General features: G+C 40.8%; 10 protein-coding genes and 4 long non-coding RNA genes across 22 annotated transcripts in view; 6 read left to right on the top strand and 8 right to left on the bottom strand.

Annotated features, from left to right (window-relative positions):
• Positions 1 to 27,292: 27,292 nt before the first annotated feature.
• Positions 27,293 to 32,366, top strand: cetn3 (centrin 3). 2 transcript variants are annotated; one of them, XM_026172687.2, is made up of 5 exons: positions 27,293 to 27,467; positions 28,629 to 28,764; positions 28,970 to 29,084; positions 29,205 to 29,396; positions 31,721 to 32,366. In XM_026172687.2, exons 1-5 carry the CDS (start codon positions 27,451 to 27,453, stop codon positions 31,762 to 31,764), a joined length of 504 nt encoding a protein of 167 aa, XP_026028472.1. In that variant the 5' UTR covers positions 27,293 to 27,450; the 3' UTR covers positions 31,765 to 32,366. The 2 variants fall into 2 exon arrangements, with proteins under 2 accessions (XP_026028472.1, XP_026028471.1); XM_026172686.2 differs by lacking the exon at positions 27,293 to 27,467 and having other exon boundaries at positions 28,591 to 28,764.
• Positions 32,367 to 32,924: 558 nt separating this feature from the next.
• On the top strand, positions 32,925 to 34,109 carry LOC145429940 (uncharacterized). The gene is made up of 2 exons (XR_013910291.1): positions 32,925 to 33,061; positions 33,632 to 34,109. It is a non-coding gene; the product is annotated as an uncharacterized LOC145429940 (long non-coding RNA).
• A 4-nt stretch (positions 34,110 to 34,113) lies between these two features.
• On the bottom strand, positions 34,114 to 35,328 carry LOC145429938 (uncharacterized). The gene is made up of 2 exons (XR_013910290.1): positions 35,127 to 35,328; positions 34,114 to 34,525 (listed from the first exon to the last, which is right to left on the bottom strand). It is a non-coding gene; the product is annotated as an uncharacterized LOC145429938 (long non-coding RNA).
• A 3,814-nt stretch (positions 35,329 to 39,142) lies between these two features.
• Positions 39,143 to 42,481, bottom strand: LOC145429937 (uncharacterized). The gene is made up of 3 exons (XR_013910289.1): positions 42,441 to 42,481; positions 39,783 to 39,885; positions 39,143 to 39,516 (listed from the first exon to the last, which is right to left on the bottom strand). It is a non-coding gene; the product is annotated as an uncharacterized LOC145429937 (long non-coding RNA).
• A 7,391-nt stretch (positions 42,482 to 49,872) lies between these two features.
• mef2ca (myocyte enhancer factor 2ca) lies at positions 49,873 to 85,931 on the top strand. 3 transcript variants are annotated; one of them, XM_026172682.2, is made up of 12 exons: positions 49,873 to 50,076; positions 53,265 to 53,375; positions 65,860 to 66,028; positions 68,098 to 68,301; positions 77,311 to 77,454; positions 77,552 to 77,732; positions 78,538 to 78,582; positions 80,069 to 80,232; positions 80,334 to 80,357; positions 80,792 to 80,921; positions 81,005 to 81,125; positions 81,537 to 85,931. In XM_026172682.2, exons 3-12 carry the CDS (start codon positions 65,975 to 65,977, stop codon positions 81,874 to 81,876), a joined length of 1,407 nt encoding a protein of 468 aa, XP_026028467.2. In that variant the 5' UTR covers positions 49,873 to 50,076; positions 53,265 to 53,375; positions 65,860 to 65,974; the 3' UTR covers positions 81,877 to 85,931. The 3 variants fall into 3 exon arrangements, with proteins under 3 accessions (XP_026028467.2, XP_026028469.2, XP_026028468.2); XM_026172684.2 differs by lacking the exon at positions 80,334 to 80,357; XM_026172683.2 differs by lacking the exons at positions 49,873 to 50,076; positions 53,265 to 53,375 and adding an exon at positions 53,437 to 53,742.
• A 13,017-nt stretch (positions 85,932 to 98,948) lies between these two features.
• On the bottom strand, positions 98,949 to 108,418 carry arrdc3b (arrestin domain containing 3b). Its single transcript, XM_026172681.2, has 8 exons — positions 106,960 to 108,418; positions 103,963 to 104,044; positions 102,294 to 102,441; positions 101,871 to 101,973; positions 101,501 to 101,757; positions 100,869 to 101,022; positions 100,628 to 100,782; positions 98,949 to 100,152 (listed from the first exon to the last, which is right to left on the bottom strand). Exons 1-8 carry the CDS (start codon positions 107,237 to 107,239, stop codon positions 100,075 to 100,077), a joined length of 1,257 nt encoding a protein of 418 aa, XP_026028466.1. The 5' UTR covers positions 107,240 to 108,418; the 3' UTR covers positions 98,949 to 100,074.
• Positions 108,419 to 112,395: 3,977 nt separating this feature from the next.
• mctp1b (multiple C2 domains, transmembrane 1b) lies at positions 112,396 to 151,398 on the bottom strand. 5 transcript variants are annotated; one of them, XM_026172673.2, is made up of 22 exons: positions 150,740 to 151,398; positions 135,017 to 135,131; positions 134,781 to 134,923; positions 134,602 to 134,681; positions 132,649 to 132,772; positions 130,153 to 130,194; positions 125,732 to 125,770; positions 124,197 to 124,364; positions 123,973 to 124,103; positions 122,176 to 122,362; positions 121,993 to 122,086; positions 121,778 to 121,880; positions 119,043 to 119,145; positions 118,153 to 118,254; positions 117,518 to 117,592; positions 116,245 to 116,364; positions 116,043 to 116,153; positions 115,907 to 115,960; positions 115,227 to 115,336; positions 114,971 to 115,080; positions 114,185 to 114,282; positions 112,396 to 113,373 (listed from the first exon to the last, which is right to left on the bottom strand). In XM_026172673.2, exons 1-22 carry the CDS (start codon positions 151,232 to 151,234, stop codon positions 113,302 to 113,304), a joined length of 2,676 nt encoding a protein of 891 aa, XP_026028458.2. In that variant the 5' UTR covers positions 151,235 to 151,398; the 3' UTR covers positions 112,396 to 113,301. The 5 variants fall into 5 exon arrangements, with proteins under 5 accessions (XP_026028458.2, XP_026028459.2, XP_026028462.2 ...); XM_026172674.2 differs by having other exon boundaries at positions 124,197 to 124,361; XM_026172677.2 differs by lacking the exon at positions 150,740 to 151,398 and adding an exon at positions 144,594 to 145,434.
• A 2,110-nt stretch (positions 151,399 to 153,508) lies between these two features.
• septin5b (septin 5b) lies at positions 153,509 to 166,201 on the bottom strand. Its single transcript, XM_026172680.2, has 10 exons — positions 166,117 to 166,201; positions 163,583 to 163,669; positions 163,328 to 163,451; positions 162,879 to 163,013; positions 162,677 to 162,794; positions 157,851 to 157,952; positions 157,504 to 157,600; positions 157,259 to 157,394; positions 156,550 to 156,652; positions 153,509 to 156,360 (listed from the first exon to the last, which is right to left on the bottom strand). The coding sequence occupies exons 5-10, from the start codon at positions 162,767 to 162,769 to the stop codon at positions 156,298 to 156,300; spliced, it is 594 nt and encodes a 197-aa protein (XP_026028465.2). The 5' UTR covers positions 162,770 to 162,794; positions 162,879 to 163,013; positions 163,328 to 163,451; positions 163,583 to 163,669; positions 166,117 to 166,201; the 3' UTR covers positions 153,509 to 156,297.
• A 27,550-nt stretch (positions 166,202 to 193,751) lies between these two features.
• On the top strand, positions 193,752 to 195,272 carry cldn5b (claudin 5b). The gene has a single exon (XM_026172672.2). The coding sequence runs from the start codon at positions 193,905 to 193,907 to the stop codon at positions 194,550 to 194,552; it is 648 nt and encodes a 215-aa protein (XP_026028457.1). The 5' UTR covers positions 193,752 to 193,904; the 3' UTR covers positions 194,553 to 195,272.
• A 3,672-nt stretch (positions 195,273 to 198,944) lies between these two features.
• acads (acyl-CoA dehydrogenase short chain) lies at positions 198,945 to 207,003 on the bottom strand. Its single transcript, XM_026172668.2, has 10 exons — positions 206,836 to 207,003; positions 204,611 to 204,771; positions 204,138 to 204,287; positions 203,934 to 204,045; positions 202,794 to 202,945; positions 202,540 to 202,710; positions 201,042 to 201,179; positions 199,892 to 199,987; positions 199,758 to 199,814; positions 198,945 to 199,666 (listed from the first exon to the last, which is right to left on the bottom strand). Exons 1-10 carry the CDS (start codon positions 206,861 to 206,863, stop codon positions 199,514 to 199,516), a joined length of 1,218 nt encoding a protein of 405 aa, XP_026028453.1. The 5' UTR covers positions 206,864 to 207,003; the 3' UTR covers positions 198,945 to 199,513.
• A 6,440-nt stretch (positions 207,004 to 213,443) lies between these two features.
• Positions 213,444 to 217,342, bottom strand: crybb1 (crystallin, beta B1). Its single transcript, XM_026172671.2, has 6 exons — positions 217,158 to 217,342; positions 216,653 to 216,796; positions 215,833 to 215,951; positions 215,533 to 215,665; positions 214,911 to 215,053; positions 213,444 to 213,835 (listed from the first exon to the last, which is right to left on the bottom strand). The coding sequence occupies exons 2-6, from the start codon at positions 216,773 to 216,775 to the stop codon at positions 213,658 to 213,660; spliced, it is 696 nt and encodes a 231-aa protein (XP_026028456.1). The 5' UTR covers positions 216,776 to 216,796; positions 217,158 to 217,342; the 3' UTR covers positions 213,444 to 213,657.
• Positions 217,343 to 217,449: 107 nt separating this feature from the next.
• cryba4 (crystallin, beta A4) lies at positions 217,450 to 224,334 on the top strand. Its single transcript, XM_026172670.2, has 8 exons — positions 217,450 to 217,492; positions 220,083 to 220,181; positions 222,105 to 222,243; positions 222,844 to 222,887; positions 223,241 to 223,359; positions 223,520 to 223,661; positions 223,805 to 223,947; positions 224,095 to 224,334. Exons 1-8 carry the CDS (start codon positions 217,466 to 217,468, stop codon positions 224,240 to 224,242), a joined length of 861 nt encoding a protein of 286 aa, XP_026028455.2. The 5' UTR covers positions 217,450 to 217,465; the 3' UTR covers positions 224,243 to 224,334.
• Positions 222,207 to 222,897, bottom strand: LOC145429662 (uncharacterized). The gene is made up of 2 exons (XR_013909931.1): positions 222,761 to 222,897; positions 222,207 to 222,447 (listed from the first exon to the last, which is right to left on the bottom strand). It is a non-coding gene; the product is annotated as an uncharacterized LOC145429662 (long non-coding RNA).
• A 2,492-nt stretch (positions 224,335 to 226,826) lies between the features above and the next one.
• The window catches only part of grk3 (G protein-coupled receptor kinase 3), a 101,542-nt gene continuing 77,589 nt past the window's right edge, over positions 226,827 to 250,779 (top strand). For both annotated transcript variants that reach the window (XM_026172667.2, XM_026172666.2), the window contains exons 1-2: positions 226,827 to 228,939; positions 244,524 to 244,600. In XM_026172667.2, coding sequence (XP_026028452.1) covers positions 228,827 to 228,939; positions 244,524 to 244,600 — 190 coding nt within the window. In that variant the 5' untranslated portion in view covers positions 226,827 to 228,826. The remainder of the gene's footprint in view (positions 228,940 to 244,523; positions 244,601 to 250,779) is intronic.

Raw genomic sequence — 250,779 nt, 5'->3', positions numbered from 1 at the left:
ACCCAGAGTTTTCGTTAACTCAGGGTATACTTACTCAGAGTTTGCACTAAACCGGCTTTCTGAAACAGGGCCCTGGTCGGACGGTCCTTCCCAGGGCGACCTGCCTGTGTGTGTCTGTGTGTGCTTCTCTCTCTCTCCTCCTCCACCCAGTGGCTGACACACCTGCACCTAATTTGCCACCCAGCTGTCACTGATCATCCTTCGTTGTGGGCTGAGGTATTTAACTGTGTGTCCGGATTGTACTGGAAGCTCGGTAGTAAAGAGTGTTTGTTACTTGTAACATAGCTTTAGCCGGCTACCCTTCTCACCTGTTGTTGTCGTCACTCGTTTGTAGGAGGAAGTGATACGGAGCAGAAGGTTGGAGAGAAGGAGCCCGCTGGATTAAGCTCTCGGAGGAGAAACACACTCGGATAATCACTTGGGAGACTCACCTGCACACCACTGGGAATTTGGAGATGATCACCGTTGAATTTTTGCACTTCGCTTTGTGTTTTGAGACTGTTTTTGAGCACTGTAAATAAACGCACTGTTTGCTTCGCATCCAGAGCTCCGCGACTGAGTCCATATTTCCCCATTACCCGTGACATCAACAAAGTATTATAAACTGAGCCTTTACAGGGTCACCAGCAAACTACTGATATTTGGCATGCAGAATGGAGCTACAGTCACATAGTTTAGTTCAAGTTTGTAACAGGCATAGTTTCAGAAACTAGAAAATGGTAGATGCATTTTGGCCAGCAATTTTAATTCAATTCAGTTTTATTTATACAGCATCAAATCACAACAACAATCGACTCAAGTTGGTTTATATTGCAAAGTAGACCTTACAATAATACGACAGAGACCCCAACAATCATAGGACCCCAGAAAGCGCTTTGGTGACAGTGGGAAGGAAAAACTCCCTTTAATAGCAGAACCAGGCTCATCTGGCATGACCGGTTGAGGTTAGGAGAGGGAGACAAAACAAAAGACATGCTGCACAAGACAGCCACAGATTAATAACAAGCACGATTCAAAGCAGAGACGTCTATTAACACATAGCAAGTGAGAAAGGTGGCTGACTAAGAAATACTCAATGTATCATGCGAATCCCCCAGCAGTCTACAGCTATTGCAGCATCACTAAGGGAGGATTCAGGGTCAAATGATCCAGTGAAAAGGAAAGTTTTAAACCTGATCTTAAAAGTAGAGACAGTGTCTGTCTGCCAAATCCAAATTGGAAGCTGGGCGCCTTAAAGCTGAAGGCTCTCCTTCCCATTCTACTTTTAAATACTCTAGGAACCACAAGTAAGACAGCAGTAAAAGAGAAAAGTGCTTTAATGGGATGATACAGTACTATAAGGTCATTAAGACAAGATGGAGCTTGATTATTCAAGACCTTGTATGTGAGGAATGGGACTTTAAATTCAATTCTGGATTTAAGAGGGAGCCAATGAAGGGAAGCCAATATAGGAGAAATATGCTCTCTCTTTTTCTAGTCCCTGTCAGCACTCTTGCTGCAGAAATTTGGTTTATCTGAAGGCTTTTCAGGGAGTTTTTAGGACATCCTGATAATAACAAATTACAGTAGTCCAACCTAGAAGTAATAAATACATAACTAGTTTTTCCCAAGTCACTCTGAGACAGGATATTTCTAATTTTAGAGATATTGTGCAAATGGAAGAAAGCAGTCCTACATATTTGTTTTAATATGTGCGTTGAAGGACACACTATTGTCAAAAATGACTCCAAGGTTCCTCAAAGTGTTACTGGAGACCAAGGTTATACTATCAAGAGTATAAGTATCTGGTTAGATACCATATTTCTGGTTAGATAATGTTGGATTATAATACTATTTTATGCCATGTTATACCCCTAATTAAAGATTGTGAATTATTATGTAGTTTTAGTTTGCATTATTCTCCTGAATTAGAAGAAGCTGATAACTATTGCATTTGTTAAACTGATTTGCATTACATTAGACTGCTGATTTATTGTGAATGAATGATATTGTTTTATGATGCATTATACTGCTGAGTTATAAGAAATACTGTTCGCAGAAAGTCATCGCCTTATTTGTCTGATTCGAAGAGAACAGAACATACTGGAGTTTTCTGCCCCATCTCAGCAGGAGCAGATAAACAGGGAGCCAAGGTCGTAGCTTAGGCGCTGTGTGAGAGAAAGAATGTGAATGTTTAGGCTTTTATGATTAGGTGGGGGCCACTAGAGGCTATAAGAGTTTGATCAATGCTCCACCATTTTGAGATCTGATGCTGTCTGCGTACGGTGTCCATCTCCCACGCATGTGAAAATCATTGTTTGACTCAACCCGGCCGGACCAGTGTTGTTATTGTGGTTTTTCCTCTTGTATCCATCCCCAATATTTGAATCCGTAACAATAACGTGTGTTATCTGGCTTCATGAAAAGATAAAGTTGGGTGTCATCTGCATAGCAGTGAAAATATATGCTATGCATGCTAATGGTACTGCCTTAAGCAGCGGTTCCCAAACGTTTTTTTGCCAGGCCCCCCTTTGTTTTACAAGAAAAATGTCCTCCGCCCCCCGCACGCACGCAAAAACACATCCTCCACACACCCATATTTTGCTCCATTGCGATTTATTTCACACCTCAAACATTTAGTAAACAGTTAAGCAAATACAGGTAATCTGCAATAAATTACAGGTAGTAATAAAATAAATTACTAACTCTTTTACGCTACGTCCACACCTACACGGGTATTTTTGAAAACGCAGCTGTTTCGTCCACACGTAAATGGCGTTTCGAATCACCGAAAACTGAGATTTTTAAAACTCCTTATTTTGCGTTTACGTGTGGACGAGGAATACAGAGTTGGTCACGCAACGTCAAAGGTATGTGCCGTTTTTCATGTCACGCTGTGCGCCACATTATTGTTTACATGAGATGAATTGCAGAATGGCAGATTGAGACAAAATACTGTTAATCTGACTATCTGCAGTTTTTACACGCTTACATACACACCCACAGTTACTGTCCCTCCATTTACAAAGGCAGAGGCTTCACGGTGTGATTATTTTAGGTGTAGTTGTTTTTTTCCTGTGTAACAATATTCAACATTGCTATCAATACATTTTTCAAAAAATGCTTCTCTGTGCAAAATGGGTTTAAAAACATAAACAGATGTGGGATACCGTTTGTCCGTGATTTGAACCGGGAGAACAAATTGTGGCAGGATCAGCCTGATATTATTTGTATCCCGCTGTAACTTTACTGTATAAAGAGCTAACATCTCCAAAATGTCAGGAGTAGTTAGTCATTACAACAAGTGTTTGTGAACTAAAACTCTAGAATGTGGGACACTGTTTGTCTGTGATTTGGAGAGCCCAGCTCCCGACGAAGGGAAAACCAATTCTGCTGAGGAGACCTACCTCGGCACTTGTGCAGATGAAGCCAAAGGGAGGATATGCTTCACCATATTTTCTAGTATTTGGCTTAGAATGAAGTTGGTTTGGAAACATATTCAGCTTCATCTCCTGCGTTGCGTTCGTGTGGGCGCCCCGTGCTAGCAGTGTCTAAGCGTTGTTTCCCCTCCCCCCCTTTTCATACCCCCCCCACAATGGCTCTGCGGGCCCCACACTTTGGGAAGGTCTGGCCTAAAGGAAGCATGTATAATGTAAACAGAATAGGTTATGCCCTGAACCCTGTGGAACTCCATAATTAACCTTAGTGTGTGCGAAGAGGACTCTCTGTTTACATGAACAAATTGGAGTCTATTAGTTAGATATAATACTGTACCTGTAATACCTACAGCATGCTCTAAATGCTCCAGTAAAATATTGTAATCAACAGTATCAAATAGTGCACTGAGGTCTAGAAAGATAAGCACAGAGATGAGTCCACTGTCAGAGGCCGTAAGATCATTTGTAACCTTTACTAAAGCTGTTTCTGTGCTGTGATGAGCTCTGAAACCTGACTGAAACTCTTCAAATAAGCCATTCCTCTGCAGATGATCTGTTAGCTGTTTGACAACTACTTATTACAAATTTGTTGAGACAAAAGGGATAGAGATACATTTCTTCTGTTATCAGATCTCCACTCTCTTAAAACAGAAGTGTGGAAAACAGTTGTAGGTAATCCCATGCACCCTTGGCAACAGAACAACCTAGATAGAGTATCTCTTTCAGTAAAAAAAAGTGCTTGGCAGGCAATTTTGGTTGCAAAGGATTCCAAAATAACCAGTTACTGTAATTACATAAAAATTTTCAGTAACATGCTAAATTCAGTTATCACAAAAATGTTGTAATTGTTGCTTTTGTTACAAAGATCCTTAAGTTATCTGCTCACAACCGTTGGACAAAAAAACAAACCAAAACAAACAAACAAACAAAAAAAAAAAAACCCAGGCATACTTTTTTTTTCCTGTGCAGATAGTCAGCTGATTTCAGTTCCTATGCAGGGAGGTGGAACTTTTAAGGGGTGGAGATATGGACATTACTTTTACTTTTATTGCACAAAAGGACAAGAGCAAGATGTTAAAGTGTAAGTTGTGTCCAAGACATAAAACAACTGCATTATGCTGCTAATACAACTTTAGCTCTTTGCAAGCATCTCCACATATAGCATGCTAACGCAAACCTCACCCAGAACCTAGTGAGCTGTTATAGTTGAATGTATGCCGCTGTTGAGCCAAAAAGCGATCACCTGGCAAAAAACGATTGCAAGTGTTTCTACTCATTATTGTAAAGTGTAATATCTTTGCTTATATTGGGAAATAGACATTATAAATAGACACTGGGAAATTGGGTATAGACAACAGGAGTTACAAAAGGATTATATATATTATTGATAACATATAAAAACCATTTTAACTAGCATCTTTAAAGAAATCCAAGGATACTTTACAGAAGAAAAGAATTAAATAAAAATATAAAAAATAAAAAGGCTTGAACTACAGTTTCTCTTTGTTATTAGAATAAATGCATTTCTTTTTCACCACTTAAAATATTTTTGTAAAAGCATTATGTTTGTTGAAATTTCTGCTTCCCTCTTCACCACATTTGTCTTGAAAAATACATTTGTAACTTAAGATTTGTAAATTGTGTTTTTTAGCTGCAAAGATAAAAAGAATATCTAAGAATCACTTTGCCAAAATTGAGCAGTGTCACAGCCCGGTGGTCGATGTGTTGTAAGTGAAGACCTTAATGTAATAAAACAAGACAATGAGGCGGGAACTTAACGAAAGGTGAACCGATTTATTGGCTGATTCAAGGATAAGAAACAAAGGCACACGGAAACTGAGGCAACACTAACACTAACACTAGGGATAAGAGACAAAAAAAAAACCCTGAACATGAGATACATTGAACGTGATACATGATAAAAAGATAAACACAAGTTAAGCATTACGAGACATGGGGAAGCAAAACAGAACACACTAAACGCAGCACATGACACTGTCAAAGTAAAACAGGAAACACAAGACGCTGACTAATCACACACCAGGAAGGAAGGAAGGCTCAAGGAAACTGAACGGGCTGGGGAGACAATGAGGGGGGACACAAAGAGGGGAACACAGAAAACTGTCAAGGGAGATGAGAGGTAAAGAGGGACGCGAAGCGAGAGAGACACAAGAAGAACTGGGGAGAACATACACAAAGGAAAAACAAGCAGGGAAACTTGCAAACAGGAAGATAAGATAAGATAAGACTTTATTGATCCCACGGTGGGGAAATTTGTGTGTTGGGGGAGATGAGACACACCAACAAGACAGAATGAAAACAGAAATATAAATAAAAAGATAAAGCAATACTAAATAATAGAAAGTAAAACATTACAACACAATGAAATCACAAAAACACCATACCCCAAAATGCTGGATCAAAATGACCCAGAACCACGACATGCAGTTTCTACCTTGTGACAGGAACGATCATTGCTGCTCAATATAACTTAACAAAATTCATAAGAGATATAGGCAAACAACTCATTCGAAATATTTTAAATACTGGCAATGAGTTTTTGGCAAATACTGGAAATTGCAACCCACCAGCTAAGTCTGAACTTAAACAGGTAACAGAGGTACCAGTGAGCAGTAGGACTGTAGCCTCTGTTTCTACCTGTTTACGTAGAATCACTGTGATGATCATCTCGAAGTCTCTTTGTGCTCATCTTTGCTTTGCTGGTTTTATGTTCATTTGTGTGGTCTCACTAGGAGACCACACAAATGCAGGAGTTTGTGTTGGTATGTGGAACTGTAGCCTCAGGTTTATATTGTTAACTAATAATTATGGGGCCATCTATCTTTATGAAGTAGCGAGAAAGTAATGTAACAAGTTACTTTCTCTGAGTAATTACTGCATTACTGTTAAAAAATAAATAAATAAACAATTTGTAATAGATTGCTTTTTTTTAACAACTACATCTTTGCCATGGTCCCTGAGATTAAATGTGTTCTTTGCTTAAAATTCTTAGAGAATATAACTGAGGTTGAGTTCTAGTGTTGGGAGATTTTGACTCTTGTGTAATTCTTTGATTGTTGTTTTCATCTCTTGCTATCCTGGTATGTTGAACATCAGTTTTACGGTATTATTTGAATCTCGTTTTGTGGAATTTGTAATGTCTGTTTTGATGATTTACTGATTTGTCTTTCTTTGAGTTGGTTAATTGTGTGTTTGAACCTTTGTGCTTTCTTATTCATGCATCCCTTTTCTTACATTTACTTACTTTGCTTTCTTTCTTTCTTTCTTTCTTTCTTTCTTTCTTTCTTTCTTTCTTTCTTTCTTTCTTTCTTTCTTTCTTTCTTTCTTTCTTATCCATCCATCTATTTTCTTCTGCTTATCCAATTCAGTTTCAATGGAACATTAAAGGAACAGTAAAGTGGAAAATGAAAGTACTTATTGTTCTGTGATGAGATGTAAACATATTACAGAACATTATGTCATAGTGAACAAACAGGCACTGCTACACGCTTTCAACATTCAAATTTAAGAAACTGAGAGCTAAATGGAAAGTGTCCTATAGGAAACGACCTTCTTCTTTTTACATCTGTTTGCCCAGTCTTCAGGCTAATTAGGAGCATTTCTCAAGTGTCTCCAGTATGAACCACATGCTGTGGGAATGTTTCACAACACCCTAAGCCCAGAATTAATTACACTCTTGTTATCACACCCCATCCCTCCCCCCATGTCTCTCCAGCTATCATTACTTATCTTCTCCTAACTGCCTCACCATTGTCTGCTTTACAGCTTTTCTGGACACTGTGCTTCCTTCTTTTTGTTTCCCTATCTTCTGATCCTGTTGTTCTGGGGGTACAGTACGAGACTGTTAAAGACAAAAAAGGTACAAAGCCAAATGTCAAACAGTTAAACATCAAATAATCAAAGCAAACAATTCCTTAAGCTTAGAGTGCAATTCAAACTATTTAGAAAGGATTATACTAAGTAAAATGTAATCTGTGCTGAATGAAGACAGACTGCTTTTTCCATGGAAAGAGTGCTTGGCTGGTGAAGCTTAAAGCTTGCCTTTTCTTTTCTTCAGCAGCTGCTCCAACTGGTTATGCTCCATTCCATCGCATCCTAAGGCGTCTCCTTTATCCTGTTATCTCCTCTCTGGTTCCTGTGGAAGGACTATGTGTCCATAACCCTGCTAGCTGATGTTTTTCGCTTCTTGATAGTCGTGGAATAAGCTTTTTCAATTTTCGCCCATTAACTTGGGCTTCACAGACAACCTCTACCCAGGCTCTGGCTCCAAAGAGGATGGCTCTAATACAGTCCTGATCAAAAGTTTAAGACCACTTGAAGAATGGCAAAAATCATATTTTGCAAGGCTGATATTAACAAGGTTCCAAGTAGAGCAACATGCAACAAGAAGAAATGGGAGTGAGACAAAACATTTTTTTAAGCGTGCAACTTATTGAATACAACGCTTAAACTGAAACGGGCTGTTTTACAGCTGATTGAAAGTTTAGGACTGCATGCCTTTAAACAGCTAAATCTGTGCAAAAATGGGGATTCTGTCACGGCGAGTGGAGTGAGCTGTGGAGAAAATAAAGGAGGATCCAATTGCAGGCAGTCGTGAAGGTGTGAAGGTGGTTTATTGAACACAGGGAAAAAAATGGCAAACGAAGATTAAACTAAACTATACTGGGAATAACTAAACTACTAAACACAAAAATGAAGGAGGGTGGGCAGAGGCAAACGACGGTTGACAGCAGGTAGAACACACGGGTGATACATGGTAGATACACAGACAGACCAGCAAGTATTACAACAGAAGACACGGCTTAAATACACTCAGAGAAAAACAGGGCGATTACACATGGGGGACACAGCTGGGAGTAATTAACAAGACGAGACAAGGGAGGTAAAACTGAATACACTCACATGAGACGCAGACCTTCACAATAAAACAGGAAACAAGAAATCACTACACAAAGACGCAGACTGGGCACAGATCAAAACCCACACCAAACATGAGAACACAAAACCTGAGAGCAAAAACCAAAACCAGAATCACAGAAACAATAGATAAATAATAATAATAATAACCAACAAAGCGCCAGCGAACAAAACGATCATTCAAAAATAAACCAAAGCAAGAGAACTCAAAATGCTGGGTCGAACTGACCCAGAACTGTGACAGATTCATTGTCAGTTTCTGTCAGGTAGTCACACTGTCATGACTTTTTGATGGCAAAGGCAAAACACCTTTCCCTTTTTGGTCGAGTTGTTGAGCTGTATAAGCAGGGTCACTCGGTAACCTTGATGGCCCTGATGGTTTCCAACATTACTGGCATAACAAGCAAATCCCACCTGAGATGAATTCTATGCGCCACAGTGTAGGGGGCGCCATAATGGTCTAGAGTGCTTTGTCCTCCAGTGGAACAATGGAACTTCAGGAGGATCCCTATCAGGATCCAACAATGCAAAATATAATTTTTTGCCATTTTTAAGTGGTGTTAAACTTTGAATCGGGGCTGTAAATGTGTAGTCTTTAGGAAATAAAACATTCATTATACTTTTTTTTTTCTGCTAATGTGTTGGATCTCTTTTTTGTGACTGAGACATGGATGAGAGTTGGTGAATCTAGCATTATTTATGAAATGTTACTCTCCAACTGCTCATTTCTTAATGCTCCAAGGATGTCAGGTAGAGGAGGAAGAATATTGACTGTTTTTAAATATAATTTTCACTGCTAACTACTCCAGGTGCTAGTTTCCTCCTCCAGCTTTGAACTTGCATATTTGAATGGGGATGTTCTCAACTAGTAGTGTACAGTAATCTAATCTAATCAGTTTAAAAAACATTTTTTAAATGACTTTTCATGATTTTGGCTGAAATTGTGCCTAAATATTTAGTGATTTTAATATTCATGTCTGTTGCCCTGATAAACTGTTAGCTTAGGAGTTTTTAAATCGTATTTAGTGTTTTAACCTTGTACAAAAGACCCTACACACTGCACACTCTTGACCTGGTGTTATCATGTTATATGGTTTATCTGTTTTTAATTTGGAAATTGGGATTCAGTGTTTTCTGGTCACAAACCTGTTTTATTTGAAAGGCGCTGCTGTACGTTTAACTCCTCCATTGCGGCTCTCTTCTCCTCCACTTTTATGAAGAAAATCTTTAGGCCAAGCACCCAAAACGTATTCCTCAGTCCTGGTTAAATGAATCGACCCGAGCAGTCAGGCATCAGTGTAAGAGAGCAGAGTGAAAGTGGAAGAAAGACAAATTGCAGGTTTCGTTTGAAATGTAAATAAAAGAGAAAAACAGAGATTTTTCTCAGATCACTCTGCCAAATTGTCATAATCCCAGTGTTCTTTTTAAGACTATCAGCTCTATTTTAAATGTGCCACAGTCTACCGCCCTGAAAGCCTCTGCTGACTCATGTAATCAATTCCTTTCTTTCTTTGTAAACATGTCGAGGTCAGGTCAGCAATAGTACTTCCAACATATGACCCACCCATGCTAATTCCCTGCTCAGCTGTTTTACATCAGTTTGAGCCTGTTTCATTTAAGTTCTCAAAGAGGTGGTTAGGCAAATGAAACCCTCTGGCTCTCACGAGATGTTATACCTGCATGGCTCTTTAAAGAGGTTTTTCCCTCGACTGGAACCTCAGTCCTTGCCATTATAAAAAATAATAATAATAATAATGGATTGGATTTATATAGCGCTTTTCAAGGCACCCAAAGTGCTTTACAATGCCACTATTCATTCACTCTCGCATTCACACACTGGTGGAGGCAAGCTATAAAAAATAGCAGTATTACTTCCAATGTGTTTCCTGGTGGTTTTAGACATGCAATTGTAAATCTTTTATTTAAAAAAAACTGGCCTTGACCCTTTACTTTGCTCAAATTTTAGATCAATCTCAAATTGATCTCATCCTTTCAAAGTTATTAGAGAAAATAGTTTTTACCCAGTTGAATAATGGTAAATGGCCTGTATTTGTATAGCGCTTTATTAGTCCCTAAGGACCCATCCAGTCATCCACCCATTCCTACACACACTGGTCATGGCAAGCTATATTGTAGCCACAGCCACCCTGGGGCGCACTGACAGAGGCCGGACACTGGTGCCACCGGGCCCTCTGACCACCACCAGTAGGCAACAGGTGAAGTGTCTTGCCCAAGGACACAACGACCGAGACTGTCCGAGCCGGGGCTCAAACCGGCAACCTACAAGGCGAACTCCCAACTCTTGAGCCACGATCACCCCTTTAATCGAGGATTTTTAGTCAGGTTCTAAACATTTACATTCCACTGAAACAGCACTCTAATGGGTTTTCAATTACATCCTTATAGCAAATGATTCTGGAAGCTCTGTGATTCTTGTGCTTTTAGATGTTACTGCAGCATTTGATACTGTGGACCACAGTATTCTTATCTCACGTTTGGAACACTGGGTTCCAACTGGGTGGCAGAACATTTAGTGTTACTATTGAACATTTTTTATCCACCTCAGTCCCCCTTTCCTGTGGGGTACTTCAGGGGTCAGTCCTTGGTCATCTTTTTTTCCCCTATTCTTGCAGCCTTTGGGCTCTATTCCTAGAAAACATGAGATATCCTTCCACTGCTACGCAGACGACTGCCAAATTTACCTGCCTTTAACACCTAATAATCCAGGCACCATCAAACTCTTTTAAAACTGCCTTTAAGATGTCAAGGCTTTGATGGCTCTGAACTTTTTGAGCTTCAATGAAAGCAAAACAGAGGTAATTATATGCAGGCCTAATAATACCTGACGCAACCCAGTTATTAATTATGGTTGGCTTGGGTCATACATCAGACAGCATGTCACAAATCTGGGAGTCATTATGGACTTGGATTTTAAATTTAATAAACAAATCAGTTCTGTGTTGCAACAAAGCTTTTTCCACTTAAGGCAAATAGCAAAGCTTCAGCCAGTTTTGTCAAGGCATGGCTTGGAGAAAATAATACTTGCCTTTATCTCAACTCGGCTTGGGTATTGTAATGCACTTTATGCTGGAGTCAGCTAAGCATCCCTCTCACGTCTTCAGCTTGTTCAACATGCTGCTGTCCATCTCTTAACTGGTACACACAGGCATGAGCATATCTCTCCTATCCTGTCCTCTCTTCACTGGCTTCCTGTTTATCACAGAATTTATTTTAAAGTCCTAAAGTTGGCTTATAAGTGCCTAAACAGTCTTGCTCCTCCATACTTTTCTGATGTACTTCAGCCTTATATTCCCTCCTGGGCCCTTAGATCAGCCAACTGCTGAGAGAGGCACCTTCACTTCCTGTTTTTAAGTCTCTTTTGAAAACACATCTTTTTTCAAAAGCATTTGGACCAGTGTGAGTTGACATGCTCTTTTTATTCTCTTTGTTTTACTGGTGGTTTAGTGGTTTTGTCTTTCGTTTTATCTCTTGTTTTGTTTTTGTACAACAAGCGCTATATAGTCAGTATTGTATAATAAATGTCACTTCAGGAAGTATCAATTATCTTTAGTGCACAATTTTATTTATTTGACCACATTTTGAAATTGACTGTTAGTAACAACACATGGGAAATACAGTGGAACCCCGGCTTACGAAGACCCCATTTAACGAAAAAGTCAAGTTATGAAATCACTTAACGGCAATATTTTTGCCCGTGGTATGGCAAAATGCCCGCGTAACATACACGTACGTATGTATGCTTTCTTCAGCCTCCACCAAGAACTTCGTCTTCAGCCAGCATCGCCTCACTCAAAAAGGCGATGGAAAAAGGCTCTTCGACATACGAAAATTTGGACTTACGAAACACCCTCTGTTCCACTGTATATTATTCTGAGACAGAAATTGTGGTATTATGATATTGAAGGCAAACGTCTGCAGTTAACACCACTTTCCTGATTAGTTTATTGGATGAAAAGTTAATTTCACTTCTTGAGGGAAACAGTAAGCTGTTTAGTTTGTTTTGTAGGTTAGAGGTCTCATTAAAGTGAGAAGGGGGGTAAAGCAGTGTATGCTTATTTGTGAATGACTTATCAATCAGTACAAAGTACAAACAACTAGATGGCACTTTGTTGGTATAGATGAGACATGGTCAGTGTTGGGAAGGTTACTTTTAAAATGTATTCCACTACAGATTACAGAATACAGAATACATGCCCCAAAATGTATTTTGTAACGTATTCCGTTACGTTACTCAATGAGAGTAACGTATTCTGAATACTTTGGATTACTTAATATATTATCATGCTGTTTACAACTACGTGAATGTACTATTGCTGTGTGATTTATTACTATTACTGAAGGTCCGCGGCTCCGAACCGTAGTAAAGGGACCTCTGGCTAATACCGTGGGTTCCGTAGCCGAAAAATAGCTTTACTTTGTTGTGTGGGTCAACTTTGCTTGCGAGAGACAGAGAGAGGTTGGTTGGAAGAATGTAGTGAGATTCTTTAACACTCCTAAACTCACAGCTCGGCAAACAGGCTCACAGAGCCAGGGCCTATGTTGGAGAGGTTGTGGAACCCCCATGGCAAACCATTTTCATGTCTTCTGGGCCTGCCCAAGGATTCAGCCATATTGGGGGGAGGTGGCCCTTGAGATAAACAAAATAATTGGGATTACAATAGACTATTCATTTGATACGTTGTATCTTGGCAAATTGCCTACGGCACTCCCACATAAAGATATTTATTTATTGAAAATACTTTTGGCTGGCTGCAGAAAGGCCATAACCCGTAGGTGGCTAAAGGCAGACCCTCCAACTCGGGCCCAATGGCGTGGGATAGTGGAAAAAATTTTTGGAATGGAAAGGCTTACCTTTGTCCTTAGACTCGAGCTCGAGAAATTTAAGAAGCTCTGGGAAAAATGGGTTGTGTACTCCCCTTTGCACTGCATAAATGAATATTACCATGATGTAAGTAGATGCTATTACTGGAACTGTGAATGTCTCCCATGCTGACCTTAAGTTTTGTATTCCCATACTGTAAAATGATAAATAAAAAGTTATAAAAAAAAAAAAACTTTGCTTGCGAGAGACAGAGAGAGGCGTTGAAAGGCTGCTCCAACGGAACTTATTGTTTTTGGAGGAAAACACGAACACGGTGTACAGTCGAGTCTTAATAGCTTACTTACAACTGGGCTCGTCAGGCACTCTTCTTGGCTGCAGTGGTTATTATTATATTTACATGCTTCCAGCTCTCGTTTCTGCTCGATGACAGCTCGTACTTTTCCTTTTTCTCCCTCCCTTGCTCACAGACACATAACGTGTATGGCAGTCCATTCTCCCTGCAGCACGGACTACACTGCCCATGAGGCTACATTCTTTAGAGCTATATCTGTAGCATTCTGCCTGTTAGCTTAGCACAACAACAACAAAAAGGCGCTCTCTCACCCAGGAAACACGCAGAGAGAGAGTCACCCTGTAACCATGGCAACCGTAACGCTGCCGCCTGGGACAACAGAACACGGCTGTCAAACAAAACCCAAACAGTCCTGACCCGCCACAATATGAAACAGGAAAGTACCGTACTGTAATCAATTTATTTCAACAAAGTAACTGTATTCTAAATACCACCTTTTTAAACGGTAACTGTAACGGAATACAGTTACTCATATTTTGTATTTTAAATACGTAACGGCGGTACATGTATTCCGTTACTCCCCAACACTGGACATGGTGAGGGGCGAGGTGGCTACAGGTGGAGGTTGACAGGTTGCTGTCCAGTCAATCATCCAATCCTAACTTCAGGAGCTTGTTGGAATCAGCCAATCACAGACACACCCACACAACCAGCCTTGTGGAAGGAGAAAGAAAATACACACCCAACACCCCAGTGGGAGGAGTGACACATCAACACAGGCGGCATGTGATCACAAACCACAACACTGAATCATAACAGCAGAAACAGCTCTAGCTCAGGTTAAAAATGATCTTCTTATGGCCTCTGCAGTGGACTCATCTCTGTGCTTGTTCTGCAGTGTTCAATATTGTTGACCATAATATTTTATTACAGTGAGAAATGTTCCCTCCGTGTTTTCCGTGTCTGAGCAAAACTCCCTGTGCGGTCCCTTGGACCACTGTGAGCAACAGCAGACGTGTGCACTGTGGTCACGCCAGCGTCGAATCCATCCAAGTTACATGGTTTATTAAAATAATCAAATTACAGCGTTTACATTTATGTTAGACTACTTTTAATTAACTGCTTTAGCCCACTTACAATGAAAATTTAAATAAATCTTGTTCATGACCTGTGTAGGATGTTAACACTATTGGAAGCAAAAATAACTTGAACTCCAACTTTGAAAACAACTTTTTTTTTTAATTATTAATTTTTATTTTATTTTATAAAGCTCTGACTTGTATTATGAGTTTGTAGTCTGGGAGACAGTCCTGTAACTCTATGTCTGCAAAATACAGTATATAATGACCATTGTTCCTTCAGTGGGCTAGTTTCAGTCATTATGCAAATGTACTGTTTATAAGGTTGGGGAAAACTGCAGTCAGCTGAGACTGAAGAAGTCACTTGGATGAGTGACGAAACGTTTCTCCCACAAAACGCTACGTCCAGATGAACAGAATCAACCTTTGGAGATTTACTTTCCTGGATGATTGAGGATGCATCAAGACTGCAAAACAGAATTGTTAAAGTATTAATTTTAATTTCAATTAAGGTTAGATTTTTTTTTTGTGCGCAACGCAGATTTTCTGTGTGCAGAGACCGTGCCAGCAGTGCGCAATTACTTTTTACTAAAGCATATAGTTCAGGCTAGATCAGATGATCCTGATAATAGTAAAAAATATTAGGTATTCAAGCCTGCAGTGGTTTGAATCATATCTATCAAATAAATCCCAGTCTGTTCATCTAAATGGAGAGTCCTCTTCACACAGTAAGGTTCCACAGAATTCTGTGCTAAGACCAATTTTGTTTACATTATACATGCTTTCTTTAGGCAGTATCATCAGAAGGCATAGCATACATTTTCACTGCTATGCAGATGACACCCAACTTCATCTATTCATGAAGCCAGATAATACACACCTATTAGTTAAACTGTAGAAATGGCTTAAATATAAAAAGACATGGATGACCTCTAATTTTCTGCTTTTAAATTCAGATAAAACAGAGGTTATTGTAGTTGCCCCTAAAAATCTTAGGAATATGGTATCTAACCAGATTCTAACTCTTGATGGCATAACTTGGCCTGCAGTAACACTGTGAGAAATTTTGTCTTTCAATGCAAATATTATACAAATATATAGGACTGCTTTCTTCCATTTGTGCAATATCTCTTAAATTAGAAACATTATGTCTCAGAGTGACATTGCAAAAACTAGTTATGTGTTTATTACTTCTGGGCTGGACTACTGTAATTTGTTATTATCAGGATGTCCTAAAAAATCTATGAAAAGCCTTCAGTTGATCCAAAATGCTGCAGCAAGACTACTGACAGGTACTAAAAAGAGAACCTATTTCTCCTGTACTGGCTTCTGTTTTTTGGCTCACTGTTAAATCCAGATTCTAATTTAAAATCCAGATTCTCAGATACAAGGTCTTGAATAATCCGGTCCCATCTTATCTTAAAGACCTTAGAGTACTGTATCACTCCGTTGAAGCACTTTGCTCTCAGACTGCAAGATTATTTATGGTTTCTAGAGTACGTAAAAGTAGAATGGGAGGCCGAGTCAGCTTCTAATATGGACTTGGGAGACGGACACTGTCTCTAAGATCAGGGTTAAAGCTTTCCTTTTTACTAAAGCATATAGTTCAGGCTAGATCAGATGATCCTGAATCCTCCCTTAGTTATACTGTAATAGGTATGGGCTGCTGGGGGATTCCCATGATTCATTGAGTATTTCTTTTTCAGTCACCTTTTATACTTAATAAGTGTTTATACACCTGTCTGCATTGAATCATTACTCATTATTAATGTCTGGCTCTCTTTCACAGCATGTCTTTTGTCCTGTCTTCCTCCCCTCACCCCAACCCGTTGCAGCAAATGGGCGGCTCGCCCTGAGTCTGGTCACCAGTGTCGCCAAAGTACTGCCTCTTAGGGGGTTGAATGATTATTGGAGTTTTTTGTGTTGTATTATTGTAGGGTCTTTACCTTACAATATAAAGCGCCTTGAGGCAACTGTTGTTGTGATTTGGCGAACTGTCACTGGCATGTTGTTAGGGCGATTCTTGCAGATATTATGGTATGTAAATAGGGATGACGGTAAAAATATTAATTGCATATAAGTTGCTGTTTATAAGTGTTATAATTGATTGCGGTAAAAGCAATACTAACCAGCAGCTGATAGTGTTTGTACCACACTTAACATGTTAATAATTGTTAACTGTAAAAGCTTTACATCAATAGTGTATGAAAATCTTTTATGTTTTCAGCATTTACAAAACAGTAACGTCATACCTTTGGTAGGTCCAGTCTCCAGGACTAAATACAGCATGGTTGCTTTTTTCCCCCTGTACATCAACCCATTTCTTCTACCTTTTGAAAACACTCCTGATAACATGTAAAGATCACTTGATGCACATTGGTCTACCTTATTGGTGCCAGAGAACAAGAAAATCAGCTACACTTTAGATTAGACAAGTGGATCTTGATTTGCACAGTTTAAAATCACTTTGATAAAAATGTCTAATGGATCACCAAACAGCATAAATGACTCAGGACCACATGCAATACATCTTTTAGTGTAGCTCACTCTGCTCAACTTGCATCATTAACTACACCATTATGTGACTTTTCCGGCAGAATAAGTAATAAAACGTTGTAAGTGTCAGCAGTCAGGCTGTGAGCCGTAACAGCTGAGGAGGAGGTTTGTCAGAGGAAGTAAATCTTGCTCTGAACTTAATGAGTTTTGCTTGGAAAAAGTGCTGTTGTCATGTTACAGTCAGCGCTTCAGCAAAAATTGTTATTCTTCTGAATAACAGAAGAACAAGAACAAGAATAACAAAAATGAAGCCAGTTTTAAAGAAAACCCACACTGCATAAAAAATTGAAATGGGCACCCAAAAGTTCTCCCTGCACATTAAAGTGATCTTAAAGGTATTCTTGGTGTCATCGTATAACAGCCTCACTTTTCTGATTTCATTTCACCACAGTCACGTCACTATTAAAACTGCGAAACATAACTTTGAAATACATTCATTTCAGCAGTGTAGTAGAGTCCCTGGCAAGGAGCTTCCTGAACTTTAATTTAATATTTTTTTAACAGTGAAACATCCATAGCTGACCGCAGTAGACCTTACTAATTTGCAGTCAACCCAAAGAGAGCGAATAGACAGAAAGGGCAAAGCCGTCTGCATTTTGTAATCCAGTTTGTGATTAACTGCTCCAAAAATTCCTCCAAAATACATCCAAGCATTGAAAGTGAAGTGAGGATGCTTTCAAACATAATGCCACAAACAGTTCTTATGTGTTCAATAACTTCAGCAGACATGCTCACAGCTTTTCAACTACTTGTCTTCTATCTTGTTATCTGTCTTGTTCTGCTGTGGCTTTAGGGCACTCACTGTCTACTGCCTCTATCACAAGAAGTGCTACAGCTTAAGTAGCACCAAGGTGTGCAGGAACTATAGTTGGTATTTCTACTTGTTTAGTGAGAGTTCAGAGGGTATTGTTTTAATAAGGTGAATCACACACGTACACTTCAACTTTAACATTCTGCAGCCCCTCCCCAGACACCTTGAATGACTCTAGGCAACCATTCATAATTCATATTTTATAAGAAATTTTAATCTTTTAGAAACTGTTATTTATCATTTGTAGCTGGTTTATGTTTTTTTAAACAACCATTACAGTACTTGCTGTTTTATTTTGAAAACCTGTTCTATTGGTCAGTGTTAGGAAGATTTAATCCAATAGCATAACTATAGCATAGAACTGTGAACTGTGTGAATTCTGCTAAATCCTACTATGAGGAGTTCAGCGTTGCATTTGTAGTCAACATAAAATATTACAGTTACCTCAGAGGCCACAGAATAACGGTAAGTTCCCATAGAGTGAAGTATACAGAGGTATCCTAATATAGTAGTGAACGGTCAGTCACAGGGTAGTTACACTCTAAAGCATATCCAGATAATCTTCTGTTTTACTTTAAATGTAACTGCAATTTTCAAATATAACTTCACGCTCTATTGAAAAAGACTTGATACTAAAGATTTAAAACCATCAACAGAAGGGAATAGTTTAATAGGGCAATAAAGTGGAAGTCTCACCACTTTGCAGCTACATTAAAATGATGCTGTGTACTTTGCTTTTTCCCCCTGAAAAATGGTACTGCCATTGCTTTTTATTTTATTTTATTTTATTTTATTTTATTTTATTTTATTTTATTTTATTTTATTTTATTTTATTTTATTTTATTTTTATTATTAACTGTATCTAGGCATCTATCTTTTATTGTTGTATTATTCAACCAATAATGCGAAATACAACTTCAAACTATTTTTCTCTGTGATCTGCTAATGTTTTTTAATTGTTATTTTTTTCATTTACACAATCCAGTAAATAGTCTCCAGCAGTATGGTGAGCAAAGGCTTCACTACGTCAAACACTCTGAATTGCTTAAACTTGAATTTCATCAAAAGTTAAAGTTTGACAGCTATAAGTAATTATAAATATAACTAAATTTATAAAGGTCTGCTGAAAAAGAAATACAGTACACTGTACACTGAAATAGCCCAGGGTTCAAGCCTCAGACTCAGTTATCTGTGTATGTAGAGTGGAGTCCTTTAACAAAGCTCCTTTAACCAGAGCTAAGCTTCTGAAAAATGTGAATCAAACTCTGTCCGAGTAGAAACAAGCACTCCTTTCTGAGTCCAGCTCTCTAACCTGCCACCGATGCCTCCATTAGCCTACCTCAGGCAAAGTCAGACACACACACCTACATACATGCACAGGCTGACCGTTTGCTGGTCTGTTTGCATAGCATGTGCTTCAAGCGTCACGCTCACATGTGGCTTCTTGAGAAAGCCACCTCTGTGCAGCCTGCTGATCCTGAATGTGCTTGTTTTATTAGACCTGAAGAACTGGGTTCAACCATGGAGAGGGGGTATGAAATACAAGCTTGGTCTGAGGCATGGAGGTCTGACTCACAACTAGCTACAGTCAAATGCAGTACAGCGCTACTGGTTATTTTTATTACTCGGCTTCCTCCTCCTGACATAACTAGAACACATTACTGATTGTATTCACCTTCATTTGACAACGAAGTCCAAGTCTTGAGATTTAGACTCTCTTTTGTGAAGACCCATGGAGACAACCAGCGCAACCCCCGGGAAAACATCCAGAGTTAACATACTAGAACCCACCATAGGTTTAGTAACAAGCAACAGTCCTAACCACTAATTAAACAGAGCTTAATACTCCAAGTTGCTAGTTTCAAGTCTTCTTCAAAATGCATGGATGGCTCATATGCAAAAAAAGTGTGTCCATTTAGAGTAGAATGAGTGATTAAAGGTGTGCTTTAAGGCATGTCTGTCATGATCCTTGCTTTTGTACCCACTGTTTTCTGTTTCATATATTCCGTTTGAATTTGTTGTAGTTTTCAGTTTAAAAGTGACCTTTGCTTTGGTTAGGTTATGTTTATTTTTTTCTGTCAAGTTTATGTGTGCAGTCTCAGGCTTTTAGTTTCCTACCTCATTACCATGAGGAGAAGATTTATGGAGGGCATGCAGAGGAGGATATTGGAATAGTCATGGCAAGACAGAATTCATCTGTAAACAGCCCAGGATTTTTTTCCTCCAAGTACTATAAAAAGCAATAATAACAACTACATGTTTGTGTTTGTAGCTGACCAAGTGTTCATGTGTTTTGACTTTTAAGAGTGTAATTCATTTGACCTGCTGTAGTCCATCTGTTATGTTTGTGAAACAATATTTTGCAGCAACAGTCCAATTGAAAGCCTAACAGTGGGTTTTCCACTGTAATGCTGAAACTATTTCTAGATGTGAATACCATTTTTGAAAGCTGCAGTGTCTACAAATTAAAGACCACGCCACAAATTTCTGTGATGATGGACAAAAATCTCATAAAACTATAAACCTTCAGAGTTCTCTTGAAATGACAATACATAACGACAATCTATTTTCATAATCTGAATGAAACACAGCTTTAAACACAGCAAATAATTACTGGTCATTTAATCTCACTATGTTCAAACCGATGGAACATCTGTGCAGGAACAGTCGCACCCATCTCTTCTTCAGTATGATGCTTTACTGCACTCGAGGGAACCCATTCACTGCAGCAGGGTGTAGTTTGGTTATGAGCCATTTGTCATTTCTGTCATTTTGCTCGTGCAAAAGGGAATGAAGCCTCAGATTTACAAGAACAGTTTACGCCTGGTTGGACGTCAGGACATTATCAAGTAAAGAAGAGACTTTGAGGAACAGAGATCTGCTTTCCTTCCAGCTTCTATCTCAGCATACACATGTGAAACAGGAGACTCACTTGGAGATAACCAGAGACCCAGTGGCACCTACTTCACACAGTGCTGTCACTGCCAGTGAGAACTCTCTGTAGGAAGTTCATGACAGTGGTGAAGAAAGTCTTTGAAGAGACAGCATTCACATGGACTGGAAAGATAAGCAGATCTAGAACCGTTTTATCTGAAATGTCTGCCTTCAGATAACTACAGAAGAGTTGTCAATGAATGAACCCCCAAGCACTCTATACAATAAACCACATTCACCTACTCATACAGCCTTTATTATATGTGCTTAAGTATTTAAGATAAGATAAGATAGAACTTTATTAATCCCTCGGGTGGGTTCCTCTGGGAAATTCGACTTCCAAAAAAGCACAGCAACGACCGAAGTTACAGTTACAGAATTGTTTTATATATACACATATATACACACACACATATATATATATATATATACACATATATATATATATACATATATATATATACACACACACACACACACACACACACACACACACACACACACACACACACACACACACACACACACACACAAATAAAATATACAAAGGGGATAAATAGAATAAATAGGAATAAAAAATAAAAATACAAGTGAATTGCACATTTCAAGTATTGAGTCTATTGCACTGTTGACTATTTACAAAAAGTATTGCACAAGGTATTGTACAGTGAGGTGAAGAGGCACTACAGCTTAGTTGTTCCCCCCTCCTTTGTCCTCCTGTTTCCCCTCCCTCTCCCCTCCAGAGAGGAGTTAAACAGTCTGATGGCGTGTGGGACAAAGGAGTTTTTAAGTCTGTTAGTTCTTGTCTTGGGGAGAAGCAACCTGTCACTGAACAGACTCTTCTGATTGTTTATGGCCGTGTGCAGAGGATGCCCAGCATTGTTCATAATGTCCAGCAGTTTCTTTAATGTCCTTTTCTCTGCCACTGTCACCAGAGTGTCCAGCTTCATGCCGACCACAGAGCTAGCCTTCCTGATCAGTTTCTCCAGCCTGGATGAGTCCCTCTTTGCTGTGCTGCTCCCCCAGCACACCACAGCATAGAAAAGTACTCCAGCAACCACCGACTGGTAAAACATCCTCAGGAGCTTCCTGCAGATGTTAAAAGACCTCAGCCTCCTGAGGAAGTACAGTCGGCTTTGGGCTTTTTTATACAGGTGCTCCGTGTTGCATGACCAGTCCAGTTTATTGTCCACCCACAATACTTGTTGACCACCTCCACCTCCTCCCCCTCTATCTGAACCGGCAGTGGACCTTCTCTGGACCTCCCGAAGTCCACAACCAGTTCCTTAGTCTTTGAGGTGTTGAGTTGCAGGTGGTTTGTGTGACTCCATGCGACAAAGTTCCTCACCAGACTTCTGTACTCCTCTTCCTGATCATCCCAGATACACCCCATGATGGCCGTGTCATCTGCAAACTTCTGAATATGGCATAATTCAGAGTTGTAGCAGAAGTCAGAGGTGTACAGGGTGAAGAGAAGAGGGGACAGCACAGTTCCCTGTGGTGCTCCTGTGCTGCTGACCACAGTGTCAGACGTGATGTCCTTCAGCCTGACGTACTGTGGTCTGTCGGTGAGGTAGTCGGAGATCCAAGCCACCAGGCAGGGGTCCACCTCCATCCTGTTCAGTTTTTCCTGAAGCATACAGGGCCGGATGGTATTAAAGGCACTGGAAAAGTCAAGAAACAGTATCCTGACCGTGCCTTTTCCCCCATCCAGGTGTGAGTGGGCTCTGTGTAGGAGGTACAGGATGGCATCCTCCACTCCGACACCCGCCTTGTATGCAAACTGTAGTGGGTCCTGGGCATGTTGTACCTGTGGTCGGAGGAAGTTGAGGAAGAGCCGCTCTAGAGTCTTCATAAGATGTGACGTCAGTGCCACCGGTCGGAAGTCATTCAGCTCATTGGGCCGGTTCTTTTTGGGGACCGGGACGATGCAGGACGTCTTCCATAGGGCGGGCACTCTCCCCAGTCGCAGACTGAGGTTGAAGACTCGTTGTAGCGGCTCCCCAAGTTCAGCAGCACACGCCTTTAGCATCCTAGGACACACCTTGTCTGGGCCTGCTGCCTTTCTGGGGCGAAGCTTCCTCAGTTGCCTCCTGACCTGATCCACTGTGACACTGGGAGATGTTTGGGAGGAGGGGAGGGGGGGGAGATGTCTTGCTGCTGAGAGAGGGATTGGAGGAGGGGGGTGTCATGGTGTCAGGAAGGGGAGGAAGCGAGGGAGGCAGGAGAGTGGGGAGAGGACTCTGTAGTGAAGGTGAGGGTGGGGGGGTTGTGGGCTGGTCAAACCTGTTGAAGAAGTTGTTGAGTTCGTTTGCCTTCTCCACAGTCCCCCCCACTGTGCTTTTCTTGGTGTTGTGGCCTGTGATGGTTTTCACACCATTCCAGACCTCCCTCATATTGTTCCTCTCCAACTTCTGCTCCACCTTCCTCCTGTAGGTGTCCTTTGCTTCCCTCAGGCAGCGTTTCACCTCCCGCTGTGCTGCTTTCATCTCCTCCTTCACTTTGCTCCTGAAAGCCTTCTTCTTCATGTTGAGGACAGCTTTGACTTCCTGTGTTACCCACGGTTTGTTATTAGGATAACACCGTACCGTCTTAGCAGGGGCGACTGTGTCCACACAAAAGCTGAGGTAGTCTGTAAGACAGTGTGTCGCCCCCTCTATGTCCTCACCATGTGGGCTCAGGAGCACATCCCAGTCTGTGGTGTCATAGCAGTCTCTCAGAGCATCCTCCTTTTCTGGGGTCCATCTCCGGATGGAGCGTGTTGTGACAGGCTGCCTTTGGACGAGGGGTGTGTATTGTGGCTGTAGGTAAACCAGGTTGTGGTCTGACTTCCCTAGTGGGGGGAGGGGGGTGGCTCTGTATGCATCTCTCACATTAGCATACAATAGGTCAATTGTCCTGTTGCTCCTTGTGGGACAATTCACAAACTGGTGAAAAGCAGCCAGAGTAGAATCCAGTGTGGCATGGTTAAAGTCTCCAGATATAATAATGAAAGCCTCGGGGTTTTGTGTCTGAAGTCTTGCTGTGACTGTGTGTATTTTCTCACAGGCAGCTGTTGCGTCGGCCCTCGGAGGGATGTAAACACACACACAGATCACATGACTGAACTCCCGAGGTAGATAATATGGCCGCAAGCTAACAGCTAGCAGCTCCAGGTCCGGACGGCATACCGAAACTTTAACGGAGACGTGTCCAGGGTTACAGTATCTGTTGTTAACGTAGACAATGAGTCCCCCACCTCTGCTTTTTCCGCTGGCCTGCGTGTCCCTATCGGCTCTCACGGATGTGAAACCGCATAGGTCTACGTTAGCCTGCGGCGTTAGCTCGGTTAGCCACGTCTCCGTGAAGATAAACAAGCTGCACCGTAGCTGCACGTAGACACCGTGCTTCATCTATTGCAAATTTAGAACCACCAGATAATGGAGGATGCACGTTTTTGGAACTATCTGGCTGTGACTAAAATATCTGAAACACTTGTGATGCAATAAATGACATAAAAGCTCCCTACCAAGAGTTTTCTAATATTTGATCATTTTACTGGTTATACATACTTTCCGGACTAATCAGACAGGAGAGTGTGCTTTCAGCCATCTGATAGCTTTGTCTTGTTTGTTTTGCTTTTTAAGTTTCGAAACTTAGTCAATAAACACTATGTTTTTAGGTTAATGTTCTGGTTTCATGGACGTTCCCTGCATGCAAAAAGATCATATCATGTATGATCTTTTTGAGGAGCTCACAGCAATCCCATAATTCAGCATGTCAGAGATCACTGCCAGAAGACACCTTGCACAGAAATGAGCAGTGTGTTTGGCAGAAAAGCATGAATTAACGTCCTGGAAAACATGATAGGCGGATACTTATTACCTTTCGGGCAGATGGTATCTCTTAGAGGGACTGTGTGAATTACATTTTTAAGTTGGGTTGTTTGGGATAATTTTGTATGGGGTAAACTCTGTGTTTAGTTCATTGGCCTCCCCATTCATTAGGTCTCAGTCTCACAGAACACCTTTGGAAAGCGCTTAAAGATCTGCTTAACTGATGTGATGCAATGACATGCTAGCATATGTTAGCAGATTATCAAAGAAGGTTCACCTTTAATACAGAACTGAGTCTTTCTGAAAGTAAGGAGCCATTCCTAATATAGTGGACACTGTGTGTAATAAATTTGAGCAGTGCAAAATAACTGATGGGAAGCATAGCAAGCATTGGTATGTTTTGTTTCATAGGTGTTTCTCTATTGCTGAAGACAGAGGCAGCTCACATAAGCAGCACAAGAAGCCTCTGTCTGCTGTTCCACAGCTGACTGTTTAAGTTGAACTCAGTTCTACAAGAAACAGTGGATGTCCCCAGGTGTGTGTCTCAGTTCAGCTCTGACACTCTTAATGAGATGAATTTGTTGCTTTTATATACTGTGTTCCCATGTTTGGCTGACAAAAATAAATAAATAAATAAATAAAGCCCAGTTCAATCTCAGTGAAGTTATAAAAAAGGTAGACCAGTTTTCTAATTTGGTTTGGTTTAATGTATGTGAAATATTAACTGCTTGCCTCAAAACAAATATGCGAATACTTTTTGCAAGCTTGCAATGCAAGCTTTTATTGCATTTTATGGAAATTTTGGTAAGGAAAGCAAATCTTGAACTCACAGTGAAAATGCAGGCTACAACATGATGGAGGAAATAAGCACGAGATATCTTCATGGTGTAAGTAGTGTTCATTTGGAGCATAATCACAGCATAATCCCTCTGCTGCCCTGCCTGTAACAAAAGGCTCAGTGAAGAGAGAGGCTTTCTCATCATTATTGCAATACTCAGTTTTAGACAGCAGATGTCTTTAATTTAGAGAAAAGACTACAGTTTTTATCATGAGTGGTATACACTGTATACTGCTAAATAAAGATATAATAGAGCAATGCAGCTAATGTCTTGTAAGAGAAACTGCAGGTTTTGGCACTTAAAGCACTGCCTTCATTTTTCATCCCTTGAGGTAATTAATACCTCAGTTATACAGTACTGACGGAGGGGGTGGCTGTGGCTCAGGCAGTAGAGGAGATAGAGTGGCAAGTTGGAGGTTTGAGTCCCACCACTTAGTTATGAAGTACTTAGAGCAGCATAAAGAATTACATGCATGTATGTGCCAATGGGTAAATGTGGCTTTTACTAAAATATGCTGTAAGTGTTAGAATTGAAGGTGATAGAAAACAGAGAAGCTCATTTGGTTAGCAGGAGAAAGATGCCCATTCAGGAAGTGCTGGGGATGCACCTGCTACTGAAATCAAACTCATGTCTGCACCTCATCAAAAGGTTCACACTATGATATCTGCAGAAAAATAAAGATTCAGATTGAAGATTGTTATTAGTGTATGTATAAAATACATACACCTGACGTGATCTTCTCAAACAATAATCCATACTTTGCATTTCAGAGAGAAACAGATTTTTCATTGCACAGCATTCATCTTATATGAAGGTAATTGTGTACAAAACACCTTAAAATATGATAATTTAAAAAATTGTTATAGATTTAAAAGACTCCTGCAGGGTTTCTGTTTGAAGTTGAGAGTTCTTGTTAAAAAGTCAATAAAATCTGAAAAGATTACAAAGAGAGACACAAATGAAAAAAACAACTACTGATTGCTGAACAAATAAATAAAATGAAAATGTATTTTTTTTATTCAGGTGGAGGAGGTCTAGAGTAGGAAGATGGAGACATAAAATACACATATGTGAACACATATGTTCATTGTTCGACATTTTCTTTTTGCATTGACTGCAAAGGTCCAGCATCATCATGCTTAAAAAAACAATCAATCAACTTACCAAGAAAATATCAGCACAACAATATTAAAAATACTTTATTTATCCTACATAGGATATTCTTTTGTTCAGCAGTTGAAATACTACTACTACTACTACGACTGCTAAAAAAATAAAAAGAAATAATAATAATAATAATAATAATAATAATAATAATGCTGATGATGATGATGTCAAGTACATTTTAAACATTAATTTAAATAATAATTAGTCGCAGCCTCGTATAAAATAGCTTTTAAACATAGCTGGCACACAATAAAATGCGGTAAAAACAAAACAAAACAAAACAAAACACTCACAGGATCTTGTTCTATGGTGAATACTGTTCAGAATTATACTTAAATACTTACTACATTTTAGGGACCTTTACGTGTTATAATCGTCGTAGTTTAGATGATATGTATTGATTTGCCATACACATCTGCACGTCTACTGCGTCTACAGTGCAGCACACGTGGAGCTGGCGGCGATACTGCTCCGATCCGCTGCGATTGCACTAGAGGAAATATTAAAATAAATAAATAAGCAGAAGCAGAAGCAGAAGCAGAAGAAGAAGAAGAAGAAGAAGAAGAAGAAGAAGAAGAAGAAGAAGAAGAAGACTCTAAGCCAATCAGAAAGCAATTTGCTGCTGCCTGGTGACCAGCTACCAATAGGAAGCGTGAATGTGAGCGCGGATAAACGGAATTGTTGTGTGTCGGCCTCGGTGATATTGTGTTTGGTGACAGTAATAAGAGTAATTGTTTCAGGGCCGTTAAATCCCCTCACAATGAGCCTGTCTCTGAGGTAAGCCGGTTTGTCGCAGTTATTCCAACATTCCTCAAACCAGCGCACAGAGCTATTCGCTAGCTCTTTCACATAAGAGGCGCTAGCATGTTAACTTTGCAACGCGTTTGCTGTGTTTGTTCGGGAGCGATAGTGCATAGGAATTAGCTGCAGCTACTAATCAGTGTAGAGTCGACGTTAGCTGCTTACTGTTTTTTTGTTTTTCGTTTCTTTGAATGTGACTTGGACGACTACAATGTACTGTACTATAGACCACATTTAGTTGCAAAACTACTGTTCAGATGCCACCCCTGTACGACTGCATAGCCACAGCACAAGGTCATCAGTAACAGTACAAAGGAGCGTTTTTTCTCATTTATTTTTTAAACAAATCAGCATTCTTGACCAACATAGTTGCTGATTCCGTTTTATTCAGTGCACATACACTTTTGTGTACGTGTAGTGGAATTGTAAGGGGAAAATCCTATATTAAATATTATAAATGGATAATCTTGTGTTGAATTGGCACAGAAAGGGGAAAAAGGACCAAAAACTAAGAAAATCTAACCGAGGAAAGTAGCTGTATCAGCGGTCAGCCAAACACTTCCGTGTTATGTGTATCTGACAATTAATGTTATAATGATACTACAGTCAATTTGTTTTGTTATGTTATTTTGTTATGTTGTTGATATTTAGATAAACATGTGTCAGAGTATTACTCTATCATGTTGTTAAGTTGCTGATAAATCAGATATTATTGAATAAGTATTTGGTCGTAGATACTTCGTTAGATTGCTAACGATATATGCACTGCACTCTGCTTGTGTTGCAAACACAGAGCGTAGATACCTGTAAACTTCAGTCTGTAAATAGTTACAGATTTTAAGTTTGTTTTCTCAGGCTGGGTAAAACTGATCACAAGGCTGTGTACGTTGTCTAAACACTGAGTGCACTGCCTGCATATTTGTCTATTGTGTGTTTTGTCAGCCCTTTGCTTTTTAGCTAACCTTCTTCTGTAAAGCTGTGGTGTTCTGCCATACGCTGTACAACATACTCTGTATTGAAGCTTTAATTTGGGGTAACAGCAGATAAGTGTGTCACTTAAGTTAAAGAAAAATGTTTGCAATATGATGTGATGTGCAATACATTTGTGTATCACATGCTGCATCTGTCTCTCTCCAGAACGGAGCTCATGGCAGACAAAACCAAGCGTAAGAAGAGGAGAGAGCTCACTGAGGATCAGAAACATGAAATCAAAGAAGCATTTGAGTTGTTTGACACAGACAAAGACAAAGAAATTGACTACCACGAGCTGAAGGTGAGCACTGGATGATGAGAGGAAAACAAGTTTGACAGCTAAGAACAGTCCGGTGACGCAGTATTTAATCTGCTGTGTTTAGTATGTTAAAATGTGCAATATGTCTGTCATAATGAACTCAAAAAACAGTTTTTCCTCACATGTTTACATCTGCTGTACTGCTGTTGGAATACAGAAACATCTCACTGTCACAAACTGTCAACAGGTGGCAATGCGTGCACTCGGCTTTGAAGTGAAGAAAGTGGATGTTCTCAAGATCCTTAAGGATTATGACAGAGAGGGAAATGGGAAAATAACATTCGAGGACTTCAGCGAAGTTGGTAAGTTTGCTTTCCCTGTATGTGCCCCTGTGCAGACAGGGGCCGAGGGGAAGAAAATCTCTGACATCTTTAACTGAAGTGTTTCAGTAACTCTGATGCATGTTATGTATGGTTCTGCAGTGACTGATCGCATCCTAGAGCGAGATCCGAAAGAGGAGATCATGAAAGCCTTTAAGCTGTTTGATGATGACGAATCAGGAAAGATCAGTTTGAGGAACCTGAGACGTGTGGCGCGGGAACTTGGGGAGAATATCAGCGATGAAGAGCTCCGCAGCATGATCGAGGAGTTTGATACTGACGGAGATGGTGAAAGTAAGTCAGCACTTGCTCTTTTCTTCGACATTGATAATTATTGCTATACATTTAATCCCTAGAAGGGAAATGCGTTCAGTTTGTTTAAGTGAACAGGAGTGGATGAGCGGGACTTTTGTTTGTTTTGGTGTACGTACAAAAGAGGCGTATGAACACCATTTATAAGGTGCTCGTATGGAGACATATTTATCGTCAAGTAGTTTGGGAAAAATACATATCTTAATAGTTTTTTATCTTTACCGTTTACGACTCTGGCTACTGGCGCTCCTCTGAAAAAGAAAGCCTCAAATCTCAAAAAATTGTTTGTGGTTCTGTTAAGCGCTATTGAGTCTCTAAACTTACTTAATAATGCCTTCATGAGATTTTAACCATTAGAGCAAAATTACTCATAACCATCTCACAGACGTACCATTATGTTCAGCTACTTTCAGGACCATTGATAATTACGTAGACTCTTTTTCTCCTATTAATCTTTGAGTTAAATGATGCAATTACTTCCTCCAAACTGTCAATGTATCCATTTTTTTCTACCCTGATTTTATGTTTTTTTTTCTGATTTTAAATATGAAATATACTCAAATTTTAGAGCCAGTTAGGGGTTACAGTGGGATTCAGCTGGTGGGGGGGAACCCTTAAATTGGTTGTAATGGCTTAATGTGGGGAAAAGACTCATAACTCACAATAATTTCTACTGAGACCTTCAGTAGATTTTCTTATTGTAAAGGCTGTGATCAGCTGATCAGATGTACACAACTGAATTCAACCAGATGTTAGCAGATGTTTTATGAGTTGTCCTAGCTGATTTCCATCTTCTATGCTGATAGTAAACTATTTAAGCTGTCTTTTTCCTATACGGTATGAAGGTAGAATTAAGTCAGTGGATTTCAGCATCATCAGTGAAAATTCATGTGAATTTCTGCTACACTGAATGTAACCTCACACTGACCATGGACCCACAGCCAGTGTGCGCTAGTCACACACTGTTCTTTACTTTAAATCCATCACAGTACAGCAAACTAACTTGTTTACCTGCACTAACCTGCAGAGGATTTTCATGCAGCTTTTAAATAACACAACAGTTAGTCTATCTCAGTTTGATTTGCAGCATGTTTCACAATATGAAAAAACATAATGTCACATGTACAGACCTGATATCTGATTTAAAAACATGAGGACTGACATGTAAGCTTTTAAATATGCATAATCTGCATTTAAATCAAATACCACTGAGCAGTCCTTACCTTTAAATCTAAGCTCTCTTCTTCCTCTCCTGTCCTGTCTTTCTTGGCTTTCTAAACTTTTCCATCTTTCAGTGAAGTTAGCGCTCTTTCTTTTCTCTTCCCTGTGAAACCCAGCAGCTGGACCTGTAGGTAGCAACACACTGTGAGACAAACTGTACACAGTTTGTGTGTTTGTTGACCTGATAGAAACCTTGCATTTGAAATTACCTGACACAAATAGCTTGACCCAAATACATTAAAGCAAAAGTAATGAACCTGTTTTGAGTAAAAGTAAAAAGAAGTTGGAAAGATAAATACTGAAGTAGAGTAAAGATACCTGAAAATTGTACTTAAGCACAGTAACAAAGTATTTTTTACTTTGTTACTACTTCCTACTTTTGGAAGCTAGGTTGCACAGAGAGATGGGGGTGCTGGATTTAAATGCCTGCGTGTCAGGAAAATGTGAAGAAACAAGCGAAAAAGTAAATTAAGCAGCATCTGGCTGCATTTCAGTGATTTTGTAGACTGCAAAGCTTAGTGCAGAATTGATTAAATGGCTGAAGTGATACCCTTTCCATTTTCATTGTAGGGGGACAGAAGGTTTCAAACTGAATGGCAGAGATCTAGAAATGTCTGCATGTACCACTTTTTTTTTTTTTTTTTTAAACCACTACAGTTTAAAACAAACCAACAAACAAAATACCCTTTGGGCAATTGGCTACCAGAACCTTTTCTGTAGTTTTATTCTTACAATTTAAGTCCAAAGAGTCCTGTTGACAGATTTCTTTCTTTGTCACGGCAGCTTTTTTTTTGTCATGTAAAAGAACAGTAAATTATGTAACATGTTTACACTGACAGAAAAAGGAGTTTCACAGCTCCAGCCCACTTAAGGTCAAAGTGGGCTGAACAGAGAAACTGTAGTCAAAATAAAAGAATTTAAATAAATGAGATAAAAAGATTACAAGAAATTCATATATACACATACATGCAAAAACGAAAGGTTTTTTTGTATTTTAGAGAACTGAAACTGACATTTTTAAAACTTTTTTTCTTTTGTGTTTGGTGCTCTCATTGACTGACTGGACTTGTTTACCCCCTTTCCAGTAAACCAGGAGGAGTTCCTTACAATTATGGGCGGGGAGTCCTGATGAGGGATTTCTCTGTTGCTGAGGACTTCTTGGTTGGATTGGTTGTCCAATTTGTGAGCAGTTAAGCGACTTGACTGTCAACAAGGACGCACAGCTTCCTCTGAAGCATCGCAGGTGGACAGAAGTTGTTTCATTGACCCTGAGGGTTGTACTTGAGTCATTCCATAAAAGCACTGAACTGTGTGACAGATTCAATGTCAGCCAAACTCATTTCTTATTGAAGGTGAAAGTTAAAGTATCAATATCATGCTAGTCTTTAAAATTAGCTAATTGTTGTTGAGTTTTTTTGTTGGGTTTTCCCCCCCATGTTTTAACATCTTTGTTAAATATTTACGGTAATGTGTTTTGCAACCATTTCACACCTTTCTGTAATTAGATCCTGTAAAAAGATCTTTTCACTCTTTTATAAACACATTAATTTACTGTTGGGGAAAATATAGACAAATAGCAGTAAAATGTTGTTGCTTTTATCAGAAGTGTCTGTATATTGTAAAGGACACCTATTTCATACATGGCTATTTTGAATGGTTGTATTTCCAGTTTACATGTGCATGTTCAAGTGTTCTATTTATTTTTGACACAATAAACTGGTTTCCCACCAAGTCGCACCATTTTTACCCTTTTACTTTCTCTGAGTGCTGGTAAGTGTGTCTCTGTTGTGCGACCTAGTTTGTAGTGATGGCCAAATGAAGCCTTGTGAAGTATTGAAGCTTTTATTGAAAAATGGTTCATTACTCGAACCTTTTCAACACAGTCATCTTTAGTGACATCTGGTGGCCTAAAATATGATGAACACCTTAAATCTACAACTTACAATGAACTGTATGGGCAGAAATCTGTGCCATCAGAAACTGAATTTGAATAAGTTGAATTTGAATTGCTCAGATTGAATCTGAATTGTAACTTGAATAAATGCTTTTGAAAACTGAATTTGAATTAGTCTAATTTGAAATTGAATTTATGGTTTGAAAATGATCATCACTAAATTGAAATTGCATTTTATATTTTGAAAATGAATTGATTTGCTTTGAAACTGCATTTTATCCTTTAAAAATTCAGCTCTCGAATAATTTCAGTTTCACTTCTCACCATTCAGTTTCAGTTCTACAATTCAATTTCAGTTCCAAAATTCAGTTTTTTGGAACTTACATCCGGTTCCGGTTCAAGCGCAGATTAATAGAACTACGTTTTACTAGCGGACCGAAAGTGTTACAGACAGGAATCTATAGCGTCTTGAGCTGAATTAAGACTTCAGAAGTCATTCGTCATGTCGAATGACCAGCGGATAAACTCTCAGGTTGGTAATAAATTAATTACATGTATAAGAACAAGCGTCATGTTAACAAATGATAGCCGTAAGGTAACTTTTATGCTTATTGTAGCTGTTAGCTAAAAACGCTAATTTAGCGTAGTTTGCCCTGAATTCAGCTTTGACAAACAAATATGATCGACTGTTTCTAGTAGAATTCCAAAGTTGTCATCTTGTACCCTCTCAGAGTACCCCCTCTGTATGCTTGCAGAGACCCCTACAGTAGGGAAACATGCAAAACAGTGCCCAAACCTTTGTGTTTTAGCTTTATTTATGTCTTACACAGCTTCCCAACTCTTTAGCTAACTTAATAACTTTAGCTAAAGTGAATAGTTAGTCTAATTCATTAGTGCAGCATTACTGGATCATCTCTGTTTGAAGTGATATAATATGATATACAACTATCACTGTGTTTAACTACCATAATAATTCTTAGGGTACTGAGTGCATGCTTGATTTTTTTTTTTTTTTTTTTTTTTTTTAAAGCATACTGCTCCATTAATGTGTTTGACAGGCTGAAGTTGTCGGGTCACCTCCTAAATCGACCATCTTTTACAGGTGTTTTGTGCCAGAAATGGAGTGTCCACTGAAGACTGAAGATACTGAATCTCTACGCCTTGCCATTGATCCCTCTTGTGCCTTCATCTAGACAAGAGACATTAACTTAACCACTCTCATATGCTCTGTACCTACATCACCTTCCCTGACAGTTGTAGCTTGGCTCATCTGAGGGTGAAATTATGAGAATGTGTTATTTTGCAAAGTGCTCTCTAGGGTTCCTAAATAAAATATGGCATTGAGGTCATTTCTTTTGAATTAAGCCCTTCTTCTGAAATATAAGAACCTCTCCTGGTTTTAATGGCACTTTGGATTTCCTTACTTTCTGTTCCACTCCCAACCCCAAATAGATGCTGACAAGCTGCCACAGTAACATGGAAGAGGGAAAGAAGTTGGAAAGGACTACTACAAATAAACCTAATGCCCAACAATGTAAAATAATAATAATAATAATAATAATAAAGATAAGATGAAGTAACAAGTTTTTAGTATTTTGTTTATTCCAAATGATCATCCAGATGTCTGTGACATGTGATGACAAACACCATAATGGAAGGCCTTAGTCATCACATGCTTAAACTCATATTTTTGCATATGCTGAACAGGCAGTCAGACATGCTGTAACTGTGGGGTAGAAAACAGCATGAACACCATACGGCAGGGGTCTCAAACTCCAGTCCTCGAGGGCATGGAAAAGTTGCATGACACTGGCCCTTGAGGACTGGAGTTTGAGACCCCTGCCGTATGGAATATGACAGGTGTGGTTGAACTGCATGAAGACTCTGAAGTTAATCTTCTCTTCTGGCAGGACAGGAATGTGGCCTTGTCCTGTGAGCCACTGTAAGGATGTACTTAGAGTAGAACTGGACTGTCACCGGCCTCAGGCTCTTCACCCTTTTCAAAGACAAAGCAGTCATTTAGATAAAATATTAGATATTGTTTACCTGTAAATGCACAAAGTAAATTTTGAAATGTAATTATTGTCAAGAGTGAACAAGCACTGATAGTGTAATCTACAGCTGTGGCCAAACGTTTAGAGAATGAGAAGTGTTGTTTGCTTATTTACAAAGTTTGCTGTTTCAGTGATAGTTGTATATCATATTATATCACTTCAAACAGAGGTGACCCAGTAATGCTGCACTAATGAATTAGACTAACTTTAGCTAAAGTTATTAAGTTAGCTAAAGAGTTGGGATGCTGTGTAAGACATAAATAAAGCTAAAATACAAAAGTTTGGGCACTGTTTTGCATGTTTCCCTACTGTAGGGGTCTCTGCAAGCATACAGAGGGGGTACTCTGAGAGGGTACAAGATGACAACTTTGGAATTCTACTAGAAACAGTCGATCATATTTGTTTGTCAAAGCTGAATTCAGGGCAAACTAAGCTAAATTAGCGTTTTTAGCTAACAGCTACAATAAGCATAAAAGTTACCTTACGGCTGTCATTTGTTAACATGACGCTTGTTCTTATGCATGTAATACATTTAATACCAACCTGAGAGTTTATCCGCTGGTCATTCGACATGACGAATGACTTCTGAAGTCTTACTTCAGCTCAAGACGCTATAGATTCCCGTCAGTAACACTTTCGGTCCGCTAGTAAAACGTAGTTCTATTAATCTGCGCTTGAACCGGAACCGGATGTAAGTTCCAAAAAACTGAATTTTGGAACTGAAATTGAATTGTGAGAAGTGAAACTGAAATTATTCGAGAGCTGAATTTTTAAAGGATAAAATGCAGTTTCAAAGCAAATCAATTCATTTTCAAAATATAAAATGCAATTTCAATTTAGTGATGATCATTTTCAAACCATAAATTCAATTTCAAATTAGACTAATTCAAATTCAGTTTTCAAAAGCATTTATTCAAGTTACAATTCAGATTCAATCTGAGCAATTCAAATTCAAATTGAACTTATTCAAATTCAGTTTCTGATGGCACAGGCTTATATTATAACTTATACTATAACTTCTATAATTATAGCTATAGTATGTGTACTTCTTATGTACATTTTAGACCTGGGAGCAGAACTGCTGATAAACTGTTTTTATTTAGGAATAGGCAGAGCGTCCACTCTTCCTGGCTTTATGTCTGTAATTATGTCACACACTGGTTTGCTGTCACACAAAATCACCACCAAAACAGCATAAATCCCACCAATGATTCAATTCCTTAAAAGCCACTAAATCAAGTACTGAAGCAGTCGCATGGCAATTGAAGCTTTGATCACGTCATTGATCATGTGACTCTTTCAGACAAACAAAGCCTCGACACAGTGTTTCTGAAGCAGTGTGTTGATTTATTTATTTTTGACACATGAGCTTCAGCTTCAAACGCGCCATCACTTCTAGTTTGCGTTCGTATTCTCTGCCATTTCCTCGTTATAAAAACCTTTTCTTCTGTTTTGTGGCCAGGCACAGGCATAGTACTTTTTCTTTGGTCTTAACCTAGAATTTAGTGTGTTCTTCTTTTTCCCGGAGGAGTGGGGTTTTTGTTTCTTGTTTTGGCCTTGGAGACCCTGAAAATTAATATGCTTCCTTTTCCCCTCCTAATTAAGTTAACAGTGTAAAGAATTTGTAAATTGTTTTTTTGGAAATTGTAAAATCTTTGACACTGTTTGTAGTCTGAGCTTATATAGCTCGTGCTGTTGCCCTTGTTGTGTTGCACCCCTCATGAACCCTAGACTTTGCTTCATAGTTGAGTGATGCCTTACTCAATAAGGGGGGACATAAGGGTATCGGCCCTCTGCCGGGGTCTCTCTAAACATGTTTTAGATTATCCTGTGGGCTCGGTTGTTCAGTTCAGGTCATACGGTACAGAAAGTGGACTCCATTTTCTTAATTTTAGTTGTTTTGCAACTATTTTTGATCTTCTCACTGGGTACCAATTTATGGTTGACAAGCCATTAGCCAATGAGCATGCAGTTTCAGTCAGAGCTGACCCTGTTCATCGCATCTGGTTTCGAAACACCAAAATGATGTCCTGCCAGCTATATCCATACTATATACTGTAATGTGACTGTGATGAGCTTTGAACTCTTCTTCACTGATCCAACATGAATGACTGATATGAGGTGTGCATGACTGCACAACCAGTGAGACTGTGGGTCTTGATTAAAAGGAAGCAGTGGATATTTAACGTGTGTGAGCAGGGAGCAGGATGTTACATGCTTCAGCTGTGCCCTCCTCTGGAGGGTGGGTGTTGTTCAGCTGCTTAGGGCTGCCAGTAACAGTGAGGGGATTGGTTGTTCCTAAATTAAGAGTGGAGGCTTGTTGCATCACTCGACTTCCAACCAGGGCCACCTAACTTCATAGTTGAGTGATGCCTTACTCAATTATGTAGAGACTTGCTGTGGGATTTAGGAGGGATTTCACTGTGTTCAACTGAAAAAAAGCATTTTCCCTGCATTTTCTGTGGTTGTTTTAATCACCAGTTATTGCAATACTGTTATTGCTCACGAAAGATGACTAATAAAAACAAATTTCTATGTAGCAAAAATAAAGGGCATGTCTACTTATTTTTTATGTAGTTAAATATGGGCTAAAAAGGCGAGGCTTGTGGAGTGGGTACTGAAGACTGTTTCACTCTGGAAATTAAGCATGACATTTTGAGCATCGATTGTTAATCTCTTAACAGTTTATTTCTTTTTTAACCTCTCAGCCTTAAAATGCTCAGGGGGCAGGCGTGGACACCCAAATAAGTGGTTTTTAAAATTTAAGTTTTCTGACATTTAGTGGGAAGTCCTCCTTTATTAGCAGCATATGTGATAGCATGGGATATTAAATATCTCCTGTGTCTGTGCTCATGGGAGTGGAGCTGAAAAAGATGGCACAGTCCCTTGTGGAGCTCCTGTATGCACATCAGACATTTACTTGCATACTGTGCAGCTTATCTCTTTAGCAGCGGGATGGTGTGGGGTGTACTTAGGTTTTCACAGGACTCTGTAGTCCTGTGAAAACTTTCCAAATGGCTGCATAGTAATATTCAAGGTCATGTTAGTTACACTAAATTAGGGCACGCCTTTGCCTCGTGTACATTGCCTCGTAGTGGAAAAAAAATGACATTCAAAATTTATGGTACACAATATAATTGATACACACTAGTATAGCAAAACCACAAATTACTACAAAAAACAGAGTATTTGATACCAGTTACTTAAAATAATATGTAAATCCAATCGGTCTCCTGGCTCGGCAGTTATGAATAAAGCAAACAAAGTGTTTGCTGTATGTTAATGTCTCCACCTGCGGACAGAATGCACACTTGCATGCAGTAGTTTTGAACCAAGCTTGTACAGCCTTCCTGCTTTACTTCGACTGCCCACAAGATGGAGTGATGTGTGACAGCACATTATGCACCTGATCACTGCATGCACTCTGTGTCCTTCAGGTCTTTGTGAGCACTACTTCTGGTAAAGTTTACATTTTAATTTTATTATTTTATGTTAAAATTGAAATAAAAAAAAGAGGACCGTGGATAAAAGTACAGTAAAATTTTAGTTGAGTGTGATTTACAAACTGCAAATGATGTCACAGCATAAAGCCACTAAGCTCATGTTTAAAACAATAAAGGACACCTTCCATACAGACTATAAAAAATAGATACTGCTAAGAAATCTCATCTCATAATGTGATGTATGTGATGAAATAATAACGCCAGTTAGTCAAGGCCTTTGTCACACACTGCACTTGTGATGCAGAATACTGCCCACAGAGCTTTTCGGCGAATCCTCATGAACTCCGTCACTTGACGCCCCACAGGCTTCTACATATTGGTTTGGATGAAGGCATCTGGATCGCATTGCTTTACACTTCATCTGTCCCAGCCCCCATCAAGTACTCAGATGTTTAAGATGATTGGGGTTGAATAACCCAGTTTGCTTTGGTACTACCCTGTGCCAATGAGTAAATGAGTCTGTGGTTTTTCTCTTGAGCAGTAGAGTTGAATTCTGTAAATGGGATAAATGTTAGTGATGCTGTAAAAGGCTGAGAAACAAAGTATTGTATGTACGTGACTAGGCTGAAAGTCATCACTAATGTTGATTATATGAACGTGCATGTGGTTATTACAGTGAGGCCCTGAGCTTAGCCTTCCTCTGGTACATGCTCAGCTGTCACGTCCCGGACTGGAGCAGCACATGCTCTAGAAATAACCCAACCCAGTTCCTTCCTAGTTACAACCTCAAAGTCGCCCCCTGTGGTTTCCACTACATGACTTTCCACACTCACTCTCTTGTATTACTAGTAGTAATCTGTGCTGATGAGAATTCTACAAATGCATCAGATGGCAGACCAAGATCTTATTGCTCTGTGATTGGGGGTAAAAACATAGGTTACCTGTGGTTCCACATGTAGATGGGCTAATTGGCTTGGTTAAAAGGCTTTCTGGTTTCTATGAACAGTCCTTTTGCAGTTGATGGTTTAATCATGTCTTCCTTGAATTCATCTAAATAATCTGTGAAGTGAGAAAACCATCTGCTAAAATGTAATCTTGAAATAATTTGATGGGATCAAATAATTTAGGTCTTTATTCAGGTATTAACTGCATTTGTACAAAGAAAAAAAAAGTCTTAGACAATAATGGTGGGCCATACAATATTATTACCAAGGAATAAACAAATGGGCCTCTTGCACAGAATTCTGTGGTTTTATCTTATCTACTTTGTCATAATTGTTAAAAACAGATGATTTGTATGGGACACATCAGTGAGACTAACATGCTAGGATTGTTTTGAGGACTCAAAAAAGGTCCTTCGCCAGATGCTCCTCCATTATTGTCTAGTATTTGGTTGTACGGAAATAAACTGTGTGGCTGTTCAGTTCAGTTGCTTCAGGTGCTCTGCTGGGCTCTTCTTCCCTTGGTTCCATCAAGATCGCCAGAGGTCTCTGTTATACAACAGCCACAGAAATCTGATGTTCATCTGGGTGTCATGAGATACCATCAAAAGAGTAAGCAACTGGACTGAAACACTGGAAAATCAGTGGCTTACTGCAAAAACATGAAACATGTCTGCAATGGATGATATTCTTCTGAGCTAATACTTTATGAATCTTTCTTGTTCCTGTGATGGATTTCAATGGTTGCACGAGTATAGTGTCATAAAATATAATGATAATCTAGTGTAAGTGTCTGCCATCCACAATGTCCTCACCTCTCAGCACAACGGGGTCTGCACATCTCTTCACTGTCGCCCCAATGCCATCTGGGGCACCCTTGCCATGGGATGTAGGGAATTCCATGTTGCATTCTTGAATCTCAGTTGGAGGAAGGACAGCAAAACTGTTTGCTTTGACCATTATATCTTTCAGGACATGATCCATGTCAGTCCATATGGCTGCTGCATCCTGGTGCTTGGACTGAAGTTGTGAAGAATCCCACCTTTTCATGTTTGGTGTAAAACATGCCCGTGTGAAGTGTTATCTGTAGGTTTTGTCCATAATGGCATAGTTGTATTTCTGAGCTGAATTTGCATTTCCAGGCCTCAGAAGTCAACATGCACAATAACTGTTGTTTCATTGCAACTTCTTATGTTTCTGTACTCCTCATGTTTGATTTTGAAGTAGGTGGACATGGGCGGTTGTTTCACTTCTTAATTTGTCTTGGTTGAGAACCATAAACTCTGACAGAGTACCACTATGTTTCTGAAGTTTGGTGTGAAAGTGAGCTCCATCTTCTATTTGCCTTTGAATGCTTTAATCTCTTTGTAATGCATTTTTTCAAGCTATGTATCTTAATGATTCACCAGCAAGTAGCTGCCTACTACTGCTCGGTTCCTCAAAACTGATGTTTAAAGGAGTCTGTGGGTTTATGTTTACATACTGCTGGACTTGTTGATTTTTTCCCTTCAGATCACCAATGTTCTTTAATTTTTCCTCTTAAATTCCATTTCTCCATCTTTCTCTTTCCTTTCTGAGCTTTGACTGGCTGTTAATTTTCTTTCTCATTTTTTGATACTCCCTGATCATACTTCCCTTCTTCTACTAAAAAGTTAAGTTTTGCCATTCTAGCCTGAAATTGACCATTTTATACTTACTAGAAATTTTTCTGACACGTATTTATCCTTAAGTGTTATTTATATGCATATATACAGATTATGTATTAAGCAACAGATGCTATTACAATGAGACTGTAAAGCTAAATTATACTTTTGTTGTATAAACATTGCCTTGGTCTGCCTTTTAGTTAACTGGGTTAAGACTTTTATGCATGTTTTTAGCCCAATAATAAGGTTTTATCTGGGGGACATGTTTTGTCCATTATTTTGAGAATCGCTCAGCTACATTTGGTTTCAAAACACTTTAAAGACAATGGATTCAGTGAAAAGTCAGAAATTATTGACATTCAATCACTAAAACTAATTTTTCAAGAATGCAAGTAAGTATCTGTTTTCTGGCATCTTAATAAAATGTTTTTAAAAAGCCAAATATTTTTACTTTACTTTTTTCAACTTTTTTTTTAAAACAGCATGGATAACGACTATAATTATATTTTAATATTAAAAATATCCTTTTGATTAAACCAGTCAATTAACCATTACAGATAGATTTTTTTTTATTATTTTTTTTAAAAAGGAGTTTGGTAATTATCAATACTTTTAATTTAAGGCAGCTGTGGAATAAGCCTTACTTTCTGTATTTGCAGGAAAATACTGAAAATGTCAAATATTGTTAATTACACAGGTTGACCACCAGAGGGAACAACAAGATTTCTTGTTCTTAACCAAAAATGTCAGTGTTATTATGTATCTTAATTATAATTCACGTCTCACAAAAATGTATCTTTTTTTTTTTTTTAAAGAAGCTGGTTGAGTGACTATTTTCAGACAGTCCCTTAGTTGTATGACCTAGACATGCACCTCATGGGGGTTGACTTAAAATGCACTTCATGAAATGTAACAGGAATGCCTCCTTAACTGTGGTGTCTCTAGCTGTTTGTGTCCAAAACAGAGGGTAATCTTTTATGAGGTGCTTGTAATCAAGTCCCAGTCCAAAGATAACTACAGTTTTTCATCACTTCTTGTGAGCTATGTTTACTGTTCACTCAGATTTTGTTGTTATGCAAAGTACATAAAAATATCGTGGTAATTTTTAAAAACTTCAATATCCAAAGTTATTCCTATTCATGAGAAACCATCTAATAAATTCACAAAAATGTATCAGCAAGGATATCTCAACATTTTATATTTTTCAAACATTTTCAAAATAATGATTCTACAATACTTTAATTTTGGTGATAAATGGCAGACAAATATTAACAAATATTTTACTAAATAAAATATTTGTTAATATTTGTTTACTAAATAAAATATTTGTTTGGAATAATTCTTTGTTTAGTTGGGTTTGTGTATACCTGTTTGGACAAAACCAGACCAATATTTAAATTTGTATGTCAAATGCTTCAAAACTGCTTCAAAACTGATGGGAAACAGTGCCAGAGTTCAGATCTGGTGCCCACCTGTCAGTCATTAGGCGAGCTATCCCAAATATGTGACAACAGTTACCCTCTAACCCTGACAGGGGAACATGGGAGGAAAGACCACTGGACTGTTTACTGTTGTGCTTGGTTATATCTGTGTGATGGCTGCACTTACAGCCACACAGTGGTAATATCACCATGTTAGTGTAGAGGCTTATAAGTAACCTTGCATTCACATTTCTTTCTTTAAATATAGGAATTTATTTACAGAACAATAAATAACTGGTTTTGGTTTAGTTAATTCACATATCCACATAACACTGCATTCTAAAATAAGTGCGCACATTTTAGTTTACACTGTTATGTATGATTAATCTTTTGTTTTCTGAGTTACCTTAGTTGCAGCTGTTCCAGTCCCTTGATTAAGGAGCCAAGAGGTGGAAAAGGGGCGGAGCGAGCTTTGAAGGAAGACTACAAATTGGTTCATACCATAATTCAGGACCATGGGGGGGAATTGGAGTTGATTATGTTTGGTTTAGTTAGGTTTTGTGTGTTTTACCCCTTCTCCTGTTTTTGTGGGCTGATCAGCCACTATTTAAGTTTCCCCTTTGTCTCATTAAGTGAGGGCAGGTTGTTTGAGTTATCGGTTGTGTTGGCAGCTTTGAGTAGAGTTTTGTTAGTTTGACCTCTTTTATGGGCCCAAGATTTTGATTCTTTTTGCATGAGTTAACCAATTATGTTTTTTGGGTTAAATAAAAAAAAAAATTTTTGGACTTTAACCTGTGCCTAAGTTTCCTTCACTGCTCGGTCCATCACAAGTGGTGTCAGGAGTGGGATCAGCAGTTGAAGGCACAGGATTTTTTTTCTCTTTTTTTCCCCTCTTCACTTATCAAGCCATGCACAGAATGGGAAGGAGTGGCAGAGGAGCAAAAGGAGATTGTCAAAACCAGCCAGTTGGAGTTGTAGAGCAAGTAGAAGGAGGAGAGGAAAATGGATCCTCTGGAGGGGTGGATAGTACTGAGAGCCAAGGTAAGGAGCCGACAATGTCAGAACTGATTTCCATGCTTCGTTCTCATATGGGTCAGCAGGAGGCCCAGGAAGCAAGAAGAAGGGAGGAGTTTACCCGCCAGGAACAGCACTTTAGAGCACTGCAACATCAGTTTCAGCTGTTGCAGGTTGCAAGCTCGTACCTCCCCGGTCCCTGAGCCTCAAGTGGAGGAACCTGAACAACCAGAGGTAGAGTCCTTTGAAGAGGAGAATCCTCCCTGTGCTGGCTCCAGTAATGAGCAAATACATCCTCAATCAGGTCAGTCTTGCTTTTATGAACCCAGGCTGGAAAAATTGACAGGATGATATTGAACATTTTTTAACAACATTTGAACGCATGGCTGTAGTTTGCCGGTGGCAAAAAATGGACTGGGTTTTTCATCTGATTCCTTTACTCACTGGCAAAGCAAGAGGTGCGTATGTTCATATGGATATGGATGACTCTCTAGACTATGACAAAGTTAAAGCAGCTATCCTTCAAAAATATGACATTAATCCTGAGACACATAGACTGAGATTCCGTTCACTGGAGGTAAAACCTGATGAGAATCCAAAAGAACTATATGCAAGATTGAAAGAGTTATATGAGAAGTGGGTGAAGCCAAAGGGAAAAACGGTGCATGAGGTTAGTGAAATATTAATTTTAGAACAATACTTGAGAATGCTGTCTCAAGTATTGGGGGCGATCGTGGCTCAGGGGGTTGGGAATCGCATCTGTAACCGGAAGGTCGCCGGTTCGATTCCTGGGCTCTCTGTCCTGGTCGTTGTGTCCTTGGGCAAGACACTTTACCCTACTTGCCTACTGGTGTTGGTGGCGCTGGCGCGATTATGGCAGCCTTGCTTCTGTCAGTCTGCCCCAGGGCAGCTGTGGCTACAACTGTAGCTTGCCTCCACCAGTGTATGAATGTGAGAGTGACTGAATAGTGGTATTGTAAAACGCTTTGGGTGCCTTGAAAAGCGCTATATAAATCCAATCCATTATTATTATTACTCTGCATGTAATCATTAGTTCTTATGAATCCTTGGGGCTTTTCCAAAGTGTGTCTTTGTGATTTGGCATTATATAAATAGAATTTGAACTGAAGGTAATTCAACAGAGGGATAAAGCATTTTAATTTCTTATTTCATAGAATAATCTCATCTAAATGTTTTTAAATAAATTGGCGGCACAGAACACCACTGTCCATCCTCGAAGCCAACAGACATGCTGGGTCTCCAACTCCAACACAGCACCCGAAGGACACAAAGGGAGGTACACAAATAAACACATAATTTTGCTGTGTGTTACACGCACAAAAGACCTAGGAGACAGCAGCCATTGGCAACAAGAGGGCTGAAGACCCAAGGCCACACATCTCGTTGACAACCATGCGCTCACCCCAGCAGAAGGAAGAGGGAGGCCATGTTCCTGCATTGTAACAGGAACATAAAGTGATAATATACCACTGAGAGAGCCAAAACCAAGTAATGGCCCCTGAGACAATATTTTTGTTATGTTTTCTGGACGTGTGAAGGCCATGAATTCACAAAATTGTTTGTTTAATGGTCTTAAATACCATATCTGTGTTTCATTTTGGGTGTGGTTTATGGCTCAGCTGGAGGATCAGGATCAGGGGACAGCGCCGAGGAAGGCTGGCTGGCACAGCTGATACCTGTCACGCTAACCACACCTTCCCCATTTCAGTACCTGCTGGGGCCTGGAGGTTCGAGCCCTGTGGTGTGAGCCGAGCTGGAGCAGAGGGCTGAAAAGCTGCACATACTGAGCTAAAAAATAAATACAAATCACTGCCGAGCACCAACTCCTCCTTTTTACACACACTTGCAAACAGCTTACTGAGAAACCAGAAACAGACTGTTCACCTTCAAATAAAAAGTTGGGCCTTTTCAGTTGCTTTTTATTTATTTGTTTTGTTTCTATGACTTTTCTACCTCAACTCACAAGTCGGGAAAACTCACAAATCTTTTTCATGAACAGTTGGTTGTTCTAGACTATTGGAATAAATGGCATTTATGATTCTCCTGCGATGCGATATAATGCTAATACGGTTCTAGTCCTGGCTGGGACATTTCTGCATGGAGTTTGTATTCTCTTTGTGTGAACTTCCTACAGGCAGTCAGGTTTCTTCCCAGAGATATGCATGCTAGGTAAATGGTACTAAAAAGGAGGACAATTTTGCAACTATTTAATTATATAATTGGCAATAGGCCAGTAGCATAATTGGGTATAAAAAGAGCATCTTGGAGTTTCAGAGAAGTAACGATGGGCAGAAGTTCACCAGCGTGGCTTTGTAGTAGAAGAGTCCGGGTGCTGAGCTAGGCTGCCTGCAGTCCAGACCTTTCATCAACTGACACCATTTGGAGCATCATGAAACCAAAAATGGGACAATGAGAAGCCAGAATTTGATTTTTTTTTCTGTTATTTTGTGAATAAAAGATTGATTTATAAGATTCTAAAATCATTGCTACTCATCTCAACTCTTTTGGAACTGTGATGGAACTGTGGAGAGTTAGACAATATCTGTGCTGTGCATGCTTTATATATTCACCTCCACCACAACCACCTCTTATTTATAAATCAAGTACTGGATTTTAAAACAGTGAGTATGATTCTGAGACTAATGACTTTACATACAGTAGTGTCACAAGTATTATGTTGTTCAGCAATTCTTTGCAATAAAGTATTTCATAAATTGTATTGTATAAGATAAAAGAAATGCTTAATGCTGATGGAGGAGCTGGAGGAAAACACAGACACAGACATGAAGAGGGAATGTCTTGACACATGCAGTGGATTGTGGACTATGCTTGGCAGCTGGGTGAAGATGGATTCGTTTTCACACGCTCATGGATTTCACAGTAACTTCATCTCTCGACATCCCAGCTTCACCCAGCCACACTGCTGTGGACCCTCAATGGCACTGAAAGAAAAAAAAAATCCTCCTAACAACATTGTAGTTTCCATACATTTGATCATTTTATTGGAATTTGGCAAAGTGATGGAGTGACTTTTCTATTATAGTGGCACATACTTTGCAATAAAGCACACAGAAAAGTTGTAGTTGGACAAAAATAAAACTTGCCTCTAGTAATAACATTTTTAGGATTAGGGTGTGCCCCTGCTATGTGCCTATTGTGGGGAGGGAGCCTGTGACCACTAGGAGTATTAGGAGGTGGTCAGAGGAGGTCTTAGCAGAACAGCAGAGCTGTTTTGAGGTTGCAGACTGGGAGACACTCTGTGAACCTCACCTTAAGGACATTAATGGGCTTACTGAGTGTATCACTGAGTACATAACCTTCTACATCGACTTCATTTTCCTAGCTTGGACTGTCCATTGTTACCCAAATAACAAGCCGTGGGTGACAGAGGACATCAAATCACTCCTGAATGGCAGGAATGGGGCCTTCAGAGTGAGAAACAAAGAGGAGGTAGCCTTACCTGTAGTCAGCCTGCAATCCACAGCCACACCACTCTCTCTCCACATTGCACCATAGCCTCCTGTGAAAGTCCTGACACTCCTTCGCCACCTTTTACTTTCATTCATTAACAAGTTCAGAGACAAATGAGAAGATTCCACTCAGGCAAGTCTGCTGGAACAAAAGAGGTGAGTCCCCGTGTCCTTAAGGCCTTTGCCCCCAGCTTGTGGAGTCTTTCATAAACTGTTCATGATGAATCTGAGTCATTCCTGACACCACGTCCCAGTGGCCCCCAGGATTACAGACCTTTGGTACTGGATGTGGTTGTGGTTGTGGGTTGTGGTTAACTGCTTCATCAAGTGGTGTGAGCGGAATCATCTGCAGCTCGACATGACAAAGATCAAAGAATTGATTGTGGACCCCTTTTTCAATCCAAGAGGTTGATGTGGAGGACTATAAATAGCTTGAGTACACGCTGAGAATAAACTAGGCTACCTCTATTTTAGAATAGAATAGAATAGAATAGAATAGAATAGCCTTTAGTGTCACTGTACATGTACAACAAAATTGTGTTTTTTTTTTATTTTTTGCTTCTTCTTTTTTTTTTTAGAATAGAATAATTTTTTTGAGATGGTTGAGGTCTTTTAACATCTTTTGGACAATGGTCAGGATTTTCTCTGAGTCTCTTGTGGCCAGTTCCATTCTGTATGCCGCTGCATGCTTGGGCAGCAGGTCGAGGGTCGCAGATGCCAACAGACTCAATAAACTGATCCGCATGGCCAGTAATGTTGTGGGGATAGAGTTGGACACCGTTAATATGGTCTCAGAGGGGGATGTTGTCCAAGATAAAGACAATGGTGGAGAATACCTCTCACCCACTCCATGACCTGCTGGCCAGTCACAGGAGCATGTTCAGTGACACACTGAGTGGCACCACTGAACGATCTCCACTAGTTTCCCTGTTCAACAGCTCTATCGTACAGTACACACTGCAATAGTTACACCCTTTTGCACGTCCTCTAAAGTGAAAATAACAAGTAGCAAAGTTGTACAGTTTGCAGTAAAATGTCAGTCATATATATTCTGTATTATTGTAATTGAGCTATTTGTATATATTAGAGCTATTTCTTATATTTTGTAACTTATATATGGAACTTATGCTCAATTCAGTTAAATTTTATACAGTGTCAACAACAACAGTCGCCTCAAGGCGCTTTATATTGTACCTTTTTCTACTTTTTTATATGTTGTACATATATTGGATATATATTCTATTATTTAATTTACTTCAGTCTGTTACCGTTCTTATTGTCTTAGAGGAACTGTAGTCACATAATTTCCTTAGAGATTAATAAAGTATTGATTCTCATTTAAAGCCGGTCGGAGCGGGCACGCTCCGTTTTGCATAACTATTTTTAAATCCCGGTAGCACTGCAACCACGTAAGCTAGCGCAATAAGTTTTTTTGCATATGAAACCGGAGGAGTTGTACTTACATCTTATGCCATCAGCTTGTCCTGGGTCAAAATTTGCATAAAAATTTGCCGATCCGATCAGCTGTTTGTAACACTTCCTACGTCCATCAGCGCGAACTATCGCATGTCCGCCAGGATCTGCCCGAATCCGGAAGTGACGTCATTTTGCGGAAATGTAGTTTTTTACCATCAGGCCTTATGAGCCTATACTTGTGTTTTTAAAAGTTATGTTTGACTATATGACTTTCTGTGTCATGTCTGGGATGCTGGAAATAGTTTATTTTGATGCATATGCTGTTTTTTTTGCAAATTTGCACTATAATATTTATTTTCGTTTTTCCTGCAGTACATAAAAATTGGTGTATTTCAAAAATAAAACTATTAAGACACTAAAAATAAATTTCCTGTGGTGGGAAACTATTTTATGCAACTTTGTATTTACAGTTTTGAGGGATAAGCCTCTTAAATTTCTCTAACTAGAAATATATGTTTAAAAAAACAAAAAAACAAACAAAAACCGATTTTCAATGTTTTTGTAGTTTATTGCACTTTTGTGCAATTTATGTAATTAATATGCACTTAATGCATACATATTATTAAAATATGGGCAATAATGGTTGTATTGATGTTTATCAACTTGAAAACTTCCCAAAAATGGCACTAGAGCATGTGAAAAATATAATATAAGCTCTGGTGGACTTGGATGAAATTTCCCCGTGTGGGACTAATAAAGGTATCTTATCTTATCTTATCTATGGTAGGTCTTAAAGGGTTAAGGATATCAGAGACAACATAAGCAGCCTGTTGAATTTTCAAGTATATAAGTTAAAACTTTATGCTCACACTCAACAAATGCAGCAAAGTTGACCGGACAGAACTCCAGGCTCATGAGAACATAAGAAAGAGAAACCGCATTGTTTGATGAAATTGCAGTCATTAACTCACTACAAAAGCAATCACAAAGTTATTAATGTTAATGGTAGTACCAAACAATATTATTTAGGCCAGTGTTGTATATGCTAATGTGTAGCTCAAACCCTGAGTTCCTGCCATGATGTTAGTCACCACTATTGTTATCATTCAGCCTGTTTAACATTGTGTGTGTGACATGCTGTTGAAAAATACAAGAGTACATATAATATTTTAATTGATTTTATAGTATTCAAATTCTTATCACCAGTGGTTGTTTTTAAATGTAATGGAACCAACTAGTAAATGTATGATTTTGTGATAGCTCTAATTTCCATCTAAAATTTCAGTTAATCTGCTTTGGAATAGTTGTCTCCAGTCTAGAAACAAGTAGGGCTGTTGTCTTTGGGGTTTTCAGACACTCAGCCTGCACCCTTGTCTGATGGTTTCATAGACTAAGAAATTCAACCGAACACACTTGTCCCCTTTCCTCCCTCTGCTCAGAAGTGACAGGAGTGGACAGCTGACCTAATCCTCTGCTGCAGATGCTTGGAGTGCTGATATCTACGACATGCTCACAGGTTTGATCACTCTCTCTATCTCTGTAATGTGTAGAGCCGATGGTCTATGTGAAGTAATCCAGGGTTCTTACACCACGGCCCATGTAGGCTTCTGAGTGTCAGCAACACATTTCTGTCTCTGTAGCACACACACACACACACACACACACACACACACACACACACACACACACACACACACACACACACACACACACACACTGGTAGCATCTGTGGCAAATCTAAATATACCATGAGTGATAACAACAGGTGAGCCTGCTCCTTCAGATACATACACTCAGCTGGCTCAGACATAGGGGGTCACTGGGTGTGTGTGTGTGTGTGTACAACTGTGTGTGGTGGTGGAATGGAGTGGGCGGTGTTTGAGTGTGTGGGGTATCTGCTGCTCAGTGCAGAGAGAGAGCTCAGATCCAAACACTGCCCAGTTCTGGGTACCCCTTCTTCTAAGCCAGCTGGTCTGGCTTAAAATCTCTTCTCGTGTCTGAGTTCTGTTTTTTCTTTTATAAAAAGAATCCTTTCTTGTTTGATACAAGGGATTGACTGAGCAAACCCACAGCTGGAGCTGCTGGGGAACCTTCCAGGTGAAGACTGAACCAAAAGCACCGGTGAGTTGGCGAGAGAAATATGTCTGTTAGTAATGGACAAATGGAAGGACTGAATTAAACTAGAACACTCTTGTTTAGAAGGTGATAAAGCGTTGTTATTACACGGGAAACAAATATTAACTTTGAAGACAATAAGTAAAGTTGTGGTGGAACTGGTAGACTTTCGACCACTTGGTGGCAGCAGAAACAAGCTGTTAACGTGCTAAATACAAATATCCATGAGATATGAAGCAACACTGACACTAAATATAGATGAGCTCTATTAAACCAAACCAATGATCATTCGCATTGTGTTTGCCATTCAAGTGAGGCTCATTTGATTCAGTGTTAATACAAAAATATTGGTTAGTGCAGCTTTAAATGTTGCTCTTTGTTCAGGATGTTTGATGGGCTGGGGTTCGATGCTGGTGTTTAGGGTTAGGAGTGAATTGCACAGTGTGTTTTTGAACTGTATCTGCTTTTGTATGTGCTTGTTATATAGATCAGAAATGTGCAAACTGTATATATTGTTATTTGAATTAACGTGTACGACAAAAGATTCCAAATAAGTGAAAATTGCTGAAATTTAAGTACTGGCATACATTTAAAAATTCACTTCATATAAATGAAGGCAAAATAAAGATACTTTAAAGCAAAGTTTTGCAGATAATACTGAACATAAAGGAATAATAGTATAAAAAGTGTAAAGGAGAACTTAAGGATGAGTAATATTATTTCTTTTATTTAATGTACTTATTTATTTATGTGTATAAATAACACCAAATCACAACAACACTCACCTCAAGGCACTTTATATCGCAAGGTAAAGACCCTACAATAATTTGAATCTAACACACGCACGCACACATGCACACACACACTACCAGTCAAAAGTTTTAGAACACCTAAAAACATGTTGCCTAATTGGGCAACATGTGATTTCTTCTTCTATAACGTCCTCCTCTCCCTTCAAATCTCAAATTTATTCACAGTATGAGCTGGCTACATTAATGCATACATGCATAATAAATCATCTGTCAATCAAACTTTATTCATATAGTGCCTTGCACACAAGTTTGAAGGCTCTACAGCTGACTGAAGAACTAATAATAAGAAAATGTAAACAGTATAAGAAATTGGGAGAAATGCACAAGAGAAATAAAGTTTTATAAATGAAAATTGTGGAATGATGTGCTGTGGTTAACAGCTAATATATAGACCAATGACAGGCAGATGAAAGTGTCACCGAAGCTGTTTATGCTGCCTGTCAGATAAAATAGGAAAGCTGATGACAATTAAAGCAGATAAAACCATCACTCTATTATGTATCTGTTTATGGTGAAATCCAACTAAACCAAGTAGAAGAAGCCATGTGTCTTTGGGTTCATTCAAAGAAGTCATGTAGTAGTGTTTGTGACCAGCTGTTTTCATAAAAAAATAAAATAAAATCTTATAATTATATGTGATATTGTACATGCTGCATTTATCCAAGACTTACAACATTTTTAACACTTTTGACTTTTTAAAATTTATACACTGCACAGCAACAGCTACCTAGTGATATGGTACAAAGCAAACATAACCAACATATGCCACATATGTCAGCATATGATGACATTAAATTGTTGCCATCAGGAATAAAGATCTAAAAATATAACAGATAAAATATTTAAAAATATAACGGACACTTCTTCTGTACTTTCATGGAAATAAAATAGACTTAATTTCTGAGAAGTCTTCCACTTACTTTCTCCATATGAAAAGGGGAATACACAAATTTCCACAAAGGGATTTCCCAGTAAAATGTTTTGACTTGTCATCCTGTCAGCATTTGTGAGGGGACCTATTAGATGCAAAGTTACTCCAGTAGTCTCTACTAGAGTAGCTTTGTATCATAGTTCAACAGAATCCTTATTAACCTAATACAGGGTGTTGGTGGAGCTTAGGTTCACGACTGAAGCCAACAGTTTTAGCTTGAGCTTCTGTTTTAAACAACTTTTTTCTGATTGGCTGCACCTCATGAACAAAAGACCTGAACAGCATGTGGACCAGGAGTCAGTGCACTTGAGGAGACCATATTAGAGATCTACACTCTGCATGGCATCATATAGATCCAAGAGTAGAAAAAAATGTGTGTTTAATGCACCCTGAAGTGTTGGCTTTTTACTCAGTGATACTTGTACATACCTTGAGTTCAAGTGTTAAATATAAGCATTCACCAGTGAAACAGGACATAGATGACAGAAGATAAAGTCCCTTTGAAATAAAGACACTTAAATGTTAAGTTCACACTATGAGCAACAAAGGCTACATTCTTACCAACTTGCTGCAACGTCGTCTGTGGACTCGTGTGTTAGTGTGCCAACATGGCATGTTTCATCACAAGTGCAGCACTGAAAAATTATAGTCGAGGTCAGCTTTGTTGCTGTCAAACATTCATTTATAGCTTCCACTGAAAAGGAGTGTGAACACATAAAATACTCTTGAGAAATGAATAAATTATGACAGAAAGTGAAGAAAACAAAACAGGAACTATCACCGAAAAAATGAAGCCTAATTAACAGGTGTAAATTATATTATGTCTTTGACAGTTCAAATTCTTAACTTAGTTGTCTTGTTTCATGCTCAATCACCCAGGCAAGGAAACCCCCAAATGTTGATTCTGTTCATCTCGACGTAGCATTTTCAGTGGGAGAAATGCACTCACTGACTTCTTCATTCTCAAATGACTGCAGGTTTCCTCAACATTATAAACAGTCCATTTACATAATGACTGAAACTAGCACCACTGACGAACAATGGACTGTGAGGCCAATTTCCTGATCATTAATATGTAAATTGTCATGACCACTAATCAACAACCACTCATCATGAGTACCATTTGCAGAGAATTGGTGCACTTTTCAGTAGTTTCCACAGAGAGACAGTAGTGAGCCTGAACAAGAGTAAACAGTGTGTTCCCGTGTTTGTAGACCTGTTGAAAGTATGAATTCAAATGGAAATAATCAAGAAACAATCTAGACTATGTCTTTTCAGTCTAGATTGTGTAACTAGAATCTAGTTACACATTTATTTTTATTTAACCAATATATCTCGTTGTTTTCCCTCGCAAGTTTCGTTTATTTCATTTTTGTGTTTCTGCCTCTGTGTGTGTGTGTTTGTGTGTGTTTGTGTGTGCCCGCGTGACGATGCCGCCTCCTGACGTCCAGGTGCTCGTTGATAGTCAGAAGCGCGTGCTCTAGGAGGAGACTCACCGATGGAGTGATCCGCTGGACGGAGGGAAGTCACAAATAATTAGACATGCGGGAGTGAGCGTGGAGGTAAGCTGCTTCACCTCAATACGCTTTGTGTGTGCGCGCGCGCGCGATGCTGGCTTGACACGGCATTTGACAAATAAACAAGAGGAAGCAAACAGCAGCGGGTTATCCTTCTCTGTCTGCACATCGGATTCAACAGTCAGAGGAGGCTCGCCGGTTTCGGGACAACTTGTATTCCGGGGTCGGCTCCCTGCCAACTTAATTTAATTGTCTTTATTTTTGTTCGGCTTGGTCGTACTATCGCGTAGTTTACATTTCGGATCGGTACTCGACTTGCCCTCCGGTTCAGACTGGTGGAGTCACTCGGGACCTTTCCTGTACCGTCGCCGCTCCGCCTCAGGAATGTTTCCGCTGTGCTGCAGCAGCGCAGGTAAGACAGCTGGAGTGAGTGCTTGGAGAAAGTTTGCAGCTGATGGAAACCACTGTACTTATTCATCCGCCTGTTTATCGAGGTGCTTATCTGGACGGGATGAATTCCTGATGAGGCAGGTTTGTTGTAAGTGACCACTATTAAAGGCTGAAGCTGTGTAACCCAGAAACTGACCAGCTGTAGCCAATATGACAAGAATCTTGATAAATAAATAATAGTTGAAGTTATATGTCTCCGGTACTGTATCTCCTCAGGTGATCTCGTTCACCAGTTCAGGATCTAAAGTTGTTGTGTAAAAAATGACTGTATAATCACTGAAAAAATAATAATAATAATAAATAATAATATTTAAATTTGGAAAGCAGGCAATATATATATATATATATATATATATATATATATATATATATATATATATATATATATATATATATATATATATATATAAAATTTTTTTTTTTTTTTTTTTTTTGCTCATAGCAACTTTTAGAATTACATTGGTGAGATTACAGGAGACGAAACTTAAGTTTACATACAGCATGCATCCAGGGGGCATGTACAGAGGTGGTCACAGGGTGTCCCACACCCCCTTGTTACTTAAATTCTACTAGAAACACTGTCAAGCCTAAATGAAGATGTGGTCCCAGCTAATAATATACATTTATAATAGGGCACGCATCCATACACAAGCCTGATGTGTTCCCCGTTATATCTATGTAGTATTCTGAGATTCAGAATCAGAACACCCCATTTTTTTCAGTTATATATTGCAGTTCAAGTCGTTCAAGTCCAATGAATAGCTTGAAATGGTACCGCCATTGGTCTACTGAAGACTGGAAGAAGGTATTATGGACTGATGAATCAAAATTTCAAATCTTTAGTTCATCACACAGCATCTTTGTATAATGTCCAGTAGGCATTGGTTCTACAGTGTGGCATCAACTGTCAAACATGGAGGAGTAATTGTGATGGTCTCGGGCCAGCAAAACCCCATCAAGCTGGTTTGGGATGAACTGGACATAAGAGTGAAAGCAAAGCAACCTACAAGTGCCACACATTTATGGGACCTTCTGCAACAGATATGGTCCCATAAATATTTGATTTAAGCCACGGGTGTATTCAGCTTTTATACCTGCCAAAATTTGTGTCTTCCAACAACCAAAAGAACTGGGGATCTTTTGCTTGTTAGGTGAATGTTTAAACCACTACACTATAGAGCCACTCAGTGGCCCAAAAGACTAAATAGTACTTTCTTAAATAAAATGTTAGATTTTTGTGTTGTGTGTTTCTGAAACAGACATTTACTTGCACTCCAGTTCATCATAGCTTTGCACAGATAAATGTAAAACCCTTTAAAGATGCTGCAAATGTCTGTATGATGTCATTCGCTTATGCTGAGCATGTGTTTTAGTGTCTGTGCCACACAGTGACTCATCTGCTGCTTATAGAGGGATGTCCCTAACCAAACCACATGTATTAGATCAGGTTACACATGTCTATATCTGAAGCCTTAAAAGGAACTTTAATCAGAAGTTTAGCCTTGCATACTTATTTGTTGGTAAAAGTTTATGAGAGACTTTGAACTTTGCTATCATATTGCTCTGCCTCGTATCAGGCACCCAAACATAACCAATATGCTTTTTGCACTTTTGAAGCATTGCACAGCTCTCCCACACCACACACCAGCTGTTAGCCTGCTGTGTGCAGTACTCATGAGGTTGCTTTCCTCCCAAAGTTTAAATTTGCCAATAGTAAAAGTCTTCCAACATTTTTTTGATGTCCACTTCCACAGTAGGTAGAAAATTGAACAAAGTTTTGTGCAGAGGTATCAAAATGCCCGAGGTCTGAAATGATTTCTTTATGCCACCGCTGGACAGAACAGCCTGGATGTTTAAGTGTACTATAGTAGTTCCCTTATCAGTGTTTCTGTGAGACAGAGCTGGGTGGAGCCAGCTGGTTTACGGAAAGTAGGCTTTCAAAATAAAATGCCCTGGACTTTTCTCAGTGAGTTCTGTTTATTAGCAGTAGGTCCTCTAAGAGTGATGAGACAGCCATTTCTTCTGTAGCTCCATGTGTTTTTGTCAAAGTGCAAACAAAAAACAGCTAAACTTGATTGTAGGTTTTTTAAAGTGTGAGCTCAGAAATGCTGTAGAAAACACAAAGGTAACATTTTTATCTTTTGGGGGTTAAACATTCTCTCTGAATTTGCATTTATATCCTGGTTCTTCCAGGATAAATCCCCCAGAGAGGTCATCTCCAAAGAAGATCAGGTTACCAAACCTCAGTGTAAAAGTGCACCCTATAAAGAAAGCGCTGTCAAAGACAAAATGGGTGCTTTATAGAACAAAATACAAAAAAAAATCATCATAATAGTATCCAAGTTATCACGTTTTTATGGTCATTAAAATCCAGAACTTCAATTAAGATTAAAATCCAGCAGGGAGAAATCAAGTGAGAGTTCATTAAATGGGTTCTTTTGCTCCAAAAATGTCTTTTGAGTGCACACCATTAAAAAAAAAACCTACTGTGTGCTGTGTGTTACTGAGATATTTAATGATTATCACATGGCTACACAACCATAAATACTTGTTGATCTTTGCACCACCATTACAATGTGTTATCACTGGGTCTGTCAACTTAGCAACAGTATATTTGTACTAAATCAGTTAAGTTGCCAGTGTTATCTTCTACAATAACTTTCAGACAATTTCACCTCATAATAAAAATCATAAAAGTTTCTTAACTAGCAGCGTCTCAGAATCAGAATCAGAATCAGAATACTTTATTGATCCCTGGGGGAAATTATTTTTTGTTACAGTGCTCCATTTTAAACCAACATTAAGACAAGACAGACAATACGCTAACTAAGAATAGTACAATATATACATATATATACATACATACATACATAAGTCACTTATAAATAAATATTTGGAAAAGATAAGCTGAGTAAACTGATGCTCTATTTGGAGTTGTGTTCACTGTCTTTTAGCTCTTTTTTTGGTCATCACCTTCACAGGTAATCAACCTGTTAGGAACAGTTTAGCAGAGGTCTAAACAATTGTTTCTCTCTACCTTGAGGAGTGTTGCTAGCAGGAGTGAGTCCACACATTCAGAACCAGTTCTGGAACTGGAACGCATCAGGTGTGACTTGCTCCTGTTCCTGATGTCTGGTGGTTCTTGTGAACTGGGATGCCTGGGATGGAGTCAGATTTCCGGCATGATTTACTGCTGTCCTATGCCTCACTGTGTCCACCAGCTAGTTGTTAACTCTGCCTGCTGTTTGTTGTGTCTGTGCTGTAGCTTAAATGGAGTTTGTTTGCTGCGAAAATGCTGAGAAAACTGTTTGCAGTCAAGAAATATCAGAGAATTCCCATCTGGACCTGAGATTAAATATTTTCTATGCATACAGCTAATTTCAAGCTTTGTGGCTTGTAGCGGAAAATCACATTTTGTGACTTTTGTTGATACCCATTTAGTAAAACATGGACAAATCCAGAGAACTGCAGTACCTGTTACCAGTGTTGGGCAAGTTACTTTGAAAAAGTAGTAGTTACTAGTTACTTCTTCAAAAACGTCACTGAGTTAGTAACTGAGTTACAAGATTCTAAAAGTAATTAATTACTTGAAAAGTAACTATTGTGTTACTTTAAAAAAATGTTTAATAATGGGGTCCAGGGTATAATTGGCCATTTTTAACTACTTTTGATTTGACCTCTGCATTTCACCTTTAAAAACTATTTACTTTGCCTTGTTTGGTATCATTCTTTTCAGCACAACCTCACATGTCTGAATTTACAGTTGTGTTTTCATTTTGACATACTGTATTAACACAATTGATCTAAAATCAGACAAAAAACATAAAATCTGAGTAGAAAAAGTTATAATTTTTACTGTAACAACCACAAACATGTTTATTGAATCATATTTCATAACTTTCAATTCAAATATAAATATAAATTTTAAAATCATACGCGCAAGTTTTGCAAACAACAAAGTTATTTGCACCAATTTACCTTTTACCCTTTTTTTTAAAAATAACCTTCAAACTATTTACATAACCATCAACTGTTCTGCAATCAATAAGATGTCACACAAATTTTTTGTGCCACTCCAAAAAAATAATTTCTGTCCACCATAAAGGAGAACATCACAGATACCTGCAGGTCTGACAGCAGCAGGTGTATTACTACTCCGTTTTTCATTCAGCAGTCGCCTCATTGTTCTGACACACAACACAAAACTATCCACAACACTACACACTAACTACACAAGACAACACATTAACTACACACTCCAAACATGCTAAACGTCACAAATCTCTCACATTTCAAAACTCGGTCTCTCTGTCTCTCGCCGTCACTCCTAAAACTTCCCCCTCTTCCTAAACAACCAAATGTCATTGGCTTAATTGGCTCTTTCAAAGGAAGAGTACCCAGCCACTGGTACAGATATTTAGACGACACCTGGGTCAAAATCAAGACACAAGAAGTGGAATCCTTCACTGCGCACATTAACGCTGTGAATAAAAACATCAAGTTCAGCAGGGAAGACACAAAGGATAACTGTTTGCCTTTCCTGGACTGCGCTGTGCACATTGAAGAGAATGGCAACCTCAGCATCGAAGTTTACCGGAAGCCCACACACACATGGACCAGTACTTCCTCTTTGACTCCCATCACCCTCTGGAACACAAACTTGGAGTAATTAGGACCCTACACCACCGGGCAGAACATGTTCCCTCTAAGCCTGAATGAAAAAAGAAGGAACACACACATGTAAAGGAAGCACTCAAAACGTGCGGCTATCCTAAATGGGCGTTCTTAAAGTCAGCAAAGAGGCACAGAAAAGAAGACCAGACACCAGCGAGGGAGGATAAGAAGGACAGACGCAACAACATTGTCATCCCCTATGTAGCCGGTGTATCAGAAAAACTCAGGAGAGTTTTCTCCAAGCATGACATTCCGGTGCATTTCAGACCCAGCAACATGCTCAGACAAAATCTGGTTCACCCGAAAGACAAAACTCCTAAACACAAACTTAACAATGTGGGGTATGCTGTACAGTGCAGCGAGGAATGCCCAGACCTCTACATTGGAGAGACCAAACAGCCACTTCACAAGCGCATGGCACAACACAGAAGAGCCACCTCTTCTTCACCACAGGACAAGACTCAGCAGTCCATCTGCATTTTAGGGATAAAGGACACTCTTTCGAGGATGCCAATGTTCACATTTTGGACAGAGAGGACAGATGGTTTGAAGGAGGAGTGAAATAAGCCATCTATGTCCACTGTGAGCAACCATCTTTGAACAGAGGTGGGGGTTTACGACACCAACTCTCTGCCATCTATAATCCAGTTTTGAGTTCCCTCCCCAGATGCCTTAACGCCCACTCACATCCTGGGCCATCTAACCTCAGGAATTCGCATGATAAGGTGGGGCCAGGTTTCACAATGAGCTCACCCGAAACCCTGGCTGATTGGGACCCACACCCAGTTTCACACCTTGGCTCAGGCGATTAGAGGATCATCAGGGGGTCCTTTTGTCACTCTGTGGGGGTTACTCCCACTAGGTTTAAATCTGGGACTCTCCACCATTTGACCTTAGAACTGAAGAAGCTTCTCAGATGAGAGGTGAAACGTCTTCAAGCAACTTAAAGAAGTCCAGACGCTTTTCTTTGCAAGCTCCTTTGACTACGATGACCTGGATGACTGAGAACCTTCACAGACAAATGTCATGGTGCGATATCATTTTTTGATTGGTCGACATGGTGCATTTTTCCACCAACATGAATGGACTGTTTTTTTGTTTTGTTTGGTTTCTTGTTTTTTGGTCATAAGCAGAGAGTGCTTGCTAGCGCTGTCCTTAGGCAGTAAATGTGACAAAACTATTGAGGAAAAAACGCTGCGTATATATTGTTTATCATGACTCTGGTTTTACGTGGCCTATCAACACAATTTAAAAACTGGTATATGTCACCTTGTTGCTTTGTCATCTTGAAGTGGTCATGCGATTGGCTTACCATGATTACTTTATTCTTACTCAGTCAAACAGCAGCACTCGTGCAATGTTTTGCCCCCTTAGCTCCAGGTGTTGTGCCAAAAGTGACTGCCACCCGCGGGAGCGCACACAGCTGCTTAAAGCTGTAGCGCCCAGATTACTTACAGCTACTTCCGTGCAGCTGATATAAGATGTGATAAGCTGAACACAGCTTCAACCGTCTGTTGCAAAATAGTAACGCGACCGTACCGCATTTTCTTGTTAGTGACGGTAACAGCGTTGTAAAGATACAAATAGTAATTAGTTAGATTACTCGTTACTGAAAAAAGTAACGCTGTTAATAACGCCATTACTTGTAACGCCGCTATTCCCATCACGGCCTGTTACTGAGAGAAGACTGATCACAGCAGGTGGTATTAGCAGAAATAACACTCATGCAGTCTTCTCACATGACACATTTGATTCATTGCATGTTGATTCCAGCACCCTTAGTTCTGCTCACTCTGTAGCTGCTGCTTTTCAAATGATTCACTTCCAGGTTGATCTAAAAACACTCAACATTAGACTCACTGAAGGCAGTGATCACATGGGACCATTCAGAATTCACCATCCACATCCTGTATCTGTCAGACCCCTCACACCCGCAGTCTCCACCCACCCCCACCCTCTCTGGCTCTATGTCTCTATATAGAGACATGCGGTGTCCTGCCAAGAAATACAAGGGCATTGCCGCATGTCAGCCATTAGCCGTTCCTATGTAACAAGACACACGCACACAGAAAAAATGTACAGCGCATAGGCACTCACATACACACAGCCACACTCTGTCTGTGAGGTTTGGTGTGTAGGAAAATAATTGCCGAGGGAGCAGCTGAGGGCTGCGTGAGACAGCTGATTTTCATCTTTTCCTTTGTTTAACAGTTGTTCCTCTGTCTGCAAACCAAAAACCAGCCGTATTGTTGTTCAGGGTAAAAAGTTCATTCTTGTATTTTTGGAATCCTGTTTTAAAACGAGTCTAAAAATACCTGGGAGGTTCGTGCATGTGGGCGTGTGGAGTGTGAGCTGGGTGTAGATTTGCCGTCATCCAAGAAAAGATCAAACTCTGCGTTAAATCACTGGCAGACAAGTGCCCACATACTGATTTTTATTGTTTTACGCAATCTTCCTTCACCAGCTTACATCTCCATTTGGCCTAAAATTCCCTACAATATGCTGACTGTGCTCGCCTGTGAGGCCCTAAATTTAAACCATGTTGTTCCTTGTAATGTCCTAAAATGAGGAAGGCTCACAGGCAGGATGACTCACACACGAGATATTCATGTAATGCTCTTTAGTCGGCATGCTGCTACTTGCTGCAGACGATTTTGATACTGTAAAATAACTGCTTAATTTTGGTCATTTGTTGTGGCAATACCAACAACAACTATGGGGCTTCATGTCATGAACAATCATTCTGTACAATACGATAATTATAATTCTACAACTGTTTATAACTTGCATATTTCTGTATAGTTTCATATTTATATCCTGTTTATAGCCTGTACATAGCTTGTATACCCACTACAGCCTGTACATACTTTTAGTTATAGCATATTCATAACATATCTTCTTACCTTGTACATTGTAACATACCCATAATAGACCCATTTCTGTAATATAGCTATATACCTATATTATTGCTAATATATATTTTGTAATATATCTATATCATGGCTAAAGCACTTCTGGATGGATGCAAACTGCATTTCGTTGCCTTCTACTTGTGACATGTGCAATGACAATAAAGTTGAATTCTGTTCTATTATATTCTATGAGCTGTCTCTGTTTGTTTTTGACACAACAACAAAAAAGTAGACAGTAATGGGGACGAGGTAAAGAAAATTACACAGTGTAAGTTTTTTCTCCATTGTATAAGTGAGAACTGAGGCGGAGAAGTTTGTTTCTCTGTCTACAAAGGAAGAAGCCTTTTCTGTGTGGCTGTAGCTCATGAGGTAGAACTGGTCATCTACTAATTGGAAAATTGGTGGCTTGATCCCTGGCTGCTTCAGTCTGCATGCCAGACTTGGGCAAGATACTAACCCCAAGTTGCTCTTAGATGCATGCATTGGAGTGTGAATGTGTGTGAAAGTTAGATAGAAAAAAGTGCTTGTATGAGTGGGTGAATGAGGTATGCTTTGAGTGCTTCTTGAGAGCAGAAAATGTGTACAGTATATAAGAATCAGTCAATTCACCATGAAAAAAGTTACACTTTGGCATCTATTTAAGAGTGAACCCCATGAGATCAGGTGATACCTTATGATCAAACACTGGGTGAGGGCAAAGTCCCTTTTAACAGGAAGACCTCTGGCAGAGTATGGCTGAGGCAGTGGCGGCCATCTGCTGCAAACACAAAACATTGAAAAATGTCTTCTTACTCGTTGTTCTTGCTTTTATAACTCGGGCACACAGTATGAACCACTGAGGGGTTTTGAAGCACATGACGAGTGCAGAAGGGTCGTGATCAACATGAACAAACCACTAAAGCCAGCACTGCAGTTTCAGCTTTAATCATTTAAAGTGATGCTGCCTTTCTCTCCTGTTGCCAACAGCCTTATTTTATACAAAATCTTTTACTGAATTCTCAGTGGTCACATTGAGCGTTTGGTTGTTGTTTTATGGATTATTTATGTGTTATTTGTGACATGGCAGACTGATTCAGCTCACACATTTAGTGTGAACTAACACACTATACAAGAGTGTTTTGGTAGTAATTATTATTTGGATGGATCTTCTCAGAGTGCAGTCAATCTTTGTTCTTTAGATTGTGTAACATGAAAACAAGTAGAGATGTGAACACCAGGGCTGAAATGAGAAGTAGTTTTCATAGGTAATTAAGGTTCAGAACCTTCTGTTTTTATTTTTAGATTGGTTAAGCTGAAAAATAGTCACCAGTACAGTGTCCATTGACGTATACTCACCTCTTGCCCCTGCAGGCGGTCTATCTCTCAAGCTCAGATCCTCTACCAGATACATGGGAGGATCCTGCCCAGCATTTTAGCTGTTCCTAGGACTGTGCTCTTCTGGACAGAGCTCTTGGATGTTGTTCCTAGGATCTGCTGGAGCCACTCACCTAGCTTGGGAGTCACTGCACCTAGTGCTCCGATGACCACTGGGACCACTGTTACCTTCTCCCTCCACATCTTCTTGAGCTCTTCTCTGAGCCCTTGGTGGTACTTCAGCTTCAACTGTTCCTTGTTCAGAAGATGCCATCATTCGGTATCGCTACGTCTATCACTACGGCCATCTTCCTCTGCTTGTCTACCACTACTATATTCAGTTGGTTAGCCACCACCATTTTGTTGGTCTGTTTGTATCTGGAAGTCCCACAGTATCTTAGCTCAGTAATTTTCAACCACCCTAGGCGGGGTGTTCCATTTTGACCTCGTAACTTCCAGATGTTTTTGTATACAATGCTGACGACTTGGTTATGGCGTTTCATGTATGTCCTGCGTGCTAGCATCTTGCACCTTGCTGTTATGTGCTGGATTGTCTCCAGCCTGCACCTGGGGTCTTGCCTGGTGTGATAGACCCCAGCCTCTATGGATCTTGCACTCAGAGCTTGTTCCTGTGCTGCCATGATTTATGTCTGTGTGCTGTCTGTAGCCTTCATACCTTTTAAATAGTGATGATGATGGTTATAAAGAGATGAGGCAAAAAAAGAAGTACACTCTGCAGCAAAGTCATTCTAGCTTTTGTTCAGAGAGCACACACCTTCGTCATCGCTTACATCGGCATAAATCCTTATTTTATTGTTCGTTTCATCCTGTGTGCCCAAAGGCTGACACCACCTTAACAGTCACACCTCTTCTGTCCTTGCAGTGCGGCGATGATGATGACGGCAGAGAAGCTGCCAAGAAAACCTGCCATGTGTGTTTGTTTGTGGGTGTCTGTTCCTGCATGTGTGAACATCCAGTTAATTCAGCGTGTTCTTAAGCGCCACTTCAGGAGTGTGACACAGGTCACATGGCATACGCAGTCTCTCTTACTCACACGCGCACACATACACACACACACACACACACACACACACACACACACACACACACACACACACACACACACACACACACACACACACACACACTGCATTAACTGGTACTCTTGCTTTTATATTAAGCATAAATTTTCTATGTCCCCTGTTTAGCTCACATCCTGCTTCATGCTCTGTGCAACACAAGTTATTAACAAACCCTTTGCTTAGATTCATGCTGCTACTAAGAATTGTCACATTCTGCACCAAGAGGACAGGAGTCTCTTTTCTCTTAAATGTGAGATTTAGTAACACAACGCCACATACTGCTCACTGTGATTCTTCTCACACACTCACTGCATAGTCAAAAGTATTGGATCCCTCTTTGAGTTCATGTGTTTTCAGTCGATTTACGACAGGTGTCTAAAATCAAGCACCTATCCATGCAGCCTGTCTTTACACATAGTTGTGAAAGAACAGATCATTTTAAAGTCTGTGCCTTTTTCCAGAGAATTAAATCTTTGCATGGGTCATTTAAAACAAAAAATTAGCCCCCTTTCAGCTGCATTAGAGGCACTGGTATGTAACTTGCATTACATTTTGTGAAATTACAGAAATAATCACAAAAAGTCGGAAGATGCTTTTGGAAGAAATGGAAGAAATGACATATGATGATGTCCTGTACCTGATTTTTGTGTTAACTGTTAGTCACAAGATAAACCAGTAAAAATGCATGTGCAGAGAAATGAAAACTGCCTTAGATATTATACCGTTGAGCTTAGAATAAGCAGGAGAGTATGGTTTTGTGTGTGTAGAGTTTGCAATGTCCGCTGTGTGGGTTTTCTCTGATGTCCCACCACTGAAAACCTGCTACATTAATGTTTTATATATCGACGCTGCACACTCTTAACATCACTAGTTTCACTTCCTTATTTCCTTTGTTTTTTCTTACCGGAATAATGGCTAGATTTCTTCTTGCAACTAACTCCTTGTGGTAACAGTGGGTACCCTGAGAGGTTAGCTCCTCATGTTGCCAAAGCAAGTGAAATTCAGTTGTACTGAAATCACTTACCGGATCTGTGACCGCAGTCAGCCTTTGCCTGATCAGTTTATGGTCTTGTTGATAGTTTCAAGTCTTACCAAATACAACATGGTGTTGGTTTTATAAATCATGGTCCTACTTGAAGTTCTTTTTAACTAGTTGCTGCTATTTGAGTGTGGGTTGTTTGTCATTCAGTTCTGTCCTTTGCTCATCAAGATTTTGAAGGCTAGATTAAAGACGGTACAAAAAAACACAATTTACTGAATAACTGTTAGTTATGTAAGTTCTACTTGTGTTATCAAATTGTAATTTTCATCAGTGAATTGTCCTTTTTTAAGCTCTGCTTAGGACTGATTTTCAAAGACACCAGTTTGAGGGTAAAGACTGTAGTTGAAGTTGGGTCGTGGTGTTTCCCGCTCTCTTGTCCGATTCAGCTCCGCCCAAAGAGGAAGTTTTCTGGTGAGCGGTTGAGATGTACCTAATTCCAGTCTGCGACTTTGGTTTTTCAAACGTAGATGTTTTTTTATATACCGTATGACATTGCCAGACTCCTCCGTCTTTATCATTTGCATTTTGACATGCCCAGTTGTTTCACTTCCTCCTGAGTGTACAGTAAACCCCTTGAGGAAGCTGGGTTTATGGGTGTGTCTGGGGGGATACAACAGCGGTGACATGCAAACAGACAATGTGCTGCCTGACCACGCATGCATGTCAGTTAAACTGTGCATTGTAGCATGAGAAGATACCCACTCACAATTAATTTTTTGGTAATTATTTCAATTATGCATGTATGTGTTCATACATGTTGCTGTTGGAGTCTGTTTTGGTTAATTGGGAGTGGGTTGAAATGTAGAAAACCACACAGACACACACATTTCTTTGTGCGTGTGTGTGTGTGTGTGTGTGTGTGTGTGTGTGTGTGTGTGTGTGTGTGTGTGTGTGTGTGTGTGTGTAAAACAAAAAACGTTCTGAGTTTTGATCATCAACACGACTTACAGACAGTGAATTTTGTAGTATACATAAGTTTTGTTAATCTCGATTTGTTTATTGCTGTTTTTCTGCAGGAACCACACAACAGTTCGAAAGTGAGAAGTGAAAAAGCGTGAGGACTTGGAAGTAAATCGAAGGAACCTGAAAATACGACAGTTCTGAAAAAGAAAAACAGTCAACGATAAAAAGATGGGGCGAAAGAAGATCCAGATAGCACGGATTATGGATGAACGGAACAGACATGTAAGTGATGTAAGACTCTGACTAGCACTTATTTCACAGTGTGCTTCCAGTTTATTATTTTAATCACTGAGATATGAAAGAACAGAATCTTATGAGGTACACTTTCGCAAGTTTAAATTCAATTCAATTAACCACTCAGCCTCCATGCTGCCTTGTTGCAGGCAAAGGATAAAGTAAGGAGCTGCACTGGGCCAAGTATAAGCTGAAGAAGGATTATTTGAATTGAATTGAGCTGAAAATGAGTATAAAACATCTCCTTTAAAGTACTTAAAGAGTTTTTTTTATATTTACCAAACAGTTTTTCTGGCTCAGCCTCTGAACTTAGGACTCATCTTCTTCCTGTGGTTCCCCCTCAGTCTTTCCCCTGTTTATTCTCACCACAGTGTATTTATAGAACAAGTTCATTAAGGGTACATTTTTAGCTCCACTTGAAAACTTCACAACTCGAACTGAAGTGTTTTCATGTCAGTTTCCAAAGTGCGCATTGTTTAAAATAAAAAATAACCTTAATAATTCACGAAGGAAAAGCTGCTGCATTTAAGTAAAAATAAAAAATTAAAGGATAGGATCAAATCAAACAAAAAGATCATACAGCAGAAAGAGGAATTATACAAATTGATGAGCTCATTAAGAAAGGAGCTTCTGTGACATGCAATGAAACATTTATTCATGATTACTCTGAGCAAGAACCCTGTGCAGAGGGATGTCTGTGTTTAGGTGAACACATGAAACGCTGCTGTATATACATGTTCACGCTCTTTCTTTCGCTTGCTTTCACTCAAGTACAACACAAACCAAGAACACTTAAAACAGACAAGCTAGCAAAACCATGTCATGTGACGCCCACAAACACGACTGTGTGATTGTGTGTGAGAATCATTTCAAAATGTGCCAGCACCATCTAGCTCATGGCAAAATAACAACTGTGTTATAACTACTGATTGTAAATAGGTGCACTGACACACACGGGCGCAAACACACACACATATCTTTTCTGGGGGAGTGGTTCCTTTCTTCCTGTTATGACAGGAAATGCAGGCACATGTGCTTCCTGACCCCCCTGACAGGGCAGAACTGACCTCCCAGTCCTTCCCTGGTCTGTACCAAGGTATACCAGTGCCTCTTTGTGTGCAGGCTTGTGGTGTGAACACAGTAAAAGTATGTGTACTTGGTCATATTGATGACAATTATTCATACTGAAAAAAAATAACATTTCCTTTTTTATGTCAGTGGCTCAGTTTATGATGGCTAACATGTGTGGAAAATAGCAGCAAGCACCAGCGATTGCTGACCTGACACACTTGTACTCTTTGTAGTGCAAATGCAAGCTGATTTGCAACCCACCTCCACCCAAGCTACCAAGTTGTTGAGATAATCTTGTTATCCTGATATTTATTTATTTATTTTTTACTTTTCTATGCTTTATTCCTGTCTTCTCTGCCCCTCTCTGACTCTGATTTTAACCATATTTTCAGCATCAAATCATTGGAACATACATTTATCAGCACAGTGTGAAAGGCAATAATGTTACTTATTATAAACATTTGGCCTTCACTTGCCTATCCCGTTGACCGAGCAAGATTCTTGGTAGTTGTTATGTGTTTTTGAAGACAATATAAAATAATTTGTTGTAATACCTTTGACAGTAACCTAGCCACAGAAACCTGTAATTGTTTAAGCTGGACATTTTATCAGTTTCGTCTTTGACTGCTGACACCAATAGTTAGCATGGAGTTAGGAAGGATAAAAACATTATGCCTTTATCTTATATGCTTTTATTCTATAGCCTATGCTTTCATACTGAGATTCTTCTGGTGGCACACTGTACTTCAGATGTTCTGTTATTTTGTCAGGGCCACATGCAATATCTCAGCAGCAGTTTACACCTGTTCACAACCTTTATGGCTTTCCATAATTGATGAAGATGATTCTGTTGCATACCTAAATCCATATATATGACCATGTAAGTTATATATAATATGTCATAGGGTGACGATTTGCAAAATGGTAGATGGACTCATTAATAACTAGACATTTCACGGTTCTCCTTTTACCTTCCTTTCTTCCAGGTGACTTTCACTAAGCGTAAATTTGGCCTAATGAAGAAAGCTTATGAGCTCAGTGTGTTGTGCGACTGTGAGATTGCACTGATCATCTTCAACAGCACCAACAAGCTGTTTCAGTATGCCAGCACAGACATGGACAAAGTTCTGCTGAAATACACCGAATACAATGAACCACACGAGAGCAGGACCAACTCCGACATTGTGGATGTAAGTAAAACACACACACGTTCAACATGTATAAGCTGTTGACTTTGGTCTTTTCAGTTTCCTGATTGAGCAAAAAGAATTCTGAGAAACCATCCATTAATCTTTTTTATACTATTCTTACTTATTCTATTTGATGTGGACACCCTGTCACATCAAGACTACTTTCTCCCAACTAGCTGCCCCTCATATCAGAATTTCAGGAGCGGGACCACGCCTCCAAACATGCTCCCTCTGGCTCTCATCTATTTATGTTCCCCCAGTTCTACAAGCTGTTCATTCTCGTTTACGTCCCTCCCCTTTTCAGTTCTTTAACTTCTTTACTTTTATTTAGTACGTGGGGATCTTCCAGGCCCAGGAGCCACCGCCAGTCCCCTTCGAGGCCTTCCCCAAACCGCAGCTCAATTCATGTTTAAGCCATTCGCCTTTATCTACTAAAACACTGTCAAACCTAAAATGAGGACGTGGGCCCAGCAAGTTAAAGAGCAGTTTTGAACAACTGGTGGGTGGAGCTTATGTCCTCACAGTCAGTGTTGTGTAGCTAAAACTCTTTCTGTATAGTTTATTAATCGGAACTATGATGCTTTGAGGATCTGACCTCACTGTGCAAATGTGTGTGTGACCTACTGTATAACATTTCAGCAACACACAGTACTAAAGTTTGTGCTGGACTGAACCTTGTTCTGCCTAATCTTAATAGTCACAGTATTAGGAAAAGAGCACAATAGCAACTGCCTCTGCAGACACATGCAAACACACACTCTGTGGAAACACGCGCCCACGTTTTGGACACTTGCTAAGAACACCATGACACCAAGGTCAAATCTAAGCTGTAAGATGTCAGAATCCAGGCAGTTCTGAATGAAACATGTGACATATTGCTAAACAACAGATTATGTTTAGGAAATGATGAGGAAGATGACTCAGACAATTAAATGTAAACAGCCAAGGTTTGTTCTCATAAGCAGGACTATCCTGTTGAGACGAGAAGGCAGAGGACTGTGTTGATGCCGTTCTCTGCTCTCTGCCTGCACGTGGACACACCGTATGCGTGCATCACCTGAGCTTTTCCCCCACATTGCCGACCACATGACCTTTCGGGCAACCCCATCAGAGCCAGCTTTACGCACTATGTAATCCTCTGTAATCTACTACAATCCTGTTTAGCTCATTACTATAATCTATACCTGCAGTCCCTTCATCTCTGTGCTGTAAAGACACAGTTTGAACAGCAGCGTTATTTACTGCTCACTGCTGTCGCTGCCACTGTAACCTCTGTACAACTTATCCTCCCTCGCTACTGTCCAGCTTTCTTTTCCTGTGTGTGTGCACACTTTTTCTTTTGCCTAGCCATGGCGTTTTTGTTAGTTTCCTAACCTTCGTAAAATTGTAGTGGAAAGGAGTGATGAATGAGTGGATCATTTTGATAAAGCCAGTGGAGTTTTTCTTCTCTGGACTCATTTTAATTCCAGCTCTGTATGTAAGGGTGCCATTGTTAATTTGTTTTGCCAAATGAAATGGACTGAGACTCTAACTTAGCACTCAAGCACTTTTTACTTGAAGCCTCGCCCAGTGACACAAGTGCTTTTCTCAATACCTAAGCATCTTATCTGCACACACACTTCGATGGATGCTGCAAATTCATTCTAGTCTTGAAAAAGCCCATGATGAGTGGATGGAAACCTTTGAGCACAACTGTAAATTTGTGCCCCATAATCTATGAAAGACGGACCTTTTTTTTTTTTTTACTTTTTTAAATGTATTATGATACAGTGCTATAGTGAATTGCCATACACCCTGAGCTGTGGCTGCATGCTCAGGCATGCAGTCTGAGAAGAAAGCTCTCACTTTAGCTGTCATACAAATAGCCTCACATTTGATTATTTGGTTTATCGAAGAGTTCATGCTCCACTCACTGACTGCAAGCTTTCTCTGATCATTGTATTGTGTGAGCCTGGGGTGAATGTCCTTCACTTCTGTGAAGATCGTGATATTGTGTTAGCACACATCTGAATGCTTCAGTGCAGCAAACTGGCAAAAGTTCAGCTTTTCTGGAGGTGCACACATTCACTGATGATCAGTTAATCAAGTGAATTTGATTAGCAGCACCTGGCTGCTAGCTTCTCTCTTAATTCCTGTGGAAGCAGTAAGATTGAGTAAGGAAGCAGTTGAATGTCCTGTGGAGACTATTTTTCATGTAACTCCATGTCATGCTATAAATTATAGATATTAAAGACTAGACTTGACCACCATAACATCATCTATTGCATTTTTGACTGTTCAATATGAAGGCTTGGTATGTTTAGGTCTGTCTCAGGGTTGATTTTTATTATTTATTTACCTTTTTTAGCATAGGACTGATTATTTTTGCCAGGTTCATAAGCTAACATGCCAGGAAGTGTAGAAATGAACTTAACCCAGACTTCTTGGTCAGTCTATACCACACAGTAACCATATCTTTTGTGTCCTAATCCCTTTACAAATGCCCAAAAAGGGACCAACAGCACAAACAAAGGACTAGTATTCAAATGTGTCAGTTATGTAAAAAACATTCACCCACAGCTGTTATTAAGTGCAGAGTATCTTTAAAGACCAAGAGGATTTTTTTAGTTCAATTTTATTTATATAGCACCAAATGACAACAACAGTTACCTCAAGGCTCTTTATATTGTAAGGTCAAGACCCTACAACGATACGAAGAAAACAGAGAAAAACCCAACAATCACATCACTCCCTATGAGCGAAACGCTTATTTATGTACTGGAAAAACTGAGTTGGATGGGGAATGAAGTGTGAGTTCTAGATGATAGTATGTCCACAGAGATGTGAAAAGACTCCGCCAATGAAATATCTGGCAGGCAGGAATTTAGTAGAAGAGAGGCTCCTTTGTTTTGGTTATCTTTTTTTGTTCTCATGTGCTTGTTTGTGTGTGTACAGGCTACTGGCCAGATAACTATCAGCTTATTGTTTTGTGTTCATTTAGACTGGGAACATTGCTGCTATTTATAAGTCTGCATTCCTCACTTTTACTCTGTTAACCTTCTTTTGCTTTAGCCCGCTGTGTGTGTTTGTGCGTGCGTGTGTGTGTTAAACTGTGGATCCGTGCCGTGTTCTGATTAGAAACAGATGAAACCTACACTCACATATGCTTGCGGAGTGAGTCCAGTTCCTTTGTGTTGGCTGAGATCCCTCCCTGCTAAATGGCTGGAAACCGGTAGTGGTCTAAAAATAGCCCAGAACACAGCTAAGAATAGCCATGACGGGCAGTGAGTGTGTGATTGTGGTTTGCTGTGTGTGTGTGTGTGTGTGTGTGTGTGTGTGTGTGTGTGTGTGTGTGTGTGTGTGTGTGTGTGTGTGTGTGTGTGTGTGTGTGTGTGTGAGGAAAATAAAGAATAGGAAAAGAAGCAACTTCAGACTGAGTAACCACATTGAAGTTCCCCACAACCTCCTTCTCTTCCCTCCTTCCTTTTCCCCTCTCTGTCCAGTCCAGCACATACCTAACGAGAGGAAGTCAAGGACTTCATGTAAAAGTGTGTCCGATATTTATATATACACAATGAGATGTCCTTTTTTATTTCTCATTTAGCAGTGGAGGAAAAGATTAGATCCATAACTAAATATAACAGCAGCATTGCAGAAGCACTCTTGTGAGTTAAAACTAATACAGAAATACTGAAAATACCACATTAACAGTAGAGCGAAACTAATGTTACACTACTGTCTCACTTCTTTAGTGTTGTGGATGGAAATCTGTGTGCTGTTAATGTAGTTAAAAAATAATCACACATATAAACATTTAGATGTGTGATTACGGTTTCATGGACAGGTGTGGACTGTTTTTAGTTTTTCGTGGCAAATTAAGGGTCAGAAATTTTTTCCAGGTCCTTAGTTATGTTACATCCTTTAAAGGAAATGATCCCCTGGGCAGCATTGGGGTGTGGTCTGTAGCAAGATGGTTCTGGGTTCGAGTCCACCAGCTGGCTTGGGGCCTTTTTGTGTGGATTTCATGTTCTCCCTGTGCCTGCATGGGTTCTCTCCAGGTATTCTGGCTTCCTCCCCAGTAACGTGGTCAATTAACATGGTCAGTGAATGCTTATATGTCCCTCTTTGTTAAACAAAGTGGGTTGGAGACCTGTTAAGGGTGTTCTCTGCATAGGTGGCAGTAGGATGGACCTCTCAGTGTGTGGTCTAAAAAGGTATTGCTGCATCACTGAGCTGAAAAAAAAAGCAGACCTATCAGACAGAGCAGAAACTTTGGAGGTGATGAAAGGGACATTCTTCAAAAGAAAGGTAGTCAGACATACCTTTCATGAGCAACATTACACAACATCTGATTCTACAATTAATATAGAAACCGTCATAAAGGGGACAAAACTGCTTAATGATATATGAACTTTTCCAGTACTACAGAATCATGTTGGAGTTTTTCCCATCCTCTACAAACTGTCATTCACCAACCTCAGTCAGAAGTAATAGGTTTACAGCTGATAGCTACATAGAAGCTATTTCTTAAGGAAATCATGAGGAAATTTTCAGAGAAATGCGTAGAAAGTTTGGGATCCATAACTTGAATGTTTACAGTTGTTTCTTGTGTCTTTGTAAATAATGTTGGTCTAATTTTGGACAAAACTGCAATCTGCTGCCTGCGATGGTGTAAATGTTGCATGTCATGTTCCTTGGCACATGCTCACTTTCAGAGCAACTGCGCACACACACTGACGCTCACATAGATTTAAAGTATCGTCTGATGTTAAAGAGAAGGAGACCGCTCACGAAAAGAGATGCCAATGGAGCAAGTGAAGCCAAAAAGAGAAAACAAAATGGATGGAAAAGCAATGAATGGTGGAGTTGGGTGGGAGACGGGCAGCTGATTTGATATTATGGGATCTCCCTTTCCCTCTTTCCTCGTCAGCTGTCTCCCCCTAAGTTGCAAATGCCAAAGCAGGAATCTGTTCCAGCCACCTGCCGTTACACATATTCAGCCCTGACAAACACACACTCCTCATCAGTGGTTGGAAATAACTAAGACCTCAGAACATGTACTTATGTATTTGCATTATTATGTGAAGACTGTGATATCGCTTACTGTCCAAATATCTGGTTACTTTGGAGCAGTCAGGGATCAAACCACCAACCTTCTGCTCTACCTCGTGAGCTACAGCCACCCCCAAATAATGCTTTTGAATTTCATTAAAACACAACAAGACTAAAGATGTAATTTAATGCTCTTTGTATTCAGGCATATTTTGTACAAAGAACCTAAGAACCTTGCACCTGATTTAACAGCACTGTCTGACAACACCAGCTCACACCACTTAATGAATGTGCTGTGATCTTGGCTATATTTACAAATGATCACTGAGCGACAAAGTTAGACACAACAGAGTGACTCTCAAACAGGGCCTAGCTTTGGTGTGGGCACAGCTGCTGCCCAGAGAGAGAGCTGGAGGTCAATGAGGGCAAGAGTTCTGCTATAGAGCAGTACTCTCCATAGATATTTCACTAGGTGCCTTAAAAGAAAGGCACCTAATGCTGTATAAATGAAATAGAATTGAACTCTAATGAATGTTAGCTGAATATTTGCGTGCGATTCTATCAGTCTCACCACTGGCAGCTAAATTTCCCCACTACCTTTTACAAGTAATTGACTGATTGAAAACCACCAGTTAAGTTTCCTCCATTCAGTTTATACAGTAAGAAGCAATGATGTGTATTGCAGTACCTAGAAGTATATGAATCTGTAACACATTAGCTTCGTCTCGGCAAACTACAACACTAGTCCCTTGGAAGAATTTAGTGTATACTGTGTACTTGTATGTTACAACTTGAATTGCTTTTTCTTAAGTATCTTATTAGATGGATGCAGTAGAGATGGACAGGATATATGGGAAACAAATAGGATTCAGTCAGATACGCTATGGAAAGATGAGTTGGATGGAATTTTGTAAGGTAGATCTTACAATAATACAACAGAGAAAACCCCAACAATCATAAGACCCCCTCTATGAGTTAGCGCGTTGGCAACAGCGGGAAGGAAAAACTCTCTTTTAACAGGAAGAAACCTCCAGCAGAACCAGGGTCAGGGAGTGGCGGCCATCTGCCGTGACAGGGGTGGGTGAGGGGAGGAAGACGGGACAAAAGACATGCTGTGGATTGGAGGTGGGTTTCAAAGCAGCTGTTATGTGCAGCAACTGTAGGCAAACCAAAGCAGCTTAAATGATGTGCATAGATTTGTCTGCCGGATGGGTGAAAGTGAGCGGGTGAAGTTGCCTGGCTGCAGTTAAAGCTTGACTGCATGGCTGCTGATGTAGCTGACAAACAGCTACAGATAGGTTTCTGTTAAAGAAAAGAAGCTGCAGACTGAACTACTTGTGAGGCTTGTTAGCAGATTTGGCTGCTTGGTTGTGGAACCTTTTAAAATCCTGGAAAAATTTTTTGTTTTCTTGTCAGTGATTGTCTCTTAACAACAATCGCCTCATCTTGCACACTCTCCCCATGATCACTTATTCTAATTTTCCGAGAGAGAGAGAGAGAGAGAGAGCGAAAGAAACTGTGTGTGTTGTCTTTTTCTTGATCTTTGTGAACATTTTATCCACATAACCCTGATGCTGTAACCTCAGAGGCTAATTGTACAGATGATTGTGCAGACTGCCAATTACTCATCAGGTTATCGTCATTATTATAGAGGTAATTTTTCCTGTGATAATTACTGAGATTAATTTATCTCTCAGCCCTAATTACAATTTTGTTTTTCTTCTATCCTCTCAAATGAATCATTTCACAATCGCTTTGGAGTTGGGTCAAACCTAAATTTGAAACCAGCAGACTAAGACTAACTTTAATGCTTAAACACTGTTTACAGATGTAATACCAGTCATTAGGAGACCTCTACTTTACCTTAAATTCACATTTTATTGCATAAACACGTGAAGTATTTTTACAGTTTGCTCCTTTAATAAGTTAATAAGTAAAATGTTTCCACCTGACTTCCTTGCATTCAGTCTTTATTTCCACTAAAAAAGCAAAGTGATGCGTAATGTAGTAGCACTGTGTGCTCTGTGTGTATTTGATGAGGGAAAAGTAGGCTAGTGGAGTCAGTTTTATGTTTTAATAGAGCAGCCAGATTGACAAATTGCAAGGGAGTGACGAGGAACACTGCGGAGCACAGTGGCAAAAAATAACCTTCTACGGCCATCCTTCCAGTAGCCACACTGGTATTGGTGGAAGCTGCCTCACCCCTCCCCTCACTGCAGACCCTAACCCCCCCTCCCTTTTAAAGCACAACAGGTGTACATGACTGGGATGAGTGGGATAGCTGCTCCAACAGTCATATTTGTATGTCTGTGTTTGAAAGAGGCACTGCCATGCTCATACGGTGACAGACTGGACTAACGGGCTGTGAAGCGCTGAAGCAGGCCACCAAGACCCAAACCACACACATGTACAAACAGACGCACACACACTCACATCACCATCATCATTATCATCCAATATCTGTGTAAGAGAAGAGATTTCCCAATATTCACATGAAGCATCTGACCTTTGAGACACACACACACACACACAAATTAAATTCTGTTTATTCTTCACACATAACATGAGTATAAAAATTCAGAGACCTTTTTGTGAATGCTGTCACATGCTGGTGAAACGAGTATGTTGGGTTTGATTGTACCACTTGCATTTTACACTGCTGTCTGGCTTATAGAAGTCAGTTTGGAACCTCACTGGTGGGATAGCTGCTCATTTATCGCCCTCTTGTGGTTGGAAATGTTTGTTCTAAGTTCGACCTCTTCATTAGAAGAAGAGTCCTGGTGAAAGATCAAAACTTTCTCAGAGCAGACTAACTAACCACACAACCAGGGCCTTTAATTCATAAAAATCATATTTAGATTGCATGTTTTATAGTTTTATAGAGCTACTAATTGTAGTAGTCACAAGTAGCAGTGCAGTGCCAGTCCGATGCCTGTATAAACGGAGAGGCTACCATCAGGAATGGTAGTCATTGTTAGTTTGAATATGTGGGTCATCAAGAATGAGATTTCCATTCCAGATTCTTCTGGACCGGATAACAATTACTGCCTCTGATGCTGTTGGCCAACATGGTGCTGGTGGAAACTGTACTACTGCTGGCTGAATACATAGCAACAGAAATAGAGGGAGGTGTGTTAGGAGGCAGCGAGAGGGAAAGAAAGGCAGGGGTGTGGAGTTGAGAGTAGGGACTATGGCTGCTAAAGGGAAAGCTGATATGATGGAGAGAAGGATGGTCGATTTTGACTTTGGACATCAAGACGACTAAGGAAGTGAAGGCAGACGTAAGGATTTAAACGATTTAAGTCAAAAAAGGAAGAATTATGCACTTAGTTCAGGGAGGAATTGAGAAAGGCTCTGGGTGGTAGGGCAGACTTACCAAATGACTGGAAAAGTACAGTTGAGGGAAACTGCCAGAAGGTGTTTGGTGTATCAGGACAGAGCAAAGACAATGAGGAATGTTGTTGGAATGAGGAAGTTTTAGCAAAGGAAAAGTGCGATAGCCATAAAGAGAAATAAAGTAGACAGGAGTGCTGGGAGGCTAGATGTACAGCAGAGAGAAGGGAAGCAACAAAAAGGCTTATAGTGAGTATGGAGGAAAGTTAGCAAATGAAGAAGAGTTGGATGAAGATTTGGTCCAGGTGACATACCTGTGCAGTTATGCAGATGTGTGGGAGAGAGGGTAATGGACTTTTAGACCAGACTGTTTAACACAAGAGGGTGGACAAGCTTAGAAATGAGGACATCAGAGGGACAGCTCAGGTTGAGGGATGTGGAGACAAAGTTAGAGAGGTGAACCTGAGATGAGGTTTAGGCCATGTGCAGAGGAGAGATAGTGGACACACTTTACAAAAAATGTTGAAGATGGAGCTGCCGGGCAGGAGGAAAAGAGGAAGGTCTCAGAGAAGATCCGTGGATGTAGTACATACAGTAAAGTCACCCTGCTGTGTTTGACTCTTTTGTTTGTCTTCTTTTATCCAGACCCTGCGAAAGAAGGGTTTAAACGGCTGTGAAAGCCCTGACATCGAGGCTGATGACTCTGCTGGCCAGAGCCCAGAGTTGGACGATAAATACCGGAAAATCAATGAAGACATTGACCTGATGATCAACCGACAGAGAATCTGTGTATGTTCACACCTGCTCTTTTTGATGCATAGCGTTGTTTTAAGCAGCTTCGTGTTTCCTTACCAGTGACGACTGGCTTTGTTTGTTCTATGTGCAGGGTCTGCCCTCCAACTATGACATGGGTATATCCATCCCAGGCAGTAATCAGGGTGGGCTGCTCTACTCCCATCAGGGCATAGGGGGCAGTCTAGGTAACCATAGCCTGCTGCCCATCTCTCACTCATCTCTGCAAAGAAACAGCATGTCGCCTCAAAGTCCTTCCAGCACAGGAAATGCAGGTATGTTTGTGGTCAGTAGCTTTTTCTTCAGTCCTCATCAAAGACCTTATTAAATGTTCAGCTGTTTTGGACTGTAACACAGCTAGAGCTCAAAATGGGCCTTTGGGCAAATAAGCAGGCTGGTCCACACCTAGCAAATACTCGGTGTTAACCTACCTAGCACGTGTTTTCCTGTTTTTTGTCTTCTATTTAAAAATCTTTTCACAATCCTGCTGATTTTCCTTTCATAGACAGCCTGACGCGCTGCAGTGTTTCCAGATTTTCTATATGAGAAAAAAAAACAGTATTGGCCAACATTTGGTCCAGCAGTGACAAAAAGGTGTAGCAGTCAGGCATTAATGGCATTTTAGACTTAAGAATACAACTTAAAAAGTGACTCAGCCGTGAGTGTTTTCCTACTTTTTTCTATGATAATGACAATCAATAGATATGCTAAGGCCATAAGAGGATCATTTTCCCAGTAATCTTTCTATTGTGGGTTTGCGTTAACTTTGCATTTCCTAACACGGTTAGTAAAACTACAATTTTGCCAGCTGTGTTAGGTTCTCTTGAATCATCTTTTTCTTTAGTAGTAATTTATTGGGAGCCCTATATAGTATGTTCATTTGAATAATTATTATTCTTAAGAATGAAGACAATCTCTGCATATCAGGTTTGGAATAACAGCTGAGCTCTACATGATAAATAGTTTGCAAAGGTTCCTGATCAAGAATCTAACACCCAAAGTATTATGGCGTTGTATAATAAAAATGAACAACAAAACCCAGATTGTATACTCATTTGATGTGTGTGTTTCTGTCTGTAGGACTGATGGGTTCAGAGCTGTCGAGCACTGTTTTGTCAAGTGTGGGTAAGAACGCAACTCTGTCTTATTTCTTTATATATATCTCTATCACTCTCTTTGTATAGATAGATCTTCGTCATAACAGAGTAAACTGAACACTGTCTTTAGGTCACCTAAATATTAAATGACATAAACGTGTGAAAAGTCAGATAGCAGAGCAGCCATAACTACAAATGTAGATGATGTTTTACATAACAGTCGGTTTTAGGCACTGAAAGAACAGCCAGTTCTTGAGGGGCTTCATCTACATTCCTCCACTCCGTCAGTTGTTGCTGCTGTGGTGAACATGATAGTGTAGTCTTCTAGTGGAAACAGGTAAAATGTGAGTGTAGTGGATCCAGCACTGCTGATTAGGGCATCATTATGTATATGTTTGCGCCACCTTGTGCTCAGTATGAGAAGAAATATGCCTGCTCTAAACAGTAGGTGTTACCAGTGGTAAATGTCATCAGGGCACTGACTGCAGCAGCATTTCCTTAATACAGTTTTAGTTGCTAGAGATGCACTATAGCGCCTCCTGGAGTACATAAGCTCAAATACTCTGTTTTTAAGGGCTGAGTAAATCAGGGTGATGATAGGTAAATCCTGTGCTGTAAATCTCCTCTCTCTTAAAAGTCCAGCTGAAAACACACCATCCTCTTTCAGGCTCTTCTCACACACTAGGATCTTGACAAGATCAAAACTGGTAGCACGTGGTTGGGTGTGCAACTTTTTTTTTTAACCTGGAACCCTTTGGTTGCTAAGATATAGAACATCCATTGATGAAATATCTTGCAAGCACCTCAACAGCTTACTGCTGCTAGACCCACAATTAAAAAAGGTGCTTCTCAGAGTGTCATTTTTCATTTCATTTGGTAATTTGAGGACATGCATGAAGAAAACTGTAGCGATAATGTCTCTTCTTGCTATTTAGCACTCGTGTAAGTCTCCTCCCCTGTGATTGGACAGCTAGGTATCTCCCCTGTATCCAGTTCAGATGAGGAATAAAGCAGTACATTGGGAGTCTGTCATTGCTCATTGTTCAGCTGCTTAAACTCTAAAATATAAAATTCATTTCTGAGACAGACAATCTTCCCTCTCTGGTTATTGACTTCAGCTAGAGTTTGCAGTTATAAAACTTTGAGTGGATGAGCACGTTTTCAGACTTTTTCATTGGAGTGATGCACTTTGAACTTTCTCCCCAGATGTTCCGTTAAAGAGTGCTCCAGTAGCATTCAATCAACTATACATCTGCAGATACTGAAGTTAAAGACACTTTTACCAGCCTCACACTAGAAAAAGGGAAGATTCACCTATTTTATGTAAAAATGGTGTCGCACGAAATCTTAGAACATCCTGCTGAAGTGGTTGGTCAGAATCAGAAGTTTGAAAACAGCAATGATAAATATACTTCCATGAAATATAGGCACAAATAAAAATGGGTTTGGGGTACAGTAGTGATTTTGTAGTCATTTGTAATGAGAGATACCTTTTTAAAACTTTGCCCGACCAGGAAACGACAGCTACAGCAACCACTGCACCTCCCCTGGACTGCTGTCTCCAGGAGGCGCCCCCAAGAACATGCAGGATAAAAGTCCTTCAATGAACATGAGCCGTAAACCTGACCTGCGAACACTGATGCCCCCTTCCAACAAGTGCAACAACATACCAGCTGTTGTAAGTGCTTCCTTCTGCTTAGTCTTTTGATTTGTTTGATTTCATAAGTTGATTTTTATGTGCGGACTCATTTGAGTTTGTGCTTTATTGCTGCCCTGCAGTGTGAGGACTTTGACCTGATGTTGGTAAGTAGCTCTGAAAAAAATCTGATCAGCAGAGAGAACCATACTTTTCATGTATGCCTCCTTCTGCTAGTTTATAGATGATATACAAGCTACAAATATGTGAAATTAGTGCCAATGTCATTTACATTATTACCTTAAGCAAGGGAACTATTTGTACTTTAGAGATATTTGAAAAATTCTGCCGCTGAAGTGATTTTAAGGAACCATGAAGAAAGGCTCCTGAAGATGAGCTTGAAAATTTAGGATCTCTAAAGGAGTTATTGGCATGACCAGGTCACCGTGAATACCAGCAAACGCTAGAAGTACCACTTGAGATTACTGATTTTCTAAAATGAGCAAATCATGATTACCGGGCATGGCAGATAACCATAAAATGCTGGCCCTGAATCAGCTGTCACTGTTTAGCTTGGTGACATCTTACCTTTTCTTTGCAGAACCAGAGAATAAATCACTCCCAGACAGCTCAGACCTTGTCAACCCCTGCTGTCACTCTCTCTGCCACCACTATCCCCAGTCAGGGGATGGGTGGGTACCAATCTACACTTTCCTCATCTTATGGCACAGGTGATTACAACAAAAGCACACTGCTGCTGGACTCCACAGGTTTCCTCGTCTTTGCTCAAGTTTCTCTTTTTGTCCATCTTCAGATTTCTCCCTCAGCAGTGACCTGCCATCGCTGTCCGGTTTTGGAGGTTCTGTTCTGGGATCAGTGAACTGGCAGCAACAGCAGATACAGAATCTACAACACTCAGCACTGGGACACATGGGGTAAGCAGCTGTGTATATTACCTTCAGGCCACAGGCCAAGCCTTAGAAAGAATTGTCCAGAATCAATGCAATAATTTCAGCTGTTAGTGTCCTGGTTTATCCAGCATACACTGGAAAAAATGAAAATTAAAAAAATAGTTTAATTAATAGTAATTGTTACTTAATTATTCAGAAATCCCCTTAAAAAACAGACATTTCCACGGAGCCCAAGTGCAACATGATCACATTTCTGTAAATCAATGTTTCCATCCACTTGTATGTTCAATTGGAAACAGCAGCCAAAAACAAGAATCTTCATATTCTCACCAAAGAATTAAAACAAGCGTTTAATCGACATTTCCTCTAAAGACGTTCTTAAAATTTGCTTTGCTCTGAGTTTAAGATGCTGTTTCTCTTGCTTTGATCTTACAGGAATTTGTGCCAGAACTCAAACCTAAACCTCTCCTCTGGCCATCAAAACGTCCACATCAAGTCTGAGCCAGCCTCCCCTCCCAGAGACCGGATGGTTGGAACAGGACTTGAAGGAGGCATGACCACAGTTGGATACTCCACCACAGGCCGGGGGTCCCATGAACAAGGGCGTTCCCCTGGTGACAGCGTGTCCAGCTGTGGGAGCTCATATGAAGGCAGCGATGAGCGAGAGGATCACCATGGGAACGACAGCTTCCTCCTCCACCCCCTGTCCAGTCATGAGGAGCACCACAACCCATCAGTTAAACGGATGAGGCTATCAGAAGGGTGGACGGCATGATCAGAGCCTCTCTACAGCCGGGGGAGGAGTATTAGTAAAGTTACCGCATAGTGTTATTATTATTATTATTATTAACATCATATTCTTCTTGTACTGAGTGGGTGTGCTATATGTGTAACATGTACATGGGGGTGGGGCTGCTATGTGTGGATACAGTGATTGCTCAGCTGTATTTCCAGCATATACTCTTGGTAGACTTCACACTAATGACTGCTTGAAGTTCAGAACCAGTTTTCAGACATCGAGAAAGAAAAGGAAGAAAACTGTTTGACTTAAATCCAACTTTTTACAGTTTTCAGAGCTTCATATTGTCCAAGGAAGTTTTTATTCATTTGATAGTAAAAGTGAACCAGGCCAATCCCAACCAGAGCCAGATTCTAAAACATCCAAAAGCTTTAAATGAAAGAGTTCAGTCAAATTAAAGAAGTGCTCAGTGAGTTAGATGAGACTTTTGTCTGGGCCTAAAAGTATTCATAATCACTTCTTCTTACTGTTCCAAAGGCAGGTGTTCATATCATTCATTTCCCAATGTTGAGGTCAGTGAATATATGAATAATCCCAAAGAGTCAAGAAAAATGAATGTATTAGAGGAATGTAGGAGTGTAAAAAGAACAATATAAAAATTCTCCTGAAAAGGAAATACTTCAGTAAATCACAAATATGTGAAAAAATTAAAAACAACTAGTTTAAACTTCAACTAGTACAAAGAAAAAAGTAAGAAGGAAATATCCAACTGTTTTCATTCAGAAGTAAAAGCTTGAAATTGTTAAGAGTTTCTTTTCCCCCCCACCTTTTCTACAAACACTGTTGGTCCATGATATCATTCAGGAGCCAAACATATTGAAGCTGTCAGAGGGGCTGTTGGTGTACATGTATTGCTTGTTTTATGTGTGTGTGTTCATGTGTGTGGGTATAAGCAAATAACATATGTACATATGTGCTACTTATGAGCATATGTATGCAAAGCAACAAAAAGATCAAGGTGAGAAAATCTGGTACTCTGAATAGTGACTCTAATGGTGAATTTAATGTCAGGTGGCTAAATGGAGCATCAGTTCACTGCTGCAGGTACAACATATTTATGCACATAATCAATCACTCATGTAACCAGAACATATGGAAAGTAAAGTGTGGCGAAGAAAATGGGTTGAAAAAATGGGAGTATGAGTAAGTGCAGGAAGAGAAAGTGATGTCAAATCGTGAGAGGTTTCATTGTGAGGGAGAAGAAAGTGATCTGGAACAAGTTGGATAGAAAACAAGTTTCATTTATTGTGAAGACAATTTCAGAGCAAAAGGGGGGACTACAGTTAATTCAGACATGATACCAAAAACATCAGAAAACACTGAAGCAAAAAAAGCTGTGATTGGAAGTAACTAAGTAAGTAATTCTGACAATGACCCACCTCAAAGTATTTTAGTTAAAATGTCAGTCACACAGGCTACATATACACAAAATGATGTATATTAGCAGAAGGAAGCTAAAAGCTGTAGGAATTTTATTATTAATTAGAATTGTATCATTAATTATTATTATATAAATAATAAAACCAAAAGAAATGAGGAAATTACACCCAAATTCTGGTTCTAAATGTAGTTTGTAAAATTAAACAATAGATTTACTTACTTTCTTTTTAAAATGTTCAAATGTAAGTAATCTGAAGTGAAGTATAGTTCACAATTTGGTATCCAGTTTATAAAAAGACAATCTAAAAGTTGTTATTCCTAGGAAAACAAACGAGGTCGTGTGTGGAACCAGACAGCAGAGGGCGCTCGCGTGAGGCGACTGCAGCAATGAAACTGTTATTCGTGTCTTTGTAATTGATGCATGAAAGTTAGCATGTGCTGATAGCTTTGCAGGATTTAGCAGTCAGGGTGAGGATCCTAAAAGCCATATTGACTGGGACAAGTGATGCTTTGCTGCACAGAGTTTGTAGTGTAGTGTTTTTCAAACTAAACTTTGCTTGTTAGATCAGATTGATATTTTTGGATGTCTGCAGTCCCGTGTAATAACAACGATATAAAAAGCAGCAGCAGAATGCACACATGCACACCGTTTCCCATCAGATGTTCAGGGAGACGTTTGCTCTAAGGTAGAAAAAAGTTTGTTTAGCTGGTGTCAGACCCAACGTGATCTCACAGCGACAATCCGTCAGAGCACAAAGGACAAAGCTCCTGTTTTCCACTTACCACTTTCATCATTTTTAAATACTAGCAGTGGTGGAAGAAGTCCTCAGGACGGTTAAGTTCAAGCGAAGTACCAGCCAAAAATGTTACCCGTTAGACTGTCCACCATGGTTTAGTCTAGTCAAGGGCGTAGATTTGGCATGGACGGATGGGACAGTAAAGAAAGACATTGAGTTGTTGTGTGGGACACCAGTAGTCCATGTCTGTTGCTGTAACAGTAGTTCATGTTTAGAATAAGAAATCCCAGCTCACTGATTTGATAGAGGCAATAGTGCCTAAAATGTTGCATAATTTTGGTGAGAGATCTTTTACTTAGAGTAGTTTTATGGACAAAAACCACCAGGTCATTCAGTGTTCCCGTAGTGCTAATGTATCAGAGATGTTGGTGTACTATAACTGAAGTAATGTTAAGTCTTTAAAGTCATATTCTTTTATTGTCATGACTGTATTTGAAGCTATTTTTATTTTTGTATGATACCTGATTTATATGGAATATGGCTGAAGTAAACTAAAGCCTAAAATACTTAGTCATTTGTTTAATAATAATTTAACATTATATAATTCACATATAAAACTATGAATTGTAATTTTAAACGGTTTAAAAGCATGTAGAATAACATATGTAGGCAAGTATATTTCTCCTTTTTTTTTTATCAAGAAGCAAAGACAAAAAGGAAAAAAATAAGAAACAGGGCAGCGTTCAGTGGTTGAATCATCCGTCCCCACCAATGCCAAAACCAAATCTACGCCCTTGAGTCTAGTGCTTCCCATGGTCATTTTACAAGATTGTTCATGATTTTACCTTTTTATGTAACAGCAATAATAGAAGCACATGTGAATACATTTTAGGATTTGCCACCATATTTAGTAAAAAATGTACTAAGAACAAGAATTTTGTCCACCATACACTAAGTTTATCTTTGGATATAAAATCTTGCAAAATAAAAAACAAAACATACAGTTATGAAAAGTTAAAGTACTTGGCTACTTTCCAGTACCGCGTGTTTGTGTTTGTGTAACTCTACAAGTGTACATAAGTGACTGAGTTGTGCCTTGCATGTCAGCTGGGTCTGACGCCAGCCACAGACAGGCTGAAGGACTGCAGAGTGAAATCCACTTATTTTTAGTTTTTAATACTGAAGAGATGCTGGTGGCTGAGGCTTGTTCACATTTGAATATTTTGGTTTTAAAACTGTATATTTGGAGCTCAAACCCTCAGCCATCATCTCTACTGTAAATCCAGCGAATAAATTCTCTCACTGAAAATCCCTGTAGCTGTGATGGGATGAAGTGATGTCTGTTAACCAGGGCAGAGCCCAGATGTGTTCACTTCTGCACCCTTTTCCTTTTCATCAAGCTGGTCTTACTGTACCACAATGAAGTGAGAGCCAGGAGCTCATCCTTGGGCTTCAAGTGGAGTGGCTTGTGTACGGGTGGAGGTGAAGCTCACAAAACAGGGAGATGCAGTGTTGACATTGTGAAAGCCCCTCTGTATCTGTTTTCAGTTTGATTACTGCCTGTACCTGAAGCGCCCCAATGAAATAGTTTCATTTCCTTTTTTTGGTGACATCAGTGAATGTCCTCTGTACACTGGGGGAAATGTACACTTTTGGCTCTGTTATGCCATTGTTTCATGCACTAATGTTTCTAATAACTATTAAGTTAGATATTCAAAGAGATTGTTAGCGGCATAAGCTGGCCTTTGTCGCCAATTTGGAGACAATGAAAAACAAATTAAACACACTGTTGTTGCAGATGTACAGCAATTCCCTCACTCAGAAATGTGGTAGTATTTGTATTTTGCAAAAAAAAAAAAATATATATATATATATATATATATATATATATATTAAAATATATCGGTCTCTGTCTGATTTGTTATCATTGCCTCGTTTTAACAGGATTGTGTGAAGACAGATATACTGCAGTTTCAGTCAAAATGATGAACCCTACTGAGTATGTATATAGGTGTACACATCAATAATTTTTAAACTTTCACATACGCTCACATATAATAATATCAAAATGCATTAAAATGGTTTAGTGATGGCATAGTCTGACATTATTTTATTTATTAAATTTCAGTTCAATTTTATTTATATAACACCAAATCACAAGAGCAGTCACCTCAAGATGCTTTATGAGTAAGCACTGGGCGACAGTGGGAAAGATGGCTCCCTTTTAACAGGGTAACTCCACCATTCCTCACTGTGTTACTGGAGGCCAAGCTAAGTACGCATCTGGTTATGAGATCCAGATCCCACAAACAACAGAAAATAAATTTTGATTTGAGCTCTCGATTTTTGCTGCATTGCCCAAAATAAGCAAGAAGACTTTAGCTGATAAATAAGTTTTAGGGGGGGGTTTCAAGGATTCAGCGAACACCTCCAGACTTGGAGATAAAGACTCTTCTCTTGTGATTCTCAAAGACTGGATTGAACTCATTTTACACTAGAAGCACAATCTGTGCTGTAGCCTGCTCTGCTCCAGTATCTTAGGACATTACCACATGTCAGTCACCGTACAAAGTTGTTCTTACTGACCACCTTTATCCTACTGTAACAGATTCTTGTTCTAATGGCAGTAATCTTTTTCTGGATGATGATTCCCATGAACAAATCCATTCATGCTCATCAGATCACAGCAGAGTTTAACAGCTATTGGAGCAAGGTGTTAGACATCCTCTCACCAACAACTGGTTGCAGGTGATGGCTGGCCCTCCCTGAGCCTGGTCCTGCCAGAGGTTTCTTACTGCTATTCCTTCCTTTATTATTGCAGGCTCTTTACCTTACAGCATAAAGTGCTTTGAGGTGAGTGTTTTTATAATTTGGTGCTTTATAAATAAAATTTGAATTGAATTGACGGTGTTGAGAATGAAGAATGTTGTTCAACCCTCACGCAGAGAAATGGAGAATTGCTGTGTAGGAGCTGGTCTCACAGCTGTAGCTCAGGAGGTAAGCAGTAAATGTACTCATCATAAGGTTGTTAGTCTTCCCTTTGTTTTTTCACTCACTAGTATTTATCTTCTTTATCTTTCTTCTTCTTCTTTATTCTTTATTTGTCACGTGCATAGTTATACAAGTATAACACACAGTGAAATGTAGCCTGACACGCTCTTCGACATGTGCAAAAATTGGGGGGGGGGGGTGTAGAGGATATCTGGATAAATATATGATAATTGCAAGTAATCCATACAGCACAAAGAAATCTTCATGTTTGTTTCAGCAGACTAACCACCAGAGGGCAGAAAAGACCGACAGCACTATAAACATTGGTTCTCATTTGTTAGGAATTACACCCTTTATTAGTCCAGTTTCAGTGGATATTTCTTGGTTTAAAAGCCAGTTTTACTAATTGTGTTTTTCATTTGTTACTAATCAAGTGTTTAAAGTCTTTGAATCCTTAAAAAGTATACATTTGATCTCTCCATGTACTCTGAGGCCTTATACACCTGAACTTAATATGACAGCGTGTGTGTGCAGATTAGAAAAGCCTGCGTACCTTCACCACTTCTCCCAGATCTCTAATGCAATCATAGATTGCTTTAACTCTGCATTTATTCACTTACCTGTAAATATACCTGTTTAATCTTTCCCAGTACTTAGCAAGTGGGTTTATGATTCTGCCGATCCATGACAGAAGACTCTGCCTAAAATTCTGCTTTGAAATACCCTAGGCACCACAAGTAAGCCAGCAGTCCTCTATTGTGGTGATACAATACTACAAGGTCATTAATGTCTGTCTATGAGGTCTGTCTGCAAACTGTTTGTTACCCTCAAGCTATAGCTGTCTGTGAACTTTGCCTGCTGACATACTCACTTTTACAAGCTGATATGCAGTGACCAAAGTGGGAACTTATCATGGGATTTTCATATGTGGCTAACACAAGAGAAGCACCTACCGTCTCTACACATCTCCTGCTGTGGAAACATCGACAGCCGCCCCTCCACTTAGTGCTCAGTCGCAGCTCACTGTAACACCACACTCTGGTCCGGTTTGGCCACCTCTGGAGGACATCCAGTCATCTCAGATATCTCCTGGCTCTGGCCGATGACATATGCCAAAGTCCCAATTGTGCTCTGCACCCTGCAACCCAGAGCCTGGTCCTGGTAAAGGACAGTAAGGAGCATACTAGGGAAACAAATCAACAAATTTGACCCACTGTAAAATGTTGATGTACCCTGCTTTCCAGTGCACAACCACCCAAATAACCAGTTAAGTTCTGGTCAGGTGTCTGCTCTAAAGCGGTTGATGCATCTGCCTCAGGGGTTACAGTTTGAGTACTGAAGAGGGGATGGCTGCCCGACAAGCCACTCCAACATCTCTCTTCATCCTGCCACTTCTTGTGATAGCCTGGTTGCCACTGGATTGGCTACTGCAGCTGTGTACCCTCTGCGCTCTCTCATCACTACACCTCTTGTCTGCCCTTTGTGGAGATAATTTCGCATAATTTCTCAACTGCACTGAACTTTTTAAACAAGATCGCCTTCAACAAATCCACTGGGGTTCAAGTATTCTGTCTGTAAACACTAAACCGGTTTATGCTTGACAATATTTTCACAGACCGGCCTTTAGGGTGTTGCGGATAAATACAACAAAATAAAACTAGTAACGGTACCGAAAAAAAGAAGATTTATTCATAACACACGTGAAAAGACCCAGGAAAATTGGGTTAACGATAAAAACGATAACAACGCTGAAAACCCTGAAAACCATACATTTCACACCTGAGCCTCAACTCTCGCCGCCCGGTACCAAACGACTCACGGACCAATAGATAGTAGAATAATACTTTTCTTCTCTCCAGCCATTTCTTTGGATGTTTGGCCTGTTTCAACTTTCTGAGGAAGAAGAGTTTCTGTTGTGCCTTCTTGTCTAGCTGGGGAATGTTAGTGTCAGCTGCACAGAGAGAGTGACTCCCCAACAACTTCTAAGCTTCTCCCCATCAACCTCCTCCAGCTGATCCAGCAGAACACCAATCACTTTGCTTTTATGGAAAGTAGGGGTGCAACGATACTCGTATCGATATTGAACCGTTCATACAGTGCTTTCGGTTTGGTACGCATATGTATCAAACAATACAAATTTTTACATTTATTTTATCAACTTTTCTTCTGACGATGCTGTCTGTGTTGAGAGCTCAGTGGATCTGCGTTCGACTACTCCGCCTAGGCTGCACTGTCGAGCGCATATCCACTGAGCGCAGCAAGCTAGCAAGACAGAAGCGAAGCTCGTTGCAACATGGCAAATTGAACCTCCCTCATTCAGATCTGGCGTTTGGAACTATTTTGGTCTTCATGTGAAGTATGACCCTGAAGGTAAGCGCGTCATGGACAAAAGTAAAACAGTATGTCGGATGTGCCACACAATGCCCAATTACATGGTGGGAACTACTGCGTTAGCGCAGTTAGCTTGTTAACGTGTTGTTGACACCGTCCAGTCCCACGCACGGGGCGATCCGCGGTAGCACGTTATTGGAGATTTGCTGTGTTGTGGCGTTAACGTCATTTCAAGTTAACGCTGACAGCACTAGTGGGAACACAATGAATATGACTGCACATTTACGCCGACATCATCCTAACCTTGTTGGAGGTACCGAACCCCACCAGTTTCATATGCACATTCACTGAACCCCTCTTTAGTGAAAAATAAAATATGATTTTTTTCAAATTCAATACATAGATACGTTTTTTATTCGTGCACAAAATGAGCCGTGCATGTCACGGTGGAGGCTCTGCCGAACCTCTGAGACCGACTCACCGAACCCCTAGGGTTCGATCGAACCCAGGTTAAGAACCACTAAACTAACCCTTCACTCATATTGCACTCGTACAGCATGACCTCTGAAAAGTTATGTTATCTGCAACTCTATTACAGGTACTGATATTTTCTTATCATCACTACTAGATCAGCGGTCTCCAACCTTTTTTGCGCCACGGACCGGTTTATGCCCGACAATATTTTCACGGACCGGCCTTTAATGTGTCGTGGATAAATACAACAAAATAAAACTAGTACCGCTACTGAAAAAAAGAAGATTTATTCATAACACACGTGAAAAGACCCAGGAAAACCGAGTTAACGATAAAAACGATAACAAAATAACGCTGTAAACCGATAAAAACCCTGAAAAGCATACATTTCACACCTGAGCCTCAACTCTCGCGGCCCGGTACCAAACGACTCACGGACCGGTACCGGTCCGAGGCCCGGGGGTTGGGGACCGCTGTACTAGACAATACTTTAGTTGACAAATTGCATAACCACTTTTATACCACTAGCACATGTTTTTCAAGTCTCAAGGTCATCTTTACCAATTCCAGTGATTATAAGAAATATTGTTTATATTTTCCCTACAAGAGACAGTATTGCGCTCGATTGGGTCTACACAAATTTAATGAGAGTTTATGAGCCACATCTATCAGATAGTCATTTGTAATGAAAGATAAGAACATTTAAAATACAATAAGTTGAAGTAATGGTTAATGGGACATTTTTAAATTGGTGAATTGGGGCTGTGCCCCAGTTTGTTGTTGTGAAGAGAGCTTTCCATTAGGGGTGCAACGATACACAAAATTCACGGTTCGGTTCGATACTTTGGTGTCACGGTTCGATATTTTTTCGATACAAAAAAATGTTCATGCTTTTGTAATTTGTCATTTATTAAAATTATAAATAGATATTTTAACTCAAAAGTACAGTTTTTAAATTAAATGTTGCTGAAACAACAAAGTAATAAAAAAATAAATCTATCTGATTGAGCAATCACTCATCTTTGGAAAAGAGAGTTTATTACAGCGAAATGGCTCTTTCCAAAATAAAAGCTATACTATACGCTTCTTCTGGGCTATATTCTCAGCAGCATATTAAACATATCAGGTCCCCATAAGGAGAATCCTGTGCTAACGGCTGTCTAAATGACTCGGCTAAAGTTTGTAGCATGCGTGCTTGTTGTTTTTGTCTGCTTCCACTTGTCTTTGCACTAGGATGATGTCGGCGTAAATGTGCAGTCATATTCGTTGTGTTCCCACTAGTGCTGTCAGCGTTAACTTGAAATGACGTTAACGCCACACACGGCAAATCTCCGTTAACGAGCTACCGCGGATCGCCCCGTGCGTGGGACTGGACGGTGTCAACACGTTAACGAGCAAACTGCGCTAACGCAGTAGTTCCCACCCATGTAATTGAGCATTGCATGGCACATCCGACATACATGAAGACCAAAATAGTTCCAAACGCCAGATCTGAATGAGGGTGGGGAGGTTCAATTTGCCATGTTGCAACAAGCTTCGCTTCTGTCTTGCTAGCTTGCGCTGTGCTCAGTGGATATGCGCTCGACAGTGCAGCCTAGGCGGAGTAGTCTAACGCAGATCCACTGAGCTCTCAACACAGACAGCATCGTCAGAAGAAAAGTTGATAAAATAAATGTAAAAATTTGTATTGTTTGATGCATATGCGTACCAAACCGAAAGCACTGTATGAACGGTTCAATATCGATACGAGTATCATTGCACCCCTACTTCCCATAAAAGCAAAGTGATTGGTGTTCTGCTGGATCAGCTGGAGGAGGTTGATGGGGAGAAGCTTAGAAGTTGTTGGGGAGTCACTCTCTCTGTGCAGCTGACACTAACATTCCCCAGCTAGACAAGAAGGCACAACAGAAACTCTTCTTCCTCAGAAAGTTGAAACAGGCCAAACATCCAAAGAAATGGCTGGAGAGAAGAAAAGTATTATTCTACTATCTATCGGTCCGTGAGTCGTTTGGTACTGGGTGGCGAGAGTTGAGGCTCAGGTGTGAAATGTATGGTTTTCAGGGTTTTCAGCGTTATTTTGTTATCGTTTTTATCGTTAACTCGATTTTCCTGGGTCTTTTCACGTGTGTTACGAATAAATCTTCTTTTTTTCGGTACCGGTACTAGTTTTATTTTGTTGTATTTATCCGCAACACCCTAAAGGCCGGTCCATGAAAATATTGTCAAGCATAAACCGGTCCGTGGCGCAAAAAAGGTTGGGGACCGCTGATCTAGCGTTGGGATGGACTCCATCTATGCCATCAGAATGAAGAAGAAGACACACAGTATCAACAACAATGTCTCCCAAATGGTCCAGGACAACAGGAACAACCTGGGCCGGGTCATGGGGGCAGCAGCCTAAGAGGAGAAGCCCAGACCTCCCTCTCCCTGGCCACCTCCTCAGCTTGTCCAAGGCATTCTCAGGCCAGTCATGATATATCTCTCCAGCATGTCCTGGGTCTGCCCCGGGGCCTCATCCCAGTGGGACATGCCCAGAACACCTCAACTGTTTCCATCTTTGAAAAGCAGAGATGAGATTCTGAGACCACTCAGAGAAGTGGTGGCTTCCACCAACCCAAATTTCCACATGGCAAAGAAACCTCAATACACACAATGCACATTATGGAACTGAGGACACTTTATCTATTTTTTATTTTATTTTTCTTTACATTTAAATTTATGTTTATTTTGTGTTTAATTAATTGCCTATTTTATTCAGTCTTTTTATTTTGTAATTTCTTTTAAATTTATTGTTATCATTACTTTTATCCTAAGATAAAGCGATTGTACTAGTATAATGACAATCAACAAATGATCATTCATTCAAATTTACTGTCCACTTTTGCGTAGTCAATTATTGTAAATTTAGGGAAATTGGAAGAAATAAACACTAAAACAATATAATAATACCCTAAGCCCAAAGATCAAACAGCCCACTTTGAGCAAGGACAGGCATCTGTTGCAATTGGTTAGTGGTGAGGGGAGGAAGACAGGACAAGACAGACTCAGACTGCACATCCTCCTCACGGTCACTTGGGAGGGCCTGCTGAGGGACAGCTAACCAGTGCTAAGCTACTTTGGCCAACACTGACCACCAAGATCTAGTTAGTTTTATGGATTATTTTCAACAGTGTGGAGCCAGGACTCCAGTTTACAGAGCTTGGTTTTCAAAGCAATGAACAAGCTACAATTATTACAAGTACCATTAGCTCTAACATAGGGCAAAAAAAAAAAACCTAAACAGACGACACCTGAGTAAATCATTTAACATACCCATACACTGCATATAAAAAGCAGAGGCAGACACATCATCCACTGGTTTGTAAAGTCCTGTTATGGAGCCTTGAGTTTCACCACAGCCTTGTTGGCGTGGATCTGACTGAGAAACCAGGGGGCAATGCAAATCATAAGTTAATGTCTTCCTTCAATCAAAATGCAGTCCCTACATTTAGCTCGTAGCTCGTGCGGTAGAGCAGGTCATCTACTAATCGGAAGGTTGGTGGTTCGATTCCTGGCTTCCCCCTAATCTGCATGCCAAAAATCCTTGGGCAAGATACTAACCCCATGTTGCTCTCCGATACATCCATTGGAGTGTGAATGTGTATGTTAGATAGGCACTAACACCTTAGAAAAAGTGCTTGTGTGATTGGGTGAATGAATTAGTTGTATAAAGCTCTTTGAGTGCTCAGATAGAGTAGAGGAGTGCTACATAAGAACCAGTCCATTTACCATTCCCTAAAGTGTACCTTGCTTCACTATTCTCTTGACTCTAAGCAAGTGATTCCTGCCCTCCAGGAAAACAATCATGAGCAATGATACTAACAATGTCTGTAAGGCATACACCATTAACAATGACATTTAAGGCACTGTTTAAAAAGTACATGCTTGCATTAACAACAGCCAATGTGTTATTGTACCTTGGCCCAGTTCAGTTCCTCTAAACAGGCCAAACCTTTTCCAATAAGCCAGTCACTGATTTCAGCAGCGGTAATATGGTAATATGAGCATATTTTATGCCACTGTTTATAGACCCAGATCAACGCCAGTAAATTTTGCATCAACATAACTACATATTAATGCTTGACATGTTTGCTGCTTGTGTGGCTGAATAAATTCTGCATCACAGCTTCAGTGTGAACTCTGTCTCCTTGTGTCTCATTTTGGCAGTCTGGCTTAGCTTGTTGGTCATCCGCAGGTGAGCAGGATTCTACAATAAAGGTCAAAGGTTCCAGTACGTTTCATACTTGAAGTAAGATAAATTCATTGGAAATAAAATGAGCCACTGTGCACATTAGCTCAAAGATTAAAACGTATGTTAGTCCATGTGGTAACCTTTTTGGGCAGGTTCAGAAGCAGTTTAAAACACACAGATCTCACCCAGCAAACCTCAGCTGTGTTTAGAAGTCATCAAGGACAGCCTGCCAATTGGCCAACAGCCCAGATTCCTGTCAAGCACTTTGCATGAATGTGTACACGAGTGCCTGGACTTCACTGTCTGCAACATACGCAACTTGCTAAAACACGCAGACACAGCAGAAAACAGGGCTTCATGTTTGTGTGCTGCACAATGAACAGACAGCTTAACCAAAGTTACACTTTAATTATTCATATTAGAAAGATGTCTGTTCAGAGGCATTGGACACAAGGTAACAAAGAGATCCTCCACTTAGTTGAGAGAAACCATCAGCTGTGCTGAGATCAGTGTAGCCACAAGATATTTTTTTCACATATCTGTATTTGCTACATCTTGCATGACTTTGTTGTGTGTGTGTTTTTTTTAATTTGGGGGGGACCAATTACACAGTAAGAGATTTGTAGGATTTGAGTTTCTTTATTTGCTTCTCATATTTAGGAGTATTTTGTGTTATTAGATTGATGCACATTTCTTTGTACTTTGTTTTTACCTGTGTTCTCTTAAACTGTGCTGAGCTGCCACACACTAAAACTGCAGCGCCAGAATCGTAATGTTGCACTTATACCTGTTTGTGCGTTTGAAAATGGTCTTAAAACAAACCCGTTTTCTTTTAAAGCAGTCCTGCCAGGCTAACTAACATGTGACTAAAGTTGGAATTATCTTCAGTACTTTCAATATAGTATACTGTTTTAGTCAGCCAGACACTGAAAAAGGCAACATTTCAAGTCAAATAACAAAGTAAGATTCATCTTTCATGGCAACACAATCAGGTCCTTTTAAAAATGTAAAGCCTATCTGTATGTCTGTCTCTTGGCACATGCCCTGCGTTGTCTCTGCCTGTGTTTCTTCATCCAGTTCAAACCAGTTTCTGTTTATCAGCCGGACAGAAGCCGCCTGTATAGCGGAAGCCAAAACACTATTCATGTGACCTCTCATCATTGTGTACTGGGTGGGTGGGGTTGTTTCGTGTGTGTGTGTGTGTGTGTGTGTGTGTGTGTGTGTGTGTGTGTGTGTGTGTTGTTATGTGAAAGTCTTGTGTAGTTAGATTCAAGGTAAAACTGAGTGAACAGAGGTGCAGCCCTCATACACAGTTTGTTTTTCACAGTAGATGAGGAAGAACAGCCTGTTCTAAGCATGCAGGAGCTCAAGACTGAAGACTCCTTCCCAAAAGGTGGTTGGCAAATCTTTAATTCTAAGTCAGAACTAGTTGGATCAGAATGAAGTAGAATTGTCGTAAAATATTATTATCCAAGGTGTGCTCTGCTTGTCTCCCAGTCACAGCTTGGATAGGTTCCAATCACCCTGTGACCTTGAGCTAGAAATTAGATATATGAGTGATATTTTATCAGAATTAAAGTTGGTAGTGACCGAAAGAACGAGATCGCGGATACAAGCGGCAGAAATGAGCTTCCTCCGAAGGGTGGCTGGCCTCTCCCTTAGAGATAGGGTGAGAAGTTCGGCCATCCGGGAGGGGCTCAGAGTAGAGCAGCTGCTGCTCCACATCGAAAGGAGCCAGCTGTGGTGGTTCGGGCATCTGACAAGGATGCCCCCTGGGCGCCTCCTGGGTGAGGTGTTCCAGGCATGTCCCACCGGGAGGAGGCCCCGGGGCAGACCCAGGACACGCTGGAGAGATTATATCTCTCGGCTGGCCTGGGAACGCCTTGGTGTTCCCCCGGATAAGCTGGAGGAGGTGGCTGGGGAGAGGGAGGTCTGGGCCTCTTTGCTTAGGCTGCTGCCCCTGCGACCCGGCCCCGGACAAAGCGGATGAAGATGGATGGATGGATGGATGGATGGATAAAGTTCTTGTTGTGCAATAAACCTTCTCTGTCACTGATGTAGGTGTTTCAGTGGCTGCATGGCTCTGTTCTAAGACCTTCCTGTGCTTTGAATCACAGATGTGGAAAGTGTTGGATGGGAGTGTTGCAACTCAAAAAAGTAATATATTCCACATTACTTGTGACTTTCCTTAAAATAAGTCAGCAATTACATAATTGCTTTTTGCACTACTCATTACATACACATATAGATTAAAACACATTGTTACATAAATACCAGTGAATAATATTAACTATCTTAATGAGGACACAAACATATGAGAACAAAACAAACAACAAAAAGCAAAAACGAAAACCTTAAACCAGTCCAAAGTGACTTTAAAGACTCTACAACAGTGGTTCTTAACCTTGTTGGAGGTACCGAACCCCACCAGTTTCATATGCGCATTTACTGAAGCCCTCTTTACTGAAAAATAAAATATGATTTTTTTCAAATTCAAGACATAGATATGTTTTTTACTGATGCACAAAATGAGCCGTGCATGTCACAGCGGAGGCTCTGCCGAACCCCTGAGACCGACTCACCAAACCCCTAGGGTTCGATCGAACCCAGGTTGAGAACCACTGCTCTACAAGAATAGGTGTTAGTAGTTTCAACGAAGCTGTGTCTGTCCTGGACAGAGCTTGCATTACAGCATCACACTCTTGTCTTTTGTGCAATAAAAATCAAGGTAATATCCTTAGCTACACTCCTCAAAAGCTGTAGACCCACTGTTTCTCCTCCCTGTGCAGGAACTGAAATCAGCTCATTGTACAGGGTGGGCCATTTATATGGATACACCGTAATAAAATGGGAATGGTTGGTGATATTAAAGTCCTATTTGTGGCACATTAGTATATGTGAGGGGGCAAACTCCTCAAGATGGGTGGTGACCATGGTGGCCATTTAGAAGTCGGCCATCTTGGATACAACTTTTGTTTTTTCAATAGGAAGAGGGCCATGTGACACATCAAACTTATTGGTAATGTCACAAGAAAAACAATGGTGTGCTTGGTTTCAACATAACATAACACACACACCTTTCTCTAGTATTTAACATTATAACAAGCTACACTGGATTAGATTAAAAGGCTGAAGGCTGAAGAATTGTAAAATACTATTACTCCTACAGTTAAATATCTACTATGTTCCCCCAAATTACTTCTTTTTAGCTGTTGCTGACTGCAGCTACAAGATGGCAGTACTGTCTTTACAGCACATGGATGCAAACAGGCAAGATGCTTTATGAGCGTGCTCTCTGAGATCAAAGGAGATCGCTTTACTTCGGTATGTTTTGTAATTCACACCTATTTTTAGATTTGACATATGTCCTGCATTACACTCAACACTGGTAACAGGTCGGCCAGACACAGCTGATCAGGCCCTTTGATTGTACTACATTGTTAGCATGCTTTTAAATGCTATCAAGTTGTCTTTCTTAGCATTGGTTTCTTATCTGTCGCCAAAGTCAAGTGGGCATTCTAAGAAGTGCAGCTCTGACCTTAAAAATTGACCGAGTTCATCATCTGAAATCCTGCTCTGCATGTTTTCAGCAGCTGACAGACAATCTTATCACTGCAGGCTGTGATGCAGCAGCAAAAGTCATCAAAAGAATGTCAGCCAAAGGCTATGAGGTGTTTCTGTGGGGATTCCATGAGTTATTTCACACAGAATAAATGAGTGTTTACCCTCTACACACAAACACTCTATTTTTTCATGTAAGTAAGAGTGTACAACCAGCGTAAGACCAGTTTTTCAATTCAATTCAATTTAGTAACACAGCGCCAAATCACAACAACAGTCGCCTCAAGGCGCTTTATATTGTAAGGTTGACCCTACAATAATACATACAAGACTGTTTCTGAGAGAATGGAACAGAAAAGCATTCTCCAACATTTCTATTTACATCTTTTTCCCTGCGAAGCTATGCCACAGCTCGAGTGAAAACAGCATTAAGCAAAAGCTTGACTCTGTTTTTCCCTCCTTGCTGTTTGCCAGTGTGCAGTGGGGAACTAGGTCAGCAGCTCATGTGAGCTCTGTCCTACATCTGCTTTGCTACATCTCCAGCAGGCTGCTTGCTGGAGAGGAATCTTCAGCTGCAGTAACAAATCACAGGGTGTAACAAAGATTTTTACACAGTGGTGCTACCTCCCTTTTTTGTTTTTTGTTTCTATTAATGTGACACATTTTTGCATTTTACACCATTACTCAGTGATGAAGGCCTCTTCTCCTTAGCAGTGTTCTTTTAAACTCCTGAAATATATAAATAAGATAGCAGTAAGTATTTGTACTACCACTTGATAAAGAAGTCAAATCAACACAAGTTGGAGAGCTTTACCTCCAATGGAAGAGCCACACGCCACATTATTTTTCTTTAATAAAAGTTCTGAAACCAAGTCGTGACATGTACCTTTAAGCAGGTTACGTCTCCAAACAAAAGCAGGCTGAGATCAGGCAGAATTATCAAATTGCTGCACTTTGACTTGAGCATCTAGAACCAGAACGGTAAGTTACATGTGTCGAGAAAAGATAAGAAAACTTATTATTTACAATTAAACCAGAATTTAGGCATTATTGGTTGTCTACATGTCTGAATTTAAATAATAATTTTTTGTTATATTATTCTTATTTTTATTGTTTGAACTTCTTAAATGGTGAGCAGACATGCCTCCTCGTACATAACGCTAAAATTTAGGAAATGTTTTGTACTGTACTGCTTTTTGATTAATGTTTTAAATTCCTGGAGAATTCCCTGCCCGTGATGCTAAGCTTGATTTTTGCAGTTTGTAATCACTGACCCACTGCAGTAGTTTCCTGGGTGTTATTGCAACATATAAGAATGATAACAAATACTCAGATCCACCGTCTTATGTTATAAAATAAATCTTTTATTTTATCAAAAGTTGATCATGACAACAATATAATGCGCAAATGGAATAGACAGCAACAGAGTATATGAAAAACTAGTGCAAAAGAAAAATCACAAATACAAAAATATATTGCACTTGGTAATCTGAAATTTTACGTGGAAGAAGTCATGTTTGGACAACATTCTCAATTTGATATATGCAACTGTAAACATTTACCTTTTATGCTTTGCCTTTTTCTTTTTTCTTTTTTTTGCAAGCACAAAGCTTCTGGATAAATCTACAGCAAGAGAAGCTCTAGTTTAGAGCTGAAACCAGCAGGCGACTTGCGGTATTTTATCTTAGTTAGTTGCAGTTGTGCTTTTTCTGTGGACCCAGTTGGGGTTTACACCTGGTCTCTAAACTTTCTTTCCCTCACTCACACACACACACACACACACACACACACACACACACACACTACGTGAGCTCTAAACGCTCGAGGTGGTCGTTGATGTGACACATTTCTGCATCAGTGATGCCATCTGTCTTTTTTTTTTTTTTTTTTTTTGAATCTCAATGAATTTTCATCTTTGTTCAGGGGGGACAGTGGGGACAGTGGCAGCTTCAGGCCACAGTCACAAGTTCAGCCATCTGAACTACTGCAGATAGCTCTTATCCTGTCACTAATGTGCCCATTTAGAGTGAAATATTCTATGTATACATATACATATATATATACTGTAGCGTATAGGCCTGCGGCAATCTGCAGTATAGAAAACCACTGATAGTAAAACAGTAATAACGGCATGTGCAAAATTCACTGTGAGGCAGGAGGAGGCTTCTTCTGACCACTTGGAGTAGTCTTTGTTCTCTGCCTTGTCAGAGTCATAAAGTGGTGTTAAAAAACTGTCTTTTTTTGCCATGTCTTGAGCACACGATATGGCGGATCCAGCACGGCATGAAATCCCTGGTCCATCACTTCAATGGTCACCAAATACTCTCTCAGCTGATTTTCCCCGGGTCAGGCAGAGTCCAGCCTTATTTACGGTGATATATAATCTGGTGAGAAGCTGGCTGTGTGGGCCAGGTGGCTGAGAGCAGCTCTGTCTTTTTGTGCACAGGCTTCAGCGATCCCGGACTCTCCTCAGCGGGAGGGACAGGTGTCAGGTCTCCTGACCTCCACAGTCCCTTGCACCTCCAAGGGGTCAGGATAAGGATCGACCTAGAGGGAAGGGGTGGAAGGGGAAAACACAGCTTTATGACTACAGGATCCTCGTGAAGTGATAACTATAACACTGAAAAAAGGTGAAGTTTGTTTTTGTGAGGCAAATGTATTTTTGTGTGTCATTAGCCTTTATTAGTTGCGTCTACATCTTGTACCCATACAGGTGCTGCTTCCTAATTCTGTTTGTCAGTGATTTCACTTTGTTTTGGATAGGTCTGAAAATCATAAAAGTGGTTCAAATTCTATTTGTGATTTGGGCTCACTGAATGACATGTTATTTTAGATGTTTTTGTGTCTTGTCTGGATATTTTTTGTACAAAGACTGGACTTCATTCTAGGTCTGTTTATGTTGTTTGGGCACTTTTCCTGTGAGGCGACGGTGTGTGTGTGTGTGTGTGTGTGTGTGTGTGTGTGTGTGTGTGTGTGTGTGTGTGTGTGTGTGTGTGTGTGTGTGTGTGTGTGATAAAAGTACCTCCGAATACAGTGGCGGAGGCAGATATCTGAACTCTGTGATGTATGTTAGCAGAGATCCGCGGTCCTCACCCTCCGCGTCAGACCTATCACATCCCTGCAGATAATCCTGCCTGTGAGACTCTGATATGGCCAGCTCACTGTAGCTTGGTGGAGCTGCAATAAACAAACAGGCGTAAGTTGACATTCTGTACCCTGTGCACATAAACATGCATGCAAGCATCTGCATTTACAGTACATACCCTCAGGTCTCTCTGGCAGGCCCAGCCAGCTCAAAGTGCTGCAGTTGCTGCTGATGCTGGAGGTGCGGGTGGTGCAAGCATGAAGAGGTATGGTTCCTATCACCAACGGCAATGAGAGTGACAAATTCAAACCACCTGGAATGTCCACGTACACCTGCAAGCAGGAAGCAAACATGCAAAGGAGACAAGTGAATGAATGTTTTAGTGTTTTAAAAGCAGGTTTATGATGAGTTTATTATTGTTTAAGGCTATCTGTACATCACAAGGAAGTAATATGTCTTTTGTTTTTGTACCAGCTTATTAGCCAAATAGTGCTAGGGTATTATAAAAAGGTTAGTCAGTTAATCAGATAATCAGTTCATATAATCAGTTAATCAGATGTCAGTAGCAAATAATTGTTTTTCTTTTGTTTTCTTTTATTTTTCGAAGGCATTTTTCATTGGATTTAAAATAGTCCAACGTATTTATCAAGTTGACTTTGAATGCAGTTTTATCAGACAAATGTAACCTTGCAAATATCCTGTATTCTGAATCCTTTGTTTTATGCTCCTGTCAGTGTCCCTGAATAAAATCAGCAAAGGGAAGCTTGGCATCATATTTCATTTAACATATGAAAAAGCATGTGAACTCACCACAAGGGCGTATTCTACTTTGATGATGGGACAGTCCAGGATGGAGGGGGACACAGGAGGGATTTTGAGCAGTTTTCCCTCCCAGCTCTGGCTCTTCCCTTGTGGCAGAGGATCTCCTCGCACATTGGACACCAGCTGCTGGATCTCCTTCCCCTTCCCCTTAGCGAAGAAGGTCTGAGTCTGGTAAAGCGCGGCCTTAGGGACCACAACGCGTGATGAACAGTTCTCCACCTCAGCAAAAATTTGGATTGACTCACCTTGGAAAGAGGGGAGAAGAAATCAGTCTGTCAGACTGAGAGAGAAGCAAGATAAGTGAATTCCCAAAAATAGAAGAGAACACCTGGGGGAAGTTGTAGGAGGTGTGGCTTACCTGGTGTGTAGCCCTTTCGCTCTATTTTGGCACTGAGGGAGATGGGGCCTGAAGCACAGAACCAGCAGCACAGCGTTTTCTCCTTTGTACCAGCCTGAGGGGCCTGTTAACACATATGATCTCTTTAAACTGCTGGCAAAAGATTTTAAAGAAACAGCATTCAACTCAGAACCTGGACCCTTTAAAGGAGCAGTTTGACATTTTTAAAACCACTGTTTTCAGCATGAGAACAATGCAGCAATGGAAGAAGAACTAAGAGTAACACCACAATAAAAGCTGTCTATCTTTTTATTTGTGTGGATAAATAACATGTTACTTGTAGATGTGTTAGCAATGTTTCCAGTCTTAGTGCTAAGCTAAGCTACACAGCTGCAGTGCACTGGGAGTCATACGGATCTTTCCTCGTAAAGTGAACAGGCTTACCAGCAGCAGGGGGGTGTTGATGTCGATGTGTTCAAACACAATGAACTCCTTCTTCACTTTGACGGGGAGCAGCCATGGACGGTGCAGTTCAGCTTTCACCCAGTACCTCACACTGCCATGCTTCCCTTCAAAGGAAGTCGCCAGAGCCCTGAGAAAGAAAAAGAAAAGACGGGAAGGGAGGACGATTAAAAAGTGTGGGTGGTCTGTGGTTATGCTCTGTGTGCAAGTTCAACATCCTTTCCTTCAGAACAAGAACCAGTACAACAAGTCCTGGTACTCAGAAAAAAAATAACTGAAGGTCAGCGTCTCTTACTGCTGTCCCTCATTTTTAAATATACTATCAAAACCTAGGGGTCAAATACCTCCAAAGGTTCACAAGGTAAAACTCAGGGTCCTGGTATACAAATCTGTCTCTAATCTTTGTTTAATCTTCAAAAAAAAAAAAAATTTAGGTAACTGTACCTGTCTGGGCCTTCAAACAGTTATATAAACAAAACCATGTGACAAATACAGACGGCAACAGTTACTTTAGTAAAATTTGCTTATAGACATCTGAAACATGAAGCCTCAGCTACAGTTACACAGGTCACGGAGCAGGTTCATAGTCGTAAGCGAAATCTTTCTTTACAAGGTAAACAGTAACCGCATTATTGTGCCTCTATACTGATACTATTTATTTATCCATACCCGCTCCACCCCCTTATTTTCCTAATTTTGTATTTCATCAGATACATTTGTCTGATTACAAATGTTTTGTTATCCAAGTTTCAGATTTTTTACATCATCAACAAGATTGATGTATCTCTCAATTACTTTGGTTATGTGAATATTAGAAGGTAGTATCTGTGGAAGATATGTTTTTAATGAGACAACATCAAGAGTGGAGACAGCAGTTAGGTTAGTGTAGATCGTACCGAAATAAGACTGATTAGTTTTATGTAATGTGAAATATTAGCTAATGGATACCACCATGGCAGTTTTGTATATTTTTGTATTACAACAAAAACATATTAGCTTAAAAATGTTAATTATACATAATCTTGTCCACGATGTGGAAGCACTCATTTGCAAAAATGTCCAGTGAAGAAACTAAATGTCAATTTTGGATAATGTGGGAATAAAATAGAAAACAGCTCCTCACAAACACATTTTTCTCTGTGCTGCGTTACATTTAAGTTCCAGCAGAAAATATATAAAAAAACAAAACAGGAAGTAGAGAGCATTCAGTTTTCTTTATTAATGTATGCATTTATTTCTTCACAGTCATGTCAGCAACCATGTCATGAACATGTTTTCACATCACATTTCTTCTTGTTGATCTTTGAGAATTTTTTTTAATCCTTTTGTTAAATTCTGATTATAAAAACAATTTGGTGAGTTTTCAATACAGTTTTAATGCAAATTATGTAATTAAATTACCTAAAATCAGGTGATTAGACTTTTAAATAAAACTGTGTGGAATAACTAGTTCACTGACATGAGGCAACAACAAAAGATTGTTTTATTGTAACAGGACAATAGTTCTAAATCTTAGGTTTAATCTTCAAATGTTTCTTCTCAAGACTGTAAAATTGTAAAACCTCAGCTCTGATGAAAATAAAGAGAAATGCAGTGAAGGGAAGAATTAATGATGAAATTCTCATGTACGTGTAGGTGTACGTGTACTCACATCTGAGGCAGGTTGAAGCTGAAAGCAAACTCATGTAAGCCTGGGTGCAGGACAGTCACGCCCTCCTCTGGACAGTCCTCATCTGAAAGACAGAGAACACTGAGACTGAGTACACCTGCACACTGCACCTAGCCTCCTACATTTTGGTACAAGCTACGGATGCACAATGTCAGGTAGCCTTATTACACAATGAACTCCAATTCACCTCAGAGGGATTATTAAACACACACACACACACACACACACACACACAAAGAAAGGCATTTGATCACGAGGACAAAAAGGTTTGGAGATAAAAAAAAAAAATGGCACAATTGGAGATGGAAAAATGGCAATACATTTTTTTTTTAAAGCAAAACTGCAGATTCTCCATTTGTAGCTTCCAGATATGCTGCTCTTTGTCATATTAAACTTTGCTATCAGCAGTTTTCAGCCTCTGAAACAAACAAGCCCTGCTTTACCTGTGCCTGTAGGGTGTTTACAATATAAAGCACCATGAGCCAACCGTACTTCTAGATAAATAAAATTGGATTGGTCTTTTATACTTAATATATTTGCTTTGTTGGTCAATCACAACAAGAATTAAAGATGCCACCCTGGCGACCTTCTGAATTTTATGAGGTTATGCCCTAAAAAATGGGTTGTTGGCTATATCTTACACTTTTTGGGAAGCACTCACATCCAGTCTTCTCTCTACTGTCACAAAATTCATTTGAGAAACTCTAGTAACAGTTGTTTTGCCTGAATGCGAAAAAGCAGCTTGTTTGCGGTGTCAGAGGGCTGCCAAAGCAACACACCCTGTGGGAGAAGCAGCACTTCCTCATTTCATCTCTTATTGTTTGTGTGTGATATTGCGTCTAAATGCTCCTGCTGAACTTCAGCTTCTTTCCACCTCAGTTCTGCTTCGTCCTCAGTCTCTGCTGTTTATGTATGTCTGTGTTTGCTATGAGAACTGTCATCAACGGCCAGTGTGTGTGTGTATGTCAGTGCGCGTATAAGCGTGCGCCCTGTCAAGTCACCGGCAACACGGAGCAAGCAGGAGTAGACCGGTATGAACCAGACTGAGCAGCTTCCTTCAGCTGGAAACTCCAACGCAGGCATTACAACTCGTCCTCCCATTGGTGGACAACGTGACATGAATTTGCAAGTCTCGCTCTGATTGGTTCAGCCCCGGCAAGCCCCTGCCCACAATTAGCCCAGCCATGTGGTGTGTGGCATGAAAGAGGAGAAGGTGGGGGAGGTAGAGAGGAAGGGTGTTATAGACACAGTGACAGCAAACTCCAGGTAACCTGCCGCTCTCACGCAAACTCTGAAACCACTGAACGGATGAAGGAAAAACGTCCTCTTCTACAGTCATGCCCTGTTATCAGAAGACACCCAGCTAGTTTCATCTTTCTTTTCTTACAGGCACTTCTGTGCTTAGAGAAAAGAGATATGACCCACGTAGAAGCAGAGTGAGTGAGAGTTTAGTGTTGAGGTTTTTGAAAGGGTCCAAACATGACCTTCAAGTTAATTTTACCAGCTGAGCTGAAATAATACTTAAAGTACTTTTAGCAAGCAAAAATGATGATATGTCTCCAAAGTCACCTTTTAAATGCGAGTGGTTACATCATTAGACGCTGGATATGTTCTGGTTTGGTTGATGTAAACTGTAACAGTCATTATTCAACTGAGCAAAGGATGACAATGATGAATTTTTTAACAGGAGATATGTGGAATATTCTGCCCTTCCATCATCTGCCCAAAAGAATTTTTATTTTAATGAATGAAATGACAAATAAGCCACTTAAATTGAGTTTTCTATCTACTGATTAAAAAATTGCATTTGTTCAAAAATACTGACAGACCTTTAAAAACATACAACGACTATTAATGGTAAGTCAATCAGTTAAACTTAAAAAATTGCAAATTTCTGATACTTCAAGGCTCGGACTTTTGAAAATGTGTTACTTTTTGTGTTGTCACATTATTGTACTGTGATTTGGTCAAAGTGAGATCTGCAAGGAACTCCAGGATGTTGTAAAGATGTCTTCAACTTACAACAAAGAGCCAAGCTGCATCTCCTGGAAGCTCATGAGATTTTTTGGAAGTCTTCAGAGACAGCCACCAGGTGGATGCAGCACTTTGTTTAAGTCTAAATACTCTGCAAGACCTGTGAAATTGTGTCTTTTCTTATTGACCTTTCCACCATCCATCGTTGAGTAAACAAAGAGCAAAAGCTGTGCCTCTAGACTGCTGGGAAAAGAAGCTCTGTCCACAGACCAGACTCCTGCAGGCTGCATCGTTTCAGTTTTGAGATTATTCATCTTCCCAACCTCTAATAATTCAAAAAAACCTGCTGAACAGACAGTTCACGTGTGACCTAAATCCTTGATGTGACATGTTTTACTCTTACCCAAATCATCTGGTCCTCCAACACAGGTATACAAGTGTTAGGAGCAGCAGCTGATTTTACAACACGCGCTGAGCGTCAGCCTGGTCCTCCCCCCTCCCTCTCTCGCTGGCAGTTTCTGAACAGGTTTGAACCGCTTCTAACAAAGGGAGTTGCCTGTGCTAGCCTAGTTGAAGATGTCATCAGTAAAAAGGTCCTTGTGCCATTAGTTCAACCAAAATGTTGCTCTAAAATACGAAGCGCCATGTTTTCGATTTTGCTCTTTTTCATCAAGTGTTTCACTGGAAGATTTCAACTTTTTCCCTCCTCCCTGTGATGTCAACATCCAGACAGTCCGCATGTAAAAGCAGACTCCCTCATCCCTTCGCGTATCAAACGTTTGCTTTAATAATTGGTTTTAAGTGAGGATGGATCGCGCCTACAGCTGCTGCATCAGTACCACTGCGCGGAGGGTCCCGGTGTTCTGTGGCTCTGGCACACGATTACGCACTCCGCGGTAAGAAAGTTTGGGGACGAGCTTCTGTCAAAAGTTTGCAGTGATCAGTTGCGCCGCACCACTTCACACAGATCACGAAACAGCAGAAGAAAAAGGAGCAACTCCTTACCTCTCTCCTCTCCTATCAAGGTGTCGTAATGATGCAGGTATTCCACCTCCTCTGTGTAGTTCTGAGTATAAGCCGTGTTTGCTCCGGCGTTTCTCGACTCTGTCCACCGGACCTTGGCGACTCCTCTCGCGGTTATGTCCAAGCTCTTGACCCGCACATCCCCAGTGACCTCCACAACAACCCTCCCCGACACCAGGTCTCCTCCGGAGAACACCGGCAGGTTGTTCTCATTCAGACTGTCAAAGTAGATCGCCAAGGCCCTCACTTTGCCCAGTACCATGATGACAACGAATGGACAAGTAAACAGGATGAGGAAAAGTGTCTATGGAGAACAAGTTGTGAGTAGAGCCGTGTGGCACAAATGCATGCGCCTCGCTCCGGGTGCCCAGCGCAGAGCCGGGTCTGCGGCTGTCAGTGATGGCTCATCTGGTAGCTGATGGTCCGCAGGAGATCTGCGCCCTCCTCCTCCGAGTGCGCCTGTGCTTCTCTACCGATCTTTGCTGGCGTCTGCTTCCAGCGCTGCGCTCTTAAAGCTTAAAGCTGGCCAGTTCGTGCGCACATGCGCACGAACTGGCCAGCCTGCTTACACAGAAAGGAGCACGGCTCAGCCTCCGCCGCTGACATAATACGACTTACAGACAAGACGTTTGCCAACTTGTCCCCACAGGGTTTGTCACAAAATGAGAGTTTTTAAAAATAATCTTGGAACGATAAGACGGTTTGTGGAAACACACAGGCACAGTGTGCAATAAAGAATTGAATAAACTGTTTTAATGCTCCCAGTTCCTTATTAATGTGACGTATTGTTACTTAGACGATTAAGTGACTGCTGCAACAGGCATAGGCCATATTTACTGAGGTATCAAATGGCGATTTAAAAGCTATAGTTTTACTTTATCTAAAAAAATATCTAAAAAAAAAAGTGTTAAAAACTGTAAAATATTTAAGTTAGCTTTTTCTGTTTATAAGGTGGAGTTTGTGTTTAAATGCAATATCAATGGAAGAGTATCCAGAGGGGATTGTGCAATACCTTTTAGACAAACGACATTCAGTAAACAGGTGTTATCAGTGAAAGGTAGTGAGATTTGGAACAATATTTGAGCTGTAATAAGAGAATGTGCTGCCTTCAACACATTTAAAACTAATCTCAAACGATGGCTAAAGAGGAATCAGATTCATGATCACTAGCTTGATATTAATATGTGTTATCTTTAATGTTGTATGTTTTTATTTATTTGTTGTTTTCTGTTTCATTGTATTATAACATTCTTTGTTGTAATTTTATGTATTTGTTGTCTGGATTAGATTGTTGTACATTGCCTGATGGCGTGCTAAATTCCTTATTTATTGTGTTTGTCTGACCTGCCAGGGACTGCAGATGCAAAGTAGACTTTTAGCTAATTCTAGAATATTTACATTTATCCACTGTCCCTTTTAAATAAATAAACTATTGTCCTGTTGATGACCCAGTTTTATCCAGGCTTTAGCTGTCAAACAGATGGCCTCACATTTGACTCTAGAACACTTTTGTATGCAGAGGAGTTTATGCCCAAATCATCATCCCTTCACCAGCAAGCTGACAGTTGGTCTGAGGTGTTTGTGCTTTTTGGTTTTCTCCAAAGGTGCTGCTGTGCACTCTCGACAAACATCTCCACTTTGGTCTCGTTATTCCAGAAATCTTGTGGTTTGTTCAGATGTATCTAGGGATGGGAATCAAGAACCGGTGCTTGTAGAGAGCCAGTTCCCAGTAGTTCTATTCGTTGGAAGTGTTAGCCTGCCTGCCTATCTATCCTGCTTATTGATTCCACTTGCACATGCACTACAATCAGCTGAATTAAGTGTGCAAAGTCACAGCAACAGTTGCTTTTTCACAACAACAGGTCATTTTACAGAGAAACCAGAAAGTAATGTAACAAGAATTAATGAATTACTTTCTCCTGGGAGTACTTAAGTAACATAATCCATTACTTTTAAGAAAGTAAGTAGTAGAACACTTTCTTGTTAAGCGAGACCTGCCCTCCGCTGGGAGATTGCACAATGATAAATTTACAAAAGAAAGAGCAGCTCATGAATTAACAGGCTTATGTCTTCTTCTTTTACTCTAATTGATGGGGAATGACAGATTCCCAGGAGAGTGTTATAAGTACTGAGGGAAGAATTGGTACCATTATTGCAAAAGATTTTTAATTATACTTCAAAACAAAGAGTCCATACCCCCAGAGTGAGGCAGTCATTTTGGTTATTCCCAAGAGCTGGTCTAAACAGAGTCTGTGTGTGAGTACCCTGAGTGATGGGAGTTATTCAGACCATGGCCCAGATTTGTAGGCAGGGTTTGGGTGTGGGGTGCTAATGTTTGTTAACTGTCCAAGTGGCCCAGGAGAAGAAGCTGTTTGTGAGGCTATAGTTGTGTAGTCATTGAGGCTGTCTATTCTAGTCTTTTTGTTGTTGGGAGTGATGCTGGAGGCCTTCAGACAGGTGGGAATGGTGGCGTGAGTCAGGGAGAGGTTGAACAACCTGGTGAGGATCCCTGCCAGTTGGTCCCACAGACTTTGACCTATAGCATACCAATGTGTGCCGCATATTGACCAGTCAGTGTAACGAGCCAGGATTTAAAAAAATATACACAAATATACCATTCTAACAAAAAGATTGGAGGAAGTGATGCCCTTTTTAATTGATGAGGATCAATCCGCATTTAGAGCTCAATGTTATTACAATAAGGGAAACGGAGTATAACATTTTTCTTCAGGCAGACAATACCATGATCAGAATTCAGAACGAGGAGTTTCTAGATTAATTAACTTGTTGCAGATGCAGGGTATACTCTTAATATTAATGTTTAAACTTCCCCTAGTCTCTCAAGCTATGAAATATAGGAGACCTTGGGAGCTACTTCTATATGTTATTTGGGTATAAGATTATGAATGTAGTAAATTTCTATTGAAAATTATGCACATATCAATAAAAAGAGAAACAAGGCTCTTGATAGATGGGCTCTCCTGCCATTAGAACTTGAGCAGAATAATGGTGGGAAAAACTAATATCTTGCCCAGACTGCTCTGTTTGTTCTAGTTTTGCTTATCCACATCCGTGATTACCAGTTTAGAGAATGAGACAAAGTGATAAATAGATTTATTTGGAAAGGTAAATTTCCTGGCGTGAATTATAAGCTCTCCAGTATGACACAATGAGGGAGGGATGGGCTTACCAAAGACTATTATTTATCAGCACACATAAAACTGTTATACTTTGATGGAGTCAGAAAACAGGAAACTCATAGAGCTGTCTTTATTAGGCAGGCCACTGCAGATGTTCACACAGTGGCCTTTCTAATAAAGACAGACTTTATATATTATCGATACTAAAATCATCTCAGACAGATGTGAAGTTCCTCATCAAGATTTCTTCTTATATCTCCAATTCAGACATTACTTTGAAAAGAGTATCAAAGGACTCATATGAAGTATATCAACTATTACATTATTACATAGATGGCTTCTTTCACTCCTCTTCGAGTGACCCACACCTGTTTTCACACCTTAACTCATGTGATTAATCAGAAGATCAATAGCGGGTCAAAGACATGAAAGGACGCTCCCAATCTGTCACGCTGGAAAGATTCATCACAGGGCCTTTCTTGCCATGTAAAAGTCTTCTAAATGCTTGACATGAAGATAAAACTAAGTCTGTCAATTCAAAAGCACAAGAAATAAAAGTTTTACTTCTTTCATAATGGTAAGATAAAACAAAAAAAAAAACATCCCATTCTCTGTTTGTTTTCTCTTCCTCCTCACCCCCAAACTGGTCACTTCTGGGATCTTCTGTTCATGAAAAGAGATTTCCTTCTCACCACGGTCTCCCTCTCTCTTCTCACCATCCTCATAGGGGATTGTTGGGGTTTCTGTCTAATCCAGTCTTGATCTCACAGTTCAAAGTGGCCTGACATTCAATATTTTGGTGCTATATAAAACTGAGCTCAAATAGATGGGCAGAGAGCAAAGAAAAGACATCAGTTAAAATCTGGCTTTGCACAGTTTTGCCTGTTTTGGTACTTCCTCATTCAGCATGTGTCTGTATGCTTTCTAAACTAGTTTGCATGGAAGCGATATTCACATAACTTTCTTGCATATTGGTATGGTGCAGGCTTCTGTTGAAACAGCTTAAATCCACTGTTTTTTCACATTTCACACCCTGAATTATAACAACAAGATTTTCTTAAAAACGTAAAACTGAAATATAATAATCTCTGACCTTCAGCTTTCTCAGAAGTGCAGTGCCACGGTTTTCTCCAGACATGGCACACAAAGTGAAGGCCAAATAATTAAATTCCTGGCCATTTTAAGTCTTTCAGCAGTTTTCAGTCATTTCAAGTCTCCTTTTTTCCTCCTTTTCAAACTTTAAACACAAGGCACACAACACCTTGCGAAGGCAATCATGCTCACATCCCATGTCTCAAATTTTGCACTAAAATCTCATCAGACAGGCTGTGAGAAGATTTGATCAGACTGACAAACTGAACTAAAAACATTTCCTGTATACATTGATTTTCTTTCAGGTGAAGTTGAGAGTATATAATGATGTTTCAGTTAGCTCCCACTTTATTCTAAAAATGTAGCTTTTGTTATGCTAGTGAATTTAAAATGTTAGCACATTTAGTTCAGTTTTAGTCAACTAGAAGTCAACTGATACTTCTTGTTAAATTGACCCCAAGGCATCTTCTACCATCCACCATGACTTAAGGGGTCCCCCTGCTGGTAGATAAATACAAAGCCGTTACTGGCAAAGGGAGTTAAAACTCAGAACCTTGTTGCTGGAGTATTGAGATGGTAGTGCTAACTGCCGCCATCCATTTATCAGTGAAAGTAAATTTTGAAAGTAATCTTTTAGTTGGATGTTTGAGTTACAATCCTACCCCAGTGTTTCTTTGTGCTACAGTGAACTACTTAATAAAAAGAAATCGCTGAATTAATTTCATAAGCAAAAATTTGCAATAAAAAGTCAGAAGACTACAGCTTAAAAACAAAAATTTTACATGCAACACAAATCTTTGAAATTCAAATCTTCTACTTTACTCTGAATTTAAAATTCACTTTTCTCATTAACACTTTTTTTCCCTTGTGCTAATTTACTTAAAGTTAAAAGAACTCAATGGATTTATTTAGTCTGTCAAACATTATCATCACTGACACACTGCAGGCAGTCACTGTTTCACAAGAAGTGAACAGGAAGGGTGTAAATCTGTCGGCTTCATGGTTTAGGCTGTTTTAATTTGACCAGAGAGAATCCAGCTCCCCCAGGCCTGTTCCCAGTAAGCCCTATTCATGAGTCCCTCTATGTAGACACTACTTACCACCTTTGGAAATATAATGAATCTTTCTAAGGGATCTGCTCAAGCTCACTTTGTAAACTGCATATCAGACACAGAAAGCCATGTGGGTCTGTGTAGAAATATATTTTGCCAGAGGAATGCTACACACTTGATACAGTCTGTCCTACTTTTGGCTTCATTCCAACCACAGTAATTACAGACAGTGCAACAGGAAACAGAGAGAGATAATGTGCAGCGCGACAGACGTAATGATCTGGTGGTAAGAGTAAACAGTATCAGGTCAGTGCAGTTTGCAGAGATAAACACATTCAGCACCTTGCATATAATTTCAGTCATGCAAAACACATACAACCAGCAGCTTACGCAGACATGCAGATCACATCATGAAAACACGAGTGATTAAAAAGAACAGATGACGAGTAAGTCGAGTAACACTAAGATGTGGTCCAAAAAGGCAAAAAACAAAAAGAAACAGAGAAAGCAAACTGGAAGAAGTGAGAAGCAGACAAAAAGAAAAAAAACCCACTGAGCTGAGATGTTAGTATTTCATCTTTAGAAAGAAATGTTTCCTGAAAAAGATAATATTTCCAAATAGGAGATTTTATTTACTGTAGGTGTATAAATGCATGCAGCTCTATCTTCAACATAGCATGGGACGCTGGCATCCCGTTTGAAATGGCACAAACATGTTGAGAGAAATCAAAAAGCTGGAGATGCAATGCTTACATGCAAACAGAAGCACATCTTCATTACATGCAGACTCTGGGACACACTATACATGTATACTCATGACAATCATTATCATTACCACAGTTACTTAGTTTGTGTGCAGAGTTCTTATGAGAAATGAGAGAGATTAAAAAACATGAACAGCTTCGTCTTGTCTTTTAAAAGATTTAGAAAATCAGTGTCCTTCCTCAGTAACAAAAAGAAAACACTTAACAGTTACAACTTCTCATAATAATTAAAATTTACAAGAAACATATAAACAAGATAGTTTACATTGTTTACAGCTAGCTCAGGTTTGTCCTCCGGCGTTTGCTGGGGCTCTGCCCGGGGTCAACTTTCAGCTCGTGATACTGCATCTGTCCATCAACACAAACAGATAATACTGTGACAACAGACAGACTCCAGCTCTGGTTCATACAGTATAGAATCTACCTAGAGCAGCACCAGTGACCTAATCTAACAACACAGGCCCAGCTTCACTTTCTTACAGAGAAAACACTGAGCTTTCTCTCTGGAAACAGCGTGAAGGGGAAATGCGCAGTCAGAGGTTGAGGGCAGCTGGGCAGGATCAGGAAATTCATTCTCTGAATGATTCCTAAGAGCTTAGATGGAGCACAAGAAAATCCAGGAAAGTCTCCTTCTGAAAAACCACCACATAAACCTGAAACCTGTATCTAACCACACCTGTACAAACGACCACAGAATATAAATTACTGATGTGCTTTTAATCAGGTTACATGTGTGTGTATGAGCAGGTCTCATGTTATCTGCTGCGTGATACCTGTAGGTGTTTATTAAAGCTACACACAACACTAATGCTCAGGCAGCTGTCGACAGCAAACAGGACTATGTGCTTCATCTATCATATAAATGTGACTTTAAAATGCTTTTCTATGACTTTAATGAAAATGCAAACACAGTAAATGACAGCTGTGTGATTCACTTAAATACTGTTCTTCCAATATGTTGAAAAGGAAACATTTCCAGTATTAACTGTGTCCATGCAGTACACTGACTGAGAACTCAGGGACTGAGGCGTGAATGCCTCGTGAATGACAGCCGCTGTAGCCTGAGGATTCGTTTTGTGAAACATCCTGTTCTGAAGTTCTCCTACATACGATGTACCTCTATTTACATGCATTCTTCATGGATTACAAAATTACCCACCACTTGAACATCAGAGGGGACTCTGGAAAGGAAGTCAAGAAGCTCGTTGTTGTCGATCATGTATGGATCACGAAGTTTCTTGGTGAACTTATTCACACCTGCAGAAAAAACAACTGTTTGAGGACTAGCAGAGACCAAGCAGTCCAAGCTGAGACTGAGTCACCATGGTTCATTACATGATATAAATACAACAACACTAAGGCAAGATCTACAAGATCTTTTTGGTAACCATCAAATCAAGTTGCTTTGATAAAGTCCCATGTAAAAATGCTCATTTGCACTATGAATTAAGATGGTTGCAGCCTGGTATTTTAAAGAATGCCATAACTAATATAGTTTTTATTCTATTACTGTGTTACCTGGCAATAAGTAGCAGGTTTCTCTTCCAGGAAACTGCTTGCTTTAAAAGCTAACTCTACTCTCACAAATATGGTCCAAAAACCAACATGGTGAGCATAAATCATTTAGAACATAGAGCCCAGAAGATAGAAACAGGTGGATGTTTATCTAATTGGATTCCCATTAGATTAGTTACAAGTTTACCCACAACCTTAAAAAATAAAAATAAAATATGAGCACTAAGTATTTCATTAAACATCTAGAAGGGCAGAGACCTCATCCCCCTAAAGCCAGGACCATATTTCATAATTTTGAGGTAAACGATCTGGAGCCTCACAAAAATGTAACTGAAACTCCCTTTCTCGTGCACCAGCTCTACACCAACATAGCGTAACATTTTTTTGTCTGTGTGTGTAGTCGTCTGTGTGTTGTGAAATCAAGACTCACCCCATGCAAGCACGAGGTATCGTAAAGGTATGAGGTAGAGAAGAAATGTGGCCAAACACAAGGCAGTGATTGCCAACCAGCTTAGAAAAGGCACGGTCCAGTTAAAAGTGCTGCGGGTAGAAAAGGACAAAAGAGCTCATTAAAAAAAACATTCAACTGGATGTATGTGAAAAATCACAAGTCACACCTAACAGCTTCACAACAAACAGCTGCAAAAAGGAATCAGAGAGGAAACTTGTTAACCCAGAAAACATACTTCTTCACTCTCTCTCCAAAGGACGCCACCTCATCCAGAGCATTCTGAACACTGATAAACACGTCCTGAATGGCGTACAGTTTATCCATAAAGCCTTTGGGCTCTGAGTCCTGACAGGGACAGGAGAAACATCATGAATACATAGGCATCATAGGCATGACTGTCCAGATGGTGATTGTGAAGTAATCTTTCCGTGTGTTTGTGTAGGAAAACACATCTTGACTTTGGAAGCCTTATCTTGGTTTTGAGGAACCTGAGACAGCTAGCTAGTTGTTCTTTCTAAAATGTCAGTCAGCAGCATCTAAACCTTCAAAATAAAAGCCCTAAAGACCTTAAACTCTTTAAGGACTTGAACTTTGTAAGACTGTACACAAAAAAACTTTTTCTTAAATGTTTGAAACACTTGTACTACATAAATTTCTAACAAAGAGCTATTATTATTATTACGAGGTTAATGGTCACAAGAATGCCAGATGCTACTTTTGCATATTTGCCTTCATATTTTTTAGGAAACTAATATTATATAATGTAATACTGAGCATGCAGATAGGCAGAAACACATTTTTATCTTTGAAGGCCTAAAAGGCAATCTGGGATAAGCCAAACACCTGTGTTCCTCTATTAAGAAGTCTCTTGGTTAATATTACATATTAATGTTTATAGTTTTAAAACATCATTACCTTTTCCTCTTTATCATCTTCATCAACTTCCCATTCAAACATGCCATCCATGGACTACAACAGAAAATGAAGCGATTATAACGTTGTCTGAAAGAGGAGCGCTTATAGAAGGCCTGCGTTTTACTTGTTTTCTCACCACATCAGCTCCATCCCTGCTGGAGCAGAAGAAGTAGTTCCACACAAGTAGAAGCAGCAAGGCTAGTGGCAGCATGTAGAGCTCAAAATTCCACACCACCACCACAAACAGCTAATAGAAAGCAAAACAACATGACACTCAGTAGATCATTCATCGGTCATGTGTACAGGGATGTGTGTGTGTGCATTAGTGCCTTTCATACCACAAAGGAGACAATGCTTCTCTGTGCAGACTCCCATTCAAAGCAGCTGTTGATGAAACTTCCCCAGCTAATCAGCACCATAATGCAGCGCTTGACTCTGTTGAAGTTCTGCTGGAGCAACTGAAAGACACAAAGATGTTTCTAAACATTTCAGTTGTTACATGACCTAAGCTGTTCCCCCGAGGATGTATGCTTGGACCACTCGTGTTCATCATTTACATACTGTCACAGATAATCCTCAACCATGGCTTAACTTCCTCTTCTGTGCAGACGATTAGCAGCTCTATATAACTACCAAACGCTCTGCCTAGCAACCCCCTTGATCCCTCTTCACTTATTAAATGTCCTTAGGATGTAAACACCAACAATATAGAGCTCCTGGTTGTGGCAATGCTTCAGAATTAGATTTACCTCTTCTAGTTCGTCTAGTTAAAGGCTACGTCTATGGTTACCAACAATGGTCCACACTCTGAGCATCATCCTGGAGTGCTCTTGTGACCAACATAACAATATAGAATAGAAAAGAAATATGCGTTATTGTCCCTCATTGGGGAAATTCAGAAATTCAGCAAAGAGACAGGCAGACGGAGCACGCAAAATCACACAAAGATTAATTAAAAAAAAAAAACAAGAAACAAGAGACTGTACGGAGCAAATTTACAACATAAAAAAATACTGTACAGCTATTAAAAATAGCATATTCAGATTCAAAGAAATATGCAGCTGATTAGGATAATTAAAAAAATGTACAAATATATTATATATTACACAATTTCCTTAGGGATTATTAAAGTATTCTGATTCTGATATAGATACAAATATATACTTTTAGCACATAGTTGGCCTTCACTTTCCTTTCACATTGTCCTTTCTACTGGAAGTCCTGACAGTCCCAGTGACTCTGCAGTCATGGTTCACAAACACTCACATATGAAGTCCTGTATCTAGACTGGCTCCCACTAAAGTATCACAAAGACACAAGATCACAACAAAGTCTCTCTCCTCCTCACTCAACATCTCTTGAACCTTGTTCATTTCTACATCCTTCCCCCCCAACCCAAACTAACCTAAACATTGGGAAAATGACAGATCCCTTGGCACTTTGGAAAGTTTTCCTCTTAACACCAGAAATCTTGAAATCTATGACCCTTTTCAGAACCTTTACTCATATTTGTATTGTACTGGCTGGTTGTTTTTTAGTCTCAAGTTATAGAAGAATGATAAGTTTTGTCACCGGTTTGAAAAAACATCAGCAGGAAATACTGATACATACTTGCTTGGAGACTTTTGGTTCTTCTTCAATATATTTCTGTTCTGCAGGAACCACAGTCCTCAAAGCAGCTTTAACCTTAAAAAAGAGAAACACACAATACGGTCTGGCATAACATTTTCTATCTGGTCCAGGAGTTTGTAAAAAGTGGATGTACGTATTGTAGAGGTTTTACATTTTTATTGATTACATTTAGAAGCCAAAAACCTTGTTGACATAAATGTCCTGAAGAACTATGTAAATGGTAAATGGCCTGTATTTGTATAGCGCTTTTACTAGTCCCTAAGGACCCCAAAGCGCTTTACACAATCAGTCATCCACCCATTCACACACTGGTGATGGCAAGCTACGTTGTAACCACAGCCACCCTGGGGCGCACTGACAGAGGTGAGGCTGCCGGACACTGGCGCCACCGGGCCCTCTGACCACCACCAGTAGGCAACGGGTGAAGTGTCTTGCCCAAGGACACAACGACCGAGACTGTCCAAGCTGGGGTTCGAATCGGTAACCTTCCGATTACAAGGCGAACTCCCAACTCTTGAGCCACGATCGCCCTGTAAAACCATAACAAAAGCCAGCCTAAAGTCTTGCTTTGCTTAGTTCTAAAATGAGCATTCACAGCACAGCGTGACTCTCACAGCGTTGTAGATGACATCAATCTCTAGGTAGATGCACCCTTTGGTCGGTGCTGTCAGCTCCTTATTTTTCAACAGGTATCCCTTCTGCTCGCCATTACGAACCTAAAACACAAAAACATAATTGGGTTTGGCTTTAGTTACTATAACTGGTTATCGATTGTGGGGGTTTGTCTGTATTAATGTAGTCGCTTTACCTTACAATACAAAGCGCCTTAAAGCGACTTTTGTTGTGATTTAGTGCTATATAAATAAAAGTGAATTGAAACTGAACTGATTCTCTGTGATTCAAAAAGACTTTTACATGCTCAGTGGATGCATGTAAGACCAATCTAATGGGCATTCTCTGTTTTTTTAAGCACCTTGTAAGCTTTCAGTTTTCATGCTGCTATTCAAGGTACTACAAGCAATAATAACAGTCCAGCTACACACATGACATTTTGATCATTTGAGTTTCTGAATAAGTTTAGTATACTAAACATCCGCAAAATAGCTACTACAAGAATGAACTCTTTTTCTTTTCAAAGCCTGTCTGGGTTTGTTTTATATCTTAAAGATAGGAGCATCGTAACGTTGGTACTTGTGCCAATTCAGCCAGCTGTAGCTTATTGCTGTTCTCTAAGTCTCAGAGTTTCTGTGTTGATGGCTTCTTAACCCCTTTAATGAAATGATCAAACACATAATATGGCTTGCTATGTGGTGCTACCACTCTAAGAACTGTGTGCTATAGATTTGGAGAAATTCCAATATTTTCTTTGTCTGAATCGTTTGCACAATTTGCCTAGTGTCTGTTCATTACACCCATACAGCTGGATGCAACTCAACAACCAAACATGTTAGCACTTTACACACATACACATCGTGTGTCTTTCATATACTTTTATTACACTCACATTCAATAATGGAATTGCCACTTTTCCCAGGAAGTCTGCACTCCTGTCTCTGTCTTCATCAAACACTGTCACCTCCAACACAGAGTGAATGTCTTTGACATTACTGAGGAAAAAGGGGAAAAGTATGGTAAATGGACTGGTTCTTATATAGTGCTTTTCTACTCTAACTCAGCACTCAAAGCCCTTTATACAACTTGGCTCATTCACCCATTCATACACGCACTTTTTTCTATGCTCTTACTATGTAAGTGCTTTCTATCTAACATTCACACACATTCATATAGAGACAGATGCATCAGACAGCATCTTGGGGTTAGTATCTTGCCCAAGGATATTTGGCATGTAGATGGGGAAGAGAAAGACGGAACAGTTCATATGTGGAAATGTATTCAATATTTGGGAAGTGGCATCCCCTGCAGCTTAAGAAAAACTATCTATGAACACTATAACTTTTCTTGAAATTAATAAACCCATCCTTCACCCTTAATATAATGCCGTGTACCACAGCTTTGATCCTGATGTCAACTGTGAGTACGCTAAAACAAAAAGTTATCTAAGAGCTCTGTCAGAATGAAAGACAACAAGGCCAGAGGAAATGGCTGACGTCCTGTTGATTGATGTGTCTGACTGAAAATCAGATTTTGTTTTGTTTCTGATTGGCTACAGGAGGCTTTCAAAAGCAGCGCTAGTTCCACTTCTATTGGCATCCACCTCAGAAATCACCAGTCGGTTTGGCTCTACTTCATACATCGCTCGTGGAGAAGCTCATACAGAGATACTCATTCTTAGGGCTGGGTATCGGCTCTGATTTCTATAACTGATGGCCAATGCGATTCAATTCAGTTAGATTCAGTTTTGACTCAGACAGTCAAAAATATTATAATTTGATTATTTATCAGCACATATCCATATTTTATATCTATGTATAAAAACAAAGCTGACACTTATGAGACTTCCACAGAGGCGTAAGCATCACAGTAGATGCTTTTGTGTCGAAGTAACTGAGGATAAAACACAAAAACATAAAGGAGATTTTCCTGGCCTGGCTTGTTATAGCAGATAACCCCGTTAAAAATATTCTGCAGTAGATCATGTGGAGCAGGGAAATTATTTTACTGCTATTGTTAAATAATTGTCATCATTACCATTGCATTAATAATATAATCTGGAGTTTATATTGCATTCAGGGGTTGAACAGTGTGTGTCTTTCAGAAAGGCTAAAAAGTCACAGGCTGACAGGAAACAGGCTTGCAGAGAGTTGCAGAAGCAGGAAGTTATTTTGAGCAGCAGGCTAAGACGAGGCTTTAACAATGTAACAGACAGCTTTAAGAAGGCCTTAAGCAGTTATGACTATTTTATACACAATGCATATCTGTGCTTATTAAAGAGTTGGAGCTCGGTCAATTAATTGGGGGTCGGAAGCTTTGTTCGGCGCGATGTTCGGACAATCTATTGTGCAAGTGACTTGGAGCCATAGAAGGAATTGCAATACATGCTTACAAAACACTTATATATCAGATCATTTTATATTAAGCTTTTAAGTAGAGGTTCTTGGTTAAAACATTTATTTAGTAGAAGACATACACATAGTCTCAGTGAGCCTCTGGTCTAGTGAAAGCTCAGAAGTGCAACAGGTGAATTGAGAAAGAGCATTTGAGGACGAGACACAATTTTGAACCTTAACAATCAAAAACAGAGAAAAACCATGAATCAATATATGAACATTACCTGATGCTGGTTACAAGTTACAGAGGTTTTATTAGAGACACAGCCTAGCATTTTGTAGTTTGGCATGATTTGTAAAAGTTTACATTTCTTTGGTATTAAACAGCAGAAATTAGGCTTTCTTATTGGAGGTCATTTTTTTAAAAAAGGGAAAAAAACAAAACTGGGGCCGACAGCACTGAACACAACGGGAAACTGGTGCGTAATAAACAAGCGAATAATGCAGAAAATAGAGATTTTTTATGGTAAACTGGTAAATTCACGACAATGTTTTTTTGTGAAGCGCAGTTTTGACCTTCTTTTGCTGCTGGTTCAGTGAATTGGGTGGGAGTGACGAAACCTGCAGCATCAGAATCTGTGAGATGCCTCTTTCAGCACGCTATGGTGTGTCTGTGTACGTGCCACCATATTAACATGGGGATTCACACTTTGTGTTTCCATCTTTGTGCTGAATCTGCTTACTGGCTCTTTAATCATTTGCTGTTTTAGCTGTTTGGTGGTTGTTGAAATGATTTCCTGAGCTTTAACCTGAGATTCTGGCTTTACTGGCAAAATTACATTCATATTTAAAAATCACATTCTTCAAATTAAAATCGATTTGAGTCGATTTTTTAAACCCACCCCTCCTCATTCTACTCATCCATAAACTTTTTCCTCTGACAGCCAAGAAGGCTATATATGTATCACAAAAAGCATCCAACTCAATAATCATCATCTGTGTCACCTGCTTTTTAATGAGCTTGATTTGTTAACAGCTTATCTGCACTGAGCAAAGATTCATGAAGTCACAAAATTGCCGTGAAGTCACTAAGGCTTCAGTAACAGCTAAAGGTCCAGGTTCTTCTACTACCTAATTTAGTAGCAACACACAGAACAGTTACTAGAAAACCATAACCAATAAAATACAGCAAAGTGGCAATTTTCATGCATATATATTTTTAATACAAGGAGTTGAAACAAAGGAAATGGTTTGCTTTTTTCCTGGTTTTCACTGATAAATGTCAACTCACAAGGTGAAGACTTTGTTCCACTCTGGATTGAGGTTCTTGTAAACGGTGTGTGTCTGCAGCCTGTCATTGTTCAGCTCCAGCACACAGAAAGGGTCACTTTTACCTGAGCGACCAATCAAGATAATGATAATGGATGAATCACAGTAAGAATGAAGAATAATGCAAAGTATTATGAGCAAGCAAAGGCAAGAAATCAGAGTCATTTTTTCATTTACCGGTTACATCTGCAACCATGAGACCTTCTGCTCTCATCACCTTCACCTGTACTATGCCCACATCTTTTAAGTTAAAGAATGACTTCGTCACACCCTGCACAAGAAAATTGAGCACAACAGTGTAATATGTGTGTTAAGATGGTGTAGTTATTTCATCTGAGTTGCCCTCAGCGTGCTGCTTACATATCGTTGGAGTATCTCTCTACGCTCCTGTGGGTCATCTAGCGGGGTCACAGAGAGGTCGGCGATAGAGACAGCAGCCGAAGCGGTTAGTGTGACCAGCAGCACAACAAAGCCTTGAGACTCCTCTAGTGGCAGCTCCAGGTGATGCGTCTGCTCCTTAGCAAGAGTGGAGAGGTCCAACTGGCAGCTGAACCACATTCAAAACAAAACACACCGAGCTAATGAGCTGAACATTTAAGTAAAAATGAAGTTTGAACCAAAAACTGTTGCTATCTATCTATCTATCTATCTATCTATCTATCTATCTATCTATCTATCTATCTATCTATCTATCTATCTATCTATCTATCTATCTATCTATCTATCTATCTATCAACACACAGACAGACAAACAGACAGATTGGGGGGCATTGCCCCCGAGTGCTCCGATCAGCACAGGTACCACTGTCACTGACCACTTCCTTCACCCCTTGGTATTTCTCAACATTGTAATGTTCCTATGCCTGATGTTGCTCTCACTTGGTATAGTTACATGTATCTTCCTTATCTGATTCTCCACCACAAACATGTCCAGTTGGTTAGCCATCATCATCTGCATCTGAAAGCTCGGACATTCTCAACCACCCTAGGAGGCGTGTCCTGCTTTGACCTCTGGTAGGATTTCTTGATATCAGCCTCTTCTTCTGTCTGTCAGTGGTACATGCAGGCAGGGGCCTATCCTTTCATGATGGTTCTTTCTCTTTTCCTGTTCTTTCTCAGGTTTCTGATACCTGAGGTATTCACTAAGCACATGATCATTTGTGGCCATCATCCTGATGTATTCATGGATTTTTGCTGTTTTATCTGCTGGACTTGGGGTGAAACCCTTCATGCATGGTAAGGAGCTTCCTTGTCTTGATGTCAGTGGTTTCCCTCTCCTCCTTTGGTGGCCTTATTAACCCAGCAGGGTATCTGATGACTGGCGGGCGTAAGTGCTGATTGTCTGGATCTTGTCCTACCGATTCAGCTGACTCCTCAGGACTTGCCTTACTCTCTGGAGGTGTTTGGTGGTTGAGTTTTTCCTAGCAGTCTCTTCATGGTTCCCATTTGCCTTTGAGCTTCCAGTATCAGTATCTCGTTCGTTCCTGTGATACAGCTTGATGTCATCCATGTAGAGGAGGTGACTAATGACTCCTCTTTTCTGTAGCAGTATCCATAGTTAGGCTTGCTGATGTTCTGGCTGAGAGGGTTTAGGCCTATGCAGAACAGCAGTGGGGACAGAGCATCTTCTTGGTAAATCCCACACTTGATGGTGACTTGGTTTGGTTTGAAGTTGAACTCTAGTATTGTTCACCACATCCTCGTTGAATGCTCTTAGGGTCCTGTTGATCTTGAATAGTTCTAGGCATTCCAGGATCCATGTGTTAAGCACTGACACATGGGTAAAATAAAATCCACTTTCAAACTGAGAGAAATTACATTACACTTAAACACTAGCATTTGTGAAATGTCAAATGTTCAACATGAATTAGAAATCAAAATCCTTTCTCCCAATAAAATAATAGCACACATTTCTGAAGCTTGTGTCCAAGAATGAGAACACAGACAGAACATTAAACACCACCTAACTAATGCCACCTCACTAACACCTATTAAAAGACAGTTTTTTCTCCATCACTTTTGCCATCTGTTTTCTCCTAGGGGACTGTTGGCTTGTTAGGTTTCTGTCTGCAATAATATAGGGTATTTACTTTGATAACGCTATATAAATAAAGTTGAATTCACACAGAAATCACCCAAACATAAGTAGAGACTGACCGCCCAATGAAATCGTCCCTTCTTCCAGTGTCTTTGTCCCACACCGTGATCTCTAGCACCCCACCTGTCTCTTCATACAGATGCAGGTCAAACTGCTCCCTCCACTGTGGGCTCAGGGTCTTTGGCACTGTCTAGACACACACACACAAATACTGACACATCTCCTCATTTGAAAGAGCTGGGCTTCAAACATGAAAGTATGACCTTAGTTGCACATGCTGTACCTTGCTCTTGTATTTCTGGGGCCCGAGTCTGAACTTGACATATGGGTCACTCAGACCGTTGGGATCCATGGGCATGAGGTTTCGACCCTCGATTAGTGCGATGCTGACTATCCCTCGCCAGAGCTGGGCTTTTCGATGTAGCTCTGACAGACGTATAGACTGCTGCTGCTGGGCCACACACACACACACATACACAACTTTATTTGCCACATAGTAACAACAAGAACACAATGCAGGGCTCTGTTGTTCCTGCTCTAAAAGATGATGATCAATCAAACCTCGAATCATGTTGCTCTGAGGTAAATACAAAAATTAAAAAAACTGCCAGAATAGAGGTAAAGTAGATAAGTCGATAAAGTCCAACAGCCTTGGGATTGGAGAAAAATAGATATTTATTTAAGATTTTTGTATGTTATCAGGCCATACATAAAGGATCCATAAAGTGAATTTCTTGAAAACTGACTCTGTTTTTTAATTCACTTTATGAACATTTTATTGCACAATTAGAATATTTTAGTGCTGCAGTAGCAAAATAACATTTTGTGTTCAGCACATGTGCTTTTTATGTCTTTACTACACAAGTTTACTCAGCTGAGTTCAAACCCAATAGAGAAATGCAGAAATGTTTTCTCTGAGCAGATCCTTTTGTTTATGTCAGGAGGACAAACTGCTGGACATACTCATGTCAGGTACTTCTAGTAACACCTTTCTACTGAATTTGAGCAGTTAAAGCACTTTCTATTACAAATCCCATTCCACCAATCAAGAACACACATTCATACAGGCCTTTTATCTACATAAGCACTTTGTATTGCTTTCACACAAAATCCACCAACCTTTTAAATGGTAGATGATGCCAAAGGGGTTTGCATTTCCTTGATCTTGGGAAAATAATATTGTCCTCCTTATTTCTATATATAATATAGAAATATGGCTAAATAATGTAAAATAATACGATCATTTGAACTGAAAGTTATTCGATTCCTCTCATAAACCTCATAGGAGGCAGTTACTGTACAATGTCTAGACATTGCCTACGCCGGTATGCCATCTGTACAAACTGCCTTTCCACTCTTCCTGCTCACAAGTCTCTTCACATTCTTCAACTTTTCTTTGTTTGCTCCTTTTATGGGCATCTTTGATTAGTAAAGTTTATTCAAACAGGAGACAGAGCATTTATTGGGGACATGATTAAAGATTAGTAAATCATCCAACTTTTATTTGAAGAAGTAAGGAAGAGAATTAGCTTGGCCTGATAACACCATTATAACATGGATGAAGAACAGAGCCCTGGTGGCAGATAGTGGGTGGAAATGACAGCAGCAAGAGCAAAATATCTCTCGTGATAAAAATATGAACTCAGTAGGGAAAAAAAATCTCTGACACAAGATGGTAACAAGGCTGTCAAGGTAAAGACACAATAAAGTGAAGAGCAGAGTGATAAGCATAAAGCTGTAAGGACAGTTTAAGGAAAGCTGTTACTGCATGCACAGATGATGATGATGATGATGATGATGGGCATGGTGATTATTTACCTTAGTGGATCGTTTCCAGGACCTCCTGAGCAGCATAGTCTGAATATACATAAAAATGGATTATTTCTACTGACTTATGCAGGGTGGAAAAGTTGAATGGATAGCTGTAACTAAAGGGCTGCAAAGTGTGTCTGCATTTTTATTAAATAATATGAAAACAGCCAAAACCTCTTTCATTTAAATAGGGTACCATTGTGTTTAAGCCACTAGGGGAAGCTGTAGGATGGGGTTCTGTTAACTAAATGGGAAATAAAACTAAGGGGAGGTGTCCTGCTTCAATTAAGCTTTATAAATAAGGCACCAAAAAAAGAGTCTACCAAAAAAAAAAGATCTTCACCAGAACTGAGCATTCATTATCTCAGCCTCAGCAGTGTGCCAATTAGAGCCAATGAGACTTTGATCTGTCCAAGCTTTGATTTGAGTGTCATGGTTTTCTGTCTGTTGTTGTTTGTTGTCTTCCTTTCTCTCCGTCTCCCTCCAACTCTCTTTTTACTGCTGTTTCTCTGTATCTGTATCTCTGGCTGCAGCTGGAGAACAAATTCAGACTTGGCCTATTATGAATTTATGTGTTGAATTAAACATGAACAAGATGTGCTGTTTTTAATATCTCAGAGCTGAGGATACAGTTGGAAACCATCTCTTCATGCAGCTCCATTTAACTGAGCAGAAACTATAATCACAGCTAAGCAGACCAAAATAAATAGAATTACTGAGTTTATTCAATACAGTGCAGTCTATGTCTGCTGTATGCAGCTGTTTAAAGAGTTCTCTCCAAAGCCATCCTACTACACTTCTTTGTATTGGATTATGTTAAAGGTTAGCCCTGTCAAGTTGAGCAACTTGATTCATTTCATATCAAGTATTATAGGGCAAGGTTTTGTTTGCAGAGTTGGACAGTATAGCAATGTTAGGAAGTCAGTACAGAAAGAGAAAACAATATGTTATTATCGTGTTATAATCATATTATACACTGCTTTTCTGAAACACAAGTAATATATAAAGATGAATGTAAAGACAGCTCCACCTAATGTAATACAGAAATGGGCACTCGCATCTCACACGGCCGACCCGATTGCAGCAAGAGTCAACTAGTGCTGTGGACAACGTTTCACAAAGTTAAACTTTTGCTTTTTACATAATACGGAATCCATTCATTGTGAAACATTGTGGGGCAATGTCACCACATTTTTGAAACATTTAAGGGAATTTTCATGAATAAAAACTGAGCTGGCTGCTGAGCGGAAAGACAAGCCTAGATGGGGATGCTGATATGTAACTCTAGCAACCGAACTGTGCAAAAATACCTCCCTTTAATTTGTTACATTTTGTTTGCAATGATCTCTGTTCTACAGCTTTCTGGAGGTCTTTCAAAGTTTTTCACTGATTTTGGCTACATTTTCACAAACTTTCTTCTTTGTTCTTTAATGGAATCTATGGAAATGCTAGATGTTGGGGTTTTGGGTTGAACTTCACCCAGATTTTGGGGATCTTGTAAATATTGATGAATTTTGATCCATCAGACACAATACTACCTGGAAAGCATCTAATCAGCAACACTTTTTTTTTCAGCACAGTAATTAACTAAAACACACTGCCAACACAGTGAGAGTTTACCTGGATGGGGAAAAAAAGACACACAGTGGTACACTATTACTCATGCACTGGTCTCCCCAGAGTCTGAACCTAAGCAGTATTGAAGTAGTATGGAATGATCCATATAGAAAACAGAAGAAAAGGCAGAAATATATAAAAAAGAAACGCCTTAAATGTCCTTCAAGAAGCCTGGAAAACTATGGCTTTCTGAAGGCTCCTTTCTGAAGAAAGCTGCCTCAGAGTTTATGCTGTGCTTTTATTTTATTTTATTAATTTTATTAATAAAATACATTTTCTTAATATTATTCTTATTCTTATTTCTTAATTATTAGTATTAATTTTAATCTAATATGTTTGCCCACTAACAATGAAAGGTCAGTCTATAATTTCAATGGTAGGTTTATTTGAACAGTGAGAGACAGAACAATAACAAAAAAATCCAGAAAAATTCATTTCCAAAAAGTTATAAATTAGTTTGCATTTTCATGAAGGAAATAAGTATTTAAGGCCTCCCTATCAATCAGCAAGATTTCTGGCTCCCAGGTGTATTTTATAGAGGTAATGAGCTGATATTGGGAGCCTCAACTTGTTACCTGTATAAAAGACAGCTGTCCATAGAAGCAATCAATCTATCCAGATTCCAAACTCTGCACCACGGCCAAGACCAAAGAGTTTTCCAAGGATGTTAGGGTCAAGATAGTGGACCTACACAAGGCTGGAATGGGCTACAAGACCATCGCCAAGCAGCTGGGTGAGAAGGTGAAAACAATTGGTGTGATTATTCACAAATGGAAGAATCATAAAATAACTGCCAATCTCCCTCGGTCTGGAGTTTCAATGATAATGAGAACAGTGTGGAACCAGCCCAGAACTACTCAGGAGGAACTTGTCAATGATCTCAAAGCAGCTGGGACCATAGTTACCAACAGTTGGTAACACAGTATGCTGTGAAGGACTGAAATCCTGCACAGCCCGCAAGGGCACCATTTGAAGCTGCTACTGAACATCTCAATGATTCAGAGGAGGACTGGGTAAATGGTAAATGGCCTGCATTTGTATAGCACTTTACTCAATCCCTAAGGACCCCAAAGCGCTTTACACTACATCCAGTAATCCAGTGATTAGTGGCTGACCTGCTCTGCCACCTGAGCTACAGCCACCCGTGAAAGTGTTGTGGTCAGATGAGACCAAAATTGAGCTATTTAGCATCAGCTCAACTTGCCGTGTTTGAAGGAGGATGAATTGCTGCCTACGACTCCAAGAACACCGTCGTCACCGTCAAACATGAAGTTGAAAACATCATGCTTCGGGAGTTTTTCTGCCAAGGGGAGAGGACAAGTGCACTGCATCAAAGGGAGTATGGATGGGCCCATGTTCCGTCACATGTTGGGTGACAACCTTCTTCCCTCAGCCAGGGTATTAAAAATGTGTCATGGGTGGGTATTCCAGCATGACAATGATCCAAAACACATGGGCAAGCCAACATGGATTGGCTCAAGAAGAAGCATATTAAGGTCTTGGAGTGGCCTAGTCAGTCTCCAGGCCTTAATCCCATAGAAAATCTGTGGAGAGAGCTGAAGGTTTGAGTTGCCAAACATCAGCCATGAAACATTAATGACTTGGAGAGGATCTGCAAAGAGGAATGGGACAAAATGTGTGCAAAACTTGACCTACAAGATATGTCTGACATCTGTGATTGCCATCAAAGGTTTTGCCACCAAGTACTAAAGCTTTAAAGCAGAAATTTGCAAAGGGATCAAATACTTATTTCCTTCATGAAAATGCTAATTAATTTATAACTTTTTTGAAATGCATTTTTCTGGATTTTTTTTAATATATATTGTTTTGTCTCTCACTGTTCAAATAAACCTACCATTCAAAGGTATGGCTATTTGAGGTTTTAATGTTTTTTCCTGACTGTATGTAGAAAGTGTCTGCAGTCCAAAAAAAGTAGTGGAGCAGCATGTAGCTAAGGAGATCATTATCGCCCTCAGGGATTGGTAGGCTCTAAAATCAGAGCACTGTAAATATTGAGTGATTATGTGGAAATAAATCACAGAACTCCATATGACTAGAAAAAGCACAAAAAATTGTGTTTCAGTGGTGTTTCATTCATTTGGAGAGTTTTTGTCTTTCAGTGGAGTTTTTGGTGTCTCATCGAAACAACAACTGTGACAGTATTTATATGTCAGAAAATCAAGCCTACTTTGATGAGGCTCCACATATTTGCCTTACTATAGTCAGTTTTCTGATTATTGCGAGAGCCAATCAGCCTGCAAAGACTCATCCATAAAGTCGGATTAGGAACTAAGATATTTGTTCTCTATAATCCCAAGTGAAACAACCATATGTTTGTGGTGTTAAAAATGTTGAAATTTAACAGCCAGCAGATATATCAGAAAAGATGCTACCCGTTTGCAATTTGAGATTAAAAGTTTGCTTCAAAATAACGTTTATGTAAAGACCCAGGAAGAATTTCATCTTAGCCTTTTGATCACTGGTGCAGGAAAATATAGTAACAGTGTTTATAATTCATGCTGATTTTATTTTATTCATAAGGGGTGCTGAGAAAACATGAAGCCAAAAGATGAAGATAAAAAAATTGAGAAAATGCTTTGAGAAACCTGAAAGTAAACATCGAAAGCTACAAAGACAAACTGACTGCACAAAAGTTATTACTAGCCTATACAAGTCTGACAGATGACTCTACTGCATTGTGCTCTCTATCGTGACTCAAAGCAGCTACTCAACTAGAGGTGACCTAGGAAAGGGTCAATCAAGGTGAAACTATGGAAAAGCACTAAGAGCCTGATCACCACTACACTTACTTTATGCACATAATGTTTTAGTCCATACTTCTTAACCTCCATCTGCAGCAGGAAACATAGAGACCCATCTTTACTGAAGGACAACAAAACTAAAATCAACTTCAAAGTTGATTTTTTTCCTATACATGTGCAAACCTGGAAAGTAACTAAATGTTTTGGGTTTATTAATAATAACATAATTATTAGTAAGCTACTGTATGCCAATTTTTCAATTCAATTTTATTTATACAATGCAAAATCACAATAACAGTCGCCTAAAGGTGCTTATATTGTAAGGTAGACCCTACAATAACATACAGAGAAAAACCCAACAATCATATGGCCTCCTATGAGCAAGCACTTTGGCGACAGTGGGAAGGAAGAACTCCCTTTTAACAGGAAGAGATCTCCAGCAGAACCAGGCTCAGTGAGGGGCGACCATTTGCCGCAAACAGTTGGGGTGAGAGAAGGAAGACAGGACAAAAGACTTGCTGTGAAAGAAAGCGTTACTCTGAGACAGCATATTTCTAATTTTAGAGATTGTGCAAATGGAAGAAAGCAGTTCTACATATTTGTTTAATATGTGCATTGAAGGACATATTCTGGTCAATAATAACTTCAAGGTTCCTCACAGCGTTACTGGAGGTCAAGGTGATGCCAACCAGAGTAAGAATCTGGTTAGATACCATATTTCTAAGATTTTCAGAGCCGAGTACAATGACCTCAGTTTTATCTGAATTTAGAAGCAGGAAATTAGACCTCTAATTTTCTACTTCAATCTTGCTTCCAGGTCTTTATGTCTTTAAGACATTCCTGCAGTTTCAAATTGGTGTGCGTTATCTGGCTTCATAGATAGATAAAGTTGGGTGTCATTGCATAGCAATGAAAATGTATGCTATGCCTTCTGATTATACTGCCTAAGGGAAGCATGTAAAATGTAAACAGAACTGGTCCTAACATGGAACCCTGTGGAACTCCATAACCTTAGTGTGTGAAGTGGACTCACCAAGGAGATGAACAAATTGGAGTCTATTAGACAGATATGATACAAACCACTGCAGGGCTAATAAAATAATAAAATATTATGGCCAACTGTATAGAACACTAAGGTCTAGCAGGACAAGCACAGAGATGAGTTCACTGTCAGACGCCATAAGAAGATCATTTATAACCTTCACTAAAGCTGTTTCTGTGCTGTGATGAGCTCTGAAAACTGACTGATACTCTTCAAATAAACCATTCCTCTGCAGATGATCTGATAACTGTTTTACAACTACTCTTTCAAGAATTTTTGAAATGAAAGGAAGGTTGGAGATGAAGGCTGGCCTATAATAAGCTAAGACTGCTGGGTCTAGAGATGGCTTTTAAAGTAAAGGTTTAACAACTGCCAGCTTGAAGGCCTGTGGTACATAGCCAATTATTAGAGATAAGTTGATCATATTTAAGATTGAAGCATTAATTAACTGTGGGACTTCTTTGAACAGTCTTGTAGGAATGGGGTCTAAAAGACACTTAGATGGTTTGGAGGAAGTAATTACTTAAGTTAAATGAGAAAGACCAAATGGAGAAAAAGACTAAATAAATATGAGTGGTACTTAAAGTAGCTCTAGATAATGTTACATCTGTGAGGTGATTACAGACAGTTACTGTTGGTGGGATAAGTAGTTGGATGCATAGTTGGAAATTCCATGCATAGGAAGCAGCATATGCTACGCTCTGAAAGTTGGTCTTTTGCATAAGAAGTTTTCCTCTGTGCAAGATGCAGCAACAGCCGAAGAGCATCTGCACATGCCACAGAATGGTATGTTTACTAAAAATTTACTAAAACTAACTTTAAAAAATAAACTAAGAATGCAAAATCAACAATACAAGTAAAATAAAATCAGGGTTGCAGGCAAGTGATACAATTTGATATCATAATGGGAAAATGGAATAACTGAAAAACAAGAAATACAAGGATGTTACTTTAGGCCATTCATAAGCCAAAGATATTAGAAGAATATTAGTTAAATTGATCTTCATATAACATCATGATTAGATGCAGCTTTATATAAAAAAAATTGCTCTACCTCAACAATTCAGCTTATCCATCAGTGCAAGAAAGAAGGAGAAACAGTGGAATGTTTTTCTACATAAAACACTTTTCATTTAATACTTTTTCACACTAACAGACTTCCTCTAACAGAACATTTTCTGTGTGTGTGTGTGTGTGTGTGTGTGTGTGTGTGTGTGTGTGTGTGTGTGTGTGTGTGTGTGTGTGTGTGTGTGTGTGTGTGTGTGTGTGTGTGTGCACGCGGGAGTGTTTAAGCTCTTTACCATGTCAACCAAATTTCACAGCTGACATGTAAAAATGATTTCCTTTCAACCTGCCCCTAAGTTCTGACTGCATTAATTCATGTCAGTGTATCAGTTGTGGTGTTTTTGACATTTATTTAACTAAAGCAGGTCAAATTAAAATAAGATTAAAAAAAAAGATCAAGTGAGAGAAATATCAGCTGACATAATCTTCATACATACTGTTGAGTCTCGGCGTTCCTCGATGGGACTGTCTTTAGGTGTCAGGTTGACGGCCAGCTCCAGAGTACCGAGGTCCTGATCAGGATACTGAGGGTCCTTCAGCACTAAAGTCACAGGTATCGTCCTGGAACACACAGTCATGAATATGTGCAGGTGTGTTTTCTGCTCTGCTTTCTGGCATGCTTTTTTTTTATAAGGCCAGTGTCACTACACGATGATTAGGTTCAGTAATTAGGTGCAACCTAATTCATTCGGTATTAAACATACCTGTCTATGTAACTACAAATCATACCTATCAAATAGACTCCAAATTGTTCATGTAAATGGAGGGTCCTCTTCACACACACCAAGGTTAATTATGGAGTTCCACAGGGTTCAGTGCTAGGACCAATTCTGTTTACATTATACATGCTTCACTTGCGCAGCATCATCAGAAGGCATACTTTTTCATTGCTATGCAGATGACACCCAACCTTATCTTTCCATTAAGGCCAGATAACACACACCGGTTAGTTAAACTGTTTGAATGGCGTAAAGACATAAAGACCTGGATGACCTCTAATTTCCTGTTTATAAATTCAGGGGGAAAAAAGACACATAAATGTTTTAGATCGTCAAACAAATTAAAATATTAGACAAAGATAACACAAGCAAACACAAAATGCAGTTTGTAAATCAAGGTGTTTATTATTAAGAGGGAAAAAAAACAATCCTACATGCCCCTTCATGAAAAAGTCATTGCCCCTTCCTATTATAACATAAATTAACTGTGATGTATCACATCTTTTGGAAAGTTCAGCTCGAATAGGACCTGCCTGACAAAGCCTAAAAAAAGATCTTCAAAAGCCTTGATCCCCAAGACCTTTGTACAAATACTCTGTGGACTGACGAGATAAAAGCTGAACTTTTTGGAAGGTGTGTGTCCCATTACATCTATTGTAAAAAGTAACAGCATTTCAGAAAAGGAACATCGTACCAACAGTAAAATATGGTGGTGGTAGTGTGATGGTCTGGGGCCGCTTTCCTGCCTCAGAACCTGGAAGACTTGCATGGTACATGATAAATGGAACCACGAAGTCTGCTGTCTACCAAAACATCCTGAAGAAAAATATCCACATGGGCTCAAATTGTTGTCACCAAAATATGTAGTTTTTTGCTTTGTATCTGTAACCAGACCTTGAAAAAAATGTGTAACTTCTGTAAATATTTTTTACAAACAGACAAAAAAAATGTTATCTATGAATGCACAAACATAACATTTTCAGATATTTTGGTTTACAAGGTTATATAACTCAGTTCACAACTACGCAGTCTGATTTACAAGTACAAAATATTTATGACCACAGTTTGAACCCGGCCATCTGTTTGTGACCTCAAGCTGAAGCACACTTGGGTTCTGCAGAAGGACAATGATCTAAAACAGACCAGCAAGTCCACGTCTGAATCGCTTAAGAAAAACAAAATTACGATTTTTGGGTGGCCTAATCAAAGTACTGACCTGAATCCAGTTGAGATGCTGTAGCATGACCTTAAAAAGGCGGTTCATGCTTGAAAACCCTGTGGCTGAATCACAACAACTCTGCACGACCAGTTATTAGGTTTAGGGGTTAATCACTTTTTCACTCTGGGCCATGTACGTTTGTACTTTTTTCCACCTTAATATTAAGCACCTCCATTTAGAAACTGCATTTTTTGTTTACTTCTGCTATCTTTGTCTAATATTTCTTCAATGATCTGAAACATTTAAGTGTGGAAAACATACAAAAAAAGGAAATCAGGAAGGGAGAAAACATTTTTTCACACCAATAAAAACATACATACAACAACATTTTATCTGTGTTTATTCTGTGTCTTTTTTCATTTCGTGAAACATGCAAAGAATTATTAAAATATTTCTTTATTATTTTGTTCTTGTTTTTCAGAACACAATGTTGGCACTAATATCTGACATACCTCTGCTGCTCTAGAGACTCCAGGTAAAGAAAAGCAGAACCCATGAAGTCATCCTGAAGGCCGAAGTCATAGTCAAACACCTGCAGAAGAGAAATAAACAATCTCCACTGACCAATGTTCATTAAGAATTTATATGGAAAAGCTGTGTATGTGTGTGTGTGTTAGTTCTAAGTCTTTACCTTGACATACAGAGGTTCATTCAGACTGTCAATGATTATGGTTGTCTTCTCATCCCACACTGGGTTGAGGTTTTTATGGATGATTTTGCTCCTAAAAACCTCTTTGCCAGCAAGCTTGAACTTGACATATGGATCACTTGTTCCTACATCGACGAATAAAAATAGACAAATAAAGCTATCACACATGCATAAAAGCAAGAGCTGAAAAATGCAATTAACTACAGATGTCACTGCACCTCCTCTGTCTCGGACAGCCAGGTTGTGTCCTCTTTTCAGCTCGATCTCCAGCTTGTACATCCCCGACCGAGCTTGGTCAGAAGAAAACCCCGAAGGACATGAAGTACCCATTCCCTGTTAGCACAAATGAATGCATTAAATACATGCAATAAACTGCTTCTCTACAAAAGCCCTCTCAGCCACATCCTGACTTTAAACTCACCAACATTTTTTATGAGAAGTCTCTTCCAGCCTGTCACTGAAGTGTAGTTTCACTAACTCATGGTAGCTATCTACATCTAAGCTTACACACTTCCTCTGACCAAAGTGTCTAATTCAGCTTGGTATCTTGTCCCAGGGGTGATTACTAACAGGAAATTACATGAAAGAACCTTCCTCCTATCTGATCACAGTGCTGAGGTGCAAATTGTTTTCCATTTCCTAAAACTTTCATTGCGGTTGCAATATGATCACCTCTGTGGCAATGCAGAAACAGAATATAAATAACAGCATGGGCACGAGTGGCCTAACGCTGCTTTAATACCTGTTATACAGTTTCTGCGAGACAGGACCGTTTAACTTCATTGAACATTTCTACACATATTGAAAGTGGAACTGTCACAGACATCTGCACTCTGCCATGCCAAAATCAACTATACATGGATATTTACAAAGACCACAGATGGAGCTCAGTCCATGGGTCAGTGGGACATGTTTCAGAGTCTGTGATCAGGGAGATTAATATAAGAACGACACAACTAGAGACAATAAATGACTATAAAAACTTACATACAAAGAGACACTAAATGACAGATATATAAACCTCATTTGTGGTCCCTGCATTGGCTGTGTGTCGTGACATGCTGCAGTTTTGTTATGGTATCACTATGCATCACTAAAACAAAACCCTTCCTTAATGCTGGTAAAGCCATTGAAAAGATCAAAACAGGAAGTAAAAGATTAAAGAGTTTCTCAGCATCAGAAAGCCTCATCTTTCCAGCTCCTGCACTGATAAATGATTAAAATGATGCTAAAGACTGACCCAGTCTCATGTTTGTGTCTTCCACCAGTTTGCATCTGCCTGCAACGATTCGCTTATTGAGTTCAGTCACTAATCCACAACTGAAAGGCACAAAACAACTACAGAGACACACAATACAACCATGGGTTCACCACTGTCAGTAAAACTTTACGCATTAGATAATGTAATGTAATGTAATGTGCAGTGAGTCATTTAATTCTTAGGTGTTCTTAAAACACCATACAGGTGGTATAACTCATCTTATTTTTAATTGCTGGAATTATTTCCATGCAATATTAAAGCTAAGACACTTCATTGAAAACATGTATGTAAGCAATCACTGACAATGAAACATCAATCTGCATCCATCACTGCAAATGTAACACAACTACTCTGCTGGGAGAGCAGCATCCTGTCAACACAAGCACTTCCACTCAGAGAGATGCTCTGATCAATATTTCTACAATATGATATTATATATGAGCTCCTTACAGTGGACTCACTGGAAAACAAACTGAGCATGTGTACTGTACTGTACACATATTCACAGACTACTTACAATAAATTTTTGCATTGCAATATATTGAATAATGTAGTGACAGCTGAAACTAATTTTGACTTTTGAGTAACTTCTTGATTTGTCTTCATTAATGGTTCAGTTTGACAACACTGTGAAAAACACTGTAAAATACCAAAATATCTACATTTATGATATAAAATGGAAAAAAAACTGCACACTGCAGAAAGAAAATTGGCTACAGACAAGTTTGTGATCTAAGTTTTCTAATTGTCTGTTTTATTTAATTCAGTAAACAGGTGCTACATTTCTTTTTTTTAAATATCCTGTCAAGTCTGGCAGCTTTTGTAATCAGAATTGCGATCTGAATGTATTGTGGTACCAAACAAATGTTGCTTTTGCAAGAACAGCTATATAGAATCTCTATAGCCTCCTCTTTCTTTTGTGAATCTTCAATATTTATTTATTTCTATTTGTGTTACTTCAGTTATCACATTTATAGGCAAGAGAGCAAAAAGAGGAGGTGGTGGTGCGGTAGAGGAGAGATACGGGGAGATAGAAACAAATAGAAATGCACAATGTATCGCCAACACCAGTACCTGTTAGAGACAAAACCACCCCTCTAATACGAGTTGAAAACAGGGTCCCAGGGCCCCAGACCACCCGGCAGAGCCCTCCCCCCCGATAAGGGAGATGTCCAGGCCACAGAGGGCCACCATGGGAGCAGCCCAGCGGCCACAAGAGAACATCAAGCCAACACCTTATTGTTCTACACTTTGGGACCAGAAAGAAGAGGAAGAAACTGAAAATCACTATGCAAAGAGAGTGAGTCATCAAAAAAACCTGAACCAGCAGAGCGCTGCAACTCAGCGCTGTACAGGGATGCTAGGTTGAGCTGTGGTTCACCAATCAGCTCGTTTGACCACTTAATTTGATTGAGTGAGTTTCTGTTCTTTAAAGATAAATCTCTAACACAGAGCAAAGGGATAAAATAAATTCAGTAAAAGTACAATAAAATCAAACCATCAGTTTTTTTTATTAGTTTGGCTAGTCGAAGTCTTGTCAAACATAATTATGAAGTAGCACACAGCTTCAGAGTTTCAAAGCTGTAAGATACAGCTTTGAATTTTGCAGCAAACTGTGACTAGAAAGAATTTTGTCAAATAAGTCAGAGATTTTGTGACTATAGTTTGAAATTAGGATTTTGTGGTTAGAGTTTTTTGGGTTTTTTTTAATGGTGGAAGGTTTCGCATATTGTGTTTTAGCGAGGGTGAAATAAGGTGACTGAGTTAAGACCTTAAGTCAAGACTATGTAAATATACATTTACAAAAAAAACTGTGGTAAAAGTGTGATTTTATATTGATGCAGTGATGTAACAACATAAATTATAAACCACTTTTAAAGCTTTATAGCATCAAGTCTTACAGCTTTCCTGCCCAGCTATAAATCCGGTAGACACATTATGAAACACAGGCTTGCTTTCTGAGGGTGAAACTTCTGAAGTGTGCCAAGTTCTGCTCTGGCAAGCTGTGGAAATTCCACTGGCGGAAACAGAAAACATGATAATAAAGTGAGTGAGACTATCCTGTGTAACATGAGGAGGCTGAGTGTGTCAAGCTGTCTGTGTGGAGGCTGGGTTGTTGGAGGAGGGCTGTTAAAGTCTTATGTAGCCTAGTCTCCACCCATAGCTGCATGTAACAAGTAGGGTAAGACATATGAAGAGATAAAATCCAACCAGCAGGCAACTCGTCTGAGTATAAAGTTTCCTGTGTCAATTTTACGTACTGTAAAATTACTGTGCCTGAGTCTTGAGCCACTCCTCATATCTTTACATGAGCTTTCTGAACGTCTTTCAAAGTCTTTCTTTAGACACTGGCTGCTCTTTCACTCGCTTTCAGTCCAGTTTCGCAGGACATCGCTTTTTCTTGTTGTTTGTCAAACCACTTAACTCTGACCTTCTAACTATTCCCAGATCAGTGTGGGTTCATTTTGTCAGAGAATCGACCAAAAGGCAGCGAACATCCAAAGAAGAAAACAAAGTCTATGTTACCTTATAAACTGTATGTGTTTTTCTATGTATATATTTTGAATAGCGAATGAAATGCAGACCTCCTTTTGCTCATTTGTCAGTGGTTGCGTTCATGATAAGGTTACATTGCATACTAAGCCTTTCTTGTCTGGATTTGGCTCCATGTTTCATGTCCTGTTTACATTAGGAATGAGTGCCTCTTTTTTAACTCATTATGAGAGCCCACTATTTGTGTGGGTTAACACAAGCATGTGCAGGTCATGTACAAAGGACAGTCTTGTGTAAAATGTAATCTACAGAGGTAGCTCTGGGTTATTATCACCTGGCTTACTCTAAAATTACCTCACAATGCTGGAAGTGATTGACTGTGTGCCCCAAAATGAGTCACTGAGCACATAAACTCATCGGGAAAGTGTTTGGAGAGGTTAAATCCAAGGGCCGTTTTCCCACTGACTTCTGTAGGACCAGATGTCTGTTTACAGCCTAGAGGAATATACAGGAAGACAGTATGTCTTCCAGAATCCAGCTTTAATGCACTTCCCACGTTGGCTTTGGGTTCAGATCCAGAAACTGAAATGTCCATTTTTTATTCTTTCTGTGATCCAGATCAAAGTACTGGATCACTGGTAATGTAGCCTTTTGCATGTTATTATCATCTTTTAAAACCTTGGGCATCAGAAGAGCTAATGACCTTTACACACCAAACACTTGAAACTCATGCAAATATTTTGTGTAATAAAAATTTTTCTCAGTTATTGTAGTTATTATAAAATGTAGCCATTTACACCGGCCATGAACTCTTGCAGAATTAATTTGCAGCATTTATTTTTTTGGAGTCATGCTTGATTTTTCAGATAAACAGATCTGACCAATCATACCGCTGCATTTGGCAACAAGCACACTCATAGCTCAAAGCCCACACCAGTACTGAATATGCAATGATATGGAAATCTTTTCGCAAGCCTCAACAGTTTCCCCTGTTTCAACTATTATGCTAAGCTAAGTGGATTCTAGCCTCAGCTACTTACTAAACACCCAGACAAACAAACAATAATTAAGTGTATTCCCAATGTCTGTTCCTTTGAGTTGTGAGAATTCATGCCAGTTTTACACTTGGTGGCATTGGTGATTGTACTTTTGCTTTTAAAGCGTGACTGGAGAAAATCTGTGGTATGAAGACTCTTAGAAAATGTACCAGTCACATCTCTTGTGTGAAGCTGTTTGTTATCTCTCATCTTGGCAGTCAACAGCAACCATCTATTGCGGTGTTACTTTGGCTTTCATTGCAACAGCTCACAGGTTTTACTGCTTCATTGTGACCCAGCATTAAAACGTCTTTGCACACCCTGCAGCCTATCACTTTGGCCGGTATGAAAGACGAAACAGATGAGTATGGAGGCCAAAAAGTGCACAAACCCAGTCCGAGGCTGAATCAGGATGTTTACATTATATGACTAACACGTTCTGCCAGAATTAACAAGCAGCTTAAGAAAGGCTTAAATGTCCTGTGGTACTAAATCAGGAAGCAAAGCGCCAAGCTGGGAACACCCCCAGCTACACCGATACATGCCTATTTTAGGACTGGACGTCCATGTTTAAACACTCACCTCTACATCACATCTACAGACAGATATCATATTTTTGTAATACAGTATTTTATCTAAAGTAATGCAGATGTTAGTGTAAAGTAAGCCTATCATGACAATTGCTATTATATTACTATATCACTACTGTTATACACTTATAAGCTCACTAATTAATTTTAATTTTATAATCAAGTATGAAGGTCTGTAGTAATGCATCTCTGATGACATGAGTATACTCACTTTAACTGAAAGTAGTAGAATGGCTACTTCTTGGTTTTAGGAGATTTCACCCCAAATTTAAACTAACTACCTTAGGAGGAACCTCGTGTAATATTTCTATTAGAATGAATTAACATCGCATAGATAACAATAACAGCACTGCTTGTCTTTGTTCTTAATAACACTTTGGTTCTGACCACATCCGTCATCATTTTCACTCTGAATGAATCTGAAAGTCTTTCAGTTACTGATTGTCAAGCAGACAAGAGTTTGATCTGTAATGTGTAAAAAAGAAGGTTTGTTCGACAAAACTCTGGATTGTCATCAGTAAAGTTATATGGTAACGACTGCCATATAGAACCCAACCACTATAGGCAATATTTTGACATTAATACAAATATCTGATCATTTAAAAATCTAAATTTTTTTCTTTCAGACACAAAAACCATAAACAAAGTTCCCTACCATTTGATGTGTGCAGTTATGTCCTTGTTTACGCTCTGTTTACCCAATTGTGCTCAGCTGGTTGTTGTGTTTGTAGCATTACAAACATATTGGCAACAGGGAAAGTGCAGAGTGCCCTTTGGTGGACAAACTATGCAACGTCAAAGAAACACTCTTTAACATTGTTTCTTTACTTTTTCATTTTTATTTATCAACTGTTATGAATGTTAATACAGTCTGTCGGGCAAACAGCTATGATCAGCAATATCGTCCTACTAATAAACCTGTGAGGCGTCGTCAATGCACCCATTCACCTTCTTGCACTTATGCGAAGAAAATGGGAAAATACAGCAACATTTTCCAATTTCTCCCTGGAGGCCCCCCAGGTCATTTTAACCCTTTAAAACTCAACCCATCAAAAAATAGCCAGAAAATTCGGATTTATTTTGGAGCTAAGATGTTTATTAACCCTTAAAACAAAATCCACATTTTTTTTTGCTATATCATGTTGTGTATGATCGGCAAAGACATGTCCGATCATAGTGTCCAAAGACATGCAGTTTGTGGGGATAGGTTAATTGATTAGTCTAAATTGCCCATAGGAGTGAATGTGAACGCGAATGGTTGTCTGTCTCTGTTTGTTAGCCCTGCGACAGACTGGGGACCTGTCCAGGGTGTACCCCGCCTCTCGCCCTATGACAGCTGGTCTAGGCTCCAGCACCCCCGGCGACCCTGAAAAGGATAAGCGGAAGCGAATGGATGGATGGATGGATTGGTTTTTGGCAAGTTTTTGTTAGCAACAATGGTAATTTTAGATTAAAAAAAGAAAGAGTTTTGTCCATAACATTTTGAAATGATGACAAGTATTGATCATGTTGAGGAGATAGAGGTCTCTGAAACTCATGTATCAAATATGAAACGAAGGGCGTTATAGGGTTAAAGCCAATAGGTTCTGGGTCTACCCTAGGGTGCCCTCCTAATTTTGTTTCCCCATAACAGTTTCATTGTTGCGCAGTTTTGTTTGTCAAAAGGCTAATTTAATTTTTTTTCTCTCTCTGCGGATTATATAAATAATTGAACAACTTATTACTGTTCAACTGTTTAATAACTGTAATGTGATTAATGAATTTTTTTTACTAATAATAACGTTTCACATCATAGAGTTACAGAAAAATATAATGGAATTACAGTATAACACTTCTTTGTAATGCCCCGGCACTGCTAATAATCTAATCTTTGTGTGTACTGTAAGTTTATAGGACACCTTTTAAATGGTGCTTACAGGTACCGTCACATGAAGCTGAAAATGAATCCAATAAAACAACAGAAAACTCAAGGTAGGAAATATCTTCAGCACTATATCTCTTTCATGTCCACAGCAGAGCCCTCCATAACATGTTGGCTTAACCTAATGTCCCCGATAACATAAATATCCCTGCTTATACAGACTGTGTGATCAATACAGTAACTAAAAGGCTGAGAACAAACCCGATTCAACAAAGAGAACACAGATGAGCTAAAGGAGTTCACTTTACACTTTTTTTTCACGGCGCCTACAAAGTAGCTGGACTGAGGAAACGTGTGAAAATGTGTGAGTTGTACTCTTTCATATTCAGTAAAGTTATAGCCGCGTTCAATATGTGAGCTCTAACATCATCGCGTGGTTGTCAACGCTGTGTGGTTAAAGTGACCAAGTAAATGGTTGCACCTGTGAGTGTGTGCACAGAAATGCATACAAACGCAGTTTCTCACGTACGCTCAGTAACCCCTAACACACACAGCAGATTTGTGAATTATGAGGCTGCTTCCTGGGTAGCAGAACCACCAAATGTTGTGCTATTTGCAGCAGTATAAATGCTGCAATAACCTGAATGCCCAGGAACACAGTCAAGCAAATCTAAACGCAAAAAAATGTGCAGCTAATCTCAAGTTTAAGAATGCTAGCCAGAATTCTTACTATTATTACCATCTCCTGTTTTTGAGAAATGACATATCTAGTGGAGCGTAAACCAGTTACCCACAAGATTAAAACCATCATCAAGCATCTCTCACACCAGGGCATAGACGCCGGACTTCTGGGATTGTCCTGTGTTGCCTCAGTGTTTATCCTTGGCCCTGACTGGGATCTGGGGAGTATGAGACCAGGACAAATGTTTGGTTGTATTTCTAGTCCCTTCATGTCTGCTTTAAGCGACTGCAGCTGTCAGGGAGCTCTCTTTAGGTGAGTGGTCTGTAACACTGGTCAGGTGGCTGGTATCGTTCCTATCGAGCTTCTCCAACAATTACTTAATACTAACTGCCTGGGTCTCTGCCTGAGTCACAGCTCACCTCATCATATTATTCAGAACCAGTTTCTTTCTCCTTATTTGTTTCATTTTTCAAAGTCAATTGCCCCAAATAGTCAATAATTGACATAATGAATGCTAGTCAGAATTATTACTAATATTAATATTCCCACAAAAACACAGAAAAAAACACAATCACAGAGCTGAAAGAAAGGTGGATAAAAACAAGTGATGGTATTAATGCTGGAATCCACTAGTGATGGGTCGTTCGTGAACGAAATGGCTCTTAGAGCCGGGTCTTTGATGTGAACGACCCGAGCCGGCTCCTTATCGCGAGTCGTCACGTGGGTTTTTGCTTTCTTTCTCTCAGCCTCTCTCTCGCACTTTTTTCCGCTTCACTCTGCACGGAGCCTTGTGCTTTACGCTGGGAAGAGGGGGGAGGGGCGGTAGTTACACTCAGTAGCACAGGAACAGAGCCAGAGGGAGAGAGAGAGAAAGAGCCAGGGACAACAACGTCACATTAGAAAGGTATAGTAATCATCCACAACTATTTTTAGTTGCGGATGATAAAGGATTCTGAAAGTTTATTCATGCAGGCCCATTTGACAGAGAATGTGCATCTTCTTTTTGTTTTCATATTTTAATTTATGTTTAATTGTGTTGTGGTTTGCAGTGTTTTGTGTTGTTTCACTTTAAATTTGTAAAAGGAAAAAGCTGAAAAATTAAATAGTTAAAAGTTGAAATGTGAATAGTTGATTTTTGTATTATATGATTTATTTATTAAATTTTATGTGGAGTGAATAAATAAAAGTATATTTACGGTGGCCCCTACAGACAAAGCACATACAAACTTCAAATCACGTACGAACTCTGAAGCATGTACAAACTCCAAAACACATAAGAACACCAAAACACGTACAAACTCCGAAGCACATAAAAACTCAAAACACGTACAAAAGACAACAGAAGTGCTCCAGGATGCTGGGCGCAGTGTTGAGCTTTTGTTACCTAGTGGCTACACAAGCCAGCAAGTACCAACGACCGGATTTGGTGTGTGGTAGTAACAGGTAAATGAACTTTTTTTTTAATTATTTGAATATATATGAGTGCCTGTGTATAAATACACAAACAATACACACATGCTTTCAATTGTGTAATTTAAGTGATCTAGTAGCTCTGCTTTGGAAGTTCAGTTCATGTTAAAAATGTGTTTTGGAGTTTGTACGTGTTTTGTCTCTAGGGGCCACCGCACATATATAAATAAAACCAACTTTTTTTTTACGTTAGTAATTCCTTTTGTGCATAATTTTATATTATTGTTAATAATAAATTAATTAAAGCAAAAAAACAACCCGAAGAGCTGGTTCGGAGCCGAAAGAGCCGGCTCTTTTTAGTGAGCCGAACCGAAAGAGCCGGATCTCTAAAAAGAGCCGGAAATCCCATCACTAGAATCCACAATGGCGCACATACTGAAGCACATATTCAAACAGCTCACCGACAGCAGCCGTCCACATGAGGAGATGAGGGGGAAAAAGTCATCCCTAGAGGCACAGCGGAGTAACCCCAGGATCGCTAGACGGGATTCTGCCACTGAGGCCTCACAAAGAAAGCGATCCAGGGTCGAGCAGTCACGGGAAGATTATACAGGCAAGGAGGTAAAAGGTGGAGTGAGGGGAGGGCAACTCTGACAGAGAAGCTCCAAAGGCCGGGACTCTGAGGATACTTCTGAAGCAATTCTACCCTGGCAGATGCACAAACTTCAAAAACCAAAAATGTTTCTCCCATGAAAAGTGGGGCAGCTGAAAAGGAGCAGGTGCAGTAGAGGAGGTGAGGAGGCTGAATGAAAGAAGCAGCAGTGCATGAGTGGGAGGGAGCAAGGTGAAGAATCATCCTGGTTGGCTTGCCTGTAATCCTTCCCTGGTGGATAAGCCTGACTGATGGCTGTACTAAGAGGTACACTAAGGGAAAACACCACAAGAGGTGTCTTAAGGTCACAGACCAAATTAAGGCCACAAAGCACAGCTCTAAACTAATATACGTAAGACTAAAAAGTCTCACAGCCAAGCACTCAAACATTATTCAGAGATAAAACTACACAAATAGGCTGGTAATAATATTGAATGTCAATTCCAATAGTGCTGGATTTAAAAAGACAAGGCCAAAAATTAAGCCTTAAAACTTTAGTGAAAGCACCAGCATTTACCCTGAAATCATGGTGGAGACATGCTCATGTAAAAACATGCACGTTGAATACTTTGAACCGAATACTGACAAAATACCAGTCTGTAGCCTGCAAACACACAGCTGCAACAGGTTAAATATATCCTACATTTATGAACTCTGCTAACAGATGCTGTTATGTCTTATTTAATTCAATTCAATTTTATTTATACAGCGTGAAATCACAACAACAGTCGCCTTAAGACGCTTTATATTGTAAGATTACCCTACAATAAAACATACAGAGAGAAACCCAACAATCATATGACCCCCTATGAGCAAGCACTTTGGCAACAGTAGGAAGGAAAAACTCCCTTTTAACAGGAAGAAACCTCTGACAGAACCAGGCTCTCGGAGGGGCGGGGCCATCTGCCACAACCAGCTGGAGTGAGAGAAGGAAGACAGGAAAAAAAAACATGCTGTGGAACAGAGACAGAGGTTAATAACAGATAAGATTAATAAAGTATGATTCAATGCTAATCATACTTGTTATTAATGAAAGGTTTTCAACTAGAAACAATTCCTCAGTGAGAGAGATATCCTGCAGTATTCACCCTTTAATCAAATCGACCAACCTTAATCTAAAGTGACATTATGATCTTTTTTTAGCTTGAGCCAGGGCAGATATAAATGATACATATATCGTAGCACAGTAGCAACTGAACAAATACCCTGAAGTCCCTCTGCTAACAGTATGACAAGAATGAGTATCACATTAGCTGATAGAGAGCCAGTCCGGTTTCACTCTTGTCCTCTCATGCTTCAGTTGACTTGCACACACAGGAGAGTCAACATAAGCTAGTCTTGTTCTGAGAAGCTGGTACATTTACTGAGGGGATTGGTTTCCCTTAGTCGGCTGCTCTTTGTACCTTACAACAACATAAAGCACCTTAATGCAAGTGTTGTTGCTCAAACAGCTCAAACTCAGTAAGTGGCACTTCTGTTGCCCACAGGATCACACTATTCACATGTATCCACAAAAGGAATCCACAGTGCTCCAAAAACAAAACTCTGTGTAAACGGAGCAGGACAGACACCCAGCAACAACCCTCGCACGTGGACCTCATCTCGCCTTTATAATGTCGGAGGGCTTTTTGTTGAGTGACCCCAGGTGGAGAAAAGGAGTGGCAGCAGGGTCCTCGAGAGAGCAGCACCACACACACATACACCCACACAGCTCCACAAAATCTAACCAAGCCCCCTTTTTTTAATTCTTGCACTGTAGTAATGGAGATTTGCATAATTCAGATTTTAAAATAAGCAATTATTAATCTTGTACTCTTCTTCTTCTTCCTAGCGGTTTATATCACCCGACGCAGGGTCCGCTATCTTGCATGCCTTCCTCCACTTCTTCCTATCGAGGGCGTCTTCTGGTGTAACATTCACAGCCTTCATATCATCCTTGATTCGGTCCATCCAGCGCTTTATTAATTATTAATCTTGTACTAATAGTGAGTTTCATTTGAAGTAAGAATTTCTGAGTTCCTAGTAAGGAACCCTCCTGTTTTAGCTCCTTGCCCTTTAAGAACACCTTTCTTGAGAGAAAAATTTCTCCCCCTTGCAAACAGAAGGTGGTAGAGCTTGTGTGTGTGATATTCATCCACTAATCATGAGATTAGAAAAAATACAGTTTGAAACCTGAGCTTTTGGCTCACAAGGATTAACTGTGCATGCTCTGACCTTTGACCAATGAGCATCTGTCCGTGGAACAGTGTATATATAAAGGGAAGGAAAACCATTAGCATCTGATTTACCAATAATCTTTTCTTATCTGCAATGACTATATTAATTTCAACATACATGGATAAGTAAATGAGACTTTGGAGTCTATCTTGCACAAGGAACCACACAGACCACAGTAGGCAGGGTAATATGATCCAAATGGTAAACTAAGATTTACAAATGTTAAAATGATTTGTGTGTGACTTTGGAGGACACACAAATGTGTTTATTGGGGTTCATTGAGTTACTGATTTAGTCCACTTAGACATGTTACTATTGACTAGCTACCAGGCCGCCAGGCGCACCTCTCTCTAGCCAATCCATTCTCACTCCCAAGTCATCACATACAACAATAGCAATAATATTATTTGTATAGCACTTTTTAAAAATACACAGTTACAAAGTGCTTCACTGTTGAATCACACATTCAAACATAAAAACACAGAGTCAAACACATGCCCTTATATTCATTACAGCAGACACACATTACCAGAACAATTATAGACAGAAATTTTGCAATGCTTCTGACATGAAAGAAACAAACTGGGTGAGCTTTGAAATGTGAAATTCAAAATGAAATGTTTTCTCAAAAATAACAGCAGCGTTCTTAGCAGATGTTAGTGTGATAGTGTCAGTTCATTTAAAAGTGTGATGTGACCACAGTGACGTCCCAATTTAAAGCATTTCACTTGCTAGGCCCACGTCCTCATTTGAGGTTTGATAGCGTTTTAGTAGATAAAGGTGAATGACTTGGACATGAATTGAGCTGCGGTTTAGGGAAGGCCTCAAAGGGGACTGGGTGGGCCCTGTCCGGCTAGAGAAGTGAAGAAGTTAAAGAAGTAAAACGGGGAGGGAGGGACGGTGGGGCACGTAAACGAGAACAAACAGCTTGTAGAACTGGGGGAACATATACAGATGAGAACCGGAAGGAGCGTGTTTGGAGGCGTGGCCCCGCTCCTGAATTTCAGATACTTTATCTCCAATTAGCTGACTGATTTGCCATCTTGGTTTTTGAAATCAGGTATGAGAAGCAAAAAGGTGACAGAAATATGAGAAGCAGGTCAGTCCTAAAGATGTTCTGCTTTATTTATATTTTTCACTTTATTAGGGACCAAAATGAAACTCAACATCATTTCCGTGTGTTTATAGAGCTCATAGAGGAGGGAAGACAGGGATCATTTTCCCAGAGAAGCCAAAGTTGTCTGGATCCCAGCAAGGATTTGAGAGAGATCTAAATGAGAGATGTGATATTACTTTTGTAAATTCAGTCTAAAGTGATGCCACTCACTTATGGCGTGCTGATGGGTGGGTATTTGTCAAGTGACCTAGAAATCTATTTCTCTCATAGGCCTTCAAAATACAAGAAGTCTACATGAAAACAGAGCCCCTTATTGGGAGTGTTATCACAGTTTATGGGTTATGGCTATTATTTAATATTATTTTCAAATATTTTAACTTATTTATTACAATGTAAATAATTTTATTTTTTAAATCTGCACAACAAAAATGCACAACAGAAGACGAATAATGCTAACTTCCACAAGCGGAGACTAATATAAGCTAATTCTATTCTATTTAACTGTCTGTGGACAATGTATATTTACAGGTCTAACTATTTAATAAAAGCACAAAGGAGGTCCCACTTTATTCTAACTAAATGTTGCATCATGAGTCTTTTTTTTTTTAAAGTTATTTATGCATCAGTAGCCCATGCTGCATTTTATATACCTCCAATGTCAGTCAGCGAAGCGGCTGCGGCACACCTGCACCAGGGCAAACCTCCGCCTACCCCACTCCTGCTTTACAGGTGAAAATAGAGCAACAGGACCGCTGAGTCTTTGATTTTATTTATTTTCTGCTGTGTTTTACTTGCATCTATTTTAAAGAGTGAGTGTAAACACAAAAAAATATTTTATTTTATGTGCTGGAATGTGCAGAAAATAGGTTTAAATGTTAAACAAATTTCTCCCAGTCAGAGAATGTTGCATATAATTAATTTTTTTAAAAGATTAAAACTAATAAAACAAGTTTTAAAAAGAGACTTTTCCATTTGATTACATTTTGTATGATGGATTATGCAGAAAAAGTAGAATTGGGCTGAAAGATCTATCGCTTTATCACCTATTCAGGTTGTAAATCTAAGTAATTAATTACTTTTGACAATAAGTAATCAGTAAAGTAACGGGATTGTCATGGTCCGCGGCCCGGCGTCCGGGGTGCTGCTGGGATGTCCACGCCCACGAGCGTGGCTGCTAACCCCACACCTGCATCCCATCCCAGGCGATCATCAGGTGGACTATTTAATCCTGCCCTACCTGCTGCTCCACGCCAGTCCGTAGTCGCCTCTCAGCGATCACAACTCGGCGTGTTTTTGTTTACGAGCCACCTGCCTGTCCACCTGTCCGCCTGAGATTTGGTTCACCATCAGCTTCGCCGTCTTGACCCCTTTTGGAGCTCCACCCCCCTCTGGTTCACTCGGCCCGGCTATCACCGTGAGACGCACACTCCACCTTCCCTCGTATGCTGCCTTTTTTCCGCACCCCAGTAATCTGTCTCTCTTTTTGTTTTACAGCCTCTTACAGCCCCGCTCTCGGCGTTCCCTGCGCGGTCCCTCGGTTTCTTCTGGTTCCATACGTTGTTTTTCAGGCTACCCTCACGGGACACCTTTAGTTGCAATAAAAATTACTTTCTTTATTCGCTCCTACCCTAGTGTGTGTGTTCTGCTACTGGGTCCTGCCTGCGCTCGGAACTTCGGTTCATGACAGGGATTGCTTTTGGGGGAAGTAATCAGTAATTAGTTACTGATTACTTTTTTCAAGTAACTTGACCAACATTGATTGCTACACTCATCTTTGTTCCTGTCTTTTCCCTCACCCTCAACCAACTAAATCTCCTGAGATCTCTTCCTGTTAAAGGGGAGTTCTTGTACCCTGTGATTGCTTGGTGCTTCTTCGTACTCTGATGGTTATAACCATCCACATCCACAACCATATAGTTTGATTAGGTGGGCCCCACCTGTGTCATCAGTGCTAAAAAATATATTGATTACCTCACTTTGCCCAACCTGGGGCACACAACAACAGCCTATCCTTAAATTACTGTGTTTGCCCATGTCTATCCCAGGTGGAAAACCCAAGTGGGTCCTACGTGTGTTTCCCATTTTGGACCAAGTTAAGTGTTTCCCATGTTTGACCCAGCTAGGACCTACTAAAAGTGCCCACTTGGGATTGCCCATATGGGTTTAATGTGAAAAACCCAAGTAGGCCCCATACAAAAAGCCCAGTTTGAGCCCATGCCCACATGGTACCCATCCAGCCCAAGCAAAAACCAGGTGGGGCCCATATACACACGTTGGCTGGGTAGGGCTCTCTCTGATAAGAATACCACACAATAATTAAATACTTTATACAATGACTACTCTTAACTACTTAAAACACAGTAATGTGATGTAAAATGGAGATCACGGAACAGTTTTTTATTTTGTCATTATCTGTTAACCTATCAGATTTTGACGCATATGCCATTTGACACTTATCGCGTTACAAATCTTGTCATGTACTTGCTTGTTTCCGCTCACACACTCAAAACTTGTGATAGTTAACCTGCCAGTATGAATGAGGGCTAATCTAATAGTTACAGAACTGGCTCTCTCAGACATATATTCATTTGAAAACCCAAATCATCGAGGCAGGAGCTCACCAGCTGATCCTCACTGCTCTCCAGATGTGTCTTCTCCGCTGCGGCAGCTGTTGCTGCGTCGCCCCCGCCATCGCCGTCCGGAGGCTCGGCCAGCCTCTCCAGGCACGCAGACCCCAGAGAGGAGCTCTTGTGGTGGGACTGCACCAGCTGAGACACCGTGGGTTTGTTTGGGCTGGTGGACTTGTGCTTGATCGAAAACTGCAGCTTGTCCCGGCCGACTGCTTTGCCGCAGAGCTGTGCCTCCTTAATGTCCACATCATCCGGAGAGGAGAAGAGCAGGTCGGGCTGCGAGGAGGAGATTACCCGGTCCAGGACGACATTTTCCTTCCGCTTCATCTTCTTGAACATCCACATGCCTCGCTCCTTCTTGTCTTCTGGCTCTCTGGCGCCCAGCTTGGGGCTGAGCAGCGGCTTGGCTTTGGCTTGAAGCTGTTTCCACATCGTGTTTTGTTGGGATGAACTGCTCTCATTCTCGTCCGCCTCGCTCCGCTCCATTCCCGCCTCTACTCGGAGCTCCGGCAGGCTGTCACATCGGTGGACAGGACCACTGAAATACCCCGTTTGTACTATTTCGCCGCATCAGACGGCTGCAAACGCGCCGAAACCTGTACCCAAAAGCACGGAAATACTTCCTCCAGCCAACAGGGCTGTGCGTAGCTCATCTGAAGACCTGAAACTAATGACGTAGTGCCCCTTACCCTGCACCATCAAACAGTCTACCAATAAGATCAGTTTACCATTAAACTTTAGATAATTTGTAGTACGAAAGTTTAACTGCACACCAGTCTTTCATTGACAAAGTATATAACTGTATATGAAAAATAAATGTTTAGACCTCATCAACAAAGAGATGAGCTACAATATTCTCACACGTAACCCTCAAAATATATAACCCCAGCAGAAATATATATTTTTATTTAGTCTCTTTGCTTTTTATACAGTGAAATTACATTATTTACTCTCCTGCACTGAAAAAAACCTTTGTACACAGTCTGGGAGTAACTTAAACTTTTTCTTTGAACATTATTTGCATTATTTTAAAAGAAATCAAATTATTAAAATTCATTTTACGGGACCTTAGAAACAGTGGGTCAGTGTAATAGTATAAATAATAACCAGCCTGGTTTACGACGCCTATTACTCTTTTTGGATAAGACGACGAGATCAGTGACTAACTTAAGCCTTAATCCAAATGGACAGGGTATTACTCAGTGGGTGTCCTCAGGATGAGCACCAGACACAAGCTGCTAAAGCAGCTGGATAAAAGGGACATTCGTCTTGTGTCAAAAGAAAGTTGGCAATGAAGCAACAAATGATGAAAAAGCATCCATGAACCCTGACTTTAGTGCATGTCGTTATGAAAGTTTAAATGGCAAAGAAACATCTTCAGGATCTAAATTTGTTTGATGGATTTCAATTTCAATTCAATTCACTTCCTTTTATATATCACCAGATCACAAACAACAGTTACCTAAAGCCACTTAATACTGTAAGGAGACCCTACAATAATACAGAGAAACCCAAACAATCAAATGACCCTCAGACAAGCACTTTGGCAACAGTGGGAAAGGAAAACTCAATTTAAACTGGAACCAACCTCTGGCAGAACCAGGCTCAGGGAGGGGCAGCAATTTGTCAAAATAGGTTCCTATGTCGTCCAGTGGTGCACTAATCTTAGTCTCTCACTGAGCATGCTCCTGTGACTGGCCAGCACATCAGGAATTGGTTGGGAGGTATTGTCCAGCATTGTCCTTATCTTGGACAGCGTTCACCTCCCCGATACCACCGTAAGGAAGTCCAGCTCCGTCCCCATAACATTACTGGCCTTGCAGGTCAGTTTATTGAATCTGTTGGCATCTGCGACCCTCAACCGGCTTCCCCAGCATGCAACAGCATGCAGGATGGCTCTGGCCACAACAGACTCATAGAAAATCCTGAACATTGTCTGACAGATGTTAAAAGACCTCAGCTGCTTCACAAAATAGAGAGGACTCTGGCCTTTCCTGCAGTGTCCAGGGTTTTTTAAATTCAGTCCAGGTTATTATCAGTGTGTACTCCGAGGTAGTTATAGTCCTCCACAATGCCCAAATCGACCACCTGGATTGAAACAGGGTGACAGGTTTCCTGGTCCTCCGAATGTCCACAATAGATTCCTTGGTCTTTGTCACGCTGCAGATGATTCTGCTCGCACCATGTAACAAAGCAGTAAACCACAGTCCAGTACTCTGTCTCATCACCGTCACCAATGCATCCAACCACTGTAGAGTCATCAGAAAACTTCTGAAGATTGAAGGGCTCTGTTCAGCGACTGTAGTCCTCGGTGTAGAGGGAGAATAATAAAGGGGAGAGGACAGTCCCTTGTGGTCGCCCAATGTTGCTGATCACCTTGTGAGACACACAATGCTGAAAGCGCACATGTTGTGATTTTCCTGTCAGGTAATCAACAATCCAGGACATGTGAGAGGCATGTACCTCCATCGCTTTCAGGCCTGATGGTACTGAATGCACTGGAAAAGTAAAAAAACACAACCCTCACAGTGCTTGCCAGCTGGTCTAGATGGAGGTAGACATGATTGAGCAGGTAGATGATGGTTTCCTTAACTCCAGAGCACTGCTGGTAAGTGAACCGAAGGGGGTCCAGATGTTGGTTGAGCTGAAAAAGTTTAAAGTATGGAGAAAGAGCAACAGAAACAGAAACAGACTGCATGCCAGTTAGTTCATGTGTCTGCAATAACAGACACATGGTAAAATAAGAAGACGGACACAAAAGAATTTTACACAAAAGAATTGTTTTATTTGTACCTATTATGGCCTTGTTATACTGCAAATCACTATGTTACGCTGTTCCTGAAAAGGGCTATGTTATAAAGAAAACTGTATCATCACCACATAATAAAGCTAGTATGTTACAAATATGGGATGTAGAACAATTTTAATTCAGGAAATATTCTCTAAAGCATTTTCAAAACCTCTGACATGACAGTCCATAAAATAACATCCGTAATATGGTAAGCATCAATGTTTCTTACACAGTGAGGATGTCGCCATTTAACCATGAAATTAAAACTAAAATACTGTGTCATTGTTGCACATATGACAATATCATAGTTGTAGTAAATAGTTGTCAAAAGATCCATATAAACAGAAAAAGTAACTGATGAACAACAGACACAAAAAGCCAAACAACACAGCGTTCCTCTAAATCCAAAACAATTTGCATAAAATTAAATCCTCAGTTGAGGACTTATAGCCAAAGACGCTTGGTTTAAAGAAGTACTCTGACTGAGCCTTCTTCCTTTAATGTTTATATTATTCCTCGCACTGGAAGGTTCGCCATCACTTGTCTTATCCTGCAGGTAACATTTGATCTGTGATTTTTTTAAATAACGACAATAGCTTTTTGGATTGAAAAGACTGATGTTTACCAACATATATGTTTTTATTATAACTATATTCTGTTGGTGAGAAACAAAGCGTTGATTCTGTTGGGATTTCTTTGACCCTTTTCCCATATTGTTTTCATCTTTTTACACAGCCAAACACACTGAAACAGTGTTCATCTGTCATAAATTAGAGTTACATGTTAATGATTTATGGTAATATATACAAGCTGATTTTTAATCTTGTGTGGAGATTTCAGTATTCCAAACTTTCGTTCCATATATCTTCCTTATAATGTAAAATCTCTGATGAACATGTTGCAAAAAGAGTGTAGAGCTCTGATATGATGGCTTTTTATTGTTTTTGTACAGTTTCAGTAAAAGTCTCATCAGCTCGATGTATATTTATTTTGACTTTAAATGCATACATAAAACAAAGTTCCAGATGAATCTGACTGATAGTATTATTGCTGTAATTATTATTACCATTACTGTTATTATTATGATAGATATTGCAACTTTTTTGTTACCACAGCAATCATGAAATAGAAATCTGATATTGCAACAGTCCTGTTGTATATAAAACAGAAACTATCTTGCACTGAAATGCAAAAAGGCAACATGAAATATACACCTGGTAACCCACAAGTGATTTTGTCTTACTGGATTCAAGTTGGTCTTAAAGTCAATTTATGACTACCCCTCTATAGTAGTGGCCACTTGGTATTTGATTAAACTAATTGTAACATTTGTTACATACAACAAACTACGAGGACTGCATGAACAGCATGCTCTGCTTGTGGCTCTGTTGGCTCATTCAGGTATATCTTTTTGCCAAACAGTGGAACTGCTTCACCTGTTTTGATGCTGCAGACCAACGCTGATCATTCATTGTGAATGTCATGAAGATGGTTTTATTTTTCTTTGTGTGGGTTTGTAGAAATACCAAATATTCTTAAAAAAAATAACAACATAAAAAGTTATGCCCCCTTTAAATACATGGATTTAAAAAGCATTTTGGCATTATCTTGTTTACCAGGCAACCCTTAAAGAGAGCCTATTTTGCTCATTTCCAGCTTTACTTTTATTTTTCTACAGCTAGGCCAGGTAGGAGGTGGTTCTGTACTCACGTCTGTGTGCGCCAGATGACCACATTATGAAGACCCACTCTCACTGACATCATGCAGAGCCAAAACCAGAGCTCATGTGAGCCTCTGGCCATGTTTAAATAAATAAAATCAGTTGTGTGAACATCGAACACTATAACAGCACTGAAACAAAATAGGTTCCCTTTGACTTTTTAGGATTGATATCTTTTTAGGTTGCACGTTACTCTTCCTACTCATAAATGCCTAGATTATTCACAATGCAAGACAACTGCAGACAGATGTGTAGGAGACTGTAATGTGCTTATTAACTGTACATTATATAAAATATGGATGCACCACCAGGTTAGAAAAGTTCAGCCAATGCAGAAGAGTCTTGATGTGTAATACCCCACCCAACCATCTCTGGGTTTAATAGAAACCCATTTAAAAACATCAGCATGTCCACTCAAATACAAAGTACTTTATATTATAATTTCAGTATTATGGGAAATAAGTTATTAGACTACTCCTGATCCTGAGTCCTGATCAGGACACTGATTATATTAAGCCTGATTAAGCAGATATTAAACCTCAAAGAGCAGTGTGTTTCTCCAGTCAGCATTTCAGTTCCACTCACTGTATCATCTGACCATTGTAGGAAAACCCCACATTCAGAATAAGTATTATTAGTATTGTTATTATATTACCAGCAGCTGTTCCAGCTGTTTGTCAGTCCACAAGTACAGTACAAACAATCAGTGAATAAACTACTTAATTCATTGAGGGCATACATGGAGCATTTCAAGTAAACTAACCATCCCTAAGCCTGTGGTCTAAAAATAACAAAGTGCAAGCTACTCCCTATTGTTTAACATGACTCACTTGGCTAATGACTGTACTTTATCAAACGGCAAAAACATCATGCTGTCATTCATCTACTATATTTTTTGTGACCAGAGTTTAAAGAATTAGGTGAAATATTGACACTGAAGAATTTTTCATCTCAACCCCTAAAAACATGGCATCGGTGAGGGATCACTGCCATCTAAATAAAGATATAAAGGGACAGAGATGCTGTGGGAGAGGGGAGTCACAGTTCCTGTTCATGCATCTGCTGCTGCATCTTCTGAAGCATCTGCTGCATCCTCCTCAGCTACAGACACACCAGATAAACACAAGACAGAGACAGGGGAGCAAGAGAAGCATGAAAGACAGCTTACATAATAACACATATGGGTCATCAATTCACATCAGTGTCTTGCTTATATAACACCCACTGTAATGTATTATTGAGCATCTGAGGTATATCACAGAGTCACAGAGTCGTGTTTTTGACACTCACTTCTTCATCTTTCGTCTTGATAAGCTTCTCAGCCTCAATATCTGGTGTAGACAGTGGCAGAATCGGGTTGGGGCTCTCCACACGCTTATCTGCATTCATCTTACTGTAACAGGACACATAAACATGAGGGATGAGAACAACAGGCTGCCGGCTTCCATTTGTTTCGCAGTCATCCATCACAGTAACACTGGATTTTTTTGTCAGCAAGACAGGAAAATGAGCTAACTCGTTCTTCTGTCTGCAATGGAAGCACAAAGTGTTAAAGCCTTTACTAACAGGATTGTTATCTGATAATAACTTCATTTGAATTATTATGATGGTAGATTCAAATGCAAACAGAAACCAAGGCTACAAAGTAAAATTGATGAGATAACAAGTCAAACTTTTGACTTAGTAATAAAGTCACATAATTTGGCTACGCAACTAATGACACAAAATTATGAGATTAAAAATAAATGTTGTGTTATTAAGTAAAAATGTATACTCACATTTGGAATATGCATATATACTGACTGCTCAAGAAAACTTTAAAAAATTACAAGAAAATCATGGTCTTAAGAAGTGTAATGTAATGAAATGAACTTTTTGTCACATACTTTTTGAATATGTCAAAGATCTACTAATCGCCCTGGTTTTGTTCTCCATATCTCAGTTTTACTCATAATTAACCATGTTTTGTGACCATGTGTAGGTTTTGTCAGGTTCACACCTCGTCATGTTCTGGATGCACTGTGCCCTGTAGTTCTCATAGTGACAGTCACTGGTGATGTCCTTCAGGTCGTGCATGTGGGTTCTTATCAGCATGGTTCTCAGCTTCACAAAGTCGCAGTGAGACGGGTTCTCCACTGCACGCAGGACAGGATGAACGTGAGGGTGAATCCAGACAGACTGTTGGCCAATCAGAATTGGAAAAGACAGCCGCACAGCTGCAACCTCCAGTTTAGAGCTGCTTACCCTCCACAATGCCCCAGGGGTAGACTCTCCCTCTCACTCTATGACCTCGAGCTTCTACCACAGTGTTGCTACCAATCACAGCAAACGGCGTGCTCTCCTGCATCACAAGCAGCAGCCACAGAGGAAAGATTCAGATTCCTAATGTCAGAATAAAAGTACAAATACTACTGTTTTATTTAGTGGTACTTCATTCCAAATAAATGTTTTCAATTTCATGTTTTTATTCAGCTAGAAGTAAGATTGTATTGAAGCAGGGGTTAGTTGCAGCTATCATCTGAAAATAGAAAACCATAAAGAAGGAAATTAAAGACGCTGTTTTGGACATATTCAATGTGAATCCTGCTCACCTTCAGCTCTTTATCTTGCTGCTTGAACTCTTCATCCTCATCCGAGTCACAGTGAGGGAACTGATAGATCTTTATCCCATATTTATCGATCTCTTCCCTCACCTGGAAGAAAAAACACATATGAGATGTGATGGATAGCAGCAGAACCACACACATACATACGCCCACAGAATGAGAAAATTTAGCAAGAAGTCAGTGCCCTTCTGTACTGTATATGAAGGCTTTAGAGAGATGTATGAATCATCCTGCGCTAAAAAGAGCTTCAAAAGATTTGCATGTCATCACAGAACTGGACCACAATTTAGGCTAAATGAGACAAAAATGGATCCTTTATTTTATCATTTTTTGTTATGTATTAGAAAAAACAAATAATAAATCATCAAAAACAACAAAGATTTTTCCAGCTCAGACATCAAAGGTACACTTTTATGAGACAGTGTAGCTGTTGCGTGCTATGCTTGCAGCACCCAATACCAATAAAAAAGTAAATTTGAAAAATTTTGTTTAGGAAATTGTTGATTATTTTGCTACGTAGATTATACATATCTTCACGAATACTGTTTCTTTGAGTAATTTTGTATTCAGGGCCACAGAAGTGTTGTTTAATAGTACTTTATATGTTTTTAACAATTTAATATTTGTTTAATTCCTATGCTTACAATATTATAATGCAATGCTAGCACTAGGCTAAAAAAATGTGTATTGTTTCAGAAAGATGCTAGCTGTGGACTGTCACATAAATAAAGGAAGTAAATGTTCAAATAAATTTGTATTCTTTTGATAATGTGGGTAACAGGGTTGCATCGGTTGAGTGACACTCAGAATAGTCAGAACAGATGAGAAAAACACAAAATATGTCAAAGAGGAGGCCATGAGGTTAACACAGAGCTCAATCATGTCACTTCCTTTTTGTTATGTATTTAATATATACTTTACGTCAGTTTATTTAACATTTATGTGTGTTTTCCTTAGGTTTTTGGTTGATATTTGGTCTCCATTAAAATTACAGTGCCATAATACTAGCAAAAGCATCTCCTAGTGAAAATGCAATGTGAATGCTGAAAATGTGAAGATTTTGCCTGAAAGGTTTAAAAATATTTGAAATATTCAAAGCTCAACTTGCAGAATAAGCTTAATTGCATAAGATTACCAAAAGATCAGCCAGCTTAAGTGTAAAAAACGAGAGTACCAAAACCTGAAAATGTGCTAAACAAAATAAAAAAACATACACAAACTAATCTTAATTTGTAGTCTAAGGAAGACTACGATGACCTGGGTGACTGAGAACCTTCACAGACATAATCTTAATTTGCTTACATTTGTGTAAAGGAAAGAGAAAGACATTTTTTTAATCATTCTCCACCCTCTTAGAGCAGGTGATGTCATCATGCAGTGGAGGAATAAATTCCATTAACTCAGTTTTCATGTTTGTAAAGTTTATTTATGGATGTGAAAGGGATTACTATTGCAAAAAAAGTAATTAAATTACTGTTACTTTCCCATAAGCACGCTGTGTCACTGCGTTACTGAACCGTGATTTTGTTAGTGAGAGTGTCTCATGATAATGACGTAAGCGACGGTCGTGGTAACAGACGTGTGTAGATCAACAATGGATAATATATAGAGTGCGGAGAGAGTACGACCGTGCAGCATTTAAAGCTTACTTTGAGTTTGACTCTGTAAAAAGTGTCAAAAACATTAGCGTCCACTGTTCACTGCGTGGGAAGAAAATTTCTTTTTACAGCGAAAAAACTGAGCAAGTACTGAGCACGCTGCCACGGGAATGTGAAATTCACAGAGAGACCCCCGGATACTCCCACTGACATGACCGCTGCAGCACCGGGCAAACCTCCACTGGCTCCACGACTGCTAAACAGGTGAAAATAGATTAAGAAAATAGAAAATAGAGCGACAGGACTCAGAGCCGCAGAGTCTTTGATTTTATTTATTTTCTACTGCGTTTTACTTGCATCTATTTGAAAAATGCAAGTAAAACACAAAACATTATTTTATTTTATGTGCTGGAATATGCAGAAAATAGGTTTAAATGTTAAACAAATTTCTTCAAGTCAAAGACTGTTGCATATAATTTAATTTTTGCTTGATGCAATGTGCATAAGGTTTTTTGTTTTTGTTTTTGTTTTGTTTTTTGCCTGTCCCGTTTGGCTCTTTTGCCATCAGAATTGTTGTCTAAAGGCGAAGAAAGATGCCCAACGGATTTACTTTACCAAATTGACCATCCCAGCCTTGCCGTAATGGTCCATTTGATTCACCTTTTATTGTTTATTTTATTTTCATTTGCTGAATACGGGACAGACTTGACTGGGGGAAAGAAGGGGAGAAAGAAAGAGGGAAAGAAAAACAGCTGAGAAGAGGGACGGGGGAGAAGGGCAAAAAACAAAAACCAACAGAATAAGCAGAGAAAAAAAATACATATATCGATCACCTGTTGAGAAAGAAAAAAGAAAACAAGCAGAAGAAAACAAGAGTAATAGAATAAACAATATCACAATGATATATGGGAATATGACAGTAAATACTAAATATTAAACATTATTGTGCAGCACATAAGATCAACAGAACACAGTGTGCTTTGAGGTAGGAGCCAAAAAGGGTGTAGTTTGTGTGTGTGAGCACCCGTGTGTACACCTGTGAGCATGGACGCGCTTGTTTTTAAAAGGTTCCTTCATGTAATGATCTGCTAGAGCAGGGGTGTCAAACTCAAATGGGCCAGTGGGCCAAAATTCTAAACTGGAACAAAGTCGCGGGCTAACATTAATATTTATTGAAAAAAAAAAAATTCTTCCTCTAGATATAAGAATGAATCTTTTCTTATGGACTCAAACAAGTTTTGCTGAAAAACTGAATATGGAACAAGCAAAGCTTAATACTAAACAATATATATATTAGCTGTATAATACCAGTAGGCCTGCTCCAATAGTAATTTGGTATGGCTTTGCGGGCCAAATGTCATTAGGCTGCGGGCCAAATGTGGCCCGCGGGCCAGAGTTTGACACCTCTGTGCTAGAGGGTGTGGGGGAGCCACAGCCCCGTCCTCCAGGGCATGAAGCAGGTATGGAGGAGATCAAAACTCCAGACATCCAGAGGCCCCCAGAACACAAGAGACCAAGGAAGACCAACAGAGGGGCAGCCGCGCCACTGTCCCAGAAAGAGATGAGGAGAGTCCCAGATGAGGGCTCACTCAGCAGCCGCGGAGCAGAAGCCAGGGGGGGGTTGCAGTGACGCGCCCGTGAGCTCCGCCGGCAGCCAGCTGCGCCTGAGTGACCGAGCCCCAGGCCGAGAGGCCGGGGGCACCCCACCCCCGAAGTGGCCCGAGCGAGCCCCAGGCTCCAGGCCCCGATAAGCGGCCGCCAAGGAGTGAGCCGGTGTGTACCCGGACGCCCATCCCACAAAGAACCTACAATGCACCGATATCCAAGGGAGTCCGCCACCGGCAGGGGAAGTGGTGGGGGAGATAGGCCTCCAAACCTTGGAGGGCCTGAGATGTGCCCAGAGAGGTGGCGTCTGATACCCAACCTGACATATAGACACAGAAATACAGGCACACACAGACACAAACATCCATCCCCACCCTCATGCTCTCATATGCACTTACTCCACACTCAACCAACGTGGAGACAGACATAAAGAGACGCTGTACACACGATCACACTCCCCAAGCGTACTCTACAAACCGGGTCTAGGTACCCTTGCCCCTGGAGGGGGGAACTGCACCCAGACCCAGGTGGTGTTACCCTTTTCCCTGCGGTGGGGAGAGGCAGACCACCCCGACTCCGCAGCAGCAGGGAGGCCCCACACTCCAGACCCCAGTCGGACGGCCAACTCCTCCTCCTAGCCCTCCCGCTCCAGCAGGCCGCAGAGAACGGGGGTGAGAGAAGACTCCAAACCTCCCTCCACCCGCTCATTGTAGTGTTGATGCATGTGTGTTCTAAGGTGCATTTAAAACCCAGGAGGGCATGGAGCTACCTGCCAGAGAGCAGCAGGTAAGCGCATAGCCCCTCCTGATAGCCCTCAATGTCTACGTGTATTTAAAATTGAGAGGTGGGCAGCGACGCCAGGGGTGAGGTGTACACCCTGATGGTAATTTGGACTCCGTGATTGTGCCCACTCCCAAGATCCTATATGTATGTGTTATGAGAGTGTGAGTAATGTGAATGTCTAAGTTGTGGGATAAAATTGAGGCAGAGGCAGCCAGAAGGGGACAGAGGGGGGGGTAGCTTCCTCTGCACCCTGGTGACATACCCCTACTCCAAGGCCCTGCATGTGTGGGTGGTTGTGGTGGAGCGGGAAGAGGGAGGCAGCTGGATAATGTGCATAAGGTTAAAGGATTAAAACTAATAAAACAAGTTTTAAAAAGAGACTTTTTCATTTGATTACATTTTGTATGATGGATTATTCAGAAAAAGTAGAATTGGGCTGAAAGGTCTATTGCTTTATTACCTATTCAGGTTGTGTATCATGTTTTTAATTTTGTTTTACAGTAGGTAATGACATCATGCAGTGGTGGGGAAAATGCCATGAAAAACGAAACTCTTCAGAAAACTTAAACTGTAACTTATAAGTTAGGGTGGATTTAAAGAGGATTGAAAGATTTCTCCATTAATTTGTCTGTAACATGAAGTATGCAGAATTGGTTAAGTGCTAGTTAAGGATCTCAGTAATGTGAATTTTTAAACAGCATTCACATTAATTTGGGACTTTTCATTTATTTTACAGTGAAAATACTTCAGCATAAATTCACTTTTTATTTTCCACATATAAAGCTGTCATAATTGCAGTGAAATCATGTGTCTTTATGATCTTACCCTTTCTTTGAGTTTCTTTATCTCAAAGGGAGTGAGGCAGTCAGCTTTAGCGATGAGAGGAACCACATTAACTTTATCCTGCAGGGCCTTCATGAACTCTATATCAACAGGATGAAGCCTGCAGGAAGATACGAACTTCCCTGAATCTGTGTACGATACATGTGTGCATATGTGTGTGTAAGAAAATATATATATATATTACCCATGTCCGAATGGGGGTATGAAGTAGAGGCAGCAGTGCACTCTGTTGTCCTGTATGTTCTTCCTGTTGAGTCCGCTCTCATCTCTGAAGTACTGTTCAAACTGCTGGTCGATATAATCTGTAATGGGCCTCCAGCTAGAAAATAACGGCATATTTGCATATTTACATGTTTTGCTAAAAAACTGATCTACTTTTCTAAAGAGTCATTTTGATCTCGAAGGTGGTTTGCTTAGCTTACAGTAATAGCAGGTTTGTGTCTGTCTGAGCTAGCTTACCCAGTTCATTCACTCAAACATGGTCCAAAGCAGACAATCTGACCATATGAAAGGAGAGTCTACGTGGACTTTACTTAATAAGTAAAGTCCACTTTACTTAGAAAAATAAGAGGGCTTCTTCCATTTGATGTTTATCACCATGCTCATCTTGTTCGGTACAAACTCAACCCTTACCACGCCGTGTTGTTGACAGCATCTCCAAATCCTGGGGTGTCCACAACTGTAAGTTTCAATTTCACCCCCTTTTCCTCAATGTCCACAGTGTGCTTTGTGATTTCCACTGTCTGACTGATGCGCTCTTCGGGGCAAAACAACAAACAGATATGGATATTAAACCAGAGAGTTATACAATGACTCTGTAGTCACTGTATAACTGATGAAAGAAACAAGAAGAATGGTGTGAAGACGTCTGATAGATTAGTCACTCACCTTCAGCGTTGAGCAGCTTTCTGTCTTTATGAAGATCAGTGAGGAAAAGGCTGTTCACCAGAGTGGATTTACCTAGGCCAGACTCACCTGTAGGATACATATTGATCATTACATCAGTGTAACATGCTCACTGTCACATGGAAACTAATTTTATTGTCAGTTAAAGCAAGGGAGTAAAACTTGTGTTATTAATTAGTGTGGCTCGGATAAAGATTATCTGGGCCAATTGTTGTGAAGACTGAAATTTCTGGTGCTTGAATCTGCGATTTGACATGTTTACAGCAACGCTTTTTGCAGCTCATCTACCCCTCAAATAGTCTCGCACACCAAAACAAATCCCTACCCTAATGAGGACACACGCATGCTCTTTCTCTTAGAATGTAGGTATGAACAAAGTCAATAGCACAAAGCAAATATAAAAACCAGCAGAAAGACACTTTAAAGTGATCACTACGGTGATTCCACCTTAGAAACATAAACAGGTAGAAACAGAGGATGCAGTCCGACTGCTCATCAGTTTGTTGTTACCTTTTGAAGTTCACAGTCTGGTTGCTGGGCTGGGGTCAGCATTCCCTCAGCTTTTCCTCAGCCTGCACCACTATTACCTCCTTCAGCACAAAACTGAACTCAGTTGATTGTAGTGCATGTACAAGTAGAATCAATAAGCGGGCTCGATAGGCAAACAGACTAGCAATTCCAAGAAATTGAACTACTGGGTACTGGTTCTTTACAAGAGCCGGTTCTCGATTTCCATTCCAATTTTGGTGTGTGTCTGCACATTACCAAAGTGATAGTTAAATCACACAAGCATATCCAGCATATAATTGAAGTGCAATCTCTCAGCCTTAACTCAAGGGCTTTAGCAAAAGATTTGTATTAATTAACTTTTCTGTTTTATTACTCAGTTACTTGCCATTAAATATCATTTATCGTCAGGGGGTTGCAGCCATATAGTTTATGGATGCAGGTGGCTATTGAAGTTTGCTAGCATTAGCTGATAAGCTAGCACTTAAGAGCCTGTTATCCAAATAAGGCCATTTCTGGTTCCAAAAAATGCAATAGCCATCTTTTATTTGCAGTCTGTGCGATACACACATTGAGCATTTATTTCTCAACTGATCAGGTAATCTCCAAAGCTATTCCTTAACAGGCAATATCAATTTCCCTCTGTCCTTAATAACAGGACTGTGGGTCAGATATCCATGCAACATGGATAACATGGATCAACACCTAGTCTATAAGGCGCCCAGGAGGCATTCTCATTAGATACCTGAAGCACTTTGCTTATTTCCTTTCAATGTGGAGGAGTAGCAACTTCTCTGTCTAATGCTGAGCAAATATACTTTTTGATGTTTTCTACTGCTTGTAGTCATAATCTCTTTCTTTCTACTCTTCACCACCCTGAGCTTGTGGCCATGGGTAAAAATGTAGATTGATCACCACAACAGACTGCAGAAGATACACCAATCAATCTGTCAGTCTTCAATCCACATTACCTCACTCATGAACAAGACCCTGAGAAAAGAACAGCAACTCATCCCCAACCGAGAGGGAGCTTTCCACCTTTTTCCAGTTTAGAACGATGGCCTTACGCTTGAAGCTGCTACTTCTTATTCCAGCAGTTCACACTCAGCTGCAAGTCTCTCAAGTGCAAGCTGAGGTCATGGTTCAATGAAGCCAACAGAACTACATCATCTCCAATAAGTCGAGATGATATATTAAGACCACAAAACCCAACATCCTCTACCTCTTGGCTGCACCTGAAAATGATGAACAGAACTGGTGACAGAAGACAGTCTTGGTGGAGTCCAGTACCACTGGGAATGAGTCTGACTTACTGCTAGCAATAAAAAACAAGCTGTTACTACACCAAGCTCCCACAACAATGTGCATGATACCTCACATGAACTTTGATGGCTGTGAGTTCTGGCCCTGATATGTTGATGGACATATTCTGAAATGCCCACATATATACTAGGTCTGTGAAGGTTCTCAGTCATCCAGGATCCAGGTCATCGTAGTCAAAGGAGCTTGCAAAGAAAAGCGTCTGGACTTCTTTAAGTTGCTTGAAGACGTTTCACCTCTCATCCGAGAAGCTTCTTCAGTTCTAAGGTCAAATGGTGGCAATTTCACACCTTGGCTCAGGCGATTAGAGGATCATCAGGGGGTCCTTTTGTCCCTCTTTGGGGGGATACTCCCACTAGGTTTAAATCTGGGACTCTCCACCATTTGACCTTAGAACTGAAGAAGCTTCTCAGATGAGAGGTGAAACGTCTTCAAGCAACTTAAAGAAGTCCAGACGCTTTTCTTTGCAAGCTCCTTTGACCACATATATACTAACTAGTCAAAGTTTTTAAATAAAATGTGACAGACTACTGTTAACCTTTTGCCTATAATATGTAGCTTGTTAGATGGCAATTCATATTTAAACAGGCTGTGCAGAAAGTGTAATGTGAAAGTTTGATGTAATGACATCCTGTCTTGGTTTGACACTTTTGGTGCATGACAAAGTTGTGTCCTTTTAAACCTCGTACCTGCAACCAAGAGTGTGAAGTCAAAGCCTTTTTTCACTGACTTCCTGTGCAACTGGTTGGGCAGTGTGGCAAAACCAACATATTCTTTTTCCTGGAAACAACCACACAGATAGAAAACAAAGCAGCAGTGGTTAACCCAGAAACTTTGGTTGACAAAGAACCACCTGTGTACACCAACACAGTGGATTTCAACTCAAACAAACAAGATGTGATTGAAGTGCAGATTTTTCAGCTTTAATTTAAAGGCTTAAACATCTTTCTCGGGCAATAACGAGTACAATATGCTTTATGTCTTAAAGATATGCCTATAGTTTAACTAGTCGGTATATGTCATCTAGCTTCATAGAAAGATAAAGTTGGGTATCATTTGCATAGCAACAAATATGTATGCTATGACTTTTATTGATACTTCCTTAGGGAAGCATGTATAAAGCAAAACAGAAATGGCCCCAGCATAGAACCCTGTGGAACTCCATGACTGACATCTGTGTGTGAATAAGATCCCCCATTTACATGAACAAACTGTAGCTTGTCTTATTATACGTGCAAAATCTCCAAGTATTCATAATACAGTATAGCAGGCAGTTGTTTCACAACAGGAGGGGGTGGAGAGAGTGTACAGTGCAGAGGCATACACGTATCTGGAAAGATGGGTGAAAAGGAACAAGAACCTTCAAACAGAGGCTTGAAAGAGACAGATGTCTCTGATATGAACTCAGTAGCAGGTCAAATATAAATCCAGGCTCTCCCATCATACATTAGATTTTCTCCAAATGTTTTCATCTGAGGATATTACAAGCTTTTAATATCAAATCTTATACACAGTGCATTAGCTGTGTTACTGAGCAGAGGTGGTTCTGAAGTTGGAGAATGTTTCTGTGTGTGTGTGTGTGTGTGTGTGTGTGTGTGTGTGTGTGTGTGTGTGTGTGTGTGTGTGTGTGTGTGTGTGTGTTACTGTTTTGCTTGCATATTGACAGTTTGTCTGTGAATGTGTTTGTAAGTCACACCCACACACAGATCATAAAATACAGAGATGCAGACTGCTGCGTCTGTGTCGGCTGCTCTGACTCAGCCTCAGCGCTGCTGTCCAACATGGCACCACAGCAGAAAACAGTGAAGCAGGATGAAGGCAAAAAAAATCAATTATTAACCACTCGTGGGATTTTGTAAATATAAATCTGAAAATAAAGAGTGAAGAGCGGATGCTGTATGTAAGAGCTGTCAGAATATCTTTTTGTGAAAATATCAGCTGCAGGGGAGGGGTGTAGCGGCAGTTCAGGGGGCATGGCTAGGGGAGGCTGGTCAACATACACCTGGAAGTAATTGTGGGATTTCACGACTCCTACTTCCTCCTAACAGTAGATGCTGGAGAGGGGTGCTGAGCCGTAAGCAGGAAGCAGTAACAGAGAGACAGGATGATAAGCCAGACACTGTTGGCCTGTGAAAATCACTGTGCTCGTGTGCATAGTGTAAATAAACTTGTCATCACTGCAACTCTTTGGCTGAGTATCAGGTCGTTATGCTACAAAAATGTTCCCTGAATCTCTGAAAAGCAGTCATTTACCAAACTGCACCAAATTTCACAGTAACATATTACAGTGGCTAAAGAGACTAACATAAAGTGATAAGAAACATTTTTGGAGTTGAATTCATTGATTATGTTATGAAATTTTCATCCAAATCATCTATGTTAACTATTTTTCAGCTTTGAACAGCTTGTTACAAAAAAACACACATCTTCTGACTTGTGACTAAGGATGTAGTCCACTCAAATTAGCTCTATGCTCTCATGCTTGGACACTAAAAAATGAACTTGATTCCTAGGTCATAAAAATTGTTCTTTATCTCATACTGAATTCATCCTCCAGATGCTCCATAACATCCTCCTTTAAGCTAATTTACTTTTCATTGACTGTGTGTTAGAAAAAGGAGGTTTGAACAATATAGGATGATTTTTCCAAGTTCGGAGATTGGGCTGGATATTCCTAATATGGTCATCTCAGTCACACAGCTCTGGATGAGCACAGACGCTAGACCCACATGCTGTCAAAACTTATCTATACAAGGGGCACTCTAAACAAAGGTGGGTTAAAGGGGAAGAAACTGAAATAACTTTTCAATTCACTACCACCATAGTTAGCTGAAATAATTAGCTAATCCAGTTGTACAGGATGTTTTCTAAGCAGAAATGGCAAAACCTCTGTAATTCTAGCTTCTTAGTGCAAGGGTTTGGTTTTTGTTTTTTTTCTGTTTCACATCACTCAGGATTAACTCGGGATCTTTAAGACTTGGAAAAGCCCAAGATGTGGAGACGTCACTGGACTAAACAGACTGACTCATTACTGAAACATTTTAATTTTTATTAAAAACTTTGACAGCCCTGCCAATGAAAGAAAGAAAAAGGCCCAAATACTGAGAAGCTGGACTCAATGAGATGATGACCAGACCAGCATAAAAGACCAAAAGTGTTCACAGAGCTGTCCAGCAGAGCTATGCTTACAGATGTGTGCAGATGTTACAAACTGCCCCCCTCCCTGCCAAGACTGCCCTATATTATTTATGTTATTTTTCCCCACTCTGTGAAAAAATTCTGGAGGCACCCATGCAGAAGTGGGGTCTCTGTTACTGCTGACCTGTAATATGCAGCGTCGTTGCTGCATATGCCACTGATCTTTAAGACAGGAAGAAGCGTCAGGAAATACTACAGCATTTCACCCGTGCAGGTGCTGCGCAGAATAGGGCTTTTATTTTGTAAGTCATGTATATATAAACACACACACACACACACACACACACACACACACACACACACACACACACACACACACACACACTTATCTGCTGTGTGCCTCTTACCTCTCCATCATCTGAGACGTGAAGCCAAATTCCATCAGACACGAGGCAGGGATGGCAGGAGGAGAGAATCCGAGCAAACACACGTTAAAACGCTCACGCGCGTCATGGATGCACCACTAAGCAGCCTTGCTGAGAAAGCTTACCTGTCTGGGGCGCGCGGCTCTTGTACCTGCTGTCGGCAGTCATGCTGGACACAGCTGGTGGAAGATGCGTCCGGAGTGAATGAGAGAGGAGGGTCTGAGCCGTAGCTCAGTGGGCGGAGGGCTTCAGCACGAGCTCTGACATGTGCAGAAGTAAGAAATCATAAGACATAAAATACATAAAACCCTCTGTCGTCGTGTTCTACTCTCTCTCCCGCAGGTTTGCAGCATATTTATTGTGTAGAGGAAAAAAATGGATTGCAGTTCACGTGAAACCCCAGGGGGAGGCGCCACAACCCCATTATTGCGCAAAGAACGTCACTTTCTATGTCATCTGTCCCCCATTCCACTGTCATTTGTCCCCTTGACCCACATTTTGAGATGATGTGCCCCTGCTTTTAATAGGTACGTCCGGCAGAGTAGGCTGCCTTTGTGGGTCAAGCGCAGGTGAGCAGATCAGCCTGCTCTGCTGTGCCCACATGCGACTCACAGTCACGTGACACTGGCTACACATTTCGGCCAGTGTGATAAATGAGTACAGAAAATGCAGCTCCAGTAAACAATTGATTACTGGACGAACAGACTCAGGTATCACGTGACAGTTAAAAAAGAGAGGGGGGGGGGTGTGATGGCATTAAATGCATCGATGCTCTCAGAAAGACTGTGCTGCTTTCAAAGAATGATTGTCACTTTGTTGGTGAGTCAGTGTGATATCAGGTTACTTTGCATCTTTCGCTTGGAGGAGTGTGAATGTGCATATTGAACAGGTATGAACAAAATACAAACCTGTGCCTCCTAAATGCAGCGGCTCCCAGCCCAGGGATTTAGGCTTTCAAAGGGTCAAACCTATCACTGCAAGGTTGACCAGCTGGAGAGAAAGCTAACAAAAAAATCCAAGTGTGGAGTAATTTATTGTAGGGTTGTTTTTTAATGAAATGCTAGGAATTTCAGTTAAGTGAAAAATGATTACCACTGTAGTGAAAATGGTAAATGGTAAATGGCCTGTATTTATATAGCACTTTTTACTAGTCCCTAAGGACCCCAAAGTGCTTTACATATCCAGTCATCCACCCATTCACGCACACATTCACACACTGGTGATGGCAAGCTACATTGTAGCCACAGCCACCCTGGGGCGCACTGACAATATATGTTTAGCTTTATCCTTTCTTTAATTTCATTTTTAGCACTCATCATCTACTGTGCCAGGGGTGTCTGTATATTATTTAAATGACTGGGGATCACCATTTTGACCTTAAGGTCAGAGATGCAACATAATAACCTAGAGCTCAGTGATTTAATCCCTGCTTGAAGAAAATACCATGAAAACACCATTACAGAGCGCACACTTCTAAACTGAAAGTGCACCACTAAGACCTCTGATAAGTTTGCTACTGAACACAGAAACTGTATTAATGTTTAGTGAAATTTAAATACATTTTGTATTAAAATCATTTTTTTGTTTAAAACAGTCATTTAATTATATTTTAATGGCATTTTCATTTAAAATGCAAAGTGGAATGAGTATGCTGTTGTTCTGTGTGGCAGTTCTTTACATTGATTTTATTATATTAATTGAATCAGTTCCCAAAAAGCACTGTTGAACTGCTCGCATGGCTTATAGGGCACTGCCTAAAGTGACCGTCAGGTGTCACAGCTATACTTACTGAGAGAAAAATAACAAAAAAACAATTTAAAAAATCCAGAAAAATGCATTTTCATGAGCGCCACAGGGGGGATTTTGTCCCACACCTCTTTGCAGATCCTCTCCAAGTCATTAGTGTTTCATGGTTGATGTTTGGCAACTCGAACTCTCAGTCCCTCCACACAGAAGTTTGTGGAATGTGTGCAAAACTTGTGGTCAACTACAAGACACGTCTCTGTGATTCCCAACAAAGGGCTTGCCACCAAGTAGGGGAGACCGGGGATAGTTGTAACATTTTTGACATTTCTGTCTGTAAATTGGAGCTCTTTTAAGGTAGTGGATTCAAAATGTAATGCAAAGTATTTTCATGTCTCTGCTATTAAATAGTACAGCTATTTTCTCTGCAGCACAATTACCCATTGCATGGTATGGCCTCAAACACAAAGAGTGAAATGTTACAATTAACCCCATAGTCTGGGTTAGTTGTAACATATCCTGGGGTGAAATGTAACACAATGAAATAAGGGTACTAACAAAATATTAACATGTAATCTTTGTTTATTCAACACATGAATGCACTTACATCCATTTGTGTAGCTGTGTGTGTGTGTGACAGAATGCAGAAATCTAGCTTTTGAACATATTCCAACCCCCCAAAAAAGACAAATTATGGAATTTTCTGCAACTGAATATTTCATTAATTTTGGTTGGTCTTCCTTGAGTTTGGCCTCATTGGCTCAGTGGGCATTAGAACCTACAACTCTTGCACCAATTTTGAACATAACAATGAAGCTGAAAAAATGTAGTTGTTCACCAGCATCGCAATTCCATTACTTTTTATCATGGCTTACCTTGGTGTGGTTTGCAAAGTGCTTCAGAAAGATGAGGAAATCTGTTTCTTGCACTTATCCTGATTTATTTCCACTACCAGTACTTCCTACTGGTCCATCTCTGACACAGAGGTCTGCATAATGTATGTGTGGGAACACAAACAGTGGAGGAATTGTGTTGCCAATGGCATTAACCGCATATACAAATGCGACCAGTGAACGTCTCTCTGCTGATGTCGTTGCCCCAACTTGTTTAATATAAGTTAAAGTAATAGTGCGGTAAGTTGTAACATCTGCATTATTGTTACAACTAACCCAGACTGTTGCTGTTACAACTGACCCAGACTCCTATAGCCATGAACTAGCTAACATTACAGCCAACGGCTAAAACATTAGCACTAAAGACCTACACAGAATATATCCCCATAGACATACAAATAACATAATTTAAGTTTGATGACTTTAACTGCAAAGCAGATAATGCTATTAGAAATTGAAATAAAGTAGAAAAACTTACTTTTTGGCATACAAATTACTTTTTTTGGTGTTAAATTGTCTGTTTTTGACAAAATGTGCTGATTTTTCACATGTGATAGCAGAACTGAATTGGGCATGCACAGGATGAGTCACATCATTTGAAACTTAGCCCTGATTGGAGAAATTTGAAGTGTTACAACTGACCCACGTTACAACTATCCCCGGTCTCCCCTACTAAAGCACGTTTTGCAAATCAAATGCTTATTACATTCATAAAAATGCAAATTCATTTGTTCTGTCTCTCACTGTTCAACTAAACCTACTACTGTAATATAGACTGATTACAAAATCAGCAGGTGTTCAAATAATTTTTTCCCTGACTGAACATTTATGTATAAGTTATGACCAAAGTTCATTTCATTTTTTCCCTTTTCTTTTTGTGCTGGTGGAACATATATTTACTGTATGTAGCTTTGTGAGCATATACGTGTTTCTTCCTTACAGACAGAATTACAGTCCAAGGTCACACGGCAACTTTAGGAAACAGGCTAATGCAGGAAGGCTGGAGCATAGCTCAGTACAATGGCTGATCACACATGTTTTCTGTTGATTCCTCTGATGCTGCTGAGCGAACCGCTTTGCAGGAGGAAGTACTTATTGTTCTGAACAAGTATTTTCGCCCTCTCTCTGGCAGGTGGACAATGGAATCAGTAGAGAGTAGGGGAGAGATAGCCACAAGAAGCAAACAGTTTTATTTGTTTCTTGTAAATGACGCAGGAATACCAAGAACATTTTTTTATTAAGATTTACGGTCAGCATGTTGGGGGTCATACAGAAATTAGCTTTGTTTCTTGCTCACTCTAAAGGAACTAGGTGGGTCAAAATACCATGATTAACCACTGATAATAACAGCGACAGACTAATTTTTAATTTGTCACACCAATGTTTAATCTTTCAAGATTAGAGAGAAACAGAAGTAGGAGAAAAGAAAATGAATAGAAAGAGAAACAAAGGTGAAAATGGGAGAAACGGTTTGGTTTTTCTGTAATCGCTGATGGTGCTCCACAGAGGCAGGAAATGGTGCTGTTACACATAGGAAATGACCTGATGAGATAGATAAAGGCTCCGGAAATCCAAACAAATCTTGGCAGATACAGCTGAAGGGGACACAGCTCACAGAAACATCTGAAACCACTCCCATAGTGTGATTCACGGGCCACATAGGAAAGAATAGAATCAAATAGAAGAGAAATGTCCTTTATTATCCCTCATTGGACAATTTTTTTTTTTTGCCTGTCCCGTTTGGCTCTTTTGCCATCAGAATTATTGTCTAAAGGCAAAGAAAAATGCCCAACGGATTTACTGCAGTGACATGCCCGTGAGCTCCGCCAGCAGCCAGCTGTGCCTGAGTGACCGAGCCCCAGGCCGAGAGGCCGAGGGCACCCCACCCCCGAAGTGGCCCGAGCGAGCCCCGGGCTCCAGGCCCCGACAAGTAGCCACCAAGGAGTGAGCCGGTGTGTACCTGGACGCCCACCCCTGGACACAAAGAACCACCGACGCACTGATGTCTGAGGGCGTCTGCCACTGGCAGGGGGAGTCGTGGGGGAGAAAGGCCTCCAAACCTTGGAGGGCCTGAGATGTGCCCAGAGAGGTGGCGTCTGATACCCAACCTGACATATAGACACAGACATACAGGCACACACAGATACAAACATCCATTCCCACCCTCATGCTCTCATATGCACTTACTCAACACTCAACCAACGTGGAGACAGACATGAAGAGACGCTGTACACACAATCACACTCCCCAAGCGTACTCTATACCCCAGGTCTTGATACCCTTGCCCCTGGAGGGGGAAACTGCACCCAGACCCAGGTAGTGTTACCCTTTTCTCTGGGGTGGAGAGAAGCAGACTGCCCCGACTCGGCAGCAGCAGGGAGGCCCACATTCCAGACCCCAATCGGACGGCCAACTCCTCCCAGACCCCATCGCTCCAGCAGGCCGCAGAGAACGGGGGGGACTCAAAACCTCCCTCCGCCCACTCATCCTGAGGATGTTTTACCAGTCAGTGTTGCTGGAGTACTTTTCTATGCTGTGGTGTGCTGGGGGAGCAGCACAGCAAAGAAGGACTCATCCAGGCTGGAAAAACTGATCAGGAAGGCTGGCTCTGTGGTCGGCATGAAGCTGGACACTCTGGTGACAGTGGCAGAGAAAAGGACACTAAAGAAACTGCTGGACATTATGAACAATGCTGGGCATCCTCTGCACACGGCCATAAACAACCAGAAGAGTCTGTTCAGTGACAGGTTGCTTCTCCCAAAGACAAGAACCAACAGACTTAAAAACTCCTTTGTCCCACACTGTTTAACTCCTCTCTGGAGGGGAGAGGGAGGGGAGACAGGAGGACAAAGGAGGGGGGAACAACTAAGCTGTAGTGCCTCTTCACTTCACCGTGCAATACCTTTTGTGCAATACTTTTTCTTAATAGTCAATGGTGCAATAGACTCCATACTTGAAATGTGCAATTCACTTGTATTTTTATTTTTATTTTATTCCTATTTATTCTATTTATCCCCTTTGTAATGTCCAATGTCCTCATTGGACAAATTAAGGTGTTACAGCAGCAAATTGACAGGCAGATAGAGCATGCAATTTTAGACAAAAATAAAGAATATGAAAATAAAAAGTAAGAAATAAGAGACTGTAGAGTAAGGGAAATTTTTTTAAATGTACAAAATGTTCTGTATATTTGTGGTTAAAAAAAACAGACTTTTAGCAGAAAATGGAAAAACTGGGCAAATAACAATTTTTGCATAACATGAGTAATACAGTTGTTCAAAGTTGCTTTGTTTTCATTGTCAAAAGAGTAAAAATTTGTTAAAGTTTGTAAATGATAGCTCATAGAACTAAGCTGAGTCTCATTCAGGACAGAAAAAAAGAGAGACCCATCCATCCACTGTGACCTCCTTTTGCTGTAGCTTTGAGAAACTGAGTGTGGCCAGTGTAGATGGTTTTTGGCTGAGCTGATTTAATGTTAAGTTTGCTCAACTAATGTTCTCTGAGGATGGTCGTGTAGGAGATGATGTTCATAGTATTCTCAGTATTCTCAAAATATTTGTATGTATTTAATATAAATTATGATATTTGGTGTCCATCTATTAATCCAAAATTGCCACTGGAAATATTGTGACTATGCAGTATTTTTCCCACGCCCCTTTATCCTGCCAATCCAACAATTTTTGTCCCTGTCCTTGACATGAAGGAACATGTCATGAGGCAGCAGCCTAAGCAGAGAAGCCCAGACCTCCCTGTCCCAGCCACCTGCTTCAGCTTGTCCAGCTGTGAGATAAATTCTCTCCAGAGTGTCCTGGGTCTGCCTCGGGGCCTCCTCCCAGTGGGACATGCTCGGAACACCTCACCCAGGAGGCATCCTGATCAGATCAGCTAACAGGCCTAGCCTGGCCCTGTACCGTCCTTCTGGAGTTAACTGGCCTAGACCCGGCTCTACACCATCCTCCAGGAGCTAACTGGCTAAGGTCTGGCCCTGCACCATCCTCCAGGAGCCAATTGGCTTAGGCCTGGCCCTGTGCCATCCTTGTGGAGCTAACAGGTTTAGCACCGGCCTCGCATTATCCTTGTGGAGCTAACTGGTTGAGGTCCGGCCTTGTACCATCTCCCATGAGTTAACTGGCTTAGGCCTGGCCCTGCACCGTCCTTCAGGAGCTAATTGGCTTAGGCCCGGTCCAGCATCTTCCCACAGGAGCAAACTGGCTAAGATCTGGCCCTGCACTGTCCTTCTGGAGTTAACTGGCTTAGGCCTGGCCCTGTGCCATTTTCCTGGAGCTAACTGGTTTGCTTCACCCAGAGGTCTGTACTGTTCACTTCTGTTAAGTACTAAAATTGTGGATGATGGCAGTATTTACTATTCTTATATGCCTCTTGGCCTTTTTGGACCCTCGGATAAGCAATTGCTTATGGACACATAGCAGGGGAACCTCTGAAAATGATCTTTATTCTGAAAAAGGCACATGCTCTATAATGCTGCAATGCTACAGATGTCCAAACTACCTCAACGGACTCCTTTTGATGTGGAGGAGCAGCGGCTCTACTCTGAGCCCCTCCCGGATGGCCAAACTCATCACCCTATATCTGAGGGAAAAGCCAGCCACCACAATCTCTTTCTTTTGGTCATTACCCACAGCCCGTGACCATCAGTGAGGATGGGGACGTAGATCAGCTGGTAAATCAAGAGCTTCACTTTTACACTCAGCTCTCTCTTCACCATGATGGACCGGTACAGTGTCCACATCAACATGCAGCCACAGCACCAATCCGTCTGTCGATCCCTCGCTCCTCTCTCCCCTCACTCTTGAACAAGACCCCAAGATACTTAAACTCCTCTACTTGGGGCAGTAACCTTTCAATATTGTAAAAATTGAAAGTATTATGGGGGTTTTGGAGCCAAAAGAGCCAAAATGCAGAATCAAACCTAATATTGCAGAGTAATGCACTAATAAAACACTAGAAATGACTCACAGTTCACAGACTAAAAACCAGTGTTGGGTAAGTTACTTTAAAATAGTAACTTAGTTACATTACTAGTTACTTCTCTCAAAAGTAACTCAGTTACTTCAAGTTACTCGTTACTTTCAAAGTAACTAGTTACTAGGGAAAGTAACTTTGGTTTTACTCAGAATTCTCTTGTTAATGTGTTTCTTCCATAACTTTGCAGTCTTCTAGCTTGCTTACTTGCCACAGTGCACTGTGCCACCTACCAATAGAAAGGAAACGATAATGTGCATATTTCCACAAGAGAAATCCCACGCCTGGACCGTCATTGACTGCTTCCATGATTCTAGCCTACGTCACAGCGTCATGTGCGCCTTTTACATCCAACACAAAAACTGCAGTCGTGGTGCTTTCGATTGTACTCAGAACTCGGAAATTCTGCCTTCTGAATAGGAAGATGTAGGTAACACCAGACTGCAGATGAGCTGCATACAGGGCTGGACTGGGACAGAAAATTGGCCCGGGCATTTTGACTAGAGACCGGCCCACCATTATAGGAAAAATCATAAAGCCTTTGAATGAAAATAAACACTATTGTGACAGTGATGTACACTGTTTTGATGGTATATATGCATCAATCTATCAATCGTTTGTTGTAAGATTCAGATAATTATTTTTTAAAAGCTAGACATTTGAAATGAGAATAAGAAAGAAAAGTATTTCTTTGCGCCCACCTCTCCCTGTTAATGCCCTACCTGGCCCCCTGGCAAAACTTTGCTAGATCCGCACCTGCACAGTTACCAGCTGTCAGCTACCTAAAAAAGGATCCTGGTGTTATTTGTCTCTCAGAAACAGTTCATAACTTCCCTTCAACTCATTCATGTCACCTAAAAGGTAAACCTGTTTCTCCATCACCTGTTCAGCTCTGATGATTCAGTAAGGACATCTCCTGGTTTCATCTTCATGTTTCCCTCTCACCAGATAACCAAACCATATCATGACCAGCAGCTTTTTTGCAGCTGTGGCTCCAGCAAACATCAGCTGATAGTAGAAAGTAATATTAAATAAATTCTAACAACAGCTGATCAAGCTTAAAAGTGCAGCTGTTGTTTAGCGCGACATCCGCTGGTTTCCTCTTTCGGCGCAAAGTGAGCGATAAACAAACAAGAGAGCCGATCAGCTGATCATTGATCAGTTTTCATGATTGAAGTAGAAACGGGAGAGGGAGGGGGAGAATGAAAGAAGAAGAGGCAGCTGTGCAGCAAAGACACAGAATAACTCCAGCTTTGTGCCTTTTCCATTGTAGCTGAATTACGGGACAAACTGTTTCTTTTCACTTCAATAAGAAACGCGTAATATTTTCTCTGAATACCAGACAGGACGGTTGACAACTCTAATAACTTATGAACAAAATAAAGTTAAACATCATTAACTTCATAGCACCACCCAGCTGTATAGAAACTCCGTCATGCTAGCTAGCACGCAGTACGGAAAAAGTCAGAATAACGAAAATAAACTCCACCTAAACTTGGTTCATATCTGACCCAGAGAGACTGCAGGTCATAACTTCTTACCTGAAGTTCAGTTCACACTTGGACCGGCGGCCGCCTCGGGTCTCTTTTCCTTCTGCGTCCCCTTTCCTTCATCCACCTGCTGGCTTCCACCACTTGCTAATGTTACTGAATCTGTGGAAGCTCCGCGATAGCCACCACACAAAGTAACGAGTAACGACCCTATCTAAATCCCAGTAACGACTAACGCGTTCCTGATTTTGGCATAATAACTAGTTACTGTGCTCGTTACCACAATAACAACGTAGTTACTGTAACGCGTTACTTAATAACGCGTTAGTCCCAACACTGCTAAAAACACAAATGATTTTAGTGAGTCCAATGATTTAATTATAAATGCTCCAAAGGAAACAAACAGCACAAATGCTGTGAAAGAGTACCTGGCTGGCTGAAAACGTATAGGCGTATTAGTAGACTTTAGTTTGTTCTTGTCACGATCCTGGGTCTTATGACCCAGTGTTTTGAGTTTTAGTTCATTTTGATGTTGATAGTATGTTTAAGCTCATTAGGTCTCCTATGTTCATTTGCTTATTAGTTCCCCCTTGTGTTTCCAACCCATGTTAAGTCTCCCCTGCTCTTCATGTGTTTCATGTCTGTGTCTTACATTGTCAAGTTCTGGTTGTCATGTCTGCGTCTCATTATGTTTCCTATTTTATTTTGAAGAGATCTTGTGTTTTTATATTATGTTTTGAGTCCTTTGTTGTACGGTTTCTTGTTTCCCTAGGTCTGTTATGGTTATCATAGGTTTAGTTCTTTGGCTTTGTCATATGGCTTCCCTGTGTTCCATGTTATGTCTACTGTGACGTTTTTGTACCACGTTTCAGGTTCCTATGTTCTGTCTCCCCAGTTGCTGTTAAGTTTGCATGTTTAGAGTTCAGTCAGTGTGTTTCCTGTTTTACTTTGAAAGTCCATGTCTCATGTGAGTGTTTCTAGTTTTGCTTCCCTTGTCTCGTCCAGCCTGATTACTCCCAGCTGTGCTCTCCTTCTGTGTCTCATTCCCTCATTATCCCTCTGTGTATTTAAGCCCTGTGTTTCTCTTTGTCAGTGTCGTAGTCTCCCTCATACTGTGTGTTTTGTTAGTCATCCCAGTTTAGATTTTGTAGAGTTTTTGGTGTTCAGCAATAAAAGCTGCCCTTTTGCGTTCAATCCTGTCTCCAGTGAGTTTGCGTTTGGGTCCAATCCCTGCCTGCCACACAGCCGAAACATGACAGAAGACTACGACCATTACATGGCTCCAGCAGACAGTGAGCTGTATAAGCGCCAGGAGGCAGCCCTCGCCCAGCTGAAGGAGGAGCTCCGCTGGAAGCCGTGGCGCGCTCCGGATTTTGAGCACATATTCCGCGGAACTCGGCTGGCTTTTGGAGGTCCCCGAAGTTGCCAAAAGCCTCCGCCTGTTGCCCCGCTCGCACCCAAGCCTCGGCCGCTTCAGGTGGGAGTGCTCCGTTTTTCTTCGGATGCTCACGCTCCAGCCTCTGCATTGCCATCCCGCACGTCAGAGGCTCAGCTGTATGCCCCGTCAGCTTCCTCACCTCAGAGGAAGCGATGCTCATACCGCTGTCACTTTTCACTTGCTGAGCAACTCCCGGGGGTGAGTTATAATGACTGCCTTTCACACATCCCACCTGAAGCCATAACTGAAAAGAACAATAAACTCACCCCAGACACTGTTGGAATCTCCCTTTTGGACGATGACATAGACTGGGAAAAGTTTTTTCATTTTGCTCCCTCTGAACAGGGAGAAATCAAAGACAATAAGCACTCGCCAAAGGCTGTAAATGCTGTTAAAGGAAAAACTGAGTAATGTCACCAGGTCTCAAACACACAGTTCAGGTTCTGTCAGTTCAGGTTTTGTCAAGTCTGGTTCAGTCAGCTCACTTTAAGACTGTTAACCCAAGGACTTCAAAGACTGTACAACATGGTGGGAAAGATGCAAAATACATTTTTGCTAGGTCTGTTTTTGTCGACCCAGTACATATTAACCCTAAGCCTGCCAATTCTAAGACTGTTTTTTTCTGAGCCTGCTCCTTTGCCTGTTCGTGTTTCTGCTGCCAGGGCAGCTCAGGCCCAGCGTACCCCTGCACCCGTACCATTTCCTCGGGTGAGGGAGGCTGAGGTCCAGTTGGTCCCTGCTCTGGTTTCCAGGCCGGCTGAGGCTCTGTCAGTTTCTGCACCCGTACCAGCTCCTCGGGTGAGAAGGGCAGTTGCCCAGCCGTTGCCGGTTCCTGTCCCAGCTTCCAGGGTGAGGGGGGGCTGTGAACCAGTCCACCCCTGCACCCATGCCGGTCCCCAGGGTGAGGTCAGCCAGGATACAGCCCGTCTCCGCACCCGTACCTACTCCAGGGGTGGGAGCGGCTAGTGTCCGGCAGGTGCCTGCATCCGTTCTTGTTTCTGCTGAAGGCTCAGGCAACCCCGCCCAACAGTCCTCCCCGTGTTCCAGAGGCTCAGGAGTGTTCAGTCCACAACCATCGCCACCATCACTACTGCATGCTTTTCAGTCTATAGCTCAGTCATTAGCTCTGTTAGCAGCCCAGTCCATAGTTCATTTTCCTGTGTTTCCGTTAGCTCAGCCCTTAGCCCACTGTGCAGCTCAGCCAGCTCCCCAGCTGCTCCGCCGGAGGGTCCGAGGGGCCCGTTCAGCCCCCAGCTGCTCCGCCGGAGGGTCCGAGGGGCCCGTTCAGCCACCAGCTGCTCCACCAGCAGCCTCATCCACATTTGCAGCAGCCGTGTCTTCATCCGAGTCTGGTCCCGCCTCGGCCTCTGCTTCTGCCACGCCTGGTCCAGCCTCTGCCACGCCTGGTCCAGCCTCTGCACCTCGGGATCGCCGGCCACTTTCCGGGCCACCAGCTGGACGTCACCGCCATCGAGCTGGTGGCCCGGTGAACCGTTTCCATGTTGCCGCCGTTGCTGTCCGCATGGACGGCCCCCGGAACTGTTTCCATGTTGCCGCCGTTGCCGTCAGCCTCCGGGCCGGCCCCCTGAGGAGTTGTGAACCGTTCCCTGTGCTCCTGTGCTTTTGATGGACATTTTGTTTTTGTGGCTTTGTTTTGTTTTGCTTTGTTTGGACCTGTAGCTCACTGTGCGTTTTGTTAGTCTTCCCAGTTTAGATTTTGTAGAGTTTGTGTTCAGCAATAAAAGCTGCCCTTTTGAGTTCAATCCTGTCTCCAGTGAGTTTGCGTTTGGGTCCAATCCCTGCCTGCCACACAGCCGAAACATGACAGTTCTGGTTGGAGGTTCTTATGTTCCCTGTTTGGTTCCTTGTCCATTTAGATTCTCCACCGTCCTCTGTGCGTCCCTCTGTGTGTGTTTGTGTTTATGTGTGTGGACTTGTGTCTTGTTTCTCTTTTCTGCCATCTCAATCTCACTGTCCTGTGTCGTGATCTCCCTCACTCATGGCTGTGTGTTAGTTTAGATTTCAGTATTCCCAGTTTAGGTTAGTTTTGTATTTCTATGACACCCTAGCAATAAAAGCTGTGTTTTGAGTTCAAGTCCTGTCTGCGAGTTTGCATTTGGGTCCAATTCACCTGCTCCACACACAGTTCATGACAATAATAATACATAAACAGACTGTTTTGCAACCAGAATAGTCTGTGAAAACTCAATGAAAACAAATTATTTACATCATGGAAACATTCATAATTATTTTCTTATCCATCCATCCATCCATCTTCATCCGCTTTATCCGGGGCCGGGTCGCGGGGGCAGCAGCCTAAGCAAAGAGGCCCAGACCTCCCTCTCCCCAGCCACCTCCTCCAGCTTATCCGGGGGAATACCAAGGCGTTCCCAGGCCAGCCGAGAGATATAATCTCTCCAGCGTGTCCTGGGTCTGCCCCGGGGCCTCCTCCCGGTGGGACATGCCTGGAACACCTCACCCAGGAGGCGCCAGCTGAGGTGGTTCGGGCATCTGACAAGGATGCCCCCTTGTCAGATGCCCGAACCACCTCAGCTGGCTCCTTTCGATGTGGAGCAGCAGCTGCTCTACTCTGAGCCCCTCCCGGATGGCCGAACTTCTCACCCTATCTCTAAGGGAGAGGCCAGCCACCCTTCGGAGGAAGCTCATTTCTGCCGCTTGTATCCGCGATCTCGTTCTTTCGGTCACTACCCACAGCTCGTGGCCATAGGTGAGGGTAGGGACGTAGATCGACCGGTAAATTGAGAGCTTCGCTTTTACACTCAGCTCCCTCTTCACCACGACGGACCGGTGCAGCGTCCGCATTACTGCAGCTGCAGCCCCAATCCGTCTGTCGATCTCCGGCTCCCTTCTCCCATCACTCGCGAACAAGACCCCGAGATACTTGAACTCCTCCACTTGGGGCAGGAACTCATCCCCGACCCGGAGTGGGCACTCCACCCTTTTCCGGCTGAGAACCATGGCCTCAGATTTGGAGGTGCTGATCCTCATTCCCGCTGCTTCACACTCGGCTGCGAACCGTTCCAGTGCGAGCTGGAGGCCCTCACCCGATGAAGCCAACAGAACCACATCATCTGCAAAAATCAGAGATGAGATTCTGAGGCCACCAAAGCGAAAGCCCACCGCCACTTGGCTGCGCCTAGAAATTCTGTCCATAAAAATTATGAACAGAACCGGAGACAAAGGGCAGCCCTGGCGGAGCCCATCACCCACCGGGAACGAGTCCGACTTATTGCCGGCAATGCGAACCAAGCTCTTGCAACGGTTGTATAGGGATCGAATGGCCCGTAGCAATGGGCCAGACACCCCATATTCCCGCAACACCTCCCACAGGACACCCCGAGGGACATGGTCGAATGCCTTCTCCAAGTCCACAAAACACATGTAGACTGGTTGGGCAAACTCCCATGCACCCTCAAGTATCCTGGAGAGGATAAAGAGCTGGTCCAGTGTTCCGCGACCAGGACGAAAACCGCATTGTTCCTCCTGTATCCGAGGTTCGACTAGCGGACGAACTCTCCTTTCCAGCACCCTGGCATAGACTTTCCCAGGGAGGCTGAGGAGTGTGATCCCCCTGTAGTTGGAACACACCCTCCGGTCCCCCTTCTTAAAGATGGGGACCACCACCCCGGTCTGCCAGTCCACAGGTACTGCCCCTGATCTCCACGCAACATTGCAGAGGCGTGTCAACCAGGACAGCCCTACAACGTCCAGAGCCTTCAGGAACTCGGGGCGGACCTCATCAACACCAGGGGCTCTGCCACCAAGGAGTTGTTTAACTGCCTCAGTGACCTCGCCCCCGGAAATTGGCGGGTCATTCCCCTCATCCCCAGTCTCTGCTTCCTCCTCGGAAGACGTGTCAGTGGGATTAAGGAGGTCCTCGAAGTATTCCTTCCACCGCCTGACAATTTTCTCAGTCGACGTCAGCAGCGCTCCGCCAGCACTATACACAGTGCAGGTAGAGCACCGCTTTGCCCTCCTGAGACGTCTGACGATTTGCCAGAATCTCTTCGAGGCAGTCCGAAAGTCTTTTTCCATGGCCTCTCCGAACTCCTCCCACACCCGAGTTTTTGCTTCAGCCACTGCCCGAGCCGCATTCCGCTTGGCCTGTCGATACCTGTCGGCTGCCTCCGGAGTCCCACAGGCTAACCAAGCCCGATAGGACTCCTTCTTCAGCCTGGTGGCTCCCTTCACCTCTGGTGTCCACCATTTGGTTCGGGGATTACCACCACGGCAGGCACCAACCACCTTGCGGCCGCAGCTCAATGCAGCAGCTTCGGCAATGGAGACGCTGAACATGGTCCATTCGGACTCAATGTCCCCAGTCTCCCTCGGAATGCTGTTGAAGCTCTGCCGGAGGTGTGCGTTGAAGATCTCGCGGACTGGGGCCTCTGCTAGACGTTCCCAGCACACCCTCACTACGCGTTTAGGTGCACCAGGTCTGTCCAGCGTCCTCCCCCGCCACCTGATCCAACTCACCACCAGGTGGTGATCAGTTGACAGCTCAGCCCCTCTCTTTACCCGAGTGTCCAGAACATATGGTCGCAGGTCTGGTGATACGATTACAAAATCGATCATCGACCTACGGCCTAGAGCGTCCTGGTGCCACGTGCACTTATGGACACTCTTATGTTCGAACAGGGTGTTCGTTATGGCCAAACTGTGATTAGCACAGAAGTCCAATAACAAAGCACCGCTCGGGTTCAGATCAGGGAGGCCATTCCTCCCAATCACGCCCCTCCAGGTCTCGCTGTCGTTACCCACGTGAGCACTGAAGTCTCCCAGCAGGACAACAGAGTCTCCAGGTGGAGCACCCTCCAGCCCCCCCCCCCCCTTCCCCCCCAGGGACTCTAAGAAGGCTGGGTACTCTGAACTGCCACTCGGCGCATAAGCGCAGATGACAGTCAGGACCCGTTCCCCGACCCTAAGGCGCAGGGAACAAACCCTCTCGTCCACCGGGAAAAACCCCAACGTACCGGCAGCAAGCCGAGGGGATATTAGAATACCCACCCCAGCCCGCCGCCTCTCACCAGGGGCAACTCCAGACTGAGACAGAGTCCAGCCCCTCTCCAGGAGACTGGTTCCAGAGCCCAAGCCATGCGTAGAGGTGAGCCCGACTATATCTAGCCGGTACCTCTCAACCTCACGCACTAACTCAGGCTCCTTCCCCACCAGAGAGGTGACATTCCATGTCCCTATTGCCAGTCTTGGCAGCCGGGGGTCAGTCCGCCAGGGCCTCCGCTCCTGGCCGCCACCTGGCACACAATGCACCCGACCCTTATGGCGCCTCCTGCGGGTGGTGGGCCTGCGGGAGGATGGGACCATGTCTCCTCTTCGGGCTGTACCCGGCCGGGCCCCATGGACTAAGGCCCGGCCACCAGACGCTCGCCCTTGGGCACCCTCCCCGGGCCTGGCTCCAGGGCGGGGCCCCGGTAACCCTATCCCGGGCAGGGTAAACTGTTCCCTCGGTGTCCTTTTCATAAGGGTCTTATGAATCGCTCTTTGTCTGGTCCCTCACCCAGGGCCAGTTTGCCATGGGAGACCCTACCAGGGGGCAAAAGCCCCCAGACAACATGGTCAATCAATGGTCAATGGTCAATGGTAACTTTATTGTCCCTGATAGGAAATTGATTCGCAGTATGTCAAAACAAACAACAAACATACAAACAACACATCACGTACACTCATTTAAAAAAAAAAGCCCCTGGGATCCCTGGGACACACAAACCCCTCCACCATGATAAGGTAGCGATTCAAGGAGGGGCAAGGAGGGGAGAATTATTTTCTTAAATATTCTTATTCTATATTGTTATATTTATTATAAAATCTTTGGACTTTGTACTGCTGGTTTCGTAAAAGAAAATACAGCATCTTGGGGTATGAAAATTATGAACAGATTTCAAACAATTTTCTGCTATGAAAACATAAAGAAGCTGAAGAAAACAAAACCATCCGTGACTGCAGCCTTGTTATAGTACTTGTGGTGTGTGGTGGTGTCATGAGAATACAGACGAGCTGAATTCTTACAGGATGAGTGTGTTGTGAGCTAAATGAATGTGTCATATCCACCTTTTGTTAAAACAAGTGGAACCAGAGGATGAAAAGGATCAGAAGGCACGATAAACCCAGTAGTGCAGAACATCTGTCTTATCTGGGCAGGTTGGTGACTTTCTAGTGCTGGGATTTCCTCCAGTGTGAGTCACCAACTTGTTAAATCTGTGACTAAACTAATTAAAGTCATTATTATGGAAGCTGTACTCCCTTGGGCCATATGTGAAGTAGCTTATGACAAACCATCAACTAACCTCACGCTGTAAAACAGCATTAGTAATTTCAGCCAATTGACATTGAAAATGTTTTTTTAGGAGGGACCTGCCCAAGAGGGCAGGAGAAATTAACAATAGCACTAGTTCTATGAAGATAATTTAAGTAGAAAGGACTGGATTGCTTATTATGTAGATAAAATAACGCAGTCATTAAGCTACTTGCAAAACAAGCAATTTATTTTATATATAACCCCTTTGTAAATCCTGTTTACTGAAGACTGTTTATCAAAATAAGTAAAGCGATTCTCATTTTAAAAAAAACAAACAAAACACCGGGACCCTAGGTGTTATGGTCAGGGACCATTAAAAAAAATGGCGATCCAGGATCGCTGAGTTGTGCACGTTAAAATAGTATAATAAGAATATTCTAATAAAAGCTAGAGAGGGTTGGAAAGCACGTGTCAGTGTCTCCAGTGTGGCTGTCCTGTGAATCCTGGCGGTGCTAACTGATCGGCGCATCGCACTGTAAGGACCAGTTACTTGGACATTATGTCATGTCAGCTGAAGGGCTGACTGAATTCTAAAAGCTTAAAAAGTCACGATTAAATAAATAAGATGAGTAAATAAATAAACAAAAGCTGAAATACAGAGTCGATTCTGAAACAGAAACATTAGATAAAGTAAAGATATACTGAGGTAAGGTAAAATAAACAATAAAATAAAACAGGATAAGCGGTGGTCCTCCTGGGGCTCTCGTTCTCGTCCATGCCTGCTTCGTGTCCTGGGGGGCAGGGCTGTAGCTCCCTACACACACTATTAGACCCTTAAATGTAGAAACCTTATGAACACAAGTATGTTCACACACATAATTTGACTAATATAATATCACCATCATATTTGTTGGGCATTTTTTTTGGCCTTCAAACAACAATTCTGATAGCTACACTGCCGGACAGGACAGGCAAAAAAAAAAGGAGAGGGAAGTTGATGGGCTATAATTGCAGTAATTGCAGTAATTGCAGTAAGCTGAAACTGGAAGTGCTCCACGCCGGGTGACAGAATTAATGTGTCACAGAGACCTGAGGGCAGTTGTGCTTTTTCCCTAATCGCAAAAAGGATTTTAGATTTGAGAGGAAGCTAGATGCTGAAAAATGTAAACAGTTAGTGGGAAATATAAAGCAGCAAAAGTAAGAGCAAATTAGAGAAAATTGGACATGCACACATGATTGCATGGTTAGAAGAAGCTGAAAAACTTAAGCAAACTAAAATCAGGGACAAAAATCGATCTGAGGCTGGAGGAGATACGACCCCACCTGAGCCCACACAAAAATCTCAACCCACACTGTATCTTCCCGTCACCCAAGCATTTGGGAAGCAAGAGGATGATTACACAAGCCCCCTCCAGGCCGAAGCCCTTATCCTTCCCGGGCTGGAGCGGAAGACAGCCATTGGCATCCCTGTTAACAGTGAAGGAACAATCACTAACTCCCCTATTGCATCTATTTCTACCACAAAAATCTCCATTGCTATCAGTAAGCTGCCCGCAGTGGACACAGCCACCACCTATCAGCACACGCTCTGTAATACAAAACCCTTTGCCAAGCCAACAGATTAATCTCTCCAATTCCATTTTTGGATGTCAAACAGGGAAATCAGAGGATAGGAAGAAGCAGGGGAAGGCCAAGACAAAGCAGTTAGAAATCGCTACAACTGTGGTGGGGGCCGACATTGGGCACGGGACTGTACTGAAAGGAAAAAGGGCAGGAGGGATGATGACCACCAAGTGAGATGGGAAGCAAGACTAGATGTGGGGAAGTGAGAGTAAAGGTGTTATTTTGTGCTTATAATGTATAAAAATAGTAAAATAAAAAAATGTGATGACTTCAAATTACAGAAACAAAAGTCTAGCATAGCTAATCCAACAGGGGGCAAACAACTCAACATCAGTAAAGATTGTCCACAGCGATCACCCTGATTAGGGAGGAAATTGGCAGGGATCAAAGAAATGAGGGTTTTAGTGTTTCTGCTGACTGTAACGTTAGGTCTGATAACAGTGGGGGAGAAAAGGGGGACAAAGAACTAAATTAAATAGATATCAGCACAAGTCAAACGACAGGCAAATGTTATTGTAATGCATGGGGTTTTGTAGCAGCTAATAGAGGTCATGAGTGAAGATACATGCTAAAACACAACATAAAGAGTCACCTCACCACTGCAAAGAAAGTAGGTAAAGAACATAGGGTCGTAAGATCTTTGAAAAATGCTGAAATGGGGGACAGGGGGTTGGATGCATTAGGCATTTGGGCATCAGGCACCAACCCATTTGTACTGTTTAAAATACTGATACAGATCCTGGATCTACACACCAGTTTACACTGCAACACATACCACAAACCTCACAGGAGTAATGACCATAAACATAACAAACGCATTAGAACTAGAGACAGGTTACACTGACAAAAATAATGTTAGATTGTGTGTTTTGGACTGCCTGACAAGCTAATGTTTCTAGTTGCGGCGTGTGCATCCAGCTAGTTTAGCATGTATGCTCTGGTTGTTAGCTTGCACTTCACTGCCCCTGTGTGAAACTTGTTTGCATTATTTGTACCCACCCGTAAGACCATAACCCCTCCAAAACATATCATGGAAATTATATCTATTTTTATAGGAATGGGCAAGGTCAGGACCGGCGTGACTGAAGCGGGTGCAACGTCCCCCAGGACATAACACAAGCCAAGGACTCTTACCTCAATGATTAGTTTATGCAGATTAGTCTGAGAGCTGGACTCCCCCCTGAATGGAAAGGAACCTGTGCACTAGTTCCCTAAAAATGCCTTTCAAGTTTTTTATCCTCCCAGAAATTAAGCAGCTGACCCAAGCTGTAAAGAGCGGGGAATCTGAAGAACAAAATGGGAGTTGTATTCCCGAGAGTCTGGAGGTGGGTATGTGGATGCCAACAGTGTTCCATGGAGAGTGCCCGATGAGTTTAAAGCTAGAAATCAAACAGAAGCAGGTTTTGAGTCAGTCTTTTCCCAGAGGGTGACAGTTAATAAAAATGTAGATTAGATTAACTACCTTAAATGCAATCAAAAGAGATTTGCATGAAAAAAATTGGTCCAGAGGCTGATCGTCACTGCTCTAACCAAGACCATCTAAATGTAAAGATTTAAATGCCAAGTGCAAGGATTCTTTGGCCATAAACAACTATAACCTAAGACAAAATGAATTAAGGTGCACCATGCAATGACCTCAATGACCTTTCATTGAGGTCATTGCATAGTGGGGTTTGGGGGGTCATTTCCCATACATATGGAATATGTAATGGAGTGGAGACCCTGGGATGTTACACCCATAATATTGCATTGTAGCAGTCATTAGTGGTGTGCGATACTGCTGATTTTGGGGAGAGCAGTGTATCATGACTTATGGCATGAATCATCATAGGTTTGCAAATTCTGAACACATTTTACTTGTTACTAAATCACTGTGATTCTACAATAATGAGTTAACACAATAAAAGCACATCTTTCAGCCTTTCACAGAAACTGGAGACCTGAAATGTGAGCGGGTATGAGCTACAAGCTATAAATGAGCTATGAACCAAATAGACCTGACAGTCAACACAAAAAAGTTCAGATATTTTTAATTATGGATGTTTGACATATATCATTTTGAATTCCACAAAATTCAGTAAACATAGATAATAGAAACAAAGAATTGATCCTCCCACACTAGCACCAGTATTGATCCAATAACAATACTAGCATTGTTATTGATACTATCAATATTTGTATGAATTTGCCCACCTCTAACACTCACTGGAGTTATTTATGAGGAAAGCAGCACCAAAGCACCAAAACTTTACTTTAATATTACCCAACACTAGAATTTTAATTCTCATGAATTTGCTGTATGATATTCATATGTCTTTAATTACCTCTGCAAAGGAAGTTATTTTATTTGGGCTGATTGGATGGAGTAAATTTAGATCCGGATCTGGATCTAGAGCCAGGAAGTTTTGGAGGTTTTTTTTTTAAACTTTTGTTAGACAGGGCAAACAGTTCATGTTTATACTTTGAGCTGAATTATGCCCAAAACAAAAACACACACACACACACACACACACACACACACACACACACACAGGATGACCAACTAACAGTGAAGAAACCAAACTGCTGGCTCACATGGCAAACACTGGCACCAGGACAATGCCAAAGTTACCACAACAGTGTGCCAAGGTCTTACACCTCTAAAAGTGCCAAAAACTCACAGCAGCTTAATTTGATTGTGGATTATAAAACAGTTAAAGAGAAAAAGAGGAGAGTGCCCACAATGGTTCAGAGAACAATGAGCAACAAAGGGAAGTGATAACAGACAGGATATCCTGACAGTGCTAGTGCTGCTAGCACGTCACAGCAAAATACTGCCAGGACAAAGCATACAAGTACTCACAACAAAGCCCAAAAAGATGCCTCCTTGTAAAGATATTCATTCTGAATTTTTTAAGCTCAAGTTATTATATTCTAGACAAGCCTCCACACACCCTGTGAAGTGAAATGAGTTGGAGCTGTAGTTGGAAATGTGTCAAGTTCAGTGAAGTAATTCAGACCTGGAAATGAGTTCAGCTGGGATCTATGGATTAAACTAAAGTCATGTAAACCAAAGTTAAGACAAGGTGTGTTAAATAAAATTTACAAAATGCACAAGCACAGCTGAATAAGAGTTGAATTCAAACTTGACTTTGAAGCTGAGCTGAGCTGACTAAAGTGAGGAGCAAGTGGAGTAAGTATAGTTAGTTAGGTCAAGTCAGTTTTATTTGTAGCACAGTTAAAATGACAGGAGTGAACCCAACATGCTTCCCAGACAAAGACAAATCAAATAAAGACAAATAAAATCCAGCAATAGAAAAAAGACTAAATAAAAGAGCAGTAAGAAAATGTTCACAGTGGACTTCACAAAACCACAAGCCACCTCATGCTTCACACAGAGAAAAGTTGTGACCTAGAGGAAAGATCTGAGGCTGGGCTGAGTCCAGTGCAGTGAAAGGAAGTGGAAATATGCAGACCTTACTTAGCTATGCTAAGCTGAATTTAATAGAGCAGAAAGGAGAGGAGTGCAGAAAAATACAGTCAGGTAACCTGAGTTGTGATCATCAGAGTCCAATTAAGATGCCTCGGTGTCTCCTGGCATCTTTGGACTTATTTATAATTCTTATGTTGGACTAATCTTCACAAAATGTGATTTTATTCACTGAAAGTAGATCTCAGTGTTAATTCATCAGCAAATTATGCTCGCTGGAAGTATTTCTGTGTGGCTGTAAACACAGAAAAAAGGAGGAAGCATCTGGCTTTCTGAGGACATGTGCATTTTGCACACATTATGTACACAAACACACACACACAGTTTTTTCAATAACTATTCTTTCTGCCTGCAGGGACAGCAGTCAGAGTTTTGATTAGAGCAGCGGTTGCTATCGTGTTGTTGATCCAACAGGAACCCAGTTTTCATGACCCACTCACCTACTACGTGACATCATGACTCTTCTCCTTTATATGCATGTGTGTGTGTGTGTATGTGTGAGAGAGAAAACAGCTCTTGTAGTAATGAGTTTCCCAGGTTGAGAGCTGATTATGTTTTTCCTGAGGAGGGTCATTTGTCGGCATGCTGACGTCCAAGCTGGAGTAGCACCTGCTACCTCTGCCCTTAATCTGAAAACGTGATCATGAATTGGCCATCACGTTTTCAGTAAGAGCAAACATTTTCTGTTTGACTGTTTTCATCTTGCCCATGTATTAATCTCCCTCAGTATAGCTCTGATTTACTGCTGTTCTGGTTGAACCTGTCTGTAACGGTACTACAGCTGGTAGAGACAAAAAGATTTAACTGCTAGAATCTGGAAACTGCTTAACCTCTGCCTCTGCTTAACCTCTGCCATCTCCTGGGCCTCCTCCCGGTGGGACATGCCCAAAACACCTCACCCAGGAGGCACCCAGGAGGCATCCTTGTCAGATGCCCGAACCACCTCAGCTGGCTCCTTTCGATGTGGAGGAGCAACGGCTCTACTCTGAGTCCCTCCCGGATGGCTGGACTTCTCACCCTATCTCTAAGGGAGAGGCCAGCCACCCTTCGGATGAAAGCTCATTTCCGCCACTTATATCTCGTTCTTTCGGTTACTACCCACAGCTCGTAGGCATAGGTGAGGGTAGGGACATAGACCGACCAGTAACTTGAGAGCTTCACTTTTACACTCAGCTCTCTCTTCACCAAAGTCCACTGCGGCCGCAGCACCAATCCGTCTGTTGATCTCCGGCTCCCTTCTCCCATCACTCGCGAACAAGACCTCGAGATACTTGAAGTCCTCCACTTGGGGCAGGAACTCATCCCGACCCTGAGTGGGCACTCCACCCTTTTCCGGCTGAGAACCATGGCCTCAGATTTGAAGGTGCTGACCTCATCCCCACTGCTTCACACTCGGCTGCGAACCGTTCCAGTGAGAGCTGGAGGCCATCACCCAATGAAGCCAACAGAACCACATCATCCATGAAAAGCAGAGATGAGATTCTGAGGCCACCGAAGTGAAAGCCCTCCGCCACTTGGCTGTGCCTAGAAATCCTGTCCATAAAAATTATGAACAGAAATCCCTGCATCATGTTAGTCACTATTTTAGTGGTTTGGAGCTTTGTAGAAGGTCTTTATTACAATGCCTCTTTCCTACCTCCACCCTGTTTGTGTTTATTTACTGTGTGGCATACAAGTGAGTGAATCAGCCCTTCTTACCCCCCCTAATAGCACTGCTCCCCTTCTGTCTACAGTGCAATGTCGGCATAACTAAAACCTAAAACACTGATGTTCTGGGACCCCACTGGTGATAGAGTAATTACTATAGGTGTGGTCCAGCTTCTATCAGCATGCATCATTTTCTCTACAGTAAACACACACACACACACGCGCGCACACACACGCGCGCACACACACAGGGTATGTTAACTTCTGTTTTCCCATTAAGAAGCTGATAAAGACAAATCAATAACGGTCTCTGCTTTGCTTCTGGGCTTCATATTTTAGAAATAAAAAGATCTTTGTAGAGTAGGAAGAATGATGTATTTACAAAGATACTTGGTAAAATGTACAGCAAACTCAGGGATCATTTTTAAGACCACATTTGACTGCTAAAGAGATTGAGTCTATCCATGTTTAGAGCAGGGATAGCCAATCAGAGGCAAGGACTTTCTCTGACGCTCACTTTGAACTTCAGCCGGTGGTTATGACTAAATCCATTAACTCACTACCATGGGGAATTTGATATTTGTATTAGTAGTAGCTGTATCTAATAAACTGGTGAGTGTATGAAGGTCAGTCCTATGCGAAGCAAAAGGGTTTTTTTGGTGAAGCCAATATAATACAATTAAAAATAATAATTGCAGTGAGATACATAAATATATAAAGGCATCTCTGACTATTGAAGGCATCTGTCTTCATTTAATGTCACTGAAGTCAAAGTATGGGGTGGAAACTGTCAGTTTTAAAATCTTGACTTCACTGAGGGCGTTTGAGGAAAGACAAAATTGGAATCCAGGGTAAGCATTTCAGTCATTTCACTGGCAGGTTTGGTTCACTTTGAGAGAATCAACAGAATTCAAAATGTTAAACTGCTCAACCCAACTTTAATATGACTAATTAAGTTAAAGCAACAAATTCAGACCTTCAATTAACACATACGAGTTGTCATACAAGTAATTCCTGAAGATGTTGTATTAAATATATTTGCATATTTGTATCAATATATGGGTTCTAGAGTTTAAGCCATCCCACAGACTGAACTCCGGTTCGCTGCACACAGGAGCGTGCCTGCTGATGCACGCTTATAATTGGCTGAGACAAAGATGCATTCGCAGCTGATTGGCTCAAAGTTTGCGGCTTCTGTTTTTTCAGGAGGCTGAGCAGCAGCGTGATAAAAGAGCAGCCTGTGAGCGCACGCTGTAAAAGGCGTCAGGACAGGACGGTAGAGAGCAGTCAGCAACCAGAAGACTCCCTCACTTCTCCTCCCACACAAAGAACATCAGAAGAGCTACAAGAAGCCATGCTCACCGCTTGCTTGGAGGTCCTGGGCTTGGCGCTGTGCGTCACGGGCTCTCTGCTGGCGATGGTCGCCTGCGGGCTGCCCATGTGGAGGGTGAGCGCCTTCATCGATTCCAACATCCTGGTGGCTCAGACCCTCTGGGAGGGACTGTGGATGTCCTGCGTGGTGCAGAGTACCGGCCAGATGCAGTGCAAAGTGCATGACTCCATGCTGGCTCTCGAGCAGGATCATCAGACGGCGCGCGCCCTGACGGTCATCTCCGCAGTCCTGGGGATCGTCGCCCTAGCGGTCACGGTGGCCGGAGCGCAGTGCACCAACTGCATCAGGGATGAGACGATAAAGGCGAGAGTGGTTCACGCCGGGGGAGTGATCTACATCATCAGCGGACTCTTCGTGCTCGTCCCGCTCTGCTGGATGGCCCATCGCATCATACTGGACTTCAACAACCCCAACATCCCTTCCTCCAAGAAGAGAGAGATCGGAGCGGCAATCTATGTGGGCTGGGCGGCCGCCGCGCTGCTGCTGCTCGGCGGGACCCTGCTGTGCTGCTCCTTCTCCCAGACGGTCAGGGGCGCAAATCCCATGAAATACACTCCGACCAAGACGATCGCAGTGAACGGGGAGTTCAACAAGAACCTGTATGTGTAAACTAGAAGACATTGTATACAGGACACTTTGATTTGTAGCAGTTTTGCTATTTTGAATCTCTGAAAGATGCGGTGCCTCTATACATACTCATGTGACGTACTGAGGGCGCTCATTTGACGCTTAATGCAGCTGTAACTGTAACTCCGGAGCACGATCGTGTCACATATGTGAGTTACTGCTCTGAATATTGTGTAGTATTTTTCCAATAGCGGAAGTAGTCAGCAGTTCACTCCTGAGAAACGCGTTTAGGATTGAAAAGATGTTGAATGTGTTGCCAGGAACTTTTAATAACCATGTGGCTGCTGAGGCCGAATGTTGAGCCTCGGCCTCTGAACGGCTTCAGTGTAAATATGTTTTCCTCTTCCTCTCTCAGTCAGTGGACTTATTTCGATGTTTGTGAGAATTCGCAGGGTTGGCAATAATTCAAACCCTGCGCACCCAGGCTCTAATCAAGGGGACAGTTTGCATTTCTCCTTATGCCTTCAGGTATTTTTTAGAGTACTTTTTCTAATAAAGAAGAAAAAACACTTGTGTGCCTTTACTATTTATATCTCAGTCAATCAATCACTACGCATTTGCCTGCTGTTATCAAAAAATCGTGAGGAAAATATATGAACTATTTCAGTTGTAGAAAATTCTAAGGTCCGTTTTGTAAGTGGCTGTGATTTAAAAGCAAATTAAAACCTTTCATAATAAAGTGATTAAAATAATGTGACAAAACAAGTGCTTCCGATTTCTGTCCAAAACAAGAGTGATGAAGAGAAATGAAGCTGAACTAGGACCAGGATGTGTGTTCGTGTAATACCACTTTGGAACACAAGATGGTGCAACAGTTTTCTCCCCCACCTAACTACACTCAGTATGTTTTATAAGAATATTTGCTAGCTATTCTAATTTTATCCCGTAGAGAAAACACACTGAAAGAGCTAACAGATGATGAGGCATTGAAGAAAAATCCAATACAAGGTGTTGCTTCCTTTTCAGGGGGACAAGAGAACCCAAAGCACACAAGCAAACTACCCTCCACAGCACAAGAGAGCCACCACACCCTCTCACTGAAGCACTCACAGTTTCAGGGCTTTAATGTCTTTTGTTTCCCATTTGGACCAACAAACCAATCCAGAATCTTGAGTATAGCAAAGCCAACCTTTTCCGTCACAGAGCAGCCTAACCCGGGATGGGATGTTTACTGGCTGTTGGTTTAGGCATCTCAGTGGGTGCTTTAAAAAGATCTAGACTGTTGCTGTTACTGTACTAACATGATGGTCCACACTCTCTGATATTACCATGAGCTTCACTTCTTTTATAAAGGTCTTCTGGCCTTCTGGTACATTCATAAAGTAGGTGTGACAGTGTCATCAGCAGGTTTGTCTGTAAAGGAAACTAAAAATAGAAAAACAATGGCAAATAATCAGATTCCTGGTTCTTGCACCCTAACAGAGTGGTACATGGGAGAGCCATTTGAACAGTGCACCCAGCACATCATTAGGGTCTGTGCAATCAAAAGGGTGCAACTCCAGCCACAGGAAGCTTGGCCTAGATCTGGGAGAGTGGAGCAATTAGTGCCCTCATGTGCATAAACAGAAAAGGAAAACATGCACACAAACACCATCAGGACAACAACCCCGCACAGCACACACACAGCACACACACACACAGTATGTGGCCAATCGCACGAACATTTCCCCTCTGACTGAGATTCCAAGCAAGTGGAACAACAACTTCCACTTTTCAAAAAGAAGCCTGTTTTTGGTTTTAGTGTTGCTTAAAGAGAAAGCAGCCAAACCCAGTACACTGTAAATACTACATGTGTGTTTAGACAACAAAGTCTAGAAGATCAATGGTGCAAACTTGGAGTTAGCTCAGAACTTTAAAAAAAACCAAACCCCTGACAACTGAATGCAATTACCTGAAAAAGTCTTAAAGGTTCTGTTTTTAAAAGAACCTGAAAAAAGAACTATTTGATTAAACACGTCTAAGCACATTAAAGCCAGAATTCTATCCAAATGATATAAAAGCTAGAAATGACAAGGCAAGAACACTATTCTCCTGCATTCCCAGTGCTTCCAACCATACATCATTCTAAAACATGGATAACACTGGGACTAAGCTCAGCACAATCAACATGTTGCCACGAATCTACTAATTATTCAGTGTTCGGAAAGCATTCACGATAGCCCAAGAGAGCAAAGACAGTCATGAATGTTTTGCATGTTTATATGGACTGTATATAAAAGATGGAGCCGTCTTCTTTGTCTTCGAGCTGCTCCCTTCAGCATTTGCCACAGCAGATCATCTGTCTCCATCTCATGCTGTCCCTAGCACGTCCTCCATCACTACTGTGACTTCATTTATTAGTTTCATAGGCCTGTCGTAAAGAAACAGGGACACTGTGCTCCATGATAACTTCTAGATCACAATTATGACTGACTTCAAACTTTAATATGAGTAATTTAAAAACTGAAACCGTCTGCGATCCAACTCTTTTTTGAGCTATGAAGCTTCAATTTTAAAGTTGGACATGCTAACATGAGAGTCTGTGGGGACTGACTCACTTTTAGGGTGGACGTTTTTGGCAGTAGTTGCAGTTTTGTACCCTTGGTACCAACTGAGCATCATGTAAACCCCAGAGCCGACCGGAGCATTGTTGCTGACGTCTTTTATGTGATGGGACATAATTTCCAGTTTTCATTCACTCACAGATCATTTTTATGGCATCAGCAATTCTTTATTATCAACATCTGCACACTATGTGTTACGATAAAATATGTACAAGCCACTGAGGCACAGGAGGTATGTGAGGCAGATATACAGGATTTTATTACACAACCTCTAACATTCACACATAAATCAAAAAAGTGACCTCCTTCAACCCTTTATCTTGAAAAAACTGTAGTCGGCAAGTGGGAGTTCGCTGATCTTGTGTCTGTGATTATAGTGCAGTGATTGATGACTCAATCAGTAATTAATGAGCCACAGATGAAGGCACTCTGTCGCCCACTGGTGGCTTAACCTCCTCATAGGAGGCCAAAGAAAAGAGTCATTTGTCCTCCAGTTCATGTATGACACCCCATCAAAGGTGGGTAATATTCATGATCCCAGAGGGTTTCGTTACACAGTGTTTGCTCATAGCACCAACCCACACTGACAAGCCCAATAGTAACTAATGACAATAAAGGTCGTCATGTATGGGGAGAGAAATGTGTCTCAAAAGGGTTCCAAACACGTACAATACACATAATACGTGCTGGGTGTGTTCAAAAAGTACCTTCCTTTTCCTATTCCCAACCTCTCTTCCTTCCTACTACTTTTCCTTTTTTTAAAGGTAGGAAAATTGCTATGGACTCAGGAAAAGTGAAGCTTGGTGAGCTGAGAATTGGAACAGCCTTTCGCTTGTTTCTCCTCATCAGTGTGACGACGAATGTCCGCTATGTTGAAACTGCAATATGCAGAGGATAGATTACAAAATGCGCACCTTACATGGCCACAATGTGTTCAAACACTGTTGTTTATGGAGGTCGAATAAACCAGAACAGCCTGTGAAAAATATCCCACGATTACAAAGGTTGGCAATTTCAAGGAGGAGGAAGATTTAGTGCCAGACTAATATCTACAGCAAACGAAAGCCTTCTTCACGCGTAAAAAATCTGCTGGGTTTAATAAAGAGACTCTGTGTCTGTTTGTGACTGACAGTTGTAAACAGGAGAATTTTTGTGGCCGGTCATACGGTAGATGTATTTGTATGAATTTCAAATCCAAATTCAAATTTAAATTTCGAATTTGAATTTGTTGTGTATTTGTATGAATTTGACATTCAGCAGAATTTTTAATCGAGTCACACAAATGTGAATGAAAAAGTCTGTGACATATAAAAATACCAGTATGTCACAGCTACTTCACACACATGGCACAGCAATACAGTGACGGCTGTTTTCAAAGAGGCTCTCGTATTAAACATGAGGTCACACTGGATTATTCTGGTCGCTAGGCCTCTCCATGCTCTAAGCAGAATGCTGCTTTTCACTGAAGTGAACTGGCTGCATCTTTGTATAGAAATTACAGCGGTTCACCCTGCGACGCCTATAAAATAGAATGCATCTTATTTTCTTATATTTTCCTGCTGCGATCCAGTGGAACTTGTTTCCTCCTCCATGTTTGGGCTTATTTGATTGCCTTTAATTGTTTTAATGAACAGTCATATGGAAGCAATAAAGGAAGCATGGAAGCTCCTTTCCTTAGTATTTGTATTATTATGTATATGATCTTAGTGTTATGACCACCACACAGATACTTCTGGGTCACATCTCTCAGTGAAGAACCTTTATAAGCAAAATACTTTTGGAACACACTCTCCCTTTCTTCATTTCACCAATTATTTTGTAATTTTTAGTCTTTTGCAATTTTCATACTTTTATTTGCATTTGTAAACCACTCTACAATGCCACATTTCCTCTCCTGAAATTTGAAGCTCAAAGTTTTCTACTATATTTCAGGTCTGTTTGAGATTTGATGCTTCTTAGCGTGGATTCTCCAAGTCTCTGGAACTGCATTCATATCCAAAAGAGAGCCCCAGTTGTTTTTTGACTGTGGTGGGGAGTGCTGTCCTTTAGCAGCTTTGATGAGGTTCTCTGTGGTGGTTCATATCCTAAAATCACTTAGGAAGAAGATCTACTTTTATCATTGGATACGAGTGTGTTTTCAGCCTTCTTTTAAATGTGGGTGAACTGACGCTTAGGTCAGGCTAGGTGGGCAGATTAGTAGATTTGAACTGGTTCCCGTTTTTCCTCCAGCCATGACGGCATAAAATAACCTGAAAAGTGTCATCTCCAATCTAACTGGCGTCAAAGTTGTTTCAAAGCTGTCAAGTAAGATGAGAAAGGCCTCTTTGTCTTAAAGGATGAGGTGGAGTCTGAGCTGACTGATCACACATCAGAGGTAGACAGACAGCGATAGCAGTCCATTTATAACTGGTATTCTTTCAGCAGCTGGCCAGCGATCACCAGTCTCTGGATCTCGCTGGTGCCTTCGTAGATCTCCGTGATGCGGGCGTCACGGTAGTGCCTCTCAGCAGGCATGTCTGTCACGTAACCCATCCCACCCAGAACTTGGATCGCCTGATTTGAAGTGCAAAAAGAATATACGACGATAAGAAGAAGGGTCTGTATGTGTTCATTTCTTGACTCTGCATTACAACCGCTTTGTTACCTGGTGTGAGCAGAAAGTTGCAGCTTCAGACGCTGCTAGTTTGGCCATTGCAGCTTCCTGCAGGAGAAGAAGAGCCAAAAGTGATGTCTGATATTCTCTATCAAATGCAAACCTTAACTCAGAGGTGACGGTACCTTAGTGAATGCTTTCTTTGAGTCTCGAAGAAGCGCAGCCTTCCAGGTGAGCAGCCGAGCGCCCTCTATTGCCACAGCCATGTCTGCCAGTTTGAACTACATGAATTAAAAGCATCAAGAAAACTACATTCAGCACAACACTGCCAAGCACCATATATACTGCCCTGCAGTGAATGGGAGGAAGGTATACAGCACATACGCACACACGCTACTTTATTAGCTACGCCTTGCTAGAAACTAGATGGACCAGTCTAACCCTGCAATCTGACTGCAGCAGCAGAATACTGTACTGAAGCCGTTTCTAATTTCGCCCTGAATTTGTTTTCAATTCAGTTCAAATTAGTATTATTTCTATAGCTCCAATTAACAACAGTTGCCTCAAAACCCTGGAAGATTTCTTTGTGTAAGCAACCAAACCTTCGTCTGACTTATATTAGCTAATCCTAGCTTACTTGCTAACCCAAATGATTCACTAGCTACCCAGCATCACAAGCAAATAAATGCCCATCTAGTCCTTGTGTAGCGTTTGTGTGTATGCACTAAATTCAGGAGATACTCCAAAATCATACCTTTAATATGCTAAATGCACAAATCTCCTTAATACAATAAATCAATTATCTAACAAAACAAAGCTCAAGTCATTTAGGAACAATTCCAACTCCCCTCTAAAGACTTGTATAGATATTTTCAAATAAGACACTACATCCTGAACCATAAAGAATGAGATATGAATCATAAAGCTCCGAACAACAGCTTTCTCATATATAAAAAAGGCTTATAAATGAGCCCCCACCATCCACAACACAGTGGAAACAGAGACCGATACATTAGATGAGAAATGGAGCATCTAAAGTTGATGAGTCCAACCTGGTCTTCCAGTATAAATATACTTCTGGCTTTACTTTGAATATCTTAAAATAAAAAGCTTTGTGTTTTTAGCTTCCTGTCAGAGGAAACGTGACATCAAGGCTTCCCGTGAACTCGAATAAATGTTCTTTCAGAGACAACTGCTACATGCTAAAATCAGGGCTTTGTGTGGAAATGTGTCCCAAGATAAACTTCTCAACATCCTGGCAAGCAACAGAAGTGAACATCACTTAGAAAGGTTTTAAATACAGTAAAATAACAGTTGTTATAACTCTCCTGTTACCTGAATGGCTTGCAGCTTGCCAATGGGAGCTCCAAATGCAGTTCGTCTGTGTGCGTAATCAGCAGCACATTCCAGAGAAGCCTGAGCGATACCGAGAGCCTGAGCTGCAATGCCGATCCGCCCGCTGTCCAGCGTTTGCTGTGCAACACAAAGATGGGAGGTTACGGTTACTTTCCCCCCCTGTATAAAATGGGAAAACTGTAACAATGCACACAATTCTGAAAGAGCCAAGAGAGAAAAGCCTTCACCTTGATTTATATTAAACCATGTCAAGGAACCATGTCCAAATATACAATGGTCTCCAATGATCCATCAAGTATTTTCAATAATTCGATTATAAAGAAAAAAAAAATTTCTTGTTTCGATGCTGTGTTTAATGCACGTCTCTGTACGCGCCACTTTCATCATGGAAATGCGAATGCAAGCATTTCACCCACACCCAATATTTTTCATATTTAAAAATATAAAAATTAAATACCATCATAACATCTTGCTTTCAGTGGCACAAAAACTTTCCAAACACAGGGCAAACTCCAGAATGTTGATATGCTTTATGCCTTATTTTAGATTACATATTTACCTTATTTTATTTGGCTTTGACACTACTTGAGAGCATGTATATATTTTTGCATTTAAGAAAAGGTTTTCTCTAAAAAAATTAAATAAATAAATAACATTTAACATTGTGGAAAAAACCACAAAGGGTTTGTTTTTTGACAAATGAATCAGATGAGGAATGAAACAAAAAACATCTCTAAAATGGAAATCAATGACCAGTTTGTTTTGAAAGACCTGTATTTTTTATCTTTTGAATATTTATCATTGCTGATTAATAAGGCAAAAGTATTTCTTATCCAATTACTCCATTCATAGATTGATTACTCAATTACTAAAATATTTGATAGCTGCAGCCCTGTATTGAATGGTTTTTGCTCAAATCTGAATACATTACAATGTAACTTAAAAAACACTGATGTGGCTTCAGTCAGTATTTTGCTGCTAACATTAGTGAGTAAGTAGACCAACTTTTGCCATCTACCCATGCTGTGTAAGTGGGTAAGCTAACATTAACTAACAGTAGCCAGGAAATTTCAGGTATTTTCTAATAAAGCCTGTCCTTCATTTCCTGTTGTTACAGGACAATGAACCCATCTTGTTTGCAAACATGATTCACAGCAAACACATGTTAGTGGAAATACAAGCTAGCAGTAACTTAGCTACACAACATACATATGGTATGTCAAGTCCAAATAAACTTTGTTCTCACTGTAATGACAGCATATACACAAACAAGTCTCCCAGTTGTTATATGCGCGTGTTATGTGCTACTAGGCAGGAGAAAAAGAGGAAGACCCAAAATGGAGTCACGAGTAAGATTGAATAAAATGACTGAATGAAATTCTAAAAATGCAAAGTCTGCCTCCACCAGCCTTTCACATAAAAAAAGCATCATTGTCTGTTTCATTACATCTCTACAAAGAAAATATCCAGAGCTAACCATGGCGATTTTGAATCCTGATCCACGTGGGCCCAGCATGTATCCCAGTGGTATCCTGCAGTCCTCCAGGATAATATTAGCAGTGGATGAGGCCCTGATGCCCAATTTGTCTTCCTTTTTCCCCAGAGAAAGCCCTGGGTGTGGCATGGGGACAAGGAAAGCACTGATTCCCTACAGAATAGAAACAGCATTCCCCATCATTACAGGTGTACATCATCTCTGCGGTGAGAACGTGGAAATGTGCTGCGTCATGCCTTGTGTTTCAGTGTCTTGTCTGTGGTGGCAAAGACAATGGCAGCAGAGGCATCCCAGCTGTTGGTGATCCAAGCTTTGGTTCCGTTCACCACCCACTCATCTCCCTCCTGATGTGCTGTGGTGGAGGCTGCACCCGCATCACTGCCATTGCCTGGAATTTTAATTCAATTACTTTAGTTTGATGAAAGAAAGAAAAATGTGTGCTAAAATGTGTCCAGACAACCCTTAAACATATATCACATCCACATATATTAGCGGCTGTTGTTGTGAATTGGTGTTATACAAATAAAATTGAACTGAATGAACTGAGTATATACAATATATACATACAGTGGCTTGCATAAGTATTCGGCCCCCTTGAACTTTCCCACATTTTGTCACATTACAGCCACAAACAAGAATCAATTTTATTGGAATTCCACGTGAAAGACCAACACAAAGTGGTGCACACGTGAGAAGTGGAAGGAAAATCATACATGATTCCAAACATTTTTTACAAATGAATAACTGAAAAGTGGGGTGTGAGTAATTATTCAGCCCCCTGAGTCAATACTTTGTAGAACCAGCTTTTGCTGCAGTTACAGCTGCCAGTCTTTTAGGGTCTGTCTCTACCAGCTTTGCACATCTAGAGACTGAAATCTTTGCCCATTCTTCTTTGCAAAACAGCTCCAGCTCAGTCAGATTAGAGCAGGGGTGTCAAACTCAAATACACAGTGGGCCAAAATTCAAAACTGGAACAAAGTCGCGGGCTAACATTAATATTTATTTAAAAAAATAATAATAATAATAATCTTCCTCCAGATATAAAAATGAATCTTTTCTTATGGACTCCAACAAGTTTTGCTGAAAAACTGAATTTGGAACAAGCAAAGCTTAATACTAAAAATATATATATATTAGCTGTATAATACCAGTAGGCCAGCTCTAATAGTAATTTGGTATGGCTTCGCGGGCCAAATGTAATTAGGGCCAGAGTTTGACACCTATGGATTAGATGGACAGCGTTTGTAAACAGCAGTTTTCAGATCTTGCCACATATTCTCGATTGGATTTAGATCTGGACTTTGACTGGGCTGTTTTTCTTCTACTACACGACTCAAAATTAAAGCAGACTTTTGTGTCAGACAGGTCGCATTTACCTGGCTCACTGAGGGCAAAGCAGCCCACCTTCTCTCCTGTGGTGAACGGCTGGATCCACTGCTTTTTCTGCTCTTCTGTACCAAACTTTAGTATCGGTCCAATGTACAGAGACTATAGGCCAAATAACACAGAACAGGCAGCAATCAGAAGACAAACACAGCCATGTTCACGCTCGGCTCTCTTTGCTGACAGATTGTACTCACATTGTTAACAGAGACCACGACTCCGGTGCTGGCACAGCCTCTACTGATTTCTTCCATAGCCAGACTGTACGCCAGGTAGTCCATCCCAGCTCCACCCAGCTCCTCTGGTACTTCCATGGCCATCACACCCATTGCCCCCAGTTCTTGAATCTGGACGGCCAAAAGAATATTTACAGCTATGCATTCACCAAAGCACTGAATCTCTATTACTATCTCGCACTATTATTCTTCTTCATTATTCCAAAGTTCTTCCACTTCTCAGTTTTATAATGATTTTAAAAGTTGTGTATTTCATGAACTTCCTGGTCCCAGTGCAGCCTACTCACAGTCTAAGAACCAGGACAGATGGATATTAAAGATGAACTCAGAAACTTTCAGGATTCGAGAAAAAATGTTGGTATCTTTAGACACAAACTTATGATGAACTACACATTTTGCCTGATAATAGTCACTGTGCAGCTTTGTGCGGGTACCTGTTTAGCGGGGTAAACATGCTCTTTGTCTAGTCTGGCAGCGATGGGGGACAGCTCTCTGTCAGCGTAGTCTCTGCAGGTCTGTCTGAGTATCTGATGAGTTTCTGGTAACTCTGCGAGCTGAGACAGGCTTCGACAACCAGTGAAAAACGAGCTGAGAGCTGAGGAAGAGAAGAAGAAAAAGGTTTTGAATACTCAATAAATCAACTTTATCAATATTTAGTCATGCTTGTGGTGTGTGCTATAGGTGACAGCATCATCCGACTAGCCACTTGGATTCAGACTGAAAACCCTCAAAAGCTGTTAAGCCATTCAGCAGTCAGTTAATAAATTACTTCATAGTGAGTGTAGAAACCATCATGATCCCCAGAGGATGAACCCTGCTAACTTTGAAGGACATTCAGGGCCAGCAGCAGTTACATAAGCACGTTTTCCAAAAGCCATGTGACCCTTTAATTAATTGGTTTGATGGTAAGACTTAATAATGAGCCCCAGCTGCAGCTTCAAACATACCCTGGGCGAGCCAGATGTGACATGTTATTATTACAAGTGTAATGATTCATAAAGTTCAGTTTTCTTGCTATGCTATTACGTGAACTGTCAGGACAAAGGACAGCTGAAAGTGCAAAGCTCATTAACTACACTGACATTTCATCAGTGCTATGATGCATTAACAGTGCTTGTTGTAGCAGACTCTCAATAACACAGCTCTGGAAACATTGCAGTCCTAACAGCCTGAAAAAGAGCTCAAACATGCCCATATTATGAAGAAGGTATCTTACCGCCACATCAAATTCCATCTGTTCAATTAAATTTTATTTAATGCATCAGAATTTGGTGGAAATCTTGTCAAAAAAAAAAAAAAGCTAGGATGGGATTATATTTCCACTGTTTCGAATCTCCTCTTTTTTCCTGTGAACTCAGGAGAGCAGATGCTGGACCTTTGTCCATTTCTTGTCTGACAGAGGATTCTAGCTGCTCAGTAGTCCTGGGTCTACTTTGTCCCATTTCTGGTTTCATGTTCACATCCAAATGTTTTTAGTTGGTGAAAGGCTGAACTCCAGGGAGGACATGCTGTTGGAATAGATGCAGGATGTGGTTCAGCATCATCTTCTGTGTTTAAGACCTGTGCAGCAGCTGCCAGTTCCACAAGCACTTTTGATAAAAGGCTTCTTCTCTGCATTTGGACAGCACAGTGAGCCGTGTTCACAGACAGCAATTTCTGGAAGTCTTCTTGGGCCATGCATTGATTTCCATCACAGAATCATACTCTGTTTTAATGCAGTGCTGTGAACAGGGTGGACACCAGTGTCAGGGATTTGTGACAGAAGGATGGTTGGGAGACAGTGGCACTGACACAAAGATAGGACACTCATCTAAAGATGTTCAAATCTTCATTGTGAGTGAGCAGGATGGACAAGCTTAGAAAAGAGGACATCAGAGGGACCGTACAGGTTGAGCAATGTGGAGATAAAGTTAAAGAGGTAAGGCTGAGATGGTTTTCGACATGCGTATAATGAATTCATTGGACAGAGGATGTTGAAGAAGGAGCCGCGAGGCAGGAGGAAAAGAGGAATTTCTCAGGGGGGGATTGTAGTGAAGGAGGACATGCAGAGGGTTGGTCTGATAGAGGAGGATTCTGGAACAGGGTGAGACGTAGGCAGACGATCCACTGTGGCGACCCCTACAGCGAGCAGCCGGAAGAAGAAGACAGGACACCGGCTCACCAGTAAACGTCACGTTATTTAGGTAAAAGGTCGAGCTCACCATCGCATGTTTGACACTTCTAAAAATCCTGACAGAAAGAAATCTCTCTCACTCAGACTCTGATAACACAGAAGTTCCTCTCGAAAATGGAGTCGGTGCTGTTAGAGTTATTGATCACAGCTAGACGACAAACTTGTAACCCTTTTAGCCGAGGAGCTAACAGTAACAAACATGCTTACCACTAAGATACGTCGCCTTTTATATCAGTTATTCAAAGCTGGCAGACGTGTGGATTTTTACTGCCATATATAGTGTCATATATAGTGTTCAATGATGGAAACATATGCTTGGCATAACATAAACGTGTGACCAGTGGTTATGTGTTGGGCTAAGCTAACTTGGTGTGATATTGCCGTTCGTGCACAGCTAACATTAGAGAAATATCGTGTTCTAGTGACAGGTAAATTTTCTTCTGAAAGTCCTTCATTGTTCGGTCTTTTCTTTCATAATGTTCCTACCTCTTCTTGCTTTGAAAAGTGCAGCCATGTTACCGTCCTCTCTGCTCGAAGCACAGCCCTCGAGTTCAACAGCACTGTTATGAAGCCCACTGCTGCATTCACGTACTGTCGGATACTATTATTACTATTGCGGGGGAAGCACTAAACCCCTTTTACTTCTTCTTCTTCTTCGTCGTCGTTTTTTTTTGGCGATTGGCAAACAACGATGTGGTGCATTACCGCCACCAAGTGCCTTGGAGTGTGGACAAAAATTCGCTCATACCAAATAATCAAAAAATAAATAAAAATGAAAATAAACAAAATTTAAAAATTGCCTTCCATATAAATTGGTCTGTTTTAGAAACTGAAATAAAGCAATAAAACTTTCACAACTGGAGTTCCTTTGCAATAAATTCTTTCTATCTAGCTTGTTTTTCCCCAGGATTTGGAATTAGTTGGCTTCTTCCTTCCTGATAATTTTGACAGTGCAACAGACCATGTTCAGTGGTTTCAGTAATTCCACAGTGACTACATTTCCCTGTTTGATGTTTCCCTATAATGAATAGTGAGCTGTTTAACCCAGCGTGTCCAAATCTGAATCGAGATATAATTGTCTCTTCTCTCCTGGTTCTCCCTGTGCTTCTCATGTTCCCTGTCTCCCTCCTCCTCTCACTGCTGTTGCCATCTTTCCCTCATTTTCTGTTTTACATGCTCTTCATTTCAGCTTTACTAATACTGATATTTAAATCAACTGGATCTCCTTTAGCAGCCTTCTTTGCAATTTTATCTGTCACCTCATTGCCAATAACACCATAATGTGCTGGTATCCATACGAATTTAATTGTCAGTCCCATCATATTTAATCTCAATTAAAATGTCTGGTATTTCTACACCAATATATCATTAATCATTCTCTCTATTATTTAGCATATTTTAGAAGTCAGTGCTATTGGTCTATAATTATCTGGTTTTGTTTCATCTTTCCCTGGTTTGCATATCGGGACCGGGACAGGAGGCCCTGGATGACCATGGAGGTCTAAACAACAAAACAAAAAAACTGCCCACTTGGTGGAAAAATGCACCATGTCGACCATGTAAGAGGGGGAAGTTTTAGGAGTGACAGCAACAGAGAGAGGGAGAGAGAGAAAGAAAGACAGCAGAAAAAGAGAGAAATCGAGTTTTGAGAGATTTGTGATGTTTAGCGTGTTTTGAGTGTGTAGTTAATGTGTTGTCTTGTGTAGTTAGTGTGTAGTGTTGTGGATAGTTTTGTGTTGTGTGTCAGAACAATGAGGCGACTGCTGTCTCCAGGTAAAAAACAGGAGTGACACACCTGCTGCTGTCAGACCTGCAGGCATCAGGCTGTGATGTTCTCCTTTATAGTGGACAGAAATATTTGGAGTGGCACAAATAATTTGTGTGACATCTTATTGAATGCAGAACAGCTGATTGTTCTGTAAATAGTTTGAAATGGTTATTTAAGAAAGGGTAAAAGGTAAATGGATGCAAATAACTTTGTTGTTTGCAAAACTTGTGCATATGACTTTAAAACTGGCAATTTATATTTGCATTTAAAGTTATGAAATATGATTCATTAAACATGTTTGTGGTTGTTACAGTAAAAAAAATATAACTTTTTCTACTCAGATTTTATGTTTTTGTCTGATTTTAGATCAACTGTGTTAATACAGTATGTCAAAATGAAAACATAACTGTAAATTCAGACACGTGAGGTTGTGCTGAAAAGGATGATACCAAACAAGGCAAAGCAAATAGTTTTTAAAGGTCAAATGTAGAGGAAACATCAAAAGTAGTCAAAAATGGCCAATTATACCCTGGACCCCAGAGGTTTTTTTTTAAAGTAACGCAATAGTTACCTTTCAAGTAATTAATTACTTTTAGAATCTTGTAACTCAGTTACTAACTCAGTTACTTTTTTGAAGAAGTAACTAGTAACTATAATTAATTACATTTTCAAAGTTACTTGCCCAACACTGCAGATGACACAACCATGGCAGGTAGGGCGGCAATGATTCATCGAGTAATTCAAATAATTAGGTTATAAAAAATGCAATACTTTGTTTAATGCACACCTCTGTAGCATGTTAATGTATTAAATGACGTAAACCCAAGTGTTTCACATTTGCAACAAAGAAACCAGACAAAGACAAAGTGGATGAGCAGCTGGTACACTCTCCACTTGTCTCAGAAATGTGAACGTTTTACACATTAAGCACTATTGCCAAAGTAACATTGCTATGGTTACTATCCCGACTTTGTTTGTTTAAGCATTACGTTGCTGTCAAAATCAAATATACAGCAGATTAAATCAAAAATTCAGTCAAATAGACTTAGGCTTAGGCTGCTGCCCCCGCGACCCAGCCCCGGATAAAGCGGAAGAAGATGGATAGATGGATGGATGGATAGTTCTTTATATTTTATCATGTTGCAGATTTAGCTCATTTGCTCTGAGTCTTCATGTAGGTCAGTTGTAGAAAAGTGCCCGCCCAGAATTTCCTGGCTTTTCAAGTACTGATGATGTCATGTCTGATATCACTAGGGTAAACCAAGTGGAGGGGTGTTTCTTACCTGTTTTTTAATACAAGTGTCAATGCTTCAGAAACCTTTATTTGGCCATCACTATCAAAATGTTTGCTGAGTATGTTTACCTGCCAACTTCCTTGACACTGGAGTCAGACTACTTTACATATGGTGGCAATGGTGACAGTAATGCAGAAAGGGGCTAGACAAAAAAGCACCAAGTGCCAATAGATTCTGTGAGGGATGAGCCTCCAGATGTCAGTCAGCTAGAGACTGTAGAGCAAGAGCCAGCCATTGAACCACATAAACCTTACTTAACTTTCTAACCTCCTGCGTGGCTTTATAAGGAAGCAAAATGACAGAAAGGCATGATGGGAACTGGATAAGCAATGGCAGAAGAGCGTTGGTAAAAAAGATTCAGCACAGTTCACTCAGCTCCAGCAGGAAGTGCCATCAGAACGCAGAGAGCACCAGCTGCATTTGGAACCGAAATACATCTTAGTCCAACTTTGGAGCATCCTGCACTGACTCAGACAGAACCTAATTTCATCAAAGCCACTACAGCAGCACTACAGTCTTCCAGTTTAACGAGACAGTCTGTTTGGAAAGGTCCTAAAATGCAGCCTTATAATGAGGATGAAGACAGTGAACATTCCCTAAGAACTTTTGAAAGGATTCCAAGTGGATGTCAGTAGCCACTGGAAGACTACCATGTGCTCCCCTTCTCACTGGTGAGGCATGAGCTGCTTTTGTAGCCATAGACATTGGTCAGATTATGGATTATGTAAAGGTCAAGAAAGCTGTCCTTGAAAAATTTCAAATACGTACGGAGACTTACAGACTCAGATTTCACTCCACTAGGCTGGAGGGTAGTGAGGCACCTAAAGAGTTGAAAACAGACATGAGAGATCTGTATGACAAGTGGATAGTTCCAAAAGAAAGGTGAAAGAGGACCTCACAGCACAAGCATACTCCCAATGTATTATAAGACTGTGCTGTCAAGGAGTCAAACAATGGGAGACCACACCATTGTAGAAACACAAAAAAACACAAAAAGATGTTCAAAGCACCACCTTGGTAGCCTGATATCACACAGATGCTGTCAACTGAGCTCTGTAGAATGGGCAATCATAATGAAGCAGTTCATTTCAAGCTGCTCTTCACACAGCTTTTGCTTTTAGCTACAAGAAGACACCAAATATAGGACTATGTTGACGAGCTTCAAGTAATGAACCCTTTTTCAATACATGCTTCAGAAAGCTTCATTTGGGCCATGACTACTCAGTCACATGGTGCTTTATATTTTATATGTTGCAGATTTAACTCATTTGTAGGGATGGGAAGGTTGAAACAGACGTTTCGATACTGTATCGAGCTTCAGAAGCACAGAGGTTTTGAAACACTGCTCCGAAGTGTGATTCAAAACATGTGACCACTTTACCCCAGTTTCAACTGGGGCATACCTGCTGCTTCTAGGCATTGCCAGGTGCAAGGATTCCCTTTTTCCTTTTTATTTACCAGAGTCTTTTGAACTGGGCCTTGTAATCACTGAATTAATGCAAACCGCAGTTTGTTTTACGTAGCAAAAAATCTACATTAAGCCTCCAGAAGTTGCATTAAAATATGGAGATTTCAGATTACAGATATACTAGACTGATTAAATCATACAACTTGCTGAAGGCTAACAGCAGCGGTCCGATTTTACATTGAAGTGATACTTTCAACAAACACGTGGGAGTCTAAAGGGTGATATTGCGTGTTACACCATATTAATTTTAAAGCTTTTGTAACAATTTTTAAATTGAAACTGTATTCTGCTGTGTGCACCCAACCACAAAGCAGAATACAGCCATTGTAAGCAGGGAAAAAGTAATGATAATTTCTATATAAAGTACCTATGAGCGATTGGATGTGATCGTTATGTCCAGTATGGCGGACAGCTCTTAAGCGACATGCACATGACATCATGTGCAAAACCTCTATAACAGCATGGTACGTTGACTGCACAGAGAACCACAAGAAATCCCTCAAACGAGTAACAAGAACTGCTGAAAGATATAATTGGACTCCCTCTGCCCTCACTGGGTGTTCTTTTCATGACCGGCTGCCTCTGCAAACAATATTGTTCAGGATAAAACACATTCTGGGAACTAATTCGATTTTACCGTTCACCAGGTTGCAAAGCAGTTTTATTTGCCCAGTATCATTACAAAACTGAACTTTTGTGTAAATAGATCTGTGTGAATGTGGGTGCTGATGTAAAGGACGCACAAGACAATTTCGTTGTGCTGCAGTTTTTATCACACTGTGCAATGACAGTAAAGGTGATTCTGACTCTGAAAGTCAGTGCAAGCTATTTTGTAAACCCATTGCTTTATTTACTATGAAGAATATCTTCTAGTTACTTTATTTTTAATTATCCGTATTCCTGGTATTAATTTGTGTAAAATTCAATTACCACTTCTTCTATACTGCATTTATATCTATTCTTGTATTTTAAGATTAGAGAATAAACTGAATACTGTCGAGTCTTTTTTTTTAAATTTAAAAAGCCATGCCAATAAAAGAAATCTAAAAATAGTGCAACTATATAACAGGACTAGAGATGGCATGATACCACTTTTTTATGTCCGATATCGATACCGATATCATAAATCTGGATATCGGCCGATACCGATATGAATCCGATATAGTGTTTTTTAATCAATAAAACTGTTTTTTTAATATCTTGCTGCATTTTGTATAAGTTCATACTCAAGTTTAAAAACAAACAAACACTAAAGCTATTCTGTTATACCTGTATGCAAAAAATACACTGCACCCAAAATATTTCATAGTTCAGCAATACTAATCAATCTAATAAACTTAAACCTTCTCCATCCTCCCTATTCTGGTATTTTAAAGAGTAAGCAACCTAACTAATAGGGTTGCAAACTCCCAGCAAAAAAAAAAAAAAAAAAAAATAGGGAACCACCCCCCACCTCATGACGCTTAATCGACATAATCAACTTTAATTTGATGCAGGGTGGAAAAAAATGCACAGAAATCAATTATTTTTCAAGGATAATTAAATAGATTCAACATCTTTCTTCAACAGAATTGCAGACTGCACAGATGGTACCTTCCCAAAGGAAAAAGTACTATAGCTTACTAGACTTAATAGTTACTATATACAGTAATGGACTTCTATACATTTTTACATCAGATTAAAACTTTGGGTGTAATAATGATTATCAGATAATTATTTATTAAAAGCTCGACATTTTAAATGAGAATAAGAAAGAAAAGTATGTCTTTGTGCCCCCTTTTCCCTGTTAATGCCCTATTGGCCCACCTGGCTAAACTTTGCTAGATCCGTCCCTGCACAGTTACCAGCCGTCAGCTGCCTAGAAAAGGATCCTGGTGTAGAAAGTAATATTAAATAAATTCTAACAACAGATTATCAAGCTGTTGTTCAGCCGCTGGTTTCCTCTTTCTGGCGCGAAGTGGGCGATAAACAAAGAAGAGAGATGGACTAACGACAGAAAAGCCGATCAGCTGATCATTAATCAGTTTCATGTTGGATTGAAGTAGCAGCAGGAGAGGGAGGGGAGAGAAGAGGCAGTTGCTCCATATATCGGTTGTTAAGCTTAAAGCTGGAATGCTTTACGAACATTCAGAGATGAACTTACACACTTGCTTTACTTCTCTCTGGGATAACTTCCTCCGAGATAAAATGCCAGGCTCCAAATGCTCAACCAGACCGCTGACAGGTCTTGCAGGCCACAGCTGCTCTATCACGTGACATACTGCTCCAACGTGCTACTGTTATGAGCCGAGTTACGCCATGTCGCAAGTTTTGTGAGCTGCTTTTGTGATATTTAATGGATCGGATTACATTTTTTATTTCTCTCCGATATCCGATCCAGTAATTTAGGTCAGTATCGGACCGATACCGATACGTAATATCGGATGGTCCATCTCCAAACAGGACCCTCAATTGCAGTGTTAAATCTAGCATATCAAAATTGCCTACGCTTCATATATTTCTGTTACAACATCATCCGAACATTTTTCTGAAAAATGAATAAAGATAGTATAGGCAGGAAGGGTTAGGTTTTTCTCAACATGTTTATTTTTAGCACCATAAAAAGTCACTTAATGTTGTCCAGTGTGTTTGCTCTCATTCTGTCTTTCCTCTGGGATGGAGCGATGATGTGGAGATAAAGGAAAGCACTGGAGACTGGAGAAAGGGCTTGTTTGGAGAGATAAAAAGCTGAGAGGGCTGCATGGCTGCAACAGCACCGGGCAGCCAGCAGATGTCATTCACTTGCTGGCGGAGGTGAAGGTGAAGCATCCTCTCTGGTGGAACTGCATGTCCCTGATGCGGCGCATGGACTGGATCTGGGGCTGGAAGGCGCAGAAGTCATTGTAGTGTCTGTAGTCACCGCACTCAAACAGGTACTGGTAGCCTCTGTATCCAGGGTACTGGTAACCCACCCACCTGAGAGAGACATGATAAGGTAAAGGTCATGGTTGTGTGTTTATTATAGGATGTCCATGTAGTGTACTACTGGCTGATATCCATACAAATAAAAAAAAATGGTATATGAAATTATAGGGTTATGATAGAGAATATAAGATATAATATAATAGAGAATAAGACCGTTATAATGCTAAGTCCTAAGAAGTTTAATGTTTACTGTTGAAGTTCTTGTGGTGAAAAGATTCTACTGATCACCTAGGAGACACCAGAAGTGAATTAGGAGGTCTGGAGGACATTGGAGATACCAAGTCTTAATGAGTCCATAAGGGAGTTCTAGAAATGCTTAAGTTAAGGGTTAAGTGGACATTTAGGAGCTTGAAGAGTTCGGTTAAGGAGGTTCAGTTAGTCGTCAGTGAGGTTCCTGGTTCTCCTTCCATGGATCTCTTAAATGATTCTGAGTTTCTTTTTAGGAGAACCTGGGGTTCTTTTACAACGTTTTAGTTGTCTGACAGAATGTTCTGGAAGTCCTTCAAGGGGTTGCAGTGGTAACTAGGAGATTCTGAGTTCCCCTGAAGTGGATTTATGGGAGCATTACCAACTCCAATAATGAAGAATTAGATTTGTGAATGTTCTGGTCAGGATGGCATTTATCTAATCCAGAGTGTAAAGGCTTTCAAGGTGTATGATAAAGGCACTGAAGCTGTTCTGGAGGCTTTCGGTCAGCAATACAAATGAACAGATTTGTATTGGTGACCTAGAGGACATAATGAAATGAAGCAAATTTTCTGGCTAAAAAAAAGATTTGTAGACAAAAGGACAAGCCTTTTAATGACATCTCATCCCACTTGTTATTTGTAGTATAATCCAACAAGTCTGTGGAATCCTCTTAGGTGTGTCTGAAACCATGTTGGCAGTCCATTTTATATATGGAAAATGTACTTTTTACTATAGTAATATGACGTACTACAAAATTGACTTCCACAGTGTGTTCACAGGCCTTAACACAGGCCTGCATGTTGATGATATTTGTGATACTCTGCTAATTTGTGTTTTGTTTTGTGAGAGAGCACAAGTACTAAACGTGTCTACTCACGCTCCTCCTGGCACCCTCACGCTGCCCACTCTGTCGCAGAAGCCATGCGCCCAGAGTGTGGGCACATCGTCCTCCTGGATCTCCATCTTGTTGCCCTTGAAGTCAGAGAGCTCATACAGGCAGATCTTGTGCTCCATGCTGTCCTGCAGGTAGGAAAGGAAGAATAAAATGTAGTCTCTATACAACATACATTACATGTGCATTCTCTGCTTTTTCATTGATTGCATTTTGTAAGAAATTGTCTGTGGGTGGCAATGTTGAACTGCTTCCATGAGCAGTTAGTGGAATCCATGAATGGATTTTGTGCTAAATTAGGGGCCAAAGCCTACTAATGTCATGCTGATGATGTGATATGCTATAGTATCAGCATGTGAAAAATATTGTTGATTTTTTTTCTTTAGGAACTGTGTTGATAGTCACTTAACCTTTTCAGTGCTTTTTCAAGCATATATGTCAAACTTTTTCCTGGTTCCAGTTCGTCATATTTGCTGATTTGCTGCTTTTCTTTGCTGTAAGTTTAGCTCTGGACTGTTAGTCAGTCAAAACGTAGGGTCTGAGAATTTAGAATCACTATATTCTCCCATTTTATGAAAAAACAAACGAAGAAAACAGCTCATTTTACCATTCGGATGGGCCTGAGGGACATGAGGCAGTCGCTGCGGTAGGAGTTGCTCCAGGTATCCCAGCGAGGATACTCTCCCTTCTCCAGGATGAACATCTCCCCACGGAAGTTAGTCTGCTCAAAGGCAACAAAGCTGGAGAACGGGGGACACCATGGACAGGATTGGGGGGGGCAAAAGGGTTAAGTGGGGAGGCACAGGAGAAGAATTGGAAGAAAGATAAAAGTGACATATACATGAATAGAGAAGATATGCAGGCAGCTGCTTAAATCAAGTGTGTGTGTGTGTGTGTATTCACTTACGGGCCACACTCCACAATGATACTACGCACTCTATCCATGCCACGGTCACACACGTTCATACACTCATTCTGGACCTCCATCATCCTGCCCTGGAAGTTCTCCTGGTCGAACAGCATGATCTGCACAGAGGACACATAGAGTCATAGCTGTTTCTTTACACTATGTTTATAGCTTTAGTTCATGTGGAAGGTTTAAAACAAATTTTGGATTTGGAATCATTTTTGGATGGAGCATGAAAAAAAAAGGCAACTTCTTAAACTGTAATTTCCCCTTTAAAGTCCTCAGCACTGACTGAACTTACTAATCACTTAGATTTCCAAAACGACCTTATACTTTAGAAACATGTCACTTTTAACGTGGCTACGTGTAAAATGATGCCAGTATTAAAGATTATGAGCTTACAAATATACATTATTTTTCACTAGACTATAGTATATGAGGTCATTTAATTTTTGCTCCATCTCAGAGACATTTCTTAAGCCCTGTGATGCGGTGGCTTTCACAGAAAGAGTCTAAAGTACATAGGTACTCACATCAGAAAGAATAGCCTCAATACATTTTGGATTTAAAAAAAAAAGTACTGCTCAAAGCATCAGTATCTAAATTCAAAGTGGTTATTTTTGGTCTTTTAACCAAGTTTCTTGCTGTTCTTTATCATTCACCTCCATAGTATCTGAAATTCTAATGTCTAATTCAAACCTTCAGTAAATAAACATATAACTGCCCTGCTAGATGAAACACATGGGACAACATGCAGTCTACTTTCTTTGCCCTTTAGGAAAAAATAAAATGCACACATTCTGTCTCTGCAATGACTCACTCTGAAGGATCCCATGCCAGGCTCGCCAGTCTTGGTGGCCTTGCTGGAGGCAGCTGGAGCTGGGGCTCCCTTGTCCTTGGCATCAGTGCCCTGGCTGGAGGCGGACTTGGCAGTCTGAGACATGGTGAGGGGCTTCAGGAGAGTCTGGGTGAGAGATGGAGGAAGACAAGGGGATGAACAGAAATAGAGGTGTAAATTGAAGTGACAGGGTTTCAGAGGAGAAAGTGAAAGGGAAGGAGAAGTGAGGTTAAATGTGGCCCAGGCAAGGTGTCAACATAGACAGAGGGTTGGTAGGCAGAAGTGTTTGGAGGGTTTTGGACTAGTAGCACAAGTCTGAAGTTTATGTTGGAGGTTCATTTGGGTGTTGTTTTGGCCTTTCCCCGGGACGGTGGAGTTTAAGCTGGGAGCGGTGGGCAGGGAGTGGGCCCTGGCTCTGGATGTGTGGGTGTCCTACTGTACCATGATGGATGCTCTGGCCTGTATGTCTGCGTCTGTGTGTGCTTACCTGCGTCAGTATAGCTTGCAGTGCCGTATGAGGGAGGCTAGCTCGTGCTGGTCCCTTCAACGCTCAACCCAAGCTTTTATACTCTGGCAAAGGCCAAACGTAGAGGCTCACAGCACAATAGAAAACCTCTCGTCATCACTGTTGGCCTGGACCAAAGCCAGCAGGTCATCGCATAGCCTGGAAACACTGCTGGCCCCTCGGGCCTGCCTGTAAGCATTTTGCTGTCAAAGGAAACCACTGACACAGCATTCTTTGCTGTGTGTTGGGCTGGTAGGCCTGTGAGCTGTAGTCGCATGTAGAGTTGAGGAATGCAAAGGTCCACAGGACACAAAGAGGTAATCCACACTCTCTGTCACCTACACAGAAAAGGCACACACACAAATACAACATATTCTTTAACTCAGACTTTCTACTTTAACTCACCGCCATTTCTTGATTTTGGAGAATCACCACAACAGAAACAGACAGAAAACGAAAAAAAAGGCAGTGATCTATTCGTTCATGTTGATCTTCTATGTGTTCTCCATACAAAGAATCAAACAGCATTTCAAATGAAGTGTTTTGGTTTTTTGGACATTTTGCTGTTTAAACATTATTAAACTTTGAGATAATTGAGTTACTGGAGATTCTCTTTCTCCCACTGACATTCAGGTTCACCAGAGCTGTTCCACTAAATGCTTTGGCACTGCACTAACACTTACTACTGATATCTACTTCTAGTTCTGGCTAGTGTTAGCCAACTACTTAACAGATGATAAACACATTCATATCGCAAAAGGATCTTTCCAATCAACATAAGGTTTGGCATCTGACATTTTCCAAAACCAGCATCCTGTTTGTTTAGCCAGATATTAAATCTTTAATTCTTGTACCAGAAACCAAAGACAATAAGACTTACCTTATATAGGTAAGGAAAGAGCCAGAACAGTTTTTGTTCTGTGCGCGCTGTTTCTGTAGCTTCTCATGTGTAACAAACACTCTGAATGTCCAGACATCTTCCTTTCTCTGTCACAGTTTCTCTCTGCAGTGTCCATGTTAAGATGTTTTTGTGGAGAACCTGCTGATAAATTTGGGCTTTGACAGCAATTTTACACTTTTATTATGAATCCAGTGCCCGTGTAAAGCAGGTGTTTGTCAAAGAGAGTATGGGCAGCATTTTTTAAGTTATTCTGTGGTATCGTGTTAAATCAACAGTAGAAATGTAAATCAATGCAATGGGATGAGCCAAGTAGGGTAGAAGCCTGGGTTTTACTAGCCTCACCCCAACCTTACGCTTTACATTTTGTCCATGAACTACAGTACTGTCATTACTGTAGGGGTGACCGTGGCTCAGGGGGTTGGGAATCGCATCTGTAACCGGAAGGTCGCCGGTTCGATCCCTGGGCTATCTGTCCTGGTCGTTGTGTCCTTGGACAAGACACTTTACCCTACCGCCTACTGGTGTTGGCCGATGGCGCGATATGGCAGCCTCGCTTCTGTCAGTCTGCCCCAGGGCGGCTGTGGCTACAACTGTAGCTGCCTCCACCAGTGTGTGAATGTGAGAGTGAATGAATAGTGGAATTGTAAAGCGCTTTGGGTGCCTTGAAAAGCGCTATATAAATGCAATCCATTATTATTATTATTATTACAGCCGGTACATTTAAAAGATAAAGGGGGCATATGCAGCATGTTCACTTCCTTTAAATTTGCTGGGATAATATTGAGTAGTTCTTGACTGGTGGGTAATCTAGACAAAAAAGCACTGCCACACAGCCGTGCATGAGAATTCCTCCTGGTCATCTTCAGAGGTTGAATAAAGGTCATTGTTGGTGGTAATAATTATGGGATTATGGCGAATGGATTATGTGTGGATTATATCACTTCAGCTGAGATCATTTCCACGATGGAAGCAGGATTAAATTGCGTTTGATATGTGAACTAATCCTGCAGTGTAATCTGGGTGGCTTCCATGCTGTGATTATATTTGTTGTAATTTCTGCTGCCCTCTTGGTCAGGTCTTTCCTGAGAAAGGGATTTTTTAATCTTAGTCAGACTTTTTCCTGATATTTCAGAATGCTACACAGACATGGTTTCATTTGTAAGAAAGAAAAGTCACCAGCGTTTTTAGCAAAGTAACTGATAAAGACAACAGGAGACTGACATTAGTGAGTATTCAGACAGCAGGATGGAGTATGTGGAGTTTAGTTGAAATAAATGTGTTTGGGGTAATAAACGAACATGTCACTAAATGGACATGATCCTACTTGGTAGGGCTGACTTTAAACATGTTAGCATCAAATGGGAAAAATAATGTTAAAGACTTCACCAAAAGCAAGTGCATCTTTATAGATCCACAATGCAGAAGTTTCAAATGCAGAAGTAAGGAGCAGAAACTTTCACTACTTCAGGCTTGCTGTGTGTTATGGCACACACATGAAGCTTGAGTGAAATTCTAGTATTTTATTAGTCTCTTACTACTAACAGGTATGTGTACCTGTGTGTTACACCTGTACCTTTTGCCAGTGAAGCTGACAACATAGCATAGCACACTTTAATTTAAATATTGTAACCAAAGAGATTCGTTCCTTTAATAGTTAGAACAAATTATTGTGTGAGCGTTCCTCACTAATGATAGCTAATGTTAGTGCTGCTGACATCATTAGGAGGAAATAAAAGAGAGCAAGAGCTTATATCTGTGACTTCATTTTATGATGATAATGATTTTGATGATGATACTTGCGAGGTCTGAAGAAGAGTAGATGAGTGGTTGTCACTGCTTTACACTTTTAGGCAGAAAACACACATGGCCTTTTAAATGCATTGACCACTGTCATTTTTATCTTCTGACACTGCCACAAAATGTCCTGCCAAATGAAAGGAACCTATTGATTTTGACCAGCCCTTGGCTCTTTCATTCTCTAATGTCCATTTTCTGATGACTGCCAGGGGTCTCAGGAGTCCTCCCCGGCTTTCTCAAGAAGAAAATATTTAGTCTGTCTTTCAGAGGGGTTCATCATTATCATGGCTGATTACACAATTCCCCTGGTAAGTGAACAGTGTCCTTCTAATGTAAGATGAATCCGATCAGTTTTTTTCTTGTGTTGTGTAGAAAAAAAAAATCTGATGAGGAAACCTGTTTGATATTTTTGAAATGTGACTCTTTTCAGGCAGGAAACATTTTGGTCTCTGTTCAAAAAGTTGATTCTGTTCATCTGGACGTAGTGTTTTCAGTGGGAAAAATGTTTTGTCACTCTTATAAGTGACTTCTTCATTCTCAACTGACTGCAGGGTTCCCCAACCTTAATGATCATGAAACTGACCTCACAGCCCATTGTTAGTCCATGGTGCTAGTTTCAGTTATTATACAAAAGCACTGTTTATAAGGATGGGGGAAAAAGTCACTTGGATGAGAGATGAAACATTTCCCCACTGATACATCCAGATGAACGGGATCAACTTTTTGGGATTTGCTGGATCTGGATGATTGAACATTCATTGAGACTTTTGGTCTTTCTGAACTACAATTTCTGTTTTGATTTCAGAGAAATGAACTTTGATTAAGCAAGGCTTGTATATGAAGATCTGAGGCAGTGAATTATGTCTAAAAGTTTTAGATAAGCTGAAATTCCTTTAGGCTCACTGGAAATAAGGACGAGTGCCTCTGCGCTCCTGTTTACATGTGGTTGATTATGTAAGCACTTAAACACACACACACACACACACACACACACACACACACACACACACACACACACACACACACACACACACTAACACACAAGTCCTAGCTAGTGTATTACACTACAGCATGCAGGTTAAACCTGTTTTTACTATTGAGGGCTTTTTTACATTTTTTTCATTAAACTGTTGAACATTTCGTAAAAACAAGGCTTTGTTACTGTAATTATGAATATGACAAAAAAAATAAAACACACAAAGAAAGAGTGCTGCTATGATCTGTGTGATCAACCACGTATTCTTGCTAGAACACTTCAAATGATCAGATTTGAGATGTGGAGACGTGTTTCATGTTAGAAAGCATTCTGGTGTAAGTATTAGTGTTTGCCATAATTGGATGAAGGACTTCCTCTGCACTGGTTAGATTTCTCACTGCACACATTGGAAGCTTTCATAAGAATACTATCTGCACTGAAAATCTGCCTTGACACATGCATGACGTTGCTTTTTTTCTGTTTTTTTTTTTCACCTGAAAGTGACATCAAAGCGACTGAGAACAGATTCCAAGTAATGATCTTGCAAATAAAAATCCTTTGTTACAACCGTTTTAAAAACTTGAGGTCTTTTGCCTTAAGACTTAGCTTTAGGCTAAATAAGCTATATATCAGACAGAGCCATCTAGTACTCTTCCTATTTTCTGACACTACATTGCAAAAAAAAAATCATATTTGGCGCAATTAGTGCTTTAACTCTGGTACCAACCTTTTTTAATAGATATAACAAATTAAGGTCTTTATGTCCCATACTAAAATCGGATCTTGCGATTCTCTTAACTTTTTTTCTGTTCTACTATTTTCAAACATATTGTGGAAAAAAAAACATCCTCTGAATCACCATCAACGCTTCACTGCTATTACCAACATGAGCAGGCATGCACACAGAGCTTATTCTGTCTGTGTTTGTTGGTCTCACATCATCAACAAATTCTAATGGTATGACAGGTCATTATTGTATTTGCAAATTTCACACATTTAATGGCAAAAATGAAGCACCAGTTAACTGAGAAAATGACTGGTCTTTACTTGCAGACATAAATTGAAATAAAGAGTTAAAGAGCTTCCAGCTCCAGCTTTTTTCTCTTCCCTCTCTGATGCCGTTGGCTCTCAGTATTTTCTCAGCTTGCACTCTATGTTTCATTTCTTATATTCCTGGTCTCTGTGTCCACTGCCCCCAGTGATAATGTGGTGTCTGCACTTCTGGCCCTCCATAGATTAACGATGCTTTTGTCAGGTGGGGACAAAGAAAAGCCCCTCCCTGCTGCTGAGCCGGGGCTTTCAGCATGGACCCCTGCCAGGGGAGGCTTTAAAAGGGTGGGGGCGTGTGGCTCCTCTCACTCTCACGGCAGGACAACCCAAGGGCATCAAGCAAGGTGAGTTCCTGTCCCTCGCCCAGCCGCCACAGCCATCCAGCACGGTCAGCCAGGGTACCACAGCCAGGGTATAGCATCCCCCATATTCACACATCCATATCTACTCCCACTCCAAACACACACCATCCAGGCTGAAATCACTGCACCCAGTGGCTGCGATGAACAGTGGTGATGATGGAACAATCTTAGAAATGGGCAGAAAAACTAGAAAGAGAGAGACAAAAGTTAGAGTAGCCAAATGAAGCCTGTGGCCTCTGTGACCCTCTTCTGTTTGGTATCCAAACTATAAATAGACACTGGTGCTTTCCATCTAGCAATTACAAGTTCAGGCTGCTTTCAGTATCCTGCCCATTATGTGTAAAGTACACACTGTACCTGCGACACAGACTTGTTTTTTCATAGGTCTGACAATAGAACCGATCTCCTGCTCTTCACTTTTTGGATTTCTGGTTCACACATCTGTCTTTACTGGTTAGCTTCTGGCTAGTTTCTGCATCAGAATAAAATGACTGCTTACCTCTCAGAGTGTGTGGCTTCCCTGTTGTCACTGCTGTCTATTCATTGTTAGCACTCGTGGATAAAATTCTTTCTTCCTTCCAGACAAGATGACTCACCATTGCACCAAGTTCTCCGGCCACTGGAAGGTGAGTCTGCAGATGGAAGAGCAGCTTTATTCATCAGCACCTTTGAATTTTCCCTCAGATGTGACCAGGAGCTGCTTGTTGTAAAACACCTCATACAGTTGAGCATCAGGGAGAGTGCCCAATGAAGTCACACCACATTAGGACGCTATAAAGACTTCATTGGGATTGGAATATCACACAGTTGTGCATTAGGGCTTGTTAAACGTGGTTTATCTCCCAGTTCAGAGTGATTAGCTTAGCTAATGTAGTTTTATATGTTTGAGGTGAGCTGCTGAAGTGATTTCAGACATCACACATCAAGTTTAAGTGGATGGTGTGTACAGCCATCAGCTGCATGTCCTTTTTCCCATTAGATCATTGTCTTCGATGAGGAATGCTTCCAGGGACGCCGCCATGAGTTCACCTCTGAGTGCTGCAATGTGATGGAGTTTGGCTTTGAGACCGTTCGCTCCCTCAGGGTGGAGAGTGGAGCGTGAGTAAACAGATATGTGCGCACAGATAGACATGCAGCAGAAAACCATCATTAAGTGACATACGGTTAACATGACAGGATGTTATTAACCTCTGTATAAGTGGATTTAAGGACTTTTGGGATGATGGAATAATCTCTTTTTTTCTATGCTTCCTTCCAGCTGGGTGGGTTATGAGCATGCCTCCTATCAGGGACAGCAGTTTGTCCTGGAGCGGGGAGAGTACCCCCAGTGTGATGCTTTTGGAGGTAGCAATGCCTATCACATTGAGAGACTGACCTCCTTCAGACCCATTGCCTGTGCTGTAAGTTATCTGTCAGCTTTTTTTTCCACTGAAAAACCTCCATTGTGAGCGAATGCTGCTGTGACGGACAAATCAATAATGTAGACTTGCCTGACCTGAAAAACTACTCAAATGTATTCTTTCTTTACCTCCCCCACCTCCAGAACCACAGAGAGTGTCGTATGACTATCTATGAGCGTGAGAACTTCCTGGGCCGTAAGGGTGAGCTCAGCGACGATTACCCCTCCCTCCAGGCCATGGGTTGGTGCAACAATGAAGTTGGCTCTCTAAGGATCCATTCTGGAGCGTGAGTGTCCCCAGCTGCTTATTTGCCTCCTTATTTCCCCCTCCTCATCCTCTCAGCAGTTCAAAAAATAACCCTACTCAGATTTTCACAATATGCTTTGCAACATTTCACAACATTTGCATTTCCACGTCTGTCAATTCTCAACAGATTTGTCTGCTACCAGTATCCTGGTTATCGTGGATACCAATATATCATGGAGTGCGATCGTCACTGTGGGGAGTACAAACACTTCAGGGAGTTTGGCTCTCACTGCCAGACCCCTCAGATCCAGTCCATCCGCCGTATTCAGCAGTAATAACTTACACCAAACCCTTTCGAGCATGTGACCCTTCACCTTTGACCCCTGCTGCTTGCCCGTGCTAAATAAACTGTTTTTCTTAAACCTTACTGACTTCCACCAGTGTATGTGCTTATCATATGGACATACTAAATCACTTATACATCACACACTTGTGTTTTCCTCTGAATTGCGATCACCTCTGTATAATTCACATGACGGTGTACAGAGGTTACCTGCTAATAAGGGTGAATGTGAGGAAAAAAATGTCATTTAGAACCAAGTCTTTAGCTTATTATGTAAGTGCTCGATGTCAACCAGATTAATAAATGTGAACCAAACTGTAACAAATATTTGCAAGTCCTTTCACATATCTTTTTCTAAGATATGTGCTAATCAAACATTGCTGTCTTATTAAAGAAGAAGCTGCTTTCCTTTGTGACCGTGGGCAGCCCCGTGTGTTTGATTTGGCAGAATCCCCCCTTCCTGGCACAACTCCAGGGGGGATTTGTGTCCACTACACTATGGAGGGACAAATGCTGCTGTCTTATTATCTTTGATAATTCAATAATCAGTTTTGATAAGTCAGTAATCACTAATGGTAAGTATTCCAATGTTTGAAATATAGTTTTAAACTTAAATTCACGAAAGCTATCAAGGAACTATGAAGAAGAAACTGTTATGATTTTATGCTCAAAATGTGCTTTAAAGATTCATTTTCATTTAGAATAAAAGGCAACACCTCCCAGCACATGGGGGTGAAACACGGTCCTTTCAGCTGCTCTCAAAATTTCTATGTGGTTACCACAGCCCATTTAATTTATTCACCACATTTCAACACAAGAAAATTACACAACCTTCAGCCTATACATATGACATTGTGCAAAACTCAGAAATACAGTTGCATTTATTAGAATTATATAGCGAGGAAAATAAAATAAAACGCTGGGGCTTTTTCCCCTCTGTTTGGCTTCAGTCTCATACACCTTGTCATTGTTTGGAAACTCCCAAAGATGTTTCCACTGGGGACCTTGACCACAGTGCTGCTGGAATTCATGCAAAATTTGCTGAAATAAGCAAGACCCTCTAAAAAGAGGCCTCGATGGCAGCGTGACATTCCAAACATGTTGTATATAGTTTAGCATTAAGAGCGCCTTCCAACAGGAAAGGTGGTTGTCAAGTAAATGATAAAAAAAAGGAATCAAAAAAATCACAATGACATTAGTCTATACATTGAATAAATATGACAGTCATAGCCTGGTTTAAATTATATTTGAATTTAGCCATTTAAAAATGATTAAAATATCTGTTTTTAAAGTGATAAAGCCATTTTCTGATTCTTACCAAAAAAGGGGAAAAAAATCTCTTTTAAGATATAAATTGATAGATAATTGATAGTTGATTGATAATTGATAGATAATAAATAACGTTTCCTTCCTTTTTCCTTCAAGAATGTTTCCTTCTTGAAGGAAAAAGCTTTACTTTGGATTCTTCTGCCTCTTGTTCTGTTCTCAGCCAGGATGAGCCCACACTGCTTCAATAATGTTGACGTTGCTTTGAAAAGTGTTTGGGGCCACTCTTATGCTGAAAAAAAGAAAGATCAGATATTTTGCAGATGCTATAATATGGTGGATGCAAATCTGAAAGTTGACAAGCCCTCCAGCGCCAAACCATGACAGTCTCCACTGTGTTTTTCAGATGACTGCAGACTTTCACTGTTGGACCTCTCTCTTGACAGCCTCCATACATACTGACAAGATATGAAGCAAAAAACTTCCAATTTGGATCCGTTCCTCCATCACACCTGCTGCCACTGAGTTTTAGTCGAGTTTTGGTGTTCTGGTGTAATTTAACCTCTTTAAGAGAATTAGAGAGATAGGAGCCAGTACAGAAATATCAGAGGTTATAATTTTGATCTTTAACCTCACAACCCATGACATAAATCAGAGGGGGATTTATGTCATGACAAGAACAATGTCACAGGTCTAATGAGGCTCACTATGCTGCCACCCTCACTGCACATTTTAAGTGAGTCTTTTTTTTTGTCACTCAGACTTATGGTACCTATGATGGCCCCTGTATGCAGTTTTCATCCAAAACAGCCCTGCTCCTGACGCCCACCTTACCTCAAAGCCTCTTTTGCCCGTCCACTGAACTAAGAGTATTACCATGTGCGGCCAGGCAACGGCACTGCATCTCCACCTGGGCAACGCACGCATCCCTCGACGCGTACGTTGACGCAAAATACACTGCTGTAATATGAACTGTCGGAAGCTACTGTTCGTGACTATTCCAATTCAGTGCGAACAGCAGCAGCGTGGGGGGCAGCGGGGTAATGTAGTGCAGCGGAAACAGAGCAGGCCCGACCAAAGAGCTCTCTTTTCTACAGGCCAATCCAAGCTGTTCTCAGTGAGCATCGTTAATCACCGCGGACTCGGCGCCCTGATTAAGTTAGCTGCACGCGCATGAATAGGCGCGGATTGCGCCTTGTTTGTTTGTAATACATAAATAAACAGAGCGAAACAACACCTTCCTCTCTAAGCACCTCTAATAACGCGCTTCCGTTCCAACAGCCGAGAGAGCCGCTCCGTGTTTTACGAGCCTCTCCCCGCCGCAGTGGGAGGAAGTCGAACTACAAAGCAGACAGAGCCACTGTGCTAGCAAAAAACACCAAAAGAAAAAAAAAAATAGAGAGGAGGCTTTAAGCCACACATGTGTCGTACTAGAGGCGACGAACACCTTAATTGAAACAAGCGGACTTGACCGACTGGCACTCAGTCAGAGGCTGCGGAAGGAGACTCGTTCAGAGGCTTGGAGCGTTTAAGCAGCCGAGTGGCTCTGCGAACGCCGAGAACCTGGTAGGCAGGAGGCGCGCGGGGCTGCCGCGGAGCAAGAAGACCTGATCTGAACGTTCAGTTTCACATCTCTGAGGCGCGCGCCAGCGTACTGTTAACCTCATCACTATAAATATTGTTTCTGTTGTTTTTTTCTTAACATTGCACGGACTAAAGAATTTGACAGTTTGCCTCGCCGCGCAGTCGGTCAGCCAGCGTTTACAGCGAGGAAGAAAAGTTAGCGTTTACCAAGCAGACTACTGGCCAGCGCTCCCTACCCCTCCTCCATCATCAGCGTCACCCTCACCCCCACACTCAGTAACTCTGTGCTGGGTCTTTAGGCAGGGAGGGTCCCCCTAACGTTCGGGGTAACCGAAGAAGCAGCTATGGGTTATTGTTTTGCATCTCTATCCTCGTTCTGACTTCACCGGACTGTCGAAGACTGTTTAGCGGAAACGCTGCAAGACTTCCCCAATACGAGTCTCCAGTGTCCTCGCCTCGGCCGTTAGCTTAACGTTGCTGAAAAAATCGCTGCTGTTTGTCTGCCTGCAAGTGACTGTCTTTGCAACGGGATTGATTTTATATGTCTGCTGAAGCGGAATAGCCTAAAATAGGAGTGTCTGACTGGCCGCTCTGAATCCTGGTGGTTAGTTAGCCTCGTGGCTAGCAGGTTTCATTTTGCTAGCTAGCGTGGTAGCTAACCAGCGAACGAACCCAAATATCTATAGTGGCAGCGGCTAGAAACCAGTTAGCTATGTACCGCTGGATTTGGTTTGTGATCGCTTGATTCAATTCCTTTACACCTGGACAGAATTTGGCGACAAACCTCTGTCAGCAGTTTAACCGCATCTTTTCCGGTGACTTTTTTTGTGCGTGATTGACGAGACGATAAGGAAGGTTTGAGCCTTAACGCTGCACAGGAAAGCAGCAACAGGGGCACAAACAGCAGCGCTGTGTGGATACTCTGGAATGCAAATCATGAATCCTGGCTTATCTCTAACCTCGGCTTGCACGCTTTTATTTATGCCAGGTCGCGCCTGACAGATTAGCGTTTTGCTGCAGGAGCACAAGACTACAAACGGGCACCTTGATGATCCACATCTAACCCGTTCAGCAGTGTCTCACCAGCCCCTCTGCACTGATCGTTAAGCCTGTCTTCTCACGGCGTGGCTGATTTTGTGTTGCAGAGAGGAGCAGGCAGTCCGCTAAGATTAGAACATTTTTTCGACAGTAGTGTTTACATTTTAAGGAACACCCCCCTGCCCCCTCCTTCCCTCATTCCCTTCTTCCTGAAGCACATGCCGCACTGGAGACAGACCAGTCGTTTGGACACAGGAGGACCAGGCAAGTCCCCGGAGACCTGTAGAGCCTGACAGCGCCCGTGTGTGGTGCATCGCACCTACCTGTGTGAGAAACATCACAGGTCCTTACTCTCGCCCCTTGCGCTACATGGAATCGCAAGGACGGTGGATCTAGCGGGCCTGCTTACTGCAGATATTTCGACTAACCCCTACCCTATGTCTTCCCTCGTAAGTTTCCTCTTTTACGTGACAACGATGGTAGTTTGAACAGACTTGGAGCTGCAGACAACGCCGCCGTTTCCCAGCAGACGGTCAGCGCCGTCGTCCATTCATCCGGCCCCCACAGCGCGCCTTGGCCCTTGATGTGGGTCACATCTGGCCGAGGACGTTGTTTTTAAGCCCCTAAATCAGAAGCCACCCTTCCCGGCCCGGTTATTTAATCGATTTGGTCGTCCCAGGGTCGAAAGATGGCGGACCTTGAAGCGGTGCTCGCTGATGTCAGTTACTTGATGGCGATGGAGAAGAGCAAATCTACTCCAGCGGCCCGGGCGAGCAAGAAAATCATTTTGCCTGAGCCTAGGTAAGCACATCCATAGGGGCTTTGATGCTGGGCTTTTGTGTGTGTATGTGTGTGTTTTTGTGAAATGGATGACATTTTCTGTGCATGCTACGCGACCATATATGGCGATGGAGGCGTGCTTCCTCTCAAACCTGTGCCTTACCTTTGATGGGGACCGAAATGACTGTAAAGCTTTTTCTCACTTTAGGTTTCTAAGAACATGCAGCAAACCCCGGCCTCGTAAAATCTGCATTTCAACCATCATTGTCATAGAGCTTAAAGTTAACAAGAAGTTAATCCAATGATCCACAGTGTTGGAGCTACCTGCACATTTTGTTTGCCATCGTTTCTGGTGTCCATTGCTTGTCAGACATGTTTTCTTTGCTCCCGGGCTTTCTTGACTAAAGGTCTGATCCTAAATCTGTGTCTTGTAGCCAGTGTAATTCATTCTTTGAAGCTGCTAAGTGTTGTCGTTGCTGCTGTAAATCCTTCTGATGCATCTTTATTACCACTCTATACAGCTGTTGATCTCATCTTTGCTGTTTGTAAGCGTTTAGCTCACCGAGGAGGGTGTTACTCAAGACAAAAGCTAGAGTCCTATTGAAATAGTACACCCCCACCACCTCTTACCATTTGTATATAATTGTACATCCTTTTGTCCCTGCAGCAGAGGCTTGAAAGTGTCGCTTCAGTCCAGGTTGTAGCGTGCAAGTTCATTGAAGGGGATGTGGTTGAAATTTGGTTATTGACATGGTTGCTTTTCATATGAGGTCTGTGAAAATTTCACAGCACCATTTGAGTTCAGTCAAATGCTGAACTCAAATGGTGCTGTTAGGTGTGGATTAGCTGGATAGTTTGTACCACTGTCACTGATCTGATCTGAGCTCATTGTGCTTCCAGCTATTACCTTGTACTCCACTTTTCTTAATCGCAAACGGGTTTTTCCTTACGGTTTTGAGGCTGGATTCTGGGGTGTTTTGTATTTATTTCCATGTTATTTTTGCATATGAAAGCTGCAAATGTCAGATTGACTCAGAGCTAGTCCTGACTTCTGTAGTCCCTTTCAGAATTCTTCTTCCCTGCTGACGCAGTCACATCTGACACCCCAGTGCTTCCACTATGACTCTTCCTCCTTTAGATCACTTTGTCCATCTGTTGACGTGAGAATTAGCTGACATATTCAGAGTGAGCTTTAAATACAAGCTTTAACTAATATAAAATTAATACATCTTCTTATCGTAGTACACAGTATAACTCTGAGGTCTATTTTTTTTAATGCAACATTTAATCTAGAATCTTAATATGAAGTAGGGTGTATATATACAGTTGTCTCTCTCCCTCTCTATCTATATATCTATATATATCCATCTGTGTATATATGTATATTATAGCGACACCATGTCTTTGTGCACACTAACGAGTTAGGCTTGGCCATCTCTGACAGCAAGAGCGGTGTCAGTGTCCTGTGACGATGTAATACCAAGAGAAGAAGCTCCTACAGCAACCTCAACCAAAGCAAAGGGCTTTACGAAATGAGCAAGAAATCTGGTCCGATTAAAGGTGGAAACAAAAACACGTTTCACCACTGCATGTTGGCGTAATCAGTGTTGGGGTCATTATTTAAAAAAGAAATGTATTTAGAATAACGCTTTTCTCAAAAATAATGCACTATATTACTTAAGTACTCCCAGGAGAAAGTAATTCATTACACTACTCATTACATTACTTTCATGTTACTCTTTAAAATGCCCTGGAACACATTGTCAGTTGTTAACATTTTATGTAATTGTCTTTGTTTGACACTTTCAGATTCTTCATTCTGTATTTTTTTTTTTTTTTTTTTTGGGTGAGCTGAACAGATTTCTGTCACATATAAATTTTGGTGATGTTGAGTTATATGGGTGGTGTACATTGAATGCAACACGTTAAAACAATGCAAATGGAGAACATAACATTGCAGCCACGGGACTATGAAAGGATCATATGTAGATCTGTATTTGCACATACCTATGTTAATAATTTCAAATATATTTACTGTTGTAAATTTTATATATTTAGCTGCTCAGCTTTAAGTAATAATCCTCTTCCAATAATCTGTGTAATTGGTCAGACGCTGCCAGCGCCAAGCCTGTCATGTCAACACGCTTGTGCCTTAGTGAGTTCATAACCAGCTTCATGTAAGAGTTATCCTGATTGCCATTGTTGGGGTAAGTGGATCCAGATAACAGAAAGATACCCGGGGTATCTTTAAGTCATTTCATAGTGCAGGTGCCTGTGACTAGCTGATGTGCTGAGGGGAAAAGAAGACTTTCAGTAGTAAGAAATCAATAAACAGTTGTAGAACTAAATATCAGTCCTGTCATTTATAGGCAAATCTGCACCTCATAGTGCGGTGAGAAATATTATCCTACTCTTTTCTTCATTCAGTGATGGAGGTGTGTAAAGTTTGAGTTAGCAGTAGAAGTTCAAAAAAGCATAATTTTGAATTTGTGTGTCCAATAATGTTGCTCTGCTGGTACTTTATCTTTGTTAATCTGGCAGCCCAGCAGAAAGACACTTGAATACGTGCTGCTAATTTTTTTCCAGCTGAAATGATTACAGGAAAGCATATTCTCTGATAACCAATTGAATGCGTGTGCCTTGATCGTTGTTCATGTAGAGTGAATTAGGTCAAAAATCAGTCCTTGCTCCCTGTAACTCATTGATGTATTTACATGCCATAACAGCAGGAGGGCCCCACCCTCTTGGCAGACTTTAGACACCTTCAGTGCACAAACAAAGGCTCTGACGCTCTGCAGAGAGTTCCCACCTCTGACAGGTCTGGCAGCAGTGGCCGGTGATTTCCTCTAACAGTCAGCTTGTCAGTGCTTCTGAAATGGGCTCAAATTAAAGCACTTTCATTATTTGTAACAAACCTAAATCAGTGAATCAGGAGCTTCATGTTGTTTCTGAAGCATCACTGTTGTAAAAGGTTGTAAGAAAGTTGATGTGCTGTTGTTTTCAGTTCATTCCAGTGTGGTATTAAAAGTAACTCGCAGAACCTGAAGCTCGTCTTAACCGTTATTCCATTACATTGAGCATTCAGTCACAGAATAACACAATAATTATGACTTGGAGATTCATAGCCCTTAAGCACCCAACCCTGCACTAACTCTGTGTACGTGATGGTGTGGCTAAAAAGGGCAGATGAAAAAAGTTATCTGGGTGTTATTTATGCTCATTCTATCTTCTCTAAATGTACACGATTGAGTAGAGGGCGATTCAGAGACCGTGTTTGTGGAAATCAGTAACTGTGAAACGCTCTTTGTTTCATTGGCAGTGAAGGAGAATTAAAAACAATGTAAACCCAAAGATCAGAACCGGCATCATTTGGCTGCAAATTTTGTCCAATTTTATTTTTCCCCCAGAACAAAATAGTTCAGTTGCGAAATAATTTGTGTCCAATTTATTTTAGAAAACACCAAATCAAAATAACAGTTCTCTCATGGTGCTTAAAGTTCAAGCTGATAGTAACTGTATTCTGGTCCAGAGAGCTAAATCTGAAGCACTTTCAGAGAACATGAACAAATATACACAACAGAGCCAAAGAGAGCAAACTGCAGTCTTGCAGTAGCACATACACGTGCGCCAGTTACTAAACTTTTGGCCCTTTTTTGTGGCTGTCACAGATTTTAAAACATAGGCTTTTGCTTTATTTTAATGTGTGTTCCAGCCTTTGCTTTGAACATTGTTTAATAATTGAGACAATACCTTGCAGAGGACTAAATCTGTTTAGGGCTTTTAGATAATATCACACTTATATTTTATAGCAGCAGATTGGCTAATTGCTTGTGGACTGCTGTGTGGCAGCTGTCAGTGATGATACAAGAACACTAACATGTACCACTACAACAGTAAGTGCGTCTCCAATACAAAGACTTTACCTAGCCAGGCCACAGGTATATTTGGACATCCATACATCAGCTGGAGAGAATACCCAGTCCTCAGTACGTGGATCAGAGAGAAACACAGTACTGAGTCAGTTCATGGCAGACATGGCAGCTTTCCTCCTCCAAAAGAGCCGCTCAGCAGTCAGACTCAGAAAAGGTCTTAGCCAGCTGTGTATTTGCGGTGATTCATTCAAACATTGGTTTGTGCGTTGGTTAAAGTGTTTTTTGTGATTAACCTTTGTGGTATTGTCCAAACAACTGGTGCGTTTGCCTGTTTGGTTTGGTTCTCCTGGTGTGGTAATGTGAAAGCTGCTGCAGTTTGTTGGGAGTGGAAACACAAAGCAAACACAGGACTTAGTGATCATGTGTGCAGCATGTAGTGTAGGTCTGGTCAGTTAACTGGATTTTTGAGTTTGTCTTGAAACAGTTACTTTTTGTGTTGATTTTTCATTCTGAAGCTTTTCCATGTTTCTGTATGGTGTGCAATTATTGGCATGCACAAAAGTATAACCTGTGTTTCAAGCATATTTACAGCACAGTACTGCAGTTGTAATCTCAGACATGACTGGTAATTGTGGAGTACAGTCTTTGTTATGAATGACACCCCCCATTCATTCATTCATACGGAATTTCTAAATAAATGCCCAAATAACTGCCACACATGGCGCTAAGTTTGCTACCACATGGCAATTCTTGTTTTAAGATAAATATTAGCTGCTGTGTTGCAGCTTCCCTTGGACCTCTGTGTTTTCTGTTTGGCTGGCTCAGTGGCCATTTAGCATCAGTCCTTGGTTTGGTGGCTTCTCAACCGAGTCCTGTGTCTCACAGGTGAACGAAGTGTGATGTCTCCTCTCCCCTCACTTAGCCTGGAACAGCTCACAGTTCTCGCTCTGCATTTTTTTCCTGGATTTAATTTCTATGTATTTGGATCTCACCAAAGAATCAATTTTCCATATTTGTGTATTTTTGTAGCACATAAGGTTTTGAGTGGTCAGATTTTTACTGAGATTTTGCTTCATTTACCTCGTAGAGATGTGACGCTTTTTCCGATTCTTCATTCTGTATTTAGGCATGAGTCGAACAAAATGCTGTCACATATAAATTTTGGTGATGTTGGGTTACATATGGGTGGCGTACATTGACACATTAAAGAAATGCAAATGGAGAACATAACATTGCATCCACAGGGACTATGAAATGATCATATATAGACCTGTATTGGGATGTACCTATATTATTATTTTCAAATGTATTCACTGTTGTAAATTAGTCTGCAGTTGTCCTGATCACCTTGTGGCGAAAAATAATATTTGGCCATAATTAAGCCTATATCTTCAATCTCACCTGGGAGTGAAAAGGAATCTTTAAACTGACAGCCCCCAGCATCCACCCCACTGATGATATATGACGCAACATCTGACATGCGCTGATGAGTTCCAAATTGATATTTGTGTGTGCGAGACCAAGCACTGAGCTGAGTATATTACTAAAACAGTGTGGTGCGGTGTATACACATAATAAAATCAAATCGTCAGCAACCATTTTTGCTGGGATTAAAATCACTTGAACACTGGGTTCCATAAACATGCTGATTTTCCAGCAGCTGGAGAGCCGTGGTGCTGTTTCTAAATTGCAGACCCTTACTTGATTGGATGACCATTAGCTGCTTTTTTTTCAAATCTGCAAATCTGTATTAGGAGGAGCTGTAGAGGTTCTTAGAAAAATGAAATGGCAAACCCAGGTGCTGGTATGTTATTGATCAGAACTGAACTGCTCTGCGGTTGCACAGGAGCACTCTGTTAGAGTGGATGACCTTTGTGCTCGTCTCCACAAACAGAGCAAAGCTTTAGCACTCAGTGTAGACTTGCCAGTGAAACTGTATGCCGGGCTAATTGAGTTCACTCATTAGACATTTAGTCTTCAGGGAAACATGGAGGCTGCAAGTTAATCCAAGGATTGGCAGCTCTGCTCCATGTAAAGACCACACCAGGTTGAATCCTGTAACAAGCGGAGGCGTTTCTGTATGAGGAAACAAACCACACAATCGATCATTAGTGTAATGTTTTTGTGAGAGTGGTTTATCAAATGATTCTGTGCTAGATATGAGCTTTATTATTTATTACATTACACATTAACATAAAGGAGCCGCAGAGATAAAAGGTTCAGCTAATGGACCTGTGAAAGCAGTGTAACACAGCTGATGAGTAAACCAGTCAGTGAAGCCAGGCTGAAAATGTGCCTCCAACATGTCAGTGAGGACATTAAGAGAATAAGCTGTCCAATACAACTGCATGAATTATAACTGTAAACACAAACAAGTTTGTGATGAAGAGCGCTGGTTTGTATTTAAGTGGACCTGCAGATGCACTGCTTATTTCCTGAAGTGCTCATGAAGTCAGCTTGAATACACTCATTTATATCTCCCATTTGACAAAGTTAATGGGAGTTGGAAATAATAAAGGATCAGACTATTATGTAGCCTCACACAGAATGCTATCTTGACAAAATTCAGTGATATAAACTTGGACTTTACTAACAGGGCTGTATCTGTGTCTCACCCACATGCTTCATGTGCATCCTCGATTACTGCATTTCCTCAAAAAGTGGTGAGACCATTGGATGTGCCTGTAGGTCATAGTGTTTCCAGCCCTTCCTCCTATCTACCACATACCTGGTAGAGTCTGTGACTGCAGGCTTGGGTTGTGTCACTGAACAACAAGCTAGAGGATAGTGATCAAATGTAGATTGCTAATCTAATATGCCTTTTAAAACTAGTTTGTTCCTTCATTTATACATTTATCTTTTGTTTAGTTCCTAGTTTTTAATTTCCTGTCTGCACCATTACATACAGCCAGTACTTGTTTGTGTGTACACGTGCACTATAGAGAGCATAAGAGCTGGACAGAGTGTTTGTGGCATCACACACTTTCTGAAGCTTCTTTCAGCTGCAGCCATTATGGTTCTTTGGAGCCAGAAGTGAGCTCATTAGGATCATGTTCGCAGCTGCATGCAGAAACTGAGTAGGAGATTTATAGACACACATCTTCTAATTAATGCAAGTGCAAAACTAATAAAATGGAGAAATGTGACCTGGCAATACTGTAGCACAACTTGTTGGATGGTCTGTACCAAACAGCAAGCATGACTTATCTCAGATGAGCCCTTAGAAACACTCAAACAGGCACCAACAGCACACACCATGAAGGGGTCTGCTTCAGTGACTCAGAAGCCCCATTTCCATTAGTACCATCTTGGATTGAATCGCCATGGTTCGCCACGGTTTTTAGGCTTTTCCATTAGGTCCTAGTACCTGGTACTAGGTATTAAAATAGTACCTGCTCGACCGGGGTTCCAAGCGATCCGAACGGGTACTAAAATGTGACGTCGTCAGACGTCAGTGGCGTTACTCAACGAGTCGTGAGAGCGTCTTGTTCACGAACAACCCAACTAATATTCTCCTCAGTTGTACTACAGTGCTGGGGATGTTCCTTTCTGCGGGAGTCAAAATGTTTTATACACAGAAGCCCAGGTATTGTCTATGTGTTGGAGTGTGATTGTGCGTATGTTGAATGTTTTCAGAGGAATGTGGAATGGTTGAATGGAATGAATCATGACAAATGTGAAGGGCAAGTAAAAGAGACAGGCTTTTCTGTTTAAAAAAAAAAAAAAAAAAAAAAAAAAGCAGAACTTGATTAAAAGTGCGTGGGTGCGTGCATGGGAATGGGCAACCAGTAATGCATGCACAGCTGTAACAGTCGTGCATGTGTGAAGCTTCCTGCAGCATACTTGCAGAGGCCGGAAGGTTGCACTTAAATGTGGCACTTTGGAGATAGCATGGTGCTGCCACATTCTCAGCGGGCCACGCTGAGTCCTCTGGCAGTGAGGCGAGACTTTGACGGCAACACTGGCGGCAGCTGAGAAGAAAAGTGTGGGGGATGGCGACAGGATGACCTGCTGTTATGTTACAGAGATCAAGTTAATGCTGACCGAGTCTTAGCCAGAGCTGGCCTCACCAGTAACGGCCCTCAGCCAATCACATCTTCCAATTCCTGTCTCCAGCTAAAGTACAAAAAACAACTGCCTTCTCTCTATGAGACACAGAGTTCAGGGTGGTGTCTGTGCATGTGTGCAGACGTGAAATATTAAATATGAAGGGAAAAACACACTTATTTAACATTTTTATATTTTTGCAGTGGTGCATGCTGGTCATTGTTGTATAGTCAAACGATAGACCAGCACGTCATTCAGAATCCCGTCCCTCTGATCTTATTTATGTTGTTTTTCCCATGGTCTGTGCTGCTGGGAACATGCAGCAGGGAGCGGAGCAAAGACGGGCTCAGTTTTACACTGGACAGCAGTGTTAGTACATGTCACTGTTTTCCTTTTCAGTATAAAAAGACGTCAATATGCCGAAGCATCCTTGCTAACACAGTATGAGTCTAAATGAAAAGCTCATATTTGATAACACTGCATGAGCCCCACTGTTTCCCAGCTGAGCATTGTGGTTGTTACTGAGAAGAAATATTTTGTTAGCCTAATGTTAGTGTCATGCAGGCAGGTCGGAGTTGCATACATACTGTTTGTGGACCCAACCCAAACCCCAAAACATCTGCACTAATGCTGACATTTGGAGGATTCCTGCTGAGTCAATAAGGAATCAGACCTATAAGTGGAATCTTTAACAGTTTTCATATGAATAAAATCCATCCTGTGTGTCATTGTTGGTCTCTGGTGAGACTGCCTCTATGGTCAGTAGTCTGTGTTGTTCTTTGCAGCCCAGTTGAGCATGCTTTGCCACATGGACCAGTTCTCCACCTGCTGCTGTTTCAAAAATAGGGAGCATGTCTTTGATGTCTTTGTCACGCTTGAGTCATGATTAGGGCTGGGTCATTTCATACCGTTCACGGTAATACCGGTATAATGTTGGGCAACGATAAGAAAATTAAATATCGCGATAGAATACGGGTAAAATGCGCAGTGCCTTTGTTTTCATACGCACATGGCGGAAAAAGCATGGCGGCGACGGAGAATGAGAAGGGCGAAAGCGGATCGTTAAATGAAACAGATGAACCAGAATTGGTTTGTAAAAATTCTGCAACTTCAGTGTGGAACTGGTTTAGCTTTCGTCCGTCAGATACACAACAAAGTACTATTTTTGGTAGAGCATGCTAGCGGGCCGTCGTTATTACCGTGTTTTTTGGAAAATACGGCACACTTAAAATCAATCCTTTGATTTTTCTGATAATGGACAGTACCCCTTATAATCCTGTGTGCCTTATGTATGAATTCTGGTTGTGTTTACTGACCTTGAAATGATTTTATGTGGTACACGGCGCTAAAAATCTGTCAAATGTTTTAGCACGACTTTGCTAAGCTACGCACCTGCACTGCTTGATGGATTGTCGGAGCATTACGGCTATCGTAGGCAGGAGCCTCGCGGAGTGATATGTACTGTGCTTCAACATAATATTACCATATTGTGTGTGTGTATAACCTCTTTTTAAGTTTTGTGGATATTATACATGGTTATGCTGAAGATATGTCGGCCAATTTCCACTGGAAATGCTTTTTGGTTAAACTGTCAGCACGGAATTTGCATTTGCACTGTTAAATTTCTATACAACTTTAATGCACATAAAAAAAACAACTGCTTGTTTAAGTGAAAATACATTGGGGGTTTTTTTTGGGGGGGGGGGGTTTGCACTAATAAAGTTGTTGAGTTGTAAAGTATTTTGTCTAGTGTCAATTATATCGTCAGTTATGGCAAATTTTCAAATGTATATCGTGATAAATATTTTTGGTCACATCGCCCTGCTATAGTCATGATGACTTACGACCCCTCTGCCAGGCTCCTGCAGCCAGTGATTTTTTTTTTTCACTGATAGATGCATCATTTCAACTGTGCTACCCAGTCGTTGCAGATCAGTTTTTTAATTTTGCAGTTTGTACTCTGCATTGAGATGTCATTAAAATCTGTTGTTGAGCCAAACAGTAAATTGTGCAAGAATCCCATAAGCTCTTAATCCTGAAAGTGCCATTGTTAATATTTTTGCTTTTCAGACAGCACTGAGATATTGCTATTTAATACAGCATTTAATGGACCATTTCTATCCAGTTATAAAGTAAAACCACTTTTTCCAGAGTGAATTAATCGAGAATGATTGCAGATCTGAAAATTGCTCAGGTTTTCTTATAAGTGGCTGTCTTTGCCCCCTCTGAATCCACTTGAGGCTGAGCAGCAGCCAGAAAAACAAGTTTTGGCAAAGTGAGTTTTCCTGTTAAAGACAGTAATTACATGTCTGCAGGCTCAAATGAGCTGAAACAAGTGTTCCTTCCACCTACTCAGGTCCTATTTGTATTGTCAGGTATAAACTAAGCTTTCTTGAGAAATATTGACAGAGCAAATAAAATGTTAGTTGTTGCTCTCCCACAGCGTGAGAACTATAGACATGGGCTGAAAATGTCTGAAGCAGGTTTGAGTTGGGTCAGAACCTTGGCACTGTGCAGTATGTTATCAGCACAGTTCAATTACATGCCCACACAGCCGGCTACAGAAATGCTAGTGACAAGCTGTTAATATGTTAAATATTTACACATGTGCATACTTCCTGGAGCCTGGAATGGTCACCAGCACAGTGTTGTTATAGCGTCAGAGTGCAGATTAACAGCTAATGAAAGCCGGCCGTTTGTGCCTCTTACACTGGCACTGACCCACCGCCAAACGGGGCCAAAGCAAATGCAGAGACATGATCAGACTTAACCTATTTCAGAATCCTTTCCTGTGTGTGACCTTTCAATGCAGAGCTGAAAGTCAGACCTCACACATGTTGGTTTTGTAACCCCTTTAACCACCTGCAGCTTGTTACTGCGACTAGCATCACTTCTGCTTAGTACAGGCTGAGCTTCAATGTAATAGCAAGTGTGTACCAAACCTGTTTTTTCTGCAGTGAAATGCAGTCAGGGGGTGTAGCGAGGTAAAGAATCAGGTCACCTAACATTGGGAGGGTCTCTGCCTCCAGGGCGCTACTTTGTCGCTGCAGAAATCACCGTTGAGTGGCTTTGATGAAGGTCGCAGAGGAGGCAGCAGAAGATTTTGTTGAATTGTGTTGTAATGGTTGTGCTAGTGGGTGCTGAGATTGATGATGGTCAGGGTGAGTGGTGACAGCTTGCCAGTTAAGGTGATGTTTGTCTAATTTCCTCTTTGAGGTCTTAAGTTCTGAGATTCATAAGAAATGAAAGCTTCCTTACAGCAGGGGCATATTCAACCTGTAAACACGCCCGACACTTGCAACACGGATGCATCTCGATGCGTACGGGTGATCGATCAATCATCATCAGTGAGAAATCAGGTGATATTTCTGTCTGCTGTACTGACTTGGAAAAAAAGAAATTGGAGTGTAATGTAGACACACTTGTTTATCTCGCCTCTAATTCCAAAAAAGTTGTGTGAGGTGAGGTCGTGGCGACACACTGACACAAGACTGGAGGAGATGTGTGTTTAAGCTGATATCAGTTGTCTTCTGTCAGCTGCATCCATCATTGTTATAGGTCATCTAAAAACCTAAAAGTGTCCCGGGTTTTTAGTATCTCTGCTTTGTGGCTCATTGGTTGATCCTCAGTACCTGGATGTACTGGTCCCACCGGCTGGTTATCATGCTTAAAGATGGAGAAATAGGATGTATTATTATTCCGATACCTGCCCAGTGCAATGCTAGACTTTTGAACACCACCTCTTGCAGCCACGGTCCTCCTCAGAAATGTGTGGGGACTGTTGAGACTGTGGACAAAGCAGATAAAGACGCACAATAAGTGAAGGTAGTGCCTACAAGCGTTAATGCTACATTCATACCCTTCTGACACCATGCCACTCACAGATTGTCAGTGTCATGGGGATGCCTGTAAATAATACTGCTTTATTTCTGTCTTTTTGCCCACAGTCACTGTCAGTCACACTGCATTTCTACACTGGGAGGCTTTGTTTTCTGATCTGCTCCGGTCATCTGCTCCCGTGAGCTAATGCTGCTGCTGTTATTGGAGGCTGCACTGGTATAAAACAATGAAAGCTGTTCACATCGATGTCTATGCATCTGTGACACCATCATGACAGTGTTGTGAGACTGTGCTTCTGAGGGTTTATCTTTCCGCCACAAACGTGTGTTTGCTCAGTGTTGTATGTGTCACTGCAGTTGGTGATCTTTCAAATCTTGAGCAGTCAAGATTATGTGCTTGGTTTCTTCCAACATGCTCTTCATTTGATTTTAATACACTATGTTTCATTAGCAAACTCAATGCTAACCTCACTAACTAGATACAGTGTAGCAGTCTCCTCCCCCCTCCCCCCCACTCCACCCCACACACATGTGTTTACTGTCCAATAATTCATGACTTGTACAGTAAATATTACCAGCTGCTTTTATGTGGTGCAGTTTAGCGCGAATAATCCAGAGTCAGCTGCTAATGATTCAGTGGGGCACACAAACCTCTAAAAGAGGAAGTGTCTACTTCCTAGGTTCTTGTTCCTGTTGCTGTGGCTGCAGTTGATGTTCATTCCCACTTTCCCATGAAAATCAGCCCAAACAAGCCCAGGATGCAGAGCACTGGGCTGCTGGCTAATTTTACCATCTCAGCTCTGGCCGTTACAGCATGTTTCTCACATAATGTCATGCTCACGTTGCCTGAGAGTTGTCCACCATATTGGGTGTGATGCAACGTTGAACAAAATTTGTGTATACCTTGGTCTTGTTGTTGGTGTCTGACTTACTGTGGCCTGTTAGTGTTTCCACTCTCTGGTCCAGATAGGTTCTGTTTTTGTATTTTCAGAGTAATCCTCCATGGGGAGAAACTGCTACTGTGCTGGTTTATTCAGGGTTCAGCCTGCTGTAGTTTTTGCCTTTTTAAGTTGCTCTACCACATAACTAGATAAAGTTGTGTGGGAATAAGACCTGGGAAGTCTGTATGCAGTGAGTATTTCCTTTTCAGTCACCTTTCTCACTCAACATGTGTTAATAGACCTCTGCTGAATCACACTTGTTATTAATTTCTGGCTCTATTCCACAGCATGTCCTTCATCCTGTTTTCTTTCTCTGGTCGCAGCAGATGGCCCCGCCCCTCCCTGAGCCTGGTTCTGCTGGACGTTTCTTCCCGTTAAAAGGGAGATTTTATTTCCCACTGTCGCCGAAGTGCTTGCTCATAGGGGGTCATATGATTGTTGGGTTTTTTTCTCTGAATGTATTATTGTAAGGTCTACCTTACAATATAAAGCGCCTTGAGGCGACTGTTGTTGTGATTTGGTGCTATATAAATATAATTGAATTGTAGCTTGTAGGGCTGGGCCATATTATACCGTTCACGGTAATACCGGTATAATGTTAGGCAACGATAGAAAAATGAAATATCGCGATAGAATGGGAGTAAAACACGCATGCGCAGTGCCTTTGTTTTCATACGCACATGGCCGATTGTTGAGTGAAACAGATGAACCAGAATTGATTTGTAAAAATGGTGCAACTTCAGTGATGTGGAACTGGTTTGGTGTTTGTCCGTCAGATACACAACAAAGCACATTTTTTTTGCAGAACATGCAAGCGGCCGTTGTTATTGTCATATTTGTCGGACTAAGATGCTCTTAAATCTGGGAGTAATCTGGGTCCTAAACTCCGTCGCTTCAGGTCAACCAACACTGCAGCATCACTGAGAGTTAAAAACTGTCTCAATTCTTTCATCTTTAATAAAACGATCAGCATTGCTGCTTTACCAGGTGTAACTATAAAGTTTAACTTCCAGGCATCCATGAAAACAAAAGTTATTACATTTAACGGAGTTAGAAGTTAGCAGGAAGCTATCGGAAGTTAGCTCGCTAGTTTCACTAGTTACCTAAGCATGATATAGCATGTTCTGACTGAGAGATTTCTGAAAAAAATCAAACGTAGAGCTCTGCTATCACGTCCAACATAAATGAAGACAGGAAACTAAACAGCAGTGACGTTTGTAGGGTTACTGAAGTTGGGCTAGCTGGTATATAATGATGTGCTACGTGATCGCTAGCGACATTTAGCATAACATAAACAGTGAAGCTGGAGGACGAACACTAACACTTTTCCACTTATAAAAGTTAACGTTAAAGTTCCTGATAGTTAGAGACAAATGCAATCGCATGGCAGGATGCTGTAAACGGACCAAACTTCAGTCAGGAGAACAACTGAGATAATCCATCCACAATACGAGGTTAGTCATTAATATACTGCAACAACATGGGAATAGAGCAGCTGCCAGAGAATTCAACATTAATGAATCAATGGTACAGAAGTGGAGGAAGCAAGAAGAATGAGTTTAATAAAGTTTGATTTATCTGACTGCTTTGTTTCGCTTAATGTGCCTTATAATCCCGTGCACCTTATGGTCCGAAAAATGCGTACTGCACACTGCAGTTTAATGTTGCAAAGCACCTCTTTTTAACTTCAGTGGATATTATACATGGTTATGCTCAGGATATGTCAGCACATTTCTACTGGAAATGCCTTTTGGTTAAACTTTCAGCAAGGAATTTGCATTTGCACTGTTACATTTTTATAAAGCTTTAATTTACATAAAAACCAGCTTCTTGTTTAAGTGAAAATAAATGGAAGGTTGTCTTTTTGCGCTAGTAATGTTGTGGAGTTGTATTTTGTCTCGCATCAATTATATCGTCGGTTATATCGTTATCGCAAATTTTCAAATATATATCGTGATAAATATTTTTTGCCATATCGCCCTGCTCTAGTAGCTTGCATAGCACCCCTTTTTTCAGTTGGGCATGAAGTCGTTTAGTTGTAGTCGTAGCTTGGGTGTGTGTGTGGCTGTCTTATGGCATGTATGCTGTAATTCATGCAAATGTTTGATGGAAGTGCCTTTGTAGCCAGTGGACAGTGCTTTGGTTGATGCTGGGTGTGTGCACTGGAAGTTTAATTTGTTGTTTTCATTTGTAGACAGAAACGACGGATGTTAATCGACTTATCGTTTTAGCGCATCATTTCCTTTTTACACATGAAAAAAATGTAAAGCCTGCGTTTTTTTTTAGTTTGTTTTTTTTTACATATTCTAATGTGTTTTAGTTAACTCTTGAATATGAATCATTCACATGCTTAGAAATAGACTGAAAATACCATTTCAATAGGAGAGTGCTCAGTATTTTACACTGATACATTGTTGAAAAGCTAACTATTGTGGTGTGTCCCATTAATGAGTTATGCACTGTAATGCATTGAGAAATGATGCACAAGTCTGATAAGGTCGCTGCTATTGTATCATCATCTTGGCCACTGCGGTTAAGGGTTCACCTCGCACATGCTCAGTGTGCATGCAGAGGTGTTTGTAGGTGAAGCCTTCCTCTGCTGTTGTTGTGTATGAAGTGAGCTGGTGAAGTGTTAATGGGCCTATGGAGGGGGCGCTAATTGATTCTTTCTCCCTGCTCTCATTTTCATTAACACCTGCTCCCAGGGTAGCGTGTATCTCTCTAGGTTCTGCTGTAGCCTCCCTTGTGTCCTTGTCCCTTTCCTGCTGTGTGGGGACGGGAGAGTTCCAAACCTGGGACGGATCTCTGACTGGAGGCTGGGCTGCTGTTGCATGTAGCTTAGTGAGCTGCTAACTGTGCTGCATATTAATCTGCTTCTTCCTCTCCCCACCACCTTGTGTTCACAGCATTCGCAGTGTGATGCAGAAGTACCTGGAGGAGAGAGATGAACTGACATTTGACAAAATTTTCAATCAGAAAATTGGTAAGTCTCAACCTTTTCATTCTGCTAAAGCGTAAAAGAAATGCATACCGTAGGTTACCAGGATTCAGCAGCATTTCTCTACAGAGGAAGAGATGGCTCCTGTAGCAGGAAGTTCTGCTTTTTCACATCTCACATTACAGTATTATTACTCCAAAAATCTCCCTCAGTGCAGAAAACCAACAAAGAAACTATTGGAGAAGTGGATGAATGTATAGCAGAACATATTGTGATGTGTATTCATTTAGGATGCATTGTTGGAAAGTTTTATTTATTTATTTTTTGTTGTAATGATGATTCATTCATTCATTTTTGAAGTCAAACTGAGAACATAAACGCCATTGGTCTCCAGTGGCTGAAGCTTCTAATGGAGTTGCTTTTGCTTTTGGTTTCATTGAACTTGTTGGGACATGATGTGTGAACAGGCTGTTAATGGTAGCTAACACTTTACTTATGGTACAGTGTGTTTAAGCATTAGCATTTACCCCATATGGGCCCTGTGACCAGTTACTTAGGCATGCTTTACACTTTCTGCTTTGCGGTTTCATTTAGCTTCCACCCACAGATTTACTAACAGATTACACACTGCCGTTTTTCCTATTGAAGGTGTTTTTCAGTTATTCTAAAGCTTTGCTACCGTGGTCCAACACTGTTTGATTGGTTTGTCACTCCACCACTTGTAATGTCCCAGTAAAATAGAACGGTTAGTTGTGTTTGCCGTTAATTATAAACAAAAATGAATAAATCACTCCACTGTTATTGTCAGCATTTAATTTGAGTGAAGTAAGAGATACTGGATTTAACTCTAGCTCTGTGAGTAAATGTGTAACAGGCTTCACTATTTGTCTTACTGAAAGGCTTTTGGTAACTGCAGAACTACAGTAACCACTCCTTGTGTTCACAGCAAAGCTAGTTGGTGTTGCCTCAACTGTCTCAGTTTATCTACCAAGCCAAATCTGAGTGCTGTCTGTCAGACTGTTTGCATTGTAATGCCCCTTTTCCAGGTGAAAACTACAGGTCAAGCGAGATTCTATCTAAAGTCAGTGCTCCAAAAGCCAGTGAAGGGTTCCTGTGCACTGTTTACATGATCTAAGGAGACTTTCTCCATAAAGGAACAAATAACACTGAGCTGTTAAGGACAAAAATTGATATTTTTTGGCAGGAAAGGCAGCTTCAACATAGGCATGACTGTCACATACAATACTTCACTAAGCGTGTTGACAGCATTGTTTTTCAAATATGTTAAGAAAAATAAAGAACAACAGAAAACCCCCACCTAACACAACTTCAGACCAAAAGAAATGCAGGCACCACTGTCAGCGCTTTTCCCCCCTTCTATTGCATATTTGCATACAAACTAGAGATGGCACGATACCACTTTATGACTGATACCGATATCATAAATGTGGATATCTGCCGATACTGATATGAATCCGATATAGTGTTTTTTTAATCAATAAAACTGTTTTTTTAATATATTGCTGCATTTTCTATAAGTTCATACTCAAGTTTAAATAAACAACAACACTAAAGCTATTCTGTTATACCTGTATGTGTAAATACACTGCACCCAAAATATTTCATAGTTCAGCGACACTGATCAATCTAATGAACTTAAACCTACTCAATCCTTCCTATTCTGGTATTTTAAAGAGTACTTAGCAGAAATAGTAAGCAACCTAACTAATAGGGTTACAAACTCCCAGCAAAAAAAAGGAACCACCCCCCACCCTCCACCTCATGATGCTTAATCAACGTAATCAACTTTAATTTGATGCAGTGTGGAAAAAAAAATGCACAGAAATCAATTATTTTTCAAGAATAATTAAATAGATTCAACATCTTTCTTCAACAGAATTGCAGACTGCACAGATGGTACCTTCCCAAAGGAAAAAGTACTATAGCTTACTAGGGTATATTAGACTTAACAGTTACTATATACAATCATGGACTTCTATACATTTTACATAAGATTAAAACTTTGGGTGTAAGATTCAGATAATTATTTATTAAAAGCTAGATATTTTAAATGAGAATAAGAAAGAAAAGTATGTCTTTGTGCCCCCCTTTTCCCTGTTCATGCCCTATCGGCCCCCCTGGCTAAACTTTGCTAGATCCGCCCCTGCACAGTTAGCAGCCGTCAGCTGCATAGAAAAGGATCCTGCTCTAGAAAGTAAATAAATTCTAACAACAGCTTATCAAGCTTAAACGTGCTGCTGTTGTTCAGCCGCTGGTTTCCTCTTTCTGGCGCGAAGTGGGCCAAAAACAGACAAGAGAGACGGACTCGACAGAAAAGCCGATCAGCTGATCGTTAATCAGTTTCACGATTGAAGTAGCAGCTTAATGTGGGAATGCTTTACAAACATTCAGAGATGAACTTACACACTTTCTTTACTTCTCTCTGGGATAATCGGAGCTGAAATGCTGGTTTGAGGCTACAAATACACACAGCCGCTCTATCACGTGGGCACACTGCTCCGACGTGCTACGGTTATGAGCCGAGTTACGCTGTGTTGCAAGTTCTGTGAGGTGCTTTTTGGATATTTAATGGATCGGATTACATTTTTTTATTTCTCTCCGATATCCGATCCAGTAATGTACGTCAGTATCGGACCGATTACGTAATATCGGATTGGTCCATCTCTAATACAAACATTTCCTCGCTTTTAAAGCTCAAAGCAAATGCTGTCATGAAAAATGAATTTGCTGGTAAATATTATCCTCTACTTGTTAGCACATAGCTCAAAGCCCCTCTTTGCTTAACTACACTCTGAGAGAGCTGGAAGCATTTTATCTGGCAGAAGGCTGCTCATCTGTGTCAGACACTCTTAAACAGAAATCATCGCCTGTAGCAGATTAAGCTGTCGCTTATTAACATTAATGGGATAAATGACTTGATATAACTGGATGGTTAATGCGGAATGTTTTTGTGTTCAGCCATGTTATGTAGCATCAATCAGTAAAATCCCTCTTCCTGACTCTGTGTTTTAGGCTTCATTTTTTTCCTCACAACCTGACACTCAAAAGTGATGGGAGAATAAATACGATCTCATAACTGTTGACCACTTTTTGCCCCAGTGTTGTTCAAAATAAACCACCTAATAATATTCCTGATGCAGTAATGCTTAAATTTTTCAGTCCTCCTTTGCCGCAGAAGCAATTTGTAATACAAGGCTTCTCGCACTTGGGTCTAAATCAGGATTGTGTTCAGCCTCAGTGTGGCACTACTCTTTTTCTGTGCTAGTTGTGCAGATGCTTACTGTCACTTCTCTGTATGGAGTTATTCATTGTAAGGCAGCTTTGTTTGTGTTTAGAGCAATGACTCAAGGTAGAGTGTCACATTTCCTGTTTCCTCCTGCCCTCCAGTTGGTAGCAGCGTCGCTGTGCTGGCTCCTCCGAGTGTTTCCATTCTGAGCACACGGGCTGTGTGCCAGTATTTGTGGCGTACCAGGGGACCACAGCTGCCCTCCAGGCTTCTAGTAGCTTTACTTACTTTTCTCTGATCTGTGCCCTCTTTGGGAATAGACTGCGTTAATTTTCTCTGCCTCCTTCTCCTTGTCTTCAGGTCTCTTCTCTGTCAAATTTGTTGCTGTCCTTATTGCAGTCTCTCTTATTTTCTCTTTGCCACCTCATACTATCACTCAGGCTCTTGCACATTGTATGGGTGTGCACATGCTTTATTGGTACCTTTGTGAAACTTAACACTCTTGCAGTAATTTAATAATCCTTATTTTGGCCAGTGTGTTAATTGTCTTCAGTAAGTTGGACACTGCTGGAAAAACAGTGGGAAACATGTCTACACACTTGGTGGATGCAGCCACCACGACCACTGGTGACCCAGTGCTTAGTGGAGTCCTGTTTTTAAGGCTCAAGATGAGTGTAGGGATGTGGTTAGTGTTTTGAAACCAGACACGATAAGCAAAGAGCATGCACTGTCTGGCTGACACACGGCATGCACTGAGGCTAGCAACATGTCAATCACGTGGTAAAACAAACCCTGCTTTATCCTCACTCTGAACTCAAGTGGCATCCCTAATGTGCGCTGTTAGACATCTAGTTTATAGAAATAAAATCCATGTGCTCATATTAAGCAAACGTGGAATTTCACTATTATACCTACAACAAACAACCTGCCTGAAGATCTTTGTGATGGGTGCTTTTTGGAGCTTGCATTAAACATCAGCACCTGTGGGCAGAACTGGCATGAATGCCAAAAACACACAGTTTACCAAATAGGTCTAATGAGATTGTTTAGTTGAACGAACTATGAAAATTCACACTAACATAAAAATCCCTTTAAAATTTTTCAGTCAGATAAAATCATATAATATCACAAGCCTAATTTCCTATTTGATGAGTATAATTCATTGTATTTTAGTATGTTAGACGCAGTGACCACAGTTACACGTCTAAGCTTGCTGAACAGGTGATTTAATTAAGGACTCTCATGGACTTCTTACTGTCAGCACTTATTGTGATTGTGATCACAGTAAGTGCTGCTGTCGACTGTGAAAAATCATTTTTTCCTCTCCACTGTTTTCATTGTCTTGGTCATAATGCTGGTGCTTCAGATCCTGGCATGTTTGTCAGAAAAGGTGCTCTGACTCCATCATAAGCTACAATACTGAGTACTTGATATTCACGGACGTGCTGTTAAATAAGTTTTATAGTCCTCGCACATCTATTTGTAGTTGCAAGTGTGAGTGAAATGTTTGCACGAGGGGTGGTGGGGGGTGGCTGGGACAGTGGTAATGTCAAAAAAATCAAAACGCATGAGAAAACACACTAGGCATTAGTGAAAAGAGTGAGCGCGTATGTGTCAGTGAACAGAAACTCTTGAGTTCTTGAGAGGACTGTTATGATGAAACACTTGCAGGCGTATGCAGCCTGCTTTACCTGACGTGACCGGCCTGGCCTGCACTGTATCATTTCAATCACTGGAACCAGGATTATATTTTTTAAAAACACAGCAAAGTCTCATCGGAGTGAAGCCGCTGCAGATACCTTCTGGTGTCATCTGTGGTGGCGTTGAAATCTCAGTTTTTATTTTAGTGCCTTTGGTCATTATCAGTGACGGGAAAACACAACAGAGTCAAGTTTTAATTTTATCTACGTGCGTCAAATCATTCTCACAGGATGTTGCAGAAGAATCTCTTTGGTCCTTCATTTCTCCTTTCTGCTTAGCTCGCTCGGTCCTCTCGCATGTGGAAGTACTGCCTCTCAAACAGCACTGCATTAGCCAGGCCAGCTTAGGGAAATAGTTGCAAGGCGTGAAGCTTGATGTCAGTTGTGTGCTCTACACATTTGAATGGCAAATGTGTAAGTTTGCATGTTTCAGTAACAAGATAGCTGTCCACAGACTCCAACTGAGCATCACGTGGCTATGGAGGTGTCAGCGTAGCAGTTTCAGCAACTCGTATAATATACAGAAAACCCAGAGCTGCCGCGTTACTATCTAAAAAGTGCAGCAGATAAAATTCTCCCTTTTATGTGTGTTAACTGCTTCTCTGAGGAATGCACTTGTAAAAACAGTGACTGTAACCGGCACGAGTCCTTAGTTTTAACACAGATTTCACTTTACGGACTTTTCATTTGCATACCGTCAAAGTAAGGTCTTCCCACAGAGACTTGCACATACTTTAGTTATCAGCCTGCTTCAGATAAATCTCTGCAGCCGTGATTTTAGATCACACTAAACTGTGAGCACAGCAGAAATGTTCTTCTATGACGAAAGTCCAGTTTGTCCTCACTTGATTCTTAGGAAAATGATGCCTTGTTCCACGTCCAGAGTGAGAAATGGCTTTAAATTTGTTGTGATATCCTGACACAGAGCTATCAGGCACAACCAGTTTGGTGTATTTCACTTTCGTTTGAGGTGTGTTCAGGGATTCAGCTCACATGGGTGCCAGGTATTTTTTGGATTCATTTTGGGTTTTGTCACATGTCAGTCCTGCTGCCTCCCACGCTTTTGGCATCAGAAAAGGAAGTGGATTTTTAATCAGCAATTGTAGCATTGCAGTATTCGGTTGGATTTTAGCACCCTCAACAGCCCTTGTCCTTGGGCTCAATAAGCCCTGTTGACTGTCATGACAACCAAGGTCGGGAAGAAAGCACTTCAGTGTTGCTGGAATTCTTTTACTTCACGATGAAGAAACCGTATCAGCTAGTTTGTTTTGTGGTTC

Source organism: Astatotilapia calliptera, chromosome 7 (genome assembly GCF_964374335.1).
Source record: "Astatotilapia calliptera chromosome 7, fAstCal68.1, whole genome shotgun sequence".
NCBI lineage: Eukaryota > Metazoa > Chordata > Actinopteri > Cichliformes > Cichlidae > Astatotilapia > Astatotilapia calliptera.
Note: the sequence above shows the minus strand (reverse complement) of the source record. Positions and strands in the feature narration are given on the sequence as shown.

Bases quoted from the DNA above. Each gene is read 5' to 3' on its own strand.
- septin5b (XM_026172680.2), bottom strand. From the start codon at position 162,769: ATGAAGGCCCTGCAGGATAAAGTTAATGTGGTTCCTCTCATCGCTAAA. The intron at 156,653-157,258 runs GTGTGAACCTGA...GTCCTGTTACAG, and splicing joins TGCATCCAGAACATGACGAG to TAAGATGAATGCAGATAAGC. The intron at 156,361-156,549 runs GTGAGTGTCAAA...GTGTGTCTGTAG, and splicing joins TCAAGACGAAAGATGAAGAA to CTGAGGAGGATGCAGCAGAT.
- mctp1b (XM_026172673.2), bottom strand. From the start codon at position 151,234: ATGGAGCGGAGCGAGGCGGACGAGAATGAGAGCAGTTCATCCCAACAA. The intron at 132,773-134,601 runs GTATGTCAGATA...TGTGTGTTCCAG, and splicing joins GAGTCTCTAGAGCAGCAGAG to GACGATACCTGTGACTTTAG. The intron at 116,365-117,517 runs GTATGTATCAGT...TGTGTCTTTCAG, and splicing joins AACCAAAAGTCTCCAAGCAA to TTGCTCCAGCAGAACTTCAA.
- cetn3 (XM_026172686.2), top strand. From the start codon at position 28,606: ATGCTGCATCTGTCTCTCTCCAGAACGGAGCTCATGGCAGACAAAACC. The intron at 28,765-28,969 runs GTGAGCACTGGA...AACTGTCAACAG, and splicing joins TTGACTACCACGAGCTGAAG to GTGGCAATGCGTGCACTCGG. The intron at 29,085-29,204 runs GTAAGTTTGCTT...ATGGTTCTGCAG, and splicing joins CGAGGACTTCAGCGAAGTTG to TGACTGATCGCATCCTAGAG.
- mef2ca (XM_026172682.2), top strand. From the start codon at position 65,975: ATGGGGCGAAAGAAGATCCAGATAGCACGGATTATGGATGAACGGAAC. The intron at 66,029-68,097 runs GTAAGTGATGTA...CCTTTCTTCCAG, and splicing joins TGGATGAACGGAACAGACAT to GTGACTTTCACTAAGCGTAA. The intron at 78,583-80,068 runs GTAAGAACGCAA...TTGCCCGACCAG, and splicing joins CACTGTTTTGTCAAGTGTGG to GAAACGACAGCTACAGCAAC.
- arrdc3b (XM_026172681.2), bottom strand. From the start codon at position 107,239: ATGGTACTGGGCAAAGTGAGGGCCTTGGCGATCTACTTTGACAGTCTG. The intron at 101,758-101,870 runs GTAAGCCACACC...CCTCTTTCCAAG, and splicing joins GCGAAAGGGCTACACACCAG to GTGAGTCAATCCAAATTTTT. The intron at 101,023-101,500 runs GTGAGTTCACAT...TCCTGCTTGCAG, and splicing joins AAGTAGAATACGCCCTTGTG to GTGTACGTGGACATTCCAGG.
- crybb1 (XM_026172671.2), bottom strand. From the start codon at position 216,775: ATGTCTCAGACTGCCAAGTCCGCCTCCAGCCAGGGCACTGATGCCAAG. The intron at 215,054-215,532 runs GTAAAATGAGCT...TCCTACCTGCAG, and splicing joins CCCTCAGGCCCATCCGAATG to GACAGCATGGAGCACAAGAT. The intron at 213,836-214,910 runs GTGAGTAGACAC...TGTCTCTCTCAG, and splicing joins GTGAGGGTGCCAGGAGGAGC to GTGGGTGGGTTACCAGTACC.
- cldn5b (XM_026172672.2), top strand. From the start codon at position 193,905: ATGCTCACCGCTTGCTTGGAGGTCCTGGGCTTGGCGCTGTGCGTCACG.
- cryba4 (XM_026172670.2), top strand. From the start codon at position 217,466: ATGCAAAGGTCCACAGGACACAAAGAG. The intron at 217,493-220,082 runs GTAATCCACACT...GATGACTGCCAG, and splicing joins GGTCCACAGGACACAAAGAG to GGGTCTCAGGAGTCCTCCCC. The intron at 223,662-223,804 runs GTAAGTTATCTG...CCCCACCTCCAG, and splicing joins TCAGACCCATTGCCTGTGCT to AACCACAGAGAGTGTCGTAT.
- acads (XM_026172668.2), bottom strand. From the start codon at position 206,863: ATGGCTGCACTTTTCAAAGCAAGAAGAG. The intron at 202,946-203,933 runs GTAAATGCGACC...TTAAAATTCCAG, and splicing joins CTTTGCCCTCAGTGAGCCAG to GCAATGGCAGTGATGCGGGT. The intron at 199,815-199,891 runs GTACCGTCACCT...CTTCTCCTGCAG, and splicing joins CAAAGAAAGCATTCACTAAG to GAAGCTGCAATGGCCAAACT.